This window comes from Eumetopias jubatus, unplaced genomic scaffold, assembly GCF_037043125.1.
Source record: "Eumetopias jubatus isolate StellerSeaLion01/CBP00866 unplaced genomic scaffold, mEumJub1_p1.0 scaffold_3, whole genome shotgun sequence".
NCBI classification, from domain to species: domain Eukaryota; kingdom Metazoa; phylum Chordata; class Mammalia; order Carnivora; family Otariidae; genus Eumetopias; species Eumetopias jubatus.
Genome location: NW_028274809.1, coordinates 60,322,483 through 60,567,023, shown reverse-complemented (window position 1 = coordinate 60,567,023; position 244,541 = coordinate 60,322,483). Strand labels below are relative to the sequence as shown.

General features: G+C 40.6%; 5 protein-coding genes and 1 pseudogene across 9 annotated transcripts; 4 read left to right on the top strand and 2 right to left on the bottom strand.

Annotated features, from left to right (window-relative positions):
• Nucleotides 1-18,445: 18,445 nt before the first annotated feature.
• On the top strand, nucleotides 18,446-80,827 carry HAT1 (histone acetyltransferase 1). Of its 3 annotated transcripts, XM_028121130.2 has the most exons (12): nucleotides 18,446-18,522; nucleotides 20,843-20,947; nucleotides 38,977-39,052; nucleotides 43,175-43,295; nucleotides 54,792-54,971; nucleotides 55,249-55,370; nucleotides 55,871-55,975; nucleotides 56,300-56,406; nucleotides 67,285-67,436; nucleotides 70,653-70,769; nucleotides 79,010-79,115; nucleotides 79,754-79,868. In XM_028121130.2, the coding sequence occupies exons 1-12, from the start codon at nucleotides 18,516-18,518 to the stop codon at nucleotides 79,774-79,776; spliced, it is 1,221 nt and encodes a 406-aa protein (XP_027976931.1). In that variant the 5' UTR covers nucleotides 18,446-18,515; the 3' UTR covers nucleotides 79,777-79,868. The 3 variants fall into 3 exon arrangements, with proteins under 3 accessions (XP_027976931.1, XP_027976924.1, XP_087877763.1); XM_028121123.2 differs by lacking the exon at nucleotides 79,010-79,115 and having other exon boundaries at nucleotides 18,501-18,522; nucleotides 79,754-80,827; XM_088021637.1 differs by lacking the exons at nucleotides 18,446-18,522; nucleotides 79,010-79,115 and adding an exon at nucleotides 18,589-18,694 and having other exon boundaries at nucleotides 79,754-80,827.
• Nucleotides 80,828-94,171: 13,344 nt separating this feature from the next.
• On the top strand, nucleotides 94,172-178,076 carry METAP1D (methionyl aminopeptidase type 1D, mitochondrial). Of its 2 annotated transcripts, XM_028125578.2 has the most exons (10): nucleotides 94,172-94,220; nucleotides 160,573-160,730; nucleotides 162,772-162,921; nucleotides 164,349-164,497; nucleotides 165,079-165,121; nucleotides 168,463-168,626; nucleotides 175,235-175,332; nucleotides 176,583-176,630; nucleotides 177,556-177,634; nucleotides 177,765-178,072. In XM_028125578.2, exons 1-10 carry the CDS (start codon nucleotides 94,181-94,183, stop codon nucleotides 177,841-177,843), a joined length of 1,008 nt encoding a protein of 335 aa, XP_027981379.1. In that variant the 5' UTR covers nucleotides 94,172-94,180; the 3' UTR covers nucleotides 177,844-178,072. The 2 variants fall into 2 exon arrangements, with proteins under 2 accessions (XP_027981379.1, XP_087877762.1); XM_088021636.1 differs by lacking the exon at nucleotides 177,556-177,634 and having other exon boundaries at nucleotides 177,765-178,076.
• Nucleotides 95,047-95,146, top strand: LOC114226111 (U6 spliceosomal RNA; annotated as a pseudogene).
• Nucleotides 178,077-182,214: 4,138 nt separating the features above from the next.
• On the bottom strand, nucleotides 182,215-182,994 carry LOC148164697 (uncharacterized). Its single transcript, XM_088021958.1, has one exon. It carries the CDS (start codon nucleotides 182,992-182,994, stop codon nucleotides 182,215-182,217), a length of 780 nt encoding a protein of 259 aa, XP_087878084.1.
• Nucleotides 182,995-183,126: 132 nt separating this feature from the next.
• On the top strand, nucleotides 183,127-185,689 carry DLX1 (distal-less homeobox 1). Of its 2 annotated transcripts, XM_028121424.2 has the most exons (3): nucleotides 183,127-183,439; nucleotides 184,112-184,311; nucleotides 185,435-185,689. In XM_028121424.2, the coding sequence occupies exons 1-3, from the start codon at nucleotides 183,127-183,129 to the stop codon at nucleotides 185,687-185,689; spliced, it is 768 nt and encodes a 255-aa protein (XP_027977225.1). The 2 variants fall into 2 exon arrangements, with proteins under 2 accessions (XP_027977225.1, XP_027977234.1); XM_028121433.1 differs by lacking the exon at nucleotides 184,112-184,311 and having other exon boundaries at nucleotides 185,435-185,511.
• A 12,279-nt stretch (nucleotides 185,690-197,968) lies between these two features.
• DLX2 (distal-less homeobox 2) lies at nucleotides 197,969-199,975 on the bottom strand. Its single transcript, XM_028121558.1, has 3 exons — nucleotides 199,582-199,975; nucleotides 198,889-199,073; nucleotides 197,969-198,394 (listed from the first exon to the last, which is right to left on the bottom strand). Exons 1-3 carry the CDS (start codon nucleotides 199,973-199,975, stop codon nucleotides 197,969-197,971), a joined length of 1,005 nt encoding a protein of 334 aa, XP_027977359.1.
• Between the last annotated feature and the right edge of the window lie 44,566 nt (nucleotides 199,976-244,541).

Below are 244,541 nucleotides of genomic sequence, written 5' to 3'. Positions count from 1 at the left end.
GTGAAAGTTAGAATTATACTAATGCCTAGTGTCTTAATAAACTAAAATATAATAATTAAAACAAGAGGTAATTTCCAATGAGCTTGCTCTGCCACAACTCCTGGCCTTCCTTCCATATTTAATAACATACTATGTTTATCTTCTAGCCTCCTCCAATTATTTTACTGACATGAATACATTTTTGTTCTTGTTTCCATATCCCACACAAGCTACTATGGATGTAATCTTGCAAGAAGTAAATCCAGGTGGTGTATAAACACTTAGAAGAGCATTAGGATATCATTGACTAAACCAGGAGTGAAGCTCTTCCTAGGTAAAAAGTACATATACCATCATTATGATGAGGAATAAGCTGCATTTTATGCCTCCCATCAAGATGAAGCTCACTAAAAATATTTGAAATAAATAGCATGATCTGACTTCGGCACACACACACAAAGGATATTTGAACATCTGAAACTTTTTTTTTTAAGATTTTATTTATTTTTTGACAGAGAGAGACACAGTGAGAGAGGGAACACAAGCAAGGGGAATGGGAGAGAGAGAGAAGCAGGCTTCCCGCGGAGCAAGGAGCCCAATGTGGGGCTCGATCCCAGGACCCTGGGATCATGACCTGAGCCAAAGGCAGACGCTTAACGACTGAGCCACCCAGGCGCCCCTGGAACTTTTTTTTTTTAAAGATTTTATTTATTTATTTGACAGAGAGATAGAGCACAAGTAGGCAGAGCAGCAGGCAGAGGGAGAGGGAGAAGCAGGCTCCCTGCTCACGTGGGGCTCCATCCCAGGACCCTGGGAACATGACCTGAGCCGGAGGCAGACGCTTAACCAACTGAGCCACCCAGGCGCCCCTGAACATCTGGAACTTTTAAGTATATATTGGTTCTGACCTAATAGAATTATAAAATGGTTCTTTTTATTTTACTGAAACACTACAAAACTTATAGATTTATAAGATGTGCTTTAACTCCTTCCTTGCTAAGAGTCTATATGGGGAAATGGTAAGGGGTAGGCTAGGGAGAAATATTAAGCGTTAGGTGTCCAAGTTTGAACAAATTATGTACTACTTCATAGGCTGACCTCAAAATCAATCAGAAATTATTATTTCAACCCAAACCACTTATAGATACTAGATAAATTAGACATTTTAGGACTTCTCTATACTGTACAAGTATTATACTCCCTCTATGAATATTTGGTCTTATTGAAATAAATTCTCTTTTTGGTGGAGAGGGAAGAGTGGGGTATCAAAAATCAGATGAAATAGTTGTACTTTTTCAGTTACATCTTCCTAACCTGCTCTTCCTCACAGTCTGACTCTGAGTCCTACAAATTATGCAATGGGGATAACAGTGATCTTATTTTTGGACCACAGTCTTCTTTATTCCCTTGTGGAGGTAATAACAGTTTTCTTTTCAATGGATTTGGGAAGAATTCTTGGAATGAGCTGCTCTAGATGTTTAAGTCTGTGAGGGCCCTATCACTATACTAGTCAGTAAGCTGATATTTAGTGAAAAACCTTACGAACAGATGGAGGATCGAACTAGATGAACTTTAATGCTTCTTTTTAATACTCTAATGTCATGATTAAGAGGGAGCCAAATTTTAGCTAATAAAAATTTATTGAGTGCCTTGTGTTTGCACTAAACTCACTGTTTCAGCTATAGGAAATATAAGAAAAATAAATAGCATGATTCCCAAAGCATGGAGAATATTTGACTGTGGCAACTGCTATTATTCATTTTTTTTTTAATGAATGATACCAAACCTTTTGCATATGCCAAAGGCCAAGGCAGCTTTAGGTATAATGGGGTAAAAAATCTGTGGTTTGCCACATATTCCTGTTCCAATCAAAAGTATATAAATGGGACAATAAATACCCTGTTCAATCCCTGAGATGCCCACCTCTACCAATCCCTGGGGATTTACTTGGATCTGGTTTTTGACTCCCTTCTACTTAGAGGTCAACAAGGAAGGATGCTTGGAATCTGGTCCAAAGTAAAGAAAAAATTTTCACTTTAAAAATTGTGCTGGGAGAAAAGCAAAGCCCTCAGAATATCCAAAGCAAAGTTGAAAAATAACAAAGTTAGGGGACTTACACTACCTGACTTCAAGATTCATTATAAAGCTAAAGAAATCAGTACAGTGTGGTACTGGCTGGTATAAGGATTGATAAATAGATGAATGGAAGAGATTAGAGAGAGCAGAAATAGATACAAAATTATAAAGTCATCTGATTTCTAGCAAAGGTACTAAAACAATTTAATGCGGCAAGGAGTCTTTTCACCAAATGACTCTGGAATAACCAGAAATTCACGTGGGAAAGTCAATAACCTTCAACCTCTACCTCAAAACATACACTAAGACGAATCACAGACCTAAATGCAAAAGCTAAAATCATAACGCTTTTAGCAGAAAACATAAAATAATATCTTAGTGACTCAAAAGTAAAGGATTTTTAGTCAGCATATTAAAAGCAATAACCACAAATTAAGAAATTGATAAGTTAGATTGCACTAAAATTAAAATTTATACTCATCAAACACCAGCATTAAGAAAATGAATAAGCAAGCTACAGTCTCTGGGAAAAAATTAGCAAAACATATATACAATAGGGTGCCTGGGTGGTTCAGTTAGTTAAGCGTCTGCCTTAGGCTCAGGTCATGATCCAGGGTCATAAGTTCCCTGCTCAGTGGGGAGTCTGCTTCTCCCTCTCCCTCCCACCCACCACTTGTGCTCTCTCTCTCTCTCAAATAAATAAATAAAATCTTTAAAAAAAATAAAACCATATACACAACAAAGGACTGATATTCCAGTATATAAGGAACTCCTAAACTCAATGATAAATAAGCAACGTATTTTAAAAATGGGCAAAAGATTTGAACAAATACTTCACAAAAGAAGATGTACAAATAGCCAATAAGCACGTGAAAAACAGCACAACATGATTAGCCGTCAGGGAAATGCAAATTAAATCACAGTAAAAAGATAGCACTACACACCCACTAGAATGGCTAAAATTAAAAAGACTGAAAACAGATGCTGGCAAGGATGTGGAGCAACCAGAGCTCTTACGCACTGTAGTGGGAGTGTAAATGGTATAATCACTTTGGAAAAAGATCTATCAGGTTCTTGTAAAACTAAACATACACCTACACTATGACCCAGCAATTCTACCTTTTGGTATTTACCCAAGAGAAGTGAAAATATGTGTGGATAAAAAGACTTGTACAAGAATGTTCATGGCCACTTTATTCATAAAAGACAAAACTGGAAATAGCCTAGGTGTCTGTCAATAGGAAAATGGATAAACTATGGTATATCTACAAAATGTAATACTACTCAGGAATTTTCAAAAAAGAACAAATTACTGATACGCACAACATGGATGAGTCTTAAAAGTATCATGCTAAGTGATAGAAGGCTTACATGAAATTATATAGTGTAAAAGGGCATACACTGTATGATTACATTGATGTAAAGTTCCAGAACAAAAAAAATAATCTATGGTGGAAAAAGAACCATGTTTTCTGGAAGACAGGAATTGAGGGAACTATCTGGAGCGATGGTAACAGTCTATGTCTTGCTAGGGGTTTAGATTAGAGGTGTATGTATTTTCCAAAATGCAGGGAATGTACACTTAAGGTTTATACATTTTATCATGTGTAAATTTTTCCTCAAAAGAAAAAAAATCTGTGAATACTGAATTCTAGCTGATGAAGTATTTAGGGGGGAAAGTCCTAGTATCTTAAATTTACTTTGAAATGCATAAAAGAAATAAGATTGATGAATGGATAGGGGCGCCTGGGTGGCTCAGTTGGTTAAGTGACTGCCTTCGGCTCAGGTCATGATCCTGGAGTTCTGGGATCGGGTCCCGCATCGGGCTCCCTGCTCAGCAGGGAGTCTGCTTCTCCCTCTGACCCTCCCCGCTCTCATCCTCTCTCTCTCTCTCTCATTCTCTCTCTCAAATAAATAAATAAAATCTTTAAAAAAAAAAAAAAAGATTGATGAATGGATAGAGAGACGGATGGATGGCTGGATGATGGATGAATGGGGAGCGGGGAGAGATATGTGATACCTGAGGGATATATGGGAATTCATTGTAAAAATTCAACTTTTCCATATGTTTGAAATTTTTCATAATAAAACATTGCAGAAAACTGTGCTGGATCTTTGCATTACAAAGATGGCTATTCAGGGACATAATTCTGTTGTTCGGCTAGAAATTGTAATGGGACTTGTTTTTTAAACACTGTTAGCCTCTGTGCCTTGCTGGAGAGTAGGGAAAGGAACCTGAAACTGCTTGACAAATAATGTACCTCGATTATAGGCAGGGGAATCTGTGAAAACTACACTGAACTGAAGGAAAAAATGTTCTCCTTAACATGGATTCAGATAGTAATTATATGTCCTTGGGAGCTGTGTTTGTGTGTTTGTGTTTCTCTGGTCTAATAGTTACCTACAGGAAATAAGTTGTTTTTTGTTTGTTTGTTTTTTAGAGAGAGACATAGAGAGTACCAGAGCAGGAGCTGGGGGAGACGCAGAGGGAAAGTAAGAAAATCTCAGGCAGGCTCCATGCCCAGCACAGAGATTCATCTCAGGATCCCAATATCATGACCTGAGCCAAAATCGAGTTGGATGCTTAACCAAGTGAGCTACCCAGGCACCCCATGTGGAAGTTTATTTGTATAACACACTGACAGAAATCTTGGAAGGTACCAGACTTAGAATCTAGAGCCTACCCTGGAACTCTCCTGCTTAAGTACACCAGGGTGTAAATCTAGACTGAGAAATTGAAGACTTTGGTGGGAAATATTCTGTAATGGATCATTGTGTCATTGGATTGCCCTATTGGGAGAAGGAGAACTGATATACAAGGATGAAATTAACCACTGAGTAGGAAGTTTCCAAAAAGGGGAGGGCGTATTTGTACTAGAAGACGTAAAGAAAGGACTCATTGAGGAAAAGAGGGCCACAACCCTCAGACAACTGGGGTATGCATAGGAATAGGCTTCTGAAGAATTACTATGACAAAAAGTATAATATTGACCAGTAATTGAATTGTACTGATCAGACTAATAATCTGGAAGTTTAAGTTAGAAAATTCTGAAGAAACAGTATAAAACAGGTAGACTTTGGAGAGTTACACCTTCTGGAAAGAGACAGATCAAGGAGGAAAAGTGGGCAGAAATGTGGAATGATCGCATTATTTTAACCAGAAGAAGATGAAGCTGAGAACACAGAAGGAACCTGACCAAGAACTGTTAAAGGTCTCTGTCAGAGTTGTACTCTGCATGTTCCATTCCCACTAGCCCTGACAATAGAATACCACCTTAAGGTAATGACAATATAATAAGGAAAAACTACATGAAAAAGAAATAAACAGGAATTAAGAGTTAAGTCAGAAGAGGAAAATGACATAATGTCTTTGTACTGCAAAAGAGCCAGAAAGGATAAGAATAAACTGACATATAAAAACAGTTAACTATAGCTTGCACTTCTGCAGAAGTTTCTGGGTAATACTGACCTGCTGCTTCTTCCCTGATTCTGGTCAAGTAAACATTGGAAAAAATCATGGAGTAACACATCTACACGGTCTTTCCTGTATTACCCTCACTATCAGTACTTGGAAAGAAGCCACAGAAACAGTCAGTATTTGCTCACCCTGTTCTTCTATCATCCTGGATGGGTAGGCTTACCTGGATGGTGCACAGGATAAGGGATGGGGAATAAAATAGGCAGTCAGCAATTATATTTCACTTAATCATCCCCAACCCTTCAATAAAGCATTATATAAACAAGTTTTGTATTGATGGTGTGGAAGAAAATCAAAATCAAAGTGAAAAGAAAATCAATGGGAAGTGTGCCTTCCACATATCACCCCTTCACTGAGATCCATGTGGCAGAAGCAACAATATCATTTCATCAAACATAGTAGGCTCAGAGTTCTAGATGGGGAAGAGAAACTAAGTGAGTATAATCCATGACATGATGAATTGTAATGAGGGCCATGGATCACAGAAAGCAAATGCTCAATAGCAGATGGACAAATCTCCCTCTCCTTAAACATACTAAAGAACTTTTGGAGGGGTGGTAGGACATTTCATCCTACAGAATTCTATATGGCTATGAAGTTCTAATCCATCTCTTAGATGTGGTATGTCCTTTATTATTGATACCTGTAAGTAGGAAATGTGAAGGGAACATAATTATCCCTCTCTATAAAAATCTTACAATGTACTGGGAAAACAAAACATAAGTAAAATCATTAATTTACAATGCATATGCTTAATTGTGTAGTAAATTTATGCAATACAGGTTTAGAAAATGAAAAAATCAGTTCAAGCTGGATTATATACGGAAGGTTTCATGGAAACCATAATTCACCACTTGTTCTTGAATTTACCATTTCTCTGTGTTCCTTGCAGAGTATGTCTGATTCCCCTATCCTTCCTCCTTCACCCACACTCTCAGTCCTAACACTTATCTCAATGCCTGACATTAGCTATATAGGTACTAATTAAATATTTATTGATTATTCCTTGCTGATTACTCTAGCACTAGCTATTAGTACTTTTATATTTCCTAAGTGAAGACCATTACCATTGCCTTAGTTACTCAAGTCAGAAAGCTGGGTATCAGACTCTTTACCCCTCACATCTGAATAGGTCCCCAGTCCTTTGTTTTCTCTCCCCTTCAGTGCTTTTTAAATCACTTCTCTTCATTATAATAGCCTTCATTAGGCCTCCTGATTGTTCCGCAAGCCTCCAGTTTTCTACTTTCTGCCTCTTGTCACTCTCCTCAAATCCATTTTCCACAGTGCTGCCAAGTGTTCAATCCAAAAGAGAAATTAAATTTTGTCACTTCAGTATAAAATCCAAATTCCTCAGTATGGTGAAGAGTGAAACCTTCCTAAACTGTTCCCTTTTCTTAGTTAAATCTTCTGCCTTACTGCTACCATACTTGTTCCTTTAGTTACAAGGATTTTTGTGCTATTTCCTTTGTGCTAATCCTTTGAGAATATTTTACTCCACGTTTACTCCACTTTGCCTATCCTTTAAGATACAGCTCAAGAATCGTCTCCAGAAAAACAATCTTCCATCTGCTTTCCCTGACTCGAGTAGGCCCCACTCTGTGTATAGTATTTATCACTGTGTTATAATTACTTCTTCATTTATTGTCTTTTCCACTGGTGGCTTTCAAACTTTACTGACACAGACCTATACAGTATGAAATACATATTTTTAATCACTCCACCCCAGTACACACTGAAATAAAAATTTCATGAAGCAATACCAAACTTTACTACATGCAATATACTCTGGTATTTTTCTGTATTATTCTCCTTTTTTTCTAATTCTGGTTTTAATATACTGAACTGATTTCATGGCCCAGTTTAAAAATACTACAACATGGGGCACCTGGGTGGCTCAGTCGTTAAGTGTCTGCCTTCGGCTCAGGTCATGGTCCCAGGGTCCTGGGATCAAGCCCCACATCGGGCTCCCTGCTCAGTGGGAAGCTTGCTTCTCCCTCTCCCATTCCCCCTGCTTGTGTTCCCTCTCTCGCTGTGTCTCCCTCTGTCAAATAAATAAATAAAATCTTTGAAAAAAAATAAAAATACTACAACAGACTGTGAACTCACATAGATTCTTAAGCATGATAGATGTTCACTATAAGTAATTGAGAAAAAGATAAAACAAAAATCTCTGTATCTCTAGGAATTAGTACAGGGTTAGGCATATAGCAGTAGTCAATAAAAATGTTTGATAAAAAAATAAATACACACCTCTGTGAAGACCATCTTCATAAATCATCTTTTGTCCCCTATCACTTTCCTTTTTTAGGAATAAGAGTTTCTTATAAGACATTAAATTAAGATGAAAACATAGACAGGTAAGCACAGATACAGAGATAGGCAAAACTGGAAGAAGGGACTTTAAAGATTGTTGAGTCTGAAGGGCATATTGAGATAGAGAGGCATGATTGCTGAAGGCCAACTGTTAAGTCTTTCAAAAAAGGCTTAATATGGTGAAGTCACTGAAGTCCGGAATATCTGGTCATCGGTTCCAGAGGTCAGAAATCATCTTGTAAATGACCCAAAGATCACTTAAGCTAACCAAATACACAAGATACTGATGCATAGTTCATAGTAACTAATATTTACTACTGAATAGTTACTATGTATCAAACAATATCCTAAGCAGTTAATATGAATCTATCCTCAAAACAACCATGTGAAATAGGGCTATCTTATGTTATTATCTCTGTTTCTAAGGGGTGCCTGGGTGGCTCAGTCAGTTGAGCATCCGACTTTTGATTTTGGATCAGGTCATGGTCTCAGGGTCTTGAGATCAAGCCCTGCATTGCGCTCTGTGCTGAGCATGGAGCCGGCTTGGGATTTTCTCTCTTTTCCTCTCTCTCTACCCTTCTATAAAATAATAAAAAATAAATTTATTTTAAATAAAATCTTTAAAAAATAAATAAAGAGCATTGGCATTGGCTAGCATTTTAAATCTCATTATCTGTGATGATATAAGTCTATGTGTGCCCATTGTGTTGGGGACATTGATTGTCACACAAGAGATGATACATGAATTTCTTACAGGTCAAATGACACCAGGAAGATATTGGGACTTGAATTGCTTTTGCAGTGTTCCATCCTAAAGGGAGGTCTACTAACAAAGGAGACAAAAGCAGCAAAGAGTCAGAGTTTTCTTCTCAGGGTTGGTACAAAATGATGTCCCTTTCAACTCACTGAATAAATTAAGAATGCATGCCATGTGAGAGACAGTAAGGGCACTGATGGCAGCCAATATCAACTGGAGAAGCAAAGATAACCAAAATATAGAGTAGTTAAGTAGCTAGATTCATCTCTCCTCTATTCCTACTTCTAGCCCCCAACACCAGAAGAGCTTGCCTTGAGAAGGAAAGAAGAAATATCCTAGACCGGACATACCCCAACCCAATCTTTAGGGGTTTGGAAAAGGAGAAGGAGTGAAAAATTGTCTATACTCCCTTCTTCATTTCAAGTCCCTGTGGCTACAAAGCTAGACAGCAATGGAGGAGGTTTTAAAACACTGAAGTTTTAACTAGGATAGGCTAGACTTTGAATAACTTAAAAGACCAGAAAAGTATGGAATCTACCTGGGGGGAACATAGTATAGTGGCGCAATGACTAGAGAAAAAGAAAGCATTTTAGTTCATACCCCAACCAAGTTCAGATTCCTTAGTAACTTGGTCACATAAAAGAAATAGTAGTATGTAGTTTATGATATAATGTTAAGTGAATGAATCAGAACTTGAAACTGTATGTATGTGGCAAGTACAAATGTGTGAGTAATCTGAATATATTAAACAATGCCTGGAGCAGATAATTGAATTTTCTCTAAATCACAATTTTGCATAAGGTCAGCAATGATTGTATATCTAACCAGACCTACTATTACACTTTTTTTTTTGCCATTTATTTGTTTTAAAGAAGTAAAATAAGTTTATTTAGCAAGATTGCTTTTTATAAAACCATGTTGGAAAATAGATACGTGGCCACCTTCTGTGGACTCGTAAATTAGGGTGGTTGGTTTTTTTCTTTCTTTCTTTCTTTTTTTTGTTTTTGGTTTTGGTTTTTTTGGTTGTTATTGTTTTTCAAAGATTAACACCATAGTATTTCAAAGAAGAAGACTAAACAAAGTATGATCTCTCAGTTCCTCCTTTTTCCATTAAAATTTGAGTATTATGCTTGACTTTTTCCATGATCTGCAATCATTCTAGTTTGCAGGGAGTCCATACATATAATTGTTAATAGAGGAGATATTTTAGAGAACATATTTTTGAGCCCTCCAGTGAAGATTTTTTTAGGCCCACCTGATGTGAAATCATCTACTCTAACCTATTCTATCTCTCACTCCAATTTCTTTTTTTTTTTAAGATTTTATTTATTTATTCATGAGAGACAGAGAGAGAAAGAAGCAGAGGGAGAAGCAGACTCCCCGCTGAGCAGGGAGCCCAATGTGGGACTCGATCCCAGGACCCTGGGATCATGACCTGAGCCGAAGGCAGATGCTCAACCATCTGAGCCACCCAGGTGCCCTCTCACTCCAATTTCTATAGCATCATTGTTAATATTTGTATGAGGACTTTAATTTATAAAGTCTTCTTCTCACATTGGAATATTTTAGGATACTGACACTGGGTAAGAATCTCCTGGAATTGTTTACAACATATTGATGTCATACTAGGAATGCCCTAACCCTTTCTTAACCCAAGCCTGGTAAGAGATAAAAAGTTTATGGCTATCTTTTAAAAATCTCAACCCCATATGACCCCAATGGAAAATATATATGAATTAAATAGCATAAAAATAAAGTAAGGCTCACTAAAGAATGACCTTTTAAATTACAGCTTATTGTTCTTATCTGTCACAATTATGATTTAGGTAAGTACTTATCTTCCTTTAATAAATGGATAATGTGTTGTGACATACTAAATACATAACTATGCAATTTTTATTTGTGCTTATACATGGGCTCACATACAATTAAATCTCCTAATAGTAAATGAAGTTGTCATTTGGCATTTAAACACATTATGTGATTTATTTTTTTAATGCAAAGCAAAGCAAAACTAAGATAATTAAATCATATTGATACTATTTGAAAGAATTGGACATTTGTCTTCTCCCTGCTACAGTTCTTCTGTGCATTTTGCTCAAAAGAACAATGTGAAGTTCAAAATCTGAAAATCAAAGAATTTGAAAGCCCACTTCAAAAGGAAAAAATAGCAAAAAAATTCTTTACTAAACAAAAGAAACATACGATTTAGCTCAGCAGGGCTTCTATACACCCAAGGACAAAGTAAATGTGCAGCCACAATTTTTTGAAAAGAAAACTTCTTCCTGGTCTTTCTTGTGATTCTGGCATAGCAAAACTTACATAAAACAAAATATTATAATTATTTGTTAATATTTTAAAATATTTTAGGAACCCCTTACAATTGTTCTTACAACATTTTTTAAATAGAAGTTTTCATTTCTCCAAGTATTTGTTCTTAAATAAGAATATTAGATATTTTTTTAAAGTCAACATTCAGATTTTTAGGTAAGAATTCATAAAATGAGAATACAACCCAGTATTGCAGTAAACAAATAATTCCATTTATATAGGAATTGTCCTTAAGGACCAGGTAGAGAGGGGAGGAAGATAAACAAACCTGAGAGTGGGCCTAAGAAGAGAGGATATGAGCAAGCTTAATATTAATGTATTCAGGGTGCGCCTGGGTGGCTCAGTTGTTAAGCGTCTGCCTTCAGCTCAGGTCATGATCCCAGGGTCCTGGGCTGCTCAGCGGGAAGCCTGCTTCTCCCTCTCCCATTCCTCCTGCTTGTGTTCCCTCTCTCACTGTGTCTCTATCAAATAAATAAACAAAATCTTTAAAAAAATATTAATGTATTCAATATAATACTTCATCTGAATAAAAATCTTTCATAAATGGTAAAAGAATTCGTTCTCACTTCAAGTAAGAACTCAGAGATGAAGATAACATAGTTCCAGCCCTGGAGGAGTTATCAATAAGAGGTAAATAAGCTTAAGAGTGGAGAAGGTGATGATTCATAATTATCCCCTAGGAGGATAGATCAGAAAGTGAAGCAATCTTTCTGTGATAAGTAGGCCTAGCTTGGTGAGTGAACACAGCAGGCCCCAGATAGAGCAGGCCTCAATGAAGCCAACTGGAGAGAAGTGAGAGAAGAGTATAAAAGCCTCACTTGGGGTGAAATGTGGGGCTGCTGCAGGGGAACAGCATGGGTTTGCTCCTGTTTGTTGTGGGAAACCCAGGGAGAAAAGGAGGAAGGATGTTATATCCACTGTACCACTTACCCAATACCTCTCCTTCGGCTCTGTAAGTATATTCCTGATAGGACCTGGCTTTGGGGAGATGACAGCCTACATCTAGTGAATGTTTGGGTGCTTAACTGATTGAAGGGTAGAGATGGAAGTATAAAAGAACAGGGTAAGCTGCTGATGAGGAATAGCTAGGCTGTCTTAGAGCTCTGTGAGAAAGCTAGAATCTGGGTTAAAATTTTCTGGGGAAAATCAGGGCTACTGATGATTTGGGCTCATCTACAAGAATACATGTGTCCTGGAGAATCATGTCTTTGGAGCTACCAGGAATAAATGTACTCTGGCAAAGGATCATCTCCTGGCAATTGTGTTGACTACCCACCTTAGGCCAGAGCTACTTCCTGGTGACATCCAAAGAACAATTTAATAAGAAAGAAAGGCCTGTATTATACACATGTTGGTAGGATGGGTTGAACATGAATACGGTGATTTTTAGTCTTTGATTCTAATCACCTGCTGAAGGATGTTTTAAAGCAAAGAAACTTAGCAGTTTCCTTTTTTTTCTTCAAAGATTCTATTTATTTATTTGTCAGAGAGAGGGAGAACACAAGCAGGGGGAAAGGCAGGCAGAGGGAGAGGGAGAAGCAGGTTCCCTGCTGAGCAGGGAGCCCGATGTGGGACTCGATCCCAGAACTCTGGGATCATGACTTGAGCTGAAGGCAGACACCTAACGGACTGAGCCACCCACATGTCCTGAAACTTAGCAGTTTCCAATCCCAAGAACCATGAAGTGCTGCAACAAAAGTGGAAGCTTAGTTGTTTGGGGGAGAACTTGTGTTCTTGATGGTATTACTACAAAATCATTTAACAAACATTTAATAGATGTCAATCATGTGCCAGACGCAATGACTTTCTTTCCAAAGTAAAGTATTTCATGAAGGAAATTAGCCCTTTCAATAGCAAGAATGGGAAGAAAAAAGTAGAAAAACAAAGGACCAAACAGAGATACCAACAGTATCACGTCTATCAGTATCTTGCTGAGAAGCCTTAAGCAAGAATGTGGGATGAAGTCAGGGATTTTCAGGGGAGCACAGGTGATTTACTTGGGTGGGATATATTAAAAAATAGTATTCATATTCTTTTTTGTCTAAAAAATAAAAGGTTAACAATAGTAATATTTAACACAGGAATGAAGATTAATAAAAATATATTAGATATATATTTATATGGAGATACGAACAAAAGTTTTTATGCATATGTTACCAAATAAAAAAAGATGGCAGTGACTAGATTACCTGATTTCTAAAATCACTGTGCTTTAAGTTCTGATTCTATATTATTCAAAGTACTTTAGTTTCTCTTAAACTGTTTAAAAATCATACCGTATCTATAACATAAACTTCCTCATATACAACAAAATGTAATTTTACAAAGATGTGAAAAAGTAAACCTTTCATTATTTAAATGCATCCTAACCCTGCCGACACACCCTTCTTACCTGATGAAGCAGGTTCTCTCTGTGTTATATGATGCCAGTTGGCATGACCCTTTCTTCCTCTTAGCTCATTCAAGAGACAGGCAAAAGGATTCTCTGAGAGCCCTGTGTTGATGAAATTAACAACAAACTTAAAGTCTGGATTCCCTCTAGCAAAACTTTCAGAATTCTTTAAACTTTACTAATTTGCACAGTGACTGGTTGGTTTGGTTTGCTGATAACCATATATATGTGTATATATATATATATATATATATATATTTCCTCAAAATTCTGATTTATAAAAAAATTTATAAGAAACACTATCATAAAGCTAAACTATTTTATTTTACAATTCTTTTAAGGGATGGGTTTATGAACTAAACATTTAACTAATGGCATTATATAGCTGGTATAAAGCTACTCACTTTTTGTGTCTATATGATAGAAGTTAAGAGTCTTGCTATGCACCGGGCGCCTGAGTGGCTCAGTCATTGAGCGTCTGCCTTCGGCTCAGGTCATGATCCCAGGGTCCTGGGATCGAACCCCGCATGGGGCTCCCTGCTCTATGGGAGGCCTGCTTCTCCCTCTCCCACTCCCCCTGCTTATGTTCCCTCTCTCTCTGTGTCTTTCTCTGTCAAATCTTAGAGAAAAAAAAAGTCTTGCTATGCATAGTAATATTAGTAAATAGATCACAGAGAAGTTGGCTGAAAACCAGTCCATTAAAATGACAGCTTCCAAAATAATGTGAATATACTTTACACTACTAAACTGTGTGTTTAAAAATGATTAAGATGGTCGTGGCACTTGGGTGGCTCAGTCGGTTAAGCGTCTGCCTTCAGCTCAGGTCATGATCCCAGGGTCCTGGGACTGAGCCCAAACTGGGCTCCCTGCTCAGTGGGGAACCTGCTCCTTCCTCTCTCTCTGCCCACCCTCCCCCTGCTTGTGCTCTCTCAAATAAATAAATAAATAAAGTCTTAAAAAAATGATTAAGATGGTCAATTTTATGTGTTTTATGCCAGTCAAAAAAAAGACAATGACTGAAATAATGTATCAGTTTAAAATGAATATTTTTAGTCATAATTTTTATCACTTTTCAGTCTTATTTCTTTAACATCTAAGTATCTTTGGTAAAGTTTTCTTCACCCTCCCTGTACCCTGAAGCTTTCCATATTAAGAAACAACAAAAAAATTTAAGACAGAAGAATAATGCTCATTTTTTTGTTGGCTATCATTGAAAAAAATATTTGAAACAGCCTTTTCACTATGGAATGTGAAATATCTTAGGCAATATTGTATTACCCTAGGTAGGCACACATAATTAATGCCATTCTTACAAATTATAGTTTCAAAAAGTGAAGCATGCATCACTGGATGGTCATTTGTAAACAAGTATAAGCAATTATAGTGCTCTTCCCTCATTTTGACCAATCTTTGCCTGAAAATAATGACATAATGAAAAAGGAGAAATATTAATTTTCAACTCTTCCTTGTTTCAATTAAGCTGTTTCTCTTTGATTCATAGAATGTAAAGAAGAGGGTAAGAAGTTAGCAAATATGTCCAAAAACCTCCAAAAAGATGCTAAGTTTCTAATTATGAAAGAAAACAACATAGCCTCATTAAAAGTAGCAAACAGTATTTTTTTTTTAATCCTTCATTAATTCTCTCCTCCAAACTCTCCTTTCTAGAGGCAGTCAGTCACTGTTAAACTTCTTAGGTATGCTTTTAGATGTTTTCTATGTTTATATCAAAACACCGTTCTTTATATGAATAACCTAACATTATAATATTGTATAATTTATTTATTTATTTTTTTAAGATTTTATTTATTTATTTGACAGAGAGAGACACAGTGAGAGCAGGAACACAAGCAGGGGGAGCGGGAGAGGGAGAAGCAGGTCTCCTGCTGAGCAGGGAGCCTGATGTGGGACTCGATCCCAGGACCCTGGGATCATGACCTGAGCCGAAGGCAGACGCTTAACGACTGAGCCACCCAGGCGCCCTGTATAATTTATTTTTTAACCTATTATATAGTAGATATTCTCCCAAGTCAGTACATATTAACCAACCTCTTTTGATGAATGTTTAGGCTATTTCCAATTTTTCAGTAAAATTAGTGCTGCATTGAACATCTTTGTTCATATATCTTTGTATTCTTATGCAAAGAGTTTTGTAGGACAAATGCTTGTAAGTGGAACTGCTACCTCAAAAGATATATAAATTTAAAAAGCATACAAATTAAAAAATGCATTAAATTTGTTAAAATTGCTAAATTACTTCTCAAAAAGTACTAGTTTGTATTCCTATGGTAGTGTATGAGAGTTACAAAATGGAATGTGCAAATTGTTAGCAATGTGTGTCTTTAAGTTATTCTAATATTTTTCTATAAGAACTGATCTATTTTTACTTTATTTTAACTCATGAAAATCAAGTAGGTGGGTAGGGCATTCTGGGTAATTGGTCTGGGAATTAAAACTCATTGCCTCCCCCCCACCACATTACTGCTATGAACTAAACAAATGAGTTAACTAGCTATTGTTACTTACCTGTAGAAAGGTATATATTTTGAAATAAAGATACATTAAGTATCTGCATTTTTCTTTTAGATCTCAGATTTTCTATACGCATTGTCTGATGTCCATTTCTTTAATACCATGTTTTTTTAAAAAAAAAATCTCTCCTGGAGGTTTCCACACAGGATGCCAAAATTTACTAGTCCATATGCACTTGAACCCTATCAAACACATGGTTGCTAGTTAATTCCTAATAGTGAAATATGGCTTTTTCCTTGGAGAAAAATGCCTTTTCCAAGCATCCTTTTTTAGAATAAAAATTATCATACTACTATCACTTCATATTAACATATAATTTTAGAGTTTAGAAACCTCTTTCATAAATATTGTTCCATTTGATTTTCACAACCCAGCTGTGGTGACTGGAAGGATAGTTTTATTTTCACTTAATAGATGAAACATTACATGATCATGAAGTAGTAGAACTGAGGCTAGCAGGGCATTGAACTTTCCACAGCCCTTTACTGCCTCTTCCATATGTATAAGGACAGCATATCCCTTTTACAGAAATTTTACTCCATGGTGGTTAACATTTACCTCCTAAATCCCCTTTAGAACAAGGTAAAATAAAATTTAAAAAGAGAGGGGAAAACCCTGCAAAAAAAGAAAATGCCTTTTTCCTTTTTGGTAATTTACTATTACCTTTCTGAAAGAAGTCATTCTTTCAGAATGACTGTACCTAAACACATATTCCGTGGCATTGTAAAAAATATGTGTGAACAATTCTAAAGATTTTATTTATTTATTTGACAGAGAGAGAGAGAGAACACAAGCAGAGGGAGAAGCAGGCAGAGGTAGAGGGCGAAGCAGGTTCCCCGCGGAGCAGGGAGCCCGATGGAGGGCTCAATCCCAGAACTCCAGGATCATGACCAGAGCGAAGGCAGACGCCCAACTGAGCCACTCAGGCGCCGCTATATGAACAATTCTAAGGACAATATAAAACTATAACCTCAGGGTGCCTGGGTGGCTGTCAGTTAAGCATTCAACTCTCGATCTTGGCTCAGGTCATGATCTCAGGGTCATCAGTTCAAGCCCCCCATTGGGCTCCATGCTTAGCATGGAGTCTGCTTGTCCCTCTTCCTCTGCTCCTCCCCCTGCTTGCACTCTCTCTCAAAATAAATTAACAAATAAAATCTTAAAAAAAAACCTATAACCTCAATTCTGTAAGCAGATCATACTAAATGCTAGTCACACAATATATGTTTAATTGTACTTCTTCATATTCATTTTATTTCTTATTTATATTTATCATATATAGGTTTCATTACACTTCTTCCCTACAACTTAACCATAAAGTCACACGACGAATCTATTTCAGATTTGCTTACTTTCTTATTATAAGGATAATTGCTTGTCAGCTATTGGCCAACCTACAAATAAGATGGTTTTGTAAAGAAACGAGTCTTGCCATTTTGGCAAAAACGATTACTAAAAAAAAGATCGTTTTCATTTTTTGATACATAATGTCATTAATAGCAGATTTCAGTTTTCTTCTTAACATTAGGATGGTAATTACTTGTGCTTCATTAAGGTGTAAAGAAAGACCTGAGCATTCTCGGTACCTTTTCTGATGTTTATCTTCGAGAGGGCCATCTCCATGCAGTTGAACAAATACTGGGCTGAGTGTCTGGAGAAATGAACTCTTACATGGGCTGTATACTGAGTGTGACCTTGGACAATGTCTCTTTTCTGGGCTTTAATGTCCTTATTTCTAAAATGAGGGGAAGTGTTAGTTCTAGACTCTCATTCCAAGGGTCCATTTTAGCTCTAGCAATAACACTGGAAAGCCTATTAACCAACATTTGCTGAGACAAGGCATTTTAGGGTTTAGACAATGTTGTGAGAATATTTATGGATACCTAAATAATGCCTTAACTTCTGGGACAAAAGTTTCAACAGCTATTAAGTACTAACAAGCCCTAAGACCCAAATCAGGAAGCATCCTGTGATGTGGTTCAGGCCACTAGGACTTGAGACATGTAGGACAGATCAGGCCACTTTGAGGTATTATTAGGTAACAATTTCCGCGCACCAATGGTTGCCTAGTAATCCTAAGAGTGAAAGCAGAGTACCTAAATATTACACTGTATACTGCTTAAAAACATGACAAAAGAAAAAATAAGAATTTACTGCAAAAGTAGAAACAAAATAAGTGTAAATTTCTCCTGCAACTGCAACTCAATCCCTACATTTTACCGACATAAACTTAGGCCTCAGGTGTTTGTGCAGGTCAAGGGGAAAGTTTTTCTACCAGTCTCCGAAACATCGCTGGCGTAATAGAAAACAGCTTTACGGTATTTATATCATTCCAAATCCAATCCCAAAGAAACTCTCCACGGGTGAGCCAGCGAGCATCTTAACACAGACGGCCTCTTACGCGGCCTCCTCCCCGGCTTCGGGCCTGCAAAGTGGCTGACTGCAGTCGCCGTGGCTAGGCAACGGTCGGAGCATTCCCCGCGGTGTCAGCCCCGCCCCTGGAGGTGCTTCCACCTCCCGGCGCCTCGAATCTCCTCCTCTCATTGGCTAGAGACCTGCCAGAGGTGGGCGGGGGAAATGCGTCAGAGAATGAGCTCACTTCCGGCCAGGGAGCGCGCGGGTTGATTCGTCCTTCCTCAGCCGCGGGTGCTCGCAGCTCGGAAATGGCGGGTAAGTTCCCGGGAAAAGTTTACCAAGGGGAGGGGGCGGGTAGGTTTGGGAAAGAACGCCGCGACCGTGGTGACAGTGCCCGCCTGGAACTTTCCGGCTCCGGCCTGGATTCCAGAAGGCTTGCTTCAGCCTGCAAGCACGGAACTCTCCGCCCAGCTCCCTGTTGGCCGAGGTTCGTGCCCCCGCCCCCAACTACTCGGGGTTCTGTGCCTTCTGCGAAGAACTCGGCCCCTGCGGAGGGCCGAAGAAGCCCGGGGAAAGAGTCGCGATTTGGCTTCTTAGGTACCAGATGCCTTGAGGCCTGTTTATCTTCTCGTTCTTTTTTTGCACTGCTGCCTCGGCCGCAGTAGTTTGGTTCTGTTCCCGCCAGCTGATTTTTAATGTTCAGATCGTCCTCCTCTTCCAGGTCTCCCTCCACCTTCCACTACAGTCAACTTCTGAGCTGGCGCATTGCTGCCTTGCCTTGCACTAGGGCTCTCACTTGAACCTTGACTTTTTAATCTCTCGCGCTTTAATATTCCTAGGATCGATTTAGAATTCCTTTGAGAAAGATTGTTCTCGCATTCTTCCTTCATCTAAACTTCTCATAGTATTTTATACTATAATTTTCATGTTCATTCTATTTTTGGGGGTCTCTTCAGTTTGCAGCATTTACTAACTAATAATTGCTATTTTGTACGTGTATTAAGACTGTTTTTGGTGTGAGTATATACTTTTTTCCAGTTACGTATCTTTTGAAGTGATGGACAGTTTCTACTTTTATCTTTTCCCAGTGCCTTCGTTGTAGTCTTAACTATACTTTTATGGATATGCTGGATAGACAGGCTATCACGTGAGCTCTACAGATATTTAAGGAAGGATTCTTCTACCAGATAGTGACTCTGGGATCTTGGGGGTACACTGGTACTATAAAAGAGGGGGAACATACGTATGTGTACGGTGTACATATAGTAAGAATTACACCTAAATCTGAATCTCTGCCTCACCACTCAATATTTGGGTGCACTTAAGCAATTAAGCCTCTTTCTAAGCCTGAGCGTTTTGATATGAAATGGGGCTGATATACTATTTACTTGTCTAATAGATTTGTGGGGATTAAGCCAATGTATGATTTCATAAGTTAAATTTTGTTGCTGACAGTATATATAATTCCTTGAAATGGGTTCTTTTAACTCAGTTTTATAGATTAGGGTCAGAGTAGTCAAGTAATGTGCTCTAGTTCTAGTTCACAGACCTGGTAAGTAAGTGGTGAAGCCTGGATTTCATTCCAGGAATTCTGACAACAGACAATCTATACTGCCTCAAATGTTCCCTATTTTCTGTGTATGTGTGTTTTAACCACTTGTTAAAGTTTATGGCATGCTGTTGTACCTTTCTTTTGTTTCTGCTCGTGACTTCTTTTTTCCTGAATTTTTATGATTTTTATGTTCATTTTGTCAGGAGATTTATTGTCATCTTTGCTTGAAAGTTTATCTGGACTGCTTCCATTTTTAATTTGTAGCCCATAGTTTATGACTTTGTACACATATGGTTAAAAAAACTTTTTTAATACAGTGAAAATTTTCTTTCCTTACCCTGTTCGCACTCCTTCTCTCTAAGAGATAACCACGATTACCAGTTTCTTGTGTGTCCTTCCTGAGATAATCTGTGCATTATCAGTTGATGGTTTTTTAATAGTTGATCTGAAGTACTCTGGCTAGAATTTTTCCAGTATTAGAGATGAAATGCTATTGTAATTATCAAAGAATATTCTCACCTTGTGTCTTGGTGGAGCAGTGGCACCTTTTTTATATTTTAAAAAACTGCTTAGGTATAAATCCTAGCAGGTAATATTTATTAGTATTAAATATAAAGAAATGTCAGTAGTTATGTTAATTTTCAGATTTACTAATTTATGTAAAGCAAGCCTAGTTCATAAGCCTCTGACAAAAATGATGTTCTTCCTGTTTTATAATGAGGCAGTCAGACTCAGTGTATTTATTTTAGGATTATATGGAGAATGACCTGCGCTTTTAAGATCTATTAGTGGTTTTATTTATTTATTTGACAGAGAGAGACAGCAAGAGAGGGAACACAAGCAGGGGGAGTGGGAGAGGGAAAAGCAGGCTTCCCACCAAGTGGGGAGCCCGATGCGGGGCTTGATCCCAGGACCCTAGAACCATGACCTGAGCCGAAGGCAGTCGCTTAACCAACTGAGCCACCCAGGCACCTCTATTGGCATGTTTTAAATCTTCCTTGTATTCCACTTCTAATAAGAACCCTCTGTAGGTTTGACTATTTAAACCATTTCCAACAAGACCTTTTAAAAACTTTCCCTTAGGATTTGGTGCTATGGAGAAATTTTTGGTTGAGTACAAGAGTGCAGTGGAGAAGAAACTGGCAGAGTACAAATGTAACACCAACACAGCAATTGAACTAAAATTAGGTATGTATGCTGTTTCTAAGTGGTATTATGTATGTACTGTGTGTTCCATATATAATCTTTTTTTTAAGATTTGAAGTAGAATTTTATATAAGAGCAGTTCATGTAAATGTATAGTTTTCTGTATGTATTGAACCCATTCAGATTTTATTCAGTCTTCATTTATGTTGTGGAGTGGATGGATGTTTAAGAGGTGGCAGAGTTTACATTTAGGAAGTACAGCATGGCAAAAAATGATAGGTGTAAGTGTTCTCAGGCTCTTAAAAATATTTACCTTTACATTTTGGCTTATAAAAATGGTAGGCAGTAGTGTTGGTGAGGATGTGGAAAAACACTCATTGCTGATGGGAATGTAAAATGATGCAACTACTTTGGAAAACAGTTTGGCAGGTTCTTAAAAAGTTAAATGCACTATTATGACCCAGCAGTTCTACTCCTAGGGATCTACTCAAGAGAAATGAAAACATATGTCTGTATACAAACTAGTACATGAATATTCATAGCAGCGTTATTCACAGTAGCCCAAAATAAAACAACCCAGATCTCTAACAACTGGTAATAAACAAAGTATGATGTATCTGTATGATGGAATACTACTTGACAATAAAAAGGAAATGGTACAAAATGGGTGAACTCAAAAATATTCTAAGTGAAAGAAAACAGACAGGAACCCCCCCCCATATACAATATGCTTCTATTTGTATGAAGGGTTTGGAAAAGGCAAATCCAGAGACAGAAGATAGAATGGTAGTTGCCTGAGGCTGACTGTGAGAATAATGACTGCAAATGGGCATGAGATTTCTTTTGGGGACAATGGCAATGTTTTAAGATTAGAGTGTGGCAATGGTCACACAGTTCTAAATTTACTAAAAATTACTGAATTGTATGCTTAAAACAAGTACATTTTATGGTATGTAAATTATACCTTAATAAAGCTTTTTTCTTTTTAAGATTTTATTTATTTGCTTGAGAGAGAGCAAGCGAGAGAGCAAGCATGAACAGTGGGGAGGAGCAGAGGGAGAGGGAGAAGCAGACTCCCCGCTGATCAGGCAGCCCAGTCTGGGGCTCAGTCCCAGGACCCCAAGACCATGACCTGAGCCAAAGGCAGACGCTTAACCAACTGAGCCCCCAGGTGCCTCTCAATAAAGCTATTTTAAAAAATAGTTATATGCACATGAATTCTGGTTCCATCACTTTCTGTGGCTGTTTCCTTATAGTGAAGTTAACAGTACTTTTATAGTGGTTATAAAAATTAAATGTAAGGTTAAGTACAAATAAAGTGCATCATCAGGTTGACTTCTAGAAATTCTCAATAAATGTTAGCTTCTACTGTTTAAAATAATACAAACATAACAAAAACATGAAGAAGGTGACAAAGAAGGTACCCCTCACTACAGAGATAATACTTATCTAGATTTTTTTGTGTGTGCGTGCATAAAATTACTTTTCTGAAACCAAGTTCCTTTTTAAGGCTGTGTACATACCTGTTTTCCATAGTGGCTACTCCATTTTGCATTTCCACCAGCAGTGCACATAGGTTCCAATTTCCCTACATCCTTATCAACACTTGTTATTGTCTGTGGATTTCTTACTGTATTTTTTAAACTATTTTTTAATTTGACAATGAAAACTGATTTTTAATTCTAAGAAAAGTATATACTTTATATCTAAAAGAATCAGCCCTTTTTTTTTTTAAGATTTTATTTCTTTATTTGACAGAGAGAGAGAGAGCACAAGTAAGGGGAAAGGGAGAGGGAGAAGCAGGCTCCCCGCTGAGCAGGAAGCCCAATGCTGGGCTCGAACCCATGACCCTGCGATCATGACCTGAGCTGAAGGCAGACACTTAACTGACCGAGCCACCCAGGCACCCTGAATCAGCCCTTATTTTATCATATATTACAAATACGAGTTTTTGTTTTATGTCTTACAAAAAGGCCCTCCCTACTCTAAGATTATAAAGCAGTTTATCCATTGTTTCTCTAATATTTTTTGGATTTTTTCTTTTTTAAATAGAAACTTTTGAATCTAACTTGGTATAACACATGAGGGAGGAATCCAGCTTTGCTTTCTCAGATGAGTTAAGCGAATTATCCACCTGCCAGTTTAAGTTGTCTTTTCATTAATGATTTAAAATTTCTCTTTTATCATATTAAAGTATCATATATTCTTGGCTGGCTTTTGGGCCTTTTTTTTGTCCCTGAGCCATTAGAGTACTGTTATAATAAATGTTATAATTAATATATGGTGTGACTAGGTCCCTGCTTGTTACTCTTCAGGAGTTTTACTAAGTTTTCTCTAATGTTTGTTCTTCTAGATAAACTCAAGTTCAAAAAAGTTTTTTTGATTTTTTTTTTTTTTAATTTGCGATCCTATTAAGTTTAATGTAGGGAGAAGCAAAATCCTTACATTGTTGAGTCTTTCCTTTCTAATAGCAAGAATATTTTTCTGTTTATTCAGGTCTTTCTTATGTCCATCTTTTTAAAGAGTATTAAACTTGGGACTCCTGGGTGGCTCAGTTGTTAAGCGTCTGCCTTCGGATCGGTTAATGATCCCAGGGTCCTGGGATTGAGCCCCGCATCAGCCTCCCTGTTCATTGGGAGGACTGCTTCTCCCTCTCCCCCTGCTTGTGTTCCCTCTCTCACTGTCTCTCTCTCTCTCTCTCTCTGTCAAATAAATAAATAAAATCTTTAAAAAATAAATAAAAAGAGTTTTAAACTTTATAGATGATAAACATTTCTTATTAAGTTTATTTCTAGGTAATTTCATCTATGTTATTGCTGTTATAAATGAGATTTTTTTTCCATTATGTTTTTCATCGTTATTAATAGTGTGTGAGAAAACTGTGGAAAATAATTTTTAATATATATTTTTTCCCTGCGTCAAAATCCAGGTTACTTAGTAACTCAGGTTTTACACATACATGACAGCTAAAACTGACTGGGTTATTTCATTATTCTAATCTCTCATAGTCATAGTAATAATTTGCTTCCAAGCCAACCTTCCTCCCCTCCTCCCTTTTTTTTCCAGCCCTCCTGTCCCAACTCCCTCCCTTCTACTTTCTCTGGACAAATGTTTATTGAAACTTACTATGTGACAGGCACTGTGCTTGGCACATGGGATAACTTGAACTCTTGACTGCATATCCATAATTCCACTAAGTTTTATCCCAAGATTCTTCCTCTTACAGAAGTTGTTTTCACTTTGTGTGTGAGGGATTGACAGACACATTTTTTTCACAGAGGTTCTGTGCTTTGGGGTTGGTTACTGTAGAAAAGAGTAAACCTTTTTTTCTGTATTTCACTTTAACCATTTTTAAGTGTACAGTTAGGTAGCATTAATTGCTTTCACAATATTGTGTAACCATTAGTTCATTTCCAAAATTTTTTCATCATCCCAAACAGAAACTTTGTACCTGTTAAGCAGTAAATCCCCATTCACTTTTCCCCTCCAGTCCTTGGTAATCTCTAATCTACTTTGTCTCTATGGATTTACCTGTTCTAGATATTTTAAATGGTATCACAACATTATTTGTCCTTTTGTGTGTGGCTTATTTCACTTAGCATGTTTTCAACTTATTTCACTTAGCAAATATTTCATGTTGTAGAGATATCAGGACTTCATTCCTGTTCATGGCTGAATAATATTCCATTGTGTATTTATATCACATTTTGTTTATTCATCTGTTGATGGACATTTGGGTCTTTTCTACCTTTGGCTAATGTGAATAAAGCTACTATGGACATCAGTATATGAGTATCTGTTTGAGTCCCTGTTTTTAATTCTTTTAGTATATAGCTAGGAATAGAATTACTGAGTATATGTTAATTCTATGTTTAACATTTTGAGGAACTGCCAAATTGTTTTATATAGTAGCTGTACCATTTTACAGTCCCACCAACAATGTACAATGTTCCAATTTCACCATCTCATTGTCAATGCTTGATATTTTTTATTATTATAGCCATCTTAGTAGATGTAAAATGATATCTTACTGTGATTTTTGATTTGCATTGCCCTAATGAATAATATGTTGAGCATCTTTTCGTGTGCTTATTGGCCATTTGTGTATCTTCTTTGTAGAAGTGTCTATTCAAATCCTTTGCCTATTTTTTCATTGGGTTGTCTTTTTGGTTTTTTGTTTGGAGTTTTTTGTTTTTTTATTTTTTAAATATTATTTATTTATATGAGAGAGAGAGAGAGAGCACAAGCAGGGGGAGTGGCAGAGGGAGAGGGAGAAGCAGGCTCCCTGCTGAGCAAGGAGCCCAATGTGAGGCTCGATCCCAGGACCCTAAGATCATGACTCAAGCCAAAGGTAGACGCTTAACCAACTGAGCCACCCAGGTGCCTCTTTTTGTGTTTTTTTTGTTTTGTTTTGTTTTCTTAAACCTCTTAATTTTACTGGATTCTCTTTACTTTTTGGGGCGTGGCTTCAGGTGATTTTTTTTTTCAGGCCTACAACCATATCATCTGATCATTTTCATGAATTCATTTTGTTTTTTTGTTTTTGAAGATTTTATTTATTTATTTGACAGAGAGAGACAGCGAGAGAGAGAACACAAGCAGGGGGAGTGGGAGAGGGAGAAGCAGGCTCCCTGATGGGGGGCTTGATCCCAGGACCCTAGGATCACGACCTGAGCCGAGGGCAGATGCTTAATGACTGAGCCCAGGCACCCCAGTTCTCTTTCTTTTTGATACATGTGCCTCTTTCTTCTCTCTCTCTCTCTCTCTTTTTTTTTAAGTAGGCTCCATACCCATTGTGGAGCCCAACATGGGTTTGGAGCTCACAACCCTGAGATCAAGACCTGAGCTGAGATCAGGAGTCAGACACTCAACCGACTCAGCCACCCAGGCACCCCTGTTCTCTTTTCATACTGCATTGGCTAAGACTTTCAGAACAGTGTTAAAAAATAAGTACAGTCGTCCCTGTTCCTTAATTTAATGAGAATGGTTCTGGTATTTCTCCACAAACATGATCCTTGCTTATTACTTTCAAGAATAGTTTGTCTTGTTTGCAAAGAGTTTTTATTCAAACGTGTATTAGAGTTTATCAAGTGCCATTTTTATTTCCATGGAAATAATTTTGAATATATTATATACAATGTTTATAATATTTAATATAATAGATTTTATTATACCTTTATATTAAACCATCCTTGCTCTTATAAATTGAATATCTAGAGATATTTTAATAAACTCATGAAGACTTTTAAGGTATTTTTACGTTACCACTAAAAGATGAGTTTGGTCTGTGTTTTTCTCCTTTGTGCTTACTTTTTAGGGGAGGTGAAGGTCAACTTTTGTATTCTTTATTGACTACTTTTCTTGGCCTTACTACATTACCACTTCCACCCTCACCAGTTTTAAAAAGCATTAGATTTACCTAATGGTAAAGGCTTGAAAGAATTCACCTTAATCATTATGAGGAGGTCCTCTTATGCCATTTAATGTTCTTATTGTTATTGTTTTTTACCTTAATACAATTTAGATTGCATTTTCAAGTTTTGTGGTTCTCATGATACATTTTTGACCATTCTGTTTACTTTTAACCTGCCATTCCTTTTAGGTGTGTCTCTTGGAGTGTGCATACTTGGATTTGATTGTATAATTTTTTTTCACCTAGGAATTTTATTTCCTTTAAATTTATTGTTTGTTGCTTTTGTTACCTCATTTTTCTGTTGTTTCCTTGTACTTTCTCATTCCTATCTCTAACTAACGTGTGTTTTATTTTCCCTAACCTTTCAGTCTCCGTGTACTCTGTTTTAAATTCTCCTAAAAAGCCATATAACCTGTTTTTAAAATAAAGTATATTGTTAGTTCTGCTGAGATAGTCTTTATATTTTAAGTGCATTCACCATTTGCCAAATACTTATTTAGCCATACTCATATGGCAGGCATTTATCTGGGCACTGGAGATAGAGCAGTATACAGATACAAATAGAGCAGTTCTTGTCTTCATGGAGCTTACATTCTGATTATGAGAAACAGACATAAATACATGAAAGATAGTGATTAGTGTTATGGAGAAAATACAGGGTGATTAGGTCCTGCTAAGGTGACATTTGAGTAGATAAAAAAAGAAATGAATCTGTGAGCAGTGTAGATAGCTCAAGGAAGAGTGTTAACACGCAGAAGAATGGCAAGGGCAGAATGTGCTGGCTGTGTTCAAGGAACATTAAGGAAGCCACTGTGACTGAGAAGGATAGCTTGGGAGGATGACGTGTCTGGAAGCCAAATGATGAAAGTGTTTGAAGGAGGAGGAGGTAGTTAACTATGTCAGGTGTTGCTGGTAGTTCGCATAACATAAGGGCTCTTCGGATTTAGTGATTGATTTGGTGTTTTATTTTTTAACGAGAGAAGTGATGGAGTCATAGGATCTACTTTTAAAAAGTAATTTAAGAGAAATTAAGAGGAGAGAAATTAAAAATGGAGTATAGACTGTTTTTGAAGTTTTGCTCAGAAGTGGAGTTGAGAAATGGGCAGCTAGAGGAAGACACAGGATAAAGTTAGATGACTTTATTTTTGCTTTTTAAAAAGGGATGTACAATTTACATACAATGAAATGCACACTAAGTACATGATTCAGTGAGGTTTGAGGTCTCCCCCCTCCACAAATAGCTGCTCTGGGGGGGATTGAATTTAAAACCCAATTTTTGGGAGATTGAGACATGCAACAGATCTGGTGGGCGGCATTCCTCTTTGTTTTGTTTTTGAAACAATTGCACACTTACAGAAAAGTTGGAAATGTAAAAATACAAAGACCTTTTTTCCCTGAACTATTTGGGAATAAATTGCTGACTTGATGAACCATCACCACATACTCTTTAATGTATGTTTACTGTGAACAAGAACATTAGTATACATGGCCAGAATATAATCATCAAAATTAGAAAATTAATATCAATACATTATCACCATTTAATTCTCAGACTCTTTAAATTTTCCCACTTGTCCCCAAAGACCCTTTATAGCAAAGGGATCCAGTTTAATTAGGATCAGGGCTTACATCTGGTTGCCTTGTTTCTTTTGTCCCCTTCAGACTGGAACCTTTTCTCGACTTTCATGACCTTGACACCTTTGAAGATGGCAGACCAGTTATTTTGTAGAATGTCCCTCAGTTTGGGTTTATCTGATGTTTGCTCATGGTTATTTCAGGTTCTGTATCTTTGGTAGGGATATCACAGAAGTGATGTGCAGATCTTACAGCACCTGTCAGTTTTTCATTAAACTTCCAATTCATTTATTTAGTTCCCATTTTATTGAGTGGATTATAATCTGTTCCTATAATTTATTTTGGTCCTTATATTGTCCCTGATTTGGCCGGTGGGAGCCCAGTTCATGCTGGCTTCTGTGTTTTTACATGTCCTCCTCCTTATTTGATTACTTCATTCTTTGATTACTTTCTGGAACAAAATATTCCAGGCTCATCTGTTATCTCTGCCACAGCTCTGGAATCAGCCATTTCTGCAAGGAGCCTTGTTGGTTTGTTTTTGTTTTTGTTTTTGTTTTAAGAGGAAAATATCATTTTGAAGCCAAGATGTGCTGGGTGAGAGCAGGTGAGCTTGTTGCCATTAGTGTTCTAACATTAATGAGAGTGGGCTTTCTCAGTGGACAGAACTTTGTGCCTTCCCTTTTTTCCACCTCTGAAGATTTATTTATTTATTTGAGAGAGAGAGAATGCACACACACGATGGGGGGGCAGAGGAAGAGGAAAAGAGAATCTTAAGCAGACTCTGAGCTGAACTGAGCACAGAGCCTGACACGTGGCTTGATCTCAGGACCCCAAGATCATGATCTGAGCTGAAACCAAGAGTTGGACTCTTAACTGACTGCACCACCCAGGCAACCCTGCTCCTTTCCTTTCATTCCCAGGTCCCTGTAAGGTGTTACTGTTCTGATTTCTTTCACCAAAATTAGTTTCGCCTCTTTTAGAACCTTATTTCAATGTAGTTATGTATGTATACTCTGTGACTGGCCTAGTTCAGTCAGCATGTTTTTGAGGTGCATCCTTTGTTGCCTATATCAGGGGTTCATTCCTATTTATTGCTGAATACTGTTCCATTGTTGGATATATCACTCTTCATCAGTTAATAGACATTTTGGTTTTTCTGATTTTTGGCTGTTATAAATAACTCTGCCAAGAATGTTCCTGTACAAGTCTTTTTGTGGACATATGATTTTTTTTTTTTGGATAAATTCCTAGAAGTGGATTTGCTGTGTCATAGGGTAGTTTTACATTTAGCTTTATGAGATACTTGCCAGACTGATTTCCCAAGTACATTTATATTCATACCAAGAATGTGTTATAATTCTGGTTGCTCCACATCCTCATGAATGTTTGGTGTTGTCAGTTTTAAAAATCATAGATTGAAGGGCTCACTGTTATTAAGACAACAGTTTTGCCCACATTCATTTACAGATTTAATGTAATCTTTTTTTCTATGTCTTAGTTTGATTAGTTGGCCTTATTGGATTTTGCTGGGCTTATTAAATGAGTTGGGAACTGTTCTCTATTTGCTAAAAAGAGTTTCCATAAGATTGATATTATTTCTTTTTTAAATGTTTGTTAAAACCATCTGAGCCATTCAGTTAAGCGTCTGCCTTCGGCTCCGGTCGTGATCCCGGGGTCCTGGGATCAAGTCCGGCATCGGGCTCACTGCTCCTTGGGAGCCTGCTTCTCCCTCTGCCCCTCTCTCTCTCTGTCTCTCATGAATAAATAAATAAAATCTTTAAAATAAATAAATAAATAATAAATAAATAAAAATAAAAAAATAAAATTTACCAGTGAAGCTTTGTGTGCCTTGAGTTTTCTTTGTTAGAAGGTTTTTAACTACAAATCTAATTAATAGATTTAGTACTATTCTGATTTGGTGTTTCTTCTTGTGTCAGTTTTGGTAATTTTTGTCTTTTAAGGAAATTGTCCATTTTATCTAACTTTCTTGTCTGACTGAAGTTCATATTATTCCCTTATTACCCTATCAAGGACTGTAGAATATCCAATCCTTTCTCCGGGATACTGGTAGTATGTATTTTGTCTCTTTTTTCTTGATGAGTCTGTCTATCAGTTTATCGATCTTATTGGTCTTTTCAATAATTGTTTTTTTCTATTGCTTATTGTTTATTTCCTACTCTTAATCTTTATAATTTCCTTTATTATTCTTTATTATTCCTACTTTAACTTGCTCTTAAGAAATTTCCCTTCTTAAGGTAAATGCTTAAATAATTGGTTTTAAACTTTCTTTTTATAATATTAGCATTAAAATTATAAATTTACCTCTGAATACTAATTAATTGCATACCACCAATTCTGTTATGTTGTGTTTTTATTATTGTTCAGTTGAAAGTATTCTTATTCTTTTTCGATCTATGGGCTTATACAGAAAAGTGTTGCTTAATTTCCAAATATTTCGGGCTTTTCTAGCTATCTTAAACTGATTTCTATTTTAATTCTATCAAGGTCAGATTATTTCAGTCTTTTTAAATTTGAGACTTGTTTTATAGGTTAGCACATATCTATTTTGGTGAATGTCCCAGGTATGCTGGAAGATAACTTATATTCTGCAGTTTTATATAGGGTTGTATAAATGTCAGTTGGCTTAATAGTGTTATTCAAGTCTTGTATATTTTTGCTGATTTTTATTGACTTATTCTTTCAGAAGTTGAGAGAGGTCTGTTGAAATCTCCAACAATAATTATGGATTTGTCTGTTTCTTCAGTTGTCAGCTTTTGCTTCGTGTATTTTTTTCTTTTTTTTTAAATTGAGGTATAGTTATGCTTCATATATTTTGAAGGTCTGGTATTAGGTGCATACAGATGTAGACTTGAGTCTTCTTAATGAATTGACCTGTTAAGCATTATAAAATGTTACTTCTTTATCTCTGGTAATAAAAGGATCTCTTTATCTCTGTCCCCACTTTAACTCATCTTTCCTTACATTGAAGACTGCTTTTTCAGATAGGAATATTGCAACAAGAGTTACTTAAGCATGGGAGAAATAACAGCATGTCTATATGCTGATGCCTATGATCTGTCAGAGAAGGAAAAAATGATCCAGAAAAAGAATAGGGAATATTTGTGGAGTGATATCCTTGAAAATATGAGAAAATATTCTTGAGAGTATCAGTGGAGGGATTAGCCTTAGATGGGAGCATGGAGAATTTCTCTGTCAGTTTAATGAAGGGAAGATCTATGGGAGTGAAGCTGTAAAGGTGGCAGTCTGTGCAGGTTCTCTTATGAATGCTTGCTTCCTAAGTGAAACAAGAAGAAAGGTTATCAGGTGAGAATGTGATTCTAGAAGATGTTGGAGGTTTGAGGAAATAGTCATCTTGTCAAGCAGGAGGAGTGAGTAGACTTCAGAACTATGGTATGATTGTCAGATAGCACAAAGGGTCCACTTCAAGTTAGTACTCATGAATGTAAAATCGAGGTCAGCCACATGCAGATGCAAGGATATAGCAAAAAGTGGGCATATAGTCAGATTTAACTAGAATGGTCTTTTAGGCTGGCATGACAAAGATTGGAGCAGAGGAGTTGAGGTTGTTTATGAAGGAGTGATAGTATTGATTGGCCGTGGAACTCTACACTGGAAAGGGAGGGAGGAAAGTAAGGATACGGAGGCGGTGAGGGGCAGCAAAAATTGTGTCCTAATCAATACATTGTAAGTCCTGGTGGGGGTTGAAGAATTGTTAGAATTACGGTATCACAGGAAGTAAGCTAGGAAGAGGTAGTGGTAAGATTGTACAATGTTTGACGTGGAAATTAAAAGGGTATAGTTAGGGCGCCTGGGTGGCTCAGTCATTAAGCGTCTGCCTTTGGCTCAGGTCGTGATCCCAGGGTCCTGGGATCGAGTCCCACATCGGGCTCCCCCCACTCCATGGGAAGCCTGTTCTCCCTCTCCCACTCCCCCTGCTTGTGTTCCCTCTCTCGCTGTGTCTCTCTCTGTCAAATAAATAAAATCTTTAAAAAAAAAGGGGGTATAGTTATTGATAATGATAAGAGCTAGGGTATGTCATGGGAATGTTACAGTAAAAAGATTCTTGGAGAAGGAATCAAGAAACTGAAAGGCTGGGTCAGAGATTAATTTTCATGAGTTTTTAAAGTCACCAAGATTTAAGTCAGTTATAATGTTTGAAAGAGTGACAGTAAGCCAGAAACTAAATTCTTCAAAGAATGAGGGAAAGATTGGGCATTAGCATCAAAGCTGATTGTTCTTAAGGTGTGAGGAGAAGGACATTGGCCTAAAACGAGCAGTGAGGAGTTAGAAGAACAATTCGTCCTAGCGGTATAAGGAGAAAGCAGCCACTGCTTGAGAGGGCTGTAAGAGAAGCAGTGTCTTGAGGGAGTGCCAGGTTTGTCCGTGACTGTCAGGGTGAAAGGTATGGGAGAAGATTCAAGGAAGAGGTTGGGCATATGGAGAATTTTGGTGATAATGGACCTGTGTGTTTCACAGTAGTCACAGGGAGTTGGAGTGGGGTGGGAATTGGCATTAGATTAGTAGTTTTATGCTACTGTATAGGGATGAGAATCCAGGTAAAAAGGGATAACCTAGGAACTTGACTAAAGTTTGCTGGAATAAAGACTATGATGGGATTAATTAGGATGGTTTCTAAGGTATATTGTAACGTTAAGACCTCTAATGTTGCAGGCTGGTGGAGCTGATGGGAATGTTCCCAGGAGCGTTACTGGGCCCTGCCTTCACCCCTGCATTTTAAAATAATGTAACTAAACTTACTTTGCTTCTTATGAATATGTCCTTAAACTTACTTTAACATAGTCAGGAAAGTATGTATTGGCCCAAACACTAAGATTTCAGTTGTTTAAAGGACACAGGAGTAAGGGGTGCCTGGGTGGTGCAGTTGGGTGAGTGTCCGACTCTTGGTTTTGGCTCAGGTCGTGATCTCATGGTTGTGGGATTGAGCCCTGCTCTGTGCTCAGAGCAGAGTCTGCTTGAGCTTCTCTCTCCCTGTCCCTCTGCCCCTCCCACTCATTCTCTCTCTCTCTCTCTCTCTCTCTCTTTCAAATAGATAAATCTTTAAAAGAAAAAAAAAGAACACAGGAGTGTGAATAAACTAAGATATAGTCCCGAGTACATTTAGATATTATGAGGAATATGTAGCAGCATCTCTGAAGCTGCTTGAGAACTGGAACCCATTTATATCTGCATTATGAGCACCTATCAATGGATCGTACATATGTTAAATGCTTAAGCATTATTAAACTTCAAAACTGATTAAATTAACGTGCCTTGGTGATTTCCTAATTATGTTTTGGGCTAATAAGACATGTAGAATGTGGGGCGCCTGGGTGGCTCAGTCGTTAAGCGTCTGCCTTCGGCTCAGGTCATGATCCCAGGGTCCTGGGATCAAACCCCGCATCGGGTTCCCTGCTCCACGGGAAGCCTGCTTCTCCCTCTCCCACTCCCCCCTGCTTGTGTTCCCTCTCTCGCTCTATCTCTGTCAAAAAAAAAAAAAAAAAAAGACACGTAGAATGTATCTTTTTTTTCAAGTCTTTATTTAAATTCCAGTTAGTTAACATACAGTGTAGAATGCATCTTCTTTTACACATTTTGTCCCTCCTGAAATTACCGAAGTGATTCTGAGAACTAGGAAATATAGGAACTATATATAGGAGTGGAAACAATAGGATTTGTATTCAAATAGAAGATTCATTTTAAGTCTTAATGATCTGTGTTGGCGATAAGGTGCCATTTAGTATTCTGGGCCCTGATCTTCCATTTTTCTCCAAAAATGTGAGAGGTTTTCCTGAAAAGAAAAATTTTAGTGCTTATTTTAAATTATTACAGTTTTTTATATTGTATATTCCTCTGTTGGAATAATACATATTTTGCAGAAATTTTGGGAAGTGTATAAGAATATAAGAAATAAAAATTACCCATAATTTTATCACTCAGAATAACTATAGTACTTCTGTATTATAATTTGGGATAATTCCTTCTAGTTTTTTAAATTATATATTCACTTATGTTATTTCTTTTATAAAATTGAGGTTACATTGTCATATTCTGTTCACCTAAATGCATCATAAACATTTTTCTGTCACCAAATATTTCTCAATAGCATTATGTTTAATATTTATATTGAAACTCTTTCATTTATGTAATTTATTTAATCATTTTGGGGTTGTTTGCTTGCTCTCTTGCTTTACTGACATAACTGCATTGTAAAGACTTAAAAATATTTAATGTTTGTGATATCCAGGAGAGTTCACACTTTATACATGTTCTCATCTACATGTATATATGTCTGATTGATTCAGCCTTAAGCCCACTACTTATTTTGTGGCCGTGAGCAAATTAGTCTTTTTTGCATTTTTCATCTAGAAAACGGAGGTAATAATACCTACCTTCTATAGTTCTTGTGGGGTTTAACTACAATGTTTATAAAATCCTTAGCAAATTGCCTCGTACACAGTAAATGTTCAAGTGAAAACTAATGATATGGTTAATAACACTGTGTGTGACTCCTTCTTATGAATATGTCCTGTGTTGGCATACAACACTGTTCACACAAAAACTTGTTCAGGAACATTCATAGCAGCATTATTCATAATAACCCCAAAATGGAAACATCCTAAATGTCCATTAACCGAGGACTGGATAAGCAAATTATGGTATATCCATATAGTAGAATATTATTCAACCACAAAAAGGAATGAACTAATGGTACATGCTATCACATGGATGAACCTATTAAGTGAAAGAAGCCAGACATGGGGTACCTGGGGGACCGGTTAAGTGTCTTGACTCTTGATTTCAGGGTCGTGAGTTCAAGCCCTGTACTGGGCTCCATGCTGGGTGTGGAGCCTACTTTAAAAAAAAAAAAAAAAGAAAAAGAAAAAAGAAGCCAGACACAAAAGGCACATATTGTATGATTCCATTTATGTGAAATGTCCAGAACAGACAAATACAGAGATGTGGTTTCATTTCTTTTATGGTAATTACTACACTTATGTAAATATTGAGGTTTTTTTTGTTTTTGTTTTTTTAAGTAAGCTCTACACCTAATGATGTGGGGCTTGAACTCATGACCCCAAGATTAGAAGTCATATGTTCTCCCCACTGAGCCAGCCAGGCGCCCCCAAGGGTTTTTTGTTTGTTTGTTTTTACTAAGAGTAGAAAATTCATCTTTGTTTCTTATCTGTTAGAAGTACTAACCTCCTAGCACTAATTGTTGGTTCCTTTTGTCTAGGCCTAGGACTTTTTATCTTAAAGACCCTTTTTGAGGAGATAACTTTTAGGCTGATCTCTATAAAGTATAACCCCGGATGTCTTCTCAATGTGTAATCCGAGGAATTTGGGGGCAACTTTTTAGGGATCTGCTCAGTGTGGCTAAACGTAGTACAGCAAACAGTTTTCATGTAATACAATGACTAATATAAAAACTTCATTTATTCGATACTAAATCCTTTGTAAAGTACATAGCGTTGGTTTTTAAGAATTTCTCTTAGATTCTCTCACCCAAATCTAATCAAATCCAAACAATAAATATTTAACTATATATTTGCCTTAAGCTATTTGATTCTTCAACTAAAAGACTCATCACTTTGCTTTCTCTTTCTTTTAGTTACTGTTACCTGTGGACTAAATTTCATGCTGAAATAGTAAAACCTTAATAGTTTAGATGACAGGTATATTGGAAGAAGGCCAATCCAAATTATAGAAATAGTTATCATAACTACATTTTTGACACTTGTTACATTTTTCTCTTGTGTCTCTCATCACTACCAAAGTGCTATATATTATATTAGAAGCAGTAGTTTGAAATTAATTTTTTTAAGATTTTATTTATTTGAGAGAGAGAGAATGAGAGATAGAGAGCATGAGAGGGAAGAGGGTCAGAGGGAGAAGCAGACTCCCTGCTGAGCAGGGAGCCCGATGTGGGACTCGATCCCGGGACTCCAGGATCATGACCTGAGCCGAAGGCAGTCGCTTAACCAACTGAGCCACCCAGGCACCCTGAAATTAATTTTTTTTAAAGATTTTATTTATTTATTTGACAGAGACAGCGAGAGGGAACACAAGCAAGAGGAGTGGGAGAGGGAGAAGCAGGCTTCCCTCCAAGCAGGGAGCCCAGTGTGGGTCTCGATCCCAGGACCCTGGGATCATGACCTGAGCTGAAGGCAGATGCTTAACAACTGAGCCACCCAGGCACCCCTGAAATTTATTTTTAATAATTTCTAGAGACTTCCAAATATTTTTAAATATTAGAGATTCAGTAGTGGGAAATTTTGGAGGTTAATGAGTCTAGACATATTGGATTGTTTTTTTTTTTATTGTGTAGTATTACATACAAAAAACATAGAGCAAGCTAATGAATATCATTATCTCATCACTTAGCTTTTCATGTCTTAACATTTTGCTGTATTTGCCCAGGGCTTTTTTCAATTTCAGTTTTCATTATGAAAATTTGTTAACACAGAAGAGTTGAGAAAATAGAACAATACTTAACCTATATATCCAGTACCTAAATTCAACAATTAATATTTTGTCATATTTGCTTTAATATATACTTTTGCCGAATTATTTGAAAGTAGATTTTTTAAAAAGATTTATTTATTAGAGAGCACGCGTGTGTGCACGCTCAAACGGGGAGGAGGGAGAGGAAGTCCCAAGTAGACTCTGCACCAGACTCGGAGCCCGACTCAGGGCTCAATCTCATGACCCCAAGATCACAACCCAAACTGAAACCAAGAGTTGGATGCTTAATTGATGGCGCCACGCAGGCACCCGAAAAGTAGATTTCTGAACATCATGACAGTCCTAATATGTGAATATTCCTATATAACCATAATTCCATTATCATACCTATGAAAATTAATGGTAATTCTTTAATATCGTATAATTTTCTGGTTTCCCTGGTTGTCCTTGAAAGAATTCGGTAGCTTTTTAATAAAAGTTATTTAACCCAGAATTCAGTCAAGGATCATGCATCATGTTTGGCTGTAATGTTTCTTTAATCTCTTTTAATTCAGAACCAGTCCTTCCATTCTTAATATCAGGAAACAAACTGAGGGTTGCTGGAGTGGTGGGGGGTGGGAGGGATGGGGTGGCTGGATGATGGGCATTGGGGAGGGTATGTGCTATGGTGAGCGCTGTGAATTGTGTAAGACTGATGAATCAGACTTGTACCTCTGAAACAAATAATACATTATGTTAAAAAAAAAAGAAAAGAAAATAGTAGGAAGGGAAAAATAAAGGGGGAGAATTGGAGGGGAAGATGAACCATGAGAGACTATGGACTCCGAGAAACAAACTGAGGGTTCTAGAGGGGAGGGGGTGTGGAGGGATGGGTGAGCCTGGTGATGGGTATTAAAGAGGGCACGTACTGAATGGAGCACTGGGTGTTATACACAAACAATGAATCATGGAACACTACATCAAAAACTAATGATGTAATGTATGGTGACTAACATAACAATAAAATTAAAAAGAAAAAAATAAAAAAAGAATTAAAAAAAAAAAAGAACAGTCCTTCCCCCCAACATGGAATTTTTTCCCCCATACCATTGATTTATTTGGGAGAGTAAAGTTATTGAGTAGAATTAATAAACAAATCTACATTCTGGATTTGTCTGTTTTCTTTTGGTAGTATTTAACTTGTTACCCTGTCCTCTATATTTCTTGTAAATTGGAAGATTTAAAGCTGGATTAGAGCTAGGATAAACATTTTTGTTAAGAAAATGTTTCATAAATGATGGCTGTATATGTTAAATTGCATTGAATCAGGAGACATACAATGTTGGTCTATCCTGTAATGAGTGATTTTAAGTTAGATTACTTGGACAAGTGGTAACTGCCAGATCTCTACAGTGAAAAGATACCTTTTCTTCTGTAAATCATTAATCTGCTGGATGATACTTTGGCACCCTGTGAATAACCTGTTCTAGGAGGACAGTGTTGGAAATTTTTCATCTACAACTTTTCATTCTTCAGTTTAAAGAATTTGGTGGGGGAGGGTAAGGTTTTTTTCTGCATAAGATAAATTATATTGGGGAAATGTCCAATAGTATCAGAACTCAATAAATGCAAATAAAATAACAGGGTACCCATTTCCATCTTTAATTCGTAGAAATTAAAGTTGAGGGTACAGAATATTCTCAAGAATATGGGAAGCAAAGGAGTTTAAGTAGCTGCTAGTGGGTATATAAACTGTTAAAATATTTTTTTAAAGATATTTTTTATCTGTTTATTTGACAGAGAGCACAGGTAGGCAGAGGGGGCAGGCAGAGGGAAAGGGAGAAGCAGGCTCTCTGCTGAGCAGAGACCCCGATGCGGGGCTCGATCCCAAGACCCTGGGACCATGACCTGAGCGAAGGCAGACGCTCAACCGACTGAGCCACCCAGCCGCCCCTGTTAAAATTTTTAGAGGGCACTTAAGCAGTATTTATAAAAATAATTCAGTACTTTTACTCAACATTTGTACTGCCAGGAATTTATCCTTTATGTACTGTATGTAAGAGTACAGTAAAGCGTGTATAAGGATGCCATTGCAGTGTTATTTTTAATAGCAAAACAAAAACCCAAACCTAGGAATAACATGAATATCATCTTGCATTGATAGAGAATGATGTAATGATAAAGGCCTCCTCAAAACTCACATTACTGTTATTCTCAGAATGTTTCCTGTAACATTCTTTTTTAGTTTTTTTGATGCTGTAGCTTTTCTTATCTCAGAGTGTCTTTTTTGGTTTTGTTTTCTTTTACTCTTTGCATTGTATATAAACATAAAGAAAAATAAAAACTAAATCAGATGCCTTTGTCATACCTAGTTTTCTAATTCTTAGAATCAGTAAGGTTTTGACACTGAAGCACTCAAAGTGATATTCTAATTTTCATTGTTCACTTGTCTCATGAGAATCCAGTGTAAATCATATAATGGAAAAGTGACATTTTAAGTAAGAAAGATGTTGGCTGTATCCTAGTTATAGTGAAATTCTTGAAATGGAAATACCTGTCACCTTTAATATCTTTAATTTAGTGTCTTTAATATCTCTATATTTTTTATTCTTTTAAACAGTTCGTTTTCCTGAAGATCTTGAGAATGACATTAGAACTTTCTTTCCTGAATATACCCATCAACTCTTTGGGGATGAGTAAGTAACTTTGCCAAATTAGTGTGGCCAAAAAAAAAAAAAAAAAATTTTTTTTTAAGATCTAGAAAGCAGACTTTACTTTCTTTGCTGTTGTTTATGTAATTTATTTTAAAATATACATTAGAATGCATTTTTGACATTGAAACACCAGTTTACTGTATCATACCTATCATGTAGTGCTGTGGATACATTACCTCATTTAATTCTCACAACCATCTTAGCGATGGTATTATCATCCATTACATTGTACATTGGTGGAATTGAATAGCTGCTTAAGGACATGTGAATGACCAGAGTTCAGATTCAGGCAATCTGTCTATGAAGCTCATCTTCATAATTACTACTTTTTCTTCCTGCTCCTTTGCTATACTGCTCTTAGTACAGAATAGACTCTCCTGAAGCTAGAAAGCTTAAGTTGTTCTTCTATGACAACTAATAGGCCGTTAAAAAACATTTATTTTTATTTTTTATTTTTAAAAACTTTATTTATTTGACAGAGAGAACACAAGCAGGGGGGCTGCAGGCAGAGGCAGAGAGAGAAGCAGGCCCCCTGCGGAGCAGGGAGCCAGATGCAGGGCTTGATCCCAGAACCCTGGAATCATGACCTGAGCCTAAGGCAGGCGCTGAACCGACTGAGCCGCCCAGGCACCCCGAGAAATTCATTTTTAAAAGCAACATTATAGATATGTCCTGGGATATTCAGCACAATCCCTTAATTTCCTGTAGCTTCATTACATTATTAGAATAGTCATTTACCATTTTTTTAAACTTTTGATTGTGAAACTTATTTGCAGAAAGTTATAAGAATAGTATGGGCACTTGATGTAAGCACTGGGTGTATATGCAGCTGATGAATCATTAAAACTCTACCTCTGAAACTAATAGTACACTGTATGTTAATTGATTCAAAGGAGAAAAAGAATAGTACTCTGTATATCCTTTATTTAGATTCACCACTTGTTAGCATTTAGTTCTATTTACCTTAATCATTCTCTCCTATATAGATAGATATATTGGTATGTTGTTGAACCATTTGAGAGTTGTTTGCAGATATATCTTGATCCCTTACTCCTAAATTCTTTAGTATGTATGTCCTAAAAACAAGGACAGTAACCCTATAATTATCAAAATTGAGGAAATTTAACACTGCTGTAGTACTATTTTCTAAGATACAGTCCACATTTCAAATTTTGCCACTTGGTTTCCAGTAATTCTTTCATAACAATTTTCCTTATTCTGAATCCAATCTAGAGTCATATATTGCATTTATTTAATTTTTATTTTTTTTTAAGATTTTATTTATTTATTTGACACAGAGAGAGAGTATAAGCAGGGGGAGCAGCAGGGAGAGGGAGAAGCAGTCTCCCTGCTGAGCAGAGAGCCCGATATGGGGCTCCATCCCAGGACCCTGGGATCATGACCTCAGTCCAAGGCAGACTCTTAACTGACTGAGCCACCTAGGCACCCCACATATTGCATTTAGTTGTCATATCTCTTTGGTCTCCTTTAATCTGAAACAGTTCCTCAGCCTTTCTTTGTTTTTCGTGACATAGACATTTTCGTAGGGTATAGGTTAGTTTTATAAACCTTCATTTTGCATTAGTTTGTTTCTTCATGATTAAATTCAGATAATGTACTTTTTTTTTTTAAGATTTTTATTTATTTATTTGACAGAGACCGCGAGAGAGAGAACACAAGCATGGGGAGTGGGAGAGGGAGAAGCAGGCTTCCCACTGAGCAGGGAGCCCGATGTGGGGCTTGATCCCAGGACCCTGGATCATTACCTGAGCTGAAAGCAGACGCTTAACGACTGAGCCACCCAGACACCCCGATAATATACATTTTTATATTACCACAGAAGTTGTGTGTGTCCATCTCAGTCTGTCATAATCAGAAAGTCCATAACGTCAGTTTGTCCCATTGTTTGTTAACTTGGGTCACTTAGTTTAGAGGTGTCTGTCAGCTTTCTCCACTATAAGGTTTTCGCCTTTATTATGTAATCTGTGGGGAGATACTCTTGAGACTGAAAAGATCCTGTTTCCCGTCAGACTTTCATCCAGTAGTTTTAAATCCACTGAAGATTCTTGCTTGAAGCTTTTACTGTGATTGTAAAATGGTGATTTTTCTAACTCTGTCATACCTTCTACATTTATTAGTTGGCATTCTATAAGGAAGAGCGTCTCTTTTTCCCCTTATGTATTTCTTTGTTTATATCAGAATAGACTCAGAATCTTTTTTAATCCAAGGGGTCATAATCTGCTACTGTTATTAATTATGATGCTCAAATTATCCCATTTCAAACCAGTTTTTGAATCCTTTTGATATATCATCATTATTTGGGGGACACTTTACTTTTGAATACAATAAGGTGTTCATTCATCTTACACTTTTTCTACTAGTTCTGGAGTTAGCCATTTTCCCAAGGAACCCTGCTTTGTTGTAGTAGGAAAGAGTGTTTTGACACAGTTGACATTTAAAATGCTGCCCTTCGTGGCGATTTTACCTACGTGTTATTTCAGCATTGTTCACATATTTATTGAATGTGTTTTGAAGTTGACAAATGTCTCTCCATGGGACAAATTTCCTCAGAATTTTTCATTATTAATGTATCAGATTGGGCATTTTATGTGCTTTTAAATATTAATAATTATATTTTATTACATATTGATTCATGCCAAATTTGAACCTTTTGTATTTTAAATAGGTTTTATTTTATTATAAAGATAAGAACATTTTCTTTTGGGATTTCTATCGTTAAGGAGCTATTTATTTTATTCCTTTCCCCTTCTTGCTATTTAAAATCTCTTCCTTAGGTGCATAGACTCTGGTCTTACAGATAATGCTTCTCAGTGGTATTTTGTACATTCATTCTGTTTCACATGTCATTAAAAATGCTTGCATACTCCTAAGGTGGACAGATGACAGTCACATAATCATAACCCTGTATTTTATGACTCAGGTATGACATTGGTCTTAATCCTACTTATCATTGCCATTCCTTTTTATGCACATAACTTTCAGAGTCCTGGAATGGACACTGCTTATGTTTTATTTTATGCCTAGACAGAAATCTGTAAATGACACTACTCCTTTCAGGCACTCCTCTTCAGAATTCACTTAAAAAAAAAAAAAAGAAGCTTTATTGAGATGTGAGATGTAATTTGCCATATAATTCATCTATTTAAAGTATACAGTTCAATGATTTTTAGTATATTGTGTTGTGCAGTCATTACAGTCAATTTCAGAACATCTTGTCATTCCCACCAAAATTCCCATAACCAGTTAGAAGTCATTCTCTTTTTCCTCCCTTAATCTCCCCAGCCCTAGCAATCACTAAACTACCTTCTGTCTCTATAGCTTTACCTATTCTGGATATTTTAGATTCACATTTTAGAAGACTCTTTTTAAGCCAGAGAAGAGAATATCAAGGTGTAGGTAGATTGCAGGAAGCAGGGCTGGAAAAATAACAGCAGCTCCAGATCTGCTTTCTGAGTTCAGAGGGTGATGTAATTAGATGCTTTCACCACTTTCAGCAGCTCTGGATGTTGATGATGGAAGCAAACTGGAGGAAAGACTGGGCCAAAGCTACATCTTAGCTGCTTGCCTAGCGAGGTACCAGTTTAAATACCACTCGTGTCTGATTTGAAATGCCTTCTGGTACTAGTAATAGAAGCAGGTGCAATGATATATTACATTTATTACATACTTGTATAATGTGCTGGTCAACATTATAAGCAGTTTATAGGTATTAACTTGCTCATGTAACCCAAACAACGTCCCTGAGGTAGATGCTATTATTCTTACTTTATTTTTTATTTTTTAAAGATTTTATTTTTATGTAATCTCTCCACTCAAGGTGGGGCTCTAACTCACAACCCTGAGATCAAGAGTCACATGCTCTACCAGCTGAGCCAGCCAGGCACGCCTCTCTTATTTTATAAATGAGGAAAGCTGAGGCACAGTTTCGTTACAAGTGTTTGTTTCTTTTTAAAATAGGTATGGTTTAAAATCTTGAAACTACCCATAAAGTTAAGCTTGTTTATATGTAGGTCTAATACTTTGTAATGACTTTACAAAGAATCTTTCTGGGGTCTCAGATTACTGATATTTTTTCCTTTTCAGTGAAACTGCTTTTGGTTACAAGGGTTTGAAGATCCTGTTATACTATATTGCTGGTAGCTTGTCAACAATGTTCCGTGTTGAATATGCATCTAAAGTTGATGAGAATTTTGACTGTGTAGAGGTAAGAACAATAATAAATTTATCTTTAACTCTACTTTCCATTTGACTATAAAACAGGTTTTAAAATTTAAAGGCTTGAGGGAGGAGAGAAACTGTTATATAGTGGCTTTAAAACCATGTATTGTCTTTAGTTATGGAGGTGATTGCCTGCCTGTCACTGCAGGTAACCTTTGATCATGATCCTTGGCCTGATCTATTTCCTGAGTGGACCTTCTCTAAAAACCCTTTACTTTTACGATCGGAGTTGTATTTTGTTTACCAACTTCTGTTTTTTTATTATGGACGTGAAAATTACTTCATTTCCCAGAAGTTAAATAAGACGGAGGGCAATAGCTAAATTTTCTACTTTTTCTTCACATAGAATTTGCCTATTTAAATTTCTCTTGCTGCATTTCTAATCCCACAGATTTTGCTAATATATTTCCTTAAGAACATGGACAATTAAGCTGATCACATAAAACTCTTTGAAACAAATGAACCAAAAGAGGGTGAAGGCAAAGAGAGGCATTAAAGAGTATGCATCTGGGGCAGGCTGAATTATGGCCCCTCAAGAAGCAGAGGCAGAGTGATGTGACCACAAGCCAAGGAATGCTGGTAGCCACCATCACAGCAAGTGTACTTAGAAGAAGCAAGAGACAGACTCCACTGGAGTCTCTGGAGGGAATGTGGCCCTGTTGACACTTTGATTTTAGCTCAGTGATAGTGATTTTAGACTTTGCCTCTAGGCTGTGATAGAATAAGTCTCTATTGTTTTAAGCCTCCAAGTTTGTGGTAGTTTGTTATAGCAGCCATAGAAACTAATATGGATTTTCATATCAGGAAGTGGGGTGCTACTGTAACAAATGACTAAAACTGTAGAAATGTCTTTGGAAATGGGTAATGGGTGGAAACTAGAAGAATTTTGAGGCACATGATAGAAAGAGCATAGACTACCTTGAATAGATGGTTGGTAGAAATACAGACTTTAAAGGCACTGCTGGTGAGGGCTCAGAATAAAGTTAGGAGCATGGGAGAGAAAACTGTATCATTTTAGAGAATAATGTACCATCATAAACAGTATGTTGGTAGAAATAGGAATGTTGAAGGAGTCAGAGGGAAATGAACATATTATTAGAAAATGAAGGAAAGGAGATATTTGTTATATAGTGCCAGAAAGCCTAGCTGAATTGTGTCCTACATTTATATAGAAAGGAGAACACGTAAGCAGTGAAGTTGGATATTTAGCTGAGGAGATTTCTGAAGTATTGAAGTTGTGGCCTGGTTTCTTGTGGCTCATAGTAAATGTGAGAGGAATGGGTGAGATTGTGGGAAGAACTGTAAAGCAAAAAAGATCCAGGACTTGATGATTTGGGAGATTCTCAGTCTATCCAGGTTGCAGAAGACACTGAAGTTAGGAGATTCATTGTCAGGAAAGTGGTTTGGAGAGAAAGCCAAGAGCTTGGCTAGATAACCTTTTGTTCTTTCTGAAGAGATTATACACATGACTCATGGATCTCCTCAGTAATCTCAGCAAAAACCAGGAATAGAGATTGAATAGAGATCAAGTCCTTTGTAGGACCATCTTATCTAATGGTGTGAACCCTCAAGGCAGACACAGGTGACCTAGAACGGTTTTGAGAATGTTATATCAGCAGAACACTGCTAGTTTGGACTGACAGGTTGAGGAAAGGCTAATGAACTTCCAAAATTCTATAGGTAGGAAACAGGCTGATAGCACTGCTCAGCTTCAAACGTGTGCTTCCCTTCAAGAAAAAGGAATAATGGCCCAGAAGGTAGAGCCACAGGCCAGGGTATTCCCAGGTCTTGAAAACTAATGGAATTTGACCTTCTGGATTTTGAAATTGTTTGGTACCAGTGACTCCTTTCTTTCTACCATTTTCTCCCCTTTGGAATGGGAAACTCCATCATAACTTATCCTGTGCCTGTCCCACCACTGTATTTTAGAAGTGGTAAGTTGTTTTCTAGTTATACAGGTGGAAAGGAATTTTGCCCCATGATTTATCATACCCAGAGTCTGCTTGAATAACTTAGATAATGACATTTTGGACTTGAGTTGATGATGGAGTGGTTGAAACTTTTGGGGATGTTGGGATGGGGTGAGTGTAGTTGGCATGTCTGGGATGGACATGAATCTCTGAGGGACCTGAAGAAAATTATGTGTTTTAGAGTTCTGTTTCTGGACATTCCTGTTTAAAGGCATTGAGACTTTTTTTTAAGGTTTTATTTAAATTCCAGTTAGTTAACATACAGTGCAATATTAGTTTTCCAGGGTATAATACAGTGATTCAGTAATGCCATACATTACCAAGTGTTCATCACAGCAAGTGTACTACTCCTTACCTCATCACCGATTTAACCCATCCCCCCACCTACCTCCCTTCAAGGCATTGAAACTCTTAATCAAGAATTACTTCAGAGTTAATTTTTTTTAAGATTTTATTTATTTATTTGAGAGAGAGCACAAGGAAGGGCAGAGGGAGAAGCAGACTCCCCGCTGAGCAGAGAGCCTGATGTGGGCCTCGATCCCAGGATCGGGATCATGACCTGAGCTGAAGGCAGATGCTTAACTGGGACTGAGCCACCCAGGCACCCCCAGAGTTGATTTTTTTTAATGAAATGCTATTTTTGTCACTGAATCACATTTATAAAATTGGAAATTGCATTCTTAGAATAAAATCTCTTGTCATTTGAATTTGAATATCCAGGAAGTTTTATCAGATCAGATCTGTCATATTGAGAATACTGTGCTTCACATAACTAGGCAAAGATATTATGTATTACTGCATACTGGATATCATAACTTCCTCCTGTACAAGTAGCAGTTCCTAACACATTAACAATTAAACCAACTTTTTCAAGTTTTTAAACTGACTTTAAACTTCTGACTTAAATCATTTGCCAACCTCATGCCCCATCTTTTTTTGACTAAAACTTCTCATGACTTGGGACTGGTTGATTTGGTTTTTTTGTTGTTGTTAATTTTTTAAAATTTTGTTTCATTATAAAGGACTTGCCCAAATTCACACAATGCTAGATAAATTAGCATATAATATAGGCTATTAAAGTGGAGTTTTTTTTCCTAATCATATGCTTCTTATTAGATTGTTAAATTCTCAATCCCAGCTAGATACTCTTATTAAAAATACAGGTAGTAGTTTTCCTTGTGTTGTACAAAATTCACTGTTGTTTGAAAGTTTTGGTGTCTTTTTTTTTTTTTTTTAAGTTTCAGCTGATAGTGCTGAATTGATTTCTTCCAAAGGAACTATTGACTTAGTTATTGGTAAATCTTTCATTTGCCATGAAAATAGCTATGTATTTGCATTGACTTCTAATTGCTTCATTGTTGAAAACCAGGTTTTTCCATTTAGAAGTACTGTGTTAGGAGTAAGGAATCAATCTTTTATGATGTCTTCTTGTAGGATTATTTGCTTCATGGTTGAAGATCATTTATTTAAATTGCATGTTCAAAGACTTTTTTTCCCCTTAGAAAAAAAGAATGGGTAGTGGATGTGGGGGAAATGGGCTTGCCTCTTCTATCTCAGTTTGCATTGACAATGTTCATTCCACAGTGCCTCTGTGTTCTTGATGCCAGGGAAAGAGTGGTAAGAAAACAAAATCATTCCTCTCATGGAGCTTATATTCTACCTAGGAGGAACGGTCAATAAACAAATAGTAAGTAGTGTTACGAAGAAACATTTTGTTGGTTCCTGAATGAAGAGGAGCCAATGTAATTATTTGTTGACTGAGGATATATTTTGAAGGTAGAGCCAGTAGGATTTACTTTTGAATTAAATATAATGAGATAGAAAAGAGAAACAAGGAGTACCCTATTGCTTAACCTTAATAGTAGTACTATAAACTGACATAGGGAAGATTGGAGAAGTAGGTCTAAATAGGAAAAAAAAAATCAAGATTTTTGTTTTAGATGTGTTATGTTTGAGACTATTATATGTCATATTTGAGTTTTCACAGACTATAAAATATAGCGTTATTTTTGTGTATGAAAAATACACTCTTTTGGGTGAGGTGGTCAGAAGCCACAGCACATCAGCTTAGAAGTTAATTTGCTTATTAGAATTTGCCATTACATTAATCTTTCATCATCCATTTTTCTTTTCCAAGCTGAGTTCTCCAGTTGCATGTAAATGTTTTTAGTCACAATTAAGATGCTTGTAAAACATCTCCACTAGCCATCATCTTTTTTTTTTTTTAAGATTTTATTTATTTGACAGAGAGAGAGACAGCTAGAGAGGGAACACAAGCAGGGGGAGTGGGAGAGGGAGAAGCAGGCTGCCTGCTGAGCAGGGAGCCCAGTGCAGGGCTCGATTCCAGGACCCTAGGAACGTGACCTGAGCCGAAGGCAGATGCTTAACGACTGAGCCACCCAGGCTGCCCCTCCACTAGCCATCATCTATCTATCTTTCTTTCTTTTTTTCTTTCTTTATCTATCTATCTATCTATCTATCTAATTTGACAGAGAGTACAAGCAGGGGGAGCGGCAGGGAAAGGGAGAAGCAGGCTCGATGTGGGGCTCGATCCCAGGACCCTGGGATCATGACCTGAGCCGAAGGCAGCCGCTTAACCGTCTGAGCCACCCAGGAGCCCCACTAGCCATTATCTTTAAAGGCAACATAATTATTCTGAATTTTACTACAATAAGCTTGATTATTTAGAACACTGTTGGTTTGTTCCTCTTATGGTTGTCTCTGACCTTTGCTTTTATCAATACCTCCTGACCTCTCTCTTTTTTTTTTATTAACATATAATGTATTATTTGTTTCAGGGATACAGGTCTGTGATTCAACAGTCTTACACAATTCACAGCACTCACCATAGCACATACCCTCCCCAATGTCCATCACCCAGCTACCCCATCTCTCCCATGCCCCACCACTCCAGCAACCCTCAGTTTGTTTCCTGAGATTAAGAGTTTCCTGGGGCGCCTGGGTGGCTCAGTTGGTTGGGCAACTGCCTTCGGCTCAGGTCATGATCCTGGAGTCCCAGGATCGAGTCCCGCATCAGGCTCCCTGCTCAGCGGAGACTCTGCTTCTCCCTCTGACCCTCCCCCTTCTCATGTGCTCTCTTTCGCTCTCATTCTCTCTCTCTCAAAATCTTAAAAAAAAAAAGTTTCTTATGGTTTGTCTCCCTCTCTGGTTTCATCTTGTTTCATTTTTCCCTCCCTTCCCTTCTGATCCTCCACCCCCTTTTTAATTGAAGTATAATTGACATACAGTATCCTGTTAGTTTTAGGTATACATTATAGTGATTCCTTTTTTTGTTTTTTTTAATATCTTTATACATTATGAAATGATCCCCATGGCAAGTCCAGTTATTGTCTGTCACCATGCAAAGTTATTACAATATTATGGCCTACATTCCTTGTGCTATATGTGACATCCCCATTACTATTTTTTTTAAAAGATTTTATGTATTTGCTAGAGAGAGAGAGAGCATAGGTGAGAGACAGCGAGAGTACAAGCAGGGGGAGTGGCAAGCAGAGGGAGAAGCAGGCTCCCCGCTGAGCAAGGAGCCCAGTGCGGGACTCGATCCCAGGACCCTGGGATCATGATCTGAGCTGAAGGCAGCCACTTAACTGACTGAGCCACCCAGGCGTCCCCCCATTACTATTTTATTACTGGAATTTTGTACTAATTAATCCCTTTCATCTATTTTGCCCAACCCCCTCAACTCCCACACCCACTCCCCTGTCCAATAACCAAGTTTGTTACCTATATCTATGAATCTGTTTCTGTTTTGTCTTGTTCATTAGTTAGTTTTGTTTTTTAGATTTCACATAGCATAATACCCTGTAGGTCCATCTGTGTTGTTGCAAATGGCAAGATTTCATTTTCTTTATGACTGAGTAATATTCCATTGTATGCATGTATTTGTGTGTGTGTATGTATTTACATATATCTGATCTTTATCCATTCATCTATGATGGACACTTAGGTTGCTTCCACATCTTGCCTATTGTAAATAATTCTGCAGTGAACACAAGGGTGCACGTAGCTCTTCAAATTGGTGTTTTCGTTTTCTTCCAGTAAATATCCAGAAGTGGAATTGCTGGATTGTGTAGTAGTTCTGTCTTTAATTTTTTGAAGAACCTTCATACTGTTTTCCATAGTGGCTGCACCAATTACATTCCCAACAACAGTGTATGCGCGTTCTCCACTTTTCTCCGCTTTTTTTTTTTTAAGATTTATTTATTTGAGAGAGATAGTGACAGAGATAGAGAGAGCAGGTGTGGGGAGGAGAGGGAGAAGCAGGGAGCCCGATGCCGGGCTCCACCCCAGGACCCTGGGATCATGACCTGAGCAGAAGGCAGACACTTAAGACTGAGCCACCCAGGCGCCCCATCTCCACTTTTTAGTATAATGATGTGATCCCATTTGTTTATTTTAGCTTTTGTTGCCCTTGCCTGAGGAGACTAGTCTGAAAAAATATTGCTAAGACCAGTGTTAAAGAGCTTATTGCCTCTGTTTTCTTCTAGGAGTTTTATGGTTTCAAGTCTCACATTCAAGTCTTTAATCCATTTTGAATTTATTTTTCTATATAATGTACAAGAGTGGTCCAGTTTCAGTCTTTTGCCTGTGGCTGTCCAGTTTTCCCAATGCTATTTATTGGAGAGACTGTCTTTCCCATTGTTTATTCTTGCTTCCTTTGTCATCGATTACTTGACCATATATATATGGGTTTATTGCTAGGCATTCTCTTCTGTTGTGTTGATCTCTGTGTCTGTTTCTGTGCCAGTACCATACTGTTTGGACTACTACAGCTTCGTAGTCTAGCATACTGTGAAATCAGGGAGCGTGAGATCTCCAGATTTGTTGTTCTTTCTCAGGATTGCTTTGGCTATTCAGGACCTTTTGTGGTTCCATACAAATTTTAGGATTCTTTGTTCTAGTTCTGTGAAAAAAGCCATTGGTATTTTGAGGGAAGGTGCATTGAATCTGTAGATTGCTTTGAGTAGTACAAACATTTTAATAATAATAATTCTTCTAAACCATGAGTACAGTATATCTTTCCACTTATTTGTGTTGTCTTCAGTTTCTTTCATCTTACACTTTTCAGAGCCTCCTGCTTTCTCTTGAGTTAATTTCATTGCCTTTTAGTGTAAGGGTGTATGACTAAGATTGTTCAGTCTTGCTAATTGCTAGCATTTCTGGGAAAAGGTTTGGCAGAGGAAGTTGAAATACATGGGTACAGTTTGTATTATCTGTGAACTTCAGTTGTCTGTTTTATCCTTGTCTCCTACTAATATGGATTGAATTTGAGAGTAGATGAGAGCAGATTTTTAAAATTTTCTGGAGGGGCACCTGGGTGGCTCAGTCATTAAGCGTCTGCCTTCAGCTCAGGTCATGATTCCAGGGTCCTGGGATCGAGCCCCTCATTGGGCTCCCTGCTCCACGGGGAGCCTGCTTCTCCCTCTCCCACTCCCCCTGCTTGTGTTCCCTCTCTCGCTGTGTCTCTGTCAAAATAAATAAATAAAATCTTAAAAAAAAAAATTCTGGATTCTTTAGCCTCTTATAGAAAAACCCTGTGTACTTACAAAAATTTAATCTTGAAATGAAAAAATAATCTTTAGTAGGTTAATAATATTTCACTGTACTTTTTTTGATAATTGTAACTGTTTTTCATGAGTAATGCTTTTTATAAAATATATGAAAAGCTTTAAAATTATATATTGAGATTTCTGTCTTAGAATTTTATATGTGAGTTTAGGTAGCAAAACACCAATGCAGTATAAATCACAGGATACCGCCTTCGTTTTTCCAGTAGTGAAAAAATTCACACTGTTAATTTCTCTAACAATACTCAAATTTCCACAGCTTAAATGTTGTCAGGTAATGTAAGATTGAGCAAATTAAGTAGATATGGAAATTTTTTGGCTTGTTTTTGTAGCATATCTTAGGTAATCTTAGAATTCTAGTCAATGTTAATTAAGCCTACCACTTTAGCCATGTAAAAGGACCACCTACTTAACATGCCTTTTTTAATTGCTATTTCAAAAATAACACCATAGACAAATTTACACAAATGGTGCTATTTAGGAAAAGATCCTAAAGATGTAATTTGGTTTTCAAATGTGGACAAATACAAATAAAGTGTAAACATGTTTATATCATAGCAGACTACCAGTTATTTTCAGGTACATTCTTTATGCAGTGATGAGGAAAAGCAAAAATGGCTTCATGGGAACATGACATGTGTAACAAAGTACAGAACATTGGAAGTTGAAATGACCAGAGTGAGAGAGTATACAGTCTAAAACATTTCATCATGACTGACCTAAGAACTAAATAGAATAGTTACCTTTATACTTTCCTTTTTTAAAAGCTATTGCTAAATGTTTGGAAAACATTTGTAAGGCATGTCTTTATTAATTGAATAGATCAGGTTGTATTCTGGATTCTTGATCTATTCAGCTTAATTTCTTTTTTTTTAAACACAGGTTTGTTTTTTTTAATTTTTTTAAAGTAGGCTCCATGTCCAGTATGGAGCCCACTGCAGGGCTTGAACTCATGACCCTGAGATCAAGACCCAAGCTGAGATAGTCAGATGCTTAACCACCTGAACCACCCAGGCACCCCTTATCTTTTCTATATATTTTTCCATAAGTTTAATTGAAGTTTAAAATAATACCCTTGCAGGTAGGGAATTTTTCAGTTATCTTCAGAAATAGAATCTGAACTTTTAGCTACAAGCATTGGAACTAAAAGGTTTCAGTTAATCTTTGATTCAACATTGAATTTTAAAAAGATGAGAAAGGAGGGTGCCTGTCTGGCTCGGTCACTAGAGCATGCAACCTTTTTTTTTTTTTAAGATTTATTTATTTTAGAGAGAGAGCATGTGCACACACTTGCATGAGAGTGGGGTGAAGAGGAGGAGAGGGAGAGAGAAACTCAGGTGGACTCCATGCTGATCATGGAGCCCAATGTGGGGCTCGATCCTATGACCTGGCGATCACAACTTGAGCCAAAACCAAGAGTCCGATGCTCAACCAACTGTGCTACCCAGGTGCCTGGAGCATGCGACTCTTGATCTAAGGGTTGTGAGTTCAAGCCCCATCTTGGGCTTAGAGCCTACTAAAATAAATAAATGAATTAAAATTTTAAAAATAAAAGTTCTTTTCAAATTGATGAGATGAGTTTTTCTGTAGTGATGATTTTATTATCTGGCCAGTAATCCAATATGAAAAATGAATATTTAACTGAACTAAATTAGAAGAGTACAGATCTCTAAAACAAGTGGTTATAGGATTTTTTTCTTAAAACAGAATCTAAAGAGAAATGCATATGTTTTTCCTCTAGTGAGGCAAGATTCTGAATTCTAGGTTTGAAGAGCCCTTTGGTTTTATGTTCTATATTTTATGTAATATATCTGATACACATTTTCTCTAATCTTATTTATAACAGAGTCCTTGTTTTTAAACTTAGCCTTTTATTTTCCTGTAAAAGTTCTTAATGTGTAAACTTGCCCAAAGCAAAATATTTATTTGAAGATATTTATTACAATATATAGGTATCCTTTGAAGACTGAAAGTTAACTCTATTTCAACTTTGTTGAGCTCAAACCTTTGGGTTGGTCTGTCTTCCACCAGAACTGCTACTTGAAACTTAGTTTCTAAGAAATCTTTGAAGCACATTTGATGCAAGATGTGTGAAGTTATTTGATCATACTTTGCAATGCCTTGTTGAGAAGACAGGATAGAGGGAAGTTTTTAAAAGTTAGAATTAAATACACTATAAGTGCTTTGAAGTGTTTTAAACTGATAGATTATAAACCTCTTTATTTAAAAAGCATTTCTTGACTTTTTTTACCTTGAACTAAAATTATACTACTTTACCCATTACTGCTTTGGATTTTAATTGCCACACATCAGACCCATTAAGACTATCCCTTATTATTAGAGTTTCCTGTGGTAATTATTAAAATTGTATATATTCTATAAAATATGTTTAAGATAGTCTCTTCACATTAGATAGCAGTTTAAACAAAAAATATCAAATGCAGTTTATTTGGTTTAGAGGGTAAATGAATACATATTAGAAATAAGCTGTTGGGTAAAATACTGAAGAGCTATATTTTAAATAATAGCTCTTCTTTTTTTTATAGCTATAAACAAGTTATGTATAAATGTTGGTGGTACCAGAGCATTGAAAATAAAACTTGTTTGTGATAAACTCCATCCTTGGTTCTCTATCCTAAAATGTAACTGAATGATAAAAAAGTGCTATTCATCTGCAGGTGCATTGCTTCTACTTAGTTAAAAGATGGTTGAAAGGACAGGAATTAGTAGCATGTTGTATTAGCCTTTTGTAGTGTATTTTGTCCTAAGCATCTTAATTTCCCTGTTTTGAATGCTAAGTAGCAAGGGTCTTGGTTTAGAACTAATACCCATCATGCATGTAAACGGTATGAAAGAGCTGCTTAGTAAGTTAACACAAAGTGTTCTTGTGTCAGTCCTTGTGGAAATAGATACAATACAAACATTACAGCTGAACTCACGGCAAACTCCATTAAGTAAAAACCTGGCCTCATTGTTCAGGAAAAAGTTTGAATAGAATGCAAGCTCATTTTGTTGAATGTAATGTCAGGCTTTTAGGGACTGTATTGAGGGATAAGGTTTTGTTAAGTTGAGACCAATTCATTAAGTTTTATTGCCTGGTGAGAAGCAGTAATACTTTATTGTAAGACTTCATCAAATATTCATGGTTAAAGAGAAGTAGTAAATGTATTCAATCAAGTGGTCTTTTGGGGTTTTGAAAGGGATTATGAAGTCTGCTCAGCTGATAGTTTTAACATTCATTGAGGTTGTTTAACAAGGGTAATTTTAGTCTCTGAGTTTAATTTTGTTGTCCAGGCTTGTCTCTTTTTACTGTCACAAATCCAAGTCTATAAAAATTGTGTCACATTATAGAGATGAGTGGATAATATATCCATTCATATAAATTATGTATGTCCTAAATGGGTATATATTTTAAATTGTCATGTTAATACTGAGTTTAATGTATGAAAGAGTTATGACCTGTCTACTTGTTCGTTGTGAGTTTGCTTTTCGTTTGGTCAGACTATAGCCTCACCTTACCACTGCTTGTGATCTTTTCATGTCTTGGATAATATCGTCTCCTTGACATACATAAAATAATAAGCAGCCTTTTGTTTGGGCCAGTTCAAATTGTCCTGAAAGGATATAGTCAGTATTTTGTAGATGCTGTTAGAAATTTCAGTAGCATAGTCCTCATTCTTGTACTTGATTTCAGGCTACCTGTCTCTTTTTTATTTTTGTATATACTTCTGCTCATCTCAGATTTGGGTGATAGTCTTTCGTGCACACAAAATTCATCCTTTCCCAGTTCTCAATGTGTTTACTTCTTTAACTGTGAACTGCAGTTTTGTGATTTTTGTCCATTTCAAAGAAATTAAGCATATTCAACTAAAAGTCAAATTTGTTATGAATTTTTTCTTATGTCTTTTAACCTCTATTCTTTAGGCAGATGATGTTGAGGGCAAAATTAGACAAATCATCCCACCTGGATTTTGTACAAACACAAATGATTTTCTCTCTTTGCTGGAAAAAGAAGTTGATTTCAAGCCATTTGGAACCTTACTCCATACATACTCTGTTCTCAGTCCAACAGGAGGGGAAAACTTTACCTTTCAGATATACAAGGTAAAGATAAATCTGAATATTTCTTGGGTAAAAAGTGCTCCATTTGCCTGAAACCTGTATGCTGTTTTGTTGTGTTATTTTCAGTGACTCATTTCTAGCTTCAGGAAACAAGTTTCTGTCAGGATTAAAAACAAAGATCTATTTTGTGTGTGTGTCTGTGTACACATCTTTAATCTGAGACTTCTAAACATTTTCCCACAGGATAGTTTTGTGTTCTACAGACTTTCACTTACCTCTGTGATGAGTTTCACCTGACTTTTCCTGGCTTTTTCCCTAGGCTGACATGACATGTAGAGGCTTTCGAGAATATCATGAAAGGCTTCAGACCTTTTTGATGTGGTTTATTGAAACTGCTAGCTTTATTGACGTGGATGATGAAAGATGGCACTACTTTCTAGTGTAAGTACAGTTCTAAAGCAACAGTAGACCTTATTACCTCCACAAAGCCAGCATTTTAATTGTGGCGGCCCAATTATTGGGACAGTATAATGATATTTTTCCCAGGAAAGAAAAACTATTGTTTATGAGGCTTGAGTTTTCCTTCATTATGCTTTCGGAGACCTTGAGAATAGAGCTGAATTAAATGCTGTTGTCCGTTAGGACCCTGAATGTAGGCTTAAACAGTAAAATGAGCTTTGCCTGTGTTTTCTTTTACTTGCCACCTATTCATCTTTATAATAGGCAAGTGCACTGAAGTGATGTAAAGAGGTCTGATTTATCCAAGTTGCTGCACACCAATTAAGTGAATTGTACATTCAGAACATAGCAGGTGTACCCATTGGGCCCTCACAGAGTAGCTTGCTGACACTGAAAATTCAGTCAGAGAATGGAAAAGAAAATGGACACTGCATGGGAGCGCGACTGTAATTGACCTGCTTGGCTTTCTGTTTTATCTGCAGATTTGAGAAGTATAATAAGGATGGAGCTACGCTCTTTGCGACCGTAGGCTACATGACAGTCTATAATTACTATGTGTACCCAGACAAAACCCGGCCACGTGTAAGGTAATTGGCGGTATAACACGTGCCTTGTCTTTTATTTCAGAAGAAGGAACTGCTGAAGTTTCCAATACTTGTTATAATAGTGTTGATTTGTTTTAAAAAATCACCATTATTCATTGGCTATGTACTGATTTATTTCATTGTTCCCTTTGAAACAGTGTAGAAGATTAAACCAATTTTGAGTATCTCAGTAATTTTTGGATTTCTTGAAGGTTGACTAAAAAAAACCCCACTAACTTTAAAATGTTCTTCATACTACAGTGATTTGCAATTTTTAAACAGATCATGTTGTGATATTTTAATTTTACAATCATTTCTTTACTGTAGTCAGATGCTGATACTGACTCCATTTCAAGGTCAAGGCCATGGTGCTCAACTTCTTGAAACAGTTCATAGATACTACATTGCATCTCCTTCTGTTCTTGATATTACAGGTATGTAAAATTTGATTTGTTACTGAAAGAGTCTTTCTAAAGAATCTCTTCTTTACTGATTGATTTTGGTTTTGTCAAAAATAACTGTTCTGTTTTAAATAGCATTCTCTTGGGGTCTTTTTGGAACTGTGTAAAGATGGCTTATGTGGTTACATTTTAAGTTATAATAAGCCTTTGGTGTGATTGGATTGTATATCCAAGTAAGAAGTGCTTTATGAATTGAACAGATTGAAGATAATGAATTGAATGTATATTGGCAAATCGTGGTCAGGCATATGTACTTTTTAAGTGTGGTGTGACTTAGTTCAGTTTATTTGGCCAACCATTGCATTGCTCAGAGGCCCTGCTCTAATTTTCATGTAGAGGAAGAATATTCTAAACCTTACTGAGAAAGAAGAACCAAGGCAAATAATTCCTGAATAGAATACACATTTCTTAAGGCATGTGTTTTTTATTCCTAAAATGCATGCCTTCACACCAGTAGTTTATAAGGTGAAATGCAGGCCTATTTGTTTTGGAAACATCTTTCATTATGAATTAGCCAGAGAAGAAGTATTATGAATAGGATTCTTAGGAGAAGGAGAGAGACTGTCCTCTTTAAAGTCATCATTAGATGGAGTTACAGATAATAGTATGTAAACATGTGAGCTACCACAGAACAAAGTGGCCCCGGAACATTTATGTTGTCATTATTTTCTTTCCCCTGAGTAACACTGTTTCAAATTTGTTAACTCAGAAAGTTGCTGATTAAACTGAAAGTCACCCTTTTTTTTCCTTCATGAAAAATATTATACCAGATATTCATATCCAAATTAGGTATTGCATTTTATTAATTCATAACAGTTTGAGTACATTTTTGTTTTTAAAACTGCAATGCTTAAAAAAAATAAAAACTGCGATGCTTAACACACACTAAAATTTAATTTGTTCAAAAAAATGCTATTTTGGCATTTTATTTTACCACTTCGTTTGAAGACACCAAAAAAAAAAAAAAAAGTACTGGATGGGGGACTAACTAGAATATAAGTAGGCTTGTGAAAAGAATATAAATAGGCTAACAGGCAGATTATTAGCTTTTCATGTAATGTAGTGGTTTTGCTTGTCCAGAGTAAATAAAGTTACTCCAAAAGAGATTCTGAATTGATCCTGTAGATTAATAAAAAACATTTTGTTTTTAAAAGGGAGTTCCATATTTATAGAGTTGAATTATTTTTTCATCTGACTTTCGTGCTCCTGTGAAATGGTTTAGAAATTTGGGAGATAAAGAAGTAACTGCTTAAGTTGGTTTATATCAAAAGTTACAAATTGTTTAAGTGACACCTTTACTAGCTAAGTGAAAAATTATAGAAACATAATAAAAATGATTACACTTCTTTTTAACTAAGCTAAAAATTGTGTCGTTTCTGTTTACCTTATACAGCTTGGACTTGGTGCTACACGAAGGGACTTTTTTTGGTGATTTTAATCTGGAGACTTAGAGTTCACATAAGTAGTCTTTGTCTTCTCTAGTGGGTAATGTGCCAGCAGGAGTTGTTTCTGTGAAGCCTCTTAACCATTTTCTTCTGTCTACTCCAACCAGTAAAGTCCTTGATACTTAGCACCAATTAGCAGATAAAGAATTTTATTTCTTAAATCTCAGTGAAGAGTCATCAATAGTGGTAGCCTTTATTCATTGCAAACTGAAGTCTCCAAAGAGAAAAGACTAAACGTGCTAAAGGACTTCTGAATTTGAAAACTAGGTATCAGCTTTTATCTTCAGCGTTAACATTTCTCAGCATTATAAATTACTAAAAATGCCTTATCAGCTGTTTTCATGAAGATATTTCTTTTAGATTTCCATACCCAGTCTTTTTAAAAAAGAAAATAACAGAATTTTCCACTTTTTAGTCATTTTAGTTCCTGTTTCTCCATTATTTTGTATATATATTTTTAACTTTGTGGTTCTTTAGCAGGTTCTGGATCTCCCTTTGCAATTCCGAATATTCTTTATATAGAGATGGCTTTTTGCTTACTTGACATACAGCCAGATATAGTAATAATTAAAAGTTAACATTGACAGGCCTGTGTTACAGGATAGATAGGTGTTTGTGGTGTAATTGCCATTCATTTTCTTTTTTTAGCACTTAATTTTAAAGTAAAATACTGAAAGACAGTTCTTTATATCATGTACATCTTCCTGTTGAGGATGTCACTATCTTAAGATACAAAGCGTTTGAGTACACTTCAGTTGTGTGACCTTATAAATTGAATCAGTGATTTGTTTCTTCTAGAATTATGAAGAGGTTTGCATTTGGCAATAGAAACTGATCTTGGGCTGGAGTATATATCAATATTACTAATCTATCAGTTGTGTATTAAGAGCTAATTATAAGTGTCCTTTAAATGTGCCCTATAGTACTGGAATGGAATATAGAATTATCTATAAGTTTTTTATACTTAGGTGGTTTGTGCTATCTCATTTTGTATGATTTTATCTCTAATATAGCACATTGATATTGAGAGGTTTTTTTTAAAAAATGATAGAGGAGCACTTAAATTGTTAGATGATGTATTGGAAAAAATTCAGTTTTTGATTTTGCATGTCACTATAAATTTATACTCAAGAAAATTTCATCTTTTAAATGTATTGCTTATCTTTGTAGCACAGAAACAAAGGAATTGAAAGGTGTCATGAATTATTGAGTATCACTATTTTAAGTTCATTTTCAGTCTGACACTTTTGGTTAAAGTGCTTAAATATTGAAATGGTGACTTGGCCCCTTATATTGTCAGTCTATAACAGCTTATGTAAAGCTAAATGGAAATTTTTTGCCTTTTTTATTTGTGTGAAAATTTCTGATAGGAATATGGCATGAGTTTTTAGATTATTCTCAACAGTCATTCTTTTTTCTAGGATATGTTTTTTCCTAATCTTCTGAGGTCATATAAGTTACTTAAGCTATCACTCATACTAAATTTTATTTCAAATTGATACTAGCAACACAGTTCTTTTTTCTAAATCAGTTTAGAAGAGGTAGACTTGGAAAAATTGACATTGAATAAGCTTGAGCCTCATTTGTTAGTACTTTAGTACTTAAAAAAAATTTTTTTTAAAGAGATGCTTCTTTGAGAATTTTTGTCACTTCGTAGAGGTTATTGAGGTATGATTTCCATATCATAAAATTCACGCACTTTAAGTGTACAGTTCAGTGAGTTTTAGTGTGTCTGCCTAGTTTTGCAGCGACAGTCCTGTTTTAGAATATTTCTATCACAGTAAAGAGATCCCACATGTCCATTTGCAGGCAGTCCCTATTCCCAGTCTCTTACATTGAGGTTTGTGATCCATTTCGAGTTAGTTTTTGTGTGTTAGTTTCTAAAATCATCTTTTTACATTTGGCTATCCAGTTAACCCCATACCATTTGTTAAAAAGACTGTTTTTCCCCTATTAAATTGTCTTGGTACCTGTGTTGAAAATCAGTTGACCATAAATGTAAAGATTTATTTCTAGACTCTTATCATCTGTATATGACTATCCTTATGCCAATATCATACTGTCTTGATTAGTTTACTGTAACTTTATATTGAGTTGGGTTTTTTTTTTAATGATAACGTGAAGATTAATATGCTGAATACATACATTGAATTTGTGGAGTGCGGTTTGTCTGGGTGCTGCAGAGTAAACAGAAGTTTTTTGAAATGATAGATGAGTAGGGTTAAAAATGGATACTGGCCCTGCCCAGGTGGCTGGGAATGGGGAGGGAAAGGCAGAGAGAGGAGGCTTCAGTTAGAGGGGGCTGGCCAGGGACAAGCCATGACCCTCAGGGACTCGAAGAATAGTCTCTCTCTGAGTGAGCACCCATGCAACACAGTCCGGGTCTGGTTGTTGCAAACTTAGCAGGAGCTGACCCCAGCACAACCGCCCCTTACGGTGCAATCTACCCGGCAAATGAAAACTTCTTAACCCACCTCCTATATACTCCCTCTTCCTCCCAACAGAGATTCTAAATTCTGAAGACAAAACCATTCCATTGGTTACATAGGAAATACAGTCCTCATCTTTTTGTCTCAAAGATAGCCGCTATTCCCTCCCCAGTCCCCCAGCTCTCCTTTCCCCCCAGATGATTTATGTGCCAAGATGATGAAGAGGAGGCCCCAGGCCACAGGGGGGGCTTCTAGCTCTGAGGGGCTGCATCAGTGGCGCCAGGGCATAGAGTGGGCAAGACACAACAGAGGTCCTGGCAGTAGGGCCCACTTCCTCCCACAGGCCATGCTTACTTATTTGGAGTAAGTAATTGCATTCATTTCCTGATAAAGTTGCATCTTTTGCTTTTCTTGCTTCTTCTTTCTTCCTGGTGACCTCCTGCACTTCTTTCTGCTCTTTATGGCTGATCTCCAGCCAGGTGAGGTCAACCTTGGCCTGTTCTGTCTTCCCACTAAATGCATTTTAATGTAATGCTCTTTTGCTTTCTCTCTGTCTTCTTTCCTTGAAAGCACCTTTGACTTGTCCAGATCGATCTGTGTTACCTTTCTGATTATCTGTGCCACCCAGTTGTGGTTCTTGATGTTGATGAGCCATTTCACACCTTTGCTGGTGGTCATCTTCATTATCCTCAGCTTCTTTCCTTGCTTCTCCTCCTCCCTGGCCTTTTGCTTTCCAGCCTAGAGCTGTGTATCCTTTTCCTGGGGGCTCGTGTACTGCCTGCTAGGCCTTTGTGGCCTCCTTTGCTCCCTTTTTAGGTGTCGTGACTCCTGCAGCAATAGTGCCTCAGCCTTTCTATTGAGTTTTGAAATCAGAAAGTATTCCAGTCGTGTTCTTTTTCAAAATTATTTTGGTTATACAAGATCCCTTGTGTTTTCCTAAACTTTTTGTTTTCGGCTTATTTGATTTCCACTTTGATTTTTATTATTTTCTTCTGTTTCTTTGGGTTCATTTTGCTCTTATTCTAATGAAGACTGAAACCTAGGTGTTTTTTGTTTGTTTTTGTTTGTTTGTTTATTTATTTATTTATTTATTTATTTATTTGAGAGAGAGAGGGAGCACAAGCAGCGGGGAGCAGCAGAGGGAGAGGGAGAAGAAGCAGGCTCCCCACCGAGCAGGGAGCTGGATGCAGGGCTTGATCCAGGGCTTGATCCCAGGACCCCGGGATTATGACCTGAGCCAAAGGCAGACGCTTAACCGACTGAGCCACCCAAGTGCCCTGCAACTTAGGTTTTTAATTTGATTTGATGTCCTCCTTTTTTAATATAGACGTTTAAACATATAAATACTTCCATATTTATTTGTAAAATGTATATTTATATATGAATATAAACACTGTCTTAACTGATCACATACATTTTCTTTTTTTTTTAAGATTTTATTTATTTATTTGACGGAGAGAGACACAGCAAGAGAGTGGACACAAGCAGGGGGAGTGGAGAGGGAGAAGCAGGCTCCCTGCCGAGTAGGGAGCCCATTGCAGGCTCGATCCCAGGACCCTGTGATCATGAACTAAGCCGAAGGCCGATGCTTAATCAACTGAGCCACTCAGGCGCCCCCACATACATTTTCATAAATGCTTTCATTCATTTCAAAATACCTTGTTCTTTTCTCTTTTTAAGTAATCTCTATACCCAGTGTGGGGCTCAAACTCATAATCCTGAGATCAAGAGTCACATGCTCTACCTACTGAACCAGCCAGGTGCCCTGGTTCAAAATCTCTTCTAATGGCTTTTTGTTCCATGGGTTATTTAGAAGCATGTTGTTTAATTTCCACATATTGTGGATTCCCAAATTTCCTCCTTTTGATATCTAATTCTCTTGTTGTCAGAGAGCATGTTTTGTATGACTTCAGTTCTTTTTCATTTACTGAGTTTTGTTTTATGGTTTACCTTAGAGGTCCATAAACTTTTTATTTAAAGGCCTAAGTAATATCTTATGCTTTGCAAAGCCATGTATGTTCTGTGGTTGCCATAGGTGAGACTTGGCCAATGGGCCATTATTTACTAATTTTTTGCCCAACCTATGATCTGTGCTGGAGAATGTTCCATGTGTGCTTGAAAAGAATGTGTATTCTGCTGTTGTTGGGTGAATTGTTACCTAACTACAAGCTAGTCAAGTTAGTTGATAGAACTGTTCAAGTCTTCTCTAGATTTGCTGATTTTTCTGTGTGGTGGTTCTAGCCATCATTGAGTAGTATTGACATTTCCAGCTATTTTGGTTGAATTGTCTATTTCTTCCCCTCATTCTGTCAGCTTTTAATTCGTTTACTTTGGGCTTCTGTTGTTAGTTGTGTGTGTCTTTTTATAACTTTAACATCTTCTTCATGAATTAACTTGTCATTATAAAATGTGCCTTTTTTTCCTCTTGTAATTTCTTTCATTTTGAACTGTATTTTTTCCGTTTTTTATTGTGCTAATGCTTAAACTCATCCTTTGACTGTCAGCCTTTGAATCTAAAATGTTTCTGTTGTAGACAGCATATAGTTGGATCTTTTTTTATCCACTGACAATCTCTGCTTTTTGATTGGAGTCTTTAGTATATTTAGATTTAATGTAATTATCACTATGGTTGGAATTATGCCTCCCATCATGCTGTTTGTTTTCTCTATGTTGCTTTTCATTGTTCTACTTTTATTTCTCCTTTGATGCCTTCTTTTGTGTTAAATAGATTTATTTTATTTTATTTTTTTAAATAGGCTCCACGCCCAGCATGGAGCCCAGTGAAAGTTCTTGAACTCACCACCCTGAGATCAAGACGTGAGCTGAGATCAAGAGTCAGATGCTTAACCGACTGAGCCACCCAGGCACCCTATAAATAGATATATTTTATTTATTTATTTATTTATTTATTTTTAAAGATTTTATTTATTTATTCATGAGAGAGAGAGAGAGAGGCAGAGGGAGAAGCAGGCTCCCAAGGAGCAGGGAGCCCGATGCGGGACTCGATCCCAGGACCCTGGGATCATGACCTGAGCCGAAGGCATATGCTTAACCATCTGAGCCACCCAGGTGCCCTAAATAGATACATTTTAAATGAACAATTTTAATTCCTTTGTTTTGTTTTTGTTTTTCACTTTTTTTTATAGGTACTCTCTTAGTGGTTGCTCTGGGGATTACAATATGCATCTTAATGTATCACAGTTTGCCTCAGATTAATATTCAATTCCAGTAAAATAAAGAAATTCTTTCACTGTGATTATTCTTCCTCCCCTCATTGTTCTACTGTTGTCGTATATATTACATTTTTATGTTAGGTACCAAACATTGGTTTTATAATTATTTTTAATGTAATTGTCTTTTAAAGAAGTTGAGAGGAGAAAAGAAAAATATATTTATACCAACATTTACTTTTATTTTCATAATTAATTATCAATGTTCTTAATTTCTTCATATAGATTTGAGGTATCGTGTTCTTTTAACCTGAAGAACTTCTTTCGTATTTCTTGGGCAGGTCTGCTAGTGACACATTGCTTTGATCTTTGCTTTTCTGAGAATATCTTTGTTTTACCTTCATTTTTATTTTTTAAAGATTTGATTTATTTATTTGAGAGAGAGAATGAGAGGCAACATGAGGGGGAGGAGGGTGAGAGGGAGAAGCAGACTCCCTGCTGAGCAGGGAGCCCGATGTGGGACTCGATCCTGGGACTCCAGGGTCATGACCGGAGCCTAAGGCAGTCGCTTAACCAACTGAGCCACCCAGGCGCCCTATTTTACCTTCATTTTGAAGGATAATTTTGCTGGATATAGAATTCTTGTTTGACGGTTATTTTTCTTTCAGTATTTTAAATATATTACCCCGCTGACTTCTGACCATCTGTGGTTTCTGATGAGTGGTTTTCCTCTTGCTGCTTTCAGGTTTTCCTGTTTGTCTCTGGCTTTTGACAGGGTCTGTACTTAAGTTATTTTGTTACTTTGTTCATCATCTGTGTACATTCCTAATAAACCATAATTTCATACCAAACTGATACAGTGACAGGATTTCACTTTAAAGCAATAGTCATATAATATTTACTTAATAATTAGATGTATATGGTTAATACCAGAAGGAGGCATTAAGAAGGTACTCAGTACGGGGCACCTGGGTGGCTTAGTTGGTTAATTGTCTGCCTTTGGCTCAGGGCATGATCCCAGAGTCCTGAGAGCAGGCCCCGCATCAGGCTCCCTGCTCCTCGGGGGGCCTGCTTCTCCCTCTCCCTCTGCCTGCCGCTCCCCCTGTTTGTGTTCTCTCTCTCTGTCAAATAACAAAATAAAAAAAAATAATATTCGGTGCATACAGATCAAATGGAGGATTGGATAATGACTCAGAATCATAAAACATTACCCCTTGCTCAGACTTTTTTTAATAAATAGCTTTATTGAGATATTAATATGTCATACAATTCACTTACTTAAATTGTACAATTTTTGAAATATTTACAGTGTAGCCATTATCATAATCTAATTTTGGAATATTCCTTTCTCCCAAAATAGAAACCCAGTACTCATTAGCAGTCACTCCTTTTCTCTTCCACCCCCCACCACCTATACCCCTCCAACTCTAGGCAACCACTAATCTACTTTTAGTCTATAGATTTGCCTATTCTGGACATTGAAGTTCATATAATATATGATACTTCTTTCACTTGGCATGTTTTCAAGGTTCATCCTTATTATAGCATGTATTAGTACTTTGTTTCTTTTTATTGACAATGAATATTCCCATTGTGTAGATATACCAAATTTTATGTATCCATTTATCAATTGAGGGACATTTTTTTTCTACTTTTTGGCTCTTAGGAATAGTGCTACTGTGAATATTTGTGTACAGGTGTAGACCTATGTTTCATATCTCTTGGGTACATACCTAGGAGTAGAAATGGTGGAAAATCTGATAACTATGTTTCACCTTTTGAGGTGCCACCAGGCTATTTTCCAAAGTGGCTGTACCAATTTAACATTTCCACCAGTAGTATAAAGGTTTCAGTTTCTCTACACTCTCATCAATATTTGTTACTTTTTTATTCTAGTCGTTCTAGTGGATGGAATTTTATTTCATTGTGGTTTTGATTTGCATTTTTTTCTTTTGTGGCTAATGATGTTGAGCATCTTTTCATGTGCTTATTGTCCCTTTGTATATCTTTTTGAGAAATGTCTGTTTAGATCCTTTGTTTTTTTAATTGGGTTCTCTTTTTCTTATTGAATTGTAAAACTTTTACATATAAAGTCTGGATACAAGTCCCTTGTCATATATATGACTTGCAAATATTTGCTCCCATTCTGTAAGTTGTCTTTTCATTTTCTTAATGGTATCATTTGAGCAGAAAAGTTTTAAATTTTGATATAGTCCAATTTATCTATTTTTTTCTTTTGTTACTTGTGCTTTTGGCTCTATTTGAGAAGCCATTGCCTAACCAAAGGTCATGAAGATTTACTCCTATGTTTTCTTCTAAGAATTTTATAGTCTTATCCCTTACATTTAGGTCTATGATTCATTTTGCATTAATTTTTGTATATAGTGTGAGGAAAGGGGTCCAACTTCATCTTTTGCTTGTGGCGTTCCAGTTGTCCAACTACCATTTATTAAAAGACAATTCTTTCCCTCATTGATTTATCTTGGCACCTTTCTCAAAAAATAATTGACCATAAATGTAGGGGTTTATTTTTAACTCTCAATCCATTTCCATAGATCTACATATCTGTTTTTATGCCAGCACCATACTGTCTTGATTACTGTAGCTTTGCAGTAATTTTTGAAATCAGGAAATGCGAGTCTTCTTTTGTTCTTTTTCAAGATTGTTTTGGCTATTCTGGGTTCCTTCCATATCTGTGTGAATTTTAGGATAAACTTAATTTCTGCAACAAAAAAAGGCCAACTGGGATTTTTATAGGGATTGCATGGAATGATTTGTAGAGTATTGGTATTATAACAATATTAAGTCTCATGATCCATGAACTAGCTCAGCATTTAGCATTCTTTGTTTCAAGCCGTCTGCTTATGAGAAAGCAAGAGCTCAGAAAAGTAAGGTGACTTGCCCATGGTCCTACATCTATGAATGACAGAACTGGGACTCAAACTGATTTTCTCTGTGTAGTCGTCTTTCTACCCATCATGTTTTGATGTTTTCCTTATCTACTACATAGTGTAATGTACATAAGAGACAAACATAAAGGAAGATCTCTGCTCTTCAGATGCATTGAAGAAAGGATCAAAATCATATTGTCATTTTATTCTTATAAAAAAAAGATTTGCTTGTGAAAACAAAGAGGGTTTTTTTTTTATTATTGGTAAAAGCAGTGTGGCAGACTGTAAAGGTTATCGGATTAAAGTATGGGAGTTACAGGGGCGCCTGGGTGGCTCAGTCGTTGAGCGTCTGCCTTTGGCTCAGGTCATGATCCCAGGGTCCTGGGATCGAGCCCCGCATTGGGCTCCCTGCTCGGCGGGAAGCCTGCTTCTCCCTCTCCTGCTCCCCCTGCTTGTGTTCCTGTTCTCGCTGTGTCTCTCTGTCAAATAAATAAATAAAATCTTTTAAAAAAAAATAAAGTAAGGGAGTTATAAATTGAGCTTCAGAAGCCTTAGCTATCAGAGAATAGGAATTGATTATCCAAACTTGAATCGCTTGTTTATATAGCTACTTTAATTGAAAATAAAACTAAGATGCATATGATAGATAACACCCATCAAAAAGTTTACATTTGAAAGGAGTAGCTCTAATTTCACAGATACTATATGTCTTTGCAAAAGGATTGCACCTATAATTTTATTTGGCAAAGATAATGGTGCTGTTGTTTGATTAATAAGGAATAATCCTTTCCCATTGTAACTTTTGCCTTGTATGGTTCTTTTAAGAATATTTGTATTTCTAGCCTAGCATGTATATTGAGATTGCAAATGATGAATTATGTTGGATAAGGGAAATGTTATTCTGCCTTTTCTTTAGCGGAAGATCCATCCAAAAGCTATGTGAAATTAAGAGACTTTGTGCTTGTGAAGCTTTGTCAAGATTTGCCCTGTTTTTCCCGGGAAAAGTTGATGCAAGGATTCAGTGAAGATATGGCGATAGAGGCACAACAGAAGTTCAAAATAAATAAGGTATTTTTATTTTGTAGAAAAAAATTTCAGTTTTGAAGTTTTCTTTCTTTTTTTTTTTAAGTATGTAACTTAAACATTGCAAGTACATTAAGAATACATGTGTGGGAGGTAGCAATGGTTGAGAGTATAGGCTCTGAATCCAAATTGTCTGGGTTAAGATCTGGCTACACCACTTAGTCTGTGACTTAGGGCAATTTAATTTTAACCTCATTAATAGAAGGGGAAGATAGTTGATATTATGGCTATATTAAAGTGTAACAAGCAGAACAAAATGGATAGTATGACCTTATTTTTACTTTTTAAAAAAATGTTTGATATGCCAAAATAGTTAATACATGTGGAGAAGTATATATACTTCTATATATTTGAATTTTAAAGTAGTAAATATCCTAAAATAGGTACGAAAAAATAATCTGGCAGTTCAGAGGAGGGAGTTTAGTTTATTATATTTGTGTATGGAAGGGAATCAAGAGTTTTTCATGGGATGGAGATGCATTTGATCTAAGCCTTGAAGAATGGGTAGGATTTGGATTATGAAAGTATCTGAGGGGCGTCTGGGTGGCTTGGTTGGTATCAGACTTTATTACAACTCAGGTAATGATCTTGGGGTCCTGGGATTGAGCCCTGTGTTGGGCTCAGGATAGAGTCTGTTTGGGTTTCTTTCCCTTTACCCTGGGCCCCCACTCACATGCACACTGTCTTTCAAAATAAATAAATCTTTCAAAAAAGAAAGAGATGTGAAGTGTATCCCAATAATAAGGACTAGTATATGATACTGTTACCCTCTCCTACCTTGCTTCTAAGGTATTATAGTTCCTGATTTTTTTCACTTAGTACTGTGGTCAGTACTCTTTATTTCAGCTCAGGTCATGATCTTGGGTTGTGGGGTTGAGCCCCTGCATCTGGCTCCCTGCTCAGCAGGGAGTCTGCTTAGAATTCTCTCTCTCCCCCGCCACCAAAATAAATAAATAAATCTTAAAAAAAAAAAAAGGAAAAAATGTTTCCTGGTCACTGACCTTCAACAGCTTAATTTGAACTGAAACTTACCATCTTCTCCTGCATTAAAACACTTTAATAGCTTCCTGGTTTTAAGATAAATATATGTTTTAGAAATATTTGGTATATCCAGACTACATTAAACCTTAGAGAATTTATTCAACAGCTCCGCTTTTAAAAGAGAATATGAACACATTTTTCAAAATCATGTTTTTCTTTTTCTGAAAGGAATTAAAATTTGGTATGGCACAGTGAGCCCATCATAATTTGGACCCCACCAATCTTGGTAGACTCAACTTTCTGCTACCTTCCTACATGCTCTGGCATTACTAAACCTCTTGTTATTTCCCGACCATGCTACATCTTTCTTCCTTTTATATCACTTTACGTTAACTATGCCCTTTGCCCTTGATACCCCCTTCTCCTGTTCCTCCATCTTTGCCTTGCCAGATATTCATTTGTTCAGGTGTCCCTTCCAGAAAGTTCAAACATCATCTTCCCAATCTACCTATACCTAATCTCTCCCTCACCCCCAATGAATATGTAAGTGAAATAACACAAACAAAAAAACTATGGGCTACTCTTTTGGCTTCAGTGATTCCAAGATTTCTTGATTTTTCTAATATTTCTTGTTTTTCTCTGCCCTGTAACTGTCACTGTACTACAGGGTTCTGACCTCTCCCTCATTTTTTCACTGTTTATGCTTTCCTAACCAATACTGTGGTTTTAACTCTTGCCTGTAAACTAATACTGCTTAAATCCTCATTCTTAGACTAGAGTTTTCTTCAGATTTATATGTTCTGGTGCCTTCTAAATCTCTCCTAGGCTGTGAAAACTCAGTCATTCCACACCCTCCTCCACACCCAATCTTTCTTCTTCTCTGTATTAGAATCCTTGTTCCTTTAGTATTCTTACTGATTCTTAGTTCAATGCCTTCATCATTTTTTGCCTGATTTAATAGCACAGCCTCTTAATTGGTCTCCCTGCCCTTCTTTTTGCTACCATTTCTATGTAGCTGAGAGAATGCTTTTTTTTTTTTTAAAGATTTTATTTATTTGACAGAGACACAGTGAGAGAGGGAACACAAGCAGGGGGAGCGGGAGAGGGAGAAGCAGGCTTCCTGCGGAGCATGGAGCCCAGTGCAGGGCTCGATCCCAGGACCCTGGAATCATGACCTGAGCTGAAGGCAGGCGCTTAATGACTGAGCCACCCAGGTGCCCCAAAATGTTTTTCTTAAAACTCATATTTGTGCACTTTGCTCACGCCCCCATTTAAAATCCATCACCTGGGGGCACCTGGGTGGCTCAATCAGTTAGGCGTATGACTCTTGGTTTCAGCTCAGGTCATGATCTTGGGGCCCTGGAATCGAGTCCCACACTGGGCTCTGTGCTCAGTGTGGAATCTGCTGGAGATGCTCTCCCTCTCCTCCTCCCCCTGCTCACACACTCTCTCTCTAAAATAAATGAAATCTTTTAAAAATAATAAAATAAAAATAAAATCCATCACCTACTAGATAAAAGCCCAACTCTTTAATATAGTATGTGAGGCTCTGTGCTTCTGCTCTGTCCTCACGTCACTTCTCACTACTTTTCATTTTGTGCCCCAGCCGTGTCAAGCCGCCTCAGTCTTGCACATGTGTGCTGTGTGCCCTTGTACACTCATAGTGCCCTCTCCTTTTTCTAGACTGGCGTGGTCTCTTCCCTTTAAGATTTAGCTCAGGTTGGGCGCCTGGGTGGCTCAGTTGGTTAAGTGACTGCCTTCGGCTCAGGTCATGATCCTGGAGTCCCGGGATCGAGTCCCACATCGGGCTCCCTGCTCAGCAGGGAGTCTGCTTCTCCCTCTGACCCTCTTCCCTCTCGTGCTCTCTATCTCTCATTCTCTCTCTCTCAAATAAATAAATAAAATCTATTAAAAAAAAAAGATTTAGCTCAGGTTTTCTTTCCCCAGGAATCCTCTTCTAACATTTACACCATTCCCAGGCTATGCTACCATAATACCCTACGCATATTTCCATCATTAAATTAACCATACCTCAGTCATTTGTGTTACCTATTGGGCTGCTAGTTCCTCAAGGGCAGAGACTATCTTTTATTGTGTTTCATCTGGTACCTAGCACAATTTCTGGCCCATGGCAGATACTCAGTATATCCTGTGTTCTTTTGGGAAAGTGTCACTATTTTGTAATTAAAAGTGTTCATGTTTTTCTTTTGTTTCATTAAGCAACATGCTAGGCGGGTTTATGAAATTCTTCGACTGCTGGTAACTGACATGAGTAATGCTGAACAATACAGAAGCTATAGACTGGACATTAAAAGAAGACTGATTAGTCCGTATAAGGTAGGACTTTCCAGAGTCTTAAACATTATATTCTTGTCACTGTTTAAAAATGGAGAAGAGGGGCACCTGGCTGGCTCAGTCTGTAGAGCATGTGACTCGATCTTGGGGTCGAGAATTCAAGCTCCATATTGGGGGTAGAGTTTACTTTAAAAAAAAGTGGAGAAGAAAGTGTAGCAATTGCTGGTGTATGGGACAGTCTAAATCATTTTCCTAAATTAACTTTTACAAAAGTGAAAATATTCTTCCCTTAGTTATAAGAAGTTTTACTGTCATAATTTTCCAGTGCAAGCTATAAATCTGTTTTCATTCACTTAAAAACTAATCCCAAAGATAGTCTACCCATGGTTACTTTTTACTTCATATGTTTGCCATCTTTTAAAAATCTGAATGCTCAGACTTTTCCTGAATAAATTATCTGGTTAATAGTCTCTAGTTTGTTCTAAACTAAACTTGTTCTAAGTCTCTAGTTTCCTAGTTGTTATATATATTGTCTTTGCAATTGCTCCCTTCTTCCTAAATATGGCCTTCATTGCCATTTTTAACCTCTGTACTTTACCATAGCTGAAACTGCAGCATAATATTATTTACTTTTTTTTTTTTAACAGTCTTTCTTCTTGCCCTCTACCACCTACCCATTTTCTGATCTCCCATATTTTCCTCTCAGAAACTTGCCCTCCTTAGGAGCTCAGGTTTTTCCTCATCATCATTTGGCTATTATTGAGGTAGATATTGCCCATGACAGCCTGTGTGAATGAGGATTTGCTATGATAGCTGCAGCTGCGCAGTAAGCTGATTGGTGAGAATATTTGTTAATTTGTTCAATAAATAATTAATGAACACCTGACATGTGGTTGCTACATTTATATACACTATACCTGTAGGCTTATACAATGCAATAGCTGGGAACATAAATGACAAATCCAAAAATTTTCTGTCTTATGGACTACCTAAAACAGGTTGTAATACATTGTAATGGTCTCTCTTCCCCCAGATTGTTCAAAGTAGCATTTTATTCTTTGATATTAATCATTTCAGAAACATCAGAAAATTGGTAAAAATGGTTCTTTCCAAAAGTTTTGAGTTTTGACGTAATATTAATTTGTCATCTAGAAAATGTCTTTATGTTGAAATTTGGGCATATAGAACAGTGTAATGCGATGTTATGGCAGCATTTCAGAATACAGGCACACCTTGGAGATACTGCAGGTTCAGTTTGAGACCCCTGCAGTAAAGTGAATATTGCAGCAGTAAAGCAAGTCAAATGAATTTTTTGGTTTTCCAGTGCATATAAAAGTTACGTTTACACTGTACTGTATTTTGCTTAGCGTACAATAGCATTATATTTAAAAACTGACGTACCCTAGTTTAAAAATACTTTTATTGCTAAAAAATGGTAACCATTATCTGAGCTTTGAGTGAGTCATAATGTTTTTGCTGGTAGAGTGTCTCACCTTGATGTTAATGGCTGCTGACTGTGATCAGGGTGGTGGTTGCTGAAGGTTGAGGTTCGCTATAACAGTTTCTTAAAATAAGACAACAGTGAAGTTTGTCACATCAGTTGACTCTTCCTTTCTCTATAGCATGTGATGCTCTTTGATAGCATTTTATCTACAATAGAACTTTTTTCAAAATTGGGAGTCAGTACTCACAAACCCTGCTGCTGCTTTATCAACTAAGTTTATGTAATATTCTAACTCCTTCACAGCATCTTCATCAGGAATAGTTTACATCTCAAGAAATCACTTTCTTTGCCTATCCACAAGAAGCAACTCCTCATCTGTTCAAGTTTTATCATGAGATTGCAACAATTCAGTCACACCTTCAGGCTCTACTTCGCATTCTGGTTCTCTTGCTATTCCACTACATCTGTGGTTACTTCCTTCACTGAAGTCTTGAACCCCTCAGAGTCATCCATGAGGGCTGGAATAAACTTCTTCCACATTCCCTTCATTAAGGTTGATATTTTGCCTCTTCCCATGAATCATGGGTGTTCTTACTGGCATCTAGAATGCTGAATCCTTTCCAGAGGTTTTCAGTTTACTCTGCCTGGGTCTATCAGAGGAATCACTATCTACAGCAACTATAGCCTTAGGAAATGTACTTCTTAAATAGTAAGACTTGAAAATCGAAATTGCTCCTCAATTCATGGGCTATAGAGTGGATATTGTGTTAGCAGACATGAAAACAACATCAGTTTCTTTGTACATCTCCGTCATCTCTTGGGTAACCAGGTACAGTGCCAGTGAGCAGTGATCTTTTTAAAAGGAATCCTTTTTTCTGAGCAGTAGGTCTCAACAGTGAGCTTAAAATATTCTGTAAACTGTGTTGCAAACAGATGTGCTGTCATCTAGGCTTTGTTTTTCCCTTAGAATACAGGCAGAGTAAAACTAGCATAGTTTTTGAGCGCCCTAGGATATTGGGAATGGTCATTGAGCATTGGCTTCAATTTAGTCGCCAGGTGCATTAGGGACCTGTGATTAAACCCTAAACAAGGGACTCAACGTATCCTTTGAAGCTTTGAAGCCAAGCATCTTCTCTCTAGCCATGAAAGCCCTAGATGGCATCTTCTGCACTAGAAGGCTGTTTTGGGGTGCCTGGCTGGCTCAGTCAGAAGAGCATGTGACTCGGGGCACCTGGGTCGCTCAGTCAGTTAAGTGTCTGCCTTCAGCTCAGGTCATGATCTCTGGGTCCTGGGATCGGGCCCCACGTTGGGCTTCCTGCTCAGCAGGGAGTCTGCTTCTCTCTCTCTCTCTCTCTCTCTCTCTCTCTGCCCCTCCCCACCATTTTCTCTCTTTCTCTCTCTCAAATAAAATCTTAAAAAAAAAAAAGCATGTGACTCTTAATCTCAGGGTCGTGGGTTTGAGCCCCACGTTGGGTATAGAGATTACTTAAATAAACTTAAAAGAAGAAGGCGGCTGTTTTGTCTACACTGAAAATCTTTTGTTTAGTGTAGCCACTCTCATTAATTATCTTAGCTAGAGCTTCTGGATAACTTGCTGCAGTTTCTGCGTCAACACTTGCTGCTTCCCCTTGCACTTTTATGTTATGGAAATGACTTCTTTCCTTAAAAACCTCATGAACCAACCTTTGCTAGTTTCAGACTTTTCTTCTGCAGCCTCCTCATCTCTCTCAGCCTTCAGAGAATTGAAGAAAGTTAGGGCCTTGCTCTGGATTAGGTTTTGGCTTAAGGGAATGTTGTGGCTGGTTTGATCTTCTATCCAGACCACTAAAACCTTCTCCATATCAGCAGTAAGTTTGTTTTGTTTTCTTATCATTTGTGCGTTCACTGGAGTAGTACTTTCAATTTCCTTGAAGAACTTTGCATTCGCAACTTTGCCCGTTTGGCACAAGAGACCTACTTTTTGGCTTATCTCAGCTTTCAATATGCCTTCTCACTAAGCTTAATCACTTCTGGCTTTGATTTAAAGTGTGAGATGTGCAATTTCTTCCTTTCACTTGAACACTTAGAGGCCATTGTAGGGTCAATTTCAATATTGTTGTGTCTCAGGGAATAGGGAGACCTGAGGAGGGGCGGGGAACACCTGGTCGGTGGTACAGTCAGAATACACACAACATTAAGTTCATCATCTGTGGCTCAGTTTGTGGTGCCCCAAAATAATTACAATAGTAACATCAAAGAACACTGATCATAGATCACCACCACAAATATAATAGTAATGAAAAAGTTTGAAATCTTGCAAGAATTACCAAAATGAGACACAGAGACATGAAGTGAACAAATACTGCTGGGAAAAATGGTGCCAGTAGACTTGCTTGATGCAGGTTTGCCACAGACCTTTGATTTGTAAAAAAACAATATCTGCAAAGCACAGTAAATTGAGGTATGCCTTTACTAAACTGTTTCAGTAAAGTAAAATAATTTATTGAATTATGCATCTCAGATAATTATTTGATGTTTTATATAGATAGATGTAGCACATGAGAGATGATGAATTCTAAGTGGTCACAAACTCATGCCAAATAGGAATTTCTGTAGTTCATAGAAGCAAGTATTTTTTACTCTTAAAGAATAGTAATGATTTGATTTTTTATATTAAGTATCCTCACCTGCAAACAAGTTGACCTATCTGAAAGACAACTGAAAACTGGTTATTAAACTCTTCAGGTTCTTTTTTTTTTTTTTAAGATTTTATTTATTTGAGAGAGAAAGAATGAGAGAGAGAGAGCACGAGAGGGAAGAGGGTCAGAGGGAGAAGCAGACTCCCCACCGAGCAGGGAGCCCGATGCGGGACTCGATCCCAGGACTCCAGGATCATGACCTGAGCCGAAGGCAGTCGCTTAACCAACTGAGCCACCCATGCGCCCCTAAACTCTCCAGGTTCTTAACACAGCTGAGTATCACCATCCTTGCACTAAAGCTTATACACAGATCACTTCTTCAGAGGCTTGCTTGAACTGTATTTATAGTAATGTACATTTTAATAAGTTCAGTTATCCAGTATTCTATCCCATTGAGAAAAACAAGAAAACTTGAGGGTCCCCCTCCCCTACTTTAGGTTGATAGTCCCAATGCTTGGGGTAGGAAATCTACCACAAACTTTAAGAAAGTCTAGAAATGAGTTAAATGTCCAATAGGCATGGGAGGAGTGCTGTGATTTCCTTGTTGAATGGATGCAGATGATTTTCTTCAATTTGTTGTTCCAGTATGGTATTATATACTTTGTTGTGTTATTACAGTATTCTCAGATGTAAAATTGTATTTAAGAATAAAGTGAAATTGCTTAATAATGAGTGTGATTTAGAACTCGTTTAGGTCTTTAAAATTATGCCTAATAGGGAAAGTTTGGAGTGTAAAATTTACATGTTTACTTTCACATTTTATGAAAAATTATAATTTTGATTGTCACTGTTATTACTGAGGTATGAAATTATTTATTTATTGATAGCAAATTCTGTGCTGCCTCTATTTGAGGAATCAAGGTTACCTGTCAGTCTAAACACACTCTCCCACTAAGAAATTATTTGGGTAGCTATTAGAAGTACTTGTACCTTGCATTAAAAGTCTTTAAACACTGGTAATTCATTTGTATCAATGCCAGAGGGGGGGGGGGAATAACCTATATCAACTAGAATCATTTTTTTAAAGCACAAAAAGTAACTCCATCTCTAGTACAGAAGTGATTTTCAGGTGTTCAAAAAATGACAAATTTGAACCATTTGGCTAAAAAAAGAAAAATTTGTGTAGCTGTTTCGTTTTAGCATTATAAAGCTTTTATATTGTTTCATGGGACTATTTTAATTCTTAGTTGGTGTACAAATATAAAATTTAGAATCATTGTTAATATCATTGCATTTGGAATCTGGAAACTCAGTTTTTGAGATCTGGTTCTTTTAGAAATTGTGTAACTATTGACAACTTATTAATACTTGGGTATTAGGCTTCCCTTCCATAAAATGGAAATGCCTCCATAGTTAGGAATTGAACAGAAAGAAATAAAATACTGTGGTGCATGTTTTAAAAGATGTCTTTTGACAAGTCTTTGGAATTAATATGCTTCCACACCATTATTATTTTAAAATTCTTACAAAATATCCTTATCTCTGTACTTCACAAAAGTGACTAGTTCAGCCAAAGGAAATTAAGGAGCCCTTAGAGGTGGTAGCATTTTTGAGATTATATTTGTAAGCCCTCTGGGAACATGTAAAAGCTAGGCAAAAAGAAAGGATTATTTTCTGGAAAAATTCATATCCAAGCCAAATGTTAACATAAATAAGTTTAAAATAATGCTATCTTTAATTTGTCTTCATTAATTAAAAATTATGAACTGCCCTAATCTATAAAGGAATTAAGTTTTTGGTTTTGGTGGGAAGAAAATTATTCTAAAGCTTATAGAATATCTATTCCAGTCTTAGGGGTTCTACCTTTCATTGTTTCATTTGTTCTCCCAGGGTATTTCACTTTGCTGGATAGGGGTGTTCCCCAAATCACTTTGGGGTTTTTTAAGTGTTTTTTTTACACATTCTTTAAAAAGATTAATTTGTAATATACTTATAGACAATGGAATATATACAATTTAAGGAATATTAAAGGCCAATAAAGCTAATAACCTCAAATTGTTTTTTAAAATTGAATCATACCTTACATGTTCAGGAGGAGCTTAAATATATAGTTTTATATTTTTTCCATAAAGCTATTTATAGATATTTTTATTCCTATGTATTTTATTTTATTACCATTTTTAAAAAGATTTTATTTATTTGAGAGCGTGGAAGCACTGAACACAAGTGGGGGGGATGGGGGTGGGGGGTGGAGAGGCAGAGGGAAAAGCAGACCCCCCCACTGAGCAGGGAGCCTGACACAGGACTCCATTCCAGGACCCTGAGATCATGACCTGAGCCGAAGTCAGATGCTTAACAGAGTGAGCCACCCGGGCACTGCTGATTCATAAATTTTCCATCATACCAATAGAAATTACAGTAGTGATTAATTCTGACATCCAGTGAAGAAATTGAAGGTCAGGGGGTGATAAATTGAGGATGTAAACTCTCAAATTTAAGAACAGCATAATAATTTAAAACAGTATGTTACTGGCACAGGATTCATTGTATAGGTTATTTGCAACAAAATTTGATAGTCTAGAAGTATTTAAGAATTTAATATGATGGTTCTATTATATATATAAGAATTTAATATGATTGGAGGTATCTTCAAGCAATGGGGTTAGATTATTTAATAAACATTATAACTGGTTAGCAATTTAGAAAAATAGCTTCTATTCCTATCACACACCACAGTAATTTGCTCATGAATTACCCTTTAGTTCCTGAACTGCTTTCCTAAGTTAAATGCTCTTATATAGTGCAGTCATGCCTGTTGGTAGAAAAAATAACTTTTACAGCAGAAACAAAGCATTTATCATTCACATGATTGAAGAGTAAGGAATACACTGTCCTGGTGGGTCTTAGGAACAATAAATTTGAAATTTCATCTTCTCTGGAACTGATAGTCATAGTGTGATCAGTAGATCGGTAACATTAACATCACTTAGGAGCTTGTTAGAAATGCAGAATCTTGGGGGCACCTGGGTCGCTCAGTCGATTCAGTGTCTGCCTTAGGTCATGATCTCAGGTCCTGGGATTGAGCACCCGCACCCCCACCCAGAGTCGGGCTTCCTGCTTGGTGGGGAGCCTGCTTCTCCCTCTCCCTGCCTCTCCCCCTGCTTGTTGTCTCTCTTTAGCAAATGAATAAATAAAATCTTAAAAAAAAAAATGCAGAATCTTGTCCCCCACACCTACTCAGTCAGAATCTGCATTTTACCAAGGTCCTCAGGTGATCTGCATGCACATTGAAGTTTGAGAAGTTCTGCTTTAGAAGGGTGTTTTATATTAATGAAGTTAACTTTTTTTATTTCTGGTTATAGTAATAACAACCTTATTTACTATTGGTTCCACCAATTTAGACCAGGATCAACCTAATTTTTTTGTAGTGTCAGAAAGGCTTATCTCCAAACATTATTGTTGTTACCTTGTTTTAAAAACATGTCATTGGTTATAGGGGCACCTGGCTGGCTCAGTTGGTGGAGTATGAAACTCTTGATCTCAGAGTCATGAATTCAAGCCCCACGTTGGGTATTGAGCTTACTTTAAAATTAAATAAATAAAAACATGTGGTTATTAATATAGCTTTATTTTGAGCATTTTAAGTAGTAATCATGACACATTTTCCTAGTATTCCAAAATTATTAGGGTTCTCTTTAAGGGACATTTATTAGTTTTTAGGATGGATTTAGGGTTTTTTTTTTAATAGTCTTTTGAAAATCAGTTAGATACAGGAACTAAATAATACAGATTTCCAACCAGATTGTTGGGGTTTGCATCCTGGCCTCTCATCTTACTACCTTTGTGTCAAGTTATTCAACTCCCATATCCTATTTTTTCTTTATCAACTGTAGAAAATTAGACTACCTATCTTATAGTTAGGATTACATGAGTTAATACATGTGATTTCCGATCTTTATGTAAAGTTATCTCTTTATTATATGTTCTAGTAGAAGATTCATATATTAATCTAGAACAGTTTACCCAAAATGTATTAAAGTTTCCTGTATTACAGTGTTTCCATACTGTTTTGCAGTGTTGCCACCTATCCAGGAATCTCGGAGTCATTCTTCATTCCCCATATCACCCAATATTTTCTTCCCTAAATCTGCCCTTTCCCCTCCATCTCCGCTCCTACTGACTTGGTCTAGGCTTTCATCATCTCACTTGAATTTTTGCAGTGGCTCCTAATGTGGTCCTCCAGTCCCATCCTCAGCATTACTAACAGTGTTGTTCTGACAGTGTCCTACCTGAAAGTTGTTACTGGCTCCCTTCTGGCCCAGCATGGTGGGTTCCTTCTCAGTAAAATGTGGTGGGTGGAGGGTTGGGCAGGTTAATAAGATAATGTATTTATGGATAGTAGAAATTCAGTAAGTGCTGGTTAATATTATCTTTTTAAAGTGAGACAGTTTTTGGTTATCTTTCTGAAACTTTTCAGTTTATGTTAAAATTAATATGTGGTCCATAAATACATGCTGGGTAAGGAAACTTAGAGATGAACTTAGGTCAGGAAAAAGCAGTTTGGAATTAAAACATTAGCAATGAATTAATGAATAGTGAAATGAAGAATAATAGCACTTAATCTCAGTTGTCTTTCTTCAGTTAATATATTTATTTACTAAAGAAATTTTTGCGTGTCTACACTGGCCAGTTCTTTATTATGCTTTGGAGAAGGGGCTGTTAGTGACATGTATATTTACCCATCATTTGACACAAATTCCGAGTCTCCTAGTTAACTCCCCTTAGAGGTTTTGTAATTCATGGTTAACATTATGTTTAGGCTTCCTTAAGGAAAAAACTGTGTGGGACAAATTTGGGCATATTCCTGCTAATCTTATTTTTAACAGTGGAGACTTAAAATTCAAAGAATATAAAGAGATTTATCTTCTTTCTTAGTCTAACCAATAATTGTGTTTGTTGCTTAGAAAAAGCAGAGAGATCTTGCTAAAATGAGAAAATGTCTCAGACCAGAAGAACTGACAAACCAGATGAACCAAATAGAAATAAGCATGCAACATGAACAGCTGGAAGAAAGCTTTCAGGAACTTGTGGAAGATTACCGACGTGTTATTGAACGCCTCGCTCAAGAGTAGAGATTATTTGGCTCTGTACAGGAAGTTTGCAAATTTCTGTACGTTGTGTTGTGGAAAATCTGATGATGACTTTAATTTTAAACTCTTGTAACATTTACTTACATTAAAAGTTATCTATCTTTAGTTGAATATTTTCTTTTGGAGAGATTGTATATTTTAAAATACTGTTTAGAGTCTATGAGCATATATTACATTTTAAAAAAATATATAGCTTCTGAAATACCACTGCAGTTGCTTCCCTTCTTAACAGTATAATAAATGCTTAGTTGTGATATGCTAATGTGTGATGGTATGATTCTTAAGTACTAACAATAAACTTTTTGGTCTTGTTAAAAAACTTTAGGTTTTCACATCACATAATACCCTCTAGGTCCATTCATGTTGTCACAAATGGCTTTTAGGCTAATTTTAGGCACCTTTAAAATGCATTTCTTTAAGGTCTTCCTAGTAATCTTGTTTTTCCTGTGTGATTTCTCCAAATACGAAATATTCCTAGTATAGATTTGTTTTGTTTTAAATAAACTCCTCTAATTAACTGTTTGTTGGGGGCAGGATGGGTGGGTAAAAGAGAGAAAGGAAACTAGATATAGCCTAAAGCCAAAATGTTTGACATCACATATTAATTGAGGATAATTTATAAGTTAGCATAAATGTATAAATAAAATTTTGAAAAAAGTTAGCATAAAAGTTTTATAAATAATAATGTAAAATGATAAATCAGTTTATAAAAATCAATTTATACACCATTATTGAAATATATCTTGTGTAAAATGAGGTTTATATGTGTTGTGATTTGTTACAAGGTTCTGAAGATGTCGAAGTCCAACAGGATAAAAGCCCAAAGTAATGATAAACTGCTTACTATAGTTTTACTTTATTTTTATTAGAGTATAAATAAATTGCTTGATATGGAATCATTAAAAGTAAAAGCCTCATGTTTATAATGTGTACCAGTGAGTGAGGTATTGTATAAAATAAAAAATGGGATGTAAGTTGAATTTTACTTTTAAAATCTGATTTGTTCAATGCTTAAGGCAAAATCCCAACTTGGATAAGCAGTCTTGTCCTTAGATCAGCTTTCCATCAATAAAACTTGTCAAACATAGGAGAAGCAAAGTAACTAGTACCCTCTGGATACAAGATAGCTGTGGCCAGCAGCACACCAACGGCACTAAGCCAAGCCCCCCTTCCAGGGTGTTGGAAAAGTTTTAGTCTCATCTCAAAAGCTTATATATATATAGATGAAACTTGGATTTCTGAAAGTATATATGTACATAGTTTGTTCACATAGAATGAACTAGTTCAGTTAAAATCCTTTCTGAAAATACATGAAAGCAATTTGCTTTCCATCTAAATTAGCTAATTTTAAAAATTTTTATTAAAAATTCACATTCGATACCTTGAGATGAGCTACCAAGTTGGGGGTGGGGAGAACAGTACAATCTAAACAAATTATCTTTCAACATATTTTTGATGTAGAAACCAGAAAAAGCCAGTGGAATACCAATTTCTGTACTTTTTTTAAAGCAATGTTCTGTGATAAATTTATGGATAAAAATCTGGTTTAGCATTAGTCTCTGGGACTTGAGAGGCTGTACCTTCATTTGGATTTAGAAGGGTTGAAAATCTGATAGATCTGTACCTTGTGTAGTGTAATTAAATACCAGGATGGGTGTGTAGTAGGACCATGTATAAACCCAATACAGCCACCTTCTAGGTCCTGGGGATCACTTTTCCACCCTCCAGTAGTAGGCTTCGCCCATTTTATCATCCACATACACATCTGTATTTACTTTTGGCCTTTACTTTTTTCATTGACCTTCCCTCCCCCATCATCCTTAATTTTTCCCCTGTCGTCCAAATTTTATTTTCTCTATATGTAAGAACATGTTTCCTTCCTGAGCATCAGTTTTTTCATCTGTAAACTGAGGTTGTACTAGAATTATCTCTAGGTTTCCTCCCCCTTCCAAGATACATGTTTATCCTTTTCATATCTTTTCTTCTCATTCTAAATGCTTTTATATTAAAATGTGAGTGTAGATGTGGTATATATCTAAAATAAAGTATTTTTGGAAGTATTTTCAAAATTCATAGTGAGTTAAAGTGTGAGAGGAAAAAAAAAAAAAACACTGTCCCTGGTTGTCTCCAGATTGCCAGGGCCCCAGCTTGCTGTATCAACCCCGTCTATTCTGAAAATTTATCTCATCCACTGCCATCCTTGCCTACTAGAGGAAAGTGGACAGCAAAGCCCCCAACACTGTATCAGAGAATGATTAGAATCATAGACTTTAGAGCTCAAAAGACTTAGTTCCTTAAACTCAATCTTAAATTCTTTTTATTAGAATTTAAAAGTCTGTTTAACAGTATAAAATACTGATTAAATAATAAAGTACCCATAATTCTTCCTTTTTTTTTTAAGGTTTATTTATTTATTAGAGAGAACATGAGCTTGGGGAGAGGCGGAGGAAGAGAGAATCCTCTAGCAGACTCCCTGCCTGATGTGGAACTCAATCCCAGGATCCTGGGATCATGACCTGAGCTGAAATCAAGAGTCGGATGCTTAACCGATTCAGCCACCCAGTCGCGCCCATAATTCTTCCTTCTGAGTGAAATTATTTTACATTTGTATATTATCTCTGTATTTACATTAAACATAGTATTTTTAATGTTTCCAGTGCTTAAAATGGTCCTAACAGGAACAATATTTCATATTGATATGCCCATAATAAACTATTTACTTAGGTTTTTTTATTAAAACATTCAAATGAATTAATGCCTTTGTGTATATATATTTTTGTATCTGTTAAATCATTTCCTTAAGATAAATTCCTTGGAAATGAAGTTACTGAATCAAAAGGCAGGAATATCTCTATGGCTCAGTTATACAAACATGCCATATTTTACAGAATAGCTTGTAAATTACTAACATGAATGTGTGTACTAGTTTTAACAATTTCAGTGCCATGGGATATTGATTTTGTTTCAATAGTATAAAATCTCAAATTATATTCCTTTTGCTTAATGGGAAAGCTGAATATTCTTCCATTTTTTAATGAAAATTTTTCCCTAATATGAATTATCCATTTGATTTTTTCAGTTTATCTTTTGGGATCTACACTCTCACTTTATAGATGGACAGTAGTTCCAGAGGTTCACTTGCATAAGGTCACATTATAAATTTATTGCGAAGTCAGGACTATCCCCTAGGCTTCTGACTTCTTCTTCATCTCATTTTCTATCAAGTAGGCCAACCAAGTCTTAAGCTTGTCAGCCCACTAAAGCTCTTTGTAAGAGGGGCTTTTTGGGCCCCTGGGTGGCTCAGTTGGTAAGAGGGGCTTTTTTTCATCAGCATCTGGAAAATACGTCTCTTGCATGACATTCACCCTAGGTACCAGACAAATCCCCTAACTGCCCTCTTGTTTTTATAACCATAGAGGAGCAGGTATTAGGAAAAGGATATTTGGTTATAATGACTAAAAGTAATGGTGCCTCATTTGAAGTATGGCTTGAAGTTCCTCATTTTCTCTCAACATTTTCAAGTTTTCAACATCTACACTTTTTGTTTCCATATTCTTTTATATCTTTATTATAATACATATTTCATTCTCCCTTGTATTATGTGTTATAGTGGAGTTATACTGTGCATTTACTCATTGATTGGGTAGAGCTGTCTTATATATACAAGTAGTGTGCACATAGTACAAAAATGCAAAAGGGCATAAAGAAAAAAACCTCACCCCAGTCCTCCAGAAACAACCCTGTTTCTGATAATTTTGAGTATATATCTGAATGTATATCACACATTCAGAGATATATGCATAAATGAGCACATATGTATGTCTTATTTTGCATATGGTAACCTACATATATTGTTCTCTTAAGTTGCTTTTTATTTTTTTTAAGATTTATTTATGGGGGGGAGCACACGAGCAGGGGTGGGGCAGGAGAGGGAGAGAGCACGAAGCCAGATACGGGGCTCAGTCTCACAACCGTGAGATCATGACCTGAGCCAAAATCAAGTTAGAAGTAATCGACTGAGCCACCCAGGCACCCCTCCAACTTCCTTTTTAGGCGATATATCTTGGGGCACCTCGGTGGCTCAGTCAGTTAAGCAGCTGGCTCTTGATTGCTGCTCAGGTCATGATATCGGGGTCCTGGGATGGAGCCCCACGCCAGGCTCCAGGCTTAGTGGGGAGTTTGCCTGAGATTCTTTCCCTCTGCCCCTCTCCCTACTTGCACGCTCTCTTTCTAATAAATAAATAAATATTTTTGAAAAATAAACTTGATATATCTTAGAGATCATTAAAGCTATCTTGTTTAATGGCTGCACAGTATTCCACTGTATGGATATACCATAAGTTACTTTACCAGTTCCCTATTATTTAGGTGGTTTCCAGTATTTTCCATTACCAACAGTACTGCAATGCATATTCCTATACATGTGCAAGTATACCTGCACACTGAAGCCCTAGAAATCATGTACCTTATTCTGATCTCATTCTTCTAGTTACTATACTACATTTAAAACAGTCAAATTAACATGAACTAAGGTTACAGAAGCTTGAACTGTACCAATGTGGAATAAATTATGCATACTGGACTAATCTAACCATCCTCATTCACAGCTAGAAATATGAATTACCTTAAAGTCACAGTGATTTGAATGCTTAGGCATATGCACCTGACTGTTTATCCCTTTAGTCTTGCTTAGCTCTTCTCAAACCTTATCATCCAGAATTGCTGTACAGCAGGGTTTCTCAATCTCAGCACTACTGACATTTTGAGCCAGGTCATTCTTTGTTGTGTGGGGCTGATCTATGTACTGTGAGCTACTAGATGCCATTAGCACTACCCTCAACTCTAGCTGTAACAACCAAACGTGTTTAGACATCGCCACCTGTCCTGTGGGGGACAAAATCACCCTTGGTTGAGAACCACTACTACATAGGATTAAATATTCATCCATGTTAAGCGCTATTTTTTATTATGTAACATAGACATTGTACAAAAGTCAAAATGAGTAAGAGTACTTGATGAGAAGCTGCCCTCCCCCCAACCCAGTCACCCGAATTGTCACCCTTCTCCAGAGGCAGTTACTTCTACCAGCCTCTCTTGTGTCCCTCAGAGTTAATTATCAGTCTGCAAATATCTGTAATTTTTTGTTTTATCCAAATGCTGATATACCACATGCAGTACTCAGATGTTTTCCAGTTAAATTTAACTCATTTTTATTAGTGCATATTAGAACACTTCAATTCTAAACACCTGGATTCCAAACACCTATTTGATCTTCCATAGTTTGATTTCAGTGTGTTTAATCCAATCCTATTTTAATATTGTTTCCCATCTCACAAGCAGTGCTACAGTGAATATTCTTGTGTATACCCCCATTTTGTACATGTGGGAGTATTTATGCACGATGGTGATGGAATCACTGAGTAGAAGGTTACGGACATTTTACATTTGGTAGGTTGAATACACATTTAAGACAATAAAGAAATTTGAATATGGACTCTACATTAGGTGATACGGGATTTTGCATTTTTGTGATGATGATACTGTGATTGTGTAAGAAAATGTCTTTACTCCTAGGGGTTACATGCTGAAGTATTTAGGGACAGAGTCATAGTGTCTGCAACTTACATGCAAATGGTCCAGAAAAAAAGTACGTGTAGGTGTGATACATATACTAACATATGTACATGCATACATAGACAAATATATGTATATAAACAGAAACAGCAAATGTGCCAAAAAATTTTTAATTATTGAATCTAGGTGGAAGATACATACAGGTGCTCACTACATGATTCTTCAACCTTGCTGTATTAGATTTTCAAAATAAAAATTGGGAAAGAAAAGTTATTGCATGCATGAAACAAAAACATACTGTGGAAAAGAAATAGTGAATAAAAAAGAGCTCTTGAAAATTTAAAATAAATATTCTAATTCAAGCAGCAGAAATGTGGGGCCTAAAGTTGAAGAAATTTCCTAGGACATCGAAAAGAGAAGATGTGAGAGAAAAGATAAATCAATATGGGAAATCTGATAGCCAGTTTATTTTCAGTTCAGAGAGGAAAAGAAAACAGAAGAACATTATCAAAAAAAGGGAGGATAATTCCTCAGAGTTGAAGAAGTCAACCTTCAAATTAGAAGCTCACTGAAGTTTGAACAAGGTTAAACCATCATCACAAAGATTTACTGAGCACTTACTATCGGCAAAGCACTTGAATCGGTCCTGTCAGTACTCACAACAGCCCTCAGAGGCACATGGTATTCTCCTCAGGTGAGGCCTGGGGAGGTTATTTTATCTGAGGTCACACAGGAAGTGACAGAGCCAGGATTTTAGTGAAGGCAGTCTAATTTGCTTGGGTTCTTAACCACTACACCACTTACCTAAAAAGACCCACATATAGACTAAATTATTAAATTTCAAAACACTGAGCATAAAATAAAGATCCTAAATGCTTTCAGATGGCAAAACAAAGGTCACCTGGGGGAGGAGGGGGCATTTAAATAGCATTAGACCTAGCATCAAGCCTACTGCACGCTAAAAGACAATGGAACAATGTCTTCAAAGTATAGAATCCTACACCCAAACTAGCAATCAAATGTGACAGTAAAATAAAGGTGGTTTTGGAAATCTAAGAAACTAGAGAACTTACATCACACACTTTGTGATGAAGTTACTTGTAAGTCTACTTTAGCAGTATGAAGGTGAAATCAAAGAGCAGGTTAAGATGTAGAGTATAAGAAATGGAAAAAACTAGGGCGCCTGGGTGGCTCAGTCGTTAAGCGTCTGCCTTTGGCTCAGGTCATGATCCCTGGGTCCTGGGATCGAGTCCCGCATGGGGCTCCCTGCTCCGCGGGAAGCCTGCTTCTCCCTCTCCCACTCCCCCTGCTTGTGTTCCTGCTCTCGCTGTGTCTCTCTCTGTCAAATAAATAAATTAAAAAAATCTTTAAAAAAAAAGTGGAAAAAACTAATCTGATTCCAATAAAAAGAAATCTGAGGATGGCAACTGAGTAACATATCTAAAAGTATTTGCTCCAAATTATAATAGGAGACTATAAACTCAAGAAAAAAAAAAAAGTATAAGAAAGTCAGAGTCCAAACATAATAAACTGTGGTTGCGTGGCTTTGAGCAGTAACTAGAAACAAATTGGTTGAGTCCAGTCAGACTGGGAAAGGGTAGGATGGGAGATTATCGCTTTTCAAATTGTAACCCTTGTTGTAACTGCATGTTTTTAAAAACTGTGTTACTTTGATATGAAATTTTATTTCAATACTATTACTATATTGTTCAGCAACTAACGCTGAATATGTATCATTATCAAATAAAATATAACTATAAAACATGTAAATTTTAAAAATAGGTTTACCTGAGGCAGACAAGTGGCACCTTTAAACAATGAGACTGTGCTCAGCCTGATTTCCACAAAGCAGAACTTGCCAAAAGAAAAGAGAATGAAGTGCTTTCTTTAATAAAAAAAAAAAAAGAACTAAAAAACACAATATTCAGTCCTTTTCTTTGGAAGCTGATTCTCAAAAGGGACCATAGTTTACCATGCTCTTTATTTGGCTGCCAAAAGAAACTGTCCCTACCCTTGACACCCCGGTGCTATGAATCAACAGACACCACATATAAAACCAAAGCTTTGAAAATTTTCATTTCATAATTTTGGGGGGCTTTCCATTAACCCTGTGGAGAAACAGAATGCAATAAAAGCGTAATGCCGTCTCTTACGAATATCGGAAGAGTGTAAGATGCTTATAAACATCTCGTAAAAAATATTTTTTAAGATCTGTGTACGTATTATAACATACACAGGCTGGAAAAGGGTTGTGTCTTCTCTGCTACGACCTCTTGTCTGGGCCTCCCACTCTTGACCTTCAAATTGGAAGGGGCAGAGTTAAAGCTGGATTAGATGGTCTTTGAAGCCTTTTCCCAGTTCTTCAACTGTATTCTCTCTCTTCAAACTTAATAAAAGACCAGTTGGAAAATGTGCTTTGGTTAGACTCTCAGTTCACCTGGACAGTTCTTTAGATTTTTAATTAATAATTTTGGCAGGTGAATCTGTGTGGAAGTCTTGGGCTGTGCAGTATGTGTTTGCCTCGCTCTCTGAATCCCCCTTTGTGAAGGCCGTGGGGCCACCACAGTGAGGCTTGTTTGCTGTCTGTTCCTAGAGCAGCTGCTGCTTTTCTTCCTTTATCCTTTATCAAGCAAAAGAAAGTGCAGTGATGTTTGTGCGTGCTTCAGAGGAGGAAAATGCTCTCCAGACAGGTTATTCTCTGGGTTAAAGTGGATGGGGTGAGCACAGAGGAGCTAGCTCAGTGGGAAGAGAGGTCGAGGCAGCATCTGCCCTCCTGTTTGTTTTGACACTTTCAGTCTTGCATATAGAATGTGTTGAGTGAGAGGCGAGCAGAAGTTAAGAAATGCACTACTGCTTAGTTTGTCAGCCAATTTGCAGAGTGGAGGCGGAGAGTGGGAGGGGAGAAGGGGACATACAGCTAGTTTTCTTTTTCTATTATTAAATCCCTTGCACTTTCATCATCTCCACTTTGGAGATTCTTACCGCAGTGTATTTTGCATAACTGTTAACTGACCAAGGAGTACGGTTTCCTGCTTACGGTAGGAAATATCAAAATTCCAAATATTTTCAACCTATGACATTAATGGTCAAACTGCTCTCTCTAGGAACTGGTTTCACACAATCCTACAGGACCATGTACTTTTGCTCAAACACACTAAGCATGATACCGCAAACAGAACCATAAAGCCAGGGGCACCTGGGTGGCTCAGTTGTTAAGCGTCTGCCTTCGGCTCAGGCCATAATCCCAGGGTCCTGGGATCGAGCCCCATCGGGCTCCCTGCTCAGCGGGAAGCCTTCTTCTCCCTCCCCCACTCCCCCTGCTTGTGTTCCCTCTCTCGCTGTGTCTCTGTCAAATAAATAAATAAATCAATCAATCTTAAAAAAAAAAAAAAAAACCATAAAGCCAGTAAAAGAATATACAAAGATGGAAAGCTATGAGAAGGTACCCAGGAGTGTACCATCACTTTGGCGGGGAAAGAAAAAAACCAGTAACTAATCTTAGAGAAGGGTGGAGACAAAGAAAAGGGAACAAGTGCAGAGTGGGGGCAAAAGGAAGAGAGAATGCACAGTAGACTGGAATAAAGCCCCAGGTAAGTGTGCATTCCTGGGTGTCTGCATGGTTTGCCTGGTATGCTGTCTTGGACTCCATATAAGATGTGTGACAGGTCATGTTAACAACAAGTTCCTTCCCTTAGAAAATCCAGTCAATGGGACTTGCATAGAAAAAAAAAAAAAAAACTCTGGATGAATATATATCAACCTGTTAATACTGATTACCTGGACAAAGCTTTTCTGGGGGACTTCTACTTTCTATATTATACATTTCAGTATTTCTAAGTGTTTTTATTTTTTTTTAAGATTTTATTTGAGAGTGAGAGAGAGAGAGAGAGAGAGAGAGCACAAGCTGGGGGAGGGGCAGAGGGAGAGAGAGAAGCAGACTCCCCGCTGACAAGGGAGCCCAATGCAGGGCTGATCCCAGGACTCTGGGATCATGACCTGAGCCAAAGGCAGGCGTTTAACCAACTGAGCCACCCAGGCGCCCCCTCTAAGTGTTTTTAAAGAGCACATATACATACTTCTGTAAACAGAAAACAAAACAAAACCCAGACTTTTTTTAAAAAGTTCCAACAAGGGGGCGCCTGGGCGGCTCAGTCGTTAAGTGTCTGCCTTCAGCTCAGGTCATGATCCCAGGGTTCTGGGATCGAGCCCCATGTTGGGTTCCCTGCTCCGCGGGAAGCCTGTTTCTCTCTTTCCCACTCCCCGTTTGTGCTCCCTCTCTCACTGTGTCTCTCTCTGTCAAACAAATCAATAAAATCTTAAAAAAAAAAAAGTTCCAACAAGGAGATCAAGAACATTTTCTTTTCTCCTCTTTCACAAGTGTGGATTAGAGACGCTAAAGGAAGAATTATATCCCTTCCTCTCACCTTCATCTTTGCAGGAAGTGAAGGTATTAAACAGGTTCTAATTTCCTGGAACCTTATCTAATTAGCGTTCAGCATTTTGCTCAGGTCTTGGCAGCCAGGGATAGCCAGGCTCTGTAACCCTTCACCCCTGGAGTTGTTCCAATGGGCTTATCCTCTCAAGGGTATTTGGTCCTTCTTTATGAACAATCTTGTGAGCATGTTAGTCTCAGCTTTCCAATTAGTGTTTTTTAAACATTTTAACTCAAATTCCCTCAGAGCCAAGTCCAAGAGATGAGGTCAAAGAAGCCTTTTTTTCCCTCAACCTGCACAGTTCCAAAGCCAAATCTGACCAAGACAAGTATTATCAGAAAACTGGGATGCATCAGTAAGTGAGGTCTTGGACTTCATGCTCTTCCCCTATAGCCCTCCCATACACTCCTTCCCTTGGCTTTTGCCACCACTCCGCGCTCCAACAATGAATAGGCTATTATGCTGAAGCATTATTTCTGCTTACAATCTCCCATATCTTCCAAGCCAAGAGGTTGAAACAATTCGAAATTAATACTGGCCAGACTGGGCCTGAAAGCAACTCCCTTGGGACAATGTTTTGATCTTACCCTACAGCTAAGTTAGCCCTGTCTGATCCCATTTTACTCTGCTTACCTTTACAGACTGTTCGGGAAGATGAAGCAAGCTATTTGCTGAGCCCATTTGGACCAGGCCTATAAATGGTTATAGATTCCTGAAATTTTCTGAATTTCAGGGTAGGAGGGGCCCAGGTAGGACAATATTGTTCCTAGAAGGGGGTGGAACTTAAAGTTTCATTTACATAGGATTTATACGACTGAGAAAATATCATTAGACAAATTAAAAATGGGAGGGACAGGAGGGTCATGTACTACTGAAGTCCCACTCCCTTGCCCCTGGTTCCTTCTTGGTTGGCACTGCTATAGAATAAGAAAACAGGGCACAAGCAGCAAGGAGAAATCCTCTTAATTTCTCACAACTGCCTTGGATATGGTATTACTCTAACTCAAAAAACATGGAGCATCTACACATTTTCTCTAAGGATACCCCTACTTGGTAATATATCCACTGTTGTCTCAAATGTTGGCATAGGAAATGACCTCCTGCCAGCAAGTTGGTTAAGAGTGCCTTAGAAATTTTCCACCTGAACATATAATCATTTGAAGCTGGACCCTAACTTTACAGGGGTCCAGTGAGCTGCTGAGACAGGTCCCTGTTGTATGTTCAGATATGTTTTTATGCAGGACTCCTAGTTCCTGGAAAGAATGTTCATTTGACTTAAAAAAAATGTAAATAAATTAAAATATTTCCTCATACTAAAATCAGATAAGTCAGAGGGCAAGATTGGAAATACTCTTCACAAGCCATGGAGTAAAATGCTAAGAAATGATCCTGAAATCAAATCAAAAGGCAAATTTTTCTGATTCATATAGCAAAATTGAGAAGCAAGGTCAGGAAGGGCAAATGAAGGCATCTCAGGCTAGATGACAGTCTTGCTGAAGCTGTGCAGGCCCTAGGGCACCAGTTTCCCTCAGCAGGCCACAGAATCTGCTTTGTGCCCAGTAGGAAATACTGCATTATTCCAGTTAGTTTTACAGTGGGTTCATATATTCTTCTATAGATATGTGAGCATTTTAGTATGGTTTATGTTTTTAAGTATCTTTGCATTATAGGTAATCTTAATAAGTATTTAAAAATCTAAACTTGTAAAACAGGTTACAGGATGATGTTTTACAAAGCAAAATTTATTTTTAAAGAGATTTACTTCATGTTGCATAATCCCCTAGAGCATTTAAAAAATGTGAATTTGAATTACAAATTCAATACATATGTTACAGAAACCAATATAATTTAAATTTGATTACAAACTATATACAACTTTTGAAAAAGTTACAGTATAAATCTATAATAAAATATTAAGTAGAAGAAGAAAAACTGACTTCAAAAATATGAATATAAGAATTTATTTCTGATTTATTTCTTTTATAAAAGAGGATAAAAAGATTTTAAAAGGTGCTAATAAGACATGAACTTAGGTAAAAGGCAAAAACTGAGGTAAAAGACCTACAAAACAATAATTAATCGCAATTAATAAAAATATTTTAACATTACAGTATGAATTTTGGACACAGAAACTGAAGGTATTAAGAAGTTATCCTTTATTTCTTGAACTCTGGTTTTGAAAAACTACTCAACATTTTATTCAAGAATCCCAAGCGCAAAATCTGAATATTGGTGGGAATTCAAATCAGTAAAGCACCACAATATAATTAACCTTCATTTTACAGGTGTGAAGATGGGCAGAAATGGAGTAGAGAAGTGAGTCAGTAGTGGTTACTCATCTAAATGAAAGCACTCTAATACCCTGACTCTCCAGGATCACAGAATGCTAGAATTGCAAGGGACCTCAGATGTTGGTGGTCTAGCCTTTTATCTTGTTGGCATTTATCTCATAAACTGATGATTTTGGAGGACACATACTGGCAACTTTGAATTCTTTTAATGTCAGAGGGATATAGCATGAGATAAGCCAAATCAGGTCAGTGGATGAGCTACATAACCTGCGCAAGTTCCCATCTGTGTCATTTCTAGCTCATCCTAGATACCCACATTCTATGGCGAACTTATTGGGCATTTCCTCACTGGATCCCACTATGATGGGGCCACCTGATTCCACATGGTGTTTCCTTTTCCTTTTCTTTCTAGTAGCAGGGGAACAGAGCAGATATACCATATTCAAAAGTCCTCTCTCTGGAACTGATCTGAGAAAAAGGTGGAGCTTGAAGTAACCTGTGGGAGTACTTTTCATTCTCATCCTTGCACATCTTACTTACCTCAGTGGAAAACATTATTTCTCTTTATCTTTCAAGGTGACCCAAAAACATCCAAAACTGGGTCTCCAAGAGGTATAGCATGTGTCCTCTAATGAACTGCCACAATCATTCTTTGAAAGTAAAAATATCAAACTATGTAGTCATTAAAAAGAATGAGTTTGAACTAAGATTTGATGTTTATAATGAGTGCAAAAAGCAAGTCCTAACAGTAAGTATGTGAGTCCATTCAAAATATTTACACATATTTGCCTGTAAAAGGCACAGAATGATGCACAACAGTGGCTGACTGGAGAGCTGGATTGTGGTGCGCAGAGAGGGTTAGGAAGGGGACCTGGGCTTTTTTCCTTTATTCATTTCTGAATTGTCTGGATGTTTCACCAAGTGTGTACTTAAATTCTTAAAAATTAATTAGGGAACATCACACCAAGAATCTTTATCAGTCTTTACTGCATTAAAAGTCTGGGAAACCGTTAAATTCTTGGTTTGACTGGTTCCATGGAGAGTTCAATTCCTTCACCAGACATAAATACGAGCTTCTTTGCCTGGCACCAGGCTACTAAGATCAATAACACCTGGTCTATGACAGGATGGAAATCTGCCCCAAAATGTAGCTAAGAGGAAAAGTGATTTTGGTAAGAATGGGCACCATCATCACTAGGGATACAACGGCACCCTCACTTGTCTCATAATTGGCCTTCTGTAGGCTTCATCTTTCGGCAGCACCATCCTCTCATTCTTAAAAGTCAGATTTACGATTAAGAATCCAATTAATACCATTGAGCGGGAAGTGTCCTTGGGGAAAGAGAAGTCCCCGGAACAGACCCACTGGGGTATCCAGTATTGATTTTGCAGCTACAAAGATTCCTGTCTTACCTGGAGTCCCTGCTGAGTAATGTAATTTCTGGGACAGCATAGGGGCAGCTGGTGACTTTGAACCAAATTTTACCTTTCGACTCAATTCAGGGAAATTGCAAGAGAGTGCCCGACGATGCAAAGTGCTATGTTGAACGCTAGATTGTGCTTTATTTTTTCCTCCCAACTTCACGTTTCCATGCACCAAAATGTTGATGCTACAAATATTGGATGCCACGCTTACCTGACAGGCTTCTTCCATCCCACCTGGGCTCAGGGGCTCTGAGCGAGCGCGCGAATCGTGGCTGGAGCCCGCCTTTCGCGACCGGAGCGGGCTCGGCGGGCCGCGGGTTCCCAGGCTGGCCCTAGCGCCGGAGCCGCTTTGCTGCCGGGGCTCCCGCAGTCAGCCCCCGGCGCGCACGCGCGCTCCCCCGGGGCGGCCCCGGCGCCTCCAGTCTTCGGCAGAGCTGCGACTGGACAGTTCCAGAGGGCGGGGCGGGGCGGGGCGGGAAGGCAAAGGAATGCTCCGCGACCACGTGATCGGCGCTAACATGGCGGCGCCCAGCGGCGTCCACCTGCTCGTGCGCGGAGGTAAGCACCTGGAGAATCGCACCGCGGGGGTTTGCACGGTAGCTCACTCGCTAAGCACCCGGGTTCAAAGGGGTTACACACCCGCGCTCAAACATTTCGGCGCACACGAATGTACTTTCAGTTCTACCGATACACGCAGACACACAAGCTGACACAGGGACACGCAGCAGGAACACGACACATTTATTCACTCGTCATTTGCCTGGACCGCGTCACTGCGTGGCATCTATTCGCAGTCACTCCTTGAGGTTTATGGAACGTTGTCTGAAGTTTTCTTCCCCCATCAGTTGTATGATTAGTGTAGCAAACTTACTTATTTTGGCTGCGGAGCGATGAACCTACGGTAACTCGGGAACGCGCCTGGATACCCAGTTGCCACAGAGAAAGCAATTGTTTTGTATCTCTTGGCATGATACAATACGTCTTTTGGGAAACTTGCAACATGTGATCATTCTGTTACAGTGACTTAAAGTGAAGAAGCGAAGAAATCATGCCCGGGTAGCTCTCAGTAGGTGTTACCCTTGCGTGAATGGTGATACTTTAGTAAATGTGCAGATACTTTTGGAGGTAAATTAGGGAAATCCTTGTTAGATTTGTTCTGAATCTTGGTTAGAAAGAATAGGAAGTTGTTTCAAGGATTGGGAAAGAGGGCAACTAACATATTTTGAGGGACTGCTTAGGTGTCAGGCACATAGGAACAGCAGTCCTGTGTGGTAAATATTTTCATAGTAAATAGCTACCGTTTATTAAGTGTTTTTTAAGTACATGGTACTGCGTCAGCACCTTATATATGCTAGCTACCTTTTAAAACCCAATGAGTTAGTGCGTGCTTCAGCAGCACCTATACTAAAATAGGAATGATACAGAGATTAGTGTGGCCCCTGCGCAAGGATGATGTGCAAATTCGTAAAGCGTTCCATATTTTTTGGAATTAGAATTTTAAGATCATTAAGTAAATAAAGGAACACTGTACTGTGAAAAGGAAATAAATAAAACCCAATGAGTTAGGCGTTACTCTCGGTTTGCAGACGAGAAAAGTGAGGCAGGGAGGTTAAGTAATATGACTAAGGCCGCACAGATTTTGAGAGGAGCCACAGGAAGATTTGAAGGGAGAGATGTGCAAGAAGAAGGTGATGTAAGTAGTATTTTGGGCTGGTTGGTTATTAGAGGGAAGTCAACAGGAGAATGCAGCCCTGTGAAAAAAGCCCCAATTTACATCTCTTAAGATCTGGGCTCCAGGCCAAACTCTGTTTACTAATCAAGTTACTTTTCTGTTTCCTCTTTTGGCAAGAAATAATGGTGTTTAGGCTTTTTTTGTGTACCACAGGTAATGGTGAAGAGGATCTGGGGAGATAGTCGAGGGAGAGGAGGAACCAAAACACACACACACGTACATTTTATATATATACACATATATGTGTGTGTGTATGTATATAATCCCCACAGATTACAGAAATAGCATATTAATTTTTTGGGGGGGTGACTTCTGATTTTGACAAATGGTGGTTTAGACAATCCTGGGAAAGACTGCTATAGGGAAGCCAGGTCAGGTTATTGGTTCCTATAACCCATTCCATTATATACCACAGTGCTGCAACAACTAAAAGAGGGATCTTCTGACTAGAAAAGGGACAGAAAATGTGTCATCAGGGAGAGATTTAGTGACCAGGAAAGGTCACTTTTATGGACTATCCATAGCTAGTTTTAAAATGCAGACAGGTTGTCCTGTACCACTTGCCCCGAGGATGGAAAACGAAGGGTAAATTCATGAAGGCTCCTGTCCTCTCTCTTCTTCCTTTTCACACACTTAAATTGATGTAAATCAATTCACTATAAGGCTTTCTGTGTCAGGGTTTATCATCAGCATCTATGTGCATCTTTCCTTCCTGGAAAATAGGCAGAAAACATTTTTTTTAACCCATTAAGAAGGCATGAGGTTTCTTTCATGACTCTCCAGCTCACTGTAGCTTTAGTCACTGTATACCCTATAGACCGTAGTCACCAACCTCCTCTCAACATCCCCACTCCTGTTAATTCTTGTTCAGCAGGAGCTATGTTTTATCTGTCCAGTTTAACAAGCGTAGTAACTGGCTCAAAGTTATACGTACTAAACATACTGAATTGAGAGGCTGTTAAGACTTGCTCTCTGCCATCATGGACTAAGGGATGAGTAGAAACGGTGAGTAGTGACATTAGAAAGGAGAAAGGACATATCAATCTGTTGAAAGCAAGAGATAAGGTAACAACAGCCTTTTAGAGATGAAAGTATTCCCTGGTATTAGCACTGGCAGGAAATCCCAGATCATAGCACATAATGCCTACTGTCAGTTCCCAGGAACTCTTCCTTGCTTAGTCTCTCACTCCCAACCCCGCTTATAGGAATCCTTGTTCCAGCTCCTGAAGGCATTACACAGGATCCTTTGTATGGGAAGGAATGGGGAATGCAAGTAAGTGGGGCATACTTTCTCCTTTACACTGTGGTCACTTTTATGAGCCTGGCTTGTCTTCTACCTCTCTGATTTTCCCAGACTTTCACTAGGCTCTCTGTTAGGTTTCTAAATATTATTGTTCCCCAGGATTTTGTCCTAAACTTTCATCCCTGCTTTCTCTCTTTGTTGTCACCAATCAAATTTATCTACCTCAATGACTGTCAAATCTAGGCGATTTGTAAAAAATGAACAGAGCGTCTGCTGGAACTAGGCACCAGCCTCAATGCCAGCTCTATGTTGGGAATCTTTTCCTAGATGTCTCTTAGGCCCTTTAAACTCAACAGGTCCAACGTGGAATTGAATATTTTTCTCCACATCTTCTTCTGGGCTTATAGACTCTATCTCCATCAATGGTATTACCATACAGTCAGTATTTAAGTGAAAGCATTTGCGTTCTCTTGGTACCCACCTTTTTTTTTTTTTTTTTTAATTTCTCTGTCCTGGGGCGCCTGGGTGGCTCAGTCAGTTGGGTGTCTGCCTTCATTTTAGGTCATGAGCCCATGGTCCTGGGATAGAGCACCACGTCGGGCTATCTGCTCAGTGGGGAGCCTGCTTCTCCCTCGCCCTTTGTCATTCCCCATGCTCTTACTCTCTCTCTCAAATAAATAAAATCTATAAAAAATTTTTTCTCTGTCCAGTGAGTTAGTAAATCCCATTTCTTTTTTTATTTCTTTTTTTCCCCTAAGATTTTATTTATTTGACAGAGAGAGAGAGAGCACACAAGCAGGGGGCATGGGCAGAGGGAGAGGGAAAAGCAGACTCCCCACTGAGCACGGAGCCCAACACAAGGCTCAGTCCCAGGCCACTGGGATCACGACCTGAGCAAAGGCAGACACTTAACCATCTGAGCCACCCAGGTGCCCCAGTAAATCCCATTTCTCCCCCACCCCCAAGCTATGTATTTACTTATTTTTAATTCAAGTATAATTAACTTATAGTAATGTGTTCCTTTCAGATGTACAATATAATGATTCAACAATTCTATACATTACTTGGTGCGCATCATGATAAGTGTACTCTTAATCCCAGTAAATCCCATTTCTCGGATCCCTCCAGTTTTCGGCATGGTCTAGGTATAAGTCTACCATTCCTTGGCTAGACAGGGCCTTTGTAACTGGTCTCCACCTCAGTCCCTCCTCTTCCCCACAACTACAGTTCTGTCTCTAAAATTCTGCTCTGATTATGATGCTTCCCTGCTGAAAAACTTATGGGAACTCTTCATTGCTGAGATGAAGTCCCTTAGCATGGAGAGACAATTCCAGCACAGTCTGGCCTCATTTTATCTTTTCAGCCTCATCTTCTGTCAGTTCCCTATCTTTATATGGCTGCTAAGGTTAACCATTGTGCACCTCCTTAATTGTGCTCCTGCAATGTCCTTTTTCACCTGACAAACCATTCATTCCTCAAGGGCACACATAAATGCCATCTCTCCTTTAAGCTTTCTTCGCTTCTGCCCAGACAAACCAACCCACTCTGCTTATGTAGCACTTGGGGCGTACCTTTACCACAACACTTGTCACCTGGCATCAAAGTATGTACACTTCTCTAAAAAATATTAGTTTACACCTCTATCGCCCCCATAGAATGGGAGCTTCTTACAGGTGTGTCTTACCTTCTTTGTCTCCCCAAAGCCTGGAGCACAGTGTCTGCACATGGTAAGTACTCAATTTCATAACTGAATGAAAATCCTTTCAGATTGCAACCTCCTATAGAAATATTTGTGCACTGAGATTGTATGGTAGGCCTAAAGAATCAGTATCTCAAAATGTCAGTTTCCTTCACATAACAGGTCTAGATAGTGAATTTTTTTCCTTCCTTCCTCCCTCCCTTCCTTCCTTCCTTTTTTATATTCCATACCTCTCCAAGAATAATTTCAGGCACTTTTACTTCTGTGTATCTTTTTTGGCAACTATGAGAATTTCATTCCAGGTTATTTGAATTGTGAATCAGACTTAGAAAAAAAGAAGTTGAAATGGGGGAAGGGAAGAAATCTAAAAGAGAAGTGCTTGAAGTTTAAGCAGTGTAGCCATGGGAGAGATGAAGGAAGCAGATGGAAGTAAACCACTTCCATGCTGCACCTAAGCACTATCCTGCTGTGGAAACAAGCCATGTGGAAGGAGCGGACGCTGTGAGAGGAGAGGGGCCGACTGTTGCCAAGTCTGGCACAAACTCTAAGAAAGCCTGGTGGGTGTGTGAAAGAGTCTGGCCTTTCCAGAGGGCTGGGTGGCAATGTCTGTCAAGATGTAAGGTATACCTGCCTTTTGCCTAACAATTCTGCTTTTAGGAATTTATCCTAAGAGACCAATATGATGATGAGTATGTAAAGGTGTTTGAACGAAATTGTATATTGGTGATATTGGACAGAATTTGAAATGTCCAGTGCCTGGGTGGCTCAGATAGTTGGGCGTCTGCCTTCGGCTTGGGTCGTGATTCCAGGGTCCTGGGATCGAGTCCCGCATCGGGCTCCCTGCTGGGCGGGGAGCCTGCTCCTCCCTCTGCCTCTGCCTCTGCCTCTCTCTCTCTCTCTCTCTCTCTCTCTCTGACTCTCATGAATAAATAAATAAAGCATTAAAAAAAAAAGAATCTGAAATGTCCATTGGTAAGAGAATGACTACATAAATTGTGGTTCATCCATGCACTGGAGTGCTATGCAGCCATTAGAAAAGATGATGTCGAGGGGCACCTGGGTGGCTCAGTCGGTTAAGCGTACAACTCTTGGTTTCGGTTCAGGTCATGATCTCAGGGTCATGAGATCAAGCCCCATATGGGGCTCCATGCTCTGCATGGAATCTGAGATTCTCTCTTCCTCTCCCTCTGCCCCTCCTGCTCATGCTCTCTCTCTTTCTCAAATAAATAAATCTTAAGAAAAAAAAAGATGGTGCCGATGTACTGTAGACTTAAATAGTCATTGACACATATTGAGGAAAAAAAGGCAGGGTATAGAACAGTGTATCCCCCTTATGTAAAAGTATGTAACTTTGCTTTCTCGTGTATGTATGCACAAAGAGGTATCTAGAATGATGTTCACTCAAATGTTCATAGTTGTTATTTCTAGATGGTGAGATTGGACTGATTTTTACTTTTTTGTGTTTGATGTGTTTGAATTTTATATATTAAGCATTTTTGTTATCCAAGTATTATGTCATATATCCAAATAGAATATTTGTATTATTATGCATTACTATACTGTAATTTAAGATGCATATAATGCTACTAATATTTCATTCTTGGTTTTTTTAGTTTAACAAATGTAAAAAGTATTTACAAGTGCTTCTGTTCATTTGTGACTCTAAAGCCATCGATTCTTCTGCTGAGAATTCTCTTACCATAATGGTTTTCAAAAATTTAACCTCCAGGTCAGGGAGGGGCTGTTGTACCTCATGAATTAAGTACTTTAAACTTTTGTCGATTGACCTGAGATCCTTACTATCTTGTATAGCTTCTGTAGGAAAATGTATCCTCAATTTTGCCAAACCAAGTTAGAATTAAGTTTTGGGATGTAGTCTATGTGCAGTTTGGAAAATGCTAATGTAATAAGGAGCTTCCTGTGACTTAAACTCTTCATGTTGCTAGCCAGAGAATGAAATGGATTTTTGCTAATATGATATTTTTTTATTTATTTTATTTTTTTAAAGATTTTGTTTATTTATTTGGCAGAGAGATACAGAGAGAGAACAAGTAGGCAGAGAGGCAGGCAGAGGGAGAGGGAGAAGCAGGCTCCCTGCCGAGCAGGGAGCCTGATGCGGGGCTCGATCCCAGGACCCTGGGATTATGACCTGAGCCGAAGGCAGCCGCTTAACCAACTGAGCCCCCCAGGCGCCCCGCTAATATATTTTTTAACAAATACCTTCCAACTCTATTATAATATAGCTTGTTACTCATAGATTAAGACATACTTAATAATCAAATAATAGTCCTAAATTCTCTAAAGTCAGACATGTCCCTAAAGCCATATATGTTCTTATGTTTTTCCTCTGCTTGAAACAGCTTTCTCTAACACATAGCTCCTGTCTCCTACTGAAATTATAAAATCTCAGTGCACAGTGTAGGACATGTAGATCCTCAATGATGAATACTTGCAGTCATTAAAAAAAAAAAAAAAAAAAAAACCCATGATGTTGACCTGTATTTGTTGACATGGAATGATGTCTACAACATATATTGTTTGGAAAAAGCAAGTTATAGAACAGTTTAATATCCGATTTTGTAAAATGAAACACCAGTATCCTAATGTGTGTCTAAGTATATAACGTACTGAGAGAGAGAAAGAGAAAATTTTCTAAATACTCAGTTTCTATGAAATGCCCACTTTCCCCAAGCACTGGAAATCTTTGAAAATGCAGAGTGGATGCTATATATCTTAGGGAATTTGGAAAGATGGAAGGAGAATAATATGCATGCAGAACATCACTTGAACGTATTATTTTGCAGTTAAAACAGCTTTTTCTTGTGGGGATTGGATTTTCTTTTTTAGCGTCTGAACATGGAGAATTTCTTTTTTTTTAAGACTTTATTTAACTATTTGAGAGAGAGTGTGTGCACATATGCAAGTGGGGGGAGAGGGGCAAAGGGAGAAGCAGACTCCTCACTGAGCAGGGAGCCCAACTAGCCTCGGGGGCTCAATCCCAGGACCCCTGAGATCATGACCTAAGCTGAAGGCAGACGACTGACTGACTGAGCCACCCAGGCGCCCCAGAATATGGAGAATTTCAAACATACACAAAAGTAGAGAGAGCAGTAAGATAAACTCCCACATACCTCTCACCTAGTTATAATAATCACCAACTTATGGCCACTCTTGTTTTAGCTTTACCCCTAGCCACTCTCTCCCTGAAACTGGATTATTTTGAAGCACATCCCAGATATCATATAATTTCACCTGTAGATTTTTCATTATGTATCTCTGAAAGACAGGGAGCCCTTTTTATTTTCTTCATATATCCTACATATCAGTTCTAGAATTTTCGATTGGTTCTTTTCCTATAGTTTCCATTTCTCTGTTGAGATTTCCCAGATGTTCACTTATTATGTCTACCTTTTCCTTTAAGTACTTGAACATACATATTTTTACTAACCATTTTTAAAGTCCTTATCTGTTAATTCCGTCATCTGGGTGATTTCAGGGTCTGTTCCTGTTTTACTGACTGCTTGGTTTTCTGTTCTCTCAGCCATTTCTTTTTATTTACAGTTTGTGTCAATGCAGATCAATTCTATAACATGAGAAGTTACTATTAATCAAAGCGTAAATACACAAACACAATGTACAACCTGAAATAGATGTACAGCATTCAGATATGAAACAAAACGGAATGTTCATTCACACACACAGTAGCTTGAGATCTGTTGGATATGGTTGTTCCAGCGTAGGTTCGTGAAGATGAGAAAAAAATGACTTTGGTTATCAAGACCAGTGTGGCCATATTAGATACTGGAACATCTAAGCTTTAGCGTGTGACCATGAAAACAAAAGACCTTAGAGAGGGTCTATTTTTAAAAAGCTTTCTGTGCATTGAGGCAATTGTGAAAAGATTTACTCTCCAGAGTCAGGCCCACGTTAGGCTTAGGATCAGGTTCTAACTATCTAAAGATACTGACTGAGAACAGAAAGTATGCTAAATATGGGTATTCTGATTGAGTTTTGTTTTTTTTTTTTAAGATGTATTTATTTATTTTAGAAAGAGAGGAAGAGGGTGGTGCCTGGGTGGCTTAGTCAGTTAAGCATCTGCCTTCAGCTTGGGTCACAGTCCCAGGGTCCTGGGATCAAGCCCCGTGTTGGGCTCCCTGCTCAGTGGGGAGTCTGCTTCTTCCTCCTCCCCACTCGTACTCTGTCTCTGTCTCTCTCTCTCAAATAAAGGGATAAAATCTTTAAAAAGAGAGAGAGAGAGTGCATGCAAGAGCACAATAGCAGGGGGAGGGGTAGAGGGAGAGAAGCAGACTCCCTGCTGAGCACAGAGCCCAACGTAGGGCTAGATCCTCCAAACCTGAGATCATGACCTGAGCTGATATCAAGAGTCTGATGCTTAACTGACTGAGCCACCTAGGCACCTCTCTGATTTTTTAAAAAACTATTTATAGAAAGAGTATAAAAGTCTTTCTGAATTTAATGTAGGTAAGTTTCCAGTTTTCACTTCCCAAATACTTGATTTACAGTTGTGGCTCCTGCACATATTTGCCTTTTTAATTTCAAGATTTCACAATTTTACCTTCAAAACAGATACGCGTGTGTGTATGTGTTTGTGTGTGTGTGAGTGATCCTATCTTTTTTTTCTTTTTACAGATACATTTTTAAATTGTAAAAACTATTCAACATATGCAGAAATAAGCATTTTGAAATTAATTGAGGTCAATGTATTTTGACTCTTTGGAATCAGTTTAGCTAAATGAATCTCATGCTTTTGTTGATGAAGAATAGGTGATAAGTATATAAACAAAATTCACTCATTATGCTTTGATTTGGGGTAGATTCCAATCCATCATTGCCCTGGCACATGTCAATTACTATATAAAAAGTCAAATGCAATGTCAAACCCAAAGCCGCAGAGGGGGAAGAGTTCAGTTCTCAAAGAGAACAGTAATAGCTTAACAATGTAAAACTTTATCCTGAGTACACAGGCGTTATATCAGTACTGCTGAAACAGTGCATTGAGGATTTATAGTAATGTCTAGAAATTTCTTCTAAAGGAGCTCATGGAAAGCTTTTTGTATTACCTGTTTTATGGCCTTGAAGATTTAACCAAACGAAAATTGAATCTCTGTTCCACATTCCATTCTTTATCTCTAGGTAAGAAAAAATTATTCTCATTTTCTTTCTTTCTTTTCTTTCTTTCTTTTTTCTTTCTTTCTTTCTTTTTTCTTTCTTTCTTTCTTTCTTTCTTTCTTTCTTTCTTTCTTTCTTTCTTTCTTTCTTTCTTTCTTTCTTTCTTTCTTTCCTTTCTTTCTTTCTTTCCTTTCTTTCTTTCCTTTCTTTCCTTTCTTTCTTTTAGAGAGGGAGGGGAGGCAGAGGGAGAGAGAGAGAATCTTAAGCAATCTTCACACCCAGCGCAGAGCCCAATGTGGGGCTGATCTCACAACCCTGAGATCATGGGCTGAAATCCAGAGTCAGATGCTTAACTGACTGAGCCACCCAGATGCCCCTATTCTCATTTTCAAAGTAGAGTTTTACGTGTCCATATTTCTTAAGCCACATTAAAGTAATCATCTCAACTCATTTTGAATGTTAATATTGACCTTTATCATCTAGTCAAAACCCTCACATACTCTTCAAAACAATCAAAACCTTCACATGCTCTTCAAACCAATCAAATTTGGGATCCTAAGCATTCTCTGAGTCAATAAGGTGTGGAATTAGCAGATTTGATGAAGACCTGTTTTTTCCTTGTCACACTGGATGTCTAGATGCCATTTGAATTGGGTTTAGAAGATGGGATAGTATAGGTGTTTCTTGGCCTGAATCTCTAAACAGAATAGATATAGAAGGGATAACAGGATCATAAAGAAACTAGAGAAACTAGCTGTGGACTGCAGAGCACCAGCTGGATTTGGGGCAGCCAAGAAATTCTGGGAGGAGTTACTTGAAAGTGTTACAACAGTTATTTGATTTGAATAAATCTGTGTGGGTAGGTGCAGTGCCAGAAGCATTAGCCCCAGTCTGAGCCTGGTGACCCTCACTTTGCCCTTGTCCACTGCATTGTCATCAGTGCATGGTGCATCTCACTGGATGGAGGTGGAGAACCCCTGGCCTGGGGTGGGCACAGGTGAGGTCTACCTTTTTTTTTTCCCTTGATTGTGGGGTCACATTTTTCTGCTTCTTTAAATGTTATCTAATATGGAATTGTATATGTGACATAATGAATAATACCTTGTACAGATTATGTTGTTTTTCTTTAAAATATGTTGAGTTTTGTTCTGACAGGCAGTTAAATCACTGGAAAATCTTTTTGTTTCCACCAGCCTTGGTTTTATTCTTTGTTAGAGTGGATCTGTTTGTTTTGCCCTTAGACCTAGAGTGTAGCCCTTACTCTAGTGCAGAGGTCTGCAAACTTTTTCTATTATAGAGGGCCAGGTAGTAAATATCTTAGGCTTTTGTGGACCCTGTGGTCTCTATTGCAACTCTTCCACTTGCCAATAGAGTGCAAAAGCTGCATAAATAGTATTAAACAAGTGAGCATGGCTATATTCCAATAAAATTTTCTTTACAAAAACAGTGAGCCAGGTCTTAATTTGCCCACCCTTGCTCAGCTAATGTGTGGTTCTTACTCCTAAGGCATGGTCTTTCTGAGGTCTCAGTTCAATGCATTTTAAGCTCAGTGAGGTTTTTCAACTCTGTTTAAGCTGGGACTCCAACTTCTCTTGGCCCTGCAACCTCTAGAATCCCTGTTCACACTCAGCCTACGGCAGCTACTGTCTAGTAGGCCTTGTGCCTCCCTTCCACTACTGTGACATGCAGATTCCCGCTGCGTCAGCAACCAGATCTCTGCTCTCTGCCTCCCTAACTAAGCAGCGAGGTGCTGTGTTTGGCTCAGCTTCCACCTCCAAATGCCACAATTGGAATGGTTTCCCCAGGCAGAACATTGGGGACAGTCTGGGTTCACTTGGTGTATTTGTTTACCCTCAAGGTTCACCGTTTGCATTGTTCAATATCCAGTGCTAAAAAAAAATAGCTCCTTCATGTTTTGTCTAGTTAATTTAGTTGTGTAGGACAGGAGGGAATTCTAGTAACAGTTATGTCAACATGGCCAGAAGAGAAAGTCACTTTTTTTTTTTAAGATTTTATTTATTTGACAGAGAGAGACACAGTGAGAGAGGGAACACAAGCAGGGGGAGTGGGAGAGGGAGAAGCAGATTTCCTGCCGAGCAGGGCACGGGGCTTGATGCAGGCTCGATCCCAGTACCCTGGGGCCACAACCTGAGCCGAAGGCAGACGCTTAACAATGGAGCCACCCAGGTGCCCCCCATTTTTTTTTTAATCTATAGGTTTACTTTCCCACTTTTTGGTCTTTTTTTCTTGAAATTTATTTGTTGAAGCAGCTGGTTAGTATATCTGCCCTATGGAGCTTTCCACATTCTGGATTTTGCAGATTGTATATCTAATGGGCTCATTTAAAATGTTCCTCTGTAAGCTCACTGTTAGATCTAAGGCCTGGCCTGATTTAGGTTAGACTTTTTTGGGGGAGGAGCAAGAATACTTCATAGGGTGTTGCTTTTTGCGATGTTAGTGGCCACTGGTGATCATTACTTGGCTCCATTAGGTCATCGGAGTTTGCAAAATGGCAGTATCTTAATTCAATCATTCCTTCTTGATTTATTGTTGAAAAATGTCTACAGAGAGAAACTTTCTCATCAAGTATTTAATTACCCTGATAGATATCATCCTGGAAAGTTAAATGCTTGGTTTGTTCTCTTTATTTACTAGTTTTTAAATAACAACTTTATCTTCCAAAAGTGACCAATGAGTTGCTTAGAGTAATGTGGGTTTATTTTTAATTGTGTATCTACTGCTTTAATTTTATGAAAGTATATGTAAGGATCATGCAGTATTGAAACAGAATCCTAAGGCAGGATTGCAAGATTCAAAGTAGAAAACCAAAAGCTATTGACAGAAGTAACATTTTGAAAAATGAATTTAGGGAATTCTTACTATAACTTAATGTTAGAGTAGAAGATTATAAGGTAAAAAGGATTGAATGTCCCCCAGAGCTTGTTGCAAGTTGAGTCTCATAGCATTAGTCATTCACACTATAGCAAGAGACTCAATTTTGCATCTAGTGAAATGTCAGATCTTGTGCTTACAATAAATATGCTTCTTAATATCCAAAGGGTCATTGTATATAAGATGAAAGGCAACTGGATAAAGATCTGATTTTGGATGCTGTCTCTACGACTTATCACATGATGAAGAAAAGTAACTTAATTTTCCACTCAACTTCACTGTGAACGTAAAACTGCTCTAAAAATGAAGTCTAGGGGCATCTGGGTGGCTCAGTTGGTTAAGTGTCTGCCTTCGGCTCAGGTCATGATCACAGGGTCCTAGGATCAAGCTCAGCATTGGGCTCCCTGCTCAGCGGGAAGCCTGCTTCTCCCTCTCCCTCTGCCTGCAGCTCGTCCTGCTTGTGTGCGCTCTCTCTCTCTCTCTCTCTCTCTCTGTCAAATAAATAAACAAAATCTTAAAAAAATAAAAATAAATTAAGTCTATTTAAAAAATAACTTAAACTTTCTGAATTTCACTTCATCTGTTAAAAAAAGGAGAGGGTATAAAGTCATCTAAGTCAAATGAAAATTAAGTGAGAGAACCTGTGACAACACCTAGCATAAGAAATGCCCCTTTCCTTATGGCAGATGTTCTCCATTGGTTGAAGCAATCACAAGGCAGCCCAGAATCAGGGGAGTGGACATAGGAGTCCTTAATGGGATAAGTGTGAGCTGTGACAATTGAAGGCTGTTTCTTGAATGCAATGGAGAGAGAAGGAATGAACTTCCCAGATATATGCAAAATTTTGTCTACATGAGCAGATTTCTGAAAGAAAATATGCATGGCTTTCATTAATTTCCTAAAGTAAGATGTGATTTGGGGGGAAAAAAAGGCGTTTCCCTTAGATTATCTAAATTCTTTGATACTCCTCCTTGGAAAAGTGGGGTCTATGTCCCCTCTCCTTGAATCTACACTGTCTTGTGACTGCTTCAACCAAAAGAGAATGGGGGAGGTGATGCTTTGTGACTTTCAAGGCTGTCATGAAAGGGGATAAAAAGGGATGCAGCCTCTGCCTTGTTCACTGGAACAGTCATGCTTAGAGCCTGGGTTGTCTTGTAAAAAAACCAACTTCCCTGGGGCGACCGTGCTGTGAGAAAGCCAAGCCACTTGGAGAGGCTACTTGAAGGTGGTCTGGTCAGGAAATCTAGTTTTTGAGTCATTGCATCACCAGACATGTGAGTGGATGAGCCTTCAGAGGGTTCTAGCCTCAACCATTGAATCATCCTCAGCCTTCAAGTCTTCTTGACTAAGGGCCTTAGACTTCAAGCAGCCTCAGACATTCATTTTGGAATTCCTGACCCAAATAATCCATGAGCATAATAAAATTATTAGGTTTTTTTTCTTTTATACTGTCAAGTTTTGATTAACTTGTTATACAGCAATGGTAACTGGAACAGTTTATAATATTTACTAGCCAGCAATAACTAATTTCAGTAGAAAGCCTACAAAGAGCCACTTGGGAGTTCACGCAGGCATGTACTGTCTCCTGCAGATCCTGGAGTCACCACACACAACAAAGTATAGGTTTTCGCTAGATATTTAAAATTTATCTGTAGCTTCAGTGAAGTTAATCAATCTGGAGTAATTTTTTATCATAAGTGATAGTACTTAATATGATGGCTGACATTCCATCTTTATCAGGTTTCCAGGAGAACTGAGCTAGAAAATTAACCCATGGCCAAATTTGTCAACAGAAATATTCATTGAGAAAAAGCAAAGTAGCAATATTACAAGTGGGCAGAAGAGAATTTAGGGCAAGAAGCATCAAACAGAACAAAGAAATTCATGTACCTTTTCTCTCTGTACACTCACCATTCCCTTGATAATCTCATCAGATCCATTAAGCTGGCAACTCCCATATTTATGCATTCAGCCAAGACCTTTCTCCTAAATTCTAGGCTCATACATTCAACTGCCTACTGAACATTTCCACTTGGATGTCTAAGACATCTCAAAATCAACATGTCCAAAACTCTAAAACTGGACTTAAAATCTCTTCCCTAAAATTTGCTCCATTCCAAAAACTTCCCTACCTTAGTTGATGGTTAATTTTGTCTGTCAGTTTCTCAGACCATAAACCTTTGAATCACCCCCAGTTCCTTTCTTCTTCTCACTCTGTACCTAATCTGCCAAGAAATCCTGTTTACTCTACCTTTAAGATATACCCAGAAAAGGGGCGGCTGGGTGGTTCAGTTGGTTAAGCATCTGCCTTCGGCTCAGGTCATGATCCCAGGGTCCTGGGATCGAGCCCCGCATTGGGCTCCCTGCTCGGCGGGAAGCCTGCTTCTCCCTCTCTCACTCCCCCTGCATGTGTTCCCTCTCTTGCTATGTCTCTGTCAAATAAATAAATAAATAAATAAATCTTTAAATAAATAAATAAATAAATAAAATCTTAAAAAAAAAAAGATATACCCAGAATGCATTTTTGTCACCACCCTGAGTTGAGCCACTGTTGTTTCTTTTTTTAAAAAAAATTTTATTGTTAATCACCATACATCATTAGCTTTTGATGTAGTGTTCCATGATTCATTGTGCATAACACCCAGTGCTCCACACAGAATGTGCCCTCTTTAATACCCATCACCAGGCTAACCCATCCCCCCACCCCCCTCCCCTCTATAGCCACTGTTGTTTCTTACCAGGATTACTGTAATAACCCACTGCTGGTCTCCCTGTTTCTACCCTCACCCTCCTCAACTCGATTCTCAGCACAACAGCCAGACTGAACTTTTAAAAATGTCAGTCAGACCATGTCACTCTTTTGTTCAAAACCTGTTTCACTCAGAGTAAGAGCCGAAGTCCTTATAATATCCTCTAAGGCCCTACTCATAGCACTTAACACGTTGTAACACACTGTATGATTTACTTATTTGTCATTTTTGTTGCTGTTGCCCATCTCCCCACCAGAATGCAAATTCCATAAGGAGAAGGAAAAGTGGCTAGTTAGTGTTGTTTCAATATAGTTATTAATAATGAATATGAATCAAATAACATAAATACATAATACATAAAGCAAAATACATAATGCATAAAGCAAAATACATGTTAAAATACATAAAATACATAAAGCAAGAGCTGTTAAAAGCAAAAGGATAAAACCACAATCATAGTGGGAAACTTTAGCACGCCTCTAATTTGGCAATTGAAGTAGACATAATAAGGTTACTGAAGTTCAGAATGTTATAATTAGTAAATCTGATTTAATATTAAATTTGATACCTTGGATTAAAGATTGTTTTTTACAAATATACATGAAATTGGGATAAAATTTGATGTTATGCCACTAAAAACCTTAAAAAGTTCTAGAAAAAAAATTACATGAACTACATTCTCTGATCACAAAGCAGTAAATTAACAGGGAGAGAGAAGAGATTTGATCGACATGTTGTGGAAACACAAAAGGAACCTAGGTAATGAAGAATGTGACACTAACACTGTAATGGACTTGAAATCCACGTTTCTTGTCCTCTCTGAGTTCACAGTCTTTTAGGGGGGATCAGACATGTAAGTCAGTTACTGCAACAGAGTAAGATAGATGCACAGAGAGACGTAAGCAAGTGGTGCAATGGGATCATCCAGTATAGACCGAGGGGTCTTCAGCTTCACAGAGAAGACTGGATTGAGTCCTGCTGTGCAAGGAGGGCCTGGTCAGAAGAAGGAGTCTAGAGACAGGTTGTCCAAAGGCACCCTCTTATCCAAAGGCAGAGACGGAGGTGAGAAACTCTGCAGCCTCTGAGAGCTTTGCTAGTTTAATGTGGTAGGCCAAGGAGGGTGAGAGCTAGGGAGTAGCCAGAGAGGGGGTTGGAACCAGCTACTTTTGGCAGTAAGTATATAGGATTTGGGGGCCACCTGAATGGGACAGCTGAAGCACGTGTGTGAGAAGAGGTGAAGATACTAGACTTCTCCCTTAGGGTTGGAGAAATGATAGGTATGCATGTAGATAGTTCTTCAAGTGGGAGAGGGAAAAGAAATTTGAAGAAGCTCCTCATTCCCCCAATGACTTCTATTTCTTTCTGTACATGTTTGCAGAGATCGGAGATGAAATGAGGTAGGGGATTGGGAAATAGGAGAGGAAACTGATAAGGGATAATAGAAGGATTGCCCAGCAGTGTTGAGATCCAAGTGAAATTAGAGTCAGTGTATTTGCAATGGCCCCATTCATTGCTACTATGTGATTTTCTCCAAATGGGCATCTTCTTGTGTGTATGAAAGAGTGAAGGTAGATAGTGGAATTGACTGGAGTTTTCCAGGTGGATGCCCTGGAAAGACCAGGGTGTCAGGGAAGTAGGTGGTTGGCAAGAAGGGGATTGATTTAATGAATTCTAGAGTCTACCCTAGGCTGTAAGTTTCCTAAGGACACGGACCCTGTCTATTTCATTTATTTCTGGGTCCATTATTATTATAATGAATAATCTAGGTTGTAGAAGTAAAAAGAGAAGAGGCTGATAGTTTGGGGGGTAAGGAGTTCTAAGATGAGAATTACTAGCCAGGTCAAAGAACAGGTATAGTGGGAGTGAAGAGTGAGGAAATGGAAAGGTTTGAGGGTAGTCAGCAGTTTCATGATGGAGGTGACTTCTGAATGGGCGCGTATAGTTTTTAATTTAACTGGAGGCAGCAGCAACATACATTTAACAGTGCAAAACATATAATGGGGCTCTGAGAATAAGAGGAAGGAAAGCTCATTTGGAGGGGGAGTGCTCACTTCACAGAATTGGGCACTCTGTTGAATTGCGCCTTGATAGATGAGTCAGGCGGTCAGCAAGGAGCCTGGGGGTGGGGCCATTCCTAAGGGGCTAAGGCAGGGCAGTGGTGGGAAAGCCATGTGGGTACAGGAGAAGTCAAGACATGGCTAGAGCGCTCTGGAGTGGAATGTTTGGCTAGAGCTGAGCATTTGTGTAGGGGAGTTATAGGAGATGATTAATAATACAGGTTAGGGCCAGGTCGTGGAGAGCCCTGAGGGCCACCTGAGGGTCTGTCTTATGGGCAGCAGAGTTTTTTGACAAACAAGTGAAGTGGGGTCTCTGTTCACATGTGCTGTTGGTGGTGTCGTGGATGTATTGGAGAGGAAAAACCATTGCAGGTCAGTTAGGAGGTGGTGGTAGAAACAGAGAAATGGGGGCCTGAACTAATGCAGTGACCACAGGAAGGAAGGGGAGAGATGGATGCAGGAGGAATGATGCAGGGGAGAAATCCACAGGCTCTGGTGGTTAAAAGGGGACTTATAGGAGGAGAGGAGTTGCCAAAGCAGAACAGGAATTGGCAGAAACCAATAGCCTAGTCAGGAAAAGAGAGGCTCAGGAGGAAGTTTCCTGATGGTTCAGTAAAGGTCAGTGAATTTGGCCACAGGAAGTCATGGTGACTTAGACCAAAATTTTAGCAATGGAAGGAACTGATGAAAAGTGATGGTGGTGGCTCTAGAGAAGTATGGAGGCCTTTAGTTTTGTTTTTTTTTAAACAACTTTATCGAAATATAATTCGTAGACCATACGGTTCACCTATATAAAGTGCACAGTTTGGGGTGCTTGGGTGGCTCAGTCGGTTAAGCCTCTGACTTTTGGTTTCGGCTCGGGTCATGATCTCAGGGTCATGAGACAGAGCCTTGCGTCAGGCTCTGCACTCAGCTCGGAGTTTGCTTGAGATTCTCTCCTCCTCTCCCTCTGCCCTTCCTGCTCGTGCTCTCTCTCTCAAATAAATAAACAAATCTTTAGGGAAAAAAAAAAAAAAGAAAGGGAAGGAGCAAAATTCTGTCCACTGAGAAGGCCCACTCTCATTAATGTGAGAACACTAACAGCAGTGAGCTCACCTGCTCACCTAGCAGATCTTGGCTTTGAAATGCCATTTTCCTCTTCAGAAACAAAGAGAGAGAGAGAGAGGGAGGGATGGGGGGAGAGGGGTGGGGAGGGAAAAGCCAACAAGGCTCCTTGGAGAAATGGCTGATTCCAGAGCCGTTGCAGAGATAACAGATGAGCTTAGAATATCTTGTTCCAGAAAGTAATCAAAGAATGAAGTATAATCAGATAAGGAGGAGGACATGTAAAAACACAGAAGCCAGGGCTCCTGGGTGGCTCAGTTGGTTAAGCGTCTGCCTTTGGCTCAGGTCATGATTCCAGGGTCCTGGGATCGAGTCCCGCATTGGGCTCCCTGCTCAGCGGGGAGTCTGCTTCTCCCTCTGCCCCTCACCCCACTCTCGTGCTCTCTTTCTAATAAATAAATAAAATCCTTAAAAAAATAAACAAAACATAGAAGCCAGCATGAACTGGGCTCCCACCGGCCAAATCAGGGACAATATAAGGACCAAAATAAATTATAGGAACAGATTATAATCCACTCAATAAAATGGGAACTAAATAAATGAATTGGAAGTTTAATGAAAAACTGACAGGTGCTGTAAGATCTGCACATCACTTCTGTGATATCCCTACCAAAGATACAGAACCTGAAATAACCATGAGCAAACATCAGATAAACCCAAACTGAGGGACATTCTACAAAATAACTGGTCTGCCATCTTCAAAGGTGTCAAGGTCATGAAAGTCGAGAAAAGACTGACAACTGTTCCAGTCTGAAGGGGACAAAAGAAACAAGGCAACCAGATGTAAGCCCTGATCCTAATTAAACTGGATCCCTTTGCTATAAAGGGTCTTTGGGGACAAGTGGGAAAATTTAAAGAGTCTGAGAATTAAATGGTGATAATGTATTGATATTAATTTTCTAATTTTGATGATTATATTCTGGCCATGTATACTAATGTTCTTGTTCACAGTAAACATACATTAAAGAGTATGTGGTGATGGTTCATCAAGTCAGCAATTTATTCTCAAATAGTTCAGGGAAAAAAGGTCTTTGTATTTTTACATTTCCAACTTTTCTGTAAGTGTGCAATTGTTTCAAAAACAAAACAAAACAAAGAGGAATGCCGCCCACCAGATCTGTTGCATGTCTCAATCTCCCAAAAATTGGGTTTTAAATTCAATCCCCCCCAGAGCAGCTATTTGTGGGGGGGGACCTCAAACCTCACTGAATCATGTACTTAGTGTGCATTTCATTGTATGTAAATTGTACATCCCTTTTTAAAAAGCAAAAATAAAGTCATCTAACTTTATCCTGTGTCTTCCTCTAGCTGCCCATTTCTCAACTCCACTTCTGAGCAAAACTTCAAAAACAGTCTATACTCCATTTTTAATTTCTCTCCTCTTAATTTCTCTTAAATTACTTTTTAAAAGTAGATCCTATGACTCCATCACTTCTCTCGTTAAAAAAAAAAACACCAAATCAATCACTAAATCCGAAGAGCCCTTATGTTATGCGAACTACCAGCAACACCTGACATAGTTAACTACCTCCTCCTCCTTCAAACACTTTCATCATTTGGCTTCCAGACACGTCATCCTCCCAAGCTATCCTTCTCAGTCACAGTGGCTTCCTTAATGTTCCTTGAACACAGCCAGCACATTCTGCCCTTGCCATTCTTCTGCGTGTTAACACTCTTCCTTGAGCTATCTACACTGCTCACAGATTCATTTCTTTTTTTATCTACTCAAATGTCACCTTAGCAGGACCTAATCACCCTGTATTTTCTCCATAACACTAATCACTATCTTTCATATATTTATGTCTGTTTCTCATAACCAGAGTGTAAGCTCCATGAAGACAGGATGGGGGAGAGGCAGAGGGAGAGGAAGAGAGAGAATCTCACGCAGACTCCCCACTGAGCGCAGAGCCCACCCCAGGGCTGGATCCCATGACCCTGAGATCATGACCCCAGCCAAAACCAAGAGGTGGCCCCTCAACGGACTGACTACCCCGGCGCCTCTAGTTTCTTCATTTTTTAAAATCAGGACGAGACAAGTACCAACCTTACTCGGCTGCTATGAGGATTTAAGAAATAATGCCTGACAGTGGTATTAGTCACCTATTGCTATGTTAACCAGTTATCCCAAACAACAAACACTTATCATGTCACAGTTCCTGAGGGCCGGGAACCTGGGCGTGGCTTAGCTGGGTGCCCCTGGCTCAGGACCTCTCAGGAGGTTGCAGTTGAGCTATTGGCTGGAGATAACACTCATCTCACAACTTGATTGGGGCTGGAAGACCTGTTTCCAAGCTCATTCACATGGCTCACAGCAGGCCTCCGTTACTTGTGGAGACTTCACGTTTTTGCCACCTATGTCTTTACACACAGGACTGCTTACAACATAGCAGCCTGCTTCTTCTAGAACTGGTGATTTGAGAGAGAGAGAGAATCAGAGTGCCCATGACAGAATCCACAGTCCTTTATAACCTAATCTGAGAAGTGACTTCCATCACTCCTGCCATATGCTGTCAATCACACAGAACAGCACAGTGTGGCCAACCAGGGTATGAATGCCAGGAGGCTGGTTCATTGGGGACCATCTACCATTGGCTCTTAGCACAGTGCATGACACATAATAAGCCCTTACTAACTATCTGTAGTGGTAATATTAAGGTATTATGAAGATATATAAAGAAGAATGAAAGTCACTTACAGTCGTATCATTTTGATAGAGTAGGCGTTCCTAAAATGATTTTTTCCTAAGAAGGGCTACTAGTAATACAACCATGATTTTATTTATTTTTTTTAAAGACTTTATTTATTTATTTACTTACTAGAGAGAGAGAGCATGAGAGGGGGGAGGGTCAGAGGGAGAAGCAGACTCCCCGCTGAGCAGGGAGCCCGATGCGGGACTCGATCCCAGGACTCCAGGATCACGACCTGAGCCGAAGGCAGTTGCTTAACCAACTGAGCCACCCAGGCGCCCAATACAACCATGATTTTAAAAAACTTCTACCACATCCACAGAAAAAGCTTATAAATTACTGAAATATTAACTTAGGAAAATTAACCTTGAGGTCCTTTTATCTCTCATACTTGGAGTCTCTGTAGCACACTCTTGTTTATCCTTCTCTTAGGCACTGTGATAATTCTGAATTTGGGGCATCATACTCTTGTCTCTGTCATTAGTAAGTTTATGATTTTCCTATAAGATCAAATAAAAATAGGTCAGGGATGAAAAGAACACCCCTACCGTACTTGCTGCCAACTGGCTGATGCGGCTGAAAACTAGCCCCTCTAGGAATTGATATTTCAAAAGACAGCTCCTCTGTTGTCTTCTGTCATTTCTCCCCTACTTTATGCTCTGTGAATAGCAGCTGTTCAGGGCATTGCTGAGCAATCAGAAAAGTGAGTGAGCGTCGCAGCAGGAGAAGGCTGGGGCAGAGGGAGGTGCTGTTCTCTGCTGATAGCGGCAGTAAGTGGACAAAACGACAAACAGCACTATGATGGCCTGTTGGGAAGCATGTGAAAGATTATCAATTACCTGGATTAAAAAAAGGAAAGCAGAAAGCCCGCACACGTCTCTTTCAGCAGTCACTTTTCAGCAAAGCCTTCTAGCTCAGGGGACGAGGAGATAGTGCACGTTAAAGAAAAATCACAGTTGCGGCGGAGAGTCTTCAGAGTCGGCTCAGGTGGATTGGTCCTTTGTGCTAGCTCCTTTTATAAGGGTCAGATTCATTTTCTATTACTGTTTTCTACTTTAATGTTACTGCTTTAATCATTAAACTACCACCAGTTCCTTCAGGCAATAGGAAGTGATTGAAGGTTTAATGAGATTCATATTGCTTATGCTTAAATGTTGATGACTTCCTCCATGCATATTAATCATTCCTGACCTAGATCTTAAATTTCTTCCCAGTACAAATTCTCATCAAGCATACCTATTAGATCCCTCAGTGTTCACCAAATACCTAGTTTGTTTACAAAAGTACAATAACTCTAATGTTCAGTGTGTGTCTGATTTTTCAGTATCCTTGCGTGATTTGTCTTTCAGTTCTTACTATGACTGTAAATCTGGAAAATTTATGGGGAGAAAAATCAGCAACTCCTAACAGGGGATTTAGCCTAGTTTAAAAGACTGTTCTGTTCAGCCGACCTTGAACATGCCTTAATTGGCTGTCTCGGTCAGTATGGCCAACTGACAACTCTCAGACCCCATCCAGGCCACAGAGCGTTTCTAGTGGCTTCTGTGTATGCACTCCGGCTGTCGAGCAGCAGGACTCGGCCTCTGTCTCCTGCTTTGGCGGCCCCATCCTTTAGTTCAGGCCTACCCCCTCCTGCCACGGAGGCCTGGGAAACCCTGGCTGGCCACCTGGTCTCCTCATGGCCAGCGTCCTTGCATCTGCACCCCCACCCTTGCCCTAATTATCCCCTCAGCCACTTGGGCAGATTTCCCTGAACTAGGACCCGGGGCAGGAGTTGCTCCAGTCAGTGGGAGAGAGGAGAGGTGGGAGGGCCAAGGAATCTGGGGGAAGCCAAAAGTGAGGGTGAAGGGATGTGGGAGAAAAAGGGGGAAAGGCTCACATGCTGGAAGAGAAAATAAATACGTAGGAACTTGAAGATGAGGAGGTGCGTGTACATAGAGACATAGTATGAGTGGGAAGAAGGTAAAAAGATGAAAGGAGCTTGTGTTTGGTGATGCCTGTCGATAAGATGAGACACAAGAGGTAAATTTGCGTGTGAAAGAGGCCACATGGGAGAGAATAGAAGAGAAAATGGGGAGAGCAAAACTACAGCTCTGCTTGGCAGAGCAGGACACACACATCATGGGGAAACATGGTCTGACAATGAATTTCTTTCAGATTTGTGAGTATATTTTTAACAACACCAAAAAAAGTATTGTTATAAAAAAGTAAAACCACAAGTAGATATACCCTTGGAAGATTACATTACATCAAGACTATTTTAAGATGTCCCAAATATGTAGTCATTTGATGCCGAAGCACGGCCTGCTTGCTCAAAATCAATACTGTCCAACTTCTTGGTTGGGATGAGCCACATTTAAAAAAACCCTCCTGTCAAAATCTTTTTAAAGATTTTATTTATTTGACAGAGAGAAACACAGCGAGAGAGGGAACACAAGCAGGGGGAGTGGGAGAGGGAGAAGCAGGCTTCCTGCGGAGCAGGGAGCCCGACACAGGGCTCGATCCCAGGACCCTGGGATCATGACCTGAGCCGAAGGCAGACGCCCAACTACTGAGCCACCCAGGCGCCCCCCCTCCCCAAAATCTTTAAGCTGGATGAAGGATGCATAGGAACTCTCTGTACTTTTGTTTCCCTTTGAACTTTTCTCTGTAAGTCTAAAATTATTTCAAAATAAAAAGTAAAAACAAGGCAAACTGAGTGGAAGCTCTGAGCAAGTGGTGAGGGGTGGGTTGCTATGGGTCAGCTATGAGCTGTGGAGTAATCTGGTTGCCCGTTATCCTGTGGAATCAATATCAAGAATCAGTATCTTCAGGTCATTTTTCCTAGGCTATTCAGAGTCTCCAGAGCAGGTTCTGCTAATCCCCTGCCTGAAAGGTGGAGGCCTGGCTGCCAATATTCTGGAAGCTAAGTGGGAGGGCTACAGGGTAAGGAGGAGTGGGTCTCAGCACCCGAGTATGAATACAGGGGATTAAGTCAACAGTATACTTGGGTCTATTATAGCACCCCACCCTTAAATGTTCCTGGTGCTCTCCAGCCAGAGACATTCTGTTTTACTCCCTCCCGAGAATAATTCTTTTGCCAAAATAGTGGTGTTGAGAGGTGGTCATTCCACTTTGTAGAGCAGAATATGAGATCTGGGGATCAAGCTGTGTCTAAATTAAAACAGATTTTTGGCCACTCTTCCTTATTTTAGTTCCGCTTCACCCTGATATCTAGAGAAACCTGGTGCCACCAGTTGACTCTTGGGAATTCTCAGTGCTCTCCACCACCTACACAGGATTCAGTTTTCTTGCTTCCATTAAATCATCTACCTCCTCATCATCTGCTTTTCAGCTTCTAACCTTCTTCCCCCACCATCATCTACTCTCCTACTCTCTCTGGTCTTATAGCTTGGTTCATGCTTTAATCTGCAAGAGAAGCAGTAAAAGTAGATCATGCATGTTCAGTTCACCATCTTTATCGACTTCTTTTTTTTAAAGATTTTATTTATTTGAAAGAGAATGAGTGGGGGGTGGAGGGGCAGAGGGAGAAGCAGGCTCCCCACTGAGCAGGGACCCAGACATGGGACTCGATCCTAGGACCCTGAGATCATGACCTGAGCTGAAGGTAGATACTTAACCAACTGAGCCACCCAGGCACCCCTCTTTATTGACTTCTGAAATGAATTTTGATGCATGTTGGCCAGAAATTTTGCCCGGGTATGTGTCAGATTTTGTTTAATTTTACATCAGTTTCATAATTTCTTCTGTAGGGGTAGCCTTCATCTCATTTTCCATCCTTTTCCTTTACCCAGACTTGTTGAATGGTTCTCAGGGTCTTACCACCTTTGATATGAGGAAAGCTAAGGGGTCTCAAGTTTTTCTGCAAATCTTTTAATTTTTCTGTTAAGTCCTGGGTAGGATAACAGTGTTAATATTTGGGGTTTTGATTGGTTTTTTTTAAAGATTTGTTTGTTTTTTAAAGATTTATTCGTTGATTTGAGAGAGAGAGAGAGTGCACACACAAGTAGGGGGAGGGGCAAAGTGATAGGATCTCAAGCAGACCCTGCACCAAGCATGGAGCCTGACTTGGGGCTTGATCACACGATCCATGAGATCATGACCTGAGCTTGCAACCAAGAGTTGGATGCTCAACTGACTGAGCCACTCAGGTGCCCCACAGTGTTAATCTTTGAAAACTGATTTACCCATGAATCACATTTTGTCCATATTCCTTATTCTCTTTTTCCTTACTTTACTTTCTTTTGCCCTAAAACTTCATATCTGGTAATTTCACTGGTCAGGAATCTATCACTTACTGTGCATGGGGCTTCAGTGATAAAGAAGACCTAGTCCCCACTTTCAGGGAGCTTACAATGTAGTGGAGAGTATAGACAGATATGAGGGTATTAGCATTACACATGTTAAGTGCTGTGATGGGGTAAGCACAGAGTCTGTGAAGCACAGCGGCAGTGCACCTACCCCAGTCGTAGGGGATCAAAGCAGACTTCCTAAAGAAGGTGTATTTAAGAGGAGACCTGGAGGATAAATGACAGTGAAGTGAAAGAGTATTCAAGGTAAAGGAACAACATGTACAAAGACCTAAAAGGGAAAGAGCCTATTATATTGAAGTAGATGAGCGTCCTGGTACAAGGGTCAGGTTTTAAGTGGTGAGGCGTAAGAGGTAATCGGATCCAGATCATAAGAAGTTTGTAAAGTACAGTATTTGGTAGATTGCAAAAGGCTACAAATTCTTCCCCTTTCTGTATGTATGTTATTTTGTAGTATGACTTCAAAGACCTTCCCATCAAAAGACCAACTTTTGTTTCTCTACCCTTTGAATCTGGGCTTGGCCGCCATGTAAGTTCTTTGCCCAATGGGATGACCTAAGCAGAGGCTTGAAAAGTACTGGTATATTGGAATTTACTTTCCTTCTCCTGGGAACCCTCTGACCACCATATATGAGTGACGCCAAGCTCTCCTGTTGGATGATGGGAGACACATGGTTGAGTCTTCACCATCTCCCAGCTAATGCTGAGCCAACCTTCAGACATGGGAATGAGGTCATCTGAGTCTTAGCAGAGCCCCTAGCTGATTACCACAGAGATCAGCTGAGCTTGCCCAGGCCAGAAGAACTACCCAGCCAACCCACAGAGCCATGAGAAATAAAGTTTGTTGTTTTAGGGCACTCATTCTTGGGGTACTTTGACAAAGCACAAGCTAATCAACACAGGTAATGATGTTTAGGTTTTATCAATAATGGCAGTTAGGAAGTCAAGTGAGAAATCATTAAGTGAGGAAGTGACCTATTCAAATTTGCATTGGTATAAAGATCCTACTGGCTTCAGGGGAGAGAATGATTTGTAGGATGATGACTTTAGAAACTGAGAGAACAGTAGGGAAGTAGTTGCAGCTGTTTGGGGTAAAAGGTTATAGTGGCCTGGACCAGGATAGTGGGAGTGGAGAGAAGTGAATGGTTTTAGTAGATATTTGTGTGGTAGACTTACAAATTGGTTATTGATTGGATTTGGGGATGGTGGTGATGGAAAAATATAAGTTGTGGGTGACCCACTGATTTCCAGCTTGTTTTGGGCAGTTGAGTGGATTATGGTGCCATTCATTGGGATCACTGGAGTAGGGACCAGGTTTGGAGGAGAATATGATCGGTCTAATTTGGGACATGTTGAGTCTGAAGTGCCTGGAGACAGCCAAGTAGAGATTCTAGTAAACAGAGGAGATAAACAGATAAGGAGAGTTCTAGGGAGGGATCTGGGTTAGAGATGCGGATTTGGAAGTCATGAACATGTGTTGACAATATAAGCTCTCTAGGGGCAGGTGGTAGATTGTCAAGAAAAGGAGTGAGAATGGAACCCTAAGGAAAACTGATTTGTAAGGGGTGATCAGGGAAGGGAAGCCTGCAAAAGAGGATGAGGAGTAGCTAGAGGAGTAGGAAGCCTTTATAGTTAGTTTCTATTGAGTTAATTCTTTAGATAAAGTGTCAGCAGATAATGAGGTACGTTTCCCCAGATTCAATATGGTTGACTTCTCTTCTCAGGACTAACCCTGCCTTTTCAAATGCTCTCTAGACACCCTCACGTAAGGTCCTGCTACTACTTCACATTCAGTAAATCCAAAGCCAAATTAAGTCTTCCCCAGACCAGAATCAACTCATCCCCTCCACCTCTGGTGCTCCCTTTTTCTGTTAATGGCACCCCTGTCCTCAGAGTCATCTTTGACTACTCTCCCCTAATCTGTATATATTTAATCAATTGTCAAGTTCTGTAAATTATATCTCTGCAGTCTCTTGTGTCCATCCCCTTTTGTACATTGCCTAAATTACCACAGAGGTTTAATCCCTCACTACTTCTCATCCATCCTCTTGCAATAACCTCCTAATTGTACCATATCCTGATTCCCCATACCAATCCTTGTTACCCTTTTCATTTTCCTAAGAAGTCATTTCTAATATTGGCATTCCCCTACTCGAAAACTTTAATAATTTGCGGAATTAAATCTAAACTCTTTACCCTAAGCGCTTTAAATCTTTTGGAGTATGGTCTTATTCTACCCTTCCAAATAAACATACTTTAACAAAAACCAGACCACTCAACTCTTAATGTACCCTGGGCTTTCATAACTCTATACTTTTGTTCACACTTTACTTTCAGTCTAGTGTGCTAGTCCCGTCCCTTTCGTTTTTGTCAAAATACCTTCTATATATCAAGGACTATGTCAGGCACCACCTTCTCTATTGAGGCCTCTCTTGATCTTCCCTAATACTTGTGATCTTGTCTGTCCACCTCCCCTCCTCCCTCCCTTCCTTTTTTCCACCAATATTGGAACCCCACCAGTTGGAGTTAAGTTGCAGAAAGCTGAGGTCACTCCAGCTATTTCAAGTAGAAATGCCTTTAGTGTGGGAATCGGGTGTTCCTAATTGTTGGGAGGTGAAAGAAACAGCCTGTAGGCTGGGGCCTGCAGGAACAGCGTAGGCAACAGCTCCCCAGAACCAACCCAGCAAGGGAGCAGGTTGGGCTAGCCTACCAGGGCAGCTAAGCTGCCACCGCTTCCGGCTGCTTCTCATAAAGCTAATATGGGACAGCAGAATGCTGCTCAGAAAAACCTAACGTTTCCACAAGTATGCTTCCCAGCAGAAAAAAGAATAGCAGAAGCAATAGGAACGAGGCCTTCATCCACACTTCGCCCTTCAAATATCCCACAAGTGCATCTAATTGGTAGAACAAAATTCAGATGTAGAACCTCTATGTAGAGGAGTCTGGGAAATGTAGTTTTTAGCAATCCAGTCTCTGCAGTACAGAAGACCACTTAGAAAGAGGTTGGAATGGGATGAGAATGGATGGGATGAGATGGAATGAGTCCATCTTTTCTTCCATAGTCACTTACTGTGAGTCATGAGCTGTTATATTTGTAATGATTTTCACACTAACCTTGGCATGCTACTGGATTATCGAGACTACTAGGGCAGGAAATGTGTATAAGTAATTCATAATCACCTCTCTCCCTCCCCAGTACATACACAAGAGGGTAAGAACTAAATAACTATTTGCTAAATGAGTGAAATTTAGTCATCTTGCCAAGAGTAGCATTAGTACTCGGATACAAGGGAGAACCTTTTAATATTAACCCAAGACAAGATAAGGTGGTAATTAGAAGGGAGTATAAAAAAACCTCCAAGGGAAAATTCAGTAGTTTTATGTAAAAAATAGAGATTTAGTTGAGAATCCGCTACACTTGTGATGAGCACTGGGTGATGTATAGAAGTGTTGAATATTATACACCTGAAACTAATATCACACTGAATGCTAAGTAACTGGAATCTAAATGAAAACTTAAGAAAAAAAGAGAATCTTGCTATAAATAACTCCTTCCCAACATTGAAGAGAGCCTGTAAATGGTCCCGGTGTCATTGAATACAAGGAAGTGTCCTATGGAGGAGATGCAATTGCTGTTGAACACGGTGTTTGGAATGAGAAGATTCAGAATAGTAAATAAAATTGAGACTTATACATTTGTGTCTGCTTATTATACAGATGACCTACTGTGACGATTAAGATAGGAAAGCAGAAAAGCAAAAAGGTTATTATAAAATATGTGCATCTGGGAAATGAGAGGACCTTTCATGCCACAGATGGCAAAGGTGATCAACTTGACTTCATGGCTATTGACACATGAGAATGCAAGGATTCCAGTAATGAATTGCAGTCAGAGTTTGAAGGCTATCCTGTTATATTAAGGTACAACAAATAAGATAAATTGTATTAGAAGTCTTTCCTTTAAGAGCCTCACTTAAGAGACACTTGCATGTTGTACAGAGGTAGCAAACAGGAGACTGTAGGAGTGGTAACTTTAGCTCTGGTTGTAACTTGTCATGTGACCCTAGGAATGTCTCTTAGTTGGTAGCTGATGGCTTTAGGCTTTAGACTCCTTTCTAATCTATCTATCTATCTATCTATCTATCTATCTATCTATCTATCTATCTATCTATGATCTATTCATCCCCCAAAGCTAACTATCCTCTGGAGTTAGAGATTAGGCTATGTCAGTGGTTCTGAACTTCAGTGTGTATTAGAATCACCTGGAGGGCTTGTTGAAAGCTGAGCTCCACCCAACTCCTAGAATTTGTATTTCCCTTTCTTTCTTTCTTTCTTTCTTTCTTTCTTTCTTTCTTTCTTTCTTTCTTTCTTTCTTTCTTTTTCTTTCTTTCTTTCTTTCTTTCTTTCTTTCTTTCTTTCCTTTCTTTCTTTCTTTCTTTCTTTCTTTCTTTCTTTCTTTCTTTCTTTCTTTCTTATTTCTTTCTATCTTTCTTTTCTCTTTCTTTCTTTCCTTCTCTCTCTCTCTCTCTCTCTCTCTTTCTTTTTTAAGAGAGAGAGAGGCAGAGGGAGGGGCAGAGGGAGAGGGGGAGAGAGAACCTTAAGCAGGCTCCATGCTCAGCATGGAGCCTAACACAGGGCTCAATCTCATGACCCTGAGATCATGACCCGAGCTGAATTCAAGAGTCAGATACTTAACTGACTGAACCACCCAGGCGCCCCTCAAAATTTGTATTTCTGGTGAGTTCCCAGGTGATGCTGATGGAGCTAGTCTGAAGAAGCACACTTTGAGAACCACTGCAATGTCAACATGTCCAAAATGGACCTTACCATCTTAGCCCAAGAAGTCTGCTCCTCTTCCTCTTTTCCCTGTTTGGCTTAATAACTCCAGCATTGAAAGCTGGTGCAACCACTCTGGAAAACAGTACGGAGGTTCCTCAAAAAGTTGAAAATAGAGCTACCATACGATCCAGCAATTGCATTACTGGGTATTTACCACAAAGATACAAATGTAGGGATCCGAAGGGGTACGTGCACCCCAATGTTTATAGCAGCAATGTCCACAATAGCCAAACTGTGGAAAGAGCCAAGATGTCCATCGACAGATGACTGGATAAAGAAGCTGTGGTATATATACACAATGGAATATTATGCAGCCATCAAAAGGAATGAGATCTTGCCGTTTGCGACGACGTGGATGGAACTGAAGGGTATTATGCTGAGTGAAATAAGTCAATCAGAGAAAGACATGTATCATATGACCTCACTGATACGAGGAATTCTTAATCACAGGAAACAAACTGAGGGTTGCTGGAGTGGTGGGGGGGTGGGAGGGATGGGGTGGCTGGGTGATAGACATTGGGGAGGGTATGTGCTATGGTGAGCACTATGAATTGTGCAAGACTGTTGAATCACAGATCTGTACTTCTGAAACAAATAATGCAATATATGTTAAGAAAAAAAAAGAAGATAGCAGGAGGGGAAGAATGAAGGGGAGTAAATCGGAGGGGGAGACGAACCATGAGAGACGATGGACTCTGAAAAACAAACTGAGGGTTCTAGAGGGGAGGGGGGTGGGGAGGATGGGTTAGCCTGATGATGGGTATTGAGGAGGGCATGTTCTGCGTGGAGCACTGGATGTTATGCACAAACAATGAATCATGGAACACTACATCAAAAAAAAAAAAAAACACAAAAAAAAATTCCAGCATTCACCCAAGGTCCTAGGCCAGAAACGTGGGGGAAGTAGAGAAGGGAGTAAGCAATTTCTAGACTCTCTCATTTCATACAGCCACCATGGATGCTGTAGTTACTGCCTCCTGGGTGACTTCCCAATCAGGGCCACATCACTTGTCCCCTTCTGTACTGCAGTAGCCTTTTTATTTATTTCCTTGCCTCTAATCTGCCCCTAACCCCAGCCCACCCCAATCAATCCATTCTCCAGATATTTCTAAAATGTAAATATGATCATGACTTTTCTTTGCCCAAGGCTTTAATGTCTTACCCCAGTTTTTAAAAAAGATTTTATTTATTTCAAGAGAGAAAGAGGGGTGCCTGGGTGGCTCAGTCAGTTAAGCATCTGCCTTTAGCTCAGTTCATGATCCCAGGGTCCTGGAATCAAGAACCTCATCGGGCTCCCTGCTCGGCGGGGAGCCTGCTTCTCCCTCTCCCTCTGCCTGCAGCTCCTCCTGCTTGTGCTTGTGCTCTCTCTGTCAAAAAAAATCTTTAATAAAAAAAGAGAAAGAGAGAGAGAGCATGCACAAGTAGGGGAGGGGCAGAGGGAGAGAGAGAATCTCAAGCAGACTCCACACTGAGCGCAGAGTCCAATGCGGGGCTTGATCCCAGGACCCTGAGATCATGACCTGAGTCGTACTCAAGAGTCGGATGCTCAGCGGACTAAGCCATCCAGTAGCCCCTGTCTTCCCCCAGTTCTTAAGATAAAATTCAAACTCCTTATCTTAGAACACAAAGCTCTTTGTGTTTTGACCCTCAGCCACCTTCTCTAATCTTGTGATGGACATTCTTCCCTCAAGCCATAGCACCTATAGATTTTACAAAGACTACTTTCTGTGTGAAATGCATACCCCACCACTGATACTCGTCTAATACATTTCTGTTCATACTTTCGAATTCAGCTTGAGTACACTTTGATTTATATGCACCTCCTCCTGGTTCCAACAGCATCCTGATCACAACCGTGGGTTGATCAGTTTATCTTTATTTTTCCTTCTAGATGATAAAGTACTTGAACATAGGGATTCCTTGTTAGTAGGTGTGGAGTGGGGCCTGGGAATCTGCATGCTCAAACTGTCTGGGGGATTCTTCATGCTCAACAAACTTCTTAGGGGATTCTGTAGGCCCAGACCTCACTTTGAAGTGGTTTCTAAGATCTCCTTCAACTCTGAAATATCAAACCTTTTTCTTCATGCATTTTAACTGGTGTTGTGGCGGGGAAGAAAGCTTTTGGGTTGTTGATGAAAAAAAAGCATATGTAATCTTCTTTGGTATAATAAGTAAGATAGCTTATTATACTGAAATACAGGGTAAGGTAGATAAGTAAAAATAAGATAAATGCCCTTATTTAAGAGTGTTTCCTTAATGTGTTCAGCTTTTTATTCATTAATTCTAAAACTACTGCTGAGGACTTGCTATGTGCCAGATAACTGTTCTAGTCATTTGGAGTGCATCAATTGACAAAACCAGCAATAGTCCCTACCATCAAGGAGCTTGCATTGAGAGGCAATAAACAAGTAAATCACAGAGTATTTTAGAAGGTGATAAGGACTATGGAGAAAATGGAAAGGGTGGGCTTTTTTTTATTTTTGTCAGGACTTAGTAATAAAGTACTAGAAATAAGAATTTATTTAATTGGAGCTATTTAAATAAGCTATACTTTAAAAGGCAGAACTTAACCTGTACCCTATCAGAAAATAGCTGAAGATTTGCAAAATTCAAGTCTGGTTTTCTTTTATAATGGACAATAACTGGCTTTCCCATTTTGTCCTTGGGAGAGAAGTAATTTAGGGAATCAATTCCAAGAAGTCCTAGGTAAGTTGGGTGATATAAATGTTTTATTACTGTAAAGAGAAAGGGAAAAAGAATTAAGCCATGAACGAGTAAAGAGAAGTTTGTGTTTTATACTAATCTACGAGACTGATTTAATTTTATTATTTAAAAAACTTTATTCCAAACCTCTTTTCTTATCTCCCTCACTTCCCCATTTTTAAATTCTTGTTTGTTTGGATTTTCATATTTAGGTAAACAGCATTGGTCCTTTCAGGATTATACGAAAGTCTCATCCCATGGATGAGGAAGCATAGGACTTTAGCTGTACTTACCTCTCAGGGGTGCTCAGAAGAAAGAGAAACAGGCTGGTTCTGTGGGGAAAATCTCTTATCCATCTTTACTCTCAAATAACTTAATCAAAAGATCTAACGTTTCCCTGTAAACAGTCTTAAAAGTCAAATTAATGTCACCTGCAGAGTTCGCTAAAAGAGTGATGAGCATTGTTTCGCACAGCAGTTGAAACTGTTTGCAGAGTCCTCCCACAATGAAAGACTTTTCCTGCTCTCCTCAAATACTAGAACTGCGTGGTAATTCTGATGACTGTCAGTTCCTGTGGGGTGTTTACACAAAGGTACTTTTAAATGAAGAGTCATTTTTAGAGCAATTAGAACAGAGGCTAGACAGAGAATAGCTGGCTCAGGGGCCTGGCAGGTCGGGGTTAAGGTTTATTGACAGGACAGGGTCAGGCCTCTGCTCTGCCGCCATTGCCCCTCATACCTGCCCTCCGGATACCCCCGAGACCTCAGCCGGCCTTGGCTCCCCGCCATAGGCCAAGCCCCCGTGCAGAGTGTGGGGAAGAGAAAGAAGAAAGGAGGAAGAGAAAGGGGAAGTCCTGCAGAAACATGACAGTTTGCTATTAAAATGCAAGTTTGGAAGTTATCTATGTATATTTTTCGGGCCCAGATGTTGTGTCCCACTAGGGAGGAGAAATTTTAAAACATACAAAGAATTGTCTGTTCTTTCAGCTTTGTAGTTTGCCGATATTGCATCCTGAAGAAAGAAATTGCCTGGCCAGAGTAGTCTTTTCATTTCATTTTTCAGTTTTGAGTTACAGGTTCCTGGCAAGCTCCCTGACCACTACTGTTACCTGGTGGCGCCTATAGTTCATCAAATCTAGACACGCAGACTACCTGGATCCAGGCCCAGATGAACTGTTGCGACTGATAAACATGATCCCACCCTGCCCCCATGCATGCGCCTGCTTTTCCCTTTAAGGGAATCTAAGACTTGGAGTCCCTGCGGCCCCAAGGGAGCTCGAGAAAAATGTGTTCCGGTCGGGGGATTGGAGTTTGCCCTGTGGTTTTCTGTGCTGCATCTCTGCTTGCCCAGAGGCTGGTGAACATCCCAGCAGTGCCCCACTTCTCCGATGTTGGTAATTAATGCAGGGAAAATTTTTTGTTTTTAATAAAAACAAGCAAAGACATCTATCAGTACCCACAGTCAAGGCAGAATTTGTTTGACATCTTGTGATTGCTGCTTACAAAAAGAGTGACAGCAGTTATTAAACAAATACGAGAAGATGCTGTTTATTGGTAGTTTTCAGATATCCTAAGAATAGTCTTCTAACATTACTGCTTTGGCTTGCATGAGTGGAAAATTGTAGAATGAACAGAATCATTAATTTTTGAAATCCGGGTTGTATTAGATTTAGAGTAATAATAAAAATTCAAATATTAAGCAAATGTATTATTTTTAGCTGTGCAATATACTAGGGGCTTTTCCTTTCATTAGATCATATTTTGAACATTTGTTTTTATGATTGCAGGGGGAGTATTAGCATTCAATGTAATTAAACTTAATTGCATTTCCTATGGGAATTATTTTTAGTTTCTTTTTAAAATGCATTTATGATTCTTTTTCTCTATACTAGCTATACCTCTAGGTTTGCCTTGATAAAAGATCATGGAAAAATGTCTATTTGCTTGGAAACAGTCAGAAGCCATGAATTTGATTTAAATTTAATTTAGAAGTTTTTAAGTGAAACTTTGGAATATAGTCGAACAGGAAAAGCGTGAAACTGTTCAGCAAATGAAGTTTTGGTTCTTATGTCATATTCATGTGATATAAGAAAAATAATCTCTCTCTGGCCTATGTTATCCTATTTGGGAAGTGTTACAATAATTTTAGCCCCTGACCTAACCAGATCATGTGGAAGCAACAGATCATGTATTTCTATAGGCACTCAGTGAGGGTGGAGTTTGCTGGGAAGGCAGGGAAGGGAACTTCTTGGGGTGTGATTATAGTCTGTATCTGGATAGATATTTGGTTACACAGCTGTATACATTTGTCAGAACTCATCAAATGATATGCTTAAGATCTGTGCCTGTCATAGTATGTAAATTTTACCTCAAAATACCAAAACAAAAAAAAAAGGACTTCTAAACACATATTGACATCTGGTTAATAATATGCATGTTGAAATTTGGGGGAAGGGGTTACTGAGCTTTGAAACTTACTTTGAAATACACTCCCTGCCACAGAAAGATGAATGGTGGAATGTTTAGAAGTGTGATAAAGAGCAAATATAGTAAAATGTTAATTGTAGAATCTAGGTGGTATGATTGGTTACCTTAAAATTCTTTGAACATTTTGGTATGTTTGAAAATTTTCCTAAAATGTTGGGGGGGTGAAAATGAAGGTACTGGTTTTTGCTCAATAAAGGATCTGTGTACCTCCATTTTTAATTCTAATCCCCAGCCCCATTCAAAATCAGACCACTTGGATTAAGACCAAAAGCGGGGAGGGGTGTGAATGTAGCCATTTAGATAAATAGAAAAATGTGCCCACCTCATACTTTCTCCAGTTACCTTTTGAAAGACCATTACCAAGCATGGAAGCCATGGGTGTCCTTACAAACAAGAACTCTGAGAAATTCAAACCATGCAGCCCAACCAGTGACCTCTCTGGGCAGATAAGAAGAATTGGCCTCCAGAACACTAACCGTGGGGAAGGACATGGCCTCCTGACACATAATCTTCACCAATGGCAAGCAGGTGACTCCCCTGCTGTGTACCTTATATCAAGGCCCTATCAAATGAAAATGGGCTTTCAGTTTCAATCAAATCCCAGGGATTTGGCCAAGAACACCTCTATTTCATCAGAATGCCAGACTAGCTCTTACATCCTGATAGAGCCCTCTTTTTAAAGATATTTTATATGGGCCTTTGGCAATACTTACATTGTGTGTGTATATGTGTTTTAATCTTGAAGGGTCAAAAGGGTACATTGGTTCTGGTGGAATTGATATATTCCATATGATAATACGTTTTTAAGTGTGGCTGTGTTGCTCAATTGGTGTTTAAACAGTAGACTACACAGGCAAGACTTGAGAGGCTCAAAGATCTCAACTCTTTCAGGGTCTCAGAGTGAACTCTGGCCAATTAATTTCTCTCCATTCTTTGACTTTCTCACTCGGAAAGTGAGAAATGAAACCTGACACAAAATGCCCAGTCAGTGATCCTCAAAATCTAATGTTTGTAAGAATCGTTTATGTAGGAAACTTCAATGTGTGTAAAAACCATTTAGTTTGTTAAAAATGAGATTCCAGCTTCCACACCTGGGTTTTCTGAATCAGGAGGTCTGGGACAGAGCTCAGAAATCTGCATTTTAATAAACATCCAATGTGATACTGATGCAATTATTGGACCACATGAGAATCGGTATAGATGTATTTTGGTGGTTCTTAACTGATAGAATCTTATGGGTTTCTTTTTAGGTTTTTCTTGGAAAAATTCTAAACATACACTAAAGTAGAGAGAATAGTGTAATGAACTTCCATGGACCCATCACCCAACCACGACAATTTTGATTCATTTCTGTATTCATCTACTCATCCTCCACAGATTATTTCTGGAAGTAAATCTTAGGTATATCATTACATTAATAAATATTTTAGTTGGCAACTCTAAAATATTAAAATATAAGTACTCTAGAAATACATCATTATTAAATCTTATAAAATTTGAGAATTCTTTAGTATCAAATATGTGAGTGCCTACATTTCCTTGATTGTCTCTCTCTCCTTTTTTTTCACAATTGATTTGTTGAAATCAGGGACCAAACACAGTCCACACATTGCATTTGATTGATGTGTCTCTTTAGTCTTTTAATCTGTAGGTTCCCTCTCCCTCTTTCCCCCCCACCTGGTGATTTATTTGTTGAAGAAACCAGTTCATTTGTTCTGTAGATTTTCTCAGTCTAGATTTTCTGATTGGATCCCCATGATGTCACTTACCATTTTTCTTTCCCTGTATTTCCTATAAACTCCATCACTTACATCATGGAGTTTGACCAGATTAAAGTTCATTTTGGGGGCAAAAATACATCATAGGGGGTATCATATGCTTCCATCATGAGGCACATGTTTCGTTGTCTGTCTTTGCTGAGATCCGTTATTTCCTAGGGAAAGCTCCAAATTTTAACTTATTAAGTAGCTGGTGGAAGAACCTTATCCCTCTCATCATGGATTTTTCATTTTCTAAGTTAGGCTTTTAAAGTGTTCCCAGTGAACCTGTAGCTGCCTACTGAGACACTGTTTGCTACCAAAAGCAGAAAGGCTTTCTTGCATTCACATCTTAGTCTCATTTTCACAATGTAGTAATCTTTAAAATGTGTCCTAGGGCCTACAACACTTATTTCAGTTTCTGAGACTTGTTCATCCTAATGAACGGATGACCACACAATTGAGTAAAAAGTTTGGGGCTCTGTAATGAAGCCACAGTTGCAGGCAGGGTGACCCGGCATAAGTACAAGTGAGTCAGAGCCACCAATTCTGTACCTCCATCCCATCCTGAGGCAGATGAGATGAGTTCTTAATCTTTGCATTTATCTATTTTGTCCCAAAAGCAAGCGTGAGATTTCTGGATCGGGGCAGATGATTTTACTCATAGCAGTAAGTGGTTACTTACATCCCATTGTTCTCCTTCAGAGCAATGTGAAGAATGCCGAAATCATTCCAGGGTTCATTCCTTCATTCAACAAATGTACTGATTGTCCACTTTATGCCTGGCACTGAGCCAGCCCCGGGGTAGCTGATAAACACTAGAGAACTCCCAACCTGACACATAAAACCACATATCTCTGAGCCTAGAGTTAGCCATCAGATGTCATCTTGTACTTATAGATAATATATATATCCGGATGTGTATGTGTGTGTGTGTGTATATATATATATATATATATGTATATTTGATTTTATATCTATAGTTTCATACATATATAGGCACATATATGTATTATTTGATTTTTTCCTTCTGACTTACATTATACTTTTCAAAAAATCAGTTTCTTCATTTTTAATTTATCTACATATGTCATTTGTGGTGAAGTTTGCATGAGGTTTTCTCATTTCCAGCTTTTTAGGTAGCGAATGAAGTAACTGTATTTTATGCCCACTGTGGATAGTTTGCTTATTGTGAATTGAGCCTGAGCCGGCTTAAGATTCTCTCTCTCCCTCTCCCTCTCCCCTTCCCTGTGCTTGCCCACTCTCTCTCTCCCTCTAAAAAGAAAAAAAAAATTGAAGCCATGGTGGAAAACTAGTTTCTTAGGGGTGAAGAAGGAAGGACAGTGGTTGTCTTTAAATGTCTATTATAGGTACAAATTCATGTCAATAATTTAAGAACATTAAAAGCATATTCTCACTTGAGTCTTGATTTTCTCAGAAACTTATCATGATTAGTATTTACTTTAATCATGTATTTATTGTTAAAGGAACTCTCTAAGCCGTTCTTAGTCTTCTAGATACAGCACAGCCTGAACAAAGATGGAAAATAGAAGAATAAGAATTCAACAGGAAGTGTGTGATCAAACCATAACAAACCAGGAGAAGTTCAATAAACTCCACAGAGAATGTGTCACCTTTAAAAGTACAGTTTACTGAGGTGGCTGGCTGCCCCAGTTGGAAGAGCATGTGACTCTTTTTTTTGTTTTGTTTTTTAGAGCTGTTGTGTGGGGTGGGGAGGGGAAGGTGAGGATGGAAGGGGCAGAGGGAGAAGGAAAGAGAGAATCTTAAGCAGGCTCCACGCCCAGCATGGAGCCTGATGTGGAGCTCAATCTTACGACCCTGAGATCATGACCTGAACCGAAATGAAGAGTCAGACACTTAACCGACTGGGCCACCCAGGCACTCAGAGTATGCAACTCTTGATCTTGGGGTCATGAGTGTGAGCCCCACATTGGGTGTAGAGATTGCTTAAATAAAAACTTAAAAATAAATAGAAGTACGGTTTACTTTTGCCAATAATTGTACTCATTTATTCACTTTTAAAATATATTTAAATTTTGTGAAAAATATACCTAAAAATCCTTGAACTGTAAAAACTCCAACATCTTTTAGTTCTTGCCCATTTGTAAAATCTAAGCACAAACTTGCATAGGACAAACTGCCTATATTACGGTAAAGCATAGATGGGGATTATGTTTTCTGGTCTTTGAGTCTGCTAGAGTATGGACATTTATGGCAAACATTTTCCAAAATAGCAGGTAAATGAAAAAATTATAGCCCACAAAAATAACTGCCTCAAACTCGTGAACCCCAACTTTGTTCATTTTTAAGCCTACATTAAAAAAAAAAATTGCAGAGGTGGACATGAGCTAAAGCAGGCAAGAAGTAAGGGGATCTAAAGATGTGTGACACAACATTGCTGTCACGTTATAGGAGGCATATCCTGGACAAAACCCCTGTCTGCATTCTTAACCCATGAACCCTGGCCCCAGCCTTCAGCATTCCCAGTTCAGATTCTTGATATGTTCTGGTTTTGTAATAAAGTCATGAGCAACAGTAATGTACTCATCAATTACCCTTCTGCCTTTTATCTTAAATTGGAGACACTGAAGTAACATCAATTAGCAAGAAATAGTCTGTTTCTTAATAAAACCTTTCATTTAACTTTCTCCTGCATTTAAAAATGAAAATACCCCTATATCCTGGGCTGGCTCAGTCAGCAGAGCATATGACTCTTGATCTTAGGGTTGTGAGTTTGAGCCCCACGTTCGGTGTAGTAAATAAAATCTTTTTAAAAATAATAAAAAATAGAAAGGAGAATATATTTAGCTTCTCCAAATATTTAATTGTATGTGATCCATTTGTTAAAAGATGTCTTAATTCCACAATTAATCACACACCCACATACATGTGTGTATGTATGTATATGTCAGACATCAAAAAATCTTCCTCTTGCTTAGTTTCAAGAAGTTGTTTTGAGGAGTAAATACTGAATGACAACTTAGAAATATTTTATCTTAAGGGCTTACCATTTTCAAAAATTTGTAATTTAGAAATATTTCACTGGAAGGGAAGACTAAAGACATTGATAGTCATCTCTTCCTTCCCTAGAGCTTCGTATTTATGAAACAGATTATTAACAAAGGTGTAACTAAAATCATTGGACAGGCCTACTGGCCCCAAAATATCTCCCCTCCGCACTGTTTGGAACCTAAAATTTCCAACTATTAGAATCATTCCTTTGGGTCAAGGGAATTTCCCCAAAAAGCCTTTGTTTTTGTTTATTTTTTTTAAGATTTTTATTTATTTATTTGAGAGAGAGAGAATGAGAGATAGCGTGAGAGGGAAGAGGGTCAGAGGGAGAAGCAGACTCCCTGCTGAGCAGGGAGCTCGATGCGGGACTCGATCCAGGGACTCCAGGATCATGACCAGAGCCAAAGGCAGTCGCTTAACCAACTGAGCCACCCAGGCGCCCCTGTTTTTGTTTATTTGACAGAGAGAGGGAACACAAGCAGGGGAAGTGGGAGAAGGAGAAGCAGGCTTCCCACTGAGCAGGGAGTCCGATGTGGGGCTTGATCCCAGGACCCTGGGACCATGACCTGAGTCGAAGGCAGACGCTTAACGACTGAGCCACCCAGGAGCTCCCAAAAAGCCTTAGTTTAGGAGGAGTTATCATTTCTGTGTTTTGCTAAGGATGGATTATAAGGAATGAGTTGGTATGTTTTTAATAGTTTTGGTGAAGAGATGGAGGGGAATGTAGGGATTCTTGGTGAGAGATAAGGGAGACATTCACCAGCCAAGAGGACTTTAGGCTGTGGGAAGGGCAAAGCCCCGACTTCATAATTATGAAATATCTGCTTCAGCAGCAGCCATATTTAAAGTTGAGAGTACTGTATTCATCTAAGTTGTAGCATGGATATGATAAGATAGACTATGTCACTCACGAACACTTCTCTCTTTGAGCATAATGCCAGTGTGTGTGCCGAATAACTTGGCACCTTCACTTCCTCCACAGTCTGGAAGTAGAGTCCAGAAAACAGTCTAGTTGAATTCTCAGATGGGTTTTTGGCAAGAACACAAGGTGGCTTTATACAGTTTGTCTCTGATGGTTTTCACTGAGTGTCTGAAAGAAAAGGGAGGATTTGTGGACTCAATTAAAACAAGGAAGTAACCCAGTGACTTAAAGAGGCAACTTGTGGAATTTGAATCCTAAAATAAAAGCCCGCCCTCGTTGACTTTTCAGCCATGGGAATAACCAGTTGCTTCATTGTGCTTTTTGTCAAAGTGCCTCAGCCATTTGGCCAGCCTGATGGTTACCTGCTGCCTCTTTTTCTAGCCTCTGTGTCCTTTGTTGTTGCCCGGCTGGTCAAACATATGTACTGGGGCCCTAGGGCACCAAGCATGCCCTTGGGGAGCTAAGTGCTGCCAGATGTGGGGAGCAAGGGTTGATTCACATGGCCATAATTTCCAATAGCTAATTTTACCTGTTTTCTTTCGGTTTTGGGTTTCTTTCCTAAAGAAAAATCCATTTGGAATTGGGTTTTACCTCCCTTTAAATTGCAGTCTTGTTAACTCTAATCTTCCAGCCCCACCCACCCCCACAATAAAAGTGTGAGAAGGATGGAGAAGATATGTGATATTAAGCCTGGATGATTAGTGTTTTTGCTTTATGATAAAAATAAGTAAAATGTTTCTGTTTCCTGGACGCTGACCAGTATTTTGACTTCAAAGTGAAGTGAAGTTTCATTGACTCAGTCTTCCATATAGAAATCATTTACATAGAAATATATAAAATTTTAGATCTGAATGTTTTAGATAGAAATTTTATCTAGTCTCTGATTAAGAACACTGAATTTGGTTGGTCAAAGCTCTAGGTTTTTACTAGCTAATTCTGAAAACTGCTTAAGTAGAGGGAAAGAATCAAGTCTTTAGCTTGATTTCATGTATGAACTGAACCTCAGGTTGACCAACTACTTTGATGAAAGGAAGTTTTTCTGTATAGAGGTATTCTTGCCAATGAATGAAGAAGGACTGATAAAATATCACCACTTGGCAAACCCCTAATGAATTAATGCACCTAGGCATTGACCATCAGTGGCTGCCAACATCCATTAAATACTCTTGCCAGAAAACCTGAACTTGAATCAAAATGAGTCCCTAGTTTTAATATCAGTCTCTAGGAAATATAAGGGACAGGGAAACAGTTAAATGACACCACTGAGTGAGATACAACTAGTGAATTCCAGAATATGGAGATGCTAGGGACCAAAATTCATTTCTTTAACCAATAAATCATACGGAAGAAAAAGAAAAAAGAGGAATTGGTTAAAACACACATAAGAGACATGTCAATCAAATGAGATGGGCAGACGTTATTTGGATCCTATTTTATTTATTTATGTATTTATTTATTTTAAGATTTATTTGAGAGAGCACAAGCAGGCACGAGCAAGCGCGCAGAGGGAGGGGCCGAGGGAGAGGGAGAGGGAGAGAGAAACTCTAGCAGACTCCTTGCTGAGCTCAGCACTGAGGTCAGAGCCCAACACGGGGCTTGATCCCAAAACCCCAGGATCACGACCTAAGTGGAAACTGAAGAGTCGGTCACTTAACCGACTGAGCCACTCAGGGGCCCCTGGGTCCTATTTTAACAAAGCATTTGTTTAACCTAAAAAAATTATATATATAATTTTATATATATTTATACAATATATATGTATATAATTGTCATATAAATATGGCAAAAGGAGACTATCTGAAGACTGCCCAAATATTTGATGATATTAAGGAATTAATGTTAATTTTTTTAGGTGTGATAAGATTATATTCTTAAATCATTAAAGAGAGTTTTCATCTTTTAGATACACATTCTGAAGTATTTAGAGATGAAATGATATAATGTCTGGGATTGGCTTCTAAATAATTCTGTGGGAAGGGAGGATGATTATAGATAAAATGAGATCAGCATGAGTGGATAATGTTAAAGCTGGATAATGGGTATATGGAAGTTTGTTATACTAATGTCTACTTTTGTGTATGTTTGAAATTTCCTGTAAATAAGAACTTTTAAAAAAAATAGGCTTAGGTTTAAAACCCACATCCGCAACTTACAATTTTTTTGATCTTGAGCAAATCCCTGAAGCTCCATGAGTCTCAGGGGGTTTTGCCTGTAAAGTAAGTATATCTTCCCAGTTTACCTTACACAGGTTGTTGGACCATATTAAATATGTCTGAAGTTACTTTGTAAATTGCTACAACATGTCAGCTGTGTTATTATTATTGTTATTGTACAGCTTGTGAAAGGATAGTTTTCCTGCTAAGAAAATGTGTAGCCTTTTCTGCTTCAGCAAGTAGTATATTTGTCCCATGTACATTATATCAGTTAAAAAGCTCTGGAGTAAGAATATAGTTACATGGTCACCAAGGGTATTTATTAACTAGTTTGACGTAATAGAGTAATTACAAGAATTCATTTGAAAAATTTTTAAATATAAATTTCTCCTACCCTAGTCAAGTAAATGTAGTATAGACAACTATGCTATTAATTTTTTCACTATATAGTAAGAATGATTGCTGACTTTTAATTTTCCTTGATTTAAAAATTGCTTGAATTTCACATATTAATAAGTATTTCAAATTACTTGCATTATAATATACAGAAACCTGATTGTTACAATGCTTTCTGTCCTTTTGTTTGTTTTCTAGTTCTGACTTTATCTCTCCCTTTCTCCCTTCCTTTCTTCCTTCCTTCTTCCCTCCTGTCCCTCTAGCATTTTATTGTGAAGTATAATGCACATGGGAGAAACATGTGTAAAACAAATGTACAATTTAGTAAGTGGTTATAAAGCAAACACCTATATAACTACTTGCCAGTTAAAAAAAAAAAATCGAACATTTCCTGCACCCCAGAACTCTGCATGCCTTTTCCAGCTCAAATCTCTTCCACCTCTTAGGTAATCACACTCTTGACCTTAATAGTAGTCACTTCCTTGCTTTCATTTATGGTTTTACCCCCATGTATAATTCCTTAACAGTATGATTCAAATTTTGCCTGATTTTGAACTTTATATAAATAGAATCATACAGTAGTTTTCTTTTTTGTGTGTCTGACTTCTTTGACTTATTTTACATTTTAAAGATCCATGCATATTGTTGTCTGTTCATTTTGGTTATTGTATAATCTTTTCATTTTATAAAATTATCATAATTTATCCCTTCTATTGTTGATGGACATTTGAATTATTTGCACTTTTTTCTATTACAAACATTCTTGTGCATGTCTTTTGCTGCACCTCTCTATGCATTTCTATTGTGTATATACCTAGGAGTGAGCCAACAACTTCATAGACAAACAGTTTTCCAGAGTGGTTATACCAATCACCACTTTCTCCGGTAGAATGTGAGTGTTTTTGTTGCTCCACATCCTTATCTGTACTTGCATTGACTTTTAAAATGCTTTCTTTTAAAATATTATTAGTACAAACAACATAGATAAAATAAGTTTACTGTTTATTACCCATATGTACTTGTAATTTAAACATCTGGGTTTTGTTTGAGGAGTGTGTATGTGGGGTGGGGGTGTATAGGAGTATTTCAGGGGTACATAAACTCTGGTTATTAATGTCTACTTGCTAAATTACACCCTCCTACGTAACTACTACTCTGAAGACCAGAAAAAAAATAATATAGCTTTAAATAAGGAGAGAGGGGCGCCTGGCTGGCTCAGTCAGCAGAGCATGCAACTCTTGATCTCAGGGTCATGAGTTCAAGCTCCATGTTGGGCCTTCCAGTTTACTTTAAAAAAGAAAAAAAAGAGCATTTTTGTAATTTTTCACTCATAGTGATAATAAACCTATATTGAGTGATAACTTAGTTTTTGCTATGTGCCAGTCGCTGTGCTAATAAGTACTTAAGACATATGAACTTACTTAATCGTTAAAACAGTTTTTCCCATTTTTTAACAAATGAAGAAACCGAGGCACAGAATGGTCAAGTAACCTGCTGAAAGTTGACAGCTGGTGAATCTTAGAGCCGGAACTGAAACTAGACAGTCCAGTTCCACTGGCTCTAATTTGGAAACAATTACTAACTAGACCTCCTGCCCATATTGGTGAACTTTGGATAGAGTGACAGTAGTCCTCCAGCGCCACCATGTTTCACTCTCAGGGTGGCTGTACTGGGGCTTGAGATGTAGGTGAGAGGGGTTGCTTGAACTTCAGAACAGGCTTGTTTCCTTTCACTTGCTCTAGAAGTTGGAAGCTGACACAATGTGAGAATCCTGACTCTGGCGCAGGTACAGGTTTTATGGGAAGGGATGAAACTTGGGCTTCTCTTTTCTCTACTGTTTTCAGGGCCACTCAGCCTCCGTCCCCTTTCTGGTTGGGGCTTGAGAGGAAGATGCTGAGAATGGGAGGTAGGAGGCAGTGGAGTAGACTTTTTACTTTACCTAATTGTCCACCAATGTGCAGCACATAATTCTTTAGGAAAACTACATTGTAAATGGCAGCAACATTCCCGGGCTAGCTCAGAAAACCCATAAGGTAGCTAAAATAGTAGGTGCTTGCAGCTGAGTTGTTTGTAGCTTTTTGTTTTCATTGCAGATGTGTAGTATTTCAGTTACATTATAGGCAAAGGGGTAGCCTGAGAACTTAGCCACATTGTTTATGTAGGCAAATGCTTTCCAAACAGCTAAGACCACATATTTATCTTGGTGTAGAACTAACTTTATCCATATTATAGATTGACTACCTGAATACTGTGCTTCAAGAAAACTGTACAATATGCATTTTTTTATAGTAAAGTGAAAATCATCTCTAATAAGATAAGGAATCATTTTCTATGGACACACTGTCACTAGGACCAAATTTTAATTAGCTAAGATAGCTTAAAAATTCTAGTGATACAAAAAATTCATCTGTTTTTCATTTGCTGTACATGGGACTTTTATTTACCAACCTACTTAAGACATTGAAAAATACTCATGTAGCTTCCTGAGCCACTTGTAGATCTCCAGACTTGCGTGGCAAAAGGAATGATAATTAATAATTTGCTTCAGGCTACAGGCTAGAATAATTCAAAAGGAAATGTGCATTACTAATACAGCAGAGCCCATAAATTCTCAGTGTCAGTTTGCCACTTGTGGCTGAAAATTGTAGTCAGGCTGGTTGGCTAGAGGCAAAGAGACTAGAGTTAAATAATATTTATGAGGTCTGAAGTTAGCCATCACCAAACCCAAATATTGCTAGTCTTTCAGATTACTCAGTGAGGTCAGCATCATCTAGTCATGGCAGTGGAGTTGAGAGTAGTGTGGATTTGGCAATGATGAAACATTAGTTATAAGTCTAAATTCTGTCCATGTCAGTCCCCTGCTACCCCCTTTACAGGATTATAGAGCCTTATTTTATATATCATCTCCAAACTCTCTACTCCACACCATAGTGCAAAAATCTTGCTGCCTAAGGTTTTATAAGGCAAAGGTGGAAAGAGAACTCCCCTCACTCTACAGTGTTTCACCAACATTTCTAGTGTGGAACTGCCATGAAGGCCTCCTGCCTGTCTGCATCATCACTGTGGCCAAACCCCAAACACGTTTCAGATCCCGGCCAGCACCTAACCTTCACGCTGCACTCAGAAACAATTAAGTGTCCAGCCCTGTGCTCTAGTGTACTTTTAGGAGTTTGACTTGCACAGTATGTGAGCAGCTAAAAGTCTGGGCCCCAGGATCGCTCCCAAGAAGCACATGTGGTTGTGAAATGCAAATGAGACACGTGTGAATAACTAACTGTATGGTTCCACTGTCATGAAGCAGGAGTCCTGGGGCTGGCTGTTTCTAGCTCATGGCCCAGGAGCAACTGCAGGTCAATGCTCATTTTAAATGGTTTTTTTCCACATATAAACAGCATCTAGATTTAAAATAACCCTTCCATTTCCTACACTCCTTAGAATTCTCTAGGAAAAGAAAGATACACCTTTTTTTTTTTTTTTAGTGCTGGTTCAAAGACTTTTTAAACTTATTATTGAAAATTTCAAATATAGGGAAAAGCATATAATGAACTCTATGCTGTACCTATGGGTCAGATACTTTTAATGGAAAAAATTAGTCATTTTTTTTTCTGTCATCTGTATAGCATCATGATTTTCCAAACTCATAGGTGGAGTTGGATGTAGTATTCTGAAACTCATGAAAGAAAATACATCAGGAGAACATTTGATTTAAGGGAGCAATAGAGGGTTCTCCCCCTCTTGCCCCTCTTCTGCAACTTTAAGACATAATTGCTCTTCTCGGGGAAGTCAAACTAAATACGAGAGGATCCTAGGAACTAGAGCTACACAGAATCCTTGTTCAGAAAGCTGGCAGATTGGTTTTAAATTTATTTTTATTTAAAGTTCCTGGTTCTCTTTCACTGTTATAAGACTGGGGGAAGTTTTGTAATTGTGCCATTTGCTTGATGCATTCAGATCCTCGTGTACTTGTGGGCACAGTTATAGTTACATAAGGGCTGAATCGAGACAGGACCCCAGCACTAAAAAGATTTTAGGGTCTCTCCAAGCCAACCCGGACATGTAATCCAAAACAAAGGCAAGGCTAAGCTATAAAATTAGATAAATAAGTATGGATAAATAATTCTAAAAAGCTCTATTTTTCCCCTCTCCTCCCTGCTGTGATTAGGTCATTGCTTTTTGGGGGAAATATTTTAAATATCAAACCCTTCCAAAAAAATCTGTCCCTTTTTTTTGATGTCTTTAGTTTACTGGCACTTCTAGCACCTGTTAGCCTACCCAGCCCAGCACTTCATATTTGGGAAGAGGGAGGGTAATTTTGGGGAGAGACAAAGTAAGAGAGGTGAATTGGCAATGATGGAAAGAAAAGTCTAGTTAACCTATCAGGTGCAACTTATTTCTTTCTAATGGTAAGTGTATGAGTCTATATGTATGACTTTTTAAAATGTTAAGTAGCATAAACATGTGACACTGGAGTATTTCGATTTTTTAAACTTTTTAAAAGAAAAATTAATTACTATACAAAAATAAATTACTGTCCTGTATTTAGGCAGAAAATACAACGGAAAAAAATTCCGTTTATAATAGCAAACAAGAGGAGCACCTGGGTGGCTCAGTTGGGTAAGCAACTGCCTTCAGCTCAGGTCATGATCCTGGAGTCCTGGGATCAAGTCCTGCATCAGGCTCCCTGCTCAGCAGGGAGTCAGCTTCTCCCTCTAACCCTTTTCCCTCTCATGCTCTCTGTCTCTCATTTTCTCTCTCTCAAATAAATAAATAAAATCTTAAAATAAATAATAGCAAACAAGAATATAAAATACCTAGGACTAAACAAAGAATAACAAATATATAGGACCTGTGTGAAGAAAACATTAGACTTTTACTGAGGGATGTTTAAAAAGACTGCACTACCTATGAAGATATCTCTTTTTTTTTTAAGATTTTTTATTTATTCATTTGAGAGAAAGAGAGAGCGAGTGAGAGCAGGGGGGAGGAAGAAGCAGACTCCCCACTGAGCAGGGAGCCTGACATGGGGTTGGATCCCAGGACCCCGGGATCATGACCTGAGCTGAAGGCAGATGCCTAACCAACTGAGCCACCCCTGAAGACATCTCTTAAATAAGGCAACTAAGGATTTTAGAGTCCTATTCTCCCTAAATGACTCCATAAATTCAATGTTAAGCCCAACTGGGTGGCCAGAAACACTTTAAACAAAGTTAAATGTTAAAAGTTTAAATGTTAAACAAAGTTGAAATGCAAATGGCAAACTGAAAAATTTGAAACAATAGAGTACACAAATGTTTAATGTTTCTAATTCACAGAACACTCTTAAAAATAAGTAAAAAACAACCCAAGAGGCCTAAATAGAGATTTCACAAAAGAACATAACTACATAAAGAGATCTTCAACCTTAGTAGTACCTGAAGAAAAATAAGTAAAAGCAAGATAATAATTTTTCATTTATCAAGCTGACAAAGATTTTAACATTATTAATATTGGTGAGGGTGTAGGGCAATTGATACCATTGGGAATATAAATTGCTGTTATGTGGAGAGCAGTTTTGCAAATGGCAGAATTCTGCATATTTCTTTCCTTTTTTTTTAAAGATTATATTTCTTTATTTGATAGAGCACAAGCAGGGGGAGTGGCAGAGGGAGAAGGAGAAGCAGACTCCCCGCTGAGCAGGGAGCCTGATGCTGGGCTCCATCCCAGGACCCCGGGGTCATGACCTGAGCCCAAGGCAGATGCTTAACCGACTGAGCTCCCCAGGCAACCCTGAATTCTGCATATTTCTTAACCTAAGAATTCTACTACTAGGAACTTAAGCTAAAAAGAATAATTGGTCAAATGTGCAACTGTATTTGTAAAAAGTATATTATGCAAGGCAAAAAAAAAACTTATCCAAATGCTTATCATTGGTTAAATAAAGTGCTCTGTTACCCATCCATATAAAGGAACACTATGAAGTCAATAAAACAACCCAAGAGGCCTAAAAAGAATCGTGTAGATCTGTATTTTTTGGTAAAGATGGATTATCTTCCATATATCGTGGAGAGAAGTTAATTGCTTTCAGAACAGCAGCTTTGGGGTGCCTGGGTGGCTCAGTCAGTTAAGCAGCCGACTCTTGACTTCAACTCAGGTCATGATCTTGGGGTCATGAAATCGAGCCCCGCATTGGGCTCTGCCCTAGGCGTAGATCCTGCTTAAGATTCTCTCTCTGCTCTCCCTTTGCCCTTCCCACTGCTTCCGCACTCTCTCTCTCTCAAAAAAAAAGCTTAACAAAACTCCATATACAAACTGAATATTTATGAAATATGATAAATTAATATAAAGTATAATAATATATTAGTGGATACTTAGAGAAATGTTCTTTTTTTAAAGATTTTGTTTATCTATTTGACAGAGAGATACACAGCGAGAGAGGGAACACAAATAGGGGCAAAGGGAGGTGGAGAAGCAGGCTTCCCTCGGAGCAGGGAGCAGGGACCCGGATGTGGGGCTCAATCCCAGGACCCTGGGATCATGATGTGAGCCAAAGGCAGACGCTTAACAACTGAGCCACCCAGGTGCCCCTTAGAGAAATGTTCTAAAGTGTGTTGGCTAAATGTTAACAGCAATCATTTGTTTTTACTGTTTCTTGCTTTTTTAGTATTATAAAAGTGTTTAATACCACACATGTACCATTTTCATAATAAAACAGAACAAGATGAGGCTTTCCATGGACTCTGGCTCATTCTGTGTGGTTTCAGGAGAGGACAGAGCACATCCACTCAAGAGAATGACCTTTGAGAAGTGGGTTCAGAATGAAAAAGTTAATGCTAGACTGTCTTTTTATTTTTAAGATTTTATTTATTTGACAGAGAGCGAGAGTGAGAGAAGGAACACAAGCAGGGGGGCGCAGGAAAGGGAGAAGCAGGCTCCCCGCTGAGCAGGGAGCCCAATGCGGGGCTCAGTCTCAGGACCGTGGGATCATGACCTGAGCCAAAGGCAAATGCTTAACGACTGAGCCACCCAGGCGCCCCAAGGCGCTGTCGTCTTCACAGCTGCCAAACACCCACTAAAGAGCTTTGGTTGCAAAGATTCTATGTCACTTCCATACTTGTTATTAGAAAGCACTTGATTCATATGGAACAAAGTGGTAGGATGATTGTCCAGAATAGTATTCTGGCGCACTGAATAGCCAAGTAGACCAAATCATCCTTTGGTCAGATACAATGTAAAGGTCAGTCATGACAATGAAAGAGAAAGAGAGCTGTGGAGTTGCTGTTGGTGATCTCACACCTGTTGTTTCTGTGTTCCTTACAAGGTTCGTTTTTTTTTTTTAAAGATTTTATTTATTTGAGAGAGAGAGAAAGAGAAAAAGAGAGCACAAGAGGGAAGAGGGTCAGAGGGAGAAGCAGACTCCCTGCTGAGCAGGGAGCCTGATGTGGGACTTGATCCCAGGACTCCAGGATCATGACCTGAGCCGAAGGCAGTCGCTTAACCAACTGAGCCACCCAGGTGCCCCTTTACAAGGTTCTTTTGACTCAGGCCTGGAGCAAGATGATTTGCAGCTATTCCTAAAAGCTGGTTCTGCTTTTCTTTTTTCTCCTCATCACTTCCTAGGAGCCATCAGCAGGTGAAGACGGGATTGTTGTCCACAGTGAGGGCTGTGCCCTCATTTGTGTGGCCGTATATTTTTATAGATACCATTCTCCTGACCCTATCCTTAGGCCCAGTCTCATTTGCAGCTGGGCTTCCCAAATTTTATTCTTTCTTTTCAAATGAAAAAGTTTTCACAGATTTCCATCTAATACTTTTTAAAAAAAAATATTACAGTTTGGTATCTCAGAAATCTGTCCCTGTGGGTGTTCACTTGGATTCTGAAAATAGAGCTAGGTCTTGAAGTGGTTTCCGAATAAATAATGAAACATGTGTTCAAAGTCTGTAACTCTTTCTTCTGCTTAACCACATCCTAGATAACCTGCCAATGGTAAGTGTCATTTGTGTGAAAGATTCTCTAGTTTTAGTTTTCAAGGCCCCCCCTTTTTTTAATTCCAGCTGTCTGAATGATTAATGTGACTAGGAAAATACTGTTGACCCATTTAAATCATGTCAAACAACATCCATTGCTCATCTACATAATGAAATACACACTGAACATTATATCTTGAGTGTGGGAGCCAGTGGACTACAAAATAATGTTTTACTCATGTAGCTTATAAAATAAAATATAAGACATTATGACTACCCATAGCATTAAATATTAAACTATTCAAATGGTAACTGTCTGTGAAAATCACCTGTAAACCAAAACAGCTAATAACATTTCTGCTTTAGTAGTTAATTAGAGGAAGTGGGGGTGGTTGCATGCAACAGTGTGAGTTTAAGAAAAGTCTTTATGTCAAAGCATTTTTTAATATTATTTGACTATTAGGAGATTTGTTGTATATAATTGAATTTTTTTCAATTGTTAATCAGTGGTTGTGAAAATAATAGTTTGCTGAAAAATTAGAAAAAATTATTTGACATTTTTATCATAGTTTCATTAAATTGGTCCCTGAATAATTTTAAAGGCAGCTAATTTATAGTTGAAACTATTTTGATCAATGATCAGATAACAAAGATAAGCTTTGACTGCTTTTGAAATATTTAAACTTTGTAAGGACATCATTTACAGTGTTTAAATAAATGCAAATTTTAAAGGCACTGAATTTAGGCTATCAGGTTTCCATGGTTACACCTTTCCAAGTTATTTTGTGTACTATGTAAATAGGTCTGGTGAGTCACTGATAATTATTTGTTTTTTGTTTGTTTGGTTAGTAATTCTGTGTTTAGCTGAATTTAATAGAGTTCACATGGCTTGCTTTGGTTTATGTATATTTTGGTGTTTGTGATTGACAGTGATTGAGCATTTCTTATGGAGTGCTTGCCTTTTTTGTCATAAATGATGTATGTTGCTGGTGCTTGACATGTAAATAAGTTCTCCTGTATCACTGTTTAATAAACAGGAATTTTTATGCAAAGAAGACTTCTTGGTACATTTAAACAATAAGGTTTGGTGAGCTCTGGAATATCTCTATTAAATAGTTGCACACTGAAACAAATATATTTGTAATTCTTACAAACTAAGTTCCTGAGTTTACCAAGGACAACATAACTATGGATAAGCACAATATGGACTGAACACAATTTAGTAACAGAATAAAGATAGCATTCTTCTCTCTTTTTTAAAAGATTTTATTTATTTTAAAGATTTTTTTTTTATTCGAGAGAGGTGAGTGAGTGAGAAAGCAAGAGAGAGAGAGAGCACAAGCAGGGGGAGGGGCAGAGGGAGAGGGAGAAGCAGACTCCCTGAGAAGAAGGGAGGCCGATGCGGGGCTCGATCCCAGGACACTGAGATCATGACCTGAGCTGAAGGCAGATGCCTAACCGACTGAGCCACCCAGACGCCCCTTATTTATTTTAGAGAGAGAGCATGCATGTGTGCATGTGCACAAATGGGGGCAAGGGGCAGAGGGAGAGAATCTCAAGCAGTCTCCCCACTGAGCGAGGAGACTGACGCAGGGCTGATCTCACAACCCTGAGATCATGACCTGAGCCATAATCAAGAGTTGGCCTCTTAACCTGACTGAACCACCCAGGCACCCCCATTCTACTCTAACTCTTTAAATTGCTTGTGATACTGAGCTTTACAGGGAATGTCTTCACTGCCAAGTGGAATCTTTCTACAACATGATTTCTCCTATCTCACCTTTTGCACAGATATAAAAACTATTTCATCTACTAATGTGTTTGGAAGGATATGATTCTTGAGAAAAGCTGGGGTCTTTTATTCCTCTGAACAGAAGAAGAGATTTTCCTTAGACTTCACCGTTAGCCATCAGCATTCTGGCAAGTTCTCCCCAAGAACTCTGAGAAAAATGTCAAAATTAGGCTGTGCATAATTCATCCTACCAAGTTTGAGTCTTCTCTCAATACACTACAATCACGAGATGCTATCCAGTTTGTGAAGGATTAATACATCTGCAGTCTCATTTGATGGTCAGGGTGGTCCCGTGATGAAGACAGGATAGGGCCAGTGTTTTGGATAGCATGGTTTTTAGGTAGCAGCTCTGGGACCCAACCTAGGATCTCATGAATGCTCTGTGAATTAGCCAAAGCCCATTTTGAAATTCAGGCTGGTTTCTACCCACTGATTAGTCCATTTTAGAGTGACCTCCCTCCATCACACAACCAATGATCGTAATTACATTTATCAAGTGCTTACCCTGTGTCACTTTCCATACCTCATGTCATATAATTATCCTAGCAACCCTGTGAGGAAGGTATTATTATTCCTGTTAACAGATGAGGAAACTAAGGGTTGGAGTGTTTAACTAACTTGTCCAAGTGAGCCAACTATTGTTCAGAGAAAGAAAACCAATTGAAGCAAGAACTCAAGTAAATATCCCATGGTGCATTCACATGCCAAATATAAAATGTTTTAAATGCCACACTATTTCCTTCTTTTTACCTACAAATTTGCTACGTTTTATTTAGACATTTCAGGGTTGCTTTTCTTTTTGTAATACTCTACTAAGAGTATAGTCCAAGAAATGTTCAGTACACCTCACATTAGACAATAAACATGTTTCAAATATTGTACACATCAAATATTTTAGTATTGTGGTTATATTGAAGACTTTGGTCTAAAAATGAGATAATGAAAAAATAAAAATGAGATGCTGGATTTGTCATTCCACCAAGTGTGACTAATCTTGGTCTGCTAAAGTTTTCAAGTAATATTACATTTCCAGATATGAGAAGCAGCCTGCTTTATACAGATAGAGTATACAGATAGAATACACGTTTTGTTAGGGGTGATGTGATAGTTTTTATTTTTTATTTTTTTTAAAGATTTTATTTATTTATTTGACAGAAAGAGACACAGCGAGAGAGGGAACACAAGCAGGGGGAGCAGGAGAGGGAGAAGCAGGCTTCCCACCGAGCAGGGAGCCCGATGCGGGGCTCGATCCCAGGACCCTGGGATCGTGACCTGAGCTGAAGGCAGACGCTTAACGACTGAGCCACCCAGGCGCCCCGATAGTTTTGATTTTTTAAAAAGATTTTATTTACTTATTTGAGAGAGAGAGAGAAAGAGTGAGCGAGCTGGGGGAAGAGCAGAGGGAGAGGGAGAAGCAGGCTCCCCGCTGAGCAGACAGCCCAGACGTGGGGCTCAGTCCCAGGACCCCAGGATCATGACCTGAGCTGAAGGCAGACGCTTAACCAGCTGAGCCACCCAGGCACCCCAATTTTTAATCTTTAGTGCAAAAATAATGATTTTAGAGTTGAGCATCCATAAAAAAAGACAAGGGTCAGTTTGTAAGTATTCCCCTTTTAAGCCCATACCATTTTAATACATTGCACTTTTTGCATTAATGCCTGAAGCTATGGGGTGATTATTCACATGGTTAACTAAGTCCATACAGTTTAATTGAATATAAAATTTTTTGTGGCAACATAACTACATCAGTCCAAAAAGCTACTTTTAGATAATTTGGAACTTTTTCTTTTACTACAGAGGCTACTGTTTATTTTCTCTTTATTTTTCTTGTGAAAATAACCCCTTGATGAGTGATCTTGGGTCCTATTGTCTTAAATCTATGTAATCTCAACTGCAGAAGGTTAGAAATATATTGCTTTCCTGGAGCTTTAGCTTCGTCATTTTGGGTTGTGATTACTGACCTCCCTACCTACCTTCCACTCCTATTACCTGGTTACAGAGCAGAAACAAAACTCCCACGTGTCAAAATACCATGGTAGAATTTATATTTAAATGTTTTCTTTTTATGTCATGCCTTTCACTTTGACTTGTACAGTGAAAACATTCTCAGAAAAATATTATGATGTAGAGCTGGTTTTTGTTTGTTTGTTTGTTTGTTTGTCTTGATACTGCAGTTTTAGTCAAAGCTCTGAGCTATTTTATACCAATTGTTTGCATAAATGACTTTAAGTGATTGATTAAAGGAGAGAAAGAAATACATCCAACAATGTAACTAGAACATGTTGCATATAGAATTCAGGTGACACTGTTGTGGGATAAAGACTAAAATTACACTCTTTTCAAATGCTTTAATACAAAAATATTCATGTTAAAGCCATACCTTTGATCACAAACCTTAAGTCCCACTGTCTTCTATTACAGGGTATTTTATCCAAATAACTAATATTTTGAGTAGTGTTTTACATGACAGTAGTATTTATGAAGGGTTTTTTTCAATTAAAGAAGGACTTTTTTACCATATATTTTTTTAAAAACTCATGATATTTATTTTTATATGAACTTTCTCTAAAGTTGTATTCCATGTATGATTTCTGTGAAATTGTTCTTTCTGATTCTTATTTATGTGCTTTAATATAAAATTTGTATGTTCCTCTTCTTTAGCCAAAGTGTGTGGTAACAGGAATGCTTCTTAGAAATTACGGAAGGTTGAAGTTTGCCAGATGTTCTATGCTAACCTAAAAGCGTGTGTTCTCTGGGTATCAGGACTGTGTGAGTTTCTTTCCTGTTCCTTTGATGGAATGAACATTTGCTTTTGGTTCATTTTGGTGGTGGTGGTGTACTGCTACTCTAATCAGAGTTTGCCTTTTATTCTGTATTTAAACGATATCACGGCATCCAGAAAATCTGGCAAAGAAAATGATATTTTGATGACATTTTCCACAGGGCTCAACTAGAATGAATTATTACATTTTAACCACAGCCCTAATAAACAGCTCCTTTATTTCCCCTGGAAAGACACAATATTTCTTTGTCCAAGAAGTTGCCTGAGTATATGTATTGTTGAAGTGCTAAAAAGCTGCTTTTCTCTAAACTTTAGCTGGGAGACAATGGGATTTTCTAAGCATATACTATTGCAGTGTGACTCAATACTTGAGGATTATAAAAATGAATTTAGATTTAAATTGTGAAGTAAACATTTTTTACCCTAAATGGGGGAGCTTCACACAACAGCCCCATTACCTTTTACACATCAGTCATTTCTGTGTAACTTCCATCTATCCATCAAATGATTTGCTTTCAGTTTTAGATTTTGAGTTCTTACTGTAATCTTTGACTCCCCTCCCCCACTTGTGGTTGGGCCAGCCTAAAGGAATTTTTTTCTAGGCCCACAAACATAAGTCTATTTTATTAACTAGGTTTTATTTATTGATACGTGTTTCTGGAGTAGGATGGGGTGTTTTTTGTCTCCCAAGAAGAAGGGAATGCTTTTTGTTTAAATCACAGATCCCTGGATGCTGGTAGTATACATTAATGGATAATCACATATTATCTGATTGGCTTTTGTAAAAAAGAAAAGGCAGTTATTTTCCTAACCCCATTTCTGAGCTTGCCTTTGTCATTATACTCTATCATTTGGTATTGCTAAATTTTTTAAAAGGAGGAGGGATGTAGCGTGGAGCCAACTTCCTGATGGAGCCTTGGGGAAGGTCATGTTTTGCCGTGACCTGGGCATCATTCTTGAATGTTGTTATTATTGGAAGAGGGTGCCCTCAGGCCACCGCCCTTCCTTTCCCCAGAAGTGCTCTAACCATGGCAGACTTTCCAGCTCATCTTCTCTAGAATCAGGACTCCCAGGCTTTGGTTTATGGCTTGATGACGAGTTCTGACATCCACAGGCTAGTATCGATGAAGACGACTATCTCACCTTCGTTTGACTACTTTGATCTATTGGCAGTGGTGGCCTGATTCTATTTTAATCTGAGCACGATGAAGTCTCATAGCAATTGCAAATTTAGAGCTTTTAAGCAGCTAGGACAAATGTTTATGTTACAGTATAAAGTGACTTGTGATTTTTTTATTCACTTAAACTATTTTACACATATCTTTTTTATTTCTGTGGAATCTTTGTTACTGTTTTAGCAGTCTTAGCTGTGAATAACTTCAATGACAACACTATTGGATGTCAAGTAGAATCTTTCTTTCAGACAAGTGTTCATGCCAATATATTTTAGACTTGACTTTATACTTTATTTTGAGCATTAAGGAAAAGAATCTGTTTTCCAACACCTGCATAACTGTGCCTGCATCCTCTTTAGAAATGTTGTTTAATAAACACTGTTGCTTTATCATCCAGAGGCTATTTTGCTAAATGCTGTTAATTAGGCAAGAAGAAAAAAACAGTGTTTTTTACGGATTTGTAAAACATCCACTCTTCTTCTTGTCATGGTGTCTTAGCTTGAAATCCAGGAAGCAATGGTGTATGGTGTCCATATCCATGATTTCCTGAATTGGAGAAAAAGTGTGGAAAGCATCTGGGGAAAAGGAGGCTCTTTACCAGCTTGTTTCCTGTAAGCTCAATTGGAAGACCTTGTCTGTGCAAATAGATTTCAAAATAGAGCCTGCCCTTTGACTGTCTCCATAATTACATGGCTCACTCTGTATTTTATTTGGCAGCCAGAGCAGTTAACCCCTGGAAGGAAGGGGCTGATGGCATGGCCAGCTTGGCTTCCCCGACATGTCCATGGGAATGAATAAACCACTGTTTGGAGAAGCCCATAGCTAAAAACATACCAGAACAGTCTTCAACTGAACTGAAACTTTTTTAAAAAACAAGTTTAATAATGTCTATTATGATTGGTTTAGAAACTTACTTTGGCCTTATTGTGTAAATTGTAGAGAGGTATTAATTGTTTTAAAAAAATTGGGGGAGTTGGGGGAGTTCCTGTTGCTTTGATGTAATCAACATCTGTCAACAGAATGAATTTGCTTTTGTTTAGTTTCAAGGGCCCTTGTCCTTTAGCTTTGCCCAATCAGTATCTGCTGCAGCCTGGGGCATTCCCTGAGCTGATTTTCTTTTTTCTTCAACAAATGCACAGGTTATTTCTTGTGAAATGTGAGCTTCTCTTCTGCTTTATAGTCTCCTTGAAATGGGAAGGAACCCTCAATCTTTCTCATTTACTTTTAAAACAGGTACATCTGAGTACTAGATTATAAAAATCAATGAGAGTTATATCAAGTGATGCAGACTATTTAATTTTCCTTTCACAACATTTGTGCAAGTTATCAAACCTATCAAGTAGACAGTCAGTATTTTAGGTCAAGAAATATAAGGCATGGATGCATTTGCAGTGTTCCCTTTTGGACTTGAAGCATACAGTGCTATAACAGCCCGTGCTCCTACTCTAGGTAATTGGTTGGAATTCATGAAGTGTGATCTTTCTGTGGCTCTAAATCAGCACCTCGAAAATGTATTTCTATGGTACAGTCCCTTTTGAGCCTACTGTAGTAAGCAATATTTCTAAACAGTTAAAAATATCTCAGTTTGCTATCACAAAGTGAGTTACTTTTTTTTAAGTTAATGTATAATTTAAGCAAATCACTTGGTTTGAAATTAAAATTATCAATGACTGTAAGAGCCATATTTGAAAATGAATTAGCAAAACATTGTTTTCTCTCTTAGTAATCATAAATCATTTAAATCTGGCACACATTCCCCCCTTCATCCAAAATAATTGCCTCCATTTGTAAAATCAATTAGATGCTGATATGCTATAAATAATAGTTTTGTTACTAGACTTTGGCATTTGATCATTATGAAAAAATATACTCAGTCAGACATTTTACAGAGTATCTTTTAAATTACATATTATCTCTGGTTGACATTGTTTAACTAATGTAAAGTAGTACAGGCTACTTTATTGTGTTGTTTTCTACCCAGATATTTAATACCTCTGAAATGTAACATTAACTGAGGGTTGATGCCCTGCAGCAGGGGGAAAGTGCTTCCCTGGAAACATACAATGAAAAATACAGGTGTTGGTAGCCCACACTTGAGTACGAATATACTTTGTTCAGCTTTACAACTACTTAAAATAATAAGCATTTTAATTGTCTCTTTGAAAGTTCATTCAGGCCTCTTCCTTAAAAATACTTGTTGGCCAAAGAAAACTCACATTTTCAAGGATAAATCAGCTTAATTAAGGGTCATTAGTAGAGGTGCACAGAAAAACCCAGGGCTCAGTGGGTGAAATGGAAGCGTTTCATTATGTGGTATAGAATGCACGAGCAGATAACAATTAAAATGGACCCTGAGTAAGAGGCCAGTAAATATAGGGCATGTTGCGTGCAGCAACCTTAGTCATTTAAAATGCATTCCTACCTCCATCATACTTGAATTCTGTAATCCCACCTTTCAGACTTAATCTGTAAAGGGAAATAAAATGCAGTTTTTAGAAATTGATGTTATTCCCAAATATTTTCACATTTAAAGCCATAACTTAGATTTCTACTGCAAATACAAATTTAAAATATGAAAAATGTGCTGCAGGATCCAGAGGACATATACCAATTTCAAAAGACATTCAGGCTGCACAGTGTGCTTCTCCATGGAGTGAAAGAAGCAGTTGCCTATAATTTTCGACACTCAGCTGAAACTAGACGCTGATAGAATTTTTGTGACACTGAAAATAATTCTTACTATTACCTTTGAAAACAGTAAATATTCTAGTATTTATAACAAATAACGTATAGACGTACTGCCCAAGGAAACCCTAGGTAGAGTTTCTGTTACATAATTGACAATAACAACACTCACATGATCACTCTTTGAAGATCAAATTAGTCCAAAGCAGCTCCTTACTGATCTGGGGCTCTCATCTCCTGAGGTTTCTGATGATTTTCAGCTTGTACCTCCTTAACTTCAGATTGGTCAGCTTGTCCCTGGCAATAATTAGTACACACCTTAAACTTGTTTCCTGAAAATAGCTATAACAAAAGGGGTTCTGGGACGCCTGGCTGGCTCAGTCAGTGCAGCTTGAGACTTGATCTTGGGGTTGTGAGTTCGAGCCCTACGTTGGGTGTAGAGATTACTTAAAAATAAAACCTTGGGGTGCCTGGGTGGCTCAGTCAGTTAAGTGTCTGCCTTTGGCTCAGGTCATGATCCTGGAGTCCTAGGATCAAGCCCCACATCGGGCTCCCTGCTCAGCGGGGAGTCTGCTTCTCCTGCCCCTCACCCGCTCATGCACTCTCTCTCTCTCTCTCAAATAAATAAATAAAATATTTTTTAAAAATTAAACCTTAAAAAAGGGTGTGTGTGCTGTGCATCCCAGATAAATTGTGGTGCCCAGGAGACAGAGAGGCCAGTCTTACGACTAATGGAAGCCTGGCTGGTGTCCCTGCCTCTGATGATGGATGTCATGCATCAAATTAGCTGTAACATTGACCGCAGCAAGTTGAAAGTCAGATACAGTTGTGATATAGTATCAGCAGTGCTTTTATTTATTTATTTAATCGAGATACAGTTGACATATAATATTTGGATTGTATCAGCTTTTGGTGTACAAAGCAGTGCTTTTATAAAGAAAGGAAATAAAAGGAAACCCAATAAACCTTTTCTAGAATGGTCTGTAGCAATAATGTAGTTTGGTTTTCCTGTGACCCTGAATATAATGGGTACTGGAGAATTTAATTTTATCCACTCTGAATTTAGAAAATTTGTTAACTACTATTTATTAATTACGGTATGATAAACAAAATTGAAGATTTTGCCCCACCTCTTTTTTGCCACATTAATTGGAGGACCGTTATCTTCTAAAGGCATGTCTTTCTTAAGCCCATTTCTTCATTTCACCTGTGAAAACACTAGACTTTTTTTTTCTGGTTTGTAATGAATAGTTAGTGGAATAAACACGGTATGGTACCTTATTATCCTGTTACCTTGTGACAGCGTTTATAGGGTGTCTTTTATCAGATTGAAAGAAAAGATTTTGCTTCAAATAAAAAAGTATCATATGAAAGTGGAATTTCTGAGTACACTGCAGAACTGTAATTGTCAACAGATTGGATATATTCAGGCTGTGTTCCCAATGTTTAAGTCGTGTGTGGGTGTGCCTGCATCTTTTCAGCAGTGAGCCTATCATTTGGCAGGACAGGTACATTGGCAAAACTGTTCATCCTTGAAGTGAATGTCTCAAAAGCTTCAACCAGATATCCAAGTAGAGGCCTGGTGACTTCATGCCTCAAGTTTAAGTACATAGAAAAGATTCCCCCTATAATGACTGTCTACTTGAACTTGATAATGCTGATAAAGATGATCTCTCTTTCATGTAATCAGCTGCATTGAAAAAAATCTTCGTGAGTCCTAAAATTGATCGGCGTCCACATCATCCCATTGCCTAGGAGGTAGCATGACAATCAGATGCTGCTGAATGAAGGCACAAATGTCAGAGCTAACAGAGCCCTCCCTCAAAGATGAGAAAGTCCAACTCACTCATTTTCCTAAGACTTCTGTATCAGTGGGCAGTGTCTGAAGTGCTCAGCATAGAGCTCGGCCACAGGAAGTGCTTAGGCAGTGTTCACTGTTACTGTGACTACTCGAGGTCACGTAGTTAGCTCTTGGCAGGGCCAGGAGCAGAACCATGGTTCCAAGGTGCCATCTGCTGCCTGTCGCTCTGGCCCGTTTTTCATCATGCATATCACCATCTGATACAGTCTAATATATTTGTTTTGCTTCTTGTCTGTGTCCCACCATAGAATATAAGCTCCGTGAGAGCAGGGACTTTGTCATCTGGTTCACCCTGCATCCGGAGCACGACATACAGAAGGAGCTCAGTGAGTAGTTGCTGAATAAAAGGATAAATAAATTTAGAGGCCCGCAGGTAAACCTGTTGAAGAGTTGAGAAGGGAAAGGAAAAAAATTAATGTTTATGGGGCACCTGCTTTTAAGATGGTTTACTTATGAATGTTATCTCAGCTAATGCTCACAACAGCAGAGTGGTGAGGAAAACACTGCTGTTCCCATGTATTGGTGAAGAGCGTGGGGCTCAGAAGTTGGGTAACTCAAATCTATCTGCCTTCAAAGCTCATGCTATCTTCACTACTACAGTACCTCCCAATTAGATCAGATCTACGAATTTTCATGAAAAGTTCCTTCATTCTGAATGTTGATCCTATGATGTTTATTTTTTTCAAACTTTCCTTTAGGGGCGCCTGGGTGGCTCAGTCGGTTGAGCAGCCAACTCTCAATTTTGGCTCAGGTCATGATCTCAGGGTCCTGGGATTGAGCCCCACATGGGCTCCATGCTCGGGGGGTGGGGGTGGGGGGGAGTCTGCTTGAGGATTCTCTTTCTCTCTCTCTCTGCCCCTCCCCCGGCTCATGTGCTCACGCGCGCTCTCTCTCTCTAAATAAATAAATCTTAAAGCACACACACACACAACACACACACACACACAAACCAACTTTCCTTTAAATCTAATCCCTGGGGCACCTGGGTGGCTCAGTCCATTGAGCATCCAACTCTTGGCTTTGGCTCAGGTCGTGATCTCATGGGTCATGGGATCAAGCCCCACGGCGGGCTCCCCGCTCAGCAGGGAGTCTGCTTGAAGATATGCTCCTTCTGTTCCTCCCCCCAATCTGTCTCTCTCTCAAATAAATAAATCTTAAAAAAAAACCCCAAAAACTAATCCCTGAAAAAAACACATTCTGTAGGAAAGCATGCTATCTACTAGAGCCCCTGCACACTGTAGGAAGGCAGCTTGGAGTGGCAGGCACAGTCCTTGATTTGGTTTTACGGGATGTGGAGCCCAGGCCTCCCACTGACCACCGGAGGTGTGAATCTTAGTTCCTTACCCGTAAAGTAGTGACGTTAATAGCTGCCTGCCTACCAGACAGAGTTGGTAAGAGATAATGTATGTAAAGCACCTAGCACTGTGCTTCATCAAAGAAAGTGGCCATTAAATGTTAACCACTATTATTGTTACTAATTCTATTAGTGTTATCCTTATTAATAGTAATCATAATACATACGTTCCTCAGAAGGGAAATACTTGTGAGCTTGTGTCTTGTCTGTGGTCCTACCTGGGATGGAGTTGGGGAGCCTGGAGTCATAGATTTTTTTTTTAAAGATTTTATTTATTAATTTGACAGAGACACAGTGAGAGAGGGAACACAAGCAGGGGGAATGGGAGAGGGAGAAGCCGCTTCCCGCGGAGCAGGGAGCCCAATGTGGGCCTCGATCCCAGGACCCTGGGATCATGACCTGAGCCGAAGGCAGACGCTTAACGACTGAGCCACCCAGGCCCCCCCTGGAGTCATAGATTGATTCCGCCTAAGTCTTTGCTTTAGCTGGGACCCAAATCCACAGACTGCCAACCAGCTTCTGTCAGCCACCTCATTGAAGTATGTGTTTGCTCAGCGAAGGGAGCTTGGCTTGAGAGAGTGGATGGATTAGGTCAAACCCATCACCACTTTTGGAAAAATAACCTAGATGGTAGTAACATTTAATAGTTTTGCGATGCCTTTTATGTTTTCTGGGTGTTTCCATGTGTGTTAGGTCATTTTTTCTCACGTATATGAGAAAAATAATATACTTTGTGGAGGCAATTTGACGTGCTTTCCCACAGCTTTGGCACTTACTGCATGTTCCTGGGGAAGTTACTTACCTTTGGGTGCCTCAATATCCTCAACTGTGGAGTGCAGTAGAAGGTTCTCATTAAGATTAAGGAGCTAACGTATGTAAAGTGCCTAGGACAATAACTGACACGTAGTAAGTGCTCAATACTAGAAGCTATAATGGAGTGCACAATTTCTTTCTCATTAAAATCTTTTTATGTGTTCTTGAAGGAACTGTCATTTATTAGGCATCTACTGAATGCAAAGTGTGTTTGCATACTTTCATACTTTTTCACATATGCCAGTTAATTCTCACCTGAGCCTCAAGAAACTTGATCAGGGCCACACAGCTAACAAGTGGGGCTGAAGTGAACGTTCAGGCTTCTGCTTTCCAGCCGTCTGCTTTTCCTAGGATACTACCATGCCCTGTACACGAGTTGACAATCCTAGAGCTGGTGGTGGTGTCTTCAGGGAGACGAGCAAGCGTCAGGGAATATGTACCTGCCTCTATCAAATAACTTTTGATTTTTAAAAGAAGTGATATTGCTGCATTTGTCTAGTATTTGGAATTGTTTAAAATAACACCGAAACACCTCTGTAAGTTTGATTCAATGCTATTACATTCAACTTTATGGAAGAACGTAACTGAGTGAAACTTATGACCTTGAATCACTGACCATGGGGGTTTGTTTGTGTCTGTGCCTTTTTCCAGTTCACTTGGAGATTTTGACTTTGGAGGCCAGTACTCACCTGCAATTCGTGTTTCTGTTATGTTTCACAGCTGAAATGTTACTCTAGGCCAGTAATTCTCAAACTTTCGTGGGCATCAATCTCCCCGAGGGCCTGTTACAGCACAGATTGCTGATCTCATCCCAAAGTTTGAGTCAGTAAATTGAGGGCACCCATAATTTGCATTTTTTCCCATGTGATGCTGATATGGTGGTCTGGGTACCACATTTTGAGAACCAGTGCTCTGGACCAGGAGTTGACAAACTTCTGTAAATGACCAGACAGTAAATATTCTAGGTTTTGTGGGTCGTACAGTCTCTGTCACAAATAATCAACTCTGCCACTCTGGCTCGAAGGAGCCATAGAGCGTCGTAAGCAAATGAGTGTGACTGTACTTACGGGCATTGAAATTTGAATTTCATATAATTTCACATGTTACGAAATACTATTTTTCTTATTTCTTTTTTGCCCATTTATAAATGTAAAAATCATTTTTATGTTGTGGACTGTACAAAAACAGGCAGCAGGCCAGATTTAGCCTTTGGGCTATAGTTTGCTTACCCCTGACATGCAATTGTGATATGTTGGGGAATTTTCAAGCTATTGTTTTAATTATAAAAGTAATGCATGCAGGTGGATGGTTTAAAAAATCTAACAGTGGGGCTCCTGGGTGGCTCAGTCATTAAGCATCTGCCTTTGGCTCAGGTTATGATCCCGGGGTCCTGGGATCGAGCCCCGCATCGGTCTCCTTGCTCAGCGGGAAGCCTGCTTCTCCCTCTCCCACTCCCCCTGCTTGTGTTCCCTCTCTCGCTGTGTCTCTCTCTGTCAAATAAATAAATAAAATCTTTAAAAAAATTTAAAAATAAAAAATCTAACAGTATAGAAGAAAATAAAATGAATCAGGAAGACTTCCTCTCCACCGCAGGCCTAATCACATGGCCCAGAAATAACCACTATTGATGAATATCAATTTTCAGAAATTTTATAGGGATTTACAAGCTTATATAAATGTATAAATTCTTTCTTACATCAGTGGGCTTTTTATACATATTGTTCAGCTTTTGTCTTTTCCCTAATAATGTATTGTGGCCTGTTTACATATCAACACATAGAAATAAATGCTTTAGCTTATTCTCTAATAGCTTGATAGTTTTCTGTTGTGTAGATATACCATACTATATTTCACCAGTCCCCCACTGATGGACATTTGAGTTATTCCCCATTTTTTTCTACCACAAAGTGAGGGTACGTCTTACATCCATTATTGCATAATATCTGCAAGGTAAGGTCCTAGGAGATGAGTTGCTGAGTCAAAGGATGTGTGCATTTAAAATTTTGATAGCTATTTCTAAATTCCTGTTGTGGGCACGTTAGGACCCTACATTCATTTTGCTTCAGGGTCACACCCTACATTTCTAGTTTTTAGTCTTTATCTGACTTGAGCATTCATCATAGTGAATTTTGGTATAATGGCTCGCTGCACGTGAACTTAACACAGAGTAGTAATCCTCTCAAGGGCAAAAAGTGCAGCTGGCCATTTGCCCGTGATTCTTGAAAGGAAAATGGCTTTAAAGAATATAAAGCCACCCAAGCAGTGCCCTGAATCTAGGGTCATCCTGGACATTGCTGGGGAAGGTACCACAGCAGAAATTGTTCTTTTCGCAGACCTGGTACTTAGTGGATGCTTCTATATGTTTGTTTCCCATCAGAGTGGAGTTTTCCATTGTCAAACATTTATGTAAACATAGTATTAGCCAATAAATGTGCTGTGCTATTATTGTACTAGAACTCAGGATATCACCGCTTTCCTTTCTATTTGGGGCTTTTCCTTTTTGAGCCAGTCAAGGATTAGGACAATGATTTAATAGACAACAATGCAACATTTTAAAATGTAGCACTGTGTTAGGTTTTTTAACTTAAAATATGTCAATTTCTGCTCATAGGTTGTCACAGAATTTTCTCTTCACCACTCAGTCATATCTACTTACACAAGCAGTCCAGCAGTCAACAAAGAAGAAATTTCTTTTTCCGGAGACAAAGAGAGATTTCCCACAGTGTAGTTTTGCCAGCTGCAGTTTCTTCAGCTCACCCAGTCCCTGAGGTACCGTACTGCCCTATTATCTGCTGCTTTTTCTAGCCAAGATGCAGCTTAACCGCAGAAGCAATGAAATGTCTTTGCACCTTTGATTTCTGAGCCATTTGAATCATGATTTTTAAACTTGGTTTGTGATCTAAAATCGTGATTTGAGAAGCTATAACATCTGCAGTTCTATAACATTATTATTATTTTTTTTAAATAAAGCTCTGGGCTTACTGCTGCTTAGCTTATTTAGAATTAGTTTCTACCACGAAATTTTCTATATTAAATTTCTAACACAAAGGTAAAAGCACATGTCTACAGTTTCTTAACTTTTTTAGAAAAAAAAATTGACTATTAAACTGGGATCATTCAAGAGAGATTACTTGAAACTGGTACACTAGGTGTTATTTCCTAAGCCTGCTCTCAGACTTTCCACAGTATTAATGCTGCTGTTTGGAACCCTCCTTTAGAGTAAGGAAATAAAACCTCTCGCCTCAGAGCGTTCTTGATTTTTTTCTCAGAGACTACAATTCTGTGGAAAGACAATCTATCCACATTTCAAAATGCAAAATAAAGGAGGCGTGGGGATCATGTAGGAAAAACGAGAATAGCTGAAAGAAGTCTAGCCTTGTCACAGAAGTCACCTGCCTTCTCCCTTTGAGGCATTTTTTTAACAGTAAACCCACATGAAGTATGTTATACTCCCTGAAGGTGAGTGGCCCTTTTTGTGTGTGTGTGGAAAGGGGCCAGTGAGACAGGCTACCAGAGCCCAGAGGATGTTCCTGGTGTTTCCTTGGTGGCAAAGGAAAGGAAGTCTCCAGAGACATGAATGTATTGTTTTAGAATGTCAGTGACAACCCAGGAGCCCTTCTGCCTGTGACTGTAACCTGGCCACATCACAGAACAGAGTGGAGACAGGAGCACGGTCTGTGGGGGAGACTGGGCAAGCTTTAGAGGGCACTGGTGGCAAAGCTGTAAGAGTAGATGCCTGCCCCGAGCTCAGCCGTGGCTACCCAAGCCCTGGCGTGCTCTGGATCAGAAGGGCCCATCTGAACACAAGAATAGGTGAAGGTCTTATAAGTGAAGGTGTGATGCAATTCACAAAGAGCGGACTCCTAACCTCAGCCCTGCCAGAGTCACTGTGATGTCAGTTGAAGAGCCTTGTCTCCCTCAGCTTCCTGTCCCCAACTGCTGTGTACCCTTTCCTGGGTACAGCTCCACAATGCTTATGTGGCAGTTTCCATAAATAGATTGTAAAGAGCTGAGCACAACCTTGGGACTAAAAGAAGCTCTGTGTGTAAAATAGTATTTATTTTCTGAATACTACCCATAGGTTCAAGGAAGCAGTGGAGAACGTTCTACAAGGGTGATCAGAGTGGAATGTTTTGAGTTTGGGCCGTTTCTTTGTTTGTTTTTGACAAATGATGGAAATGTTCTAGGTATTTTTTTTTTTTTTTATGTACTTAAAAAAAAGAATGAAACAAAGACAAAGAAAAGAAAGCTGTTGGGTTTTGTTCTCTAGTCCCTTCTTAGTTTGGGTGCAGTTGCCGAGTGCAAGAAAAGTGTATACGTAATAGGCTTCAGTGGACTTGAGAGTCAGCCTTTTACATATATTCATTCGGAGAGGGTGTTGTGAGCTATCCTTTGCATAAATTTTATCTTTGTGTTAAGAAGATGAAAGTGCTCTTAATTAGCCATTTGGCAATTTGGAAGCTTGGTGCTCTTTTTTCCATCAACGGCTAGAATGCTTCTTACAGGGTTGGGAGGAGGAAGAAAAGAAAACTACTGTTTGTTTTGACCAGAAGTCTACTTCAGACCAGTTTGACTCAAAGCACAGTAAGGTTAACAGACCATCCAGAGGCAGCACTAACAGGCAATGTTAAGTTCAAAAGGGCAGGGGAAGGAACTGGGGGCAGCCTGGAGGGTCTGTCGTGCTGGCTTCGGAGGTCGGGGCTCCGGCAGGAAGGGCAGAGCTCCATGAAGCAGGAGGCTGTGTCCGAAAAAATGATCCCATTGTCGTGTGCTGGGTTCTGATCTTCATTTTCAATCCTTTTTCCTCAAGCACATAAAGAAGCCAGACTATGTGACGACAGGCATTGTGCCCGACTGGGGAGACAGCATAGAAGTTAAGAATGAAGATCAGATTCAAGGGCTTCGTCAGGCTTGTCAGCTGGCGCGACATGTCCTCCTCCTGGCTGGGAAGAGTTTAAAGGTGGCGTCTCAGCAAGCCTCAGAAGGACGTACATCAGGGGCAACACACTCTCCTCTTTTGCCTCTCTCCCTTTCACTCTTCTTGTGTACACATCTAATTTGTTAAAAAATCAAGTCAAGCCTTGGGATGGGGGAAGGGGATTTTATTATTTTGTGTGTTTATTCTAGAGGTAACTTAAAATCCAAATTCAATTTTAAGTAGCAGGATTCTGGAGATACTTCGGGCCCAATCAGCCTATCCACCTTGATCAGTGGCAGACAGCTTTGACTTCTGCCCCCTTATTCCTGCCTGTAGTTTCTGCTTTTACTGCCCGCGTTATTTCTGGGTGCCTGAAGAGTTGTTCTCCCTTATCCTTTGTCTCCTTTTTCCTTGCATTAGCTCTGCAAAGCAAGATTAGAGCATATAGACAAAGCTACGGGTAATACAGAAATGTGATTACAGACAACTACCTTACCACAAGATTTAGTTCTTCCAGAATAATCTGAAACACTCTGCTTTATAAGGATCATTAAAAAAAAAAAAAGTATGGGCCTGTAGTTTCCAGAAGGTGGGCAGAATTTAGGAAGTGAGTCTCAATGGTGAAATCACTTAAGAGTTTTGTGTAATAAACTTGTTATAGCAACATAACTAAGCATAACGTGAATATCAAATAATGCAAAGAAAAATATTGAAGAAATAGGTAATTTTTAATAAAAGATTTTGTTTTAGAATCTTATTTATGACTTATGAGTTCATGGAGGTATCTTCGTGTACTCATAAAACTCAATTTTAGGGGTTTTTTGTTTTTCTTTTAGTTTGAGAGCAATTGGATGCCTTCTAATAAGAGAAATATTTTTTAAAAACACAATGGATTTACTTAGGCATGAAAGAAAGCAAGATTCGTGAAAACCAAATTTCTACAGTATGTATCAGACTGAGTTTTTAAAATAATGATTCATAATCTTCCCATCATTGCTGCAAAACCCGTGCAAAGTTTCACTGAGATAAAAAGGTGTGGGTCGACCTACTTTTTCAAGCTTTGTCATCTAAACTGAAGCTACTTTTGAGAATTTATTTATATGCTTCAGCTAGCCTGAGGCACTAACCCTTGAGGAAGAGGAAGGAATTGCCTAGGAACATATTTGTGAAGTGTTCAGGCTCAAAAGGAGTCATGTCATTTAATGACTCTCAGATAATTTAAAGGATCTTAGGGCTTACAATTTCCATCTCCTCACAGCCCATAACACCATTGTATACCCAAACGACTGTCAAAAAGGCACAACTTAAATATTTCAGGTTAATTGCCATTAATCAAAATGTTGTATCACAAGTTTATCACAGTAAATCTGTACAGTCTCATCTGAGAGTGCTGTAGCTATAGACATGGTCAGTGAGGGCAGGAAATGTCTTCAACTGTTGCTGCACAATTTCTTTATTTAATATTTTAGGTTGACATGACAACTGAAGAGATAGATGCTCTTGTCCATCAGGAAATCATCAGTCATGATGCTTATCCCTCACCTCTAGGCTATGGAGGTTTTCCAAAATCTGTTTGTACCTCTGTAAACAACGTGCTCTGTCATGGTATTCCTGACAGGTATTTATTGCTTAATAACATATTGTTCCTTTGGAAACTAAAACATGAGACTGAGATCTATAACACATGTTGAAAGACACTAGCTTAATTGAAACCCACCTGCAAACTTGTGAAGCTGATTAGGGTAAAACAAAAATTTTGAAGTATTTTGCTTCTAGGTGGACATATATTTAATGTTTGTTAAAGGAGTGTGTAATCCAAAAAGGTCATTGTTCCTTAAATATTTCTTTTACCTTCTTAGATTTTAACCGTATAAGTGGTAAAAATCCAAATGTAGGCAAATATAGGTTATCAACTATTTTTTCAGCTCTTCGCAAAATTAAGGTAACTGATAAGTACATATTTTTAAAGAATTTTTAAAAGATTTTTAAACAATGGCAATATGTTCATATGCTGTATTTCTTATAAAATTGGACGTGACTGACGTAACTTAAAGACTAGATATAGTTTTTCCATTTATTGCTCTTCTACTCCGAATTATCATTGCAATTCACTGGACTTGTGATAGTCTTAGGTATTTATTTTTACATTTCTCTTATTGAGATCTGTCTATCACCATTTTTATTCTGTTTACGTTTCAGCCGACCTCTTCAGGATGGAGATATTATCAACATTGATGTCACGGTGAGTAAATAATATAAAAAATAGTCTTTGATCAACTTCAGAATTGCTGGTAGCACCAGGAAGAATTGTGGCTTGAAAATGCGAGCCGCACCAAGGGAAGTGCTGTTTACTTCTAGACCCAGACGCAAGCAGCTGGTTTCCTTTTTTGTCTTTAACTCCGTGTTTATTCCAAGTAAACCCAGGCCTGACTTGAATTTAGGGCTGGAATCAGATGCACTGAGATCAATGTTGGCCTAAGTGAAATGTCAACCCAATCCTGCTATGTGTCATGTTTTTGAGAAGGTGTAATTGTTATTGATCCACTGTGTAGTTAATGCAGAGCCACCACGGCACTGGGCAGCTGCTGAAGCCAGATATGTATGAGATGAGCTAACATGAAGAAAGCCAGCATTTTTCCTTCACTCTGCCAAGATTGATCTTCCTCTTCCTGCTGATTTTGAGTGGGGCCTGTCATTATCTTACTCTGTCATTAGGGGCTACATTGGCCTGTGTGTGTCAGTCTATTTGGACAGCAACTCTTTTGCTAGCAGTGTTCCTTAGATTTAGTAAAATCCCTGAAGGTAACGTCGTGTTCCATTTGTGGCAGAGAGGGTATAGAGAGCCTTGAACTCGGAGCATACGAGCAGAGTGGTTTTCTCTCTGCACCTAACTTTTTACCACATGGTTAACAACCTTTCTTTTAAATAACAACCCAAAGTGATTTAACACGGGAACTTCAAATTGCACAAGCTCTAACCTTTTCTAATTCCCTCAGCCTTTCACTACTCTCAGACTTGGATCATTTGCGCTTTGGCAATTCGTTTTACTAAAAAAGTTTGTAATGGTCCCTTTGGATTATGTAGATTGTAAATAAATTGTATACATCTGATGATTAATAAATAAGGTTTAAATACAGAAATAAAATTTAATCATCTGATGAGAACTAGTTGCGACAGACACCATTCAAGGAGTATAGCTTCTATGAATGAGGAAATATTTTCCATAATAGTTATTTTGTATCCCACCATGAACTTAGGTAGGCGAGAGAATGAGGTGGAAATTGGCATCCGATCATTGAGTTTGGCCAAATTTTTAGTTGTTTAAATTAACTCACCCTCTTTTCTTCATATCAGTTTGTATGGTGACATAGCCAATGATTCCTTTATTGCTGCTACTCTTTCATATATCATTTTGTCCTACTTAGAATACTTGAACATTTGCTCCACATATATTCTGTTGGTTTATCTTTCCAACTCAGGATCATGAAGGAGGAGATATTTTATGAAGTATACCTGAAGTAAAGTATTTTTCCTGATATACTTTTCTTTTGAATTATAACTGATTTGGGGTTTGTACATTTATTATCTCACCTAATCACCCCCTAATAAAATATTGCTGCTTTGAATGAAATCAGCACACTCTTTCCTACTGCTCCCAGTGCATCCAAAGAGAATATTCCATGCCTTTTCTGTTTCCTGAAGACTTTTAATACATTTTTAACATTCAAATATTTCACAATTGCAGAAACTCAAAGCAATGTGAAATACTTCAAGTGTCTAGAAATATGAAGGAGTCAAGAAAACATGTTGGTCTCTATCTTAATAAATTATATATTTTTTACCCCTCCCCACAAATTATATTCCCTGTGAGATATGTTGTTAAGTGAAAGACTCCATTATCAGATCCTATACTTTTATCAGAAAATACTCGTTATGCATTTTATAATTGTTTACACCTAGTATATACCACAATAAAACAGACTTCTTTCCCCCTTGAAAATGAATGTTAAAAAAACAGACTGTGAGATGCCTAGAGTAGTTGCTCAATAAATATTTGTTTAATAAATGAAGTACAAAACAAGAATACTTTGTGAGCATAAACCCTAATTATAGATAACTGCCATAGGCTTTCAGAAGTATTGTTATTCTCACATATATTGAATCTTTCACATATTTTGAAAGCTAGCAAAAAGTAATGTAAAAAGGCAAATAAAGATTTTTAAAAATATTTTTTACTTAAATAACAGTTACATAAACACTGAATTATACATTTTTAAAACATGCTTATATTAGTAACTGTAATATATTTGTGTATAAAGTCAAACTTGTACTTTCTTGGATTGCAAATGGGAAAAAATATGAAACACTACTCTATTGCAAGGTAATTAAGGTCATTTGACACATTAGAGAAAACATTTGTTTAGAAGCCAATAATCCATCATGTTAATCTGGATCTACCTCTGTATTTTGCCACCAGCCTTAGACAAGTTACCTGTTTATGCCTCAGGTTGCTGACTTATAAAGTGAAGACTGAATAAAGACTTTTCCTGCTTCCCTTACAGGGTGTAGTAGAGTATTTTTTTTGGTGCAGAATAGTATATAGATTAAGACATCAACTCAGTATTAAGATAGACAGAAAGCTCAGCTAAATATCTTTTTTTATAAGTTTCTGCATTTTACTTCATGAGAAAGAGAAATGTGAAAAACAATTACATAGGTAAAATTTATGCAAAATAGCAAATTCCATGCTATATCTAAGGATCAATATTCAACCAGTCCCTTCTACCTTCTATATTTATTATAGTGTTTGTTAATTATTGATTTTTTATAATGAATCTGGTGTGTTTCAAGATCCTATAGGGCCTACTGAATCATTGACTGATAAAATTATATTTTCTGTAATTTTATTCTTAAGCGTATTTTGTTATATTTTAATCCTTTAAAAACCCATGTGTAGTGTTTTCTGTTAACATTCTGCTATCTGGACCATTTGACTAAGGTTTCACTTCCAGACAGGATCTTTCCCTAACATATTTCATTCCCATATTGAGCCACTTCAATTCTTGGAACGAAATTCTCCTACTGTTTAATACTGACATGTCTATTTTATTTCTTCTTCTTATTGTCTATCACTTCCAAATGTAGGATTGGTAAATGAAAGATCAAGTATCTTCATGACACTGAAGAAACTTTTCACTATGTTAAATACTTCTAGGTTCTCTAGAGCTATTGTAGTAATTGTGGGTCAATGTCTTTGGTCACTAATTTATGCATGTATAGTTTTGTCTTCTCAGAAATAAAATGAGGAATCAAAACATTATACTAGCTTTGCTATTCATAATGCTGAAATCGCCATTCTAGTTACGAATTTATTTTTAGATTTTGTAATATCATCGTATGGCTCATCTTTTTAATTCCTGTAAGGCTTTAGCATATCCTCTTTTTTTTTTTGTAGGGAAATGAGAGTGATTCTGGAAGGGTGAAACATATGAATCTACTAAATACATAAATGAACACAATACATACTTTTGGAGAGTACATTTTTAAACAAGGACGTATTTTAAAATGTTTGCCTGTGTTTAGGTCTATTACAATGGCTACCATGGAGACACCTCGGAAACGTTTTTGGTGGGCAATGTGGATGAATGTGGTAAAAAGTTAGTGGAGGTTGCCAGGAGGTGTAGAGATGAAGCAATTGCAGCTTGCAGAGCGGGGGCTCCCTTCTCTGTAATTGGAAACACAATCAGGTAAGCCTTACACTGACAAGTAAAGGGAGGGTTGGCAAATGGTACAAAGGTTATTGGTGGCTTGGTATAAAATTGATGACATGTTTTATGATTCAGAACCATCATTTCAGTCTGATATCAGTATGTGAACTGCCAAGCTGCGGTGTTGTTCCCTGGGTTTAAAAAAAGAGAGAGAGAGATTTTAAAACAGTGAATTATACTAGGGTCAGCAGGAAACTTACAGGAGCAGCAAGCAATATTTATATGACTGCTTTAGTTTTAGCTCGACATATTGGTCTGTAGTGTTCCTTTACCCAAAATCACACCAAACATCGAAGAAAGTACCTAAGAAGGGGATAAGCATCCCAACTCTTGGATAATGAAGCAGGAGAAAAGCTAAATTTTATGAGGAATGAAGTGAAACATATTCCTGTGATACAGAGATTTAAAAAACATTAGCTCAAGCAAGCCTTACCTTTCAAATTAGTGGATTAGCACACAGGCTGAAAGGGTGAGCTTGTGTCCTTTTCTTGTCTGGTTCATTTTTTCCCCTGTAAACGATTGTTTATTTTCCAAACAGTATTCTATGCTTGCTTTTTGAGTATATGTGTATTTGCTGAATTCGAGACTTTTCCCCGTAATCTGTTACCTCCTTTTAGATCTTTTCTTTTAACCCCCATAACTGTTTTGAAGTAGACATACAGAATATGTGTTTTCATTCAAAAGTAATGCATTGTGTTAAAGATGATCACATCAGTACCTTTTAAAGTACTGTTCTCATTAATATGAACCATTGAATACTTCCCGTTTGTCTCAAGGATGGAAGGCTTAGTCACCTTGAAAAGATGCTGCCTTTTTTCTTCGTAAGCCCTCAAATACTTTAAGAAAAAAGGCAGTAAAATATCAGTTAAATGTATTTATGGCTTTAAAAATATTGTAACAATGTCTGAATCAAACTTTAGTAAAATCTCTTTGGGTTATATCTGAGAAGCTTTTATTGAAGACTTTGAACAAAATTGTGTTTTTGACAGTTTTAAATTATAGGCTAACTAGCCTGGGAAAAAAGGATAGTGTCTCTCTGTTCTTTCATAGGAAATGTTGAATCAGACCCCTACTGGGAAAAGAAATTTAATGCATATCTCACTGTCTTACTGTCCATGAATATAATAGAAATGAATTCAAAATGCAGTTTTATTTTTGCAAATGGGATGAGTCGATCGATGTATCTCATATTTTTGAACACCTAGGGTTCAACAAATTTACTGGTGGTGCTCTTGCATTTTAACAAAATTTATTCTTCAGTAGAAGGGGGCAGAGAACACTAGATTCTTATTCAAGCATTCTATCGAGCTCTGCATTCATGGCTGTGTCTAAAGGGCATGTCAGCCTTTGATTCTCTCTGAGAGGTAATTATCCTTTTCCTGTCACGGAACAACAAATGATAGCTAACTACAGAGGCACATTTGCAGTAGTCACATTCATCAACTGCAGGAAAAAAATTCAATTTAATTGTGCAACACAGCTGCACATGGGCTTTTGAGCATTTCTGTTGTTCTCCCTGTCTCGCTATTCCTCCCTCCAGATCTATTTTTTAAACTTTTTTTTTCTGGTTATTTTTTCCCCTTTTTGTCTCTTCTTCCATTTTTACTCTCTGTACTTTCTTGTTAAAGTAATTTTCCTTTGTGGCTCTCATTCTTTTTTCCCCATTGAAGGCTATGAATGTAGAAAATTATCACAATTACTCATATAATTGAGCCTCTTTGTAGCAAGTGCAACTCCAGTAGCCTTTCTCCATCATGAAAATGGTTTCATTATAGGGTTTTTCATATTCTCTGACACCATCTACACAGAGGAACAGGCGTGCAGATGAGATGTGCTAGGAACAGGCTAGATCAGTAAGGTCACAGTAGGAATAATTAGCTCTGCTATGGAAAGAGCATCTAGGCCTTTTACTGCTACATAAATGTACTGTCCGTGGCTTTTAGTCACAAAAAAACTTACTAACAAATGGAGCTCCCGCCTACTACTTTGAAAAAAAGATTTGTATCAACACTACAATTTTCCATCATTAAGACTAATAACACAGAGCCTAGTATACATCAAGGGGAATAAAAAGAAAAATCTCACATTCAAGTGGCGGCTGGGTGCTGACCTTTGTTCCCTTTTTTTGTGTACGACTTAACTCTTTACAAAAAAGAGCCACACGCCACACCAACACGCAGGTGAGCTCCAGCTAGTACTAGCAAAGCATAGCATTCAGTCGGAAAATCTGATAAATCTCCATGCAGGATAATGCATTTCATTACATATTCACTACATTAATTCTAGCTACATTAAAAAGAAGAAGAAGAAGAAGAAGAAGAGTAGAATTGAAAGTGACATTGGATTTTAGCTCTTTGGATGCAAAGGTCAGTTTTCCAAGAGTATGAACTCGCATGTACAAGCTCCTTTGAAAACCAGATCAGCCCCAACAGCTACACTTAGAAAACTATGTGAAAAATAATAGACAATGAACTTTTTGCTTGTACCCTGATACATTTCATTATTTAGATGGTTTCTGTCTGCCACCAGGGACTAACCAATGTTAAGGCGATGTTTCTGGACATCTATTATTTTGCCTTTTCTTATTCAAGCAAAATCTCAAGGGAGTAAATAAACGGTCTCCACCTTTAAGCCAAAAGTACTTGGAATCATTACAGACCCAAGGTTTACAAACATCTTTCAAGTCAGTCTCATTTATTTTAAGATATTCACCGTCTTTTGCATAGCCTCCCTCTACTGATATACCACGAAAAGAACATTCAAGCTTCTTTTATTTGTAGTATGTTACCAAAAACCTAGTGATCTTTAGGGCGAAATTTTGAAATTCTCTGAAGCCTGGAAGGGTAGGAGGATATCTCTGAAGAAGTATTGTCTATAATAGTTTAATGAAAAGAGTTCTCTGTGTGCCCTTTTTCTTCATAAGGGATGGCTAGTGAACTTTAGGTTACAGTGTTATTATGCTCACTGTACCTACATTTGCTTTAAATTATCTCTAAAGCTGTATATTCAGATTATCTCTAGATGATATGATCTGTGCATGAGAATATTGTGAATGTGTAGATTCATGCATCCCAAATATGTGACAGTTCAATCAAAAATAATTTAAACTTATAGTTCTAAGTGTCATGATGAAAGTATCAATAAATGGTTTTTAATGTTTAATTCATAAGTATATGTTTTGATATTAATTTAGAAGAATATAAAGCAGATTTTTAAAAATAATCTCTTTCTATTAGATTATGCACATTTAAACAATAAGTGGCTCAGGCAAAATAAGTCATTTTAATGTCATCTGTGATGGATTTTTCTTGACAGCTACTGTAAATTACAATTACACTGCTTCTCTCGGCACATGAAAGTAAGCACTGCAATAAATTATCTTTTATTTCAATCCGTCATGTCTGCTTTTCAGAAACAGAAAACCTCAAATAAAAGTTCAGCACCATTGTAAGAAAAATACAGTAATTTGTGATCCAGCTTGAAACAAAAAAATATACCACTCTTTTGGAAAACGGTTGTTGGCTTTTAAAAATATTACTAATTGTACTTAAATATTCCATGTCATTAGAGGGAATCCTTAGACTCGTGCATTCCTTCATTCAAAGACTACTGTTTAAAATAAAAATCTGGAAAGACCGAACTCGGAAAATCAGGGGCCATTTAATTAGAGATGTGACTGTTTGGAAATTAGTGCTCTTTATAGGATTCATGTAAAAATGGTGATAAAACTATTTCCATGTGCATTTTTATTTCTTGAGAAGAGTATGCACTTAAACATAGTACTCCTCTGCCCTCTTGGGGAATGTATTCTTAGTCACAAAATGTACTTGAAATGTATTAAGAATTTTAATTTATCTACACAATACTTCAGTTGAGGAAAACTACCTCATGAAAGGGAATTAAATGGACGAAAACGGTCACAAGACGAAATTTCTTAAGAGAGGAACCGTAACTGAAACATGAACTGTAATAATAGGGTGATTTCAAAGTAAGTTCAGAAACTACATTTGTACACCTTCTTCTTCCTCTCCCCTCTTCTTCCTCCCCAAGTAATCCCTATGAAGGACTTCAAATCATAAATGAGCTCAGGCTCATGGATAAGTATTGTACCGTCTGAGAGGATTCTTAGTTAGAGAAAAACCGGAACAGAACAGCTAATACCAGGAGAATTCTTTTCTTCAGTAGGTTTCAGCAGAAAGAAGGCAGATCTCCTGAGTGGGAATGTCCAGGGCAAGAAGACCCTCAAGCTCAGAAGGGGTCACAGCCCTGTGAGGCCTGGTGCTGGGGAGTGGCTGCTACGTTTCTTGGGCAGCCCTACCCACCCAGCTGTTTCCATTTCCCGCAACACACCAGTTAAGGGAAGCACATGTATGCTCCACCTTCCCATGACGCCACCTGCTACGACAGGTCACTTGGATGGTCTCTTATGAAGTTAGATTTAAGCCCTAGAATCAGGGCAGATAACCTTGTGCTTCCCGTATATTCCAAAATAGTAGAAGGGGCATGATTTTAAATAGGAAATAGGAACATTAGTGAGATTTGATCCCATTTAGTCCCAGTAAGTATGCGTTAAAAAGCTCACTACAAATCCAAAAGGGAAATACCCTGAAAAGCAGACAGAACTATATACTTAGCTCCTGGGAATCAAGCATTGAGATGGGTGCTCAGCCAAGGAACTGAGCGAAATTTGTCCTGTGCTTTTCCTCTTTCCACCCGGCTGTGAAATCCTGACCTTTGCATTCATGACACATACATTCTATGATACTCCTATAACCGTAAGTTCCAGCAGGATCCAGGCAGTAAATTGTTGTAGGAGAATGCACTCAAATATCTTTAGCCACCTTGTAATTGCACGGCTTCTTTTATGAAGAGGGATGAGAGGTGTGATGGCGGAGGGACCCCAAGTGTTTTTTCAGAGTGGGCTTTCTTCCTCTCCTCTCATCAGAAATTAAAATGAAGATTGCCATTGTAACACACATTTAAGATGTAGCCGTGATGCCTGCCAATCAGTTAGATCGTAGGTTTTTTTTTTTCTTTTGAGGAAAGAAAATAGAACAGTTTATATTGAATGTTTTTAGAATCATTGAGGTTTGTTGGGACTGAAGTCACATAATTTACAGGTTTAGGTAGAACCCATTCTTGTAAAAAAAAAAAAAGTCTAGATCATTATTGTCTTATCTGATAATCTCTCTTTCACCCTCTATCCACTCTCCATTCTCAATTTTTATTCAGAAATTGTGTGGTGCAGATAGAAGCACCTTGGAAAAGTTTTTATACCTCCTGCCCCAAGTGCAAAGACATACAGAAATAACTACAACCATAAAGTACAACTTTAAGAGATAAAAATGTTGACTTGTTATTCCTGTCATTGACACATGCGTAGCTTACCTATTTCTGCACTATCAGTTACATGGAAATTAAATCTGAATGAGGGGCTGTCCATCTGCTCTTTATAGTGACATCCTGGTCTAAGGGAAGGTATCTTGCAGGTCTGGAGATGAAAGTTAAACATGTTTAGAGATAAGTGTTTTGACATGAATGCTCTTAGAGATGCTGCCTTTGAGTTCATGTTCAACTAAACCTAGGGTCTACTGGAAACTCTAGTTTGTGATCTAAGAACTTTGACTTTGATAAGAATTTAAATAGTAGTCCTGTAAATCCTGATCCATTGTTATGGTTTGGGTTAGGGCACTATGCCCCTCATCCACATGAAAATATAAATTGTTGATCATTTATATTGGTATCTTTCTGGTGCTCCTAGAAATGAGTATGTTCACCTGATTTCAAAAACAACTTCTTAACTTTGTACGTGAGGATTTTAGGGTGGATTCTATATGCCAGACTTCATTTATATGGAATAGATGGAACCCAGTACATTTGCATGTAGAAAGAACTAATAAAGCATTAAGAATTAGGAATCACAATACTAGCTTCTCTTAAGCATCAAGGTGATTAAAAAGCATTCTGTGTGAATTTTGTTAATGACATAAGTCTTGAGTGAAAATCCCAAATGATGACAAAGTTTTGGAGTATTTCAAGAATATTGACAATGCAATTTGACCTTTTGTATGAGTGTGTCTGTTTCTAAAATGTAGAATGTTTTGAAATAGGCCAGAATAAGGAAACCATAAAAGTAGGAGGTCACATTTCTAGATTGCATTTTTGTTTCTTTTTTCAGTTCCCAAATCAGTAGTAATTTGCACAGTCTTTTCTGAAACCTTATACAAGCCAGGCAAGTTTTTATGACCTGCATTCTATGCACATGTGTCTTGGTTATGCATACCGATCTATATATGTGTGCATGCACACTCATTTGTTGTCTAAAAGTGGCCTTGTTTGAATGCTGTTCTAAGGTAAATGAAGCAAACTGCTGTTCAATACATACCTTTTTTCTTCATTTATCCAAAGGGAGTTGTTGCATGCAATGGCAAAAATTTTAATTATTCCAGAATAATAAAAACATTATCTGGCTCTAAATATAACTGATTTTTTTCTCTTTCAGAGACCATTTTAAAGTGACTTTACCTAAGAATGCATTAAAAACTTACCTAATTTAATTAAATATTTTTGTTTGGTCACTTTTAAAGCCACATAACTCATCAGAATGGTTTGCAAGTCTGTCCACATTTTGTGGGGCATGGGATAGGATCTTACTTTCATGGACATCCAGAAATTTGGCATCACGGTAAGGAAGTTAATTTGGGAACTATTTATTGGATGGAATCAGAATAAGGCAGTTTTGCTCCTGATGTTCCTCTAACTTTGAATTCATATGATCATCCTTTTGTGTGCATGCATGTGTGTGTGTGGGGGGGGAGTTACTTAATTGTAACCAGCACATTATTGTGTTACTGGATTAGAGCCCAGCAGTTTCAGTCTCCGAATAGGGTTTATTTTGCTTTTTGTCTTCCCCTGAAGGGTGATGGCTGGAAGGCACAAGGGGTATTTGTCTAGAAAAAGTTACTAAAAACAAAATGCCACTGCGTCATTGTCCCAGCAGCATGCACATATGACTGTTTTCTATTTTTCTTTTTCTACCCCCTTCTCTAACCGCTGACTGTTGTGGTTAAACTTCATTACATCCTACACAGCGTTGACAGCTGATGTATTTAGCAGCATGTACTCTTTAGTGATTTCTAGATTATACCCACCCTTGTATTCCTTCCCTAGAACCTCCTGCTTTTCACTGCCTGGGTGTGCACCCTACAATGAGAAGGCAAGGGTGGGCCAGAAGCAGTGGTTAGGGCAGGAGGCAGTACTATAGAGTGCCCCTCAGGGGGGCTGCACCCCTGGACAGGGACCGAAGGAAAGTTGGACCTTGACCTGTGTGCTTGGGGTCGAAGCAGTCCCTAGAAGAAGTACTGCCTAGAACCCATTCCCTGGAAGATCCCCATGGACCCAGCAGGTCAGAATTCCTTTTGCACCAAAGAGCCCCGCCTGAGGCAGCTCAGGAGTGCAGAAAGAGTGTCTCAGGCGTGTGCCCCACCCTGCATCAACACTCGGAGTTATTTCAAGTCACCTCTCTCCTATTAGCCTCCTGCTTTAATCTGCACCCTAAGGGACTGCCTTCCCTTTGTATCAGTTCCCCAAGATGCCTTTCTCTTTGGGGTGGTGGGCAGGGCCTAGGGCCCAGTGAAGCCAGGAGGCCCGGAAGCAGGCGGCCAGAACGCCGTGGAGGTTGTCTAAAACCCGCAACGGGGGCCCGAGGCACCCCGGCTGCCTCTGGTAGACCTTGGTGCACCCTTCCCAGTGGCCATCCCTTGGTGATGGCCACTACCAGGTTTCTAGAAATCTCCATCCTTCCTCATACCCTAAAAGAAAAATATTTTTTAAAAAAGACCAAGCTTTTTTTTTGAGCAGTCCTGCCCCTCTAATTCTGTTTTTCTCTTTCTCTCCATTTCTCACTCCCCCTACCCCGTATTTTTTGTTTTGCAGCAAATGACAGCGATCTACTCATGGAGGAGGGAATGACGTTCACCATAGGTCAGTGCCCAAGCTCCCCTTCAGAGAGCAGTGGCTTCCTGGGTGGAAGCAGCAGTGCTGGCCTAGGCCCGGCAGTCCCGTGAAGGAATAATAAAGCCAATCAGTGTAATGAAATAATTCAGATGCATAGCAAATCTGATTAAATAATATCCTTGAGTCCCATCTTCCTAAATCAGATACTTACCGACACATTTAGGAGACGGCAGCCATCCAACCTCTAATTCTGTTACCAGCATAATGTGGTGTTTGTTTTTTTTTGTTTGTTTTGGTTTGGTTTTGGGGTTTTTTTGGTCTTGTTTTGTTTTGGGTCTCCCCCCCCCCCACCGTAACACCCAATAACTAGAAGTGATCATGTCCCTTGCTCCTTGTCGGCAAGTGATACGTACTGTCTGGCTGCCCATTCCTGGCTGATCATGTGATTGGTGTCACCACCAAATTCCAATCATCTAAGACCCTAAAGGCATCATATTTCTGACTGTGGTACTTAATGGAGAAGCAATTAACGTGAAATAAGAAAATTGTTATTTGCTGATTAATGAACATTTTAAGCATGTTTTAAAAATTCAAATATTTTTAAAAACTGACTGGTATTTATAAGAGGGACTGGTGTTTGGGTGGTTATTATCCACGGGGTCCTAATTAAGGCTTGATTAAAATGCCCTTTTTTCCTCAAAAAAATTACGAACAGGCAACTTCATACATTTTTGAATGCGGTCGTGTTTGCTCTTCCTACTGTTTAGTTTGCAGTATACTATGTAAGCAACATCAATTATCAGCCCTTGTGAGATGACAACAGGAACCCGTGGGGGAAGCACTTGGGGGGAGGGGAGGAGGACCTTCTTATTCTCTTTTTTCATAATCAGCCGAAACAATATTTGACAAGAATCTGATTAGATCCCTGCAGTAAATATTTTCCCTCTTACAGAGCCAATCATAACCGAGGGATCCCCTGAATTTAAAGTCCTGGAAGATGCCTGGACTGTGGTCTCCCTGGACAATCAAAGGTGTTTGCTTTCTGTGTCACTGCTTTTAAAATGATATGGGAAGGGAAGGTTGGTCCGACGGCTCGTGCGCTCTGCTCTTCCCCGACCCGCCGACTCGCGCGCCTTCTGACCGCTGCGGTGTGTGTTTCAGGTCCGCCCAGTTCGAGCACACAGTTCTCATCACGTCGGGGGGCGTGCAGATCCTGACCAAACTGCCCCAGGAGGCCTGAGGAGCCGCCCGAGGGTCGCAGAGGCCGGGTGCTTTTTTTCCTAAATTGCTGAAATCCAGCTGGAGAACTTTTAGAAGACACAGGCGAACCGGAGATCACGCAGTAACCAACCTAGCTTCTAGGCTTGGAAAAACCCGGTGGGGATTGGGGGCAGTTGGGAACTCAGATCTCAAGCTCTGCCTTGGCTGCACGGCTTCGGGGGGGACCGCGGCTCGGCTTCCCACCGCGGGAAGCGATTCTGGGGGAGGGGGAATGGGGATTCTCTTGTTTAGAAGATGAGGGATTTCTAGAGATGCATGGTTTTCTCTTTTCCTTGTCTTGACTGCCCAAGTAAAAAGCTTTCCCCTCCTAAGCCCATTGTGTCTGTGGTCCTTCGTCTCCGACAGTTACTAGAGGGAGAGGGTAGATGGTTAATTTTTGATTCTCTGAACTTTTCACATGGGCGCATGGGGGAAAGAATGAGGCTAGATGTTAGCTGGGAATTTTTTAAAAGTCTCTTCTTTCCCCCTTGTGAATCCCACATTGGCACCAGCCCTTCCAGTTCTTTTCCCTTCATAGCTGCTTTGTGATGAAAAGATTAGCCCACAAACGGTGGGGTTGGTTACAAATATTTCCTTGCCTGTGAACCGTGGGTCTGGCCTCTACAGTGTTTTATCAGTCCACAAACAGGACCTTCCTGGTCCCCTGTGGCTCCTCCTCACACCTCTCATCCTGCCCCAAGCGGCCATCCCTGAGGTTACTTTTGAGGGACCCTCTCACCCCTCCATCACACACACACACACACACACACACACACACACACACACACGACCGTCTGTTGCACTAGAAATTAGAACATTGGCCCCACCAGTCCAGGTGTGAACAGTGTCCAGCTGGTCTAGCTCCTAAGCTGACCTCTCCCCATATTGGCCCCCTTTGAACTGCGCTCTCCTCCTGGAGACCCAGAGGATTCTAGCAGGGGAAGATATGGAAACTTCGGAGGGCAAGAGCCAGGTTAACTGGGATTGGAACTGGCAAGCCTGCAGCTCCACCTGCTTCGGAAGCAGAAAATCCAAGCACCCACATTCTGCATTTCCCAAAGGCCCATTTCTGATCAGAATACCCTCCCTTCCTTAGCACGCACTACCCACTCCCCCCCAGCACCTGTTCACACCTGGGCTCAGGTGAAGAGGTGCTGGGTGTCTAGTAGGCCACATAGAGAATAGCCCCCCTCTGGCTATAGTTTTAGGAACAAGTTTGGTGAGGGTGTCCGGGCAGCCAGGGGTTGTGCTAACTTTTGTTTCTACTGAAGCGGGTTTTGCAAAGTTGCCGCCCACTAAATATAGCTTGGGCTGGAGTGCACCAAGGAAATGCAAGCACCTGTAGTTGCCATGACAGGTGGTCAATGTGATCAGGACCCAGGAGACACTCTGTGTCTTTGTGACACAGAGTGGTGGGAGAAGAGATAGGAAACAGGTCAGTAAGTACACTTGGAAAAGTGGCTAGTTCAAGCTTTTCCCAGAACTCAGATTCTCCTGGGCACCTTCCAACCCTTCCAGCTCCCTTTCTCTGCACCCAGGGATGGAGAATTTGGACAGAGGTGATTCCAATTCAAGTGGATCTGAGAGCTGGAAAAGGCGAGGGAAGGGCTGAAGATTTACAAGGACCATAGAAAAACTTTTCGGGGTGCTTGAGACATTGGCCAAGCAAAGGCCTGGAGACTGACTACTAATCCTGAACAATCCGATTCTCTGGGAAGGAACCTGGCCCAGATGGCCTTGGGAGAGGTTTGCCAGATAATGATTTCACTTCTCTCCTAGAGCAATCAGATTGCAACGTTAGCCACTTATCTTATCTAAGGATCAGTTTACTCCAAGTTCCCCAAGAATAATTTTATTAGGACCACAGGATTTTACCAACCACTGGGATAACATGCTGTTTGTGCAGCAATTATTCTGAGGTGGAAGTATTTATGGGACAGGTTTATAATCCTATTTATTAAAGTAACTAGTTTAAGCCTGGTTTAAACATTATACCCACATATATGCATATATACCAGCACCAGCCAATATCAGCTCCGTAGGAAACAAACTTGATTTAGAACAAACTCCGTTTAACATGCTTTGAAGTTGAAATTAGAAAGCAGATTTTAAAAAATACCGTGTGCACCACCACCACCACGACCACCACCTTCCAGCTGAACTGGCCCCACACCTCACCCGGGGACACCGGGATTCCAGCCCACGCGTGGATACTGCTAACACCACCGGACTCGGGTCCTGCGGTGTCTCCCACAGGTTCTACTCCGAATCCGGGCTCTCTGGATAAATGTGAGGGTTGGGACAGACAAAGATCTAAGCAAACCAACGTTCCAGAACAGGTGTCGTCTTAGCAGTGGGGATGGGTGGGAGGGATCCACTCGGGGCTCACAGAATGGAGATAAGATCGCAGGCTGCGAAGCTACTCAAGGCCCGGTGTCTCAACGCCGGAGGGCCCCGGCTCAGCCGCCCTTCCCCGGACCTGCTTCTCTGGGGCTAAGAAATAATTCCCGAGTGTAGACACTCCCTCGCCCACACATAATGCATTTCTTAAATAAACAAGGCTCTGAAACCATTTCCTGAGGGGGCGCGTGCGGGTCCTTTGTTCCACGGAGCCAGCCCGGTCCCCTGCGCTGGAAAGGCTTGGATTCCCCCTCCCAGATGTGGACAGAGAGCCCTGTAGACGGTCGCGACCCGTCGCCGCCTCTCTCCCCTTCCCCCACCCTACAGTTCTCTGGAATAAACTGGCCCATGGGCCGCCCAGCCGTCGGGTTTCCTCACGTACAGCGCTGAGCTCTAGAAGTCAACAGCCACTTCCCTCGGCCCCAACCCCGACCCGGCGCCAGCCGCGGCGGTCACTTACGTGGGCAGGGCCCGCTAGAGGTGCGCGCAAGAGACCAGGGGCCCGGGCGGCATCCGTGCTGCTGTGCAGGGCGCACCGCACCACACCGCACTCCACACCCCGAAACAGGCGCTAGGAAGGAGCAATTAAAACCACAAGTGCAACACGGAAATCAAGAGGAGTGGAGCGGCTCCGGGAGTAGTCTGGTGGCGGAGTCATTAGCTGGTTGTTGCTACAAAGCATCACCCTGTGGTTGGGTGATTAAGAAAAAAAAGTCTTTTTAAAACGTTGGCAAGCCAGTTACTGGTTTGAAGGATTTTTTGTTTTGTTTTGCTTTTGTTTTTCCTTTTGCTCCAACCACGCTGCCTGAAATATTGCTACCCCCGATATCATGCTCTTAAACCAAAGGCGAGGAATTCCGCGGGCAGCTGCTGAGGCTACAGAAGTTAAAAAAGAGAGAAGCCCCTTCCACTAATATCTGTAACGACAGCACCGATGTAATTTGTTTTGAATGTTCATTTTTATTGGTGTTCCCTCTGCCAAAATGTGCTTGATTACAGAGGTTTGTCCTGTGATCAGTGCGCACTCCAGACAGGGGAAGGTGCATCGCCGAAGGTTCAGCTCAGGCCAGATCAAATCCCGGGCTGTTTAACGCTGAAAGGCTGCATGTTGCTATTAGTGTTAAATATATGGCTAATTATGCGTATGAAAATTAAACATCAGTGTTATGCTAATGGGGCGCCTTCAGCTGCGGATCCGAGCACTTGAGACTACCATTTAATCAAATGAATCAGTAACTAATACATCTGCACGTGTGAACTTTCACAAGATCATTTCCCCGTTCCCATCACACCGCTAAATTATGAAAGAAATAATTATCAACACTTTCTAATTACCTAACAAAGTAATTTGGGATTCACCGTGGGGCTGGCGGGATGGGGAACCAACAGCCCCTCGCAGACAGCGTGGTGCGCGCCACGCCTCGTGGGGGTGGCTGTGTGGTGGCGGCGGCGGGGGGCTTTTGTGCGCTTTTCTGTACCTAGCGCCCCAGAAGATAGAAGGCGCCGTGGCAGCTTTTGCCAGCCCTGCCCCCAGGCCCAGTGGAGCCCGCTTTGGCCACTGGAGATGAGGAGGATCCTGGGCGACAATGAGAGACGAGTCTGTAACCAGATCTACAAGCCTACCACCGGCCCGGTTTTGCCGCGGGTTTCGGTGGTCCGCAGGACTCCCAGATCCCGGGTACTCTTGCCAGACCCCAGGAGGCCGGAAAATGACCCCCTGGTATCCGAGGCTCAAGCCAAACTGAGCCCGCCGGCCCCTCGGCTCCACTCTGCGCCGCGCCCTTGGGGCAAGTGAGTCCAGGGCGTTCGGCGCAGAGGGAGTGGAGGGGAGGGGGAGGCGGAGGAAGGTTGGGAGGGAAAGAGGGAGTGTGTGTTGGGGGGAGGGGCGGTGCGGCCGCCTTTCCTGGGAGGAGAAGCGCGGGTTCCTGGCTCTTCGCGCGCTCTGCTTTAATCAGACCGGTGCAGCCTCGAGCTGGAGTGGCCAGCTGGGCCTGGAGCAATGCGAGCGGGCCCCAGGGAGCGGCGGCGGCGGCGCGGCGGCCGAGTGAGTGAGTTCGCCTGGAGGGCCCCAAACCCGACCCCAGGGATGTGGCAGAGCGGACCCAGACCAGGGAGGCGCCGCCAAGGAGAGCGCTGCGCTAGGCACACGACTCTCGGGAGGACAGCGCCCTGTTGGCCGCCTCTGGTGCCCACCCCCGACCCCCGCAGTGTGCGACTTCGCGCTCCGAGGCCGCGGCCGGGGCTCCAGAGCCGCCCTAGCTGAGCGCCGGACCTGGTGACGGCGGCTTGGAGAAGCGGTGCCCCTGTCCCGGTGTTGGGGGCGGGCGGAGGGTGGGGACAGTAGTGGGGGGAGGGCGGCTGCGCCGAGTCGCTGGTGGGTTTCTGGGAAGTAAGGCGCGCTGGGGAGGCGGGAGGCTGAAGAGCCACGGGCCGCTGAGGTCCCCGCGCGGGCGCTGCAGCCCATTGTGCGCTCCACACGGCGCGCTCTGTTGCAGAGGAGCCCCGGCCGGGAAGTGTGGACGCGTTTCTCCCGAGGCCGGGCCGCCTCGCCCGCTCTAGTCCAGCGGAGCCGGAGCGCCTCGGACCAATCCCCGGTGATTATGCAAGACAGCGGACCAATCAGCTCCGCCAGCTCATGAATATTTATGACCTTGGCTGAGTCAAAGCTTTGAAGCGAGTTTGGGGAGCTCGGCAGCATCATGCTTAGACTTTTCAAAGAGACAAACTCCATTTTCTTATGAATGGAAAGTGAAAACCCCTGTTCCGCTTAAATTGGGTTCCTTCCTGTCCTGAGAAACACAGAGACCCCCAAAAGGGAAGCAGAGGAGAGAGAGAGACCCACACCCAGACCCCGCGAGAAGAGATGACCATGACCACCATGCCAGAAAGTCTCAACAGCCCCGTGTCGGGCAAGGCGGTGTTTATGGAGTTTGGGCCACCCAACCAGCAAATGTCTCCTTCTCCCATGTCCCACGGGCACTACTCCATGCACTGTTTACACTCGGCGGGCCATTCGCAGCCCGACGGCGCCTACAGCTCGGCCTCGTCTTTCTCCCGACCGCTGGGCTACCCCTACGTCAACTCGGTCAGCAGCCACGCGTCCAGCCCCTACATCAGTTCGGTGCAGTCCTACCCCGGCAGCGCCAGCCTCGCCCAGAGCCGCCTGGAGGACCCAGGTACGTGCGCCTGCCAGGGAGAGGGAGAGGAAAGGGTACGAAGGGAGAGAGGGACAGAAGGAGGGAGGAAGGGAGGGGGAGGAAGAGAGAGAGAGAGAGGAGGGAGAGGGGGAGAGAGAGGTGGGGGTGGGGAGGACGCCGGAGCAATGGAGGTTTCGGGTATCAATCTATGTATGGATCCTTGTCATAGCAAAGAAAAAAAAAATTTTTTAAATTCCACCCAACTCGCAACTATCCAGCAAAGGATAAATCCGAGAGCGTCCCCTGGCACTGTCTAGGCCTCTGGCCCGCTCTGTGCGCCGAGCACACAATGCCCCTTTGGAAAACAGAAACCCACATGTGCACGTATTAGTCTCAGTAATTATTTATTGCGTAGCGCTATAAACAATGTATGCAATTAAGGGTAATTAAACCTCAGCTACCGCGTGCAAAAATAGCAAACTTTCTCTGCAAAGGCAGGAACTGCACGCCTGGGAACTGCCCCAGTCCGCCTGCAGCGGCCCGGTCCGGCCCTCGGACTTTACGGGACACTTCCCTGGCTTTCGGAGTTTCTTGAGCGTTCTCTCTCGGCCCAGCCTCTGTCATCCCTCGGTTGCCACTCACCCTCGGCTCCCCGCACTGAAGGCTGTCCCTGCATTAACAGCAGCCCCCCCGCTTCTGCTGTCCCTCCAGGGGCTGACTCCGAGAAGAGCACGGTGGTGGAAGGCGGTGAAGTGCGCTTCAATGGCAAGGGGAAAAAGATCCGCAAACCCAGGACGATTTATTCCAGTTTGCAGTTGCAGGCTTTGAACCGGAGGTTCCAGCAAACTCAGTACCTAGCTCTGCCCGAGAGGGCGGAGCTCGCGGCCTCCTTGGGACTCACGCAGACGCAGGTACCTTGCCGCTGCCCCTCTGCCAAGCGGGCTTCCCGCGGTCGGCCTGCGCCCGGAGCTTCATTTCTCGCTCTCTGGGCCTCAGGGTTGGAGACTCTGTGTGTGTGTGTGTGTGTGTGTGTGTGTGTGTGTGTGTGTGTCCGTCCGTCCCACTCCTGGCTCTCCCTGCGTCTCTCCTTCCTCCCTAGTTCTCTCTGCCCTGGCTCTGTCGCTGCACTCTACTCCGCGCTGCCTGCCGCCCGGCCCTCACTCCCTGGACAATCTGATTAGGGCGCGGAAGGATTTCCCTAGACGTTTTGTTTGGGGACTCTGAGGTCACACGTGCCCGAACAACTGGAACAATAGACGCTGGGCTTAATCCCTTCTTTGCCTTTGAAGTGTGTGGCTAATCACTCAGGGCCTGGGCCGAGCCTCAGTCTCCCTCCTCCTCCTTCTCATCGGGTTGGGGTAAGGGGAAGTCCTTTCCTCCGCCTTCTCACCTCCCCAGTCCCAGACCCTGGAGGAGGATTGCTCTAAGACTCTGGGGGAGCCCATGGGCTTTCTGATCAGGACTGGCGCGGGTTTCCAACGTCTGGGCCGGGATTTGGAGCAGAGCTGGGGAGAGCAAACAGACACTAAGGAAAGGTTGATGTAAGTCCAAATGAAAAGTTTAACAAAACCTTTTGGCCTCCTCAGTCAGCCCCCAACTCAAGGGCAGAAAGGATGGAGCAAAGAGAAAGCAGGTGGCATTGCAAATAAATTTCCTCCACTCCTTTCCTCCACTCGGTTCTTTTATTGATGTTCACATTGGACTTGAAGACTCGATGTTGTGCAGGCGCTGCTTCTTCCCCCAGACGATTGCCAGGGTCGCGCTGAGTCCCTGACAAACGAAGGCCTGGATCCCCACTAACTCCTCACCACCACGCCCCCTTGGCTCTCTGCGAGCTGGCCCCTGCGGGCCACCGGCGGCTGGCAGCCCGGCCTCCGAGGCTTTGGTTCTTATAGGTGGTGGTGGGGCTCTGCCCTGTCGCGCAGGGCGGCGAGGGGAATCCTTTCTCCCCTGTCCCACGGCCCCCTTACCTCCCCGAAGACCACGGTAGGCACAATGGACCTAGCCGAGTCACATTATTGTCCGCTCTTGCAGGTCAAGATCTGGTTCCAGAACAAGCGTTCCAAGTTCAAGAAACTGATGAAGCAGGGAGGGGCGGCTCTGGAGGGTAGCGCGCTGGCCAACGGCCGGGCGCTGTCTGCCGGCTCCCCACCAGTGCCGCCCGGCTGGAACCCCAACTCTTCATCTGGGAAGGGCTCGGGCGGCAGCGCCGGTTCCTACATCCCCAGCTACACGTCGTGGTACCCCTCGGCGCACCAAGAAGCTATGCAGCAACCCCAACTCATGTGAGGTTGCCCGCCCGCACCCTCCCGCCTCCTTCCCGTCTCCCCCACCCTGGCCCGGGCCCCACCCGCCTCCCGGTCCAACCACCCTGTCCGCAAGCCCTGGGCCTGGAGAGGGGCCCAGGGGCAAAGAAGAAGGAACAGCGAAGGCAGGACGCCCGCCATCTCCTTGGAGTCCCGCGCGGTCTGGACCGGCGACTTCCCGGCGCCCACGCCCTCGCCCTCGCCCCGGCCTAGGCCGCGCGGTGACAGCAGACAGCGGCCTCCGAACGCAGGCACAACCTCCCGAGACAGCCAGAGCTGCAAGACGAGCCAGCCGGACCCGACTCGCCGACCCTCAGCTGTGTGGGACTACCAGGAAAAAACAAAACAAAACAAAACAAAAAAAAAACACCCACAAAAAAAACAATGTAGAAAAAGCAAAAGCTTTTTTTTTCTGTTCTGTCTGTCTCTTGTCTCCTTTCGCTCTGTATCTGTGCGCTGATGAAGTCGAGGTCCTCGTCTGTCCGCTGTCCTCACTCTGCGGCCTCTGAAAAAAGTCACCAGGTCGGAAGAGGCTCGGGCCGCCGGGCCGCCCAGCTCCACATGCTGGGACGTTTTGTCCTTTCGGACCTTCTCCTGGGCCTGCCTAACCATCTGGGTAGCTCGTTCGGGAATTGGGGGAAATTGGAGGGAGGGGGCTTTATTTATTAAGAAATGGACTTCGCCTGAGGGTGAATGGTGGCCACTTCGCAGTTCTGTGGAGCGCAAGGAGCGCATGGTCCAAAAGTACCGATTACTTCAAACGCACTCGGAAAACCGAATAAGGAGGACCTGGTGATTTTTAACTTATACGGTAACTTTTGTACTTCGCTGGTATGGAGAGGTTGGAACCTAATGCTTTGCATTTTTACATGTTCTGCATTATTTTTAAAAGAAAAAAAAAGAGAAATGAAGCCAACACAATATTCTCATGGGGGGGGGGGGGAAGACTTGGTCGCTTTGCCCGGACAAGAAGGAAGATCCTAATTCCCTCCTCTGGAAGCTTGAGAGAGGACCGATGGGCAGTGAAGAAAAAACAGGCAAGCATAAACGAGTGCCCTAAAGCCAGTGAGCTTTAAAGTAAGACAAAAGCAGCACTAATCCTCAGAGGCTCGACCACAGAATAACGCCAGGCAGCACCCTGGCCGCCCAGTCTCCAGTGCAGGATCTAATCGCTGTACATATTATTATTGTTGTTAATTATTATTGTTATTATTATTGTTCCGTAAACATGTTGCACAAGCTTAGCTTTTTTCCGTTCTGTTGTGTGTGGCTGTAAAACCTGATGCTTTGTGAAATGAGAATCTTGACATTTTACTTGTGAAATTTGGAAAATGTGATCAATTGAAATCAACCGTGTTTTGTGTTCTCTATGTCAAAGTTTAGTTTTATATTGAGAATGTTAACTTATTGCTTTGTATCTTGGAAAAAAAGAACTTTGTAAATAAGTTATAAAGTTTCTTTGAGACAGTAAAATTATGGTTTCGAGAAAGAACTGCTGTCTGGTGTGCTGTGTGAGGGGGTGCTGTGGGCTGGGCCCGGGCCTCCACCTCTGGGACAGATAACGCAGAGGTAGGGACTCCTGGCTCCGGACATACCAGAATAAAGGGGAAGGCCCTCCCTAGACGTTAGGACCATTCATCTTGCTCTGCTTCTGGCCCCCAAGGGGTCTGATCCCTACCTGGGTTGGAAGGGTGGGCAGCGACTGTCTGGCAAGAGTCCTTGGTGGGGGGGATCAGGAACAGGTGCTGTGTGACAGAGCGGGGTCTCAGGAACCAAAGGGACTGTGAAGGCTGGCTGAGAGGAGATGAAAGCAGAGCTCAAGGGCAACCAGTATGGGAGACTTGAGTGCCACCCCACACCCAGTTACCTCGCCGGAAGCCTAGAAGACTGAAAGCAGAGACGCTAGGCTTTGCCCCCTCGCCATCGCGGCGATCTGGCCTTCCGGCTTTTGCTCGCCTCCAGGGCGCTCGATCCCCACGCGGAAAAGACGCGGCCAGACACCGGAAAGGGGCCGGAAGGACTCCTCTGTTGGGCTTCACCTGGTCAATCAGTGAGCTCCGGGGGACAGTCCCAAGGCGCCACCTGGGCCCCTCCACAGTCACCCTCACCCGTCGGGCCCATCCACAACGAGAAGCCCCTTCCCTCCTAATGATCCCCAGCTTCTCTCCGCGCCTCAGATGGAAATGCCAAGGGAAGGGCTGGAGGGCTCCGCTGACTCCTTGGAACCCAGGAGCTGGCCGAGTCAAGACCCCCCACCCTAGCCCGACAGTCCTGAGGCCAGGACAGTAAGAGGGCACCTCCAGTGGAACCCTCCGATGAATTCTCTCCAGGAGAAAGTGGACTTCGAGCAACTAGAACCAGCCTGGCTCCCTCCACCCGGTGGCCCGGAGTCTCACCCCAACCTCAACCCCAGACCCCACAGCCGAGCCGAGGAAGCTCAGGGAAGCTGCGGGGCCCCGTCGGGCTGCTTTGAGCGATTCCCGCTTCCCTCGCACTCGCCTTGTGACACTGCTTCCTGCGGGCTGGCCCTCCGCCTTTGGGGGGCCCTTTGCAGCGCGCGGTGGGGAGCAAAGCGGGGAAGGCAGTGATCTGTGTTGTGACAAGCACCCATTTTTCAATTGGTGCTGGTTAAAGAGCAGATGCTCCAGGCTCTTCTGACGCCCTTTGGGAAGGGGAGGGGAAGTGGTGGAGGGGCGGTGATGGAGGGAGCCGGGGAAATAGTGGGGGATGGAGCCGGGGACCTCGAGGCCCCATCAGGGCCTGGGATTGGGGCTTTTCCTCTCCCGCAGGTCTCCAGAACCCGGAACGCAAATGGGGGAGATCATTAGCGGGAGCGGACGGGCCTCAAAGCTGAGAGGGAACAGGATTTCCCAGGCTGGGTTCGGCTGCCGCCCGGGTAGGGACCTTCAGGGATTTGGTTTTCCCTGGAGATGTGACTTTGCTAGAGGGGAGGTTTTGGTGGGTTGCTCTTACTCATCCAACTCCGGTGCTGCAGCCAGGGCCCAGCGCCTGAAGCCACAGGCAAAATCTGCTTGGTCAAGCGGATTTTAATATTTTGAGATATTAGCTTATACTAATTTAATAATCTCTTGCTAACAGTTCAAATAGAGAAATTATTAGTTTTAGCTCAACGAAGGCGGTCTTTAGTTAGGCTCTATTATAATTATAAGCGGTTGCACTTTTAAAAAATGTTAATCTCAATATAGGCCTAATTAATGCTGCCTTGTTACTGACAAGTAGTTCATCAAATATCTGATTCAAAGATTTTCATAATGAGTATATTAATTAAACTATGAATAATCTAAAGGTGGTTATATTTAAACAATACCTCATTATAATGATTAAATACTGATTTCGAATATTATGTCTTAACAATTGTCACTTAGAAAACACAACCTTTCCTTATGTATGAGTCTGTAATGGCAAAATGCAATTTTGGGATTTTTTCCCCCTTGTTCAAAAAATGTGAACCTCATTTTAAAACACTTCTGAAATAGGTTACACACAGCTTAATGATTATCAAAATGACTCTTTTCTGCAAAAAAAGACCCCAAAGTGCGCGTACAGCTGCAAACCCAAGAGGGTCAGCATCATTTCACTGTATTCTCTTCTTGATTACAAGCCGGGCCCATCAAACACAACATAATTACAGTAATTTCAGGTTTATTTATTCTAATGCAGTTTCCCCATCTCTCTGGTAATTATGAGCAATTTTTTCGCCCAGGGAATCTTTTTGCATTAACAAAAGAGATAACGCACTGAAAGCCAAATTTGCTGTGCATTGAGAAAAGGGAAAAAAAAATCAAATAGGTGCGAGCTGCCATCTCTGCAATTCTCCGGTACCGGAGCCGGCAAATTGCTTGCAGGTGTATGGAGCAAGCTTGTCAATGGCCAGGCCTCCAAATTAGCAAATGCACAGCGTCGAAGTAGTGAAGACAGACTTAGCAAAATTGCCAAACAACAGATACCTCTTTAATATCTTCTCTCACACACACTAGCTCTAAAAGGGGCAGGGGTGGGGAGTGTAGGGGCACAAGCAACAGTCCCCAGCCCCCTTCTCACTGGTCTTGGCTTTCATAAGCCTGGGACTGAGTGGTCCTGCAAGTGGTAGTCTCGTTGTGCAAGAATCCAGCTTCTAAATCTAGGCAATATTTTAAAAATATGAGATTGGAAACATGTTTATAGTTCACAGCTTTCCTTTTATGTTTTCTTTTTCTTTCTTTCTTTCTGGGATCCAAACCTGGGCTGGGTCAGATGGCTCTTCAGCCTTCCCTATTAGCTAGCTTTAAGAGCTCCAAAAAGTTTAAAAATTCCTCTATCTATATGCACAGAAATACGAATTTATTCTTAGAATCATTTGATGGAGATATTAACTAAATCGCTCCTCTTGAAGAAATTGTCCATTTCTGTCACCAATGGAAAGGTAGGTCTGGGTGCTGGATATAGAACCTGAGATACTTGATCCCAAGAAAAACTGAGAGGAAAGAAGCAACCCAGGTCCCCGGCTATAATTTTTTTTATCCTGTTATCCATCTCTTTCATTCTGTATCTTTTAAAAACCGATTTCAGAATTCTCTGGGTTTTGTCAAGCCACCGCCTGGGTTAAACATCCTGAAATCACAGGCTAAAGCGAACTTTTCTGTTCCTCAACCCGCACAAGCCAGAGGCACCTCCATCAAATGCAGTACGGAGGGTAAGGGTCTGTCCCTCCCATGACTCAAAGAAACCCTCCTTCGGTCCCCAGCTCCACAGCAGACCCCAACTCCAGTGTAGACAGGCAAACGGCTCTAAAGGGTGCCTTCCCCAGGCTCAAGAAACCTGTCACCCACACCCACTCGTTTGCTACCCCCGCCCTCATTCCCCAACCTTCAGGGATTAACACTTCCTGAAACATCAAGTGTTTTTATAAAAAGGAAAAAAAAATAATCCTGACATCGCTGACAAGAAGTTTTGATGGAAGAATTAGCTGGTGCATACATAATCACTCCCCCACCCTCCTACTCCCGGAGCGGGAGCCACCTCGGCGGGCGCAGCGCAGCCTTCCAACCCTCTGAAAAATGAAACCAGTTTCCACCCTTACCTTCTTCAGTGTCAATTTCAGATAATCTGGACACAATCTTTGCTAGATCAAATCAAAAGGGTCGAAGGCGGCATTTGGCTGGGAGAATGACCGGAAAGAAAAGGCAAAAAAGGGGGGGGGGGAGGAGGAGAGAAAAAAAAGAAAAGAAAAATAGGAAATACAAAACCGACCAAACCAGATCAAAACAAAACCAGAAAACCAAAAAGAATCCCCCAGCCCCATCCTCCTATCCTGAGAGTAAAGAGTGGAAAGAGGTCTCCAGGACCAGGCGCCTCCGAGCGCCGCAGGCTTTTTGCAGCGCTGCGCTTGCAGAATAGGACTGAAATTTTCGGCTATATAGCCTCTGTCTTTATAGCTGATGAAAAAAATTGCAGATTATTAGCATAAATGTTTACTCTTCATTACGCTGATGACATTGTGCACTCGAGATCTTGGTAATCTTTGGGAAAATTATGAGTAATTTTTAAAAATTTTAAAGCAGCAGCAGTTACCATGCAATTCAGGCTAATTCTGCGTAGGCTCCGAACGGATATAATTATCGAGGAGTCAAGATGTTATGCTAAAAACTATGCATTGATATTCCCATTTATTATGTACATACAACTTTGACAATGTTGATGCTTGAAATAGCAGGAAATTGTCTTGCGCAAAAATTACAGTCCATATTAGGACATCTGAAATTGCGAAGAATTATATAGTAATTGCAGGCTTTCAGATGGGAGAGCCAGAATGCTCAAACTAGTGCAAATGTGGATAAAATTACAGATCAGAGCAAAAATTAGGGAAAAAGGGGGTCTGGGATTTTTCAGGTTGGCTATAGGATTCCGGAAGTGTCTAATGCCACATGATTGCTGCAGCTTTAGGGGAGACATTCATGCCTCAAATAGCGCCTTGGCCAGGGTGGCTTTAATTGAATTTCTTGGGCTTTTTCTTTTAATAGGGGCAAATGAGAAAATTGGCCACCTAAGGCAAATTTTCACTGTTCTCGTGAACATGTCGAGAAGAGAATCCCTTTCCCCGCGTGCTTGCCTTTCCCGGTTTGGATGCCACGCAAGCCCCGGGCCCCCACCCTAATTGCGGCAACGATCAAGAAAGTGACCGAGCCCGACCTCCCGCACCCTCATCCCGACACTCCTTCCTTTCATATTTCCATTTCTACCCTCCTTCCGTCGGTCCCTTTCCCGGATTCTCGCAAACCCCCTTCACAGAGCAGCCGGGTTGGGCTCAGGAGTTTGCAGGCCGGGGGGCGGGAGGCGGGGAGTTGGGTGCGGGAGCAGCCGTCGGATTGAGGAGTTGGTGTGGATACGAGCCTGCTATTTGGAGGCTTTGGGATGAGGAGGGAAGAAGCTGAGGGTTGTCGGGGCCCGCCCCGACAGGTCCCCTAGGCCCTTCTTTGGTCTCTACTGTTCCGGAGATAGCGCCCCCCAGAAACACTCACTCCCCACTTGGGCGGCGCTTCTCTCGAGCGCTGAGACACCCTGCGACTTTAAGAAGCTGAGGCCAGGGCGGCGAGGGATGGGGCGGGGCGGGGGCTGCCCCGGAGGAGGGGGCGACGCGGCGGCTGCGGGCGGGAGAATCCACCTGGTGTGCGGCCACCTCTCGGAGCATCCTAGACTCGGTCGAGTTCCAGGGCCAGAAGTCCCCATTGTTCCGTGAGCGACGATTTCATTTCTAGGGTGTCTGAGACTCCTGCACCACCAAAAGGAGGGCAGAAACGCGAGTGTGGGAAGCCCGCCATGTTTGCTCCGTACGGGCCCAAGTCGGCCCTCTGGGATGACCCCAGAGCTCTCCAAGTCCAGTCTCTCCCTCCCTCTCGCCTCTTCTCCGTCCCCTAAATTCTAATCTTCTGTCCTGCAGCCCCCGCTTGCCCCACGCAGCTTTCTCCACCTTCCCGGGCTTCACAACTGATCCTCGCCCTCCCCCGCCCCCCAACTCCTTGTGCTGGCCGGACCCCACCCGGGACGCAGCTGGTGGCCCCAGGGCTCCTGAGGATCCCGCAAACGGCCTCCGGACAGTCGCGCAAGCGCGGCCACACTGCCCGCAAATCGCGAAGACTCAGTAGTGTTTGCGGTCTGGCCCGACCCTGAGGACGAGTGAGCGAGCAGTCGGAGTCGGAGCCGGAGGCGGCCCCTGGAAGAAAGGTCTCTAGGGACTGTGCCTGTGTTCTCACGTGGAGGCTCCAAGACCTGCCTGCGCTCTTTCTTTTCGTGAAGTATCTCGTCTCCCCCGCCCCGCCCGGCCCCAGGCCCCAGGGCGGAATGTAACATCTTGTAATGTGGCAATCACTGCCAAACCCGTCCCTGCGAGGGGAGCTCCCGCCAGGGGGGCCTCAGAGCGCTGTGGGGCCTCCGCATCCGCCCCCGCTGGGGTGGCTAAGGGGGGAGGGGGAGGGGCAGCAGGAAAGGCGCTCGGGGCAGCAGGAAAGGCGCTCGGGGCAGACCCCAGGTGGGGAAGGAGGTCCCGGCACAGGGAGGCTTCTCTGGGGCTGTTTTGGGTGTCATGACCCTGCCAGAACGCACCAGTCTCCGGAAAGCCTGGTCGGACATGGCCAGGGGCGCACGTAACTGGAACCTCAGGATCGCGCCCCATCCCCTGGCTTCTGGGGACCCCAAAATCGAATGCAAGGGAGGTATTTTAGGAGGAAGCGAAGATCTGTAGCTTCGTTCTCAAAGTGGTCTCTGATCCTAAACAGGTTTAAGGCACTGGTGGTCGCTGTTCCTTGGCGGGAAAGGAGCCGGCTTTTGACTTTTGAGCTAGAGCTTGGGACGGGGACGCGGGGGTGGGCTGTGTAGGAGTTGGGGAGTTGCTCCTGGGTTTTACTGTCAGTGAGCACGACTTTTTTTTGAAAGGCAAGGGGATTCCTTGTCCCCAAGATCGTTCCCCTTCCAGGGGGCTTCTAACACTGGAGGGGACCATTCCACCACATCTGCACTCCTCCCTTTACCCCTCTTTCCCTCCTCCCCCCCTTCTACCGCTGAACTGTTTGTAAACAAAGCTCCAGTTTTGCAGCGCACTCTCCGCCCCCATCAAACCTGATACTTCCCCCAAACTCGCCCCACCAGTCTCGGAAATTCTTACACAGGACGGATATTCACAATTTTCACAAGTAATCCTGAAAGAAAGCCGAGGGGAAGCCTCCTAAACGGTCCCACATTGCAGCCGCTCTGATTAGGCCCGGGATCCGTTCCCTTTCTTCTCGGCTCTCCCCAGCCCGGGAGCCGCGGGGCGGGCGGCGGGAATTCGGGGCAGCGTGAGGGGGGGTGTCTATGCCCCGCGGAGCACCCGGGGCTGGGTGGCCTGCAGCCCTGCGCGCGCTGCGGAGGAGCGGGGGTGGGGGGGGAAACGGGAGGAGAAGTGGAAGAGGGCGCGCCCAGGCTGCCAGCCTCGGGAATTGGAACTCAATACCAGCGCTCTGCCAGAGTTCCGAGCAACCCTGCCAGGGGGTGGAGCAGAGAGGGCCGGGCACCCCTCACTCTTCGGCTTCCCTCCCCCCGCTTCCCAGCGCTTGTCATATCCTGTCTCTGGCCTGATATTTCACGCGAGCAAATGGAAGGGGATTACAATGAAGATTTATGTGTGTTCCGAGAGCGACTAGTTTCCCAGTGTAGGGAGCCGTGATCGCCGCTTCCCATTTCCATTTTTCATTCGCGCTTTGGGGAGCGCAGTCCCGCGCGGGGTGGGGGGGAGCGTGTCTGCTAGGCGGCGGGCTGATCACAGGCCTCCGCGTCTCTCGGCGGGCCGTGAGACTGTGAGAAAGACTTGCCAGCTCGTTGCCCCCGACGGGGCTGGAGCCGGCCCCTGCCTCCCCCAGCCGGGCTTTGTTTGTCCCCTCGCTCACCCCTCCCCCTCCCCGCCCCCTCACTTCTGGGACCTGGGCGCATCCTCGCTTTCGTGTCTCTTTGCCCTTCTCGGGGTCTGCGGAAACGCCCCCTTCCTCTGGCCCCTGCACCCTCCTGCTCTCTGCTTCTCGGGCTTCCCGGGGAAAGACGCGCCGTGGCCTGGCGCGACCCCGCCGCCGCCGGGTGCAGGTTCGGTGACTCCAGCGAGTCTGTGGGGCCTCGGCCCACCCCGGAGCTGGGGCCGCCCGCCCTCCCGGCTCCCAGGCTCGCTCATGCCAAGGCCTGTTGCGTGATTCCAACTTGGGCTGACATTCCCTGCCCCGGGCGCTCCGGCGTAGGCCTCTTAATCATCTTGTCTGCTGCAGATCCTCGACACCAGCCAATTTACTGCCCCGTCTCTCCTCGCTGGTTTCAGGAGGGGGAGGGGAGTGCGCGCAAAGGAGGGGAGGGCACATTCAACCGCAGGAGGAAGGCTGGCACCAGCTACTGGCACTCAAAGAAAACCACGGAATTTGGAGCTGGGGGATGGGGGTCTGCTAGGCAGCCGCTGCTTAGAGAAGCTAGAATCACGGGGTCAATGAGCTTCAGCTCAGGCCTTCCTAGCCTGGGAAAACAATGCAGGAATGTGAATGGACACTGGATTTGTAACCTCCCTGTCTTTCCCAGAGCCCCACTCCCTGACCACACTCTGTTGTAAGCTAGACTCCATGCAGGGCCCCAAACTATCTGGCCAGAAAAGACAGGATTTGTGTCAGGATGATGCCACTGAACCTGGAAAGTCACCCCCATCTCTTGTCTGCTTTTTGGCAGAGGTGATCTGAAGACATGCAAGGATGGCCTGAATAGCCATCCTAGAGGAGAGGAGGCCTGGATCTGGCTAGCACGGCTCTCTGGCCTGCCCCTAAATTCCTGTCCAGTAGAGGCTGGTCCCTTCAGGGGGATGGCTGAGGTTCAGGTTCTCATGTAAGAAGGGCTTTGAGCTCTCTCAGCTCTAGAGTGCTACTCTCCCACAGGAGGGAAGCTGGAAAGGCCTCGGGGTAAGTCTGGGCCTCATAATCACAGGCACGAGTAAAGCCTCCTTGTTTGGGGGGCATTGGGACAAAACAATGTGCTACTAATAGCAAAAATGAGTGCTTACCATGTGCCAGGCACTGTGTTACATCATTGTCTCATTATATGCTCACAAAAACTCTGAGATAGCTGTTATTCTTTCTCCATTTTATAGATCTGCAAACTGCAGCACAGAGAAGTTAAGGTGGGTAGCCCAAAGTCACAGAATCAGTGATGAAAACTAAGATGCTTCTGTCGTAGGCCTCAGTGCTTTGAAGGAAAGGGACTTTTAGTTCAGGCCTGCATTACCCACCTACCCCTGGCCTTTGCAGAGAATGACAGAAAGTAGGGTCACTTCCCACACTGGAAGCTGGTTGGGTGGGACCCCAGGTGGAAGGCAGAGCTGAATGGTGTGTGGGCCTTTCCCCTCAGAGAATGTGAGGTGGAAGGGTGCCACTCCCACAGCAAAGTGCATCAGTCTCTGTGTGAGTGTGCCTGTATGCATGAGTGTGCCTATGTGGGTTTGTGTATCACTGTATGTGAAGATGTGCGGGCATGAATGCGTGTGTGACTCAGTAGGAGCGTGTGACTGTGAGTGTGTGTGCGAGTGAGAGTATGTGATAGTACAGATGTGACTGTAAGAGTCACAGTGTGTGATTGTATGTGTTAGCGCAGCCCTGTGTGCCGGGGTCGCCCTACATTCCAGAGCAGCCAACCGAGTTTCCCGAGGGCCAGGGTGACTCACCGAGTTCTCAGCTCAGCCGGCCCCAGAAGGACCACAGGGCAGAGGGGAGGGTCCAATGTAGGGGTCTGACCCTGGCTTCTGCAGCGCTCAGGCTGCGCCTGCAGGTCCCCCGCGGCGGCTCGGAAGCGCTGCCTGGCCGGCACCACCGGTGCGGGGGCGGCAGAGACCGCCCAGGCTTGGGCCAGTGGCGCCGGCGCTGGAGGGGCCCGGCGGGCGGAGGCTGCATCCGCCCCGGCGCTGAGTGACTCACCGCGCCTCGAGCTGGCAAAGCCCGCGCCAAGACTCGAGTGCCCGCAGAGCGTGAACGTTTCCGGGAGGCCCGCGCCGAGCGCGCCTGTTCCCGCCTCGCCGCGCCTCACCGCTCTCGCAGCTTCTGAAAGATGTGTCACTCTTGGCCGGCCAGGTTCCCCGCCCGCGCTGAGGCTCGAGGTTCCAGGTCATGACACCAAGGAACAAGCGCACACATCCAATGAAAACAATAATTTATTTAAATAATCTCTTCATATTGTAAAATCAACATTAAGAGCATGTTGTTTTCATAATAAATAACCCCAAAATACCTTTCACTTCGAGAACAAAGACTTTAGGATAAGATAAAACAAAACCAAATCAGTAGCTTAGTTTAACTGAGAAAAATTTCAAAGGGAAAAATAAAATGGAGGGGTTGCTGAGGTCACTGCTAAACCGCAGTTTTCACAAGTGGGGGTTTACAAAAAAGTCTGAAAAGACGAGTATTTTTATACAAATAAATCAGTGGGAAAATCTGCACAGACACCTTTATTTACAAACTATGTCGAAGTCCAGCCTAATAATCCTGAATAGGTTTTAAAAAAGATAATTTAAACACATTTTTTTGCAGTGTCCGCATATTAAAAAATCATTTTTTCCCCAACATCAAAATGAGGTCATCCGCAAAGGCACCTAAACTTTTAAAAAAATAAAAATAAAAAAACTCCACTGGTGATGGAAGAGGAGAGAGCTAAGGGAGCGTTCCTGGGGGAGATCTAAGGCGGGGCAGAGTGGGGCTCCAAGGGCTGGAGACAGCAGGGCAGAAAAAAAGCGGCGGGCCGCCCGGGTCACGGGGGCGTGTGGGGGAGGGCGCGCAGGCCGGGGAGGTCAGTCAGCCCAGCCGACTCAAGCTGGGCCTGGGGGCGGGCGCGGAGAAAGGAGCCTCAGAGCACCCTGGAAGCCTCGCGGGCGGGGGAGGCGTCCCTTCCCCCGGACTCAGCTCGTGCCCCGCGGCGAGGAAGGCGCCCGACCGCCTTGCGGGGCGCGGAGAGGAGGGGGAGGCATGTCCGAGGCAGGGCTCAGGTCGGAGAGGCGGCCAACGCGGGCGGCCTTGCCGGGGGGGCCTCGAAGAACCTTCCAGTTCCCGGCCGTTAGGTGGCCGCGCTAGGGAGCAGGGCCCGTGGCAGGCCATCCCGGACCGCTCCTCCCTGAAGGTGGGAGGCGTCCGCGGGCCAGCTGGAGGGACCCTCTGGCTCTTGGGGCGAGCACTGAGGATCACCGGTCTCTGCTCTCTCAGTCTCTGGCGCAGTCTCCCTCGGGTTAGAAAATCGTCCCCGCGCTCACCGGGGCGCCCCCGCCGCCGCCGCCGTGGTGGTGGTGGTGGTGGTGGTGGTGGTGATGGTGGTGCGGCTGCGGGGTCTGCGTTGGGTGCAGCAGCGGCGCGGCGGCCTGCAGGTGTGAGGCAGGGCCCGAGGCCTGGTGGTACCACGGGTAGTTGCCCAGGAAAGCCGAGGCCGCGCTGCTCGGGCTGGAGCCGGAGCTGCCCGCGCCGCTGCCGCCGCTGCCCGGGCCGCCGCCGCTCCCCATCCGCTGCGGCGCGCTGAAGTCCCAGGAGGCCGGCGCCGACACCGGCGGCGAAGCACAAGGTGGCGAGGTGCTGGCCCCAGGGTGCTGTTCCGAAGGGATCTCACCGCTTTTCCACATCTTCTTGAACTTGGACCGGCGGTTCTGGAACCAGATTTTGACCTTTGTGGAAAAGGGACCCGAGCGTTAGTGGAAGAACCAGGATCTGGGGCAGCGGGGGGAGGAGGCAAGCACGCTGGGCAGGTAAGCGGATCACGTGCCAAGGCCTCGGAGGCTGGGATGGCTCCCAGTCTATTGGGAGGTAATCTCAGAAAGTCGGAGACAGCTGGTTGTGGGTGCACCGTGGTGATGGTGACAGGGGGAGAGGGTCAGGAGGGCCCATTATTTTACCCGCTTAATCAGTTTCTCGCGGAAAGACTGTGAAAGCGGATTTCTGCCCACCCCGGTCCTTTCGTTTTCTCACACGCCGCGCCCCCCCAGCCCCCGCGGGGATTGCAGCTTCACGCGTAGAAGTTCAGGCCGCCCAAGGCGCGGGCCTCGTAATCCTTAAAATTACTTTAAAAACACTTTTTAAAAACGTTGTCCTGACCCCGCCTGCTTCCCAGCCATCCCCGGCCAGCGCGCTCCTCGTTCCCCTCCAGACCGGGAGCCCTCACCTGAGTCTGGGTGAGGCCCAGAGATGCCGCCAGCTCCGCTCGCTCGGGGAGGGCCAGGTATTGAGTCTTTTGGAAACGCCTCTGAAGAGCCGCCAGCTGGAAACTGGAGTAGATGGTGCGGGGTTTCCGGACTTTCTTTGGCTTCCCATTCACTATCCGGATTTCAGGCTCGAGGTCCTCTTTCTCTGCAACGCAACGCAGTCGTGAGAACAGCATAACCAGGGGGCCCCAAACAGTTCCCGCTGGGCGTAAGGGCCTGGCGTGGGACTTGGCCTGAGCCGGGAAGCGGGTTCTCGGAGACGTAGCCGGGCGCTCAGACTCAACTTCGCTAAGTGCGGACTCGAGCCGCCATGGAACCCGGGAGCTGGATTCTCCGGGAAGGGGAAGGAGCCAACCGGAGAGAAAGAAGGAGCAGGTGGTAAGGAAATGGGGTTACCATGAAGCATGCACCGCGCGCCCACTTGGTCCCTCAAGGCCACCCGGTCCCACCAGCCGAGCACCGAGGGACGTACCCAGTGACCCCCCCCCCGCAGATTGGTGGTTGAGAAGGGTAAAAGGCGCAGGGCGGGCAGGGAGCAGGCAGTGTAAACGGCCAGGGTTCCGGATGGATCCCCGCCCCAAACAATTTTATCCCACCCATCCCAGTAACTAGACTGACTTGTCACCCATGACGCCAGCGTTCGTTGTGCGTACCAGGTTCGTTGTTGGCCGGGGAAGAACTGGTCCCGTAGGGTGCGTAGGAGGTGTAGGCGGCGGTGTAGCCCAGGTCGTAGCCGCTCTTGGCCGAATAAGGGACGTTGTTGAGGCCGCTGGCGTGGTACTGGTAGGAACCCATGTGCGCGTAGGGCGAGCCCCCACTGCCGCCGCCGCCCGCCGGGTGCTGCTGGTTGGTGTAGTAGCTGCTGTCCGTAGCTGTGGATACCGGGAGTGTGGGCGACTCCTGGGGCTTGTGGAGGCTGCTGCCGTTGCTGCCGCCGGGGCCAGCGCCGCCACCGCTGGGGGGCTGCTGGTGCTGGTGGTACGTGCTGGAGGCCGTGATCTGGGTTGAGTGCATATCAGCCACCAGACTGTCAAAGACTCCAGTCATCCTGGCCCGGGACGGGAAAGAGCAGCGGTGGTGGGCGCGAGGGGGGAAGCGAGGCGCCTCCTCCGTCTCTCCCTGTCCCCTCCAGCAGTCAATGTAATTACGGGGGGGTGAGGGAGGGTGGGGAGGAAAACAAGAAATGTGGCAACCGTCTGGGCAACTCCTCCTCCGGGGGAGGCGATCACCGTGCCCTGCTCGGGACAGCTGCCGCCGGCCGCATCCTCTCTCCGCCTCTCTACCCGCTCGGCTTCTTGCCCAGCGCCGGCTCGGGCGGGGGGCGGGCCGTGGAGGGGACAGGGGTGGCGGGGCCAGGCCAGGGCTCCGGGAGGCGGGAGCAGGTAAGCAGCCCAGAGCGGCCTTACGATTGTCTGCGGGGCGGGTTCGGGCAGGGTGGGCATTTAACACTCGTCACGTGAGCGCAGGCGACGTCACCTAGCAACAGCCAATCCCAAGGGCCGGGCCGCGGGGCTACGGGCGCTTGGGGACGCCCGGCCGGGGGGCTGGTGACACAGGGCGGGCGCTGCGGCTGCTGTGGTTGCGGGTGCAGACAGGCCGCTGCTGAATGTGAGCAACGAGGCGAGGGATTGGGGAAGGGGCGCGGTGGGAAGTCAGGGTGGCCAGCAGCAGTAGGACCGAAGGCGTGAGGACGGAGATTGGCTCAGAGGAAGAAGACATGGGGTCTCCCATCCCATTCTGTGTTCAAGTGCCAACCAGTTCCAATGATTCGTATCTTCCTGTCCGAGGTCAGCGTTCAAACATTAATCTAAGCGGTATCCAGAGTCGGGCCGGGTCTAGCTCCGCTTTGCCTCGAAGTGTCTGGCAGTTACTCTTGTCAGTCATTCGGCACTTGACAAAGTCAATTGATTTAAATTATCCATAAACCACGTATAATAATACCTACTTCCACATACTTGCTAACCAACCCACAGGAATATTAGGCAATTAATTAGATAATGTTTAAACGATTTTTTCTTGTTGCTTGCGTGAAAAGCTATATAAATTCAAAAGTATTCTTATTAATGATATATTTGAAACCATATTTTCCTTGTACTTTCCTGATAGGACAAGACTTGGAGCAATTATGTATATTTGATGGTTAAGTGACAGGCCAAAAGCGATCCCGGGAATTTCCTCTCTAGGTTGGAATGCTAGATCAGATTGACCAGATGGCCTTCAAAGTTCGTTCTAATTCTAAATTCCATATTTTTACGACAAAGAAGTGGCCTAATACTTAGGTGAGAGAGTCTTCTCGATGCTACAAGTCTTGGTAAGCTTACAGAAACAGAAAAAGTTTTATCTCAAGCACTTAACCCTATTTTACAGTTCTTTCAGTTTAGGACCCTGTTTCGTCCTGTCATTGCAATTCCTTCTTCTTTTAAATCTGAAGTGGTGATTTCCCCTATATCAGTATTTCCTAGTGGCTGGGGACGGTGGCCCGGAGTTGAGGGACACTCGCCTTATTGGACTCCCCAAATCCGCAGTTCCCGCGGCAGTGCTTGCCTTGTGGCGCCACCTGCTGGAGGTGTGCGTGGTTGCAGCGGGCCCAGTAGACGGTCTAATAACGCGGAGGCGCCAGTCTCTGAAACCCCCCAAAAGAACAAAATAGTAATTAAAAGCCACAAAATTGTGCTAGTGCGAGCCATCTGAAGCACCCCTTCCTAAAGACATAACATGTCGCTGAAAGAACTTGTTTCAACAACTGCCTAATGGAAAACAAGTTGGTACTTTGAAAAATATGATCTTGGTCTTCTTCCTCAGAAAAAGCAAGTGTGTAATTAAAACTCCAGCATCCACACAGCTCACTCTCTGCGGAATAATGAGGAAGGTAATCCACCCTCAAATCTGCCTGGATTTAGTTCCCAGCCTTCCTTTTGGTTAAGGAAGGCCCCTTGAAGGAGGCTGGTGAACTAGTTAGAAACGCTTTGGGAGGTGGGGCTCTCACCACCCAAGGGACTGCCTTGGCTTACCGCTGTGCTCAGCCTGCTGCTTTTAGGCCCCAGTTACAAAACTAATCTCTAGATATTTTATCAATATTGCCTTTTGGTATCTTGACTCCAAATTCCAGGAGTTTCTGTTACCACAGTGGTAGCTGCTTTGGCCTGATATAGAAATTCCCCCGCCCCCAAATGAAATATAAAAGAGATTAATTGCCCTAGTTTTGCCTTCTCTTTGCTCCTTTGTTCCCACTCCAAGCATGTCCTCTAGGCTTTTTCATGGTGGCAAGTTTATTGTATTTTGTTATCTATGAGAACCTCCATTAACAACCTAAAGTCTAGGTCAGCTGAGGTCTGGAAAATGGAATCTTCCTGGAAGGAAATATGATTCCAGTTTCCCTTTAACTGGAAAATAAGGGACTGTATGTGTATATGGGAAAAAAGACCAGAGGCAATGAACAAGGAGATAGAGCAAGAGCGAGGGAACCAGAGAGGCATTTGGAGAATAAAGTAAAGACTTGAAATATGAAATCTGATAATCCAGACACAGAACTGGTTTGCCCCAACGATCTGGTCACCACATCACAATATCCTGATGATTTCCTCATTTTGGTCTAAAGTCAGGGAGACAGTACCCTAGAGAATGGACACATTCGTCCACAGTTCAGAGCAGAGGGATGCCCCTCTCCACAGTGATCTGAGAAGGGTAGAGGGACACCTCTGTGTGGCCACACTCCCTCCGCCTCAGAGCAGTCTCCTTCCCCCTTTCTGATTTTGGTTTTCTCGGTGGCAGGGGCATTCTTTTACTCTCTGGGCAACTAGAGAAGAATGGGGGAAGTAGGGGAGCTCAGTGTTTTTGCTCTGGCCTCCTACATCCCAGTCCCTTTGCTAAGATATTCCTGCTTTGAATCCTGTGCCCATCAGGTTGCTGCTGCGGCACTTTATCAGGTCACGGGGTCCCGCCGTGTCCTCCCAGGAGAGCCTCGAGGTAACCCTTGCCAGACATGGACGGAATCAATCACCGCTCCCATTGTACAGAGGAACACTAAAGGTAGAGGGTAGAAAGGACATTCTTTGAGTCGGGTACCCCTCCTTTCTCTGTTGCTGTAGTGCAAATCACTGGGTATTTACTCTGAGCCTTGGTGAACAGCTGGAGATCAGATCTTCCACGCCTTGTTTTAAGCCCCTGACCTACTGTTGCCCTGGGCTTCGCCTGGCCCAATGCACTGCCTTTGCTCTACCACTGGGCGTCCTCCATTACACTGAGGGGTCCAGTGGGGGAGAGGATGCCCCCCGGTCGGGAGGGAGCGCGGGGTGCCCTCCCTGCGCAGAGGGATAGGCTTATTCGCACTCTCCTGCTCTCCTGGGGGGGGGGGGTGTCACATGCACTGTTACTGGACTGCCCCTTGTCCCCACTTTGCACTTTCCCATAGAGGGTCCTGGGGACGCGGGTTTCTTGGCCATTGGTCCTAGAGGCATTCTTTCGTGTTTTTGTCCCCCTAGAAGTTCTAGGAGTCTGAGCTTTTGAATTTCTTTTGGGTTCGTTCTAGAACTCAAAGACGTTGGGATAAGTTGGGAGTTTATGGGAGCCTCCTATCTCCACCTTTCCAGGACCATACTGGCCTGCTCTTGTCCCTTCTTCATTGGCCATTGCATCTTCTTGGGGACGTTTGCCCAATCCTTTCTCATTGCTAGTGTCCTCAACTTGCCCCCGCATCCCTAACAGAGCCTCCAGGGATTCCGGGTGCGGTCAGTTCCTCACAGCCCCTTTGGCCCTTAAGCAGATGGGATCTCTGACTCCGGGGTCTGCCTACTTGGACCCCACTTTTTTCCTTGGCGTAAACTCCGCGAGAGCGCATAATGGAAACACACCCATTGCTGAAGTGGGGACCTTGAGAAATCCTTTAGGGACACCTAGCAAAGACGTCATTTGAACTCAGGTCTGGGCCGCAGAGGCAAGGCCGCTTCGCGCTGGGTCTTTGGCCTGGGGCTCACGGGGGAAGGCCGTACTACCCCACCTTTCCTGCGCCAGGTGCTTTGAGCAGAGCGCAATGGGGCGAGTGGGAAGGGGGCACTGACAGTCCCGAACACACCCCTCTGGCCAGGAGCAGACCGGAAGGAGAGTGTTCTCCCAGAGACTAGCAGGAGCGCGGGCATTGAGTGGGAGGGATCACTGGGCGACCCAGGAAGATCCCGGAACAGATTCGAGGGTCAACCCCGAGGACCGGAGGCGGGAGCCCCTGGCCCTGCTCGCCAACCCGAGACCCTGCTGTTTCCGCCTAGATTACCTTTCTATCTGCTGGTGTGAGTAAAGCAAAAGGCTTTGAACGCGAATGAGCCTTCTGCCTTCTAGGTCTTACTCCCTCCCCGCCCCCTCCCCCCGCCCCGGCCCATTTCACTTTATAGACTACTCAGTGGTTAAAGAGAACCAAAGCTAGGATTCCTGGCCCTCGAGGGTACCCAGCGTGGGTCGAGGCTCTGAGGCGCTAGGCGGGTGGCCTCCCCATTGAGTCCGAGCTCACAGGCCTGGTTACTAAGAGCTCAGGCGGGCAAGCAGCAGTGGGCGAGGGAAAGACCTCTGGGACGGGCACTTTGCACCTGGAGCAGCACTCACATTGCGTGAGGAACTGGAGGTGTGCAAATGGCGCACAACAAGATTCGTCCACGAAAGAAAACAATCCCCGACCTTTCCCGCCCCCACTCGCAGCCTCAGCTCCACACTGACCCCCCGCCCCCTGCACCGCCCGACGCCTCAGGGAACCTTTGGGCGCCAGCTGGCCGAGGTGCCGGGCGCTCCCGGGCTGCGTGGAGGAGCCAGGAGGGGAGCGCTGCTTTCGTGCTGGAACCTTCTGTCCTCCGCGTGTGGCTCCAGGCTGTCAGGTTGAAACCGCAGCTCCTCGTAGAAGAGCTGCGGAGGGTGAAACCTCACCACCCAAGGCTCACAGCACTGGGTTGTCAGTTACGGCCCGCTTCTGGACTTTCAGAACCAATTTTTGCCTTTTGCCTTCCAGGTCTTAGATCCTAGTCAGGTCCCTTTTATTGTCTATTCAGTGGTTAAAGCGTGCACGCGCACACTCATATCCACACACACTCCACCAAACGGGGAGAACTTGTAAGGAACCCTTTGAGACTCTGAGTATCCTTTTGGGTACACAGATTCCTTTCTCTCCACTCCCTTTCCCCTCCCCCCTTCCCACGCTGCTTCTTCACCCACTAAAGAGTTGTGCCAATTCATAGGTTTTTTTTTTTTTTAAAGATTTTATTTATTTATTTGACAGAGAGAGACACAGCGAGAGAGGGAACACAAGCAGGGGGAGTGGGAGAGGGAGAAGCAGGCCTCCCGCAGAGCAGGGAGCCGGATGCGGGGCTCAATCCCAGGATCCTGGGCCTAAGGCAGACACCTAAGGACTGAGCCACCCAGGCGCCCTTCCAATTCATAGGGTTGAAAAGAGGATGTGTTCACGCGGGCTGTAGGAGCCAGATTCCGCTGAGTTGAACCACTGGTTTCTGTCTGGCCTTTGGAAAAGGACTTAATTTTTCTGTGCTTCATTGTTTGCGTCTGTAGAATGCTGGTAATAATAACAGTATCTCCCTCATGGGATTACTGCCTGGGAACATACCGTTACATGTTTTCTGGACTGCTGCCTCGTTTATCTGGAGAACTCTGCATTCTATGACCTGGGCTCCACAAGTGTTAAGAGGCCAAGGTAAGGGTATTTGCCCACTTTCTTCTCCAGTGGCCGAAAGCCTTCTTCAGGAGCCGAGAGCAGATGCGGCTTCCAGGCTCCAGTGGACTGGAGCAGGCAGGGGATCGGGGCGTGGCCCTCCAGGGGACCCGCAATGCGTGCTCCAGGTGCTTTGGGAAGAGGTCAGGCGCTGGTGAGGCTGCCTGCTGTAAAAGAATTTAGGAAAGGTTCTAAAGCAGCTTCTAACCCATGCGGCATTGCCCTACCCTCTTGCAGTCTGCTGGGCAGAGTACCACTACGAGAAGTCTTAGATAGTTTCCATGTGTGGCATACCCAGTCTGCTTCTGCTCACTTCTCTGAACATGCAGAGGGGGTGGGGGTGGGGAGGAGCCCTGCGAATTACTCATAGGAAATTGTCCCTCTGGTTAGCTATCCCTGGCTCCTTGCATCTTTTTTTTTTAATTAAAAAATTATTATTGTTAAAAAATTACAAAGTAATACAGAGTGGCTGTTAGACAATCAAACAGTATTAGAAATATAGTAGAGTGGTTAAAAGTAGAGACTCTAGGCTTAAATCCTAACTTGGCCATTTGCTAGCTGTATGACCTTGGGAAAATTTACTGCTCTGTGCCTCAATTTAATGTTTAATCAGAGTAAAACTTCATGGTTTGGACTAGTAATGGATACTTGTGGACCAAGTGCTGCCTCCAAAAATCTGATTTTTGGGAGAACACAGCTAGACCATCATTTCCCAGTTTCCTTTGCAGTTAGGTATAATGATGTGATTCAGTTCTAGGCAATGAATGGAACTTGAGCGAAAGTCATGTGTGCCACTCCTAGGATGGAACCTTTAACACAGCCTTGAGACTCCTACCTAGCTGCTCTTTTCCCCCACCCACTGGCTGGAACCAGTCCCGACTATGCAGATGACGTGGCCCTAGGGGAGTCACTTAGGGGAATCTCCAACATTGGCTTGGAAGGTTACCTGACCAAGAAATAAACTTCTGATATTTTAAGAATTTTGGGATCTATTTTTTACAAAATATTTTCTTTGGAGTCACCTAATAGAGTGCTTAACTTGAGGCTCCAGCAAATTCTATCATGGCTTTGCATCATCACACTGGAGATATATAAGCTTAACTACTATAACTAATATGACCTTGGAGTCAGAGGGTGATGACTTTGTCAGCAAAGTGTAGAAAAAAATCCAGAACGTCTTTTGCCTGTGAAAACCAGACTTTGTATTGGGAGGTGAGCATAGAACTCAAACAATTTGATTCCTAGGTGCATTCAGTCCATGGATAGAAATAGGTTAGCACAACTGGTGGTTATCATTAGGAACACAAGTCTTAAAATGATTGTTAGTGAGGTTCTGGCAGGTCTACGCCAAAATCATATGTATTTCCTTTGAAGGGTGGCAGGTTGCAGAGGTTTGTCATCCTGCTATGTGGGGCCCTCCCTTCCATGTCAGTGTCACTCTTGCCTTGGGGCACATGCTTATTACACTTAGAGTTGTCATGAGATGGTAAGCCCACTTCCTACTATAGTCTGTAGCAGTACCTAAGCTAATGGGGATGGGCCAAGGTGAAGGCAATACAAAGGCTAGAAGTACTAATAATGAAATAATTTAAAATAGAAACAAAACAAAACAGTAGATTTCCCATTAACAGGGCCCAAATAGCTGTCCTAATACTTTGAAGAAAGTATACAAATACAAATGCAAGGACTTTGAGATGTTATTTTGGATGATTTCAAGACATTATTTTTTGCTTATTTTCCAGTCTTCAGCCATGTTCTTCTGGCCCATGTACCACATAGATAAGTTCTAAATTGATAATGTGCTTTGGTTCCTTTTAGAATCGAGCACAATTTATCTCCACCTTCCAGAAAAGGTAGACCACTAAGGAGCCATGCCAACCAAGACTGTCGCCTTGTATAAGACTTCGATGACACCCAGTGGTCATTTATGGTCTTCATCTACATCATCCCAATTCAAAGTAGAGCCAACACATTGTACAAATTAGTGTAAGGAAAGTGCTGTTTGTTTATTAAATAAAACAAAACAGAACTTCATTATAACATGAATACCCAAACCCTGACACTCTCCACAGAGGGAGACATCTTGTGAAGTAAGTGGCAGCTAGACTTCACGGTCTCAACTGTTGCGTCTTAACAATGTTACCTTGAGCATTTCTCCCTATGTAATTACCCCCAGCTGAGCTCAGTGGAGTATTCCGGTACACTCTTTTCCATTACACTTTTGATACTCTGACCATCTGGCTTTCTTAGGATCATAACCCAAAGAACAGCTAGGGGAATTCTGAGATGTTTAAACAAGGTTTTACTAAAGTTTTGGGATAGCAAAAGGGAAAATAAACATCAAAAGTAACCCGGATCCAGAAAGCCAAATTCTATAAGCTCTCTGTCAGTATGGACCATATGTATCCTGAGTGGTGGATCCCCATCATCTATGAGTGACTGAGTGAAAAGAGATTTGAAGGATCACTTAGAGTTAGCTGGGTAAAAAGTAGAGAGAAGAGCATCACAGGAAGAAGGAATAGCATGTGCAGAGTTCAGAGTCTGAAAGGGACATTTGAAGACCTGGAAGAAGGCCAGTTGAGTTGGCCCACAGTGAGTGAGAAGAGTCTGCAAGACAGGGTTGCAAGGTAGGCAGGTGCTAGATCATGTAGGACCTAGTAGGTTTTTGGCCTAAGAACAATGGTAAAATCTAAAGGTTTAAAACATTAAAAAAAAAAAAACTTCTTCTATTGAGATAATTATAAATTGACATGCAGTTGTAAGAAGTAACGGAAAGACATCTTTTGTACTCTTTGCTCAGTTTTTTTAAAAGACTTTATTTTTTTATTTGAGCACTCACAAGCGGGGAGGGAGGGTAGTGGGAAAGGGAGAAGCCAGCTCCCCACCTGAGCAGGGAGCCTGACATGGGGCTCGATCCTAGGACCCTGAGATCATGACCCAAAGGCAGACACTTAACCAACTGAGCCACTGAGGCACCCCTATACTCAGTTTTTCCCAATGGCAGTGTTTTAAAAAGTCATAGTATAAATCACAGCCAGGAGATTGACATTGATACAGTCAAGATACTATTTCTATCACCACAGAGCCTTTGTGTTGAGCTTTAAAAGCCACATCCACTTAGCTCCCACTCTACCTTCTCCTTGACCCGGCAACCACGAATCTGTTTTCCATTCCTGTAATTTTCGTCATTTCAATAATGTTATATAAATGGAATCACATGATATGAAACATTTTGGGATTGGCTTTTCTCACTCAGTGTAATTCTCTGGAGATTCTTCCAGATTGTTGTGTGTATCAGTAGTTTATCCTTTTTTCCTTTTTTTTTTTTTTAATGCTGAGTAGTATTCCGTGCCATGTATGTGCCAGTTTGTTTAACCATTCACCTGCTGAAGGACATCTGGATTGTCACATTTTAGTTATTATGAGTGAAGTTGTTATGAACATCTTTCAACATGTATGTTTTTGTGTTAACACAAGTCTTTGTTTCTCTGGAATATATGCTCAGGAGTGCAATTGATGGGTCATATGGTAGTTTTTTTTTTTTTAAAGATTTAATTTATTTATTTGACAGACAGCACAAGCGGGAGGAGTGGCAGGCAGAGGGAGAGGGAGAAGCAGGCTCCCTGTGGAGCAGGGAGCCCGATGTGGGGCTCAATCCCAGACCCTGGGATCATGACCTGAGCCGAAGGCAGACGCTTAACTGACTGAGCCACCCAGGCGCCCGGTCATATTGTAGTTATATGTTTAATTTTAAAAGTAACTTTCTGGTATGAGCTGAATTATGCCCCCAACCCAAATTCGTGTGTTGAAGCCCTAATCCCCAGTACCACAAAATGTTAATGTGCTAGGAAATTAGGCATTTAAAGTGGTAATTAAATTAAAATGAGGTCATCATGGTGGGCCCTAATCCAATTATCACTGTACCCTTATAAAAAGAAGAGATTAGGACACAGACGCACATACAGAGGGAAAAGATGGTCATTTGTAAGCCAGGAAAGAGGGCTTAGAAGAAACCAACTGTGTGATGGAGATGTTGGCTAACACTAGGGGGGGGTAGTCATTTTGCAATATGTATCAAATCAACACATTGTACACCTTAAATTTACACAGTGATATATGTCAATTATATCTCAATAAAGCTGTGGGGAAAAAAAGAAACATTTTACATTTTACCCTCACCTTGATCTTGGGCTCCTAGTCTCTGGAATTGTAAGAAAATAAATTTCTGTGGTTTAAGCCATTCAGTCAGTGATGCTTTGTGATGGCAGCCCTAGCAAACTAATACACTGTCGACTGCAGAGCTGTTGGCCGGAGTGGCTGTACCATTTCATATTCTCAATAGCAAGGTGTGAATCCAGTTTCTCGGCATCCTCACCAGCATTTCGTGTTGCCACTGTTTTTTATTTTAGCCCTCTGATAGGTAAATAGTGGTATCTCTTTGTGGTTTTAATTCACATTTTCCTAACAGCAAATGATGTTGGACATCTTTTCATGTGCTTATTTGCCACAGGTACATCTTTTTTGGTGAAATGTCTCTTTGTGTCTTTTGCCCATATTCTAACTGGATTGTTTCCATTATTGCTCTTGAATTTTGAGACTCTTTTTTGGATATGTTATTTGCAAATATTTTCTCCCACCATGGCATATCTTTTCATCTTCTTAACAGGGTCTTTCACGGAGTTTTTCTTCTCTTCTCTTTCTTTTGAAAAAAGAACACTTTGTTGCCTGGAGAATGGACGGTAGAAGGTATAAGAATGGATGTGGGTAGATCCTATAGTTTAGGTGCTATGGGATGGTGGCTTAATCTAGGGGGGGAGAGGGAAAATTTTGAGAAGTGAGTGGATTCCAGAAATATTTAGGCAGTAGAATTAATAGAATTTGGTGAGGGCAAAGAAGAAGGAGGCTTCAAGGCTGACTCCTAGATCCTGGCATAAGGAACTGGATGGATGGTGGTGTTCTTTAACAAGACAGAGAACCTTGGAGGTGGCACAAGTTGGGGAGAACACTATGAATTTAATTTTTTAAATGAAGATTTATTGGAATACAGTCACATTCTTTTTATCAAAATATATTTGGCATATAACGTTGTGTAAATTTAAGGTGTATACCATGTTGATTTGATACATTATTTATTGTAATTTGAATATCATTTTAACAATAGTTAGCACCTTTATCATGTCACATAATTATCAACTCTGAGTTTAGTTTTAAACTTTTTTTTTTAATTTTTATTAACATATAATGTATTATTTGTTTCAGGGGTACACGTCTGTGATTCATCAGTCTTACACAATTTGCAGCACTCATTATAGTACATACCCTCCCCAGTGTCTATCACTCAGCCACCCCATCCCTCCCACCCCCTGCACTCCAGCAACCCTCAGTTTGTTTCCTGAGATTAAGAGTCTCTTATGGTTTGTTTCCCTCTCTGGTTTTGGCTTGTTTCATTTTTCCCCTCCCTTCCCCTATGAGCCTCTGTCCTGTTTCTCAAATTCCTCATATCAGTGAGACCATATGATACTTATCTTTCTCTGATTGACTTATTTCGCTTAGCATAATACCCTCTAGTTCCATCCACATCATTGCAAATGGCAAGATTTCAATTTTTTGTTGGCTGCATAATATTCCATTATATATATATACACCACATCTTCTTTATCCATTCAACTGTTGTTGGACATCTGGGCTCCTTCCATAGTTTGGCTATTGTGGACATTGCTGTTATAAACATTGGGGTGCATGTGCCCCTTCGGATCACTACATTTGTATCTTTGGGGTAAATACCCAGTAGTGCAATTGCTGGGTTGTACGGTAGCTCTATTTTCAACTTTTTGAGGAACCTTCATACTGTTTTCCAGAGTGGCTGCACTAGCTTGCATTCCCACCGACAGAGTAAGAGGGTTCCCCTTTCTCCGCATCCTCACCAACATCTGTCGTTTCCTGACTTGTTAATTTTAGCCATTCTGACTGGTGTGAGGTGGTATCTCATTGAGGTTTTGATTTGGATTTCCCTGATGCTGAGTGATGTGGAGCGCTTTTTCATGTGTCTGTTGGCCATTTGGATGTCTTCTTTGGAAAAATGTCTGTTCATGTCTTCTGCCCATTTCTTGATTGGATTATTTGTTCTTTGGGTGTTGAGTTTGATAAGTTCTTTATAGATTTTGGATACTAGTCCTTTATCTGATATGTCATTTGCAAATATCTTCTCCCATTCTGTCAATTGTCTTTTGGTTTTGTTGACTGTTTCCTTTGCTGTGCAAAAGCTTTTTATGTTGATGAAGTCCCAATAGTTCATTTTTGCCCTTGCTTCCCTTGCCTTTGGCGATGTGTCTAGGAAGAAGTTGTTGTGGCTGAGGTCAAAGAGGTTGCTGCCTGTGTTCTCCTCAAGGATTTTCATGGATTCCCATCTCACATTGAGGTCTTTCATCCATTTTGAGTCTATTTTTGTATGTGGTGTAAAGAAATGGTCCAGTTTCATTCTTCTGCATGTGGCTGTCCAGTGTTCCCAACACCATTTGTTGAAGAGACTGTCTTTTTTCCATTGGACATTCTTTCCTGCTTTGTCGAAGATTAGTTGACCATAGAGTTGAGGGTCCATTTCTGGGCTCTCTATTCTGTTCCATCGATCTATGTGTCTGTTTTTGTGGCTACCATACTGTCTTGATGATTACAGCTTTGAAATAGAGCTTGAAGTCCGGAATGGTGATGCCACCAGCTTTGCTTTTCTTTTTCAACATTCCTCTGGCTATTCGGAGTCTTTTCTGGTTCCATACAAATTTTAGGATTATTTGTTCCATTTCTTTGAAAAAAAGTTGATGGTATTTTGGTAGGGATTACATTAAATGTGTAGATTGCTCTAGGTATCATAGACATTTTCACAATATTTGTTCTTCCAATCCATGAGCATGGAATGTTTTCCATTTCTTTGTGTCTTCCTCAATTTCTTTCATGAGTATTCTATAGTTTTCTGAGTACAGATTCTTTGCCTCTTCGGTTAGATTTATTTCTAGGTATCTTATGGTTTTGGGGGCAATTGTAAATGGGATTGACTCCTTAATTTCTATTTCTTCTGTCTTCTTGTTGGTGTATAGAAATGCAACTGATTTCTGTTCATTGATTTTAAATCCTCCCACTTTACTGAATTTCTGTATGAGTTCTAGCAGTTTTGGGGTAGAGTCTTTTGGGTTTTCCACATAAAGTATCATATCATCTTCAAGGAGTGAGAGTTTGACTTCTTTGCTGACTCGGATGCCTTTTATTTCTTTTTGTTGTCTGATTGCTGTGGCTAGGACTTCTAATGCTATGTTGAATAGCAGTGGTGATAGTGGACATCCCTGCCGTGTTCCTGACCTTAGGGGAAAAGCTCTCAGTTTTTCCCCATTGAGTATGATATTTGTTGTGGGTTTTTCATAGATGGCTTTTAGGGGGATATTGAGGTATGTACCCTCTATCCCTACACTGTGAAGAGTTTTAATCAAGAAAGGATGCTGTACTTTGTCAAATGCTTTTTCTGCATCTATTGAGAAGATCATATGGTTCTTGTTCTTTCTTTTATTAATGTATTGTATCACATTGATTGATTTGCAGATGTTGGACCAATGTTGCAGCCCAGGAATAAATCCCACTTGGTCATGGTGAATAATCCTTTTAATGGACTGTTGGATCCTATTGGCTAGTATTTTGGTGAGATTTTTTGTATCCATGTTCATCAGGGATATTGGTCTGTAATTCCCCTTTTGGATGGGGTCTTTGTCTGGTTTTGGGATCAAGGTAATGCTGGCCTTATAAAATGAGTTTGGAAGTTTTCCTTCCATTTCAATTTTTTTGGAACAGTTTCAGAAGAATAGGTATTTATTCTTCTTTAAATGTTTGGTAGAATTCCCCTGGGAAGCCATCTGGCCCTGGGCTCTTGTTTTTTGGGAGATTTTTGATTATTGCTTCAATTTCCTTACTGGTTATGGGTCTGTTCAGGTTTTCTATTTCTTCCTGAATCAGTTTTGGTAGTTTAAATGTTTCTAGGGATGCATCCATTTCTTCCAGATTATTATTGCTGGCATATAATTGCTCATAATATGTTCTTACAATTGTTTGCATTTCTTTGGTGTTGGTTGTGATCTCTCCTCTTTCATTCATGATTTTATTTATTTGGGTCATTTCTCTTTTCTTTTTGGTAAGTCTGGCCAGGGGGTTATCAATCTTATTAATTCTTTCAAAGAACCAGCTCCTAGTTTCATTGATCTGTTCTACTGTTCTTTTGGTTTCTATTTCATTGATTTCTGCTCTGATCTTTATTATTTCTCTTCTCCTGCTGGGTTTAGGCTTTATTTGCTGTTCTTTCTCCAGCTCCTTTAGGGTTAGGTCATATATTTGAAATCTTTCTTGTTTCTGGAGAAAGACTTGTATTGCTATATACTTTCCTCTTAGGACCATCTTTGCTGCATCCCAAAGATTTTGAACAGTTGCATTTTCATTTTCATTTGTTTCCATGAATTTTTAAAATTCTTCTTTAATTTCCTGGTTGACCCATTCATTCTTTAGTAGGATGCTCTTTAGCCTCCATGTATTTGAGTTCTTTCCGACTTTCCTCTTGTGATTCAGTTCTAGTTTCAAAGCAGTGTGGTCCAAAAATATGTAGGGAATGATCCCAGCCTTTTGGTACTGGTTGAGACCTGATTTGTGACCCAGGATGTGATCTATTTTGGAGAATGTTCCGTGTGCACTAGAGAAGAATGTGTATTCTGTTGCTTTGGGATGGAATGTTCTGAATATATCTGTGAAGTCCATCTGGTCCAGTGTGTCATTTAAAGTCTTTATTTCCTTGTTGATCTTTTGCTTAGATGATCTGTCCATTTCAGTGAGGGGGGTGTTAAAGTCCCCTACTATTATTGTATTATTGTCAATGTGTTTCTTTGATTTTGTTATTAATTGGCTTATATACTTGGCTCCTCCCATGTTAGGGGCATAGATATTTACAATTGTTAGATTGTCTTGTTGGATAGACCCTTTAAATAGGATGTAGTGTCCTTCCTCATCTTTTATTACAGTCTTTGGTTTAAAATCTAATTTGTCTGATATAAGGATTGCCACCCCAGCTTTCTTTTGATTTCCATTAGCATGGTAAATGGTTTTCCACCCCCTCACTTTAAATCTGGAGGTGTCTTTGGATCTAAAATGAGTCTTTTGTAGACAGTGTATTGATGGGTCTTTTTTTTTTTTTTATCCAGTCTGATACCCTGTGTCTTTTGATTAGGGCATTTAGCCCATTTACATTCAGGGTAACTATTAAAATCTTGTGATTTCAATTAATCAATGTGATACAATACATTAATAAAAGAAAGAACAAAACCATTGGTAACTATTCATATCTATGAATTTAGTGCCATTGTATTGCCTGTAAGGTGACTGTTACTGTATATTGTTTCTGTTCCTTTCTGGTCTGTGTTACTTTTAGGCTCTTTCTTTGTTTATTTTTTTTTTTTCTTCTTTCTTTGTTTAGAGGACCCCTTTCAATATTTCTTGTAGGGCTGGTTTGGTGTTTGCAAATTCTTTTAGTTTTTGTTTGTCCTGGAAGCTTTTTATCTCTCCTTTTTTCAGTGACAGCCTAGCTGGATATAGTATTCTTGGCTGCATATTTTTCTCATTTAGTGCTCTGAATATATCAAGCCAGTCCTTTCAGGCCTGCCAGGTCTACAGAGACTTTTTTTTTTTTTTGCTGCTGCCATTCTAATGTTTCTACCATTGTAGGTTACAGACCACTTGTCCCAAGCTGCTTTCAGGATTTTCTCTTTGTCTCTGAGACTTGTGAGTTTTACTATTAGATGCTGGGGTGTTGACCTATTTTTATTGATTTTGAGGGGTGTTCTCTGTGCTTCCTGGATTTTCATGCCCGTTTCCTTCTCCAAAATAGGGAAATTCTCTGCTATAATTTGCTTCAATATACCTTCTGCCCCTCTCTCTCTTTCTTCTTCTTCTGGGATCCCAATTATTCTAATGTTGTTTTGCTTTATGGTATCACTTATCTCTCAAATTCTCCCCTCGTGATCCAGTAGTTGTTTATCTCTCTTTTTCTCAGCTTCTTTATTCTCCATCATTTGGTCTTCTATATCACTCATTCTCCCTTCTGCCTCATTTATCCTAGCAGTTAGAGCCTCCATTTTTTATTGCACCTCATTAATAGCCTTTTTTTATTTCGACTTGGTTAGATTTTAGTTCTTTTATTTCTCCAGAAAGGGATTCTCTAGTATCTTCTATGCTTTTTACAAGCCCAGCTAGTATCTTTACAATCATCATTCTGAACTCTAGTTCCGACATCTTGTCTGTATTGATTAGATCCCTGGCAGTCAGTACTGCCTCTTGTTCTTTTTTTTATTTTTGAGGTGAGTTTTTCTGTCTTGTCATTTTGTCCAGAGGAGAATAGATGAATGAGAGAACAAAATGCTAAAAGGGTAACAATGACCCCAGAGTAATATACACTAAACAAATCAGAAGAGACCTGAAACCAGGGGTAAAAGAAAGGGGAAAAAAAAAAGAATATGATCAGGCTGGTGAATAGAACAGAGCCACACACTAGATTTTGGGTGTATTTTGATCCATTAGAAGAAGTTGCCTCCAAAAATTTTAAAGAAAGAAAAACTTATATATATATATATATATACAAAAATAAGGGTAAATACAATGAGGGGGTGGAATGTGACTGTAAGGATGAAAATTAAAAAAGATTTTAAAAAAGGAATTGATAAGATAAGAAGTTGGTTGGAAAAAGAATGAAAAAAATTAAAAAAAAAAGAGAGAATGTGATCAGGCGAGACACTAGGACAACGTCATACACTAGATTTAGGGTATATTTTGGTCTGTTATATGAAACTATATTCCAGGGGCACCTGGGTGGCTCAGTCGTTAAGCATCTGCCTTCGGCTCCGGTCATGATCCCAGGGTCCTGGGATCAAGCCCCGCATCAGGCTCCCTGCTCAGCTGGAGGCCTGCTTCTCCCTCTCCCACTCCCCCTGCTTGTGTTCCCTCTCTCTCTGTGTCTCTCTGTCAAATAAATAAAAAATTAAAAAAAAAAAACTATATCCCAAAATTTTAAAGGAAGAAAAACTTACATACATACAAAAAATAAGGTTAAATACAATGAAGAGATAGAATATAACTGTAAAAATGGAAATTAAAAAAGATTTTAAAAAAGGAATCAATAAGATGGTGGGAAAGGAAAGAGGAAAAATTCAACTAAAAAAAACAGAAAAAGAAAAAGAAAAATTTAAAAATTAACTATGAAAGACTAAAGAATCACAGGAAAAAAGCCATGAATTCTATGTGCAGTATTCCCCTACCTCTGGAGTTCTGCCATTCTCATTGATCAGTAAACTTGGTCTTGGCTTGCTGGCTGTTCTTGCTGATCTTCTGGGGGAGGGGCCTGTTGCCGTGGTTCCCAAATGTCTTTGCCGGAGGCGGAATTTGCCTCACCCTAGCTGGTCCGGGCTAAGTAATCTGCTAGGGTTTGCTCTCGGGAGCTTTTGTTCCCTGCAAGCTCTCCGTACAGCTTTGGAGGACGAGAGTGAAAATGGCGGCCTCCCGATCTCCGCCTGGAGGAGCCGAGAACTCGGGGCCCCGCTCCTCAGTGCGCCCCCAGAGAAAAGCAGTCACTCCCATCTCCCCGGTCTCCGGCCGCATTCCGTGCTCACCCGGCCTGTGACCGAGCGTTTCTCTCTCTGGCACCCGACCCCATGTGGAGTCTCCAAACCCAGCAGATCCCTGCGGTGCGCTCCCGCGCCGCTCCTCCCCAGGGAGTGATGAAGTTTTAGAATATAAGTGAGGTCCGGAGCCGACGACCAAGAAAGAATTCTTAAGACATCTCTGGTGCAAAAAGGTGATTTTATGAAAGCATGGGGACAGGACCCGTGGGCAAAAAGAGCTGCCCTGGGTTTGTGAGGTGTGGTTGATTATATACTTGGAAGCTGGGGAGGTGAGTACAAAGGGGGTGTTCAGAAGGACTGTCATATGTTAAAGACTCTCAGGATACTGGAGGCCTGGTTATTGTCAAGCCAAGGTTGTTTTTCCCTCCAATGAGGCACTAACATGAAGACAGTTGGGAGTTTCCTGGAGGAATGTTATATTCCTCCTATCACATGTCCTTGTCAATGGGCTTCAGGTTCAAAGAAATTCAATTTTATTTACATTTCCTTCTGCTTCAGCCTCCCTCAATTTCATGTAGGGGAGGGTGATGTTAGGACTTCAGGAAACTGAGTTCTGGGTCTCTGGAAGTTAGGTTATTGATAAGAAAGCTTCTTCCTTGTAAATCACTAGGACACTTGTAAACTGAGGGAGACTCCTGTCCTGCAGGACTGTGATCTCTAACAGTTAACCATTTATTTTTCCTTTAGGGCAGCCAGGAGTGCCTGAGGAATGTCACACATATCATATGGGGGCAGGGGGGTGTAGGATGTCAGCTTCTGCTTTGTCCTCAGTTAGTCTTCTGCTTCCTCATCAGGAGGAAGGGGAGTCTCTCCAGATCTGCTGCTTGTTGGGTCCGTGCCTGAAGAACAGTGGCCCATCTGTGCCGTGGATCAGTTTATGGCCACCCTGAGCTGAGAGCCTGTGCCTTGGCTCCGTCTCTGCAGCCGGCTTCCCTGCTCTGATACCTGGGAGCTCTGCTGCACTCAGGCACCCCCGGTCTTTCTGTGACCCTGAGGGTCCTGAGACCACACTGTTCCAGCGAGGGTTCCACCCCCCGCTTAGCCACTGGAGCGACGTCCCTCAGTAGAGCCGACTTCTAAAAGTTCCGGTTTTGTGCTCTGCTGCTCTATCACTTGCCCATAGCGGCTGATGGAGGCACCCTCCCCCCGTGGTCTATCTTTCCAAGTATCACCTAGGATTCACTTCTCCGCACGTCCTACTTTCCAGAAAGTGGTCGCTTTTCTGTTCATAGAATTGCTGCTATTCTTTTCTTCAATCTCCTGTTGAGTTTGTATGTGTTCTGAATGGTTTGATAACTATCTAGCTGAATTCCTGGGACCAGACAAAATTTAGGTCTCCTCCTCCTCCACCATCTTGCTCCTCCCTCCTCTAGTTTTAAACATGTTGAGTTTCAGGTATCTCTATCAGTTAGCTATAACAAACTACCACAAAAGTTGTTAGCTTCAAACAATAAACATTTATTATTGTTCATAAGTCTAGGAGTCAGTTGATTGGGGCCAGGTTCAGCTGATCTTGCATAAGCTTGCTCACGTGTCTGTGGAGGGCTGAGTGGTCAGTTGGAAGCTGGCTTGTCTGGAATGGCCTCAATCACATGGATGGCAGCTGGGGCAAGTAGGGTGACTGGGCCACATGTCTCTCATCATCCAGCGGGCTGACCTGTGCTTGTTCATATAGCAGTGGCAGGGATCTGAGAAAGAGGAAAAATGCACTATGCCTCTTGAGATCTAAGCTTGGGATTTGCACACTATTTCCACTGCATTCTATTGGCCAAAGTAAGTCACAAGACCAGCCCAGATTCAAAAGAGGAAGTAGAATTAGCATGACCGATTCATCCTGGGTTGCTCATGACTTCTCTGGTTTTAGCACTCTAAGTCCTGTGTCCCAGGAAATTCCTCAGTTCTGGGCAGATTGGAATGGCAGGTCACCCTAAGTAGACTTCACCCCTTGGTGGGAAGAATTACAGTCACATTTCAGAGGACATGGTTATAAGAAGGGAAAAGAATTGGGACACTTTTGCAGTCAGTCTATCACAATGCCTGTGAGATATCCAAGCAGAAGTATCAGATATCACTTGGCTCTTAGAAGAGAGGTCTGGGGGGCGGAGCAAGATGGCGGAGGAGTAGGAGACCTAGATTTCGTCTGGTCTCAGGAATTCAGCTGAATAAGGATCAAACCATTCTGAACACCTACGAACTCAACAGGAGATCAAAGAGGAGAGTAGCAACAACTATCTGAACAGAGAAGCGACCACTTACTGGAAGGTAGGACGTGCGGAGAAGTGAATCCGAGGCGATATTCGGGAGGATAGACGGCGGGGGAGGGGCCTCCGCCGGCCGCTTCTGGCAAGTGATAGAGTCGCGGAGCACAAAATCGGAACTGTTAGAAGTCGGCTCCACTGTCGCTGCAGTGGCTAAGCAGGGGGTGGAATCCTCCCGGGACAGTGTGGTCTCAGGACCCTTGGGGTCACAGAAAGACCGGGGGAGCCTGAGTGCGCCAGAGTTCCCAGGTATCGGAGCAGGGAAGCCGGCTGCAGAGATGGAGCCGAGGCGCGGGCTCTCAGCTTGGGGTTGCCATAAACTGTGATCCGCGGCCCAGTCGGGCCACTGCTCCTCCAGCAGGGACCCAACAGGCGGCAGATCCGGGGAGACTCCCCTTCCTTCCCAGGGAGGAGCGGTGCAGGAGCGAACCACAGGGATCTGCTGGGTTTGGAGACTCCACACGGGGTCGGGTGCCACAGATAGCAACGCTCGGTCACAGGCCGGGTGAGCACGGAGAGCGGCCGGAGACCGGGGACAAGGGAGTGACTGCTTTTCTCTGTGGGCGCACTGAGGAGCTGGGCCCCGAGTTCTCAGCTCCTCCGGGTGGAGATTGGGAGGCCACCATTTTTGCCCTGGTCCTCCAAGGCTGTACGGAGAGCTTGCAGGGAACAAAAGCTCCTGAGATCAAACCGGAGCAGCTTGCTTAGTCCGGACCGAAAAGGGCGGGGCAATTCAGCCTCCGGCAAAGACATTTGGAAACCACAGCAACAGGCCCCTCCCCCAGAAGATCAGCCCGAACAGCCAGCAAGCCAAGACCAAGTTTACCGATCAAGGAGAACGGGAGAACTCCAGCGCTAGGGGAATACTGCACATAGAATTCATGGCTTTTTTTTTTTACCATGATTCATTAGTTCATCAAAGTTAATTTTTGTTAACTGTTTTTTTTTTCTTTTTCCCTTTTTCAACCAACATCTTATCAATCTCTTTTTTAAAAAAATTTTTTTTATTTTTCATTTTTAGAGTCATATTTTATCCCTTCATAGTAGTTACCCTTATTTTTGGCATATATATATAAGTTGTACTCTCTTTAAAATTTTGAGATACAGTTTCTTCTAACATATCAAAATATACCCTAAATCACTAGTGTATGGCTCTGTTCTAGTCTCCTGCCTGATCACATTCTCTCCCTTTTTTCTTTTCTTTTTTAAATCTTCTTTCTTTTTTCAAACAACTTCTTATCTTATCAAGTCCTTTTATAAAATCTTTTATAATTTTCATCTTTACAGTCATCTTCTATCCCTTCATTGTATCAACCCTTATTTTGTACATATGTGTCTTTCTTCCTTTAAAATTTTAGGAGGCACTTTTTACTAACAGACCATAATACACCCAAAATCTAGTGTGTGGCACTGATCTATGCACTAGCCTGATCATGTTTGATCACATTCTGCTTTTTTTGTATTGTTCTGTTTTTGTTTTTATCTTTTTTTTCTTTTTTCTCTTTCTTTTTTCTTTCTTTCCCTTTCTTTTCCCCTGGTTTCGGGTCTTTTCTGATTTGTATACAGTATATTTGCTGGGGACGTTGTAAACCTGTTAGCATTTTGTTCTCTCATTCATCTATTCTCCTCTGGACAAAATGACAAGAAGAAAAAAATCACCTCAGCAAAAAGAACAAGAGGTAGTACCGTCAGCCAGGGACCTACTCAATACGGACATTAGTACGATGTCAGACCTAGAGTTCAGAATTATGACTTTAAAGATACTAGCTGGGCTTGAAAAAAGCGTGGAAGTTATTAGAGAAACCCTTTCTGGAGAAATAAAAGAACTAAAATCTAACCAAGTCGAAATCAAAAAGGCTATTGATGAGGTGCAATCAAAAATGGGGGCACTAACTGCTAGGATAAATGAGGCAGAAGAGAGAATCAGCGATATAGAAGAGCAAATGATGGAAAATAAAGAAGCTGAGAAAAAGAGGGAGAAACAACTACAGGATCACGAGGGCAGAATTCGAGAGATAAGTGATACAATAAGATGAAACAACATTAGAATAATTGGGATCCCAGAAGAAGAAGAAAGAGAGAGAGGGGCAGAAGGTATATTGGAGCAAATAATAGCAGAGAACTTCCCTAATGTGAGGAAGGAAACAGGCATCAAAATCCAGGAGGCACAGAGAACCCCTCTCAAAATCAATAATAATAGGTCAACACCCCGACATCTAATAGTAAAACTTATGAGTCTCAGAGACAAAGAGAAAATCCTGAAAGCAGCTCGGGAAAAGAGATATGTAACCTACAATGGTAGAAATATTAGATTGGCAACAGACCTATCCACAGAGACCTGGCAGGCCAGAAAGGACTGGCAAGATATCTTCAGAGCACTAAACGAGAAAAATATGCAGCCAAGAATACTATATCCAGCTAGGCTGTCATTGAAAATAGAAGGAGAGATAAAAAGCTTCCAGAACAAACAAAAACTAAAGGAATTTGCAAACACAAAACCAGCCCTACAAGAAATATTGAAAGGGGTCCTCTAAGCAAAGAGAGAGCCTAAAAGCAGCAAAGATCAGAAAGGAACACAGACAACATACAGTAACAGTCACCTTACAGGCAATACAATGGCACTAAATTCATACCTTTCAATAGTTACCCTGAATGTAAATGGGCTAAATGCCCCAATCAAAAGACACAGGCTATCAGATTGGATTAAAAAAGACCCATCAATATGCTGTCTGCAAGAGACTCATTTTAGACCCAAAGACACCCCCAGATTGAAAGTGAGGGGGTGGAAAACCATTTACCATGCTAATGGACACCAAAAGAAAGCTGGGGTGGCAATCCTTATATCAGACAAACTAGATTTTAAAACAAAGACTGTAATAAGAGATGAGGAAGGACACTATATCCTACTTAAAGGGTCTATCCAACAAGAAGATCTAACAATTGTAAATATCTATGCCCCGAACATGGGAGCAGCCAATTATATAAGGCAATTAATAACAAAAGCAAAGAAACACATTGACAACAATACAATAATAGTGGGGGACTTTAACACCCCCCTGACTGAAATGGACAGATCATCTAAGCAAAAGATCAACAAGGAAATAAAGACTTCAAATGACACACTGGACCAAATGGACTTCACAGACATATTCAGAACATTCCATCCCAAAGCAACGGAATACACATTCTTCTCTAGTGCCCATGGAACATTCTCCAGAATTGATCACATCCTAGGTCACAAATCAGGTCTCAACCGGTACCAAAAGATTGGGATCATTCCCTGCATATTTTCAGACCACAATGCTTTGAAACTAGAACTCAATCACAAGGGGAAAGTCGGAAAGAACTCAAATACATGGAGGCTAAAGAGCATCCTACTAAAGAATGAATGGGTCAACCAGGAAATTAAAGAAGAATTAAAATAATTCATGGAAACCAATGAAAATGAAAACACAACTGTCCAAAATCTTTGGGATACAGCAAAGGCAGTCTTTTTTTTTTTTTAAAGATTTTATTTATTTATTCATGAGAAACAGAGGGAGAGAGAGAGAGAGAGAGAAGCAGAGGGAGAAGCAGGCTCCCAAGGAGCAGGGAGCCCGATGCGGGACTCGATCCCAGGACCCCGGGATCATGACCTGAGCCGAAGGCAGATGCTTAACCATCTGAGCCACCCAGGCGCCCCAGCAAAGGCAGTATTGAGAGGAAAGTATATAGCAATACAAGCCTTTCTCAAGAAACAAGAAAGGTCTCAAATACACAACCTAACCCTACACCTAAAGGAGCTGGAGAAAGAACAGCAAATAAAGCCTAAACCCAGCAGGAGAAGAGAAATAATGAAGATCAGAGCAGAAATCAATGAAATAGAAACCAAAAGAACAGTAGAACAGATCAACGAAACTAGGAGCTGGTTCTTTGAAAGAATTAACAAGATTGATAAACCCCTGGCCAGACTGATCCAAAAGAAAAGAGAAATGACCCAAATCAACAAAATCATGAATGAAAGAGGAGAGATCACAACCAACACCAAAGAAATACAAACAATTATAAGAACATATTATGAGCAGCTCTATGCCAGCAAATTAGATAACCTGGAAGAAATGGGTGCATTCCTAGAGATGTATCAACTACCAAAACTGAACCAGGAAGAAATAGAAAACCTGAACAGACCTATAACCACTAAGGAAATTGAAGCAGTCATCAAAAATCTCCCAAGAAACAAAAGCCCAGGGCCAGATGGCTTCCCAGGGGAATTCTATCAGACATTTAAAGAAGAATTAATACCTATTCTCCTGAAACTGTTCCAAAAAATAGAAATGGAAGGAAAACTTCCAAATTCATTTTATGAGGCCACCATTACCTTGATCCCAAAACCAGACAAAGACCCCATCAAAAAGGAGAATTACAGACCAATATCCTTGATGAACATGGATGCAAAAATTCTCACCAAAATACTAGCCAATAGGATCCAACAGTCCATTAAAAGGATTATTCACCATGACCAAGTGGGATTTATCCCTGGGCTGCAAGGCTGGTTCAACATCCGCAAATCAATCAACGTGATACAATACATTAACAAAAGAAAGAACAAGAATCATATGAGCCTCTCAATAGATGCAGAAAAAGCATTTGACAAAGTACAGCATCCTTTCTTGATCAAAACTCTTCAGAGTATAGGGATAGAGGGTACATACCTCAATATCATAAAAGCCATCTACGAAAAACCTACAGCGAATATCATTCTTAATGGGGAAAAGCTGAGAGCTTTTCCCCTAAGGTCAGGAACGCGACAGGGATGTCCACTCTCACCACTGCTATTCAACATAGTATTGGAAGTTCTAACCACAGCAATCAGACAACAAAAAGAAATCAAAGGCATCCAAATCGGCAAAGAGGAAGTCAAACTCTCACTCTTTGCAGATGATATGATACTTTATGTGGAAAACCCAAAAGACCCCACCCCAAAACTGCTAGAACTCATACAGGAATTCAGTCAAGTAGCAGGCTATAAAATCAATGCACAGAAATCAGTGGCATTCCTATACACCAACAACAAGACAGAAGAGAGACAAATCAAGGAGTTGATCCCATTCACAATTGCACCCAAAACCATAAGATACCTAGGAATAAATTTAACCAAAGAGGCAAAGGATCTGTACTCAGAAAACTATAAAATACCCAGGAAAGAAATTGAAGAAGACACAAAGAAATGGAAAAACGTTCCATGCTCATGGATTGGGAGAACCAACATTGTGAAGATGTCCATGCTACCTAGAGCAATCTACACATTCAATGCAATCCCCATCAAAATACCATCCACTTTTTTCAAAGAAATGGAACAAATAATCCTAAAATTTGTATGGAACCAGAAGAGACCCCGAATAGCCAGAGGAATATTGAAAAAGAAAAGCAAAGCTGGCGGCATCACAATTCCGGACTTCCAGCTCTATTACAAAGCTGTCATCATCAAGACAGTATGGTACTGGCACAAAAACAGACGCATAGATCAATGGAACAGAATTGAGAGCCCAGAAATGGACCCTCAACTCTATGGTCAACTTATCTTTGACAAAGCAGGAAAGAATGTCCAATGGAAAAAAGACAGTCTCTTCAACAAATGGTGTTGGGAAAATTGGACAGCCACGTGCAGAAGAATGAAACTGGACCATTTCCTTACACCACACACAAAAATAGACTCCAAATGGTTGAAAGACCTAAACGTGAGACAGAAGTCCATCAAAATCCTAAAGGAGAACACAGGTAGCAACCTCTTCGACCTCAGCCGCAGCAACTTCGTCCTAGAAACATCACCAAAGGCACGGGAAGCCAGGGCAAAAATGAACTATTGGGATTTCATCAAGATAAAAAGCTTTTGCACAGCAAAAGAAACAGTCCACAAAACCAAAAGACAACCGACAGAATGGGAGAAAATATTTGCAAACGACATATCAGATAAAGGGCTAGTATCCAAAATCTATAAAGAACTTATCAAACTCAACACCCAAAGAACAAATAATCCAATCAAGAAATGGGCAGAAAACACAAACAGACATTTTTCCAAAGAAGACATCCAAATGGCCAACAGGCACATGAAAAAGTGCTCAACATCGCTCGGCATCAGGGAAATCCAAATCAAAACTTCAATGAGATACCACCTCACACCCGTCAGAATGGCTAAAATTAACAAGTCAGGGAACGACAGATGTTGGCGGGGATGTGGAGAAAGGGGAACCCTCCTACACTGTTGGTGGGAATGCAAGATGGTGCAACCACTCTGGAAAACAGTATGCAGGTTCCTCAAACAGTTGAAATTAGAGCTACCATTCAATCCAGCAATTGCACTACTGGGTATTTACCCCAAAGATACAAATGTAGGGACCCGAAGGGGTACGTGCACCCCAATGTTTATAGCAGCAATGTCCACAATAGCCAAACTGTGGAAAGAGCCAAGATGTCCATCGACAGATGAATGGATAAAGAAGAAGTGGTATATATACACAATGGAATATTATGCAGCCATCAAAAGGAATGAGATCTTGCCATTTGCAATGACGTGGATGGAACTGGAGGGTGTTATGCTTAGTGAAATAAGTCAATCAGAGAAAGACATGTATCATATGACCTCACTGATATGAGGAATTCTGAATCTCAGGAACAAACTGAGTGTTACTGGAGTGGTTGGGGGTGGGAGGGATGGGGTGGCTGGGTGATAGACATTGGGGAGGGTATGTGCTACGGTGAGCGCTGTGAATTGTGCAAGACTGTTGAATCACAGATCTGTACTTCTGAAACAAATAACGCAACATATTTTAAGAAAAAAGAAAAAGAAGAAGATAGCAGGAGGGGAAGAATGAAGGGGAGTAAGTCAGAGGGGGAGACGAACCAGGAGAGATGATGGACTCTGAAAAACAAACTGAGGGTTCTAGAGGGGAGGAGGGTAGGGGGATGGATTAGCCTGGTGATGGGTATTAAAGAGGGCACATTCTGCATGGAGCACTGGGTGTTATGAACAAACAATGAATCATGGAACACTACACCAAAACAAATGATGTAATATATAGGTGATTAACATAACAATAAAAATTAAAAAAAAAAAAGAAGAGAGGTCTGGCCTGGAGGTAAAGTTGACATATAGTTGTGTGTGTGTGTGTGTGTGTGTGTGTGTGTGTGTGGTTATCTAATATTTATTGAGCAATTGAATGACAGATACTAATGCAATAAATTACTTAATTTTAATCCTTACAGATTACTAGGAAAATATATAGTATGTTCATTTTCATTTTACAAACAGAAATAGGAATTCACAGTTTCTAAAGATAAAAGGAAAGCAAAGTAAAAGGAAACTGAGTCAGGGATAGGGATAGAAAAACTACCAAAAGCTGATAGATACCCTCAAACACCACTAATTAACATAAGGGGAATGTCCTGACACACTTTGATTAGATCCTGATGGATCTGGTAAATTGTTAATATTCCGAGTAATGAGTCTTGAGTGATTCAGAGAAAGCTGAATTATGTTCAGCATGCATTTCTAATTTAATTCCACTGTGGTCAGAAAACATACTTTGTAGGATTTGAATCTTTTGAAGTTTATTGAGACTTGTTTTATGGCCCATATATGATCTGTTTCTGTGAGTATAATATTTGTGCTTAGAAAAAACACACATTCTGTAGTAGTTGAGTAAGTGTTCTAAAATGTCAATTAAGGTGGCTGATAATATTGTTGAGAATTTCTATGTTTTACTATTTCTATGTTAAACATTTCTGTGTTTTTTACTTTTTTTGCTCATTTTAACAATTTTTGAGAGAAGTGTGTGGAAATCTTTAATAACAATTGTGTTGTTTTCCCCTTTAATTCTACCAATTTTTTCTGTATTATCTTGAAGTTTTATTAGGCGCATTCATGTTTATGACTAATGTCTTCCTAATTAAATCTCTTATCATTATGAAATGTCCCCCTATGTCTCTGGTAATACTCTGTCTTAAAGACTACCAAATAGAATAGTAATATAGCCAGTTCAGTTCAGCTCTTTTTATGATTATTGTTTGCAGTGTAGTTTTTTACATTAAAAAAAAAATTTTTTTTTTTTTTGAGAGAGAGGGAGAATGCACACATGTGCGCTAGCAGGGGGGTGTAGAGGAAGAGGGTGAGGGAGAGAGAGAATCCCAAGTAGGCTCCATCACAAGGCCCAATCCCATGATTCCAAGATCATGACTCCAAGATCATGACTCACGTGGAAATCAAGAGTCTGATGCCCAACCGACTGAGCTACCCAGGCGCCGCCAAACCTATCTGTCTCTATATTTAAAGTGCCATATCAGTGACAGTCCAACCAGGAGACAAACTATATAGTAATTTCAACCAGGAAAGTTTAAGCTAAAGAATTTTTAAGTAAAATTGGAGATTGGAATAATGAGGAATGAGCTAGTAAGAAGTGAACAAAATTCTAAAGAATATAAGAACAGCAGATGTAAGTGTCAGCTACACCTAAGGCTAAGATAGGGTGACCAAGGAAGAGCTTCTCCCTCCTCCTAATATTTCCCACCCACTTGCCAAAGCTGAGGGCTAGACTTTGTTGGAGAGTGTGGGGTCATGGCTTACAGAATGGCAAAGAAATCAGTGTGGTGCTGCATTGACAGAACTTGCTGGAAATCTACTCTCTGGAAATTCCGAGAAACTTGCCCTCTGGGGTATTGAGGAAAGTTATTCATGCAGAAGGTGTTTGTCCAGGGGTAATTTCTGCTATGAAACTGCCCAGGAGGTCCTGGAAAAGCTGCTGGTTGCTGTGTGCTGCTGACCACTGTGCACTGCAAAAACTGGGCATTAGAGAAGTTGATAGTGCTAGGTATCTGCTGAGAGAGCACTCTGTAACCATGAAAGAAAATCCTCTTTTCCTGCACTGTTTCTGCAATGCTCACCATTGACAAAACTTAATATTGTGCCAGGTGGTAAAGAGAAGTTATTTAAAGGGCCCAGCTCCATTTCTACAGAGCCTGCAATAAAATAGGAATTTGGGGCTGGGAGGCAATATATTAGTAATTGGTACAAGGGTGTCTCTTGTAGGAAGAATATAGTTGGGTCTTACTTTCTTGTTTGAGTCTGATAATCTCTGACTTCTAATTGGAGTATTTGGTTCATTTATATTTAATATAAATTATTGATAGATTTGGATTATCCTTTTACAATTTGTTTTCTGTTGGTTCTATGGGTTTTTAAAATTTTGTTCTTGTTCTCTGTTTTTATTTTTTCACTTTTTTTTTTAAATTAAGTTCTATGCCCAATGTGGGGCTTGAACTCAACCCTGAAATTGAGAGTTGCATACTCTACTGACAGAGCCAGCCAGGCACCCCTCACTGTTTTCTGGTAAGTCAATTGGGTATTTTTTAGAATTTCATTTCATTTTTTATATTGGCTTTTAGTTATTTTTCCTTGCAGTTTTGTTTCAAATGGTTGCTGTGAGGATTACAATATACATCCTTAAATTTTTAGAGTCTACTTAAAGTTATGGTACCAGTTCACATAAAATGTAAACATTTTGCAACCATTCAGTTTCATGCCTTTATGCCAGAGGTTGACCAAGTGTGGCCAAATCTTGCCATTAACCTGCTTTTGTTTAATTGCAGTACAACTACACCCATTCATTTACGTGCTGTCTATGTCTGCTTTCATATTATGATGGCAGAGTTGAGTAGTTGCAACAGAGACCATATAGTTTATAGAATTTAAAATATTTTCCATCTGGACCCCTTATAGAGAAAGTTTGTTGATTCCTGCTTTATTCTATAGTTGTCGTGTGCATTAATATAAGTATGTTATAAATACGACAATACTTTGCTATAATTTTTCTTTAAATAGTCAGATATACTTAAATAAGTTAAGAGAAAAAATGAGTCTTTTATATTTATCCATGTATTTACTCTTTCTGGTGCTCTTTATTTCTCCCCAAAGATCTGAATTTCCATCTGGTATTATTTCCCTTCAGCCTGAATTTTACTTTGTTAGCATTTCTTGTGGTATAGTTCTGTTGGTGAGTTCTTTTAGTTGTCATTTATATGAAAACATTTCTATTTCCTTTCATTCTTTCTTTATTTTTAAGATTTTATTTATTTGACAGAGAGAGACACAGCGAGAGAGGGAATACAAGCAGGGGGAGTGGGAGAGCGAGAAGCAGGCTTTCCGCGGAGCAGGGAGCCCGATGTAGGGCTTGATCCCAGGACACTGGGATCATGACCTGAGCCGAAGGCAGATGCTTAATGACTGGGCCACCCAGGCACCCCTATTTCCTTTCATTCTTGGAGGATATTTTTGCTGGATATAGAATTTTTAATTGGAAGTCTTTTTTTTTTTTAAGATTTTATTTATTTATTTGAGAGAGAGAGCGCACGAGCAGGGATGGGCAGAGAGGGAGGGAGAAAGAATCTGAAGCCGACTCCACATGGAATGCAGAACCCCATATGAAGCTTGATCCCACTACCTCGAGATCATGACCTGAGCTGCAACCAAAAGTCCGATGCTTAACTAACTGAGCCACCCAGGTGCCCCTTGAGTTGGAAGGTTTTTTTTTTATTCTTTAGACAATTTAATGATGTTGCATCACTATCTTCTGGCCTCCATTGTTTTAGATGAGAAGTTAGCTATTAAATATATCATTGTAGTAATGAGTCATTTTTCTCTGGCTGCTTTATTATTTACTTATTTTTTGAAAGATTTTATTTATTCATTTGAGACAGAGAGATTCAGAGAGAGAGAACATGAGCAGGGGGAGAGGCAGAGGGAAAGGGAGAAGCAGACTCCCTGTTGAGCTGGGAACTCGATGCAGGACTCGACCCCAGGACCTGGAAATCATGACCCAAGCCGAAGGCAAATGCTCAGCCATCTGAGCCACCCAGGCACCCTCTCTGGCTGCTTTAAACATTCTTCACTTTATCTTTGATGTTCAGCGGTTTGACTGATATGCCCAGGTGTGTTTTTTATTTCTTCTGCTTGAGTTCTGCTGATCTTCCTGAATCTTCTTGAATTTATGTCTTTCACCAAATTAGAGAACTTTGGAGCCATTATTTCTGACAGTTTTTGGCTTCTTTCTCTCTTTTTGGTCATTCTGGGCTTCTAATTATATGTATGTAAGGTTGTGTGATATTATTTTACAGGTCTCTGAGACTCTTGTCAATATTTTTCTCTATGTTTTTCAAACTGAATAATTTCTAGTTTACCACCTCTTCTGCCAATTCAATTTGTCCATTAAGTGTGGTTTTTATTTCATATATGTATTTTTTTTCATTGCTACAATTTCTATTTGGTACCTTTTTATTGTTTTGTTTCTTTGCTTAGATTTTCTATTTATTCATCTAGTGTTGGTCTTTACTGATTGCAGCTCATTTATTGGTTACAACTTATTATTGGGTTGTGAAATGAAATTGGAAGTTGTGCCCAGCATTAAAAGATTTAAAAAAGCTGCCGGGGCGCCTGGGTGGCTCAGTCGGTAAGCGTCTGCCTTCGGCTCAGGTCATGATCCCAGAGTCTTGGGATCGAGCCCCGCATCGGGCTCCCTGCTCAGTGGGGAACCTGCTTCTCCCTCTCCCACTCCCCCTGCTTGTGTTCCCTCTCTCGCTGTGTCTCTCTCTGTCAAATAAAGAAATAAAGTCTTTAAAAATGAATAAATAAAATAAAAGATTTAAAAAAAAGAATGAAAATGCAATATGCACAGTGAAGACCTTATTTTGTGGAAAATTTATGTGTGTGTGTGTGTGTGTGTGTGTGTGTGTGTGTGTGTGTGTGTGTGTGTTTAGTTACTATGTCAAATGCATTTCTTATTGTGATTATGGTCTAAATGTTTGAAAGGTACCAGCTAGAAGGCAGATATGGTGTGGGATCTATTTCAGAAGAAAGACCTTGAGTTCTTAGAGCCAGAGTTTCCCTGAGAGAAACAAATGTATGTATAGGTGCTTATGGAGGATAGAAGCACTTGGTTGCTATTTGCCGAAGCTTGGCTCTCTGCATCAGAATCTCTAGGACTCTTGTTAAAACATTAAAGTGGTGCTTCTTGGACCTGGCTCAGCAGTTTCCAGGGCAGAGGAGAAATCTGCTTTTAACAGGTTCCCCCAGGTGATCCTTAGGCAAAGGAAAGTTTGGGAATAGAGGCCTACAGTAGAGATTAGCATCTGAGAACGAGTCATGGCTACCATTCACTGAGCTTTGTTTTAGAGAACAAACTGGAGAGATTAATAATCCATCTGAGATCACAAAGCTTGGAGGTGAGAGACCTGAAACTCCAGTGCAGACTGTCTGACCTGAAGCCCTAGCTCTGAACCACTGAGTGCAGCAGTCTAAGACACCGAGTCTGCAAAGAGGCAGGGAAGTCAATTACCAAACACTGGCTTGGCTGGGTTCCACTCTGTTAGCTGTGTGACCTCAGGCAGATTTTACAAGTTGTCTGGACTTTGATTTTCTTCTCTGTAAAATGAGGGTCTAATGACACTTCCCTGTCAGGTTTTTGAGGGATGTGGACTGCATTACATGCTGGGCAAGTGTTATTAATACCTGTGTTCTGTCCTTTTCTCATACTCTGACCTTTTCTCAAACTGGGTCTGTAATGAGAGGTGCTGGGGAGACGGCCCTTTCACAGCCAAATAGGGGGAGAGAGGACCTTAAGGGCTAGGAGGGGCATGCTCGGAGAACGCAGGCCAACTCCAGGGGCTGGCAGGCAAGGACAGGGGAATGCGGAGGGCCTGTTCGGGCCTGGGAAAGGCTGTTGGGATGAGCTGCACAGGGCCTTCTCGAGGTTTCCCTGAGCCAGTGATCTTCATGGAATCAAGGGAGTCTGCTTTTGACTTGGTTAAAGTGCGTTACCAAAGCCGAGGGGTTCCGTTTCCTCACTGGGATGTTCTGAGGGTTTATATTTTGAAGTATATCAGTTGTTTCAAGTGAAATTGTTGTAGAAGGAGGGCAAAGAATCATTTGATTACTTAATTTTCATGTTTACATAGCATTTGTTTTAAAGTAGTAAGAATCTAAATTCCAAATGTGGTTACAAAATCAGCCTCCACTTAAATTCGTAAGTGCATTTTAATGAAGCTTAATTTAAAGCATACATTTGCATATTGGAATTTGCTTGAGCCAACTTTTAGAGTATGATCTCCAGAGCACTAGTTTTCTAGTGTTTTGAGAATGTCGCAATTCTTTCTAATTGCTTTTTATGGCCTGGAAAACTTAGCTCAATTGGTGTAAAGCTTAGCAAAATGGAGAGGATCCAAATTAAACATTAGTTATAATACAGTACTTTTAAAAGTCATTCTTAGAATGTTCTTGGGATACCTTTGAACCCAAATGTCACCATTTTAGAATAGTGTTAAACATACTTATTCTACAGCTCATCTGTATTTAAATCAATAGGCAGGAGATCTTAAAATAGCATATGATAATTTGCCAAGTGAGAAATAGATGGCTTTCATTTTCAATTGATACGGTCATACAAAAATTAAGCTGCATTAATACACTTAATACAAGTCTAACAATTTCAGAGGACTTATGTAGTTACATAAAATGAAGTTGATTTGTTTATTTTAAACCTTTATTAATTGTGAGTGATAACACACAGAGAAAAGTGCGTAAAACACAGAGTATGATGAATAATTATAAAAAGCCATGAAAACACCACCCAGATTAAGAAATAGAACTCTACTGTTATCCCCAGAACCCCTTCCATGTGTCCTATCCCGATCACCTCCTTCTCAACCTCCCCCTTCCACCTAGGTAACAATTATTCTGAGTTTTATGATTATCACTTCCTTGATTTTTAAAGTTTTGCCTATTTTTGAATTCTATACACAAATAGAAAAATACTAACAAACACTAACTTGTACCTCGATTGCTGACACCAGCATGAATCTGGCTGGGTAATCTAGTCCCCAGTGGGGCACATCATATATGAACAGAGGCATCCAAGCCATAATCTTGAAGTTGGAGCTGTAATCCCATGTATACAGGGACCTCCCCCAGCCAGCCCAGGCCTTTTACTTAGCTCACAATTCTGCATATCCACGGCCAATCAGCAACACTGTGAGGCTTTGTTTTCCCAATATTAGTATGAGGAAGATATTTGACTCACCCCATTTCTTATCCCCCTAGTGTCATCTCCCGGAGCCTAGACTCTGTGCTAGATTAGGTTCCCCAGCTTGGTAGGAATTTTTTTCTCATTCTGCATTCAATCTTTTGTCTTAAAATATACCAAGATATTAAATTATTATTTAACACCACAGAATGTATTCTTTTATATGTCTTTTTTGCTCAACTTCATGTTTATAAGATTCATCCATGTTGTATGGATAGCTGTAATTTGTTAATGTTCACTGCTGTATAATATTCCAATATGTAAATATACCATAATTTATTCATTGTATTATTAAGAGATATTGGATTGTCTTTGTTTCTGTTAAGAATATTCTTCTGCATATCTCCTGGTACACATATATACATTTCTATTGGATATGTACTGAGAAATGGAATTGTTAGTTTGTAGGATATGTGTATTTTATACTTAAGTAAATAATTCTAAACTGTGTTCCAAAGTTGTTGTAGTGTGAATTTGTACAACAGATTTTATTATTTGTTTATTTATTTAAAGATTTATTTATTTATTTGAGAGAGAGTGTGTGTGAGCAGAGGGAAGGGTAGAGGGAGAGAGAGAATCCTCAAGCAGAATCCCACTGAATGCGGCCCATTGCGGGGCTTGATCCCGGGATGCTGAGATCATGACCTGAGCTGCAATCAAGAGTTGGATTGCTTAACTGACTGAACCACCCAGGCGCCCCCCCTTTTTCCTTTTTCCTTTTTAAAAGATTTTAAAAGATTTTTTAAAAAGGTTCAATATAGAGAAATAGGTGAAATATATCATTCTTCAGTATGCATCTGTTGATTTCTGTCTTTAAGAACTGTTTGCTATAAGAGATCAATGTAATTGGGCTCAGGCTCAAATGAAGTGGTCCACATTTAGTATTGCTCCCTTCAAGTGCTTCTGGTGGCTTTTCAAGGGAGACTAGTGTGCTTGTTGACTGATAAGACACTGGTGGATAACCTGGGCAGGTGTCTTGGGCAGGAGCTGAGGGTACTTTTCATAGCTCCTATGTTCTGCCCAAAGCAGGAGGCCTTTGAAGGTGGATTTTTTTTTTTTTAAGATTTTATTTGTTTATTTGAGAGACTGAGAGCCAGAGAGCACAGATGGAGAGTGAGAGGGAGAAGGAGACTCCCCGCTGAGCAGAGAGCCCGATGTGGGGTTCAATCCCAGGACACTGAGATCATGACCCGAGCCAAAGGCAGATGCTTAACCGACTGAGCCCCCAGGTGCCCCTAAATACTTGCTTTCCTTGGAGCTATACTCACTCCTGGGGTATGAGTTTTGCTCTGAGTGTTTCTCTTTTCCCATCTGATGTTCTGGTTATGAGGGAGGGCCTCATTTAAATTCCCTGCCCCAGGGTCACCTGGGTGGCTCAGTTGGTTTAGTGTCTGCCTTCAGCTCAGGTGGTGATCCCATGGTCCTGGGATCAGCCCTGCGTTGGGCTCCCTGCTCAGCGGCTCTCTCTCCCCCCTCCTCATCCTTTCTCTCTTTCTTGCTCTCACTCTGCTCTCTCTCTCAAATAAATAAATAAAATCTTAAAAAAATAAATTCCTGGGGCGCCTGGGTGGCTCAGTCGTTAAGCGTCTGCCTTCAGCTCAGGTCATGATCCCAGGGTCCTGGGATCGAGCCCCGCATCGGGCTCCCTGCTCAGCGGGAAGCCTGCTTCTCCCTCTCCCACTCCCCCTGCTTGTGTTCCCTCTCTCACTGTGTCTCTCTCTGTTAAATAAATAAATAAAATCTTTAAAAACAAAATTCCCTGCCCCCAAATTATATGGCTTGTTGATTTGTAAATGGCTAAGTCAAGAATGAGTCAGGAGAGTGGTTTCCCACTTTTTTTAGCATGACAACCTATTTAAACATTTTTTTATTATGGACTTTTCTAAATGTAGACAAAAGTAGAAAAAATGGTATCCCATGGATCCATGTCTGAGCTTTGACAGCTATCAATTTATGGTCAATCTTGTTTATACCTCTCACTCCCCTTCCCATTGGAATATTTTGAAGGAAATCCCAGACATCAAATGATCTCATCACTTCAGTGTGTATCCCTAGAAGGTAAGTATTTTTTTAAAAAACACAACCACAGTATCATAGCACACTTAAGTAAAATTAAGAATTGCTATCAGATATCTTCTCTATCTCCAAGTTTCCCCAATTGTTTTACAAATACTTTGTTATGGCTGGTTTATTAGAATCAGGGTTTCCTGAGGTAGACACACTGCATTTGTTTTCTATATCTTTAAGTCTGTTAGTCTCTATTTTCCTTCCCCTCTTTCTTTCCTTGCCATTGATTTGTTGAAAAAACTGGATCATTTGTCCTCCCTTAGATATTTTATGTTATTCCTGTGGTGATATAAATTTTATTTCTGTGGTGGTAAAGTCCATTTTAAACCATGTGACAGTAGTTATACGAGCATCCTTTGATTAAGAAAAAACACTATTAAGGTGTTGTATGGAAGTGATGAATCACTAAATTCTATACCTGAAACTAATATTACACTGTATGTGAAATAACTGGAATTTAATAGAAACTTGAAAAAAAAGAAAAAACACAATAACCAAAAAATACTATGAATTCAATAACACTTTCAAATTAATTTGTGTATTGTGTGTGTGTGTGTGTGTGAGCAAGCAGCTGAAAAATTGTAGATCAGTACGTTCTCAAACTTTTTGATCAGGACTTTTTAAAATTAATGAGGAGCCACAATAAAATAAGAGCCACTTGTTGGGGTGCCTGGTGGCTCAGTCAGTTAAGCGTCTGCCTTTTGCTCGGGTCATGATCCCCGGGTCCTGGGATCGAGCCCCGCACTGGGCTCCCTGCTTAGTGGGGAGCCTGCTTCTCCCTCTGGCCCTTACCCCACTCTCTTGCTCTCTCTCACTGGCTCTCTCTCCCAAATAAATAAATAAATAAAATCTTAAAAAAGAGCCACTTGTTTATTTATTGATATTTATTGTATTGGAAAATAAAACTAGAAATTTTAAAAATATTTAATTGGTTAAAAATAATAAATCCATTAGATGTGTGTGTGTGTTTTTTTTTTAAAGATTTTATTTATTTATTTGACAGAGAGAGAGAGAGTTAGTGAGAGCAGGAACACAAGCTGGGGTTTGGGAGAGAGAGAAGCACGCTTCCGGGAGAGGGAGAAGCAGGCTTCCTGCCCAGTGGGGAGCCCGATGCGGGGCTCGATGCCGGGCTCGATCCCAGGACCCCGGGACCACGACCCGAGCCGAAGGCAGACGCTTAACGACTGAGCCACCCAGGCGCCCCAATCCATTAGATCTTAATACAAATAATATATTTGTCAGAAAAAGAAAAATATTTTCCAAAACAAAATAAAACTAGTGAGGAGAGTGATAATTGTTTTACATCTTTGCAAATCTCATTAATGTCTCACTTGATAGAAGACAGCTGGATTTTTTTTTAAGATTTATTTATTTTTATTTATTTGACAGAGAGACAGCACAAGTAGGCAGAGCAGCAGGCAGAGGGAAAGGGAGAAGCAGGCTCTCTGCTGAACAGGGAGCCCGATGTGGGGCTCGATTCCAGGACCCTGGGGTCATGACCTGAGCCGAAGGCAGCTGCTTAACCAACTGAGCCACCCAGACGCCCCTTTTTTTAAAGATTTTTTTTTATTTGACAGAGAGATAGCACAAGCAGGCAGAGCAGTGGGCAGAGGGAAAGACAGCTGGATTCTTATATCTACTTTGGCATTAACTCTATTATGATATTGTGTGCCATGTGGCCTCTGGAAAATTTGCTGAATATTTTTGAGAGTTAAGAGTGAAAAAGGCAAAGAATATCTGGGTTTTATTATGAAAATTGTTTTGATCTTGTGGAGGCTCTGGAAGGATTTTGGGATGCCTATGTGTTCCTGGACCACACTTAGAGAACTGCTGTAGAATATCTATGTGGAAGACATTATTATTATTATTAGTGTGTAGACAGTGCTTAGTGAAGGAGTATATTGGAGCATCCCCTGCAAATACTTCTCAGCTCCTACCCTCTACCTGAGCTTTATGATTTCTCCCTCATCCTATGTTTGGGACCTAAAAGTACAAAAAATTCTATGGATGTTGGTAATGGCATTCTGTTTTATGTTCTTTTAATTTTTTTAATTTTTATTTTTTTAAAGATTTTATTTATTTTTGCAAGAGAGAGAGAGCGAGCACGAGTCGGGGGGAGGGGCCCAGGGAGAAGCAGACTCCCCACCAAGTGGGGAGCCTGACATAGGACTCGATCCCAGGACCCTGGGATCACAGCCCAAGCCAAAGGTAGACACCCAACCGACTGAGCCGCCCAGGCACCCTGTTTCATGTTCTTTTTAAAAAGTGTTAAATTGTTTACAATATCTCCATTTCTAGCCCTCCCCACCACCACCCATATCCCATAGCAACCTTCATAATTTTTTTCTAAGAATACAAATGAAGGTAGTGGAGTGGAAACATGGGAACATGAAGATGTTGGAACTGTGAGTTCTAGTCCTAGGTCTGCTTCTGATGAGATGGGTGACCTTGGGCAAGCCATTTATCCTCTCTGACTCTGTTTATTTAGTTCCTAGAATACAGGAATTGGATCGGATTATTTTTTAAAGATTTATTTATGACAGAGAGAGAGAGCAAGCATGCATGCACGTAGGGGAGGGGCAGAGGGAGAGACTCTCCAGCAGACTCCCAGCTGAGCCTGGAGCCCCATGCCTGGGGCTTGATCCCACAACCCATGACATCATGACCTGAGCTGAAACCAAGAGTCAGACGCCAAACCGACTGAGCCACCCAGAGGGTGACCCTGGATCAAATAATTTTAAGGCCTTTTCTGGATTCCAAATCTAAAAAAAATTCTCTTATGGCTCATAAATAAGCCCACCTTGATGTTTCCTTTAGCTTGAGGATGTAACATTGGCCTAACACACAGAAGAAACCCATAACAAACTTTCTGATGAGTCAGAGGGAGAGCAAGGACTGGGTACACTATGGCAGACTCAGGATGATGAGTAATGAAGTATAGGACCTCCTTGTCAAGGAGCTTTGCAAGATTTCCCACCCCAGCGGGTTCAGAACAAAAACCAAAGCTCAACATGTTTTTCCTCCTGTAGACCTTTATAAACCTTCTAAACTCTATTCCCTAAGTCAGGAGTTAGCAAACTACAGCTCGGGATCTAAGCTTGGTTTTTACATTTTCAAATGGTTGAAAAATATCAAAACATGAATAGTATTTTGTGAGACATGACAATGATGTGAAATTCAAATTTCAGTGCCCATCAGTATAGTTTTATTGTAACATAGGCTCATTCATTTATGTAGTATCTGTGGCTACTTTGTGCTATCATGGCAGAGTTGGGTTGATGTGACAGACACAGTATGGCTTACAAGTATTTACTAACTGGCCCTTTACAGAAATTTGCACACCCCTCCCTAATACAAACCTGTGATTTGCATTTTATGACTGTTTTTTCAAAGATTGACCCCAGTCAACAAACACTTCTAAATCACCCATTCATACACCTTTTCTGATTTATAGTTGGTTCATCTTTTAGGTTCTTTTAGGTTTCTGATGACTTCTCCAAATCTTCCCTTTGTATAAAAACTCGGTCTCTACTGACACCTTAAATTAGGCATCGCAATCCCTGTTCTGTAACATTTTGAGGGCTCTAGCAGGTGCTCTTCTGTGATCCACCCCTCTTCAGATCTAGCTGAAACCCCCATCCTGGCTTTTCCTACAGATTTCCTCAAATTCAAAACCACATGTACCCTTTGGCTTTGTATTTCCAAGGCCTTTCTACCTACAGCAGTCATTGAGCGTGGCAGTAAGATGTGATTTTTTTTTTTTTTTAATACCAAGTACTAGTCTGCTAGACTAGCACTCACTAGAGCAACTTTAAATTTGCGGTTTTGTCCCTTCATAGTTTTCAGTGGTCTTCATTTCCCACTTTTCAAAGACATAGGCTGAAGTCTGGATGAGCTGGGGAATGAGTTAGTTCAACAGTTAAAATGAAAAACAAAACAAAACAAAATGGTGGCACTTCCCCTATTCCTATGGAAATCCCTGGAATTTTTAAAAGTATACAGCTGCATGTTCTAAAATTATGATACGCAAGGTTTAATTTATGTAGCTATGATTGAGTGGTAACACTGAGAGGTCCATGCCACTGAAGGAAGCTTTTATACCACAGTGCACAGCTACCCTCCCCCTGCCCCCACAGCAGGATGATCTGGAGGCAGAAGACAGGAGGGAGGGCAAGTCATGAGGCCACAGCCTTTACTGGGATTTCTGGGGAAAGACAAGTTAGGACAGAGAAAACAGTTAAGGATTGGCTAGTTGAAAAATTCTGTTGGGCCTTGGGGCATAGGGGCTGTCCCAAATTGCTTAGTATGTGGCCTTGGGTTTGACTTGGGGCAGTGGAGATAGTGGCCTGGTTTCGTGAGTTAGATTAGGAACTAGTTGGGGATACAGACTCAGGGATTGGTTGGTTTGCACACGAAAGTTGTGCTCTTCAGCAAGCTGTTACTATCTTTAAGAATTAGTAGCCCTGGAAGGGGCAGTCTCTCTCTGAGTCTATGAGGCCCCCAAATACCAGAGTACCAAGAATACAGAAAATAAAATATAGTTAATATAATTGATCCTGTGATGAATGGATACCAAGAAACAAATACAGAATCTGAGAAAACATAGAATACTCTAAGAGTAGCAAATTAATTGAATTTATGTATTTAATGGAATAATGATTTTTAATATCAAAAAAGAAATCTTGCATTTTGAACTAGTTTAGAAATTAATGATAAAAGGCATAGATACTCATAATAAAATTTAAAACCTGTATGAAAGTTTATAATGTGAAAATTAAAAAGGGTTTTCACTCCTATTTCGAATCCCATTTCTCAATTAACCACTATTAATATCTTTCTAGAAGCTTTTCTTGACATGTGTATTCACCTCACTTTGAGTGAAAGCAGTATTCTTACATGGTCTGTATGGCCCTATTACCCCGGACTTGGACTCTTGCTTGCCCCCCCCAACTCTCCTCCCCACCAGCCCGAGCCCTCTGGGCATGCACCGGCCTCAGAACCTTCGCTTCCTCCAGATAGCAGCCTGACTTTTCCCCTTCCTTCCTTCCACTCTTTACGTAAATACACCTCCGCGAGGTCGCTTGGACCTGACATTGGTATCAAAAATCATATCTGTCCTACACTTCTATTCCCCTCCCCTGATTTCTTTTTATCCCTAGCACTTTTTACATAGTACACATAACTTTTGCTCAACTCTCTTGTTTATTATCCATCTCTCCCACTGGAATAGAAATTCTGTATAAGTAGGGATTTTTGTGTAGTACCTGATACACAGAAGATGCTTAATATACATTTCTTGAATGAATGGATGGATGGATGATTATCAAGCACAACTATACAGTTCATATTGATTTGTATAATTCTTTTTAACAAGTGGAATTGTATTATATGTATGATCTCCAGCTTGTTTTTCTTTCCCCAGGTGGAATTTTGAACATTTTCCCATGTTAGCACAACTGGATGCTGTTCATTCCTTTAAGTAGCAGCATAATATTCCAGGGTGTAGATAAAACAATTTATTTCATGAGTCATTTACTGATGGTCATTAGGATGTTGAGATTTTACATTTTCCTACAACAACAAATCAAGGAGTAGAATGCACACCAGGTTCAGGGTATAGAACTGGTTCCAGAATGGACTAGGTCATTTTCTGGCTTTCTTGTGTTGTAATTTATATTTTTCTTTAATACTGGCTACTCAATTAACCTTTTCTTAAAAGGTATGAGATGAAGTGTTGGCAGAGATGGATGTTGGGACCATCATGGGTACTCAAAATAATTCTACATTAAAAGTCATTTGATAGAGCTGAGGGAAGACCTCTATAGAGGTGGACCCCAGGCATGTGTGGGGAGGGTTCCTCAATTTCTTTTGACTCGAGTCACCCCATTTATCCACACCTGCATCTGGTCTTGTATGCCCCTTGCTGAATGGTCCATTCGTCTACCATGTGCCTTCAAAATTAATACCTGACCCTCCATGTGCTGGCCACTTTACCTTCTCAGTAATCATATCTCTCTTCTATTTTCTATCATTTAAACCCCACTTCCCAGTCTTCTCCTTTAGAGCCCAGTACGTGGTCTTTTTCCCTATTGAAATATGCCCAATCTGTGACATCTTCCATACAAAAGTTCAAGCCTCATCTCTCAGTGATGCTTGATGATATGGCCTTCATCTTGCCTTTCATTTTCACCTTGGCCCTGGACCAGTCCATCTGTTCCTTCCCCACATCTCTGCTGCTTTAATCTGTTCCTGCCTCTGATCTGTGCTTGTTACACTTGCAAGCCCAGCCCATGTAATATGCTCTTTCTTCCTAACCTTCAGAAATCTCATCTGCTTCCCTGAGTGATTCCAGCCTTTCAGCCTTTCCAGCCTCCCCGAGGAATTCCTCAGCTTACTTGAGCTGTGTTCTCTTGGGGACTGGTTGCTTACTTTCCATGCTCTGTCCCTTTCGGCTCTCTTGAATGTTCTCCATTTGGCTTGATTAGGGTGCTATGGGAGCATACCCGGCCTTCCACTGTGGAAGGATCGCCAGCATCACTAGGTGGGCACAGGCACGGTAGGAACTACCAGCTGGGCTGCCAAGCCTGGGGTCACTGAGTTCCTGGAGCCCCCAGCAACTCTCTGGGACCAGTGGGGAAGAGGTCACAATTTTCAGGAGGGAGGGACAGTTGGGTTTGAGAAAAACTTAGATTATAGAAGATATTTAATCTACAATAAGTTAGTGTTTTTAATGTTGCTGTTTTTTTTCCCCCTGAGTGGTGGGCCTTTTAATGATAGCTCTGAACCTTTTTGCAGAAAAAGGCACAAATACACAAACATTTTTAAAAATTTTTTATTGTTATGTTAATCACCATACATTACATCATTAGTTTTTGATGTAGTGTTCCATGATTCATTGTTTGTGCATAACACCCAGTGCTCCACGCAGAATGTGCCCTCTTTAATACCCATCACCAGACTAACCCATCCCCCACCCCCCTCCCCTCTAGAACCCTCAGTTTGTTTTTCAGAGTCCATCGTCTCTCATGGTTCATCTGCCCCTCCGACTTACTCCCCTTCATTCTTCCCCTCCTGCTATCTTCTTTTTTTTTTTCTTAACATATATTGCATTATTTGTTTCAGAAGAACAGATCTGTGATTCAACAGTCTTGCACAATTCACAGTGCTCACCATAGCACATACCCTCCCCAATGTCTATCACCCAGCCACCCCATCCCTCCCACCCCCCACCACTCCAGCACCCTCAGTTTGTTTCCTGTGATTAAGAATTCCTCATATCAGTGAGGTCATATGACACATGTCTTTCTCTGATTGACTTATTTCACTCAGCATAACACCCTCCAGTTCCATCCACGTCGTTGCAAACGGCAAGATCTCATTCCTTTTGATGGCTGCATAATATTCCATTGTGCACAAATACACAAAATTTGAGTGAACTTCCAAGATGTGCATGGACCCCCCCCTGAAACCCAGCAAAGGTTCCATGGCCCTCAGGCTAGAGCCCACCTCCCCAGAGCATGTTTCATGTTTGTCCTTTGCTGTTGGTTTCCCCCCCCCACCTGTCCATTGAAGGTGCCTGGAAAGCATTGTCTTAATGAGATATTGCAATAGACACAAAATGACTCTGAGGGCATTTTGTGTTTTTCTTTTTTAATTAAAATTTTTTTGAAAAAAAGATTCTATTTGTTTATTTAACACAGAGAGAGAGAGAGAGGGAGAAAGTGAGCACAAGCAGGGGGAGCAGCAGAGGGAGAGGGAGAAGCAGGCTCCCTCCTCAGCAGGGAGCCTGATGCGGGGCTCGAGCCCGGGACCCTGAGCCAAAGGCAACGCGTAACTGACTGAGCCACCCAGGCTCCCCTCTTTTTTAATTTTTAAAGCAAGTTTTGCACGCGCACCCGGGTGGCTCAGTTGGTTAAGCGTGGGACTCCTGATTTCAGCTCAGGTCATGATCACAGGATCATGAGACTGAGTCCTGTGTTGGGTTTCACGCTGGGCATGGAGCCTGCTTCAGATTCTCTCTCTCTCTCTCCTTCTACCTCCCACCTCTTGCTCCCACATGTGCACGCTCTCTCTCTCTCTCAAAATAACAACAAAAAATAAAGCAAGTTTTGCCTCTCTTTGGACATGTTCCATATTGTGATTTAAAGAATTGTGTAGGGTTCTTTTCCCCACATCGTGCATAAGTTTAAGACTACAGTAGTGCCCCCTTATCCGTGGTTTCACTGTCTGTGGTTTGTTACTGCAGTCAGCTGCAGTCTGGAAGCAGATGATCCTCCTGATGTACCTTTAGAAGGTCAGTAGCAGCCTAATGCTATTGCACTCCATCCTTACTTCGTCTCATCACACAGGCATTTTATCGTCTCTCCTCATCACAAGAAGAAGAGTGAGTACAATTCAGTAAGATATTATGAGAGCAAAAGAGTGGGAGAGAAACCACATTCACATAACTTTTATTACCGTATACTGTTATAGTTCTATTTATTATTATCGTTCATCTCCTACTATACCTAATTTATAAATTAAACTTCATCATAGGTATGTAGTATAGGAAAAACATAGCATATATATATAGGGATGGTAGTATCTGCAGGTTTCAGGCATCCACTGGGGGGGATTGGAACAGATCCCCCAGAAATAAGGGGGGACTCCTGCACAAGATTCTGTCTTGTACCTGAGTTATTCATATTGCAGAGTAGGTTAGTGGGAATTCTCCTCTCAATTATACTGGGAATTCTTCGATACTGATTTTTTTGCCTCCTTGCCCACACAACTCAATTTAGATCTCAT

What these genes read in the sequence shown, in the direction of transcription:
- DLX2 (XM_028121558.1), bottom strand. Translation starts at nt 199,975, where the DNA reads ATGACTGGAGTCTTTGACAGTCTGGTGGCTGATATGCACTCAACCCAG. An exon ending in CCCGGCCAACAACGAACCTG is followed by an intron (nt 199,074 to 199,581) that starts GTACGCACAACG and finishes GTTGCGTTGCAG; the next exon opens with AGAAAGAGGACCTCGAGCCT. An exon ending in TGGGCCTCACCCAGACTCAG is followed by an intron (nt 198,395 to 198,888) that starts GTGAGGGCTCCC and finishes TTTTCCACAAAG; the next exon opens with GTCAAAATCTGGTTCCAGAA.
- LOC148164697 (XM_088021958.1), bottom strand. Translation starts at nt 182,994, where the DNA reads ATGGAGTTTGTCTCTTTGAAAAGTCTAAGCATGATGCTGCCGAGCTCC.
- METAP1D (XM_028125578.2), top strand. Translation starts at nt 94,181, where the DNA reads ATGGCGGCGCCCAGCGGCGTCCACCTGCTCGTGCGCGGAG. An exon ending in CAGCTCACCCAGTCCCTGAG is followed by an intron (nt 160,731 to 162,771) that starts GTACCGTACTGC and finishes TTTTTCCTCAAG; the next exon opens with CACATAAAGAAGCCAGACTA. An exon ending in TGGCTGGGAAGAGTTTAAAG is followed by an intron (nt 162,922 to 164,348) that starts GTGGCGTCTCAG and finishes TTAATATTTTAG; the next exon opens with GTTGACATGACAACTGAAGA.
- DLX1 (XM_028121424.2), top strand. Translation starts at nt 183,127, where the DNA reads ATGACCATGACCACCATGCCAGAAAGTCTCAACAGCCCCGTGTCGGGC. An exon ending in GAGCCGCCTGGAGGACCCAG is followed by an intron (nt 183,440 to 184,111) that starts GTACGTGCGCCT and finishes CTGTCCCTCCAG; the next exon opens with GGGCTGACTCCGAGAAGAGC. An exon ending in TGGGACTCACGCAGACGCAG is followed by an intron (nt 184,312 to 185,434) that starts GTACCTTGCCGC and finishes CCGCTCTTGCAG; the next exon opens with GTCAAGATCTGGTTCCAGAA.
- HAT1 (XM_028121123.2), top strand. An exon ending in CATCAACTCTTTGGGGATGA is followed by an intron (nt 39,053 to 43,174) that starts GTAAGTAACTTT and finishes TTTCCTTTTCAG; the next exon opens with TGAAACTGCTTTTGGTTACA. An exon ending in GACTGATTAGTCCGTATAAG is followed by an intron (nt 70,770 to 79,753) that starts GTAGGACTTTCC and finishes TTTGTTGCTTAG; the next exon opens with AAAAAGCAGAGAGATCTTGC.